This window comes from Mytilus edulis, chromosome 4, assembly GCF_963676685.1.
Source record: "Mytilus edulis chromosome 4, xbMytEdul2.2, whole genome shotgun sequence".
NCBI classification, from domain to species: Eukaryota; Metazoa; Mollusca; class Bivalvia; order Mytilida; family Mytilidae; genus Mytilus; species Mytilus edulis.
In genome coordinates this window covers 2044226-2332583 of record NC_092347.1, presented here as the reverse complement: position 1 = coordinate 2332583, position 288358 = coordinate 2044226, and the positions used below count along the sequence as shown (strand labels likewise).

General features: G+C 32.2%; 10 protein-coding genes across 50 annotated transcripts; 4 read left to right on the top strand and 6 right to left on the bottom strand.

Moving 5' to 3' along the window:
* Positions 1-107117: 107117 nt before the first annotated feature.
* Positions 107118-108471, bottom strand: LOC139518625 (uncharacterized). Its single transcript, XM_071310101.1, has 2 exons — positions 108249-108471; positions 107118-107575 (listed from the first exon to the last, which is right to left on the bottom strand). The coding sequence occupies exons 1-2, from the start codon at positions 108469-108471 to the stop codon at positions 107118-107120; spliced, it is 681 nt and encodes a 226-aa protein (XP_071166202.1).
* Positions 108472-108714: 243 nt separating this feature from the next.
* LOC139518624 (uncharacterized) lies at positions 108715-119985 on the bottom strand. The gene is made up of 2 exons (XM_071310100.1): positions 119882-119985; positions 108715-109540 (listed from the first exon to the last, which is right to left on the bottom strand). The coding sequence occupies exons 1-2, from the start codon at positions 119983-119985 to the stop codon at positions 108715-108717; spliced, it is 930 nt and encodes a 309-aa protein (XP_071166201.1).
* Positions 119986-124296: 4311 nt separating this feature from the next.
* LOC139518706 (organic cation transporter protein-like) lies at positions 124297-146443 on the bottom strand. The gene is made up of 10 exons (XM_071310176.1): positions 146119-146443; positions 144791-145084; positions 144111-144342; positions 143346-143535; positions 141373-141502; positions 131100-131203; positions 127373-127590; positions 126654-126783; positions 125880-125952; positions 124297-125146 (listed from the first exon to the last, which is right to left on the bottom strand). The coding sequence occupies exons 2-10, from the start codon at positions 145082-145084 to the stop codon at positions 124919-124921; spliced, it is 1599 nt and encodes a 532-aa protein (XP_071166277.1). The 5' UTR covers positions 146119-146443; the 3' UTR covers positions 124297-124918.
* A 9098-nt stretch (positions 146444-155541) lies between these two features.
* On the bottom strand, positions 155542-200272 carry LOC139518735 (tubulin polyglutamylase ttll6-like). Of its 41 annotated transcripts, none has more exons than XM_071310238.1 (21): positions 200160-200272; positions 188753-189007; positions 183333-183444; positions 179261-179301; positions 178557-178675; positions 175357-175487; positions 174535-174691; positions 173829-173972; positions 173238-173323; positions 172126-172351; positions 170868-171049; positions 170354-170539; positions 168982-169156; positions 167368-167595; positions 166957-166974; positions 164873-165232; positions 162254-162343; positions 161778-162006; positions 159795-159848; positions 159263-159304; positions 155542-158524 (listed from the first exon to the last, which is right to left on the bottom strand). In XM_071310238.1, the coding sequence occupies exons 2-21, from the start codon at positions 188976-188978 to the stop codon at positions 158253-158255; spliced, it is 3078 nt and encodes a 1025-aa protein (XP_071166339.1). In that variant the 5' UTR covers positions 188979-189007; positions 200160-200272; the 3' UTR covers positions 155542-158252. The 41 variants fall into 41 exon arrangements, with proteins under 41 accessions (XP_071166339.1, XP_071166341.1, XP_071166357.1 ...); XM_071310240.1 differs by having other exon boundaries at positions 164972-165232; XM_071310256.1 differs by lacking the exons at positions 164873-165232; positions 166957-166974 and adding exons at positions 165933-165971; positions 166444-166479.
* A 3501-nt stretch (positions 200273-203773) lies between these two features.
* Positions 203774-210034, top strand: LOC139518734 (intraflagellar transport protein 74 homolog). The gene is made up of 2 exons (XM_071310230.1): positions 203774-203925; positions 208102-210034. The coding sequence occupies exons 1-2, from the start codon at positions 203880-203882 to the stop codon at positions 209835-209837; spliced, it is 1782 nt and encodes a 593-aa protein (XP_071166331.1). The 5' UTR covers positions 203774-203879; the 3' UTR covers positions 209838-210034.
* Positions 210035-214557: 4523 nt separating this feature from the next.
* On the bottom strand, positions 214558-231460 carry LOC139518705 (uncharacterized). The gene is made up of 12 exons (XM_071310175.1): positions 231371-231460; positions 226788-227263; positions 225820-226075; positions 224377-224545; positions 223512-223858; positions 222435-222537; positions 220613-220725; positions 217932-218091; positions 217022-217209; positions 216326-216462; positions 215937-216000; positions 214558-215502 (listed from the first exon to the last, which is right to left on the bottom strand). Exons 2-12 carry the CDS (start codon positions 227240-227242, stop codon positions 215374-215376), a joined length of 2121 nt encoding a protein of 706 aa, XP_071166276.1. The 5' UTR covers positions 227243-227263; positions 231371-231460; the 3' UTR covers positions 214558-215373.
* A 15687-nt stretch (positions 231461-247147) lies between these two features.
* On the top strand, positions 247148-248904 carry LOC139518704 (myosin heavy chain, clone 203-like). Its single transcript, XM_071310174.1, has 2 exons — positions 247148-247611; positions 248027-248904. The coding sequence occupies exons 1-2, from the start codon at positions 247320-247322 to the stop codon at positions 248641-248643; spliced, it is 909 nt and encodes a 302-aa protein (XP_071166275.1). The 5' UTR covers positions 247148-247319; the 3' UTR covers positions 248644-248904.
* A 6203-nt stretch (positions 248905-255107) lies between these two features.
* Positions 255108-256741, top strand: LOC139518733 (coiled-coil domain-containing protein 30-like). The gene is made up of 2 exons (XM_071310228.1): positions 255108-255457; positions 255889-256741. The coding sequence occupies exons 1-2, from the start codon at positions 255172-255174 to the stop codon at positions 256548-256550; spliced, it is 948 nt and encodes a 315-aa protein (XP_071166329.1). The 5' UTR covers positions 255108-255171; the 3' UTR covers positions 256551-256741.
* Positions 256742-262522: 5781 nt separating this feature from the next.
* On the top strand, positions 262523-264923 carry LOC139518703 (uncharacterized). Its single transcript, XM_071310173.1, has 2 exons — positions 262523-263011; positions 264005-264923. Exons 1-2 carry the CDS (start codon positions 262729-262731, stop codon positions 264205-264207), a joined length of 486 nt encoding a protein of 161 aa, XP_071166274.1. The 5' UTR covers positions 262523-262728; the 3' UTR covers positions 264208-264923.
* LOC139518702 (uncharacterized) lies at positions 264834-272331 on the bottom strand. The gene is made up of 2 exons (XM_071310172.1): positions 272269-272331; positions 264834-267960 (listed from the first exon to the last, which is right to left on the bottom strand). The coding sequence occupies exon 2, from the start codon at positions 267720-267722 to the stop codon at positions 266481-266483; it is 1242 nt and encodes a 413-aa protein (XP_071166273.1). The 5' UTR covers positions 267723-267960; positions 272269-272331; the 3' UTR covers positions 264834-266480.
* Between the last annotated feature and the right edge of the window lie 16027 nt (positions 272332-288358).

The window sequence follows — 288358 nt, the reverse complement described above, 5'->3', positions numbered from 1 at the left end:
ATGTTCTGTTCCAAGTTCGCAAAATACCCGGCTCTGTCCGCAAGCCAAAGAAAGAAAAGATGGACTTTGTTGTTGGCAATTACAAGAAAGAACAATCAAATAGTAAATGATTTGTTAATAAATTCTACCATTTACAAGCAACCTTCTTATGTTGAATAAAGACACCTGTTTATTTTGATATCAGAAGATGTGGTTAATGTGCCTACATTTAACAAACCTTGCATATTATTAATTTTAACCAACATCTAAATAAACCAATGATCGTCATTGTGAAAGATAAACTAGAAATAATAAATTCCCTTATGACAGTAGTGCTAATTTTCAATTATGAGAATTAAATTTGGCGAATAATTCGTGCAAAATAAAATTACAGGTTCCAACCACTCGCTCGGCATGGGAACGGAAGTGACAATTTCTCCTAAACTCACAAATGATGTTCACAAAAAACAGTTTTTGACGAAAATGCATCGAACTCGAAAGTTGTCTATTGAACAAACAAAAAACAGGTTAACAATTGTTATCTTCAAGGTATCGTCTACTTCAGTCTCGTAAGTGACACTCGAATCAAAACAGTCGGAATACCAACAATTTAGCTTCAATTCAAAAGTCTCAGTTTTAAAAACAAAAATATGACAGTATAATAACTAAATAAAATTGACTCACAATATGTCCTTGTGATTTCTTTAACAGAAAATGACAATACTGGGGTAATTTTAACAGAAAAAGTATCTAAGGAATAACAGTAAGAGTAGACACCGTCAGTTGTCGATTTGACGATCACAAATGCAGTTTTATTCGCGACGCGTAGCGGAGAAAATAAAAAGGATGTTTGAGACCGTCAAATCAAAATTGACAGTGACAACCTGTCGACTACATTACTGTTAATCCGATTCTAATGCATTTAAAAACGAGATGCTACTTTAAAGCTTAAAAAAATGTATAAATTTGACAAACAAACAAATTCCGTAAAACTTCATGAATGATTTATGCGCAAAGACGTCATGGCTAACTGTGACGTCATACACATGAAAACATACAAACTGGAGGTTAATGTGTTACCTCAACGATTCAAATTCGGATAAAATTACATTAAAAAGGCGAATTTGACGTAGATGCTATTTCATTTTCGATAATATTGTAGTAACCAAACATTTATTGATCCATCAATTCAAAATTGCGGGTCCCTCCTTAGTAAGGCCTGGACAACTGTGGATTTGATGGTACTTTTTAAAACCAGGTTCAACCCACCATTTTTTCTTTTAAAAATGTCCTGTACCAAGTCAGGAATATGGCCATTGTTATATTACAGTTCGTTTCTGTGTGTGTTACAATTTAACGTTGCGTCGTTTGTTTTTCTCTTATTTTTGAGTATAAATTGACATTGCGATAAGACGTGTCAAGGTACTTGTCTATCCCAAATTCATGTATTTGGTTTTGATGTTATATTTGTTATTCTCGTGGGATTTTGTCTGATGCTTGGTCCGTTTCTGTGTGTGTTAGTTACATTGTAGTGTTGTGTCGTTGTTCTCCTCTTATATTTATGCGTGTCCGTCAGTTTTAGTTTGTTACCCCCATTATGTTTTTGTCCACGGATTTATGAGTTTGAACAGCGGTATACTACTGTTGCCTTTATTTAACCAATGAAAATCGACGTTTTATAAATCATAAAGATGTACAATTAACATCAGATAGTCAGACGTCAGTATTTATTTTTGAATTGTGTATGATATATTGGCATTATTGTTTTATATTTAACTTTAGCATCGAAAGACAAAAATGCTAAATAATCTTATTTAAAAATATGTAGTTTACATTTAGATGTAAGTTAAAGCTTTAAATCTGTGAGGGATTTCTAGACTGAATAATAATCAGACTTTATATTATTATATAATAGTTCTTGTATAATTCGAAATGAATGATATAGTACTCTTACGTTTTATTAAATTCGTATGTTGACATCTATGTCAAGCTATGATGGAGGTTGTCAAAGTAATTTCGTTATCGGTTCGACATAGTAAGTAAATGCCATACAAGGAAAAAAGTTTAGAAGACAATAACAATCAAAATCAAGGAGTAAACAAACACTCATTAAACCAATAGACTTTTACATCAACAGTTACAAATAATAAATAAGAAACTACACGAACTTCACTAAAAACCGGGAGTGAAATCAGGTGCTCCGGCAGGGTAAGTGTTTAAAACAATCACGTTCATAAAGTTTCAGGAAATTTCTTCCTGTAAAATATGAACATTATTGTAATAAGAATAGCAAAGTATACCGTCAACTATCTCTTTCAGGGCATATGATTTTATATAAATACATACAATCTCAATTTGCTGTATTTGGCAAAACGATTTGGAACTTCGGATATTCAATGCTCTTTACCTTTGCACCTTATTTAGTTGTTTTTTTTGTTTAATTCGAGCGTCCGTGATGAGTTTGCTGAATCTAGAAATTGACAATGATTTTCGGTTGAAAACAAAACTTTACGACGACAGAGATGATTTCGACCACCAAATTTAAAACTTTCATTTATGTATATTAACATACAAGTAACACCTGCATACAAAGTATACGTCTCCAAATTGAAACGATATTTCGGGTTTTTCCTTGAAAGAGGGTTGCTGGTCACTAGGAGGTTGTTTAACCGATAATTCAAACTTGTGAGGTTGTAATCATTCCTGCACGCCATCACGAGTTGATTGGCCTTTATGGAATACCCATTTCATAGATGATAGCATATATTTTTCCAATAACGTTACTACGATCCCATCACCTTATCCGAATGTGACCTACTAAATCAGACTTATTACCTTGGTCTTACTACAACGAGCAACACGACGTGTACTATATGTACAACAGGATCAGCTTACCTTTCCAGAGCTCCCTCCCGTTTTTTGTTGGTGTTCATGTTGCTCAGTCTTGAGTTTGCTATGTCATGTTTTGTTTATTATTTTGTCTGTTTGGGTTTTTCTTTCTCTTTTCGCTTTGAATTTGTCAGTTTATTATAAGACTATGAGTTTCAATGTTCCTCTGGTACTTTTCTGCCGTCTTTTGTAGACGAAACATGGGTTTGGCGTACATAAGGTTCATCATATAATGAGATTATGTGTACACAGACAATATTATCGCTTCTTTGTGGTACGTTTTGTGAAGTTGGATTTCATGATGTTGGATTATTGGTTTGTTTTTGTTTTTGTTTTACGTTTTTTTGTAAATTTTATCATAATTATTTCCTTGATTTAATATGCATTATCTTTCATCAATACATTCTTACATTTCCAGTAGACAAACCATGCTGCCTCTGTTATACTTAATCGACATGTTAATTGCATGGATATCAATTAGACGTTATGTTTGATTGTGATGAATATAAATTCTGATCTGTTTTTATAGTTGACAACTTTAATCTTACAATCGAAAAGTAACTGCCATATGTCAGTTCAAACAGAGATATATTCAATTATTGATTGTATTATATCTAATGGACATTAGTATTTACATAACTTTGTAATTCGATTTTACATAATAGTTAGATAAATTTAATCATTTAGTCCAGGAAACACTTCCTGAATATCAAGAAATCAAAACATAGAGTTGATAGAAAAAGTACACAAATTTGGGTCATGATCAGTTTTAAATGACTGTGTTGATATAAGGAGGCATAGTAACATGAATATATTACTGATGCTAAGTAATACAGAATGATTACACTGTCAGATCAGAAATCGAAAGATGTTAATGTCTATCATTTGACAACGAACAGATAAAGTACATGACTGTCTATAGCGAATCTCAAATTACACCGTTTGCTGGTGCACCTGACAGAAGCCGAACTAAACGATTCGGTAATAGGTAACATGTAGAATTGCATTCAATTGTTTCAGGTTTGTAATCTTAGATGAGTTGTTATAACAGAGTATATTGTATTGGTATAATTAGGCGTCCGCAATGCATATTTCCCCATATCAGTTCTTTGTTATTCATTTAAAAAAAAAGCATCAGAATATCTTTTCTATCGTGCGCGATAGTCTTATAAATTAAGGGCTAAATATAAAACTTGCTTAGTACTGGGAAAACATACTGATGAGTCTGTCTGGTGCAAATAACAAATTTCAATCCTTGTATCACCAGCGTTTTTTTAATGTAAAAATTCGCGTCTGGCACAAATACAAAATTTCAATCCCGGTTTCTATGATGAGCTTATTTACAACCACTGGTCAATGCCACTTCTGACGGAGCTTGTATTCCCCATGAGTACACCAGTCTAGTATTTATTACTGCTGTGTTGATATGAATTATCATTTATATGGTCATAATTATGAGTTTTCAAAACTTACTCTTCAACCTTATATTCTTTTTTACTCTTTTAATATGAGCGTCACTGACGGGTCCTTTGTATACGAAACGCGCATCTGGTGCAAACGCATAATTTCAATCCTGGTATATATGATGAGTGTATTTACAACCACTGGATCGATGCCACTGATGGTGGAGATTATTTCTCGATAGCATTACCAGTCCAGGAGTCAACACTTCTGTATTGATATGAATTGTCATTGATATGGTCATGGTTATAATTTGTCTGTTTACAAAACATTGAATTTTTGAAATACAGAGACTTTCGTACCTCAGGAATAGGTTGCCTTAGCTGTATTTGGCAACACTTTTAGGAAATTATGGTCCTCGATGCTCGTACTTTATTTGGCCATATTAACACTGTTGATTTGTTTGTCTCTCATGCGTCTTTTGTATACGAAACATGCGTTCAGTTCAAATACAAAATGTTAATCCTAGTATTTAAGATGAGTTTATGTACAACCACTGGGTATCAGCAGTTCAGTAGTCAGCATATTATTTATTGACACGAATTATCATTAATATGGACATATTTATAATTTGGCTTTGGAATATATTACCTTTATTACAGCTTTGTTTGGCAAAACGTTGTTTAACTTTTGGTCCTCAATGCTTTTCAACTTTGTACTTTATTTGGATTTTTTTTATTCGAGTGTCATTGATAGGTGTTTTATAGACGAAACGCGCGTTTGGCGCAATACTAAATTTCAATCCTGGTATCCATGATGAATATTTTTGCAGAATTCATTGATATTATTTGCCTCTCATATTCAATGACAACTTATACAATTGGACAATTCTACCAAAACCTTTATTTATCTACACTTACTCTTCGTCCACTCACAACATGTTGTTTTTATTTTCTCAACAAACTGTGCCTTTCGAATAAAATACAATCTCGTCATCTATGCTCAATGCCAAAAGATTTTTTTAATCAGATACCTTATTGAAAAGTGCTAATATATTCAGAGGACAATACATAACCGATATACGAAGGGACAGATTGTATGCTACCACTACGATAAAGGTTTTTGACAACTGGGAAATCAAATAATAACGTTTAAAAGTCAAACATATAGCATTTACTTTTGCATTGTTCTGGTTGATTTATTTCGTTTGATTTGTCAGATTTGCATCTAAGTTATGTATATTTGCCACACTTTTTGCCATAGATTCTAGTTTAAAAGAGGGACGAAAGATACCAAAGGGACAGTCAAACTCATAAATCTAAAACAAACTGACAACGCCATGGCTAAAAATGAAAAAGACAAACAAACAACAGCACACACGACACAACATAGAAAACTAAAGAATAAACAACACGATCTATCTGTGCTATTTGCGAATATTTCCCGTTTCGATAGTATCCGTACGCTCAAATTCACATGGATACATATGAAATACAAGCACCCATTCAACTCTGTTACTTAGTGACTTGAAGTTACCAATGAATGATGGAAATAGCAAAAATTCTTATGAATAAAAAAAGCATGATTCGAAACGCAAGCTATGAAATATTGTATCAACAAGAAGATAGGTACTACTGAAATAATTTAAAGTGAAAAATGTCTTCAACAGGCCCTCATCTTCAATATCTAGACCATAGTCAAGATATCAAGTAGACTTGCATAAATCAAATATAAACAGCAATTACGCTTCTTTTCTACATTCAAATTATCAACCTGAATATGCATGAAATATTTGCCACTGGACGTTAAGCAACCAACAATCAATCAATACATTCAAATTATTTCAATGTGTTTTGCTCAGTCGTACATCCCGCATCTAAAGGGGTGTTTTTACGTCAAGAATTTCGTTATAACAAATAACTTACAACCTTTACTAAATTCTTTCATATGTACGTATGTTTATTATGTACCTTAAACTTATTACAAACGGGATATAACATCATAATTTTCACGTTTATTTTGTGTACCGCTTGTTGCTACATATTATACATGTTTTTCGTTAAATGTTGTTGGTACACAAATCGGGTTATTTGATTTCTCTTAATTTTTTTTTACATTTCATAGGTTGTGATGCGAAATTGGTTTTGATCATTACACCATGAAGTGATTAACCAACCATTTACAATGTTAAAACTTTGTTTTACCCCAAACGGAATATATGCAGAATACAAATAAACAAACTTATAAAACAGAATTATCCTAAGATACTAAACATCCAATAAACGTATCAACACTACATATTGGTTCAAGGTAATCCAACAACTTAAGGTTAAGGCTTTAGACAATTTATACAAGTTTTAAAAGGAGGTAGACCTAGGTTAAGGGAAATAACTCTTAAAATCATCAATACGTTTGTGTCAACCATTTTCAAAAATATATTCTAAGCTTCTAGGTTGCATAGATTATTTTCAATCTGTTTCAGTTAAATGCTTAAAATACATTGATGAACTTGACTTTTACAAACGCTTAACTGATTTAAAGAGGTATCTCCCTGAACCAAGGTCTACCCCCTTAAATCATAAGATGACACACACAGATATAATGGTATATTTACGCAGCTGATTATTACCAATGTAATCTCGTAAATCGATTAAGAATTAGAAAAAAAAGTAGCAAACAATATCTGACGGAATCGATTGAAAAAAACTCAGTATAAATAACAGAATTAAAATTTTGACCGCCAGACAGCAAAAGACTCACCAAAAACTTTCAAATAAAAAAGTTAAAAGGCTATATAAGTACGGCGTTTAAGAGTGTTGAGGACCCGAAATTCCGAAAGGTTTTGTCAAATAGAGCTAACATAATATATTCCTAAGGAAGAAAATTGCTACCCTTTCAAAAAAAAAGATTTATTAACAGTTAAAAAATAAAATAACAAAAATAATGACCACTTATGAAAATTCATAACGGAAAGTAAAATGGCAAATTCAAAAGCAAGCTCAATCACATCAAACGGATGGAAAACAATTATAATATTCCTGACCTGGTACAAACATTTCCTGTTAAATAAAATGGCGGATCAAACCTGATTTTGTAGCTAGCTCAAACCCTTACTTCTATGATAGCTGCATTTAATTTAAATAAATTGACAAAAATGTGCGATTTATAAATACGACCATATTAGTGCTAACTCATGTCAAGTGACTACTGTCATGGTGATACCTTCCGGTAGAGTCTTCAAACAGCAATGGCAAAAATAAAGTAAAACAAAGCTTATTCTTTCTGTCATATATGTGCATATAAATGTATTCTTTAGGCCACACCAATTTAATTCCTTGTTCGACGGACCCGCCCGCACCTATTTTTTCAAAACCGATTTTTTTATTTTTTTTTTTATATTCCCGCTTCCCGCATCCGGAAATGTAATCATGTACATTTCCCGAACCGTTTTTTTTTTTTTTGGTCTTTTTGTAAATGTTATAAAAAGATATCAACATTTGTTTTTTTTTTTTAAATCACATTATAACCTGTTCAGAACGATTTAAAACCTATAAGCACCCCATAACACTGTGTAAATATCTGTGAGAATATTTGTTTCAGCATGAAATGTAGGAGTGCTCTGATATAAATATATAACAATGGAAATACCTGTACAGAACAAAACATTGGTGTTTCCCCCCTTACTTATATTTCTTATCAAAAATGTTATTTGTTAGAATAAAGTACAAAGAACTTCTGAAGGATTTGCATTCAACTGCAATTATATTGTATGCTGGCGAAACGAAACTATACATAGCCGCTACATGTTTATGTACCTGTCCTGATTGATTCAGGGGCCTGTCGTTCAGCCGTTATCGTTTGTAGATGTGGTTCATTGGTATTTTATCGTTTGGACTATATATATAAATTAGATAGTTGGTTTTCCTGTTCGAATTGTGTATACCAATAATTGTGGGGTCACTTAAAGCTTGCTGTTTTGGTCTGGATCAAAGCCCTGTGTAAAAGTCCGTACTTTGACCTGTGTTTGTTATTATCAGGTTGTGAACAACCCTCCATCAGACAAGGGGTCATTTTACTGTTGTAGAAAAGAAAATAGAAATACCAAGGATTTGTATAGTGCTACACTATACAAAACTTTTGAAAATTTAGATTTTTTTACTCAAAAAGAGGAGAAATACAGCATATTTTAAACATTTTTTCTAAAAGAGGGGTCCACTTATTTTGAATAATATTAAATAAACTGTTTATAAAGTAAATGTGTTAACATGGTTTAAGTCCAGGAATATTACAAAATTCTTGAACATGTTTTGATTGTTTATTACAAGATAGATATATAGTTCTTTGGGAACATATGAGCCCTTTTGTACTAAAAGATGTTTTTTACAAAGAAATATATTATGACTTTAATATATTGACCCCTCATAAAAGAGATATTTACATTATAACATTAAGGGGTTGTTCCCAACCAGATTATGACTTAATGTAGATGGAGAATTTGCTCATTGTCAGTCACACATACATAGAACAGATTTAATTATACAATTATTTCTTGGTGAACATGGTGGACAGGGAAAAAATACTTCATAAATTAAAGAAATGTCAAAGAACAAATAATGAATTGAGTTTAATATTGTCAAAACCTACTATTTTATGTTTACAAAAAAAATATATAATCGCTCGCCTTTACTTTTCCAGCTTCGCCTCAAACATTTTCAAATTCAATATTTTTTTATTAAAATTTTCAAATCGCTCGCTCGCCCCAATTTTTGGAGTTATTCTTAACTCGTATGTCGTTCGGTTTTTCTCTCCGTAAAATGGCATCAAAAAGTTCTTGTGATAAAAGTGTTTGCGTTACATTATTATTCTTCGTTCATATTTTTGTACATTGATTAGAAAGTTAGTTTTTCGGTTTGAATTGTTTTACATGTGTGATTTCGGGGCGTTTATAGCTGACAATGCGGTATGGGCTTTGCTCATTGTTGAAAAACCGTACAATGATCTATATTTGTTAATTTCTGTGTCATTTGGTCTCTTGTAGAGAGTTGTAGCATTGGCAATCATATCACCTCTTCTTTTTTATTTCATATTTGTGATATTAATTTTGGTACCTATGACCGGTCTGGATATTACGATACGGACTGTCAAACAGAACATGTTAAAAACAATCTTGATGTCCAAGTTAATCCACTTTGAAAACTAACAAAGTGTATGTTGTTTAAAAGTGAATTTGATTTCGCATATACTTTGTCCTTTCTGAAAAAATTCAACCTGGGCCAAAAATGCAAATAAAAACTCCTTACTATGTATTGCTTGCTTATACTTTAGATTAAAATGACATCCGTACTGCCAAGAAAGGAGGCTTCAACTTGATATCCGTAACAACGTTACCCGCAAGCCAAAATTATAAGTTCGTTATAATAAATTTTTGCAAAGATATTAAGACAGTTGTCGACAAAATATAACATGACATTTTGTAAGCCTGTTGATTCAGTTAAAATAATAGCTCATGATTCGATTGCATCATTTACTGATGGCATGATTCTTTTGAATTTAGCTGTCTGCTCTTTAATCATATATAAAATCGCAATAAATCTTAAGGTCGATACACTTTGTATAATGATTGCAAAATGTTTAGTTAGAATGAAATCGGAAATAAGATTAACTAATAACAATATTCTCTTGCCTTTTTTAAATAATTGCATCGAGACTTACGTTTATAAAATTATAAGTTAATGGCAAATGAAAACTAATTGCTAGTGCAAAACGTCGTTCAATTAATAACAATTGTCTGCTTTATGTTATTTTAAAATTAAGAGTATGTGCCAATGAGACAAATCTCAATAAGAGACCAAAAACCTAAAAACAACACGTTTAATAATTTATTGCGTCCGAAGCACTTTTCTGGATTTACCTTCATCAGGAACGCTCAAAGCAAAACATTTGTAATCCGGAGATGGATAAGAACCGAAAATCGTTGAAGAGCTATATGTAAAAAAAAAACTAAAATAAATAGCCAAATTCATCTAAAGCCGAATGACACTCTTGTGCGTTTAAAAATAAAAAGAATACAAGAAAAAATTTCCTTATTCAAAAGATAAAATATCTAAACTACTAAATCTAAAGACTCTTTTTGTGTTCACCTAATTAACGTGTAACCACATAAAGCTGCAAATCAAACTAAATAAGGGTATATATACATGATACTGAATATTTTTCCATTTTACATCGATCACTGTTTCAAACAATAAGCAATTAGACAAATAAATAACTTCCAGAACCATACGATGCGATTTTCCTTTTAGTTATTAGTTATCAAAAGTACCAGGATTATAATTTAGTACGCCAGACGCGCGTTTCGTCTACATAAGACTCATCAGTGACGCTCATATCAAAATAGTTATAAAGCCAAACAATACAAAGTTGAAGACCATAGAGGATCCAAAATTCCAAAAAGTTGTGCCAAATATGGCTAAGGTAATATTTTCCTGGGACAAGAAAATCCTTAGTTTTTCGAAAAATTCAAAGTTTTGTATCAGGAAATTTATAAAAATGATCACATTATTGATATTCATGTCAACACCGAAGTGCTGACTAATGGGCTGGTGATACCGTCGGGGAAGAAACGTCCACCAGCAGTGGCATCGACCCAGTGGTGTAAATAGTGATCAAAAGTACCAGGAGTAGTTATATCATTTTATATCAAGTGCTACCTATTACCTATTACCTTAGTAGCAATATACCAACTTCACCTGCATATAGGATATATATTTCCCTACTCATTCGATATTCAAGAGCTTGCAGTTTTTACTCAGACTTTGTAAAACGTCATCATTGTCTGAGTAGAAAGTTGATGAATCAGAGAACGTCTCTTCCTTTTTCTAAATAAAACTTCATCGGGAGGTACCAAGACCCTGTTGATAAATATTCCGTATCAAATTCACAAATAACACGTTGAACGACAAATATATGTGACGTATAAAATGTTCTATCGTCAAACACGCAAATCAATGAATGTGTTTCTAGATAGATGTTTTTTGTGTTCTGTTAAATTGTTCCTTTTTAAATTGTACCACGATGATTACTGCTGTACCCATATTTTGACTATATCATGTATTATGTCTGTTTAGTTAACGCATCAACGGAATTTGGTGAGACTGTCATCAAAGTGAGAGGTTTAGCGCTATAAAACCAGGTTTAATCCACCATTTTCTACATTTGAAAATGCCTGTACCAAGTCAGGAATATGACAGTTCTTGTCCATTCGCTTTTTATGTATTTTGTTATTTGATTTTGCAATGTGATTATGGACTTTCCGACTAGATTTTCCTCTAAGTTCAGTATTTTTGTGATTATACTTTTTACATTATCTGTACGTTCCGCATCTGTCAGGCGTAACTTTAAACGATGTATATTAGATTTGCTATATACACTGGTCATAATGACACTACTTAATTCAATCATGTCACATTATTTCCTATTCTAGTTATTAAAACAGCGTGACTTTATAAAATGACAACACGAATGCTAAAAATCCAGTATGTACAGTGTATGTTAGCCAACATGACGTAAAAACAGCGAATTAAATATTTCAACTTTATTTATAACTTATATAGTACAATGTTGTTGATTAAAAATTACTCCATTCCAGGCCTGTTTGATTTCCAAATTAATATTACCAATAATTGATGAGTTCCAGGTCGACGGGTTCAAACAGAAAGATTTGGAAATCAGAAAAAAAAACTGTGCATCTTATAATCAGCATGACTTTATCAGATGATAATACCAATACTAAAAATCCAGGCTAAAATCAAGCTAACACATTATAAGATACCGCGGGTGTGTTCTAGTATTTTATAAATATAGATACTAAAGCATGTTCAGGGCAAGGTAGTTTGGTGCTAGACGTCATATGTAGGATCCAGGCTACTCCAAGATCTTCTACTTTTTGCCTAGTACCGTATAACGGATTATTTTCGTGGGTGTCAATTTTCGCTTATTTTCGCAAATAGAACAAAATCGCCAAAATAAATTATTCTCTTTATAAACAGTGCACTTGCAAAAGTATTGATAAAAGTGTTTGCAACGCCAAAATAATAACCGCCAAAATATTTCGTATACCTTTTTCAATTAAAATCGCGAAATTTTACACCTGTGAAAATAGCCCGCTATACAGTATTTTAGAACCCCCACCCCCTTTAGTAACCATTTTTTTTTCATTAGTTGGCCCTGTAAAATGGCTCACAGGGCACCGGTTATATACTGACTGAAACTTCTTAACCTTTCAGCATTCAACTCTTCTAATAGGTAGTAGCCATTTACTGAAAATTCATCAATTATGCAAAGCTTATAAATTGATACGCCGCACGTTTTTGTACTAAAGTCAGAAGCGTTCAAATCAAAAAAGTTAAAAGGCCGAAACAATACGAAACTTTAGAACACTGACAAAAGAAAATTCCGAAAATTGTTCTAAATAAGGCTTAGACTATGAAAAAAGATAAAAGTAACAAAAATACCGGATTAAAAGGAAAATATATAAAGGAAAGTTTTTTTATCAAATGGCAAAATCACAAGCTCAAACACATCAAAAGAATGAAAAATCATATTCCTGACTTGGTACGGATATGACCTGATATAGTAAATGATGTATTAATAAAATGAAGAATACACATTATAAACATAATGGCGGGAAGTATAAGTACGGAGCAACACCAAAAAGGATATTATCAAAAATTGACAAAACAATAAAGGTAAATGATATCAACATTTTCTATACGCACTACATTTACATACAATTGATTAACTAATGAATAAACTATTGCCGACTTGTGGGTGGTAACCTCCCGAACGATCGTTGGTTTCTTTTGATTCACAAACACACCAGACACAAAAACAATAATGTGGCAAACTCCCACTACTAGATTGGTTTATTTCAAAGTATTCTATTCTTGATTACCTGTATAAAGCTCTGTGTAAGCTTTGAAATGTTACTATAACCCCGAGTCATTCATATCATTATTTGAAAAAAATGATGTCTTTCCTTTAAAGGGATGATAATATAAAATCAGGTTTTGAAACCATTTTGTGATGTAACTTATAAAAAAACGAGTACATCATATAACTAATTTGTGTTCGTTAAGATAGCACGAACTAGTCTTTTATCATAAATTTTTACATAAATAAGGCCATTAGTTTTCTCGTTTGAATTGTTTTACATTGTCATATCGGGGCCCTTTATAGCTGACTATGCGGTATGGGCTTTGCTCATTGTTGAAGGCCGTACGGTGACCTATAGTTGGTAATGTCTGTGTCTTTTTGGTCTTTTGTGGATAGTTGTCTCATTAGCAATCATACTAATAATGTATGTTACTATAAGACGTGTCACGGTACTTTTCTATCCCAAATTCATGTATTTGGTTTATATGTTATATTGGTTATTCTCATCGGATTTTGTCTAATGCTTAGTCAGTTGCTGTGTGTGTTACATTTTAATGTTGGGTCGTCTAATATTTAATGCGTTTCCCTCAGTTTTAGTTTGTTACCCCGATTTTGTTTTTGACCATAGATTTATGAGTTTTGAACAGCGGTATACTACTGTTGTCTTTATATACCACATCTTCTTTTATATATTTAATCAGAACATCATTAATCTACTGAAATAGAGCTATGCAAGACAGAATTCAAGAAAAGGTTCCGCATGAAGTTAGCTTGTTATGAGTACATAAACATTTCCAACGGTACTTTGGGTATAGACCACTCTTCTGTCGATTAACATAGACAACTTTTGATCATTTCTCGTACGCATAGACCAAACTTCACTTTTTTTCAATTTTAAAATCAAATACAAAGCATGGTATTCTAAGAGAAGGGCGAAAGATACCATAGGGACAGTCAATATCATAAATCGAAAATAAACTGACAACGTTGTTCAATAAAAATAAGACTAGTTTGACAACTTCTATTTGTTTTTATGAAACCAAAAAAGACAAAAGAAAGTGTTTCAGTGTATGTACAGAAGATGAGGTGTATACATCAACGAAGCTGTCAACCAAAGGACAAAGAACGGAAAGACATATAGTAATAAACATATAACTTTATCAACAAAAAAGTGTCGGCACAATGAGTATTGAGTAGTTATATTTTAAGATGTGCAATCAAGACTGAATTTTGAAAGTAACAAAACAAACAAAGATACACATTAAGAAATCATTGGAGGCGCCTAAGCAAAAAGTACACTAACAAAAATACCGATTTCCGAGGAAAATTCAAAACGGAAAGTTCGTAATCAAATAACAAAATCAGAAGCTCAAACACTTTAAACGAAATGATAACAACTGTCATAATCTTGACTTGGTACAAGCATTTTCTTATGTAGCAAATGGTGGATTAAACCTGGGTTTATAGCTAGATAAATCTCTCACTTTTATGACAGACGCATAAAATTCCTTTATTTTGACAGCAATGTGTGAACAAAACAAACAGACATTTAAATTTAGAAATAATCCTGGTAAACTTGTCGATCCTTTAAATAAACTTCTTTTAAAAGTTTACCAATTCACCTTGCTACACGCTAGTAGCTTTGATAGATTCATAAGTAAACAGCCAAAATTGATAATTTTGTCGTGTAGTTCAGATTATTTACGGGGTTTGTAATAACATGAGCAACGAGACGATACCACATGTGGATCAGGATTTGCTTTTCCTTCCGGAGCACCTGCGATCACCCTCAGTTTTTGGTGGTGTCTGTTTTGCTTAGTCTCATAGGTGGATACAGGGTGTCTGGGGTTGGGGCCCCCTTTCGTCGGAAAAATTTGGTTGATTATATAGAGAATAACTGACGCATGACTGGAGCGTGCCACCTCCCCTTTCGCGCTCAGTGGGTCCCCTAGGTCAGTCAGCTGCCCCCCCTTATGAAGAGTTCTGGGTCCTCCACTGAGTCTTTAGTTTTCTATGTTGTGTCTTGTGTACTATTACTGTCTGTCTTTTTCTTTTTTAGCCATGGGGTAGTCAGTTTATTTTAAATCTATTAGTTTGATTGTCCCTCAGGTATCCTTCTTCCCTCTTTTAAATACTCATTCGACCCCCCATTGTATATATCAAGACATAATCCAAAATAGGAGAAAAACTTTCCTGTATTTGTCGTATCTTGTTATGTTAAATTCGGCGGGTCGTTGCGTACAACATTCTTACTAAATTATGATTGGACACCATTTATGAAGACGAACGTGACACTGACGAATAAAACTAGCTATTTTCATTTTTTAATAATGATCTGTCGGTGCATTTTCAAATCAAATTACCGGCTATTTAAAAACAGAAGTTAAAAATATAGAAATTGCAAATTTTCTTCGTTAAGATTTAAAGAATTGTACTGTTAGTAAAAAGATTGGTTTTTTCTTGTAAAAATAAGTGTTTTATATCCAGAGTTTCAAATTTACTTTTCGTATGATTAAGGTTAAACTTGTAAAAGAGGGGCGACAATATCCGAAGGACATTCAAACTCCAAAATAAACTGAAAACTCCAATAATAGAACATTGAGAGGAATAAGTAATTAGCTGTACCCTAAAATATAAATCTCTTCATTTTATTACAAAGGCAACAAATCATCTAGAATTTGCAATGCTTCTGCCCGAAAGCATGAAACCAAAGTGCTGTATTTTTATATAAATTACATAAAAAATTAGATTAAAAAAGATTGATTCCGGGTTTCAGTTTTATAATAACAACTTTTATCTAATAAAAATATTACACCCATATATGTATTTTTTTCCAAAATACATGAACAATTAATTTTTATACATGACATATCATTTGAGGTGCAGAACTATAAAGGTTATAAAATGATACATATCACTGCTCTGATTCTTTGCATTTATCCATTTTTCGCGTTTAACAATCAATGATTGTTTGTGTTCATAATATTTAAAAACAAATCTTTAATATATGAAAAAAAAAAGATGAACTCACAATAACTAGTACACTTATAACGTTTTGGTTCAGTAAAAGACATTATCACCATCTCATACACAGACGCAGGGGAAAATTAACAAAAACACAATTTGTCCTCAGCAATATACAAATCTCACAATGTCTTTGTCATATCTTGTTTCATGTCTTCAACATTGTTTATTTTCTACGAAATTTCAGTACAAATTTCCTTAAACAGCTGAAATTAGCAAGTAATATACCTGCAGGCATTGATGAAAAGGTCATATTGAGGAATTAAGATGTTCGTATAAATCATAATTATCATACATTGTTAGCTTGACGTCTTTCCTTTAATAAAAGTGCTTCGTAGTTCATAAAAATTACGAGTTGACAGTTAAAAACTGGTGCACTAGAGTAACAAAGTCATGCACACCAATTTTTGAAAGTCATCCGAATGATTTGTAACCATCCATTTCCTCGGGTTTTTATTTTTATTTTTATTTGTTCAATTATCAACAAGATCTTTGTTTAATATATTTGAATGTGCGTAAAAATCTTTTTTTGAATAGAAGTCGGTATGGCAATATAGAATAAACAAAACCATAGCTACGTAAAGAGTAACTTATTTTACTCCATCACATATTAAACATATATGTCATTGTTATTAGTTGGTTGGCCTAAGTTGCTGTCTGCCATATTTTTCTCATTTTCTCATTTGGTATGAATAAAGAAGTTAGTACATTTTGTTATAACAGTGGCTATTATAGCTTACTATACTATACTATACTTTTGGTCAAATAAGTAACGTTGTAAAAAAAAAAATTAACAATTAAATCATTGTTTATCCCAAGCAAAGTTCCAAATGAATGTGATTAAATTAAATGGTATTGATATATAAATATATGTGCTTTAAGAGTAAATGACGGTAATTAAGCTTTAAAATACATTTTAATTCCGATCATTTCGAGTATTTTTTTATCACTTACATAAAGAAGAGGAAAGAGACAAAAACTAATTACGAATGCTCGATGAATTTCTCATAGAAACGAACGCTATCAAGATAGGTGTGTCATTTCAGATCATTCAAACATGTGTAAAATTCCAAATTTCTAAATATCACATTTTATTTCATAAGACATAATTCCTTATTGTTGATTGGCGCGTATCTACTTGTAAAGTCATACTTCATATGACGTAACAAATATCAAAATAATGACGAAATTAAATTTCCTAGATCAGTAACAATATTAATTATGTAAAAGCTGGTGGTGATGACAGTTGATACGGATGGTATGCTAATGTGGTAATTATTCGGTACTTCACTGGGAAACGGGCACTGGATTGTTGTTGCGGGAACAAATATGTTGTCATCTGTGGAATTCATGTATTCAGTTTTGAAAGCCTAGGGATTTAAAACTTAAAACGATTTAACAGTATTGAAGTGTACCCAGAATTTGTTCTGTATAGGTTTACAAAATAATATAACTCGCTAGCTTAGAAAAGTGACAGATTTATAAACAATTTCATATCAGTATTGATATGGTGTGTTCTGTATAAGTTTCAAATATCTGTCTTACTATACTTGGACTCATCATAGATACAATATCTAAATAAACCTAATTTTACATGTTGTTAGAACTGAACAAAGAAGCCATGTTAACAATTGTTATTTTGTTCTACAACATGTAATTCGAAGATACAAATTTCTTGTTTTATTTTGTTAAGAAATACTCTCATTTTACAACCAAACATACCAATAATAACACATCAAATTAGTCGACCTTTTGATCGTCATCATATTTGTTGGATATTATGAACTGATATTCATTACTGCTTCATATCTTTTTCTAGATTTTACAACAAGGTGACAGCTGCATACTGGAATATATGTAAACAAATTAAACTTCGACTTTTGAATTGTTTACCTTCCATTTCGTACCAAAAACATACACTCTGTCTTATAGTACGCTCACCGTTATTACATATTTCAATTTGTACCTTACGCTCGTGATATGGAATTTGCCCCTTATATACAATGAAATGTGAGGAAGAACGACAGAAATAGGTTCTTATTTTAATTATCAGTATACCACTTTTGTTGAAGTAAACGATGTTTCTGTGTGTGGACTCACCAGCGTCGTGTTTTCGTGCTCAGAAATCTTTATGTACCCAAAAAAATCGTTCGAATAGTAATCGAACACATGATGTGTTATTCCGATTGTGTTTGACAATTTGACTGAATAGATTTACATGACGGTTGGATCAATAATAACAGGAGATTCTCTACCTCTAGACACAATCGGTCTTTCGTCTAATGGATTTACATGACGGTTGGATCAATTAGAACAGGAGATGATCTACCTCTAGACACAATCGGTCTTCCGTCTAATGGATTTACATGACGGTTGAATCAATAATAACAGGGGATGACCTACCTCTACACACAATCGGTCTTCCCTCTTTTGGATTTCATTCGATTCTTTTGTTTGTTGCATTGATTTGTATTTTTTTAATCAATTGATGAAATTCGAACATCGATATTCTGCTGCCGTAAGTAATGCTTCAAGACCACAAAATTATATTGAAGTAACGAAAGATCCTGTATGTGATTTTAGAGTCTTTTCTATCTTATCTGCTGATACATTTATGGTATGTGATCATTGTTAAAGGCCATACGGTAATATATTTTGCTATGCATTGAATGGTTGTTCTAGTGACAACCATGCCACATCTTCTTATATTTTATACCTGAAGTTATTTTATTCGTTAATACAAAGTAAAGCAAACAGACTTATATTACAACCCACTCATATTATTATATTTATTGATAAAAACTAAAATATTTGACAGTATCGAGTTATTTCATGATAATATATATTAATTGTGTGATGCCTTTTAAATTGAACAAATCATACATTTGCGTGATTTGAACATAAATACATATAATTATCTAATATACAAGTAATTAAATCTGTGGGGGATTTCTCGATTGAAAGAATGATAATCAGATTTTATGTTATGATATAATAGTTTCTGTATAACTCTAAATGAATGATATAGTACTCTCACGTTCGTATTTTGAAATCTATGGCAAGCTATGATGGAGGTTTTCAAAGTAATTTCGTTATTGGTTCGACATAGAAAGGAGATGTCATACAAAGAAAAACGTTTAAATAAAGGTCACGTCAAAAATGTTTCAGGATTTTTTTCCTTTAAAATACGAACACTATTGTAATAAGAATAGCAAAGTATACCTTCAACAATCTCGTTCTGGACATAGAATTTAATATAGATACATAAAATCATTTCAATTTGCCAAATCGATTCGAAAATTCGGTTATTCGCTGCTCTTTACCTTTACACCTTATTTTATTGATTTTTTCATTCGACCCTCAGTGATGAATCTGGTTAATCTAAAAATTGACAATGATTTTCGGCTAAAACAAAACTTTACGACGACAGAGATGATTTCGGCCTCCCAATTGCGAACTTTTCTTTCATATATATTTACATTCTAGTAACACCTGCATACAGAGTATCCGTCTCCAAATTGATACGATTTTTCAGGAATTTCCTTGAAATTAAAGAGGGTAGCTGCTCGCAAGGAACTAGTAAGGTTGAAATCATCCCTGCACGCCATCACGAGTTGATTGGCCGTTATGGAATACCTGTTTCATAGATGATAACAGATATGTTCCTTATAACGTTACTACGATCCCATCACCTTTTCCAAATGTGACCTACTAAATTAGACTTATTACCTTGGTCCTTCTACCACAAGCAATACGACGTGTACTATGTGTACAGCAAGATCTGCTTACCCTTCCATAGATTCTCAGATATTATTGCCTTTTTTTGGTGTGTTATTTGATGTTGGATTTTTGTTTTGTTTTACGTTTTTTTGTAAATTTCATTATTATTATTTCTCTGATTAAATATGCATTATCTTTCATCAATACATTCTTACAATACCAGTAGACAACCCTTGCTGCCCCTGTTATACCTAATTAACATGTTAATTGTATAGATATCAATTAGACGTTATGTTTGATTGTAATGAATATAAATTCTGATCTGTTTATATAGTTGAAAACTTAATTCTTACAATCGAAAAATAAATGCAACATTTCAATTCAAACAGATATATATTCAATTACTGATAACATTAGGTCTAGTTGGCATTAACGTTTACATAGTTCTATAATTAGATTTTACAGAATAATTAAATAAATGGAATCATTTAGTCCAGGAAACACTTCCTGAATATCAAGAAATCAAAACATAGAGTTTATAGAAAAAGTACACACATTTGGGTCATGATCTGTTTTAAATGACTGTGTCGATCTAAGTAGGCATAGTAACATGAAGATATTGATGCTAAGTAATACATATTGATTACACCGTCAGAGCATGACGAAAAAGATGTTTATGTCAATCGTTTGGTCATATGTAATAACCACAAGCAGCTTAGGTGCATTCCTGATGATAGCAAATCATAAGTAACACCGTCGGATGGTGCACAGAAGCAGAACTTACACATTAGGTAACAGGTAACATTCAGCTTTAGAATCGCATTCAATTGTTTCAGGTTTGTAATCTTTGATGAGTTGTTATAACAGGATATACTGTAACTACAATCCGCTTTCCTTTCATGAATGTGACCTACTGAATAATAAAATTGAGAATGGAAATGGGGAATGTGTTAAAGAGACAACAACCCGATCAAACAGAGAAGACAACAGCAGAAGGTCACCAACAGGTCTTCAATGCAGCGAGATATTCTCGCACCCGGAGGCGTCCTTCAGCTGGCCCCTAAACAAATATATATACTAGTTCAGTGATAATGAACGTCATACTAAACTCCAAATTGTACACAAGAAACTAAAATTAAAAATAATACAAGACTTACAAATAACAGAGGCTCCTGACTTGGCACAGGCGCAAAAATGCGGCGAGATTAAACATGTTTATGAGATCTCAACCCTACCCCTATACCTCTAGCCAATGCAGAAAAGTGAACGCATAACAATACGCACATTAAAATTCAGTTCAAGAGCGGTCCGAGTCTGATGTCTGAAAGATGTAACCAAAGAAAATAGACTATTTACCGGATTTGTTATAACATTGTTTGCAACACGACGGGTGCCACATATGAAGTAGGATCTGCTTACCCTTCCGGAGCACCTGAAATCACCCCTAGTTTTTGGTGGGGTTCGTGTTGCTTAGCCAGGCGTTGTCAGTTTACTTTTGATTTATGAGTTTGACTGTCCCTCAGGTATCTGTCGTCCCTCTTTTGTATAGTTTTGGAATTTTAGGTCCTCAATGCTCTTCAACTTCGAAATTTATTTGGACAAATAAAAACTCGTCATTGATGCTCCATGTCAAAAGATTTGTAAATCATCTACCTTATTGAAAGTGCTTAAATATTCCGAGGACAATAGTTTACCGATATCAAAATCCTGTAAATCAGTTAAGAAGACATGTTAGCCAACCAAAACTGAGGGTATCCCAATATCTCAAATATTGGCGATATCTGGTGCGTGAAACCAATAAATTCGGTTTATTAACGAACCCTTTAAGGACGTTATTGACTATAAACAAAAGTATAGCCAAACCTGGTATGAGAAGAGACATTCTTTAAACCGAATGGATTTACTAAACATATTAACGGTACAATTTGCCAGCACCAACAATCGTTTTGACCGCAAAGTAACCAATTATGTCTAGTTCCTCATTTAACATGTGTCCTGAATCTTGATTTGATTTGCGTAATGGGGGGAGTATGAAACACTTACCAAGTCGATACTTATTATGATCACGATCAGTTTAGAGTTTTATCATTGTTTGCATAGTACAAGTGTTTAAACGTCCCTTGAACATGGTAAGCTGTGGATTCATTATCATTCGAGGTGTTCCAATTTTCGTGGATGTCGATGTCATTGGTGAACAACGAAATTAAATATCCAACGAAAAAAACTTATATATTAAAAAAAAAAGATGTGGTGTGATTGCCAATGAGACAACTCTCCACAAGAGACCAAAATGATACGGAAATTAAGAACTATAGGTCACCGTATGGCCTTCAACAATGAGCAAAGCCCATACCACATATTCAGCTCAAGAAGGCCCCGAAATGACAATGTAAAACAACAAGAAAAGTCACGGCCTCATTTATATATAAAAACAATGAACGAAGAACTAATATGTAACACATAAACACACGACAACCACTGAGTTACAGGCTCCTGACTTTGGGCAGACACAGACATATGCAGACTTTGGCAAAACCACGAAATCAGATATCCACAAATATGCTTTCTTTATCCACGAAAATTGGTACCCATGAAAATAAATGAATCTACAGTTCTTCTTTATCTCTTACTAGACATAAACAATGAAAAGATTACTTCTGATCAGCATGCAAAGTATGCGACTCTTGCTATCGTCCGTTATTTAAGTTTACTCTGCGTCTACATACGGAATCAATAATATAATGTGATTAAACCATATATTAGACAAATTTTCTTGTATTCTCATTAAATAAGACTGCGAAAATAAGTCAATAGAAGATTGAAACCCAGACATACCGAATCAGGCGATCAATTCGTGGTGGTGACCGTACAACTAGCTGATCCTTTTTGAAATATACTTACCGTGTCGAATCCCCCAGCCCTCTCGTTTTCATAGTTCATAAGATTCTCTCGATTTCTTTGTCATTTTCCGATGTGAAACATTTTAAAACTATGTCATCCTAATCTAGGTAGTGTTGTCCCAGTCGTCGTCATTACTCGATATTAGCCGACTTTGAGAAAGTAAGACCTATGTTAATGTTGCCCATAATGCGCTTACATACACGAGTGTTGCGTTTTTATTGATATATATGTATACGTCATACGAAGGAACAGATTGTATGTTACCACTACGAACAGGGTAATTAAAATGCTTAAACTATATCTTTGTGTACCCATTGCAACAGTCCTAAACAAAAGAAAAATTGTGATCCGCTAAATGATTACATTTTCTTAAACTATTCAAAAACACTCATATATCTTTGGATTTTTTTCTCTCCTTCAAATTGCGTCAACAAATTATTGTGAAAAAAGTGTTAGTGTTATACATAATTGTGTTTCGTTCTTTTTGTGTATATTAATTAGGCAGTTAGTTTTCTGGTTTGAATAGTTTTACATTTGTGATTTCGGGGCGTGTTATAGCTGATAATCCGGTATTGGCTTTTCTCCTATAGCTGTTAAGTTCTGTGTTGTTTGTTCTTTTCTGGAGAGTTGTCTCATTGATTACCATACCCTCTCTTCTTATTTATATTTGTATTATTAATTTTGATACCTCTGACCGGACATGTTAGAAAAATATTGTTATTTCATGTTTCCCCACTTTGAAAACTAACTTATTGTATGCTGTCTAAAATTGAATTTGATTGCGAATACATTTTTCAAACGGAAAAATCCATCAGGGCCAAAATGCAAGAAAACAATACTTTTGCTATCTTATACTTTAGATCAAAATGACATCCGTAGTGCCAAGAGAGAAAACAAAACGAGGCTTCAGTTTGATATCCGTAACAACGTCACTCGCAAGCCAAAAATATAAATTCGTTATAATAAATTTTGACAAAGTCATTAAGATACTTGTCGACAAAATATAACATGACATTTTGTAAGCCTGTTGTTTTATTTAATACAATGTTTCATGATTCGATTGTAATATTTCACTGATGGCATGATTCTTTTGAATTCAGCTGTCTGCTCTTTAATCATATATAAAATCGTAATAAATCTTAAGGTCGATACACTTTGTATAATGATTAGTTAGAATGAGATCGGAAATAAGATTAACTAAGAAACACTATTCTCTTGCCTTTTTTAAATAATTGCATTAAGACTCACGTTTATAAAATTATAAGTTAATGACAAATGCAAACTAATTGCAAAACGCCGACCTTTTAATAACAGTTGTCTGCTTTAGATTATTTTAAAAATAATAAGATGTGGTACGACTGCAAATGAAGTACCTCTCCACACGAGACTAAATGATACAGAAATGTATGTACTCTTGTGAAATAAAAAGATAAGATTTATCCAAAGAAAGATTGGTATCAAATGTTTCAAAGGATGAGGTATACTTAATAAATATAGATACTAAAGTTAAGAAACGTCAAACTGGTAGCATTTGAATGAAAATACAACTATGATGATGTTTACTTTCTAAGGCGGTAGATTAAGAAGACGAAATGTTTCACTCAACTTATTCTGTTTTCATAAATAAAAATAAAGTGAAAGTTTACCTTAAATTGATTTAGCTTTTGTCACGTCGTTTTTGGTCATGAGAAAAATATATCGAACATCTTTAAAATTAATCTTGCAATAATTTCAGAATTTACAAAACTTCTAATAGTAAATATGCTTTATCTGTCATGTAGGTTGAAACAAAAACGGAATCGGAGAACAATAAAAAAAGAAAACTTCGAAAACAATGTTCCAAATAAGACTAAGACTATATTCAAAGTAAAATAACAAAATATAAGTGATTCCTTGGAAAATCCATTACGGAAAGTCCTTTATCAAATGACAAAATCACAAGCTGAAACACACCAAACGAATGCCCTACAAGCACTACAATCACAGAATATATATATAAACTATTGACGACCAAAGTCCTAGTAGTACCCTCAGGGACGATTGTGGGTGTCGTTTGATTCAACAACACACCAGACGCTAAATGAAAAATAGTGGCAAAACGTCTACCACTATATTGGTTTATTATTTGAAATAATCAATTTCTGTTCCCCTTTATAAATCTAAGTGTATTCTTAACAATATGACTATACCCCCGAGTCAGTCGTGTCATTGTTTGAAAAAGACTACCACCCTTCAATAAATGATCATTATAAGTTGGTGATATTAGTTATATTATTCCTGTAAAATAAATATTGATAGAGGATAATATAAATTGAGGATTTCATAACTATTTTATGATGTTACTTAATAACATCATAATATAATATTGTATTAAATATGATTAAATCCCTGTTCATAATTTTTTGTCATGTGTTTAATTTTATAAGATATCTTTTACAGTATTGACAATATTACAGTGTTACAGACTATAAACAGGGGAAACAGAATTTTTACTCTTGGAGTATGACGTTACACACATGTCTATAATCCATCTATAGCTGGCTTTACTGTGTCGATGTATCCGACATGTTGTCTATTAACCGTTTACTATTATATCACAATATCCTTATTTATATTTCATGTATGATAATACACAATTCTAACACGAGCAGTTTAAATATAACCATACTGATTCAAAATCATCTTCCCCATATTTACTGTACTTAACGTATCTTGTTATGTCAAGTTTGATGGGTTCTTTGCGTTAAACATTCTCACAAATTTTGTGGAGAACATCATCTAAAAAGATGAAACTGAAACTGAAGAATATTACTAACTTTTCTTCATTTTCTTCTTATGTTCTCTTGGTGCATTTTCATCAACATGCAGTTTTAAATCAAATTATCGAATATTTAAAAAGACAAGTTAAAATATAGAATTTGCAAATTGACTTCGTTTAGGTTTATAGAATTGTACTGTTAGTTAAAAGGATGTTATTATTTTGTGCAGATAAGTGTTTTATATCCAGAGTGTCAAGCACAAATTTCAAATCAAAAGACGTCGTAAGAAAATTTGAAAATCGAATGCTCAATTAAAAATTCCATATTGAAAGACTGCTTTAGTATTTGATTAATTACAAATCAAGTGAAGAAAATGAAAAACTATAATATCTAGACGATCCAAAATTTTAAAACAGGTTTTTTTATAGACTATTATATGATTTATGTATAAAATTACTTTGTGTAATGTTTTATATCCAATATAAATAATAAAAATGCGGCATAAGAAAATATTATTTAATTCCGCCAATATTTTTATATAATTTACAAAATGTTGTTTATGTGTCTTTTGTAATGACTAGAAAAACAATTTTCTTTTTGTATATTAAATGCATTTTCGTGATTGATTTTTATTGTACCGTTTTCAATATTTACTTTTCTTTTTTTTTTATCTATACTCTATACTAATGTTTTACCATTACAAAACTATTGTTATCAACTGTTTATTCATTATTAATTTACATCCGGGTTATTAAGAAGTATGTTTCACCTGTGGGCGTGTCGTGGCAAATTTGTTAGAGAAGACTTTTGTTTAGTTATCCAACAATTACAGTTATTATAGGATTAAACAAATTTTTTTCTAGAGGTTATTAATGTGTTAACCGGGGCGATTAACTGATAAACTGATGTCAAGTTTGTGAGTAAGAGAACCGGTTTACATATCAATACCCTCAAGCAAAAATGTGTTTAATCCTTATAATTCTTCAGCCAAACATACGCGATTATTAATTTACATTATTTGTTTGATGGATACTATACTAACCATCAAAATCACGTCATGTCGTATTTAAGGAGAACACCGCTATCTTGACTTTCTAAAACCCATAAATATTCGATAAATGCAACAGAATCTAAAATAAAATAGCACCTACCTCAAAAACTTCATTTTGACTAGATATTATCCGAATTGAATATGAAGCGTACACATAACGAAATAAATTTTTCCCTTCAAAATTTTTATTTGTATGACGTCGTGTTTTGCCATGAAGTAAATTTGTCAAATCCTTCATGAAATTTCTCGGAATTTTATCTAAATTTTATTTTTATACACTTTCGAAGTTTTAGGGCATTTATTTTATTTCTTTTTTTTTATATATATGCATGAGAATAAAAACAACTGTTATGCAATTGTTTATAATCTCAATTTGCTGAAAATCCCTGTATCCCTGCAAGAAAATGTATCGCGCATGAATAGATTACGAGAGTAGTTTCGGAAACATGGTTTAGCGTCACTAATGAGTCTTATGTAGAAACGAGCGTCTGGCGTACTACATTATAATCCAGGTACCTAAGTATTTATAGATATGCAAATGATATAAGAATTATTATAAAAAAAAGTTAATGTTCGATTTTGTTAATTGATAGCAATTCAATAATAGAAAGTGGTTATTAAACAAACTTATACAAAACGTCTTATTGTTCTCCAGATGTGCATTTCTTCTACAAATTAAAACAGTTTGAAATATTTAAACAATAACATAGGTAAATATTATTATGTTAATTCATGTCAACACCAAAGTACTGGCGTAATCCTCTACAGCGTTATCGACCCATTGGTTGAAAAAAAAACTTGTTGATGTTTTAAATTGTAAAATGCTCTCATCTCGGCATTGCAAAGGTCGTGTTTTTCTCTGACTGTTTATGCCGTCTTTTCACTAAATCCATTGGATGTTGGATGTGTACTGATTGATTATTTAGTCTTAGATGCATGATTTTTTTATTAGTTGTAAGTTGCATTGAACTAGCTGCCAGTAACTGCGAGTACTCTCAGATCTATACTTAGTTTCTTTTTGTTGTTGGGATATATACAAGTACGGCCACGTACAATTTGTGTAGTATTTCTATGTGAATACATCTGATGAGCCTATTTCACCTGAGTTTTATAGTTTGTTATTTTGTTGTACTGTTACTGTTACACTACTGTCCCAGGTTAGAGGAAGCGTTGAGATCCTGCTAGCATGTTTAAACCCGCTACATTCTAATGTATGTGCCCGTTCTAGGTCAGGAGCCTGTATTTCAGTGGTTGTCGTTTGTTGAAAGATATATATATATAAACAAACATACAGATTAGCGGACGACAAATCTCACATCTTTGTCATAAAAAAATTCAGATAACCATAAAGAAGGTAATGAAATAGTCATTATCACAATGCAAAACTTTAAGTTCACCAAATTATATTCCCTTCTGAAGGATTCTGGAATTTTTCCAAGATAGTACTTGATTACAATAATATTTTTACTTTCAAGTTTGAATCATTAAATATTGTACTCGAATCCGTATTCATCAACCATAATGCTAACCATATAGGCAAGTGACATTCAGACCTAAAACAAATTATGTTTAATGCGCCTATCTAACACACAGCTATATTATATATCATTTGAAAGGATTTTCCCCGGTCGTAAAAGTGAAATATGGTGCAATTTTTTTTTAATTGGGGTCAAAGGTCATTCATAAAAAGTTGAAAGAATAACACTTTTGTAGTATTATTGACTTATTTGAAGCAGCTGGTAATATAGTTAATTCAAATTTTACCTTACACGATACTATGATAACGTCTCTCTGATTCTTAGTTGCATAGCGTTCATGGTTTGGCGATAATTGACGTCATTTTGACGTTTTCACCCTGCTATAGGTAAAACGGTACTTTACAAAAGCGACGTATAATAACAAATATTTGACCTTAAATGTGTTAACATTTACTATAATTGATGGTGTGCCATGCAAAATAAAAAAATATGATGAAATATTTGTAAGTTAGACGAGTAAAAAGGTAGGAAAACAGCACAATAAAGAGAGTAAAAATTAGACGTCTTTGTCACATCAACAGTGACAATAGTCTGTTTGTTAACAGCCTACACACCGTGTCAAGATCGGAAACCACCAACTTGCATGTTTAATACAACCACAAGCAAAATTAAAGAGGATATATGCATCACATTTTAAGTCTGTCCGGTCGTCAGTCCCCACTTGTTTGCGGCCCATGTCGAATTAAATCAGGTAATTTATTCATGTATACAGATATACAGTTCAGTCCAAAAACCAATGATTTCAAATAGAAAATGCATTGCTTTTGAACTATAGAACTGATGTTAAACACACTTAGTTCAGAGATGTATAATGGGATGGCACGTGGTTCTTCATAAATTAAATCAGTTCATTTGAACATTGACATTGACATTTGAGTCGTCAAGTTTTCAAACATTGTTTGATTCGTGCTTGTCCGGTTTGTGTCAGGTCCATATCTTTTGAACCGTTGAACCTGGATTTTCCTAATTAAGTATGCTTATACATCATATAATAAGGGAGGGTCATAAACTAAAATCAGGTAACTGTGATATGGATCAAATCATAATGGAATCCTGCCCGCGACATATATAGCTGCAAAACTAATGTTTACCATACTTCAGATACAGGAGTCGGTTTCACAAAAAAACTTAAGACAAGATTAATCGTAAGTAAACTGAACTACTCATGACTTACGACCAGCTTTAGTCGTAAGATTTGTTGTGAAACTGACCCCAGATGCAAAATTAGAACGCGGTGATTTACAAACTAAAGTTAGGTCCCACGGTGACCTTTATTTTGACATTTTGGACTATAAACTTTACAAACACTTTAATTTCTTAACGTATTTTTTTTTTATTACGACTTCATTTATTTTCACTCACATTTATGCAGATAACGGGTTTGCAGTTAAAAATGCAAGCATTAATTTCTGACCAGTATTCAAAACTTAGATATATTTAGATATGTATCAACTAATATGAATTTGCGGGGGGTTAGTTCGGCTAAACCTATATATTGTTTTTTTTTTTTCATTCTGGAGGAGTTTCTGTGAATACTTGAATCTATTTCTTTAAAAGAAACGAAATAAATCTTATTTATTACAAATAATGCAATTTTCATTTTTGTGATTTTTAACAATACAAGACAGTCGAAATTCATATTTTAAAACAGAGCCTGTGAAGCTCTTGCTTTACTGATATAATTCCTGATACTTTGCTGTTATTGACATCCTTCTGTGTAATAAGGGCTTACAATGATTTCAGTACATGCACAAGTTCCCTAATGCATATATTTTTTCCTAAACAAGAACACATTTATCAAATCTTGAAGAAAGAATGACGTCTTAAGACCACTTAACAGGACCTTGGTCTTGTTGACATCCGTACTCATACTTGGGTAAACCTACTGCCATATTTGTTTGTTATGACGCCAATTCTTTGTTTTCTAGCTTACACAATATGTTGTTTGAATGATGATGCACTTGGTGGTAGGCGTGACTCGATGGCAATCGTTTTGGTTGGAAGTCTGATATGTAGCTTGCTCAAATCGTAGTGATTAGACTTATAAATATTTATTTTTAATTTCGGACACTTTAGAGTTTTCTTGCAGCACCGATCTACGCGTCAATATAAATTTTGTTTATTTTGTGATAGACCCGCCATCTATTGACGATTTCGAAAGAGTTAAAAGCGAGTTTTCTTAAGAACAAAGATAGATGATGTGCTGTTAGAACCTGTAAGAGTATGAACTGCTGGTAGAGGTACATATATTTAATAAAAACAAAAATAAAGATGCACAATAAACATGGTGCATCGCCAATCATAATTCCAACTGGTTATAGAACTCCTAAGTAGCACACAGTTGTTCCATGTGAAGAATACAAAGAAGTGTCAGGTTATCGTTGACCCTCTGACATGACTCCTCTTAAATTGTTAATCCGTATTTAGAATAAGAAGCCTATAGATATCATATTATAAGCCCGGTTCCTTTGATAAGTATGATTAAAAGGACAGTATGATATCTGTATACCAAAGACTAAATGCAAAGAGGTAAACAACGATAGCTTATCGTATGGCCTAAAACAAGAAGCAATAGCCAACACTGTACAATAAGCTATATAGGTTCTAAAATAAATTTAATTAGATACACAAAAGCTTGATTTATGCTCAAAACTACAAACACAAGCTAAAATCATAAAAAAGCAATTAACGACCACTATAATGAATAACAAATCAATGTGAAAGATATCAGGCATATGACGTTAGACACGCGTTTCGTCTACATAAGACACTCGAACCATGTAAAACATCGAAGAAAATATTTAAAATACGCCTTAGGTAGAACATTGTATTTCAAATATCTACGAAGAATTCAAAATTTGTCACTTGAATGAATAAATACATAGCACATACACTATGCTTCCTCTAAAATACTGACCAAATTTGCACCATCAATAAGTCTACCGTATGTGATGGTTAAAACGGTAGGAATTTAAAGGTGGACATATCTCACGTTCAAGTTCATGGGGAAAATATCAGATTTGACACAGTTTTGCGTACTTTTGTACATTTGTGCATTGATCCAATTGAGAAAGAAGTATTTTTTAATAGTTATTCATAATCTCTGCCTTTTGTAAGTGCAAATTGACTAAGAATAATAAAATATTAGTTTTCTACCAAGAAAAAACGTTGACATCTCAGCTTCTATGGTCCTTTGAATTTTTTTTTTTTTTATACTTTGAGTAATGTTTGTACCAAACAAATTTGCCTTCATGGTTATTCATACTCTTTTTCGAAGCGTTTAGTTCCGTTAACTTGAGGGAAATTAACAGAGAAAGCGATTTCGGAAATTTGATTGAAAAGGGGTGTGTGTAAAAGTGTATAAAATCCAGAATAATGCAGTTATAAAGATATGTATTAAACAAGTAATGAACTTTTGAATAAAACGAACATTATTAATTTGGGTATCAAGCCGAAAATATCTAAGAAAAAAAAATATGAAAAATGGCACCATTTTTAAACAAATTACAAAAATGTTACAAAAATCGGTTGTTTTTTTTTGCATTGTGACTATAGAAAATAAAGCTACATGTTAATTTGTCACGCTGTAATGGGATTTGATACGACTGTCATACAAGTGAGAGTTATGCTAGCTATAAAACGAGGTTCAATCCACCATTTTCTACATTAGAGAATGCCTGTACCAAGTCAGGAATATGACAGTTGTTACCCATTCGTTTGATGTGTTTGGACTTTTGATTTTGCCTTTTTTTCCTTTTTGAATTTTCCTCGAAGTTCAGTATTTTCGTGTTTTTACTTTTTTCAATACTGTTGGTCATTTTTCAATTTGGAATTATTTCTCGATTTTAATTTAATTTTTACAAAAACTGCACCGTACGATTTTTTTACGACCGACCAAAAAAGGAAGTTCAGATATTATACTATAACACATACAAAATTCAGATGTGTGTTAGGTGGGTGCATTAAAGTCACTAACTAAGCGTCATTTCGCCTATTAGAGATTTCTTACAAAATGACGAAAGGTACGAACGAACGTAAAGGGAGCACGTATTTCATTTCCACAATAACAATTTAGAGTCTTTACTTTATCCGGTAAAACAGCGTTCTTTCCTGGATCAAATTTATATTTCAAAAATAAGGATATCGCAAATAATACACGCTCTTAATATAAGAAAACAAAGAAAAATAGTGTCAAATACACTTACGTCCGATACGTTACTTACGTAAACCACGAGTACACAAATTTCCGCGGGAATATTTTAAGCACGAGTTTCATGATTAAAATTTTAATGGCATTGTTGAGGTACGTTAGTTTAAATTTAACGACAAGATTCACATTTGTTTTTATTTTTTATATTACACTTTCAGCAAATTGTTAACGTGAAATTTCGAGATTTGCAAAACAATAATGCTGCATTGTTTTGAAAAAGTAATGTGAAATGAATCGTGATCAATTTTTTTTTCTATCTGAAACTATAACTTTAAGTTATGATTGAAAACTCAGATAAATATGAACGTTACAAAGTCCACACTTTGAAACAAGTATAAAATGGGGAAAAAACAAGTTATGGGAGCAACCAACTTCAAAAGAGGAGGGGTAATGTTTTTTCTTTTCTTGGTTTTTCGACGCTATAAAGCAATTGGTTTTTTATAAAAATCTTGATTTATTTGCCACAAAGTCCTCTTTTTCTATCAAATGCAATGAAACAGTAAAAAATAATGCTTTGCATCAAGTTTCCCCTTGGAACATGTACTAAATGGCCTATCTCTATTATTTATTATATCTTTAGTTTTGATACAATTGAGGTTTGAAAAATTCGTACAAAAATGGCTACAGAAGGGTACATAAACCTTAAGAGTTTTTCAAATAATTGTTATGATAAAAAATTTTGTTTTAATGATCATGTTATTATTGAGTACTTCGCATACACCGTTTCTTTAACAATTATTCTCTTGGGACAATTGTATTCATATATAGTTCTTAAAAGTTCTGTCAAATTCATGTTCACCGATTTGACACAAATTATCATATTAGATTCATAACAATGTAAAACATTTATGAAAAGTATTTAATGAATAATTTACAGGACATCGGCTCTATAAAGTGTAGCTTCGTTTCGTGTGTATTTAAGTCTCGACGTTATCTAATTAACTATCGAGTTGAACTCCGAAGACCTCAGATGACCATATAAGCGATATAAACATAGATTGTGCAATGGGATTTTCTTTATGTCGGTTTATTTCGTTTTTATAGGTGACAAATAAAATGGAAAATGAAAAAGGGGAATGGGTCAAATAGAGACTACAACCCGACCCTATAACATACAACATCGAAAGGTCACCAATAGGTCTTCAATGCAGCGAGAAGTTATCGCATCCGGAGGTGTTTTTTAGCTGGCTCCTAAATAAATATATATACTAGTTCAATGATATTGAACGCCATACTAAACTCCAAATTGTACACAAGAAACTAAAATTAGAAAAATCAGTTCAAAAGAAGTCTGAGTCTGATGTCAGAAGATGTAGCAAAAGAAACTAAACAATATGACAATAATACATAAATAACAACAAACTACTAGCAGTTAACTGACATGCCAGCTCAAGACTTCAATTAAACTGATTGAGAGGTTATTTCTTCATCATATGAATATCAGGCACCATCCCTCTCGTTAGGGGTATAGTATCATAACATAATAACATATATAATAAGAACAAAACCCGTGTCATGCCAACAACTGGGTTTTAAATAGATGTGTTTAGTTCCGATGCAAAGACCCTATAAGTGAATCAATATTAAAGCTAAAATATGCAATCCTTAATGACCTGACAACAGTATCGTCACTATATCCCTTCTTAAGTCTATTTAAAGTTTTTTTCAGCTTCTGAGGTGAATACTGACATCTTTATGCTTTATACAGAATATTACCATAAACGATTGGATATGAAATACCTGAACGTATAAGAAGTCTACATGTAGAGTTACATTTACGAATGATGTCCTTGTACCGATGATAAAATTTAGTAAATGTTTTAACTAGTTTCTGATATCGAAAACCCTGGTGTAATAATTTTTCAGTAAAACATAAAATTTCTCTCGTTGAAATCTAAAACGTTGTTACATACATGAGCGAATCGTACAAGTTTGGATATATAAACACCGTAAGATGGTGACAAGGGAACGTCACCATCTAAAAATGGATAATTTACGATAGGAAATGAAAAATCATCTCTTGTATCATAAATTTTAGTATTGAGCTTCCCGTTAATGATATAGATATCAAGATCGAGAAAAGGACAGTTGTCATTGTTAGCATTAGCATTATTATTTAAAGTAAGTTCAACAGGATAAATTTCTTTAGCATACATACTGAATTCGTCATTATTGAGAGCCAATATATCATCCAAATATCTAAAAGTATTAATAAATTTTTGTATCAGATGTTGTTTCGATGGTTGTTTGCTGATTTTTGTCATAGATTGTATCTCATAGCAATACAAAAACAGGTCCGCAATAAGTCGTGTACAGTTAGTCCCCATTGGAATTCCAATAACCTGACAATATACGTAATCTCCAAAACGAACAAAAATTCTATCTAGTAAAAATTCAAGGGCAGATATAGTATAAAAGCATGTCTGATTGACATAGTTTTTTTGTTTATTGCTACTAACAAATGATTTTTAATCATCGTTTTTACCTGTATAAGAATGATTTTTAGTGAATCGAATCAGTCAATCAACTGACTTTCCTTTGTTTTTCTTTCAATGTTGGCATTCTTTTCCTTACAACACAGGCACAATTCATGTGTCATCCATCTTTAGCTAAGGGACAAACTTGACGTTCACATGAAGACGGAAACAAGTGAATAATTCATCATCAATGTTACTAAATTTATTATGACAAAATTGAACCATACTGGCTGATAAAAGCGAACATATATTTTGCTATTTCACTTTCATTAATAATTGAACAAAACAAAAATTTTATTTTATATTTTTTATATATCTCGTCGCTAGTATCTTTTTTAATTTATTCAGATAAAAAAAGAAATTTAAAGTAGAAGATTCGTCGAATAAAGGACTTTTTAAAACAACAATATATGTTCATCATGCAAATCTTTATAAAAATCTACTGAAACAATCTAGTTATATTCAGCAAATAGAAAAGATCGCCATGTAAAAGAATCATAGAGATAAAAAAAAAATTAATATTCTGGGGGTCCTATTGATAGAAAAAACGACATTTTTTTCTAAAAGATTTGAAGTATAAGTCGAAAGCGTATTGGAAATGCTCATATAGTATAATGAAATTGTCACAGTTATTATCTTTATGCTGAGAATCGTACCAGTTAATTTGTATAAAAAAAACACTTCTTTTTTTACTATGCTCAAACTAGACTAAATTCGTATTTATATTTGCATACAATGCTCAGTGTCATTTGTGGCACAGATATTCAATAACAGTCGAACGAATATTGATGACCTTCATAAAGCATAAGGGGCGATAACTTCAACTTTTCCTACGGAACTCTTGGTTATATAGTGCTATTGTAATTATCAATCCTGCATCAAGGAATTGTGATAAGAACCCAGGCTTCAGAATATCGTATCAACCGAGAAATATACACAACGTTCATGCGCGGCTGGAATGTTGCCAAACGATAGCAGATTTGAAACGTTTATCATTTTAGCTCTGCTAAAATGTTGCTATACTCTAGTAGATTTGAAAAAAATCATAAGTTAAAAGCCGAAATCGTCTATTCATGTGGTGCAGTTTAGACATTCATTTGATCTCCAAAAGGAAATACTTAAAACCAAAATATAAGACAGATTTTATTTGGTTTCTTGTGAAAAGTTGTCTCATTGTCGTCAATCATACCACATCCTCATTTTATATTTACTATATTTGTCGTATCTTGTTATGTCAAGTTTGACGGGGTCGATGCATTCAACTTTCTATTGAATTTTTTAGAGAACATCATTTAAAAAGTTGAAAGTGAAACTGAAGAATAAAACTACCTTTTCTACATTTTATTCTTATGTTCTGTTGGTGCATTTCCATCAACATGCACTTTTTATTCCAACTATCGAATATTTAAAAAGCAAAGTTGAAAAATAGAATTTGCAAATTGACTTCGTTAATGTTTTAAGAAATGCACTGTCAGTAAAAAGTTCACGTTCGGGTCAAGACAGCTACTTGGATCCCTATTAACCAATAAAAATGATATTACCATAAGTTATAAGTAATACATTGAATGGTTATTGTAACCAAGTTTTACCGATTTTGAAATTAGGTTTAGTAAATTGTTTAATAACAATAAGAAGGGTAATGTAATACTTTTACGAAAACGTTTGTTTCACAAATGATAAATGCTTAAATTCAACTAAAATATTTTAAAATTATTAAATAGAATTAAGGCGAATAATAAAACTCATTTAAATCACATCTGTCAATCTTATGATTAAGGCTTAACTTGAAAAACATGGAGGCGAATAACAATGAGCTGTACCCTTTAAATAAATATCTTCCTATGACCATCAAATTACCAAATCATCTAGAATTTAATAGCCTCTGTACGAAAGCATAGAAAAAAGGTGCTGTATATTTTATAAAAATTATATAAACTATTATAAAAAACGATGTATTTCGGTTTTCAGTATTATGATAACAACTTTTATACAATGCCGTTAGTTTTGAATTGTTTTTCATTGTCATTTCAGGGACTTTTATAGCTGACTGTGCGGTATGTGCTTTGCTCATTGTTAAAGGCCGTACGGTTACCTATAGTTGTTAATTTCTGTGTCATTTTGGTCTCTTGTAGAAATTTGTTTCATTGGTAATCATACCATATCTTCTTTTTTATATTTATACAATATAAATGTAACATAATTATTTTTTTCCAAACACTTGCGCAATTAATTCGTCAACATCACTGAGCATTTAAGGTGCATACCTCTATGTTTAAAAATTATTCCTTGCTTTGTTCATTCTTCGCGATCAACAATCGATTATACTTTTGTCTTTTTATTTGAAAAAAAAACAATAGAAAAAATCACTATAGATAGTACACTGTGCACTCAACAAGTAATATACATGTTGGCATCGCTGAAAATGTCATTTAGTGGAACTTAGATGTTTCCCTTGTATTTTATTGCCTCGTAGTTCATAACAATAACGTGAAAGTCATCAATCTAATTTTGAAACCAGTGCGCTCAATTTTTAAAAAAAACTTAAGCACGAGTTTGAAAGTGGAGCTCAATTTGAAAGTCATCCTCGCAAATTTGAAAGTCAAGCGCATAAATTGAAAGAGATGCGCACACAATTAAAGTCGTGTGCACGGTCTGAGTAGTCGCGCTAACGGGTTTTGCTTTCGTGTGCACGAATTTTAAACTGATGCTAACAAGATTTAATCTCCAGCAATCGAAAATATTGATATTAACGTGACAGTTAATGGGCTCTGTTGTTATGCTATACTATATTGACTCTGAATAAAATGTTGGTGGTTTAATTGTAAGTCTGTTTGGATGCCTAATTCAGTTCTTTGTGTGTCTGTGATGTATGTTTTCTACTGCTGGATCATAGATATTGGCGCGTTAACCAATTATGTCTGTTTTCTTTGCTAATCCAATGTAGCAATATTGCGTAATATTTTTATGAATAAAGTAATTAGTTTTCTTTTGAATTGCTTTACATTTTGTTATACCAGTGGTCAAATAAGTCAATTTGTAACTAACTTAAAAGTTAAAACATCAGTTTTTTCCCGAACAAAAATTTAAATGAATGTAATCAAATCTAATGGTAAATGGTTGAAAATAAGATTTAAAAGTACACGTTAAATCAAATTATTTACTCGTTGTCTCGAGTATTTTTTATCACGTATATTAAAAAGAGGAAAGAGACATAAATCTAATAAAACAATGCTTGATAAATTTCTCATGATAATGAACGCTATCAAGATAGATGTGTCAGTTCAGCTCATTAAATCTTGTGTAAAATTCTTAATATAATATTTTATTTTATAAGAACTACTTCCTTATTGTTGATTGGCGCGTCTTTACTTGTATTGTTATCTTTTAATTATGTAAAGTGTCTGATTTGGCGGCACTTTTATGAAGTAAAAGACGCTTAGTCCAGTCATTTTTAAAATTAAGTGTAGCATAAAATAAATTACGAGCTTTTTTTCTGGGAATGCATATACAGGAATAGGAATATGTTATACTTTATACTATGAAAACGGTTATAAAAAATATTTATTAAGAGATTTTCTAATAATTCTTATGATAAAAAAAAGTTTTGTTTTAACAATCATGTTATTCAAAGAGGAACGAAAGATACCAAAGGGACAGTCAAACTCATAAATCTAAAACAAACTGACAACGCCATGGCTAAAAATGAAAAAGACAAACAGAAAAACAATAGTACACATGACACAACATAGAAAACTAAAGAATAAACAACACGAACCCCACCGAAAACTAGAGGTGATCTCAGGTGCTCCGGAAGGGTAAGTAGATCCTGCTCCACATGTGGTACCCGTCGTGTTGCTTATGTGATTACAAATCCGGTAAATAGTCTAATTAACTTCGTACTTTTTTTTGCCCAATTAACTTTTTTGGATTCGAGCGTCACTGATGAGTTTTTTGTAGAGGAAACGCGCGTCTGGCGTATGTACAAAATTAAGTCCTGGTGTCTATGATGAGTTTATTTATAATATGATAGTCTTTGAAAACTTGGCATACACTGTTTCTTCAACAATTATGCTCGTGTGATAATCGCATCCATATATAGTTAGCAAATAGAAAATATTGCCATGTAAAAGCATCATCAAGATGTATCTTTCCTAATATTCTGGGGGTCGTAAATGATAGCAATATTGTCATTTTCTTCAGAGGATTTGAACCAGAAGTCGAAAGCGTATTTGAAATGCACATATAGTATAATAAAATGTTCACAGTTATTGTCTTTAAGCTGTGAATCGTATCAGATAATTTGTATCAAAAACAATTTCAATTTCGTACCATGCTCACACTGGACTAGATAAATGTTTATATTTGAATTCAATTTTCAGTGTCATCTGTGGCACATATATTCAATGACGGTCAGCCACATCGTGATAACCTCCATAAAACATAAGGGGGGATAACTTCAACTTTTACTACAGATCTCTTGGTTAAATAACTGTAGTTGCCGTATGCTAGAAGATTTGAAAAGTTTATAATTTGAACTCTAGACGCAATTAAAATCATAAGGCAGACTTTACTGTATTTTTTGTATAATGTTATGTCAAGTTCGACGATGTCATCAATTATAAAGAAGAACGTGAAACAGAAGAATAAAACTGGTTTTTTTTCTTCACTTTCTTATTTTGTTCTCTTTGTCTTTATCGAATATTCAAAAAGACACTTGAGAGTACAGAATTTGCAAATTGACTTCGTTAAGGCTTAAAGAATTGTACTGTTAGTATAAAGAATGTTATTAATTTGTGAAGATAAGTGTATTATATCCAGCGAGTCAAGCATCAATAAAAAATCAAAAGACGTCGAAAGAAAATTTGAAAGTTGAAAGCTCAATTAAAAATTCCATATTGAAAGACTGCTTTAGTTTTCAATCAAATATATAACAAGTGAAGAAAATGAAAAACTGTAAAATCTAGATGATCCCAAATTAGAAACCCGCCTATTCGGAACGCTTTTATCTCGACTACTTTATGTTTAATGAATAAAAGTACTTTGAGTCATGTTTTATGTCCAATATAAATTATAGAAATTAGGCGTATGAAAATCTTATTCAATTCCGTCAGTTGTCTCTTTTGTATTATTATATTTTTATATAATTTACAAAATGTTGTTTATCTGTCTTTAGTTATGGCTAGAAATTTCTTTTTTGTATATTAAATGCATTTTTGTAATTGAGTTTTACTGTGCATTTTCAATTATACTAAACTATTATGAATTGATTTATACTAAAGACTTAAGTTTTTGCCATTATAAAACTATTGTGATCGATTTTTTATTCATAATTCATATTTAACATCTGGGTCATTTAGAAGTGAGTTATATTTGTTGGTTTTTCGTGGCAAATTTGTTTAAGTAGACCTTTGTTTTTGAAAATGTCTTTTTAATGCTTATTATTATAAAACAAATGTTAATGTTCGATTAGAACTTTATGTAACATTGTATTATTTATCTTGTATTTTTCATTAATAAATACTGTTTAAACTAATGTTCGATTATATTTATTATAGCAATTCAATAAAAAATGTTTTTAAACAAACTCATCACAAATATTAGAATTGTAATTGTGTTCTCCAGATGTCCGTTTCGTCTACAAACGACTCAACCTGACTTAAGAATCCATTAAGGTAAAAGGCATAGTAAAGCACGAATTTGAATAACATTAATCCCCAAAAACTATATTTCTAAGCGAAATATAGCTTGGGTAATATATTCCTGTGGTAGAACATCCTATATGGTTAGCACAATTGAACAATTTGAAATTCTTTAAACAATGACAAATGTTTATATTGTAATGATAATTCATGTCAACACCAAAGTACTGGTGTAACCCTTGACAGCGTTATCGACCCATTGGTTGAAGAAAAGAAAAACTCATTAATGTTTATATTATAAAACATTGAAAACAACACATTAATTAATTGCTTGCGTCCCAAACGCTTGTCTTGATTTACCTTCATCAGGAACGCTCAAAGCCAAGCATTTGAAATCCAAAGATAGATAAGTACCGAAAATCGTTGAAGAGCTATATGTCAAAAATACCGAAATATAACAGCCAAATTCATCTGTTTCTGTATTTCGCACACGAAAGATATATCTAAACGTATACAAATTTGTGGATCTTTGTGATAGAAAAATTCAGATAATCATAAAGAAAGTATTGAAATGGTCATTACCACAATGCAAAACTTGTTTTTGGTTCACAAAAAATGTATTCCCTTCCTGAGGATTCCGGGAATATTTTCAAGATAATACCTGATTACAATAATATTTCCACTTTCAAGTTTTGGGTCATAAAATATTGTACTCAAATCCGTATTAACCAACAGTAATGATAACCATATGTTATAAAAAAAAAAAAAAGAGAATGATTATTGTAACCAAATTTTACCGATTTTGAAATAAGTTTAGTAAATTCTTAACGATAGTTAGGGTAATGTTATACTTTTAACGAAAACTATTGTTTTACAAATGATAAATGATAGAATTCAACTAAAATAATAAATTATTAGATAGAATTTAGGCGAATGATAAAACTAATTTAAATAACATCTGTCAATCTTATGATTAAGATTAAACTTGTAAAACATGGAGGCGAATGAACAATTAGCTGTACCCTTCACATAAATAAATCGTTTGCTATGACCAGCACAGCAACAACTCATCTAAAATAGTTGATATACTTCTGTACGATAACATGAAAACAAAGTGCTGTATTTTTTAAAAGAAATTGTTTAAACTATTTACCAAAAAAGAACCAGTTATTCCTGTATTCTGTATTAAAACAACAACGTTTAACCAATACAAATGTAACATATTTTTTTACAAACCAATGAGCAAATAATTCTTTAACATCACTGACCATTCATTTAAGGTGTATAATTCTATTTGTTTTAAATGATACGTATGACGGTTCTTATTCCTTACTATTATCCATTCTTCGCGTGTAACGATCGATGATATTTTGTTCATTTATCTAAATAAAAAATTTAATTTAAAAGAATCTATTGAGATAGTACACTGTGTACTTAAATTTTGGTTCAAGAAATGACTGTATCACCCTCTTACACACAGACGCAGGTACAACTAAACAATAACATTATTTGCCTAAGCAATTTTTGTGTCATATAGAAATTTCCTGTTTCATGTCTTCGACATTGATTATTATCTCATAAATGTCATTACAAATTTCCCTTAACAGATGTAATTTACCTGCAGGCATTACTAAAAATGTCATCTTAGGAAATAAACTGTCTCCCTTGTATTATATTGCTGTGTAGTTCATAACAATTACGTGTTGAAATTTAAAAAAAAAATGGTGCACACGAGTTACAAATTCTTGAACTCATCAATTTAATTTTGAAAACATTGCGCACCATTTAGGAAGAACAAAAAGCATGTGTTTAAAAAACGGACAAAAGATACCAAAGGGACAGTCAAATTCATAGATCGAAAATAAACTGAAAACGCCATGGCTTACAAAGAAAATGACAAACAGACAAACGGACAAACGAACAAAATACACAAGACGCAACAAAGAAAACTAAAGACTAAGTAAAACGAACCCCACCAACAACTAGGGGTGATCTCAAGTGCTCCTGACGGGTAAGCATCCTGCTCCACATGTGTGCTCATGTTTTCACAAATCCGGTGAATAGTCTTATTCGGTAGGTCACATTCGTGAAAAAGGGAAGGGAATTGTATTAACGACATAAGGAACATATCCGATATCATCTGTGAAACGGTTATTCTATTACTGTCAACAAACTCGTGATGACGACCGTAAAATTTACGAAGGAAAACTTTCAATTTCATTATTTGGAACTCTTGGTTTAATAGATTCCTTCCGAGCAGCAACTCTCTATCAAGGAAACCATGATAGGAATTACAAGCCTGTGAATATAGTATCAATTTGGACATATATACTCCGTATGCAGGCGCTGCTGGAGTATTGCTACATATAAATTGAAAGTTCACGATTGGACAAGTGAAATCACCTCTGATGTCGCAAAGTTTTGTTTACAAACGACCTTCATTGACACTTGCTCGATGTAAGTCAAGATATGAGGCATACATAACTGTATCTGTTGTATCATTTATATTTAGTTGGATGAGATATCATGCAACATAGTCACCAAATTTTTAGTTATTTAGTGAGAGGACATCATCTATATATCGAAACGAAAAGTTAAAGGATATTGCTCACTTCTTATCTTTCTTCATTAGAAGTTCTTGTATGACGTCAGCATGAAAGTGGAGTACAATTTGAAAGTCGTCCGTGCGCACGGTCTTGAAAGTTGCTCTTTTATACTGACTGTGTTATCAACTACAAAAACATTGTGGTTGGCGTTTTTGATTGGTTTAATTGTTAGTCTGTTAGTCTGTTTGAATGTTTAATTTAGTTGTTTGTGTGTCTGTAGTGTATGTTTACAAAGTTTTACTGCTGGATCCCAGATATTGACGCGTTAACCAATTGTGTCTGTTTTGGTTGCTTATCCAGTTTGGCAATATTGCGGAACATTAAACAACTGTTGTACTAGTCGCGTATTTCCTATGTAGAAGACCAGATGTAATAAACCATTTCCTTAGAATGATTAAATTGAGAATGGAAATGGGGAATGTGTCAAAGAGACAACAACCTGACCATAGAACAGACAACAGCAGAAGTTCACCAACAGGTATTCAATGCAGCGAGAAATTCCAGCACCTGGAGGCGTCCTTCAACTGGCCCCTAAACAAAAATGTATACTAGTTCAGTGATAATGAACACCATACTAAACTTCAAATTGTACACAAGAAACTAAAATAAAAAATAATACAAGACTAACAAAGGCCAGAGGCTCCTGACTTGGGACAGGCGCAAAAATGCGGCCGGGTTAAACATGTTTATGAGATCTCAACCCTCCCCGTATACCTCTAGCCAATGTAGAAAAGTATAACAATACGCACATTAAAATTCAGTTCAAGAGAAGTCCGAGTCTGATGTCGGAAGAGGTAACTTAAATAAAAAAATAAACAAAATTACAATAACAACAGACTACTAGCAATTAACTGACATGCGAGCTCCAGACTTCAATTAAACTGATTGAAAAATTATGTCTTCATCATACATATGAATATCAGGCACTTGTCCTTTTTCAAAACAGGAATGTGACTGATGTCTTCATGCGGGGTTATTTAAACAATGTTCTTATTTCATATTTGTACAAACATCACCAAAATCTTTATTTGATAGATATGACTGTGCATAAAAACAAATTGTAATAAGGAACCAGTCGGTATGATATAATGGCATAATCAGATTCAATGCATGGTATTGAACCATCATTTTCATATTCACAATGACAAATGAAGCAGAATAAGTCATGCAAATCAAAGCTTTTCAATCTTCTATTTTTTTTTACATTTGATAATGACTATACCAAGTCAGGAATATAACAGTTATTTTCCATTCGAGGTTTTGAATTTGTCATTTGATTACTGTCTTTTCATTTTTTATATTTTCTCGGAGTTCTCTATTTTATTTATTTTAATTTTGTACCAATTGCAAATAGAAATGATCACTTGTTAAAGAGATACTTGATCGTTTGTGTGTTGCATTTTGCAATAATGAATACCCGAATCTGTCACGGTCTTTTTTCGGGATCATCAAAATGAGTTGTCCCATCTTTCACGTTACGAAATACCAACATTTTATAATTATTCCTTTTTTACCTACATTTCAATTTCTTTTAAACTACGATAAATAATCTTCCTGTTGCTTTTTATAACACGATGTACTTTCTAATCTGATTTTTCTCGGAAACTGGTCATAATAAATTATTTATAAATATCTATATGTGAATACAATGTTTAGTGTCATCTGGGCCTAGATATCCATTAACAGTCAAAACACATCTTGATGACCTCTATAAAACATAAGGGCAATAACTTCAGCGTTTCATTGGTTAAAAACTCTATTGTTAGCATCAATCCTGCGTCAAGGAGGTCGAGATAAGAACCGATGCTCCAGAATATCGTAACAACCGAGAAATGTTCAAAACGTACAGGCGCAACTGGAAAGTAGTCATTAGATAGAAGTTTTGAAAAGTAGTCATACGATAATAGATTTGAAAAAATTAAAGAGCTCTGCTGGAATGTTGCTACACGCTAGTAGATTTGAAAAGTTCATAAGTTAAAAGCCGAAATCGTCAATTTATGTCGTGTAGTTTAAATACTAATTCGATTCCCCAATAGCTTAAACCTAGATGTAAGCCGAAATATTAGACAAACTTTGTTTGATTTCTTGTGAAAAGTTGTCTCATGATCAATCATACTACATCTTCTTTTTTTATATTTACTGTATTTGTCGTATATTGTCAAGTTCGACATTAAAATTTTTAAAAGACAGCATTTCAAACGCTAGCTTTTCTTCATTCTTCTATTATGTTCTATTGGTGCATTTCATCAACATGCTTCCTTCAGTTTTAAATCAAATTATCGACAAGTTAAAGAATAGAATTTGCAAATTGACTTCGTTAATGTTTAAAATGTTGCACTTTTAGTTAAAAGGATGCTCTTATTTTGTGAAGATAAGTGTTTTATATCCAGAGTGTCAAGCATCAAATAAAAAATCAAAAGACGTTGTAAGAAAATTTGAAATTGAAAGCTCAATTAAGAATTCCATATTTGGGGTAGACTTTATTTTTCAGTTAATTATAAATACAGATGAATAATGGAAACTGAAAAATTCTAGACCATCTGGAAATATATATTATAACCGCTTTTTCAGAACGTTTTTATCATGACTATATCAAGAGTGTCAAGCATCAAATAAAAAAATCAAAAGACGTTGTAAGAAAATTTGAAATTGAAAGCTCAATTAAGAATTCCATATTTGGGGTAGACTTTATTTTTCAGTTAATTATAAATACAGATGAATAATGGAAACTGAAAAATTCTAGACCATCTGGAAATATATATTATAACCGCTTTTTCAGAACGTTTTTATCATGACTATTTAAGGTTGAATGAAGAATAGTTCTTTGCGTAATGCTTTCTATCCGATAATAGAATGACGCGTAAGAAAATATTATCGATTCCTTCAATTGTCTCTTTTATATTGTTATATAATTTACAAAATGTTGTTAATATATTTGTCTGTCGTAATAGAAAAGCAACTTTGTTTTCATATTAAATGCATTTTTGTTATTGTGTTTTACTGTGTATTTCAATATATACTTATCTTTTATGTTTTGCTATGCTTTGATACATACTATAGACTAAAGTTGTGCAATTAAGCAACTATTTTAATCTACTGTTTATTCATAATTATTTAACATCCGGTTCATTTAGAAGTATGTTATATTTGTGGGCGTGTCGTATCAAACCATTTTAATACACAAATACTAGTAATTAGTTAGACCTTTGTTTTGTTGGACATTTTCCTTTCAATACCCATAATTACCATAAAACAACAGTTAATGTTCGATTATACATGTATTGATAGCATTTCAATGATATAGAGTGATTATTTAACAAACTCATAAACAATGGCTTATTGTTCCCCAGATGTGCGTTTCGTCTTCAAACGAATCAAACTAACTGTAGAATCCAAAAGTTAAAAGGCAAAGCAAAGTACGAGTTTGAATTACATTAAGGCCCAACAAATAATAATGTTTTTGCAAAATATAGATAAGTTAATATATTCCTGGGGTCGAAAATCCTATATGAATTGTACAATTGAACAATTTGAATTTTTTTTAAACAATAACATAATGTTAATACCACATTCATAATTCATGTCAACACCAAAGAACTAGTGTAACCCTCGGCAGCATTATCCACCCATTTGTTGGGAAAAAAACTAGTTAATGTTTCAAATAATAAATTGCATTAATACATGCTGTACTTCTCTTTGGATTAATTGTTGGTTGCTTAACGTCAAGTGGCAAAAATTTCATGCATGTTATGGACGATGGTTAAAAAGAAAAACGTAAAATATACCTAAACACATACTGATTTGCGGATAACAAATCTCACATCTTTTTGATACAAAAATTCAGATAAATCTAAAGAAGATATTGAAATGGGAATTATCACAATGCAAAACTTGCATGATGTTAGTTCACAAAAATATTTTCGAAAGATTCTGGAAATTCGTTCAAGATAGTACTTAACTACAATAGTATTTCTACTTTCAAGTTTGAGTCAAGACAGCTACTCGGATCCGTTTTAACCAACAATAATGGTATTACCATCAGTTATAAGTATACATTGAATGATGATTGTAACCAATTTTACTGATTTTGAAATTAGGTTAAGTAAATTCTTATAAACAATAGTCAGGGTAATGTAATACTTTTACGAAAACTATTCTTTTACAAATGATAAATGATAACTTCAACTAAAGTAATAAAATATTAGATAGAATTAAGGCGAGTGATAAAACTCATTTAAATAACAGCTGTCAATCGTATGATTAAGGTTAAACTTGTAAAACATGGAGACGAATAATCAATAAGTTGTACCCTTTGAATATATAAATCTCTTCCAATGACCATCAAGGCAACAAATCATCTAGTACACTGTGCACTAAACTTTTGGTTCAGAATATGTCTTTTTCACACTCTCACACACAGTTGCAGGAACGATTAAAAAAAACCATAACAACATATTAGATTTTAAAAATTATTACACCAGGGTTTTTCGATATTACAAACTGGTCAAAACATTTACTAAATTTTATCATCGGTATAAGGAAATAATTCGTAAACATAACTCAACATGCAGACATCTTATATGTTCAGGAATTTCCCATCCAATTTGAATATTCTTTACATAGCACAAACATGTCAATCTTTACCTCAAAAGCTTACAAAACCGTTATAGGGAATATAGTTATAGGAATACTGTTGTCAGGTTATTAAAGATTGCATATTTTGGCTTTAATATAGATTCACTTATAGTTTCTCTGCATCGGAACTAAACACATTTTTTTTTTAAAACAATAGTTGGCATGACACGGGTTATATTCTTCTCATATATTTTATGATTGTAAGATACTAAACCTCTAAAGGGAGGGATTGTGCCTGATATTCATATGATGAAGACAATCTTTCAATCAGTTTAATTGAGGTCTGGAGCTGGCATGTCAGTTAACTGCTAGTAGTCTGTTGTTATTTATGTATTATTGTCATTTTATTCATTTTCTTTTGTTACATCTTTTGACATCGGACTCGGACTTCTCTTGAACTGAATTGTAATGTGCGTATTGTTATGCGTTTACTTTTCTACATTGGCTAGAGGTATAGGTGTGACAATATGATGGGCTTAAAATATATATATATAAATAATGTTTTTTTAAATATATATTATATATATTTATATTTATTTTTATGATTATAAATTCTCAAAATGTTTATTAAATAAAATAAATAAAGGGGAATATCTATTAAGAAAATCATGACCTTGTAAAAGGTTGTTCAATTGACATCTACGTTGAATATAACATATTTATATGGAGACCAGGTGGTGACATGTAGCAATAACAATTAGTTAAAACTGGACAGGCATGTATTCTTCAAACATAATTTTCTAGGTTTATGCAGTTTTCTGTCTTTATTTCCATTGTGGAAACATCCTGCACAGCCGAGAAACAAAAAATAATTTGATAGAAGCTTTATTATAACTATTGGCATAAACTCACCAAGTATAAAGTTGTTTCTTGGGTGCGCACATACTTGTTCAATCCAAAATATATTTAAAATTTGATGAAAAAACAAGGTAAATCACGAAATTTAACAAACTATGCAATTAAGGTCATAATTTGTTGCCATGGTAACTTGTTCGATGACAAATTTGTTTTGTTTTTCTTAGTACCTTATACCTTGGTCAAGTTTTCAGTAATTTAAGAAATTTTATGATAACTTTTAAAGGAGTAGGTCAGGTAAGGACCGATTTTGGCCTCAAATTTCAGTTTCATCTGACGAAAGATTTTGACCACTTTTTAAACACTTAAGTGTCTATTTCATATGATGCAATTAATTTATGTGAAAGATTTTAACTTATTTAGTCATTAAAAACGATCCGATTCTGGCTCAAATATGAGAAATCTACCAAATATGCGAAAAAATGTCACTTTTCAGATGGTTTTTGTCAAAAACGAAAGTGGCCGCATCCGTGTTCATCCTCAATCTTTATATATGTTATGTATTATCATTAAATACAAATTCCATTTCAATATTTTGGATGAACACGAATGCGGCCACTTTCGTTTTACACGGAAACCGTCTAAAATTTAACTAAAATGCTGGAATTGTGAAGATTTCAGTAATTTAGCATGAATTAATGGTGCTAGTTCTCAATATATGTGCATTGTATTGTCAAAAAGAGCCCATATTTATGTAGCAGAACCTTTCTACTATCCAATAAATTACTAAATAAAGGCAACAGTAGTATACCGCTGTTCAAAACTCATAAATCCATGGACAAAAAACAAAATCGGGGCAACAAACGAAAACCGAGGGAAACGCATTAAATATAAGAGGAGAACAACGACATAACACCGAAACGTAACACACACAGAAACGGACCAAGCATCAGACAAAACACCACGAGAATAACAAATATAACATGAAAACCAAATACATGAATTTGGGATAGACAAGTACCGTGACACGTCTTATCTCAATTTCTCAAAAATAAGAGAAAACACAAACGACTCAACGTTAAAATGCAACACACACAGAAACGAACAATAATGTAACAATGGCCATCTTCCTGACTTGGTACAGGACACTTTTAAAGGGGAATAAAAGTGGTGGGTTGAACCTGGTTTTGTGGCATGCCAAACCTCGCACTTTAATGGCAAAGTTAAATATAACATTGAAATGACAACATAATATTACAGGACTACAATACAAATTAATAGAACATATTAGACAAAGAAAAACATGATTAATAGATAACAAAAAGCATCAGGTTTAAAATTCAATACGCCAAAAACGCGCCTTGTCCACACAAGACTTACAAGTGACGCCCAGATATAAAAGATCGAAAGTGAAAAAAGTACAAAGTTGTACAACACTGAAGATCAAAAGTTGAAAAGGTTTCGCCAAATACGGCATTGTTTTTATGCCCGGGATAAGAACATTCTTATTATATAGAACAATTCAGGCTATTGCAAACAGTAAATTTTATCAAATGAATATGAAAGAGATATACATAAAGAAACTGAAGTATTAACTAATTACAGAAAACTAAACCCGAAAAAAGTTTACATTTTAACAATTTTGTAAAACTGCTATATTTTGGGGCCAAAAAGGGGTCTTACTGGACCTACTCCTCTGCAGTAATTTTTGGGCCAAATAAGATCCTTATTGCCCCTACTCCAATTTCTTTGCCATATTGTCATTTCCTGTTTCCTGTCTTCGACATTGTTTATTATCTCAGAAAATTCATTACAAATTTCCCTTCACAGCTAAAATTAGCAAGTTATATACCATCAGGTATCAATGAAAATGTCATGTAGTGGAAGTTAGATGTTTCCCTTGTATTATATGGCTTCGTAGTTCATCACAATAACGTGTTGAAATGAAGAAAAAATCTTGCGCACAAAAGTTACAAATTGATGAAAGTCATCAATTTAATTTTGAAAGTACTGCGCTCCATTTTAAAATTTTAAAATCGTCCACGCCAATCTAAAAGTCAAGCGCACCAGTGTAAAGTCATACGCACAATGGTGTAGTCGTGAACACGGTCTGAAAAGTATACGTGTTTACGATTTTAAACTGGTTCGCACCAGATTAAATCTCCAACAAACGACGCTATTGATATTTACATGAGACTTAAGATGCTCCGTAGTTATGCTATACTATACTGACTGTGATATCATTTACAAAAACTTTTTGTTGGCGGTTTTGATTTGTTTAGTGGCAAGTCTGTTTAATTTGGTTGTTTCTCGTCTGTGGTGTATGTTCCCACAGTTTTAATGCTGGAACACAGATTTTAGATTGCGTTAACCAATTGTGTCTGATTGGATTGCTAATCCAATTTGGTGATATTCTGGAACAACTGTTGTAGAAGTGGGCGTATTTGCTATCTAGAAGACCAGAATTAATAATAGTTATCAAAGGTACCAGGCTCATAATTTAATACTACAGACGCGAGTTTTGTCTGCACAAGACTCATCAGTGACGCTCAGATCATTTTTCACGTTCTAAAACCCCAATATTCTATAATTATTACTTTTTTGAATATTTCTGATTAAACTAAATAAAAAAATTAAGAACCGTTGGACGCATTGGTCTTCTCCATTACCATTTTCCCCCTATTAAAATCGCAATATATGACCACCGTTAATCATTTTTTCATTTTATTTTTTCTTGATATATCGAATAACTGCTGTGAACACAGAAGTAACATCTTTGAGTACATACAGTCTATACCGGTATTTATATTTGATATGCTTTGAACAAAGTAAAGAATAACTTAATCTGTATTGTTATAGTTTTATTTTCCTATATATTATCAATTTTTATATCTAAACACTGCTTTTTTATCCTTTTCATTTTTATTTAATAGATGATTTTAATTTGAATACGCTTATAGTACTTGCAGTTACTCTTTTATCATTATTCACGTGTTTTTGTCTCTTTTGTGCTGTTACCGCGTTCTGGTTGTTGATTTAAGCCCTTTCCCACAGGTATCTGTGCCAATCTATCTCTCTCCCAAAAAAGGGGATTGAACGTATTACTCCATCATATCTTTAATATGTCTGTCTTTCAAATGAATTGGTTGTCGTATGTAAATAATTTTTTGTCTTTTTCTCAATTCGTATGAATAGGGTACTTACTTTTAAAGATACCAGTGGTTAAACAAGTAAGTTTATATAACTTAAAATTTTAACGTAAGTTTTATCCCATATACAAATCTAAATGAATGTAATCAAATTTAATGAGACCGACATTTAAACATGTTTGTTTTCAAAGTTAATAGTGGAAAATAATCTTTAAAAGTACATATTTGTTCAATCATTTACCCGTTGTCTCGGGTAGTTTTTATTACATATATTAAAAAGAAGAAGATACATAAATCTAATAAAACAATGCTCGATAAATTTCTCATAAACTGATTGCTATTAAGATAGATGTGTCTGTTCAATTCATTTAAACGTGTGTAAAATTCTAAATATCATATTTTATTTATTAGACCTGCTTCCTTACTGTTGATTGACGCGTCTCTTCTTTTATAGTAATCTTTTATATGACGAAACAAACATCAAAATAATAAAAACGCAATTAAGTTTCCTAGAATCAGTAACAATATTAATTATGTAAAGTATCTTATATTGGCGGCACTTTTAAGATGTAAAAGACGCTTAGTCCAGACATTTGTAAATTATGAGTCATTTGGTCCAGGAATGAATATACAGAGAAAGGAATATGTTATACGTTTTACCACGAAAAAGGATAAAAAAAAGTTTATTAGGTATTTTAAAACTATATATCCCAAGTTAGATGCCTGTAATTCGGTGGTTGTCGTTAGTTTATATGTTACATTTTTTTTCTTTCATTTTTTGTATATAAATAAGGCTGTTAGTTTTTTCGTTTGAATTGTTTTACATTGTCATTTCGGGGCCTTTTATAGCTAACTATGCGTCATGGGCTTTGCTCATTGTTGAAGGCTGTACGATGACCCATAGATGTTAATATCTGTGTCATTTGCGTCTCTTGATGAGAGTTGTCTCATTTGCAATCATACCACTTCTTCTTTTTTATAAGAGTGATTCAAATAAGTGTTATGATATCAGGTTTTGTTTTAATAATCATGTCATATTATGATATTTTTTTAGTTCTTCGCATATACTATTTCTTTAACAACTAATCTCTTGTGATAATTGCATTCATTCAGTTTTTATATCTATTGAAATTAAGAAAGATTCGTCGATTAAAATACTATTAAGAACGGCGATATATGTTTATCATGCATATCTTTTAAAACATACCGAAACAATCTAGTTATTTATAGAATAAAGAACAGCAAATAGAACATGTCTCTATGTCAAAGTATCATAAAGATATCTTTATCGTAGTATTTTGAAGGTCCTTAATGATAGCAAAAACGTCTGTTTTTTCTAAAAGATTTGAAACCCGAGTCGAAAGCGTATTTGAAATACGCATATTGGATAATGAAATCGCAACCGTTATTATTTTCAAGTTGAGAATCGTATTAGAGAATGTGTATCAAAAACCATTTTAATTTCGTACCATGCTCACAATGGACTTGATAAATATTTCTATTTTAGTACAATGTTCAATGTCATTATGAGAGATGGAAACATCTCTTTAAGTGACAGCTTTGTGTTTAAAGTGAAAAATAACGATGTTAATTCATCATTAACTCAAGAAGATACTATCAGCCGATACATCTCTTACAATACCACTTACAATCTATAAAAGCATATTCAACAATGCATCATAGAAGAATCAATTCTCGTTAGGATGCTTCTACATCTTTCAATATTTATTTTCTACTGGTCATAATATCATATTTCTTGGTTCAAATAATTGTTACTGATTACCTTATTGTTATGTTCATACTTCTGTTATAGAAGAGAGACAAACGATACCAAAGGAACATTCAAACTCATATGTGGTAAATAAACTGACAACGCTAAGGCAAAAGAAAAAACCAAAAGAAAAACAACAGTAAATTAAAAACCAATTGTTCAGAGAACAATTGAAGGTCTTTCCACCAATAAGGATCTATTTTGATATGAAAATATTAAAATTCAGTTGAAAATGTCAGTTCCTATGGCTTAATGATGCATAAATATGAATTTTGAGCAAAGGTCAAAATCTAGAACGTCAAATTTACTGATGACCTTGACCTATATTTCAAGGTCATAAACCAGGGACCCCAAATAAAAAGACCCTAGGTCTGTAATATGTATAGTTAATAAGTTATATCACTTTACGTTTAATTCTTAATATAGGAGGGGCAAAAACTCCTATTTTATGTCTACACACCCTTTTAACCAAAATATATAAGTTACGACATGTCGCAACTAACAATTTAGTAAAAATAATTTGTCGGTATCTTATAAGGTTAATGAAAATTAGTGAAAATAGGCCAAAATCAAAATTTAGAATATGACCTTGACCTTTGACCTTTACCTAATTTTCATTTTTTCGGACCAATAATCTCAAAACAAAAGACCCTAGGTCTCTATCACTTATGGTTTTCCAGTTTAAAATACATTTCAAAATTTCAAATACAAAAGGGGTACTAACTCTCATATGGAGTCTCTATACGGCTTCGGTCAAAATAAAACAGAACATCCTGAGGATGTAACGAGCAATTTGGAAAAATAAATTTGTCGTAATCTTTTATGGTTGCGAAGGAGTAGTGGCCACAAGAAAAACAGTGTTTGGGGAGATAACTCTTACAACGTAAAGTATTTGGTTACGCAGTGGTCAGTTTTAAAAGTGCATACGCTTTACGATATCATATTCCAAATATCTAAGCGACATCTTTTGAAACATCAATACTACGCAAGAAAAGAATTAGGCGGAAGAATAAAAAAAAATAATAATAATTAAAAACCAATTGTTCAGAGAACAATTGAAGGTCTTTCCACCAGTAAATATCTATTTTGATATTAAAATATTAAAAATCAGTCTAAAATGTCAGTTCCTATGGCTTTATGATGTATAGATATAAATTTTAAGCAAAGGTCATAATCTAGAACGTCAAATTTACCTCTGACCTTGACCTCAATTTCAAGGTCACAAACTGAGGATCTCAAATCAAAAGACCCTAGGTCTCTAATATGTATGCTAAATAAGTTATATCACTTAACGCATAATTTTAGATATGATAGGGGCTAAAACTCCTGTTTATTGACTACGCACCCTTTCAACCAAAATTATTAAGTAACGACATGTCGCAACTAACAATTTAGTAAAAATAATTTGTTGATATCTTATAAGGTTAATGAAAATTAGTGAAAATAAGCCAAAATCAAAAATTTAGAATATGATCTTGACCTTTGACCTTGACCTAATTTTCATTTTTTTGGACCAAGGATCTCTAATCGAAAGACCCTAGGTCTCTAATATGTATGGTTAATAAGTTATATCACTTTACGCATAATTTTAGATGTGATAGGGGCTAAACCTCCCATTTATTGTCTACGCACCCTTTCAACCAAAATTATTATGTTACGACATGTCGCAACTAACAATTTAGTAAAAATAATTTGTCGATATCTTATAAGGTTAATGAAAATGAGTGCAAATAAGCCAAAATCAAAATTTAGAATATGACCTTGACCTTTGACCTTGACCTAATTTTCATTTTTTGGACCAAGGATCTCAAATCAAAAGACCCTAGGTCTCTATCACTTATGGTTTTCCAGTTTAAAATACATTTCAAAATTTCAAATACAAAAGGGGAACTAACTCTCATATGGAATCTCTATACGGCTTCGGTCAAAATGAAACAGAACATTCTGAGGATATAACGAGCAATTTGGTAAAATAAATTTGTCGTAATCTTTTACGGTTGCGAAGGAGAAGTGGACACAAGAAAAACAGTGTTCGGGGAGATAACTCTTATATGGGAAAGTATTTAGTTAAGCAGAGTTGGTTTCAAAAGCGTATTACCTGTTTGATATCATATTCCAAATATCAAAGCGACATCTTGCGAAACAAAAAAACAACGAAGGAAAAAAATATGCGGAAGAAAAAAAAATTAATAATAATCAGAAGAAATCCAATAGGTCTTTCCACGGAAAAGTGGAAAGACCTAATAATAATAATCAGAAGAAATCCAATAAGTCTTTCCACGGAAAGGTGGAAAGACCTAATTAATTAGAGCCTTTAACTGAACACGTAAATATTATAAAATTTATTTCCGATAAGAACATCCCGGGGACCTCAGACTTGTTTTCTGTATATTATAGTAAGGCAAGAAAACTTGTTTTGAAAAAAATCGCATGCCATTTTTTCAATGCTAACGTGTGCCAGTCCACGAACCTTTAAAATCGTTACATTAATTTCATTATTATATTACGAAGATATACAAATTATAGTAAATTGCTAAGAAGCAAGACCAATTGCATCGACGGAAAAGCTAGTCCTGATATACATGCATTATTCGAAGAACGAATTCACAATCGGTAATAGAACACCATCCGTAAATCAGACGACTATTGTACTATATATGGTCCGAGTACACAGATATTTCGTAGTGCATTTCTTTTAGACAATAAATGGAAATTAAAAAAAAAAACCTGCGCTTTCTCAATAATATTTTTACAGTGTTATGTACTACTTTTGGGATAAATTATATCAAAATTATAGAAAACTTCATTAGCTCTAACTCAAAATATGGACAATTTTATGTTCAGGGGGTCGTGAAATCTTTTGAAAGCTTCCGAAATACATATTTCTAACCTTTTTCAGCTGGACCAAATCACTACTTTACTTTACAATTCATGAATCAAATTTTTCACAGTGTAATTTTATCCCCCTACTTGCTTTTTGAGGCATAAAACTTGAAGAAATAAATTTGGAAGGGGTATAATAAAGATTGGCAAGTAACACACTGTCCACACCTGAGACTATATTCGTGGAGAACAAAAATCAAGGGACGATAAATGTGTACTCGGACCATATGAAGAACCAAAACAGCGAAAACATATCGCCAGTGAATTTTAGAGAGACACATCGCATTGGTCAACAAATTAGTGAAGTTTACCATTACTCTTGTGTTGTGTCGATTTATGTCGTTCAGTAATATAACTCTTCTAGAGCATGTTTTGTGTCAGGAGCGTACCCTGTTTAAAAAGTCGTATTGTACTTGAAAACACTCAAAATCAAACCTCTTTGTAAAGATTTGTTAATTCATGCAATTGTGCAGATTGTTAGTAACTATTTAGTTTTAAATAGATTTATTTATAGTGAATTGGGAAACAATTTATTGCAACTTATATTAATCTATTTCCACTTTGTGGGTATGAGTGCTGCCCTGTAGCGGCTTTAGCCTGCTCTTTTTCGAAACTTACAAGGGTGTCTTTTACGTTCAAGAGATATGGCTTTATCTTAACACGGGTCAGCCATTTAAATTCCCTTTCCTTCAGACCATCATCGTTTCTCAAGACCATACTCGAAAATGGTGTCAAGGGAGAGTCAAAAATTCAGTTCCTGAAGGTTTTTCGAACCAGGAACGGAGTTCGAACCAGGAACCTTTGTGTTAGTAGTCCGATTCACTAACCACTACACCACGGCTCTCCTTTTTAGTAACTGTTCAGACTGGACGTTGACACAATCACGTTTAAATACGTCCATCTGTATAAATGAATGTAGTAGGGCTATATATTGGATTACAAAGAATTGCTGTGAATTCCAAATAAAATTTAATCAATACACCGTTGATTAAACTTCTACTGTTTACTAAATCTATCAAGCCACCAACATTCAAAGGAGTTTGCCTTTCGATTATCGACTTATGTGTTTATCTCCAGTCTTTGTAACAATACTAGGGTTCACTTTTTATAGTTCTAAATCGAACAAAAGTGATGATACATGTAGTCATGATAGGGACCGTCAAACAATAAATCCTATAGTAAATGATTACTTTAAATGAATTTGCACAGACTCTTTATTCGAAAAACAATAATTTGTTTTCTTAATATACGGATATGCTTAAAATTGCTTACAAAGCTGTCGAACAGTTTCGTTAATAAGAGGAAATTACTATTTACACCAAATAAGTCACGTAAGCAACTGTTTAATTGTAATCAGTAATAGTCTGAACTGTTTCCTTGAATCTATATGTCATCCGTTGTAATCACGTAAAAAAGTAATGAGCATTCAATTTATATGTAATTTACAGGCAACAGATGAAATCTGTGTAAGGCAGTGAACTTCATCACATGTCTGCCACTCCAACTAAACAGATTGTGTTTCTAATAAATCTGAAAGAAGACATTGTGACATAAGATATTCAAGACAAACGGAATCTTTCATAAATACAACACATTTTCAAGCAAAAAACTATTTAATGTAAAGTACTTTTAAGTGATCTTCGTATACTGAAGCTATTAGTAGCTCTGTATAATTGACAACTCAAATATTTTTGTAGAGACTCAAAGACTAGTTAGTCTTGTGTGGACAAAATGCACTTCTGGCGTATTAAAATTTTAAACTTGTTGCCTTTTGTTAGCTATTATTCGTGTGTTTCTTTGTCAATTATGTTCTCCTATTTATTTATATTGTAGTCCTGTAATATTGTGTTGTCATATTAATGTTATATTTCACATGGCAATTAAAAAAGGGAGGTTTGGCATGCCACAAAACCAGGTTCAACCCACCATTTTTTCCTTTAAAAATGTCCTGTACCAAGTCAGGACTATGGCCATTGTTATATTATAGTTCGTTTCTCTGTGTGTTACATTTTAACGTTGTTTTTCCATTGTGTCGTTTGTTTTCTCTTATTTTTGAGTGTGAATTCACATTACTTTAAGACGTGTCACGGTACTTATCTATCCCAAATTCATGTATTTGGTTTTGATGTTATATTTGTTATTCTCATAGGATTTTGTCTTATGCTTAGTCCGTTTCTGTGTGTGTTACATTTTAATGTTGTGTCGTTATTCTCCTCTTATATTTAATACGTTTCCCTCAGTTTTAGTTTGTTGCCCCGATTTTGTTTTTGTCCATGGATTTATAGGTTTTGAACAGCGGTATACTACTGTTGCCTTTATTTATGAAAGACATTTTGTATTGTGCATTGCCATAAAGGAATTTATATTTAGTTATGTTTGATGATATTGAAAGCCTTTCAATCCCTGTGATATGAGAAACAGACTTTGAACCTTGAGAGATGGACAGAAAATGGTATTTTGACATAGATGGACGATTTCATACGAAAATCTATGATAAACGGTACGATTTCAACTTCCCAATTATCAATTTCCCATTTCTCAGCAGTAACATACCCTCTGCCCTTTCGTATGGTGTTTACATATCTCAGTTGATACTTTATACTCGTGCATGCTTATATTATACGGACTTCATATACAGGAGTGTGCTCCTAACACAGAAACTGCTCCAACAAAGTTATGAGGAGGACAGATTACAAATGACACTCCGTAAATTTTACGGACACCATCAGGAATTTGTTGATCCAAACGATGTGTCTTTGTCCAAACTAAGTACATTTTTACCACGTGTTAAATTGTTGTTTGTCATTACGTCGTCTGATCTTTAAATTACCGAACGTGACTTATTACCGATTGTGACTGATTTGCTCAGTGTGATTTCGCATTGCTATAAGACGTGTCTCGGTACTTTTCTATCCAAAATTCATGTATGTAGTTTTGATGTTATATTTGTTATTCTCATCGGATTCTGTCAAATGTCTTATCGCTTGTAGTTGTAAATCTTTTTTTTTTCCTGTTGTATTCGAAGTGTAGAATTATTAGATTTTAGTTTGGGTCAACTTAATTTATACGATGCATTATGTTTACAGTTTGATTTGAAGAAAACAGACATAGCTAGATAAAACAATTATTTATCTAATAAATACTAAAATTTTAGATTAATGAGTATTGTAATTTTCATTGTTATTAATAAATGTTATATCAGTATTACAAAATTAATCTTGAATTCTTTCTTATTCTACCGTTTTTTTGGGGGAAATTTTAAGTATTTCAAATGTGATGTCACTTTGTGCGTTGATCTCTTCGGCTAACTCGGCTGTGATTTTTTATGTGCTGGTTTAGATTGTTTTATGTTTACGGGTTTTTCATGTATATCTATTATATAGTCATTTTTGTAAATTTACTGTTTGCAAAAGAATGGATTATTCTAAATACTAAAGATTTTCTTATCCCAGGCAGATAACCTTAACCGTATTATGCACAACTTTTTGGAACTTTTGGTCCTCAATGCTCTTCAATTTTGTACTTGTTTTGGCTATAACCTTTTTATCTGATCGTCACTGATGTGTCTTGGGTAGACGAAACGCGCGTCTGGCGTATTATAAACCTGGTATTCTTCTGATAGCTATTGTGTGTGTGTGTCTCTCTGTCCTTTATGTTCTCCCATTTATTTGTATTGCAGACCTGTCATGACATTCTAAATATATTTAACATTACCATAAAAGCGGGAGGTTTGGCTAGCCACAAAACCATGTTTAACCCACCATTTTTTTCATTAAAAGTCCTGTACCAAGTCAGGACCATATTGCATATTCGTCGATAACCTTTACTCTTTGTTTTCCTTATATTGCCGATTTACTCTCTAATGTCGTGTCTATTAAGTTTATTCTGTCATCTTTATTCCAAGAGAGCAATTCTAAGAAATGACTAAAGGTATTTTTTGAATATGTATTATTCAATTATAGAATGTAATCCTCATATGATATTCTTGCATATTCGTACGCTTTATTTTCCTTATACTACTGTTTTATTCCAATTCCACCATCTTTATTCAAAAAGAGAAATACTTATAATAGGCAAAAAGTATTTCCATAATGAATATTTAGTTTTCAATTCATGGAATGCAATCCTCAAGTTTTCTAAAATCATTGTTGTTTTTATATTAAAATAATAATAATAAATGTCTTTTTTCATCGCCTAGGTCCAGCGAATTTGTTGCCACTTATAATTATCAAAATCAAACGAAATTTTCCGTTTTCACTTTTATTTAAATCCAACTGCGTATGTCAAATAAACATACATTTTGGGAGAAAACAAAAGTCTTCTGACAAAGCACTTACGCTTTTTATTACTTCTTTTTACCCAATATGACATTTCTAATTTGAAGAAGAAGAATTCAGTAGATCGTGTTTCGTAACGATATACTGACTACTTGTCCTTGGTAGATGAAGGTCGAGCACATAGCAAAAACAAATTATATACACAAGTATAAGTAATTCCATCATTATGAATTTCTACACAGGTTTATATTATTTATTTATTTGGTGTTATAGAAAAGGTGTATCAAAATACATAACTCTAAGGCAAATTCAGCACGGAGGAAGTCCATAAAAATGAAAAAATCAAACGCTATCAATTAACGACACAGGTGACACACAACTGTCAAATTCATGTCTTGGTACTAATTTAAATGGTGGGTTAAACTTTGATTTTATAGCTAGCTTAACCCCCCACTTGTATCACAGTTGTGTATAGCTCCGTGAAATTGATAAGATAAGATAAGCAACCCAGACAGTCATGATGAGTTAATGTGACAATAATTGGAACCCAGCGACCAAAACTGTGAAAACTTACATCTCCGACAACTCAACTGACTAAAAATACAATTAATGATACTAACAAAGACGCCAACACAAAAGCTGAAGAAGATAGTTAAAATTTAAAACAACTAATAAAAAATTCAGGCGTCCTAATATTGACAAAGACGTCAACAAAAAACGTTTTAATCAGTATTCACTTTCTCAAAAAAGTAAAACCTAAGTAAATATAAATACAAAGGAACACAAAATAGAAACAACACTGTACTTAACCTTTTGCCTCTTAAATGCACCATAGAAACAGGAATGCCCAAAGATTAAAAGTAGGGATACGTTATAACTGATTCACATCAAAAGTCTGATCATCGGAAGAAACAGAACAATATCATTATACACTTGTTGTAGTGTAGGAATCTATATTTATCTATTTGTTATTTCCTAATATTGAAGAACATAAATGCCATTTTTTTCGATTCTGAGATGTAATATGCTCTACAACAGTTCTATCTATTGGAGAAATAAAAAAAAATGATACAAAAAAATGATGAATTGGGTTTTAATCATTTTATTCCTCAATATCATAAAAAATGTTAAAAATTAAAATAAACAGATCTCCTACCTTTTCTCAGTCTGTGTTTTATAGCTAGCTTAATCACTAACTCAGTTGTTAAAAAATGTTGGCAGTACCAAAACAAATCAAAACACAGAAATACTTATAAGGCTTAAACCGTTGTAGCAAACCATTATGTAAAGTTGTGCATGCTATAACTGAAAACAATAATAATGGTGTTTTGTTTTTTTTGTCATATCCTTGACAGTTTGTTTCCTACTAATGAGTCTCAATATCTTTAAGGTATCTTTCGACTCTACCTTAAAAAAAGAGGTGAAAGAAAGGCGAGAGGGGATCTCATCATACTGAGATTGACATTACCGCTACAAGATATACTCGGACACTGACTTATTGTTAGCTATTTTTGTTCGCCGTATAATTAACACCTCATGCTGTTTTACATTTTGCAAATTACGAATTTAATGTTTGGTATGCATGTAAGGTGTAAATAATATCAAAACCAACAACAACAAAAATCTTTTCACTGCAACAATTCGACAGGTTTTCGTTCATCACACTATCTGACAACTGACAGCAATCGTGTGTATTAGGCATTTCGTGCATACGTTTCATAATTTAATCTTTCTAACGATTGCAGACAAATGCAGTGTACGTGACATATTCAGAAGACACACTTCTTTGCTGCAATCACGTCAAGTAAAATATTTACAAAATCGTCTGTCTGTTCATGCTAAACATAACAATTATCCCTGAATGGGCACCTTAGTGTCTCCGTATGGTATTGTGTATACTTTGAAGTGCCAAATAAAACACACAATGTCATACAAAAAGAGAATGTTACATCCAAATAGTCTTAATAAAAAACCATTGAAACATAAAAAGGACAAACAAAAAATATCAAACATATCAAACAAAATATTAAAGTTAACGCTTTTAGTATGAATATAATTTCTATATAAATCAAAAATTTAGTTCTGTCTTGTTAACTCGGCTGATCAAGATGGAATTAATAGCAGTTTATCGGTCTTTTAAAACAGGAAATACAAAAGCCTGTATTATCTCTGAACTTATTTCCCTTTCATGTCTCAAATTGATTTTTTTTATTCTTAAACAAGTAGCATGTTATGCTTTAAACTGAATTTTGCTATCGTATAAATAGAGACAACAGAAGCAGAATATTTTAAAAGCTTGAAACTGGTGAATACTTAGTGTATTTGTGTGTAATTGAAATATCGTGCATATATATTATCAACAAACATTTCTAATGGTTACGGACAACTGCAGTGTACGTGACCTATTAAGAAGACGATGTTTTTGCTACAATTAGGTCAAGTAAAATAATTACAAAATCTACTGATTGTTAATGCCAAACATAACATCTATTCTGGTATGACACTGTGTATACTTGGAGGTGCCATATAACCAAAACAGTTTCATTTAAAAAAGGAATGTTGCATCCTAAAAATCTTAATTGAAACAACAATGAAACATAAAAAAAAGACAAGTAAAGTATTAAACTTGTAAAAAAAAATATTAAGAGTAACAATTTTTTTAATTTCTATATAGATCTGAAATTGAGTTCTGTCCTGTTAACACAGCTGATTAAGATGGAAATTAAATGCAGTATCAGTTTATCGATGTTTCATATCAGGAAATAGACAAGCCTGTATTCTCTCTGCACTCATTTCCCGTTTGTATCTTCTTCATTAATTGAATTTGTTTGTCGCTTAAACAAGCAGTATGTTACGTTTTAAACGATATAAGAGTTCATATAAACTCAAATATGGTACCATGTATACATTTTGCGAAATTATAATTAGAACTATTACAATTAGTTACTATGGAATATTTGAACGATATCAACCAGATGTGGCACACCTTTTGTAACTCTGTTTAATAGCTATGTTAACTCAGAAACATTTTGCTGTTTTTTTAATGTTTGTAGAATTGCGTGTAAATGGCCAATCGTTGATAGCCTCTGTATAAAATCTTCGCAGTTTGACAAGAACAATATATATCATAGAGAAATGTCTAATGTCGAGACTGAATGGTGAACTCTAAATGTCTATTTTTTTTTTATTGTTTTCTGATTGACCTATACTTCCCTTCTATTATTCACTCTTACAAACACTTCGGATTGATTTAAATGATACATTATGTATGTAAATTTACAGTCAATAAAGTCTCTTATTGTACATAACCAATTTTACAACTCCTTAAGATAACTTTTACCGTAGTTTGTTTCCTGGAGGTACTTCCCCGTACTTTGGATAATGTTAACAGAACAGATTTCATTTGTACTTTTATCTTTTGATTTTATTTTGTTATCAAATGTTACCGAGTTATGTTTAATATATTGACTTTTAATGTGCTTAATTTGAATCAAAGTTTTTAAATTGCTAAGCTGTTGTCTAAGAATGCTATGATAAATTGAAAACAAAGCATATTATAAAAAATATATCTGAATATTGAAATCATAGGTTGGTTGAACTTTTATGATATATGTCGTAAATATTTTCAGTGAGATCAACAAATTAACTCATTGAAATACTAATTGGATACCAAGCAGTCGTCAAACAGAATTGGTAGAATAAAGAAAACCCAGTACCTAAAACAAAATAAAAGTCAACAAATTAATACTCAAAAAAATTATCAATATGCACCGGGAGAGTCAAAAGTGCATGTTCCGCTAGTGAAATAAGTAAACGAAAGGCGAAAGATAACAAAGGGAAAATGGAGAACATACGTTGAAATTAACTAACAACTCCATGGCTAAAAAAGAAAAATACCAACAGACACACAGACAGAAACGAGATTATAATTACGACACTTGGAGCATTTCCAATGTCATCTGTGAAACGGTTATTCCATAACGTCGTTAAAACTGACGCAAGTATGATTTCAACTTCATCACATCGAAAGTTTCCTTATGGGCAGCAACCCTATATCAATTAAATCATGATAGAAAACCCAACCCCCTGGAAAATCGTACAAACTGGAAGATATAAACTCCGTAAACAGGTGCTGCTGTAATATTGCTTCATAGAAATGTAAAGTTCACTAAAGGGAGGCTAACATTATATATTTTATGACACATTTTTTGTTTCAAGTGACCCTCTGTTCAATTTATGTTTAGAAGCCACTGTTACAAACCATCATTCAAATCAATACAAACGTACAGCTATAATTTCAGATATTGCAAGTCACAGACATTTTAAACCAGTCCGCATTGGAAAAGAGGAAAAAGAGAAAAGATCTTTTCTTAATCTTTCCTTTGCCAACAAACGTCTCGATGGCGTCAACTTAAGCAATATCCTTCATCATAAATTAGTTCGATCGAAAATACCTCCTTATATCAAAGATCAGTATGCACCAATCACTTCTTATATTATAACAAACCTATCGCAACTAAAATTTCAAATTACAAACACGTTTTGCAGGTTCTCAATATTGATGACTTCAAGTCTAAACCTCCTGATTGCACTTGTGCTAGTTCCCAATTCACATATAATTCGGCTGGCCACGTTATTACCGGTGACCTCAACATGGTCAATAATACTTCCTTGCGTAATGTGTTTTCGAAAGATCCGAAATATCGTGAGCCTAAATCCATCAGTTCAAGCTTCAAAATTTTAATGGATTCAGTCGCTGATTATGCCAGGCAATGGGCTAAGCGCGAGAAGGAAGACGTATACACTCTTTCCGAATGGATTAAGGCGGTGAGGTCGTTGATACAAATCAGAATTAGGAAACTGAATGGGTCTATCAATGCCCATGCTACGTCAATCTTAAAAGACTCAAATGTTGCAAAACACTTATCTTACCTCCATGACAAATATGTTGTTGTCCCCGCAGATAAAGCCCCAAATAACATCGTTTTTGTTTGTAAAACTCATTACACTAACTGCTTGATAAACGAATTAGTTATTGACAATTCACTTGGAAACTCAACGTATACCCTCATGACACTAACCAAAGAGGAAATCCTAAATAATCTAATCATAGGTCTGTTCTATGTTACTTTGGAATTTTAACCAAAGATGAAGAACTGGATCTTCCATCACTGTATTGAATACCTAAACTACATAAAAGAGAGACGAAAGATACCGGAGGGACAGTCAAAATCATAGTTTTTACGTTCGGAGAACGTGTTTTTCAACAGACTGTCGGCATTCCAATATGAACCAATGGTGCTCCTCTTCTTGCCGACATATTTCTTTATTATTATGAGGCTGACTTCATACAGTAAATTCTTAGAAAGAAAGAAAAGAAGTAAGCAATATCCTTTAATTCTACTTTCCGCTATATTGATGATGTTCTTTCACTAAATAATTAAAAATTTGGTGACTATGTTGAAATCATCTATCCCATCGAACTAGAGATAAAGGATACAACAGATTCAGTTCAGTCGGCCTCATATCTTGACTTACATCTAGAAAATGACAATGAGGGTCGGTTAAAACAAAACTTTACGACAAAAGAGATGGTTTCAGCTTTCCAATTGTGAACTTTCAATTTCTAAGTAGTAACATTCCAGCAGCACCTGCATACGGGGTATATATCTCCCAGTTGATACGATATTCCCGTGCTTGCATTTCCTATCTTACTTTACTTGATAGAGGGTTGCTGATCACAAGGAAGCTATTAAACCAAGAGTTCCAAATGGTGGAGTTGAAATCATCCCTTCGTAAATTTTACGGACGCCATCACGAGTTTGTTGACCGCTATGGAATTACCGTTTCACAAATGATATCGGATATGTTCCTTACGTCGTAACTACACTCCCCTTTCCTTTCATGAATGTGATGTACCGAATAAGACTATTTACCGGATTTGTTATAATAATGTTAAGGTACCAATTTTCCTGCACTAGCTGCGCATTTCGACAATACATGTCTCTTTAGTGATGCTCGTGGCCAAAATATTTGAAATCCAAAGCTTATATAAGGAGCAACACTACGGGTGACACATGTAGAGAAGGATCTGATTACCTTTCCGGAGCACCTGAGATCACCCCTAGTTTTTGGTTGGGTTCGTGTTGCTTATTCTTTATTAGTTTTCTATGTGGTGTCATGTGTACTAATGTCTGTCTTTTTCATTCTAAGCCATGGCGTTGTCAGTTAATTTTCGATTTATGAGTTTGGCTGTCCCTCTGGTATCTTTCGTCCCTCTATGATCAGTTTCTAGATGTAAGTCAAGATATGAGGCAGACTTCATTTTGTTTATAATTTATCAAGTGATAATCAAATTACATGTATTCAAACCATTACCCACGGAGAACCGAAGACGAATTCAAAAGACCTATAAAATGAGTTTGCGACTCTTCATCACCATTTGCAATTTTAGTTTTTTATTCCAATTATCCAATAATTGTCACAACGGATTCTAGACTTTAAAGGATTTAACAGTACAGAAGTGAACAATATAAAATACCCAGAATGTTATTCAAGACGGCATCTTAAAACCAGGATTTGTTCTATATAGGTCTTAAAAATCTGTCATATTATAGCCTACAAAGTCTGTACCAAGTCAGTAATATGACAACTTGTATCTATTCGTTTGATGTGTTTTAGCTTTTTATTTTGCAATTTGCTTAACGACTTGTTGTTTAGAAACATCATCGGACTTCAGTATTTTTAATATTTTACTTATTACTATCATAGAATAGAGACAAGTTATAAACAAAATGAGTTATTTGTATTAATAGGGTATGTCATAGTTTCATGAGTGGTTTATAACGAGTTTCGTGTTTCCCTGTCGTTAGTTTCTAAGTAGAACCTTAAAAGACAGTTGTTTGTCTTTTAGTCATTTTAATTATCACAGTATTGTTTTTGTCTCCAGCTTATTGTTCAATTGTCCCCTTGTCATCTTTGACAATATGTTGACATAGTATGCATAGTTGGTAGAAAATATTTACAGTTAATGATGTAAACAGTAAAATCACAAAAATACTGAAGTCCGAGGAAAATAAAATCGGAAAGTCCCTAATCACATGGCAAAATCAAATGACAAAACACATCAAAAACGAATGGACAACAACTGTCAACAATGTAAGAGCATGCTATATATAATAATGGTTAGAATCTATGTAAATCGTATAACACGACAGGAAGAATTTAAGTACAGTTAATTGAGTTAGAGCGTCTTATTTTGTATGTACCATTTGATCACAGCGTTTAATTGTATGTTCCAGGTGCTCACTGCGGTTTTTTTTTGTATGTAACATGCGATCACTTCCTGGTAAAGTATTTATGTATGCTAAACATTCAAATCATTTGTCTACATGAAAAAGTTACGCCATTAGCGAATTGTGTAAAGACTCTCATGTAAGTTGGTTACACAGATTACTTTAAAAGACAAGAACGTAGCATTGATTACGGCCAAGTTGTGAATTTAGTCTAGCGGTTTATCAAACGAAGGAACTTAGATAGAAATACTTGTTTTTGTTCTCTTTTACAAAATTCGGCAGCACTTTGTAATATTATTTTGGTATGGTGTTTTTCTTTAATACGAAAATTATCTTACACCAACTGGAGTTAAGGAAACGTTGAAGAAAATGATGGGTAAAACCGCTCACAGTTGTTAAAAAATTTGGCAAAACCAAAATAAATCAAACCACAGAAATAATAATAAGGCAAACCGTAACTGTAAGACCTCATGTCAAGTTTTGCATGATATAATTGGAAATAAATATAACACGGTATCCATTACCACTCATGGCTTTTTGAAACAGTTCCACACATAATAGAACAACCGGCCGAGCAGTTATGGGGCTAGTTAAAAAAGCAATGAATGCATATGATACCTAATCAAAATGAAGAATATTGCAAACGTAGATCATTGGTGTCTTTCGTAATCGTAAATGTATGGCTCATTTTGTGTCATGGTGTCTTGAATCAAAACGCGATTTATAAGTCCGTTGTCAAACCTGAAACGAATTTATAAAAGTTACTCGGTAACACGTGTATCTCTTAAATTTAAGCACGTGTTTTCAAATTCGAACATGTTTATGTTCAATATGATTGGTCAAACAGTTAGTTATTACCGGTTTAGGTTATATTAATTACGATATATTCGCTTAATTATAGTATTATTGTCTAGAATTGTCATTTGAGGTTCTCCTATTCGACATTACAATATCGTTTCCCACCCACCAACCCTTTCAAGGCTTCTAGAAAAGTACACAGTATTGTATGTAGTAAACAGTTTATATGATATGTATTACTGTAAAGATTTTGTTCTTATAGAATATTTTTCTATTGTAGATTGTGTTTATATGTGATTGCAGCGGTCGATGACAGTAAGTTGGACATTTGTGTTATTATTTGTATTAAAATAAGTTTTCTGTGCTGTCGGGGCTGTAGATTGTGTTTATATGTGACTGCAGCGGTCGATGACAGTAAATTTGACATTTGTGTTATTATTTGTAATAAAATAAGTTTTCTGTGCTGTCGGGGGGAGCTGATAACCAAATTACGGTGTTGAGTTTTTCTTTATAAACTATTTATGTTCATCTGAAGTATTGAATAAGAACATAAGCGCAAACACGACGAATAAAAAAACGATAATATTAAAATCCATTACCATTCTACACGATGATCTTTTATCTTAAATTGAAAAGATGTATTTGTGCCTGTACCACATATTTTGTTTAAATTCAGAATTTGTAAGTACTTTTCGAACAATTGCCTGTTTAAAGCAGATTCTTCTTTTCAAAATATATTTCCTTTTTTTAATTCTCTTAATTGCAATATTTCTGGTTAAAGCTTTAAACTGATGGATACTTAGTGTTCAAATGACATCCTTCGTGTGTTTAAGAAATGTATTGCATAAATATTATCAACAAACCTTTCTAATGATTGCAGACAACTGCAGTGTACGTGATCTATTCAGTAGAAAAACGTCTTTGTTACAATCACGCCAAGTACAATAATTACAAAATCGTCTGTTTGTTAATGTCAATCATGACAATAATTTTGTATGGGCACCTTATTGTCCAAGTATGACACTGTGCATCATTTGAGGTGTTTAAAAATAACAAAAACAATTACATTTGAAAAATAAGAATGATACATTCTAAAAGTCTTTATTAAAACAACAATTCAACATGAAAAAAAGACAACAAGATTTTGAATTGTGCATAATTTTAGGTGTTTAAAAATAACAAAAACAATTACATTTAAAAAAAAAAGAATGATACATCCTAAATGTCTTTATTAAAACAACAATTTAACTTGAAAAAAGACAACAAGAGTATTGAACTTGTCAACCAAAATACTAAAGGTAACGCTTTTTTTACTTTCTATATAGATCTGAAATTGAGATCTGTCCTGTTAACACAGCTGATCATGCTGCAAATAAGAAACAATATCAGTTTATCGGTCTTTTAAATCACTAAATAGAAAAGCCTGTATTATCTATGAATTCGTTTCCCGTTTGTATCTTCTTCATTAATTGCATTTGTTTGTCGCTTAAACAACCAGTATGTTACGTTTTGAACGGTATAGGCATTTACGTAAAATAAGTAAAGCATGCATACATTTTGGGAAATAATGTGGACCAAAAACACAAAATCTTGAAGAATCTTTTGACGGTATTGACAAGATTGTACACACCTTTTGTAAATTGTATTTTACCTATATTAATCGGACATATACTGCTAAGTGTTATGTTTGTAAAATGGCGAACAAATAAATGGTAAATCGTAAAGAACCTCTGTTAAAATCAATCAAATGTTGTTCAGACTATGGGCGACCCGGATCAAAATATATAATAGAGACATGTCTAATGTCGAGACTGTATGGTGAACTGTAAATATCTATCTATTATTATGTTGTTTTCTCATTGACCTATACTTTCCTTCTATAATTCACTCTTACAAACACTCCTGATTGATTTAAATGATACATTCTGTATGTAAATGTTTAGAAATAGCCAATTTTACAACTCCTTAAGGTAACTTTCACCGTAGTCTGTTTCCTGGAGGTACTTCCTCGTACTGTGAATCAAGTTTTCAGAATTCATCTGTACTTTTATCTTTCGATTTTTGTATTTTATCAAATTTTACCGAGTTATTTTTAATGATAACATACTGGCTTTTACAATGTTTTAATGTGCTTAATTTGAAACAATGTCTCAAGTTTTTTTAAATATCAAAGCTGTTGTCTTACAAAGCTATGATTAACATAGCATATCAAAACAAAATTATCTGAATGTTGAAATCATAGGTTGTTGAACTTTTATGATATATGTCGTAAATATTCTAGTTACATCAAACAATTTGACTCATTGAAATACTAATTGGATATCAAGGAGTCTTGTAAACAGTTGGTAGAAAAAAAAGCATAGTACTTAAAGGAAAAACTATGAAAAGGCGACGCCGTTCAAAAAAGCATACACAACAAGCTTATTAATATGATCCGAGAGAGTCGAAAGTGCATGTTCTGCTAAGTGAAATAAGTTAAATAAAGGCGAAAGATACCAAAAGGACAATGGAAAACATAAGTTGGAAATAAACTGACAACTCCATGGCTAAAAAAAGAAAAATACCAATAGTCACACAGACAATTAAACAGATAGACAAACAACAAAATACAACATAGAAATTTAAAGACTGAGCAACACAAACCCCACCAAAATGTAGTGGTATCAAAGTTGCTCCTAAAGGGTGAGCATATTCTGCTCCACATGTGGCATCCGCCGTTTTCCTCATGTAAGTACACACCTGATATTTCAGGAGGTCATATTTAAAGAACAAGAGACGAGATTCTAATTACGACGATGGGAACATATCCAATGTCATCTGTGCAACGATTTTTCCATAACGTCGGTATAATTAACGAAAGTATGATTTCAACTTCATCACATGGAAATGTCCCTTATGGGCAGCAGCCATTTATTAAGGAAATCATGATAGAAAATCCAACCCCTGGAATATCGTATCAACTGGAAGATGGTGCTGCTGGAATGTTGCTTCATAGAAATGAAAGGTTCACAAAAGGGAGGCTGAAATCATATATTTTATCACAAAGTTTTCTTTTCAGTTGAGCCTCATTGTCAATTTATAGATGTAAGTCAAGATAGCAGGCAGACGTAACCCATAATGGTTTACTTTTATAAAATGTGACTTGGATGGAGAGTTGTCTCATTGTTACTCATACCACATCTTTTTATATTTGTTTACATTTTAATATAAATCAAGTGATTATCTAATTACACGTATTGAAACAATTACCCACAGAGAACCGAAGACGAATCCAAAATAAATTTTAAAATGAGTGTGCGAGTCAAATACTACAAATATTTGGTTAATAACATCTTCTATGTAGTTTTTGTTTACTTGATTATTACAGTTTTCCAAGAATTTTCACAAAGGATTTTAGACTTCAAAGATTTACTAGTTCTGGAGTGAACAATATCAAATTCTCAGAATGTTGTTCAAGACTACATCTATAAACCAGAATGTGCTCTATATAGGTTTCAAAAATCTGTCTTACTATAGCCTACAAGTCTGTACCAAGTCTGTACCAAATCAGGAATATAACAGCTGTTATCCATTCGTTCGATGTGTTTTAGCTTTTTTTTGCAATTTGTTTAACGACTTGTCGTTTAGAAACATCATCGGACTTCGGTATTTTGATATTTTACTTATAGCTATTATAGAAAAGAGATCAGTTATACACAAAATGATTTGATATCTGAATTAATATGGTATGTCATTGTTTCATGAGGAGTTTATATCGAGGTTCGTGTTGCCTAGTCGTTAGTTTCTAAGTAGAACCTGAAAAGGCAGTTGTTTTTCTTTTAGTCATTTTGATTATCACGGTAATTTCCTGTTTTTTTCCTACTTATTGTTTAATTGTCCCCTTGACATCTTTACCAACATATTGAAATAGTGTGCATAGTTGGTAATGGTTAGAATTTATGTAAATCCTTTAATATCAAAGGAATAATTTAAGTACAGTAAATTGAGTTAGAACATTTATTTTGAATGTACCATGCTATCACAATTTCCTAGTAAATTAATTGAAATAAACATTCAAATCATTTGTCTATATGAAACATTTAGGTCATTAGAATATTAGGAAATTTTTTTCATCTTAGCTAATTATACAAATTATTAGAAATAATTAATGTCATGAACAAGTTGATAACATTGTCTAAGGCTATTTTGTGAAATTTAGTATAGTGGTTTATTCAGCGAGAGAATTGAGATGGAAATAGTCGTGTTTATTTTCCTACTTATTTTAACCTACTCTGCGCACAGATAGCGTGTTAAACTGGAAAGTTTTGAGGCATGGCTAAATTATAGATAGATACCCAAAACATCCTTGAAAAAGTAGAACATTGTCATATGAAAATTATAAAGCATCTTAATAAAGCAAGCTTTAATTGAATTCATAATTACGACCATATAAATGAAAATCCATGTCATCAAAGACTACTGCGCTGGTGGTACCCTCGGGAATAAACCCCCACCAGCAGTGTCATCGACCCAGTGATTTTTAATTAACTCATCATCAATATCAGGGTTTCTTTAAGGGCAGATGCGCGTTTCATCCACACAAGTATTTGCTATCAAAGGTTGGGTCCCAATGTTTACCACTGAACATCAAGTCGAACAAAATACACGAAGACTGCTTATGTGGGCACAGATGTCCACCTCAAAGACATCCCTCGTTTTATCAAAATCATACTTTTTTATTACAGGCCTACACAGTTGACCATTAACAAGGAAAATCGTATTTTTGAACTACTACTCTGTTACCGGTATGATGGTCAAAATTGACATTGACCATCTTTATATGTAAAGAATGAATAATCTTATAAAGGGACGTGAATATATATCCACCAGAAAGACAGGGACATTGTCGCTCGATGTCGCCGCGTTCACTTTTTCTATTGAAAATTTATTGGTATTCATTTTTAGTAAAGACTTGTGTCTATTAAGAGCTTTTTATACGGCATAATTACAAATTCAGGCCTTATGGTGACGTCTAAATTTAAGGTTGGATAACTAATCTGGCTATATCATACCAACAATACTTATTTAGGATAACAAACATATACAATGTTGCTGAAGTAATTGCAACTATACTTTTCTGAAATCTCGAGATGAAGAGTTAAAAACAAATAAAACAAAAACAATAATTAAAGATATCAAACCATCAAAGGCCATACAGAACAGTCATTTAAGGGTTAACCTTTAGCGCAGGTTTTGCAGCCTTTGTTTTTTATGACAGTTTTGCATAGATTTGAAACAAGTGTATGCATTTCAAGTTTTTCAACTCTTTCCTAAATATGAGACGAAAAGCACCGGCACATCCCAATTCTAACCATAGGCGGATCCAGGCCCCCCCTCCCCCATTCGTGGGAAAAATTTGATTGATTATATAGGGAATCATTGAGGGTGACTGGAGCGGGGCCCCCTTAAGTCAGTCAGCGGACCCCCCTTTAGGAAAAGTTCTGGATCCGCCACTGCTAAATACTCCAGTATGAAAGAATTGTGAAAGTTTAATCTTTTATCTGGCCGAAATTCTGTATTGCAACCATTTTGCATAAAACAAAAACGAACCAAAATCCCACAAAACTGAAATGAGAGTGAAGGTTAATCACAAACCTGTGGCTTATTACTTCTCAATATGCCAATATCAGTTCAATTGCTTATTACAATTATTCAATGATTTCCCAAATTAAATGCAACGGTAGTATACCGGAGTTCAAAAGTCATAAATCGACACAATATAAAACCGAGGGAAATACATCCACTAATGAGAGGAAAACAAAGGAATAACGGGAATACTGAAGTAGAACAAAAACATACGTCAACATATATAGACACAAGCGCCTACAGTGGATTTTTGAAATGAAGAGTATTCTAGATTAAAATGATTTAATAGTACAGAAGTGAACAATACAAAATACCCATAATGGTATTGAAGAATGCATCTATAAACCAGAATTTTTTCTGTGTAGGTTTTAAAAAATCCGTCTTACTTTAGTAAAATTGTGTATTCTAGTTTCATGAGTAGTTTTTATCGAGTTTTCGTGTTTCCCGTTAGTTTCTAAGTAGAAATTCAAAATACGGTACTTTATCTTTAAGTCATTTTTTTTTTTTTTGTCACGGTATTGTCTGGTTTTGTCTAATTGTCCTATTGGTATCTTTTGGTCACGGTATAGTCTAGTTTTGTCTATTGTCCCATTGGTATCTTTTGGTCACGGTATTGTCTGGTTTTGTTTAATTGTGCTATTGGTATCTTTTGGTCACAGTATTGTCTAGTTTTGTCTAATTGTCCTATTGGTATTTTTGGTCACGGTATAGTCTGGTTTTGTCTAATTGTCCTATTGATATATTTTGGTCACGGTATTGTCTGGTTTTGTCTAAGTGTCCTATTGGTATTTTTTTGGTCCCGGTATAGTCTGGTTTTGTCTAATTGTCCTATTGGTATTTTTTGGTCACGGTATTGTCTGGTTTTGTCTTATTGTCCCATTGGTATCTTTTGGTCACAGTGTTGTCTGGTTTTGTCTAATTGTCCTATTGGTATCTTTTGGTCACGGTATTGTCTGGTTTTGTCTTATTGTCCCATTGGTATCTTTTGGTCACAGTGTTGTCTGGTTTTGTCTAATTGTCCTATTGGTATCTTTTGGTCACGGTATTGTCTGGTTTTGTCTAATTGTCCTATTGGTATCTTTTGGTCACGGTATTGTCTGGTTTTGTCTAATTGTCCTATTGGTATCTTTTGGTCACGGTATTGTCTGGTTTTGTCTAATTAACCTATTGGTATCTTTTGGTCACGGTATTGTCTGGTTTTATCTAATTGTCCTATTGGTATCTTTTGGTCACGGTATTGTCTGGTTTTGTCTAATTGTCCTATTGGTATCTTTTGGTCACGGTATTGTCTGGTTTTGTCCAAATGTCCTATTGGTATCTTTTGGTCACGGTATAGTCTGGTTTTGTCTAATTGTCCTATTGGTATCTTTTGGTCACGGCATTGTCTGGTTTTGCCTAATTGTCCTATTTGTATCTTTTGGTCACGGTATAGTTTAATTTTGTCTATTTGTCCTATTGGTATCTTTTGATCACGGTATAGTCTGGTTCTGTCTAATTGTCCTATTGGTATCTTTTGGTCACGGTATTGTCTGGTTTTGTCTAATTGTCCTATTGGTATCTTTTGGTCACGGTATTGTCTGGTTTTGTCAAATTAACCTATTGGTATCTTTTGGTCACGGTATTGTCTGGTTTTGTCTAATTGTCCTATTGGTATCTTTTGGTCACGGTATTGTCTGGTTTTGTCCAAATGTCCTATTGGTATCTTTTGGTCACGGTATTGTCTGGTTTTGTCTAATTGTCCTATTTGTATCTTTTGGTCACGGTATAGTCTGGTTTTGTCTAATTGTCCTATTGGTATCTTTTGGTCACGGTATAGTTTGGTTTTGTCTATTTGTCCTATTGGTATCTTTTGATCACGGTATAGTCTGGTTCTGTCTTATTGTCCTATTGGTATCTTTTGGTCACGGTATTGTCTGGTTTTGTCTAATTAACCTATTGGTATCTTTTGGTCACGGTATTGTCTGGTTTTGTCTAATTGTCCTATTGGTATTTTTGGTCACGGTATAGTCTGGTTTTGTCTAATTGTCCTATTGGTATCTTTTGGTCCGGGTATTTTCTAGTTTTGTCTAATTGTCCTATTGGTATCTTTTGGTCCGGGTATTTTCTAGTTTTGTCTAATTGTCCTATTGGTATCTTTTGGTCACAGTTTTGTCTGGTTTTGTCTAATTAACCTATTGGTATCTTTTGGTCACGGTATTGTCTGGTTTTGTCTAATTGTCCTATTGGTATCTTTTGGTCACGGTATTGTCTGGTTTTGTCTAATTGTCCTATTGGTATCTTTTGGTCACGGTATTGTCTGGTTTTGTCTAATTGTCCTATTGGTATCTTTTGGTCACGGTATTGTCTGGTTTTGTCTAATTAACCTATTGGTATCTTTTGGTCACGGTATTGTCTGGTTTTATCTAATTGTCCTATTGGTATCTTTTGGTCACGGTATTGTCTGGTTTTGTCTAATTGTCCTATTGGTATCTTTTGGTCACGGTATTATCTGGTTTTGTCCAAATGTCCTATTGGTATCTTTTGGTCACGGTATAGTCTGGTTTTGTCTAATTGTCCTATTGGTATCTTTTGGTCACGGCATTGTCTGGTTTTGCCTAATTGTCCTATTTGTATCTTTTGGTCACGGTATAGTTTAATTTTGTCTATTTGTCCTATTGGTATCTTTTGATCACGGTATAGTCTGGTTCTGTCTAATTGTCCTATTGGTATCTTTTGGTCACGGTATTGTCTGGTTTTGTCTAATTGTCCTATTGGTATCTTTTGGTCACGGTATTGTCTGGTTTTGTCTAATTAACCTATTGGTATCTTTTGGTCACGGTATTGTCTGGTTTTGTCTAATTGTCCTATTGGTATCTTTTGGTCACGGTATTGTCTGGTTTTGTCCAAATGTCCTATTGGTATCTTTTGGTCACGGTATTGTCTGGTTTTGTCTAATTGTCCTATTTGTATCTTTTGGTCACGGTATAGTCTGATTTTGTCTAATTGTCCTATTGGTATTTTTTGGTCACGGTATAGTTTGGTTTTGTCTATTTGTCCTATTGGTATCTTTTGATCACGGTATAGTCTGGTTCTGTCTTATTGTCCTATTGGTATCTTTTGGTCACGGTATTGTCTGGTTTTGTCTAATTAACCTATTGGTATCTTTTGGTCACGGTATTGTCTGGTTTTGTCTAATTGTCCTATTGGTATTTTTGGTCACGGTATAGTCTGGTTTTGTCTAATTGTCCTATTGGTATCTTTTGGTCCGGGTATTTTCTAGTATTGTCTAATTGTCCTATTGGTATCTTTTGGTCACAGTTTTGTCTGGTTTTGTCTAATTAACCTATTGGTATCTTTTGGTCACGGTATTGTCTGGTTTTGTCTAATTGTCCTATTGGTATCTTTTGGTCACGGTATTGTCTGGTTTTGTCTAATTGTCCTATTGGTATCTTTTGGTCACGGTATTGTCTGGTTTTGTCTAATTGTCCTATTGGTATCTTTTGGTCACGGTAGTGTCTGGTTTTGTCTAATTGTCCTATTGGGATCTTTTGGTAACGGTACAGTCTGGTTTTGTCTAATTGTCCTATTGGTATCTTTTTGTCACGGTATTGTCTGGTTTTGTCCAAATGTCCTATTGGTATCTTTTGGTCACGGTATTGTCTGGTTTTGTCTAATTGTCCTATTGGTATCTTTTGGTCACGGTATAGTCTGGTTTTGTCTAATTGTCCTATTGATATCTTTTGGTCACAGTATAGTCTGGTTTTGTCTAATTGTCCTATTGGATATCTTTTGGTCACGGTATTGTCTGGTTTTGTCTAAAAGAGGGACGAAAGATACCAAAGGGAAAGTCAAACTCATAAATCTAAAACAAACTGACAACGCCATGGCTAAAAATGAAAAAGACAAACAGAAAAACAATAGTAAACATGAAACATAGAAAACTAAAAAATAAACAACACGAACCCCACCAAAAACTAGGGGTGATCTCAGGTGCTCCGGAAGGGTTAGCAGATCCGGCTCCACATGTGGCACCCGTCGTGTTGCTTATGTGATTACAAAATTTTAATCCGGTATATAGTCTAATTCGGTAGGTCACATTCATGAAAGGGAAGGGAATTGTAGTTACGACGTAAGGAACATATCCGATATCATTTGTGAAACGGTTATTCCATAACGGTCAACCAACTCGTGATGGCGTCCGTAAAATTTACGAAGGGATGATTTCAACTTCACCATTTGCAACTCTTGAAAGGAATAATTTAAGAACAATTCATAGAGTTAAAGCGTTTTATTTTGTATGTACTATTCGATCACAATTTCTTTGTTATGCAATTGTGTATGCTAGACATTCAAATCATTTGTCTACATGCAAACTTTATGCCATTAGAAAATTAGATTAATTCTCTCATTTAAGTTGATAATACAGATTACTTTAAAGATATTGAATTAGAACTGCAATGGAATAGTTCATAAAAATTGTCTACAGCAAGTTTGTTAAACTCAATCTACTAAGTGGTTTTTAAGCGAAAGAATTTAGACGATTATATTCTTATATTTTTTTCTTTTCCAGAATTCAGCTTCCCTTTGCAATATTTTTTGGCATGGATTATTTCTTTAACCAGGAGACTTTTTTTACACTAAGTAGTTTTCTTTACGTAGAGATAATGTATTCAACTGGATAACTTTTACTGCATGGCTTAACCTATAGATATATAAGACCCGCGTTGTCCTTGAAAAACTTGCACATTGTCATTAAATAAAAATAATAAAGCATATAGAAAAGGTAAGCGTTAAGTTAATTCGAAATTTCGACCATGTCAATGATAATTCATGTCAACACAGAATACTTACTACTGGGCTGATCATATCCTTGAGTGAGAAACCTCCACCACCACTGGCATCAACCCTTAGTTTTGAATCAATTCATCTTCGATATAAGGGTTATTTATACCTGCCAGACGTGCGTTTCGTCCGCATAAATATTTATTATCAAATGTTAGTCGAAATAAATAAAGGACGACTGCTTATCCACAAAATCCACGCATACGTAGTATAAAAAAATCATATTTCTTTTATTCGATAAAAGGCCTGAACAATTGACTATAAAAACAAAAAGAAGTTTTTTTCAAAAAATAAATAGATATAAATATGTAACAATTAAAGGTATTATGGTCAAAATTTACCATGATCCTCATAAATAAAAGAAAGCATAATTTTATAAAGGGACTTGAAGGTGGATCCACCACAAAGTCAGGAACGTTGTCAATTATTACTTGTAATCACTTTTCTATGGACTATTCAATGGTAATAATTCATATGTCATACATGTATAGCATGGGGACAATTAGGGCTACCTAATACTGCAGAGAGATAACTCTGTAAAAATCAGCTAAACTTTTTACTCACGTTGTATAATTTAGGAAGTATTATTCTTCTCAATGATCAAAATAAGTTTTTGAGAAACTGCTATCCATCCAATGAAAATATTCCGAGAAAATATTTATATTTGTGTCAAAGGGTCAAAGTTAACATTTTGTCAAAATTTAATCAAACTTTACGAGAAAAATTGATTTTAGTCAAGTTGTTTGGTATCACCTTAAGAGCTTTTTATACGGCATAATGGCAAATCCATTTGTGAGGGCCTTATAGTGACGTGTAAAATTCATTGTTGGATAACTAATGTGGTTGTCTCATACAAGCAATAATAATTATAGAATAACTAATGGAAGAATTCAAATAGAGAAAAATATTCAACGAGTGACCAAACAACACATTAATTCACGAGTGCGCGTAGCGCATTAGTTTATTATCAGTGTTGTTTGGTCATGAGTTGAATATTTTTCGATTTTGAATTCTTTAATAAGTTATTCTTTTTATTACATTGGCAATTGGTTTTTTTAAAGAAATTAATGTAAAACATGTAAGGTACTATATCTTTTTTCTACGCATTCACAATTTGTTTTGATTCGCCGTTATCAACGTCTTGACAACACCTATTGTTGTATGACGTCAGAGAGTGAAATAACCACGTTTATTTCACATGTGAAATTATCGGTTTATATTTAACTGGGAAATCAATGTAATTCATTGCAACCAATGTAATAATTTAAGATAACACACATATAAAAATGTTTGTGCAGTGATAACAACTATTTTCTAACCATGTATTATACTGATTTCAATGAGCATGATTTAAGCGTTTGAAAACTCAAAACGTATTTAGGAAAAACATATACAACACGAATGTGTCCATAGTACACTCACGCCATCATTTTCTATTTTCAATTGACCGTGAAAAAACTCTAATTTGGCATAAAAACTTAAACGATCATGTGTACTAAGTTTCTAGTTGATTAGACTTCAACTTCATAAAAAAAACTACCTTGACCAAAAACTTCAACCTTAAGCGGGCATAATCATTTTCTATGTTCAGTGGTCTGTGCAATTAGGGTAAAAACTCCAATTTAGCATCAAAATTAGGAAGAGCTTATATTAGGAAACATGTGTACTAAGTGTCAAGTTGATTGTACTCTAACTTCATTAAAAACTACCTTGACCAAAATGTTTAACCTGAAGCGGGACATATAAACGAATGGACGCACAGACCGAAAAGCATAATGTCTCTAGGTGGTAAATAAAAATAGTTTTAAGTATCAAACCATCAAGGACTACACAGAACAGCCAGTTAAGGGTCAACTTTGAACGGAGAATTTGCATCCTTTGTTTTTTATGACAGTTTTGCATTGTTTTGAAAAAGTGTATGCATTTTCACTGTTTCATAGATATGAGATGAAAGCACCGGTACATTGTAATCCGTAATCCTCCATTGTGAAAGAAGCATATCACTTGAATCTTTTATCTGGCCGAAATTCCCATTTGCTTTACTTTTTGTTATTAACATTATGATTTTCCAAAGCATATATCATCTGTCATCAATACATACAATTCGACTGTCCCTCATTTAGAATATCTGAGTAAAGAACATATTTTTTTTATTTAAAACATGTTTTGAAATTTTAAACCAACTGAAGCTATCAGTTTCAGTAAAAATATCGATATTCTTGAAAAATACTTAATTTGAACAGAAATTTAAAATGCTTATCAATAATGAACCCATCCCTTGAAATTGATAATGCAATTAATACATTGTACTTCTAAATCATTACAAAGTTATCATAACACAATTAAACCTTACGCCTTTGTAATAATGTATGCTATATATTTAGGAATTATTATTGTGTAAGCATGTTTTAATGATGGTTCATTCATTGTATGTTCTCGGTCAATCCTGTAAGACAACAACTTAAATAAATACAATCGTATAAGTATCTACACAAACACATGTTCGGTTGAAGGTCAGTAGTTTCCTCTGTGCAATCGGGTTTCCTTCGCCAATAAACAAAAACCTGACAGCCAAGGTTAAGCCCATAATGATAAAAGGAGCGTTAAACACAGCCAGTGAATCAATCAATCCAAGAATCCTACTCAATATTGAACAGAGACTATACCCATATTTTTGACATTTTTACCTAGTTAGTCTGTTTGTTTTGCTCATACATTGTTATCAATATGATGGGATTATATGACACTGTATTACATTTGAGAGGTTTGCAAGCTATAAAACCAGTTTTAATTCCCCATTTTATACATAGGGAATGACCTGTTCCCAGTGTGGAATATGAAAGTTGTTTTCCATTTGTTTGATGTGTTGGAGCTTTCAATTTTGCCATTTGATAAGAGACTGTCGGTTTTGATCTTTCGTGGGAGATCTTTTTTTATTTGTTATTTTACTTAAACTAAGAGTTACGACAATCATACAAATCTATCAACTCAAATTTAGTAAACACTCAACTAAAAGACTTGTTAGGAAAAGTGGAGCCAGCAGTTCCTAATGTACATTAAGTGTATGACCGTCTACGGTCAACAATACTAAAAAAAATTAGGAACAATATAGGAAAACATTCAACGGTCGTTCAAATTTGATGCTTTGTGCTATAGTTGCATTCAATTAACATTTCAGAGAATAAGAGTTTGATACAATAAAGATACAAATTTTGATTGGAGATATTATCTATGAAAAGAAAATGTCAAACTGTTTGGAAAATTATGAACATACACTGCACACAGTATCAAGATACGAAATAAGAGAACCCTCAAACAAAACAAAAAAATATAACGTTCAGATAAAGGATTAAGATCAACATTTGAAACCAACTAAAGTTATCTGATTTAGTTAAAATATCGATATTCTTGGAGAATTCTTAATTTGAACAGACATTTCAGACGCTTATTAATCATAAACCTATCCCTTGAAATTTCTGATGATAAAATATATTTTCGATTAATGATACAATTGATACATTATACAAAGTTGTTATAATACAATTAAAACTTACTCATTTGATATAATGTATGTTATCGCTATTTATTAATCATTATTTTGTTTTAATGACGGTTCATTTAATGTATCTTTTCAAACAGTCATGTAAGACAACTACTAAAATAAATACAATCGTATACCTATCTACACCAACACATATATTTTTTTTCTGTTAAAGGTTAGTGGTTCCGTCTATGCATGCAGGTTTCCTTTGACATTAAAAAAAAACTTGTCCATCAGGATAAAGCCAATAGTGATAAAAATGGCGTTAAACACCACCAGTAAATCAAATATTAAAAACTTCTATTGTAAGTATTGATAAGATTTAAGACAATAAAAAAAACACTGTTCGACTTTATCACAATATTAGAACAAAATAACTTGGTGCTGCTGGAATGTTGCTTCACAAAATGAATATTTATAATATGGAGACTAGAATCATATATATTTTGACGGAATCTGTTGTTTTCAATCGACCTTCCTTGCGAATTTCTAGATGTAAGTCAAGATACAAAGCTCGCTCAACTTTTTTTAATTATGTATTGCAACCATTTTTCATAAAAAAAAACTGAACCCAAATCCCACAGAACTTAAATGAGAGAGAAGGTCAAGTACAGAAATTTTGTTATTTACTGCTTAATATGGCAATATTCGTTCAATTGCTTATAACAATTATTCAATGATTTTCCGAAATAAACACAAAAGTAGTATACTGGCGTTCAAAAGTCGTAAATCGATTGAAAGAAAAACAAATCCGGGTAACAAACTCAAACCGAGGGAAACACATCTACTATAACAGAAAAACACAGGAATAACAGGAATACTGAAGTACAACAAAAGCAAACGCCAACATATATAGAAAAGAGCGCCTAAAAATCATGTTTGTAATGCTGAAGATTGTAGACTTTAAAAGTTTTAACAGTACTGAAGTGAACAATAAAGAATACCCAGAATCGTATTAAAGATAGCATTTATAAAACAAGTTTTGTTCTGTATGGGTTTAAAACATCTGTCCATATATAGCCTACTGGCATAGAATAGAGACAAGTTATAAACAAAGTGATTTCATAGTTTGTCTTTTTGTTATTTCCTTTTTTTTGGTCACAGTATTGTCTAGTTTTGTCTAATTGTCCCCTTGGTATTTTCTGCAATAATAAAATAAGTGTGCATAATTAGTAGAAAATGTTAATAGTTAATGATGTAAGAGCATGCAAATATGGTAATGGTTAGAATCTAGGTAAATCATATGACACGAAACCTTTAACACCAGTTCATCGAGATAGAGCGTTTCATTTGGTATGTACCATGCGATCACAATTTCCTTGTTATGTAATTTTATATGCTAGACATTCAAATCATTTGTCTACATGAAACTTAATGCCATTAGACAGTTAGGTTAAATCTCTCATGTAAGTTGATTAAACAGATTAATTTAACGATATCAGAAATAAGTACTGCCATGGACAAGTTCATAACATTGATTACGGCAAGTTTGTGAATTTAGTCGAAAGGTTAGTAATTATCTTCCACCAAAAAACGTTAAGAAAACGTGGAAGAAAGCGGTGGGTAAAACCTGATTTATAAGTCGGCTCACTCAATTGTTAAAACATTTGGCAGGACCAAAACAAATCAAAACACAGAAATAATGTTAAGGCTTAAAATGTACCGTTATAGTAAGTCGTCATGTCAAGTTTTGCATGACATAATTGGCAATAAAATAACACTTTATACATTACCACTCATAGCATGTTAAAACATTTCAACACTTAAAAGGACAACCGATTGAACAAAGTTACCAATGGTAAAATTTCCGATTAAGGTAGCACAATACACAGATTTTATAACTCCAACTCCCAAGTTTTAAAATGCTGTAACTTTCTTAATAATGCTTGAAAATTTATAAAAGTGGTAGTTTTGGATAGCTAACAAAAAACTCTTTCAAATTAATTCAATGTTAGTATTATGCAACAATTATGTAGCCAATTATAATGTTAACTGTGTCTAAAATATTTTTCACCAAATTTCCACTTTCAAATGAAATTAGCTTCTGCATAGGTATCCCTAGAGGTTTGATTTTATTATATGTTGTTCCTATGGCCATTATCTACAAAACAGTGTCTCAGATTTCAGATAGAATGTATAGAACAAATTTTACAGCTAATTAAACATTATCTTCTTTTATGTGGTTAGGATGTTTACACTAATTAGAGATTTATGAGAGAATGAAATACCATAGAGACAATCTGAGACACCCTTTTGAAGCCCATGATGTGTTGATTAAGATTTCGTTAAAATTTTCTGTATAGTTGAGATGATAGAGCTAAATGCATTCAAGTGAACTTACCCAGATTTTGCCACTAATTACATAATAATTGATTACATAATGATTGCATAATAAAAATTTTGCATTCATTTAAAAGATTAATCTTTTATCTATCTATATATACCTCTTTTATAATTTTCTATGCATTCATAAGAAAGTTACAGCATTTCAAAGGTTAGTAATTGGAAGTAAAAAAATATTGTATTGTGCTACCTTAAATACACAGTACTAGTATATAAGGCTTAGTTTGAAAAATTGTTAATTAAACCTGATGTAATAGCTAGCTTAACCTCTCATAAGTTGTCAAAAGATGTTGGAAGCACCAAAACAATTCAAACCACAGAAATAGTTATAAAACTTAAACATAACCATTACAGTAAGATATATTGTGACATAAACAATCAACAAATAAGTCCGCTACCAATCGACAACGTAAAATTTAGTTGAAATTCTTAAAATCTGAAAGATGTTTTTTTTTTATTCACTAGCATCTGCCTTTTACACATATCTCGTTAACTTTTTTATAACTATCAAGTACTTTTGAATGGAGATTCTGCTTTTGATATATTTGTTTTTTTTTATTCTTCTAATAATCCTGTTAAATGCTTTAAACTGATGAATAATTAGTGTATTTGGGTGTTTTCGTAATGTCGTGCATATTTTCTAATGGTTGCAGACAACTTCAGTGTACGTGACATATTAAAAAGACTAAATTTCTTGCTGGTATCACGTCAAGTTGATTACTTGCAAAATCGTTTGTTGTCGTCAATCATATCATTTATCCTGGTATTGGGCACCTTTTTGTCTCAGCATGATACTGTGTATACTTTAAGGTGTTAAATAATAAATAAAAAACATTTCATTAAAAAAAGAATGTTATATCCTAAAGGTCTTAATTAAAAGAACAATGAAATATAAAAAAGACCAATAAAGTATTAAACTTTCAACCAAAATATGAAGGGTAACATTTTTTTAAATTTTTATATAGATCAGAAATTGAAGTCTGTCCAGTTAACATAGCTGATCAAAATAGAAATTAGACACACTTTCAGTTTATCGATCATTTAAATCACTAAATAGTAAAGCCTGTATTTACTATGAACTCATTTCCCTTTTGTGTCTTCTTTATTAATTGATTTTTTTTACGCTTCATCAAGCAGTATGTTATGTTTAAAACGGTATAAGCATTTATGTAAAATTAGTAAAGTATGCATACATTTTGGGAAATAATGTGGAACACAAAATCACTGTAGAATCTTTTGACGGTATTGACAAGATTTTACACACCTTTTATAAATTGTATTTTACCTATATTGAATCAGACATATACTACTGTTTATTATGTTTGTAAAATAGCATGCAAATAGTCAATCGTTAATAACATCTGTTTACATCAATGTCGAGACTGTATGGTGAACTCTACTTGTCTATCTATTATTATGTTGTTTTCTCTTTGACCTATACTTTCCTTCTATTATGCACTCTTACAAACACTTCGGATTGATTTAAATGATACATTCTGTATGTAAATGTTTTGACATAATCAATTTTACAACTCCTTAAGATAACTTTTACCGTAGTTTGTTTACTTGAGGTATCTCCTCAAAACAGAATTCATCTGTACTTTTATCTTTCGATTTTTTGTTTGTAATCAAATGTTACCGAGTTATTTTTAATGATAACATACTGGCTTTTAATGTGCATAAGTCGTTTTTAATTTCGAAGCTCTGACAGAGCAATGATGAATTAAAAACATAGCATATACAATATGTATCAGAATGTTGAAATCATAGGTTGGTTAAACTTTTATGGTATATGTCGTAAATATTTTAAGTTACATCAACAAATTTGACTCATTGAAGTACTAATTGGATACTAAGGATTCTTGTAAATAAAACACAGTACATAAAAGAAAAACTACGAAAAAGCGACATCGTTCTACAAATAAAGGCAACAGTAGTATACCACTGTTGGAAAGTCATAAATCAATCAAGAGAAAACATATCCGGGTTACAAACTAAAACCCTAGTTTCTAAGAAGAACCTTAAAAGACGGTAGTTTGTCTTTTAGTCATTTAAGGTTCACGGTTTTGTCTGTGTTTTCCCACTTATTGTTTAAATGTCCCCTTAGTGATATTTTATTAGGTCACTTTCAGGGAATAAGAGACGGGATAATAATTACTACAATTGAAAAATATCCAATGTGATCTGTGAAATTACTCCATAAGTTTTTTTTTTTAATCATAATTTTTAAGTACTTTTCGAACAATGTCCTGCTTTTTTTTAAATCCGTTTGCTCTTCTACATTCTTTAAATTGAATTATTTCCATTAAAAAGCGTTAAACTGATGGATACTTAGTGTAAAATAACACCATACGTGTGTTTCAGAAATGTTTTGCATAATTATGCACTATCAACAAACTGTTCTAATGGTTACAGATAACTGCAGTGTACGTCACCTATAAAGAGGACTGCAGTGTACGTCACCTATTTAGAGGACAAACATGTGTGCTGCAATCAAGTCAAGTCAAATCATTGCAAAATCGTCTGTCTGTTATTGCCAAACAAAAAAGTATCCTTATGTGGGCACTTTATTTCTCAGTATGACACTGTGCATACTTTGTGGTGCCCAATAACAATTACATATGAAAATAGAATGTTACGCCCTAAAACTTTTAATTAAAATAACATGATTATATATGAACAAAAGAACAAAAGAACAAAAACAAACAGAGAACATATCAACCAAAATATTTAGGGTAACGCTTTAATTGTTTTTGGTCTTTTTCAATGTTTGTATAACTTTGAAATTGAGTTCTGTCGTGTTAACTCAGCTGATCAAGATAAAAAGCAAATGCAGTATGAGTTTATTTATCTTTTAAATCAGGAATTAGAAAAGCCTGTATTAACTCTGAACTCATTTCTTTTGTGTGTCTTATTCATTAAATGAATTAGTTAGAACGGTATCGACCAGATTTGGCACACATTCGTTATTTTTAATCATAACTATATTAACTCAGAAATATACTGGTGGTTTTAATGTTTGTAAAACTGCATGCAAATGGTCTATCGTTGATAGCCCCTGTTTGAATTATTCACAGTTTGTTCAGACTGTTGATGACTAAGAGCAATATATATCATAGAGACATGTCTAATGTCGAGACTGTAGGATGAACTCTAAATGTAAATCTATTATTGTGTTGTTTTCAAATTGACCAATACCTTCCTTCTATAATTCACTCTTTCAAACACTTCGGACTTATTTGAATGATACATTCTATATGTAAATGTGAAGTCAATAAAGTCTGTTATTGTACATAATCAATTGTACATCTTTTAGATAAAGTTAACGGTAGTCTGTTTCATTGGGAACTTCTTCGTTCTTTAATTATCTTATCAGTACAGATGTCATTGGAATCATTGTTTTTTTACCAAATGTTACCGAGTTGTATTTAATGATACCATAATGAATTTTAATGTGTTTAATTTGAAACAATGTGTGTTACTTTTAGAAGATACAGTGATTTACAAAGTATTAGAATTGATAAATAGTCTGTAGTCGTGCTTCCCATGTATTTAAATAAACACGAACACGTTGATAGGTCTTAGGTTCTTTATTTCATCAGAATTGATGTTAATATTCTAACAAAAATGACCCTGAAATAATAACAATATAATTCTTATACAATTCAATCAGTAGTAATTATCAATTACTATAAAATCAATATATCTATATGCATAGAAGAAAACTGTAGATTTCCTTTGCCCTTAAAATAATAGTTTTACAAGCTACACAAAACGATATCACACCATTCCGAATTCTGTATTAAATAAGTACATTCTATATTTCTCTGTATTTAGTGCATTGTGAAATATGCAACGACAGACTAAGTTCACAGCTAATACATAGCTATACGCTTGTAGTATCATACCAAAAATAGTTAGTTTAACATAACAATAACACGCAATTGTAAGTGCAAACTAGACATTCCGTTTTGCAACAGTTACACAAAGCAGACAATACATTTAAGCAAAGCAACATAAAAGTAACATGAACAATACAAACTGTATACATATAAACATACCTCACATGTAGTGCAAAGGTCTTTTCACCAACTGATTGGTTTGAATCAGTTTACATTCTGTTTCAATAATATAACCTGAAGACAAAATATTAAAATCATAGAAACCTTATTTATACTGCTAGATTAGAATAATCAGAGTTATCTATCCTTAAATCTGGTTAATCAAATATTTACTTGTATTAACTTTAAAGAAGTATAAAATCTTTTAACACTCACTCATACAAACTGTTAAAATAGATTATATATTAATGTTACTAGAAATTAAAGTATAAATCATACTTTTACCAGTTTTATGTAGAATTTATATAGTTTATTAAATCTTACAAATAAAACTATATTATCAAGTTTATCTTTATTACTTTATGAGTTATGAATAGTTTACACATACCTTTACTATTTAATCAATCGCACACACCTTTCATAATACGGTCACCTATTCATACAATTATACACTTGTATATCACTCACTCTTGAACATTAAAACTTGAATGTTATTGTAATGAATATATTAGTAATAAACTGATCTTATAAAAGAATATGAAAGTCCTAGACTATTTCAATACCAAATTAAAGATATAACAACTTCCAATAGAGCTGAAGAAAATGGCTACCACTTCATATAAATATTTTAGCCAAGTGTCCAGAACAAAGAATAGTTAAATAAAAGATTCCCGCCTAAATCATACTGACCAATAGAAAAGATATAAACAATAAGAAATGTTCTACCTGAGTAAACTAGCATATTACAAATTATAATAACTGTAAATAGAATATATCCAGTATATATTCTAAAAACATAAAATCTTAAATAACATAAAACATACAATATAGCTCTACCACACATTCCCCCAGCTATAAAATGACGTCCCGTCATTCCTCAAACTTATGGTGGTTCACTATATCTAGAATGGCTAAGGCTGCTTCTCGTTGTAATCCTGAGAATAATGGTGTTCTCGCTAAAGATGTAATGTATTCAGCCTTCTCTCGCCACTCAGCTGTTGGCTTCGAATGTTCCTCGGTGATAGTGTGACCAACAGAGGTAGTCCCAATAGCTGAGATGTCGTACAGACCGGAAGAAATCCATGCTGGTGGTTTACGGTCTCTCCCTGATCGTCTGACTGGTACCGGTGACAACTCTAGTTCCTGAGGTTGTTCTTCCTGTTCTACAGGTGTATACTCCTGTGGAATAACTTCCCCAACAATATCTGAAGCGCTTCCTGAAGCTGTCTCCATTTCTGGCCCTTGGTTCCCCTCAGGCGTCCCCTAATGGAATGAAGGCATCCTGTGCTGGCTCTGTTACATCTACAGCTGGTTCATCAGTGAATGTAGGTTCACTGTCAACTGTCCTCTCCAGCACATAGTCTACATCAAAATAATCCACTGATTCATCAGATGACTCATCACTGGATTCACTTGAAGTAGTCTAGTGTTCGGCTATTGTCCTCTGTAATCTTTTCCTTGGTCTTGGAACTGGTTTTGGTATAACAGTTGGTGTTTCTTCTCTGATATACCAGACAGGTAGCAATAAATTCCTGTGGAGATTCCTGGTTCGTCCTTCTCCGTTCTCTTTGACAACTGTAAAAACAGGAATATCTAAATTCGGCTGGTCAATGACTACATATGGAGTATCTTCCCATGTATCCGCTAGTTTGTGCTTGCCGTCAAAAGCCACAATCTTTACAAGTACACGATCTCCCTTCTGTACTGCTGCTCCTCTTACACGTAGATCGTAACCCTCCTTCTGATTGGCTTGTGCAATCTTTGATGCTTCAGCCGCAAGTTGGTATGCATATAAATTTCTTTTTGGAGTATATTGGTTATCCAATTTAACACCAAATAAAACTGAACTTACCTTGAATCGAGTAAGTAGATTTCATAACATACCGGATGTTTAAATCATTTGTCTACATGAAAAACTTTATGCCATTAGAATATTGGATTACTTCTCTCAGTTAAGTTGATTATACATATTACTTTAAAGATATTAGAAACAAGGACTGCTATTGAAAAATTCATAATATTTTCTTCAGCAAGTTTGTGAATTTAGTCTAGTGGTTTATCAAGCGAAAAAATATTTGTTTGGTTCTTTTTTACAAAATTCTGCTACCATTTGAATTATTTTTTTGGCATTAAGTTTTTCTTAGATACGGGAATTGTCTTACACAAAATGGAGTTTAAAAGACGTGAAAGAAAATGGTGGGTAAAAACTGATTTATTAGCTGGCTCAGACATAACGCGCGTCTGGCGTATATAATTATAATCCTGGTATAGATTACCTTGGCCGTATTTGGCACAATTTTTTGGAATTTTGGGTCCTCAAAGCTCTTCAACTTTGTACTTGTTTAGCTTTATAATTATTTTGATATGAGCGTCACTGATGAGTCTTATATCGACGAAACGCGCGTCTGGCGTATTAAATTATAATCCTGGTAACTTTGATAACTATTTATAATCAACCGCTCACTCAGTTGTTAAAAAATTTGGCAGGACCAAAACAAATAAAAACACAGAAATTATATCAAGGCTTAAAAATCACCATTACAGTAAGACCTCATGTCACGTTTTGCATGAATTTATTAACAATAAAAGAGGGTCGAAAGGTACCAGAAGGACAGTCAAACTAATAGATTGAAAATAAACTGACAACGCTATGGCTAAAAATAAAAAGTCAAATAGACAAACTATAGTACAGAAGACACAGCATAAAAAACTAGAGACCAAGCAACACGAACCCCACCAAAAACTGGGGTGATCTAAGGTGCTCCGGAAGGGTATGAAATAACACTTTATAAATTACCACTCATAACTAATCAACACTTTACAGGACAACCGGCTGAACAAAGTTATCAATGGTGTAGTTTTCGTTCAAATACACAGTATAGAAGATTGAGTTTGGAAAAAGTTGAAGAAAATGGCTCAGTTGTCCAAAAATGTTGGCAGCACTAAAACAATTCAAACCACAGGATAAATAATAAAGCTTAAACATAGACGTTACAGTAGGTCCTAATGTCACAAAATAAAAACAGCGTGAAAATTAAGTTGAAACTCTTAAAATTTAAAAGATGTGTTTGTTTATTACCATGCATCTGTCTTCACTTGCATCTCCATCTGGAATTCTATGTGACTGTTAGTGAGAGGTTCAGATAGTTTTAAAACCATGTTCAATTCACCATTTTCTACATAAGAAAATGCCTGTACCAAGTTAGGGTCAGGAATGTTACAGCTGTTGTCCATCCGTTTGATGTGTTTGGGCTTTTTTTTTGCCGTTTGATTAGGGCCTTTCCGTTTTGAATTTTCCTTAAAGTTCAGTTTTTTTTGTGATTTGACTTTTTTCACATACATTTTAATTTTTTTCACTTTTCAAGTGTTTTTTTGAAAAGCGATTCTTCTTTTTGAAATATATTTGCTTTGTTCATTCTCGTAATATTTCTGTTAATATTTATCAAAGGTATCAGGATTATAATTTAATGCGCCAGACGCGCGTTTCGTCTACATAAGACTCATCAGTGACGCTCAGATCAAAACAGTTATGAAGCCAAACAAAAAAAGCTATGTGTTAAAAGCTTTAAACTGATGAATAATTAGTGCATATGTACTATCATCAAACCTTTCTAATGGTTGCAGACACTGCAGTGCACGTGACCTATTAAAACGACTAACTTTCTTGCTGGTATCACGTCAAGTAAAATCTTAAAATTAAAAAATACTTGCAAAATCGTCTGCCTGTTAATGTCAATCATGACGTGTATCCTTGTATGGGCACTTTATTGTCTCACCATGACACTGTGTATACTATACGGTGCCAAATAATACACACACACAAATTTCATTTAAAAAAAGGATGTTACATCCTAAAGGTCTTAATTAAAGAAATGAAACATAAAAAAAGACAAAAAGAGTATTAAACTTGTCAACCAAAGTAATAAGGGTAACATTTTTTTTTAATTTTATATAGATCAGAAATTGAGTTCTTTCCTGTTAACATAGCTGATCAAGATGGAAATTATACACTGTATCAGTTTATCGATCTTTTAAATCAGGGAATAGAAAAGCCTGTATCATCTCTGAACTCATTTCCCTTTCATGTCGTCTCCATAAGTTGAATTTGTGTGATGTTTAAACAATCCGTATGTGGTATGTTTTAAATTGTATAAGCGTAAAATTAAGTTAGGTATGAGACCATGCATACATTTTGAGATAATAATGTTGAACTAAAACACAAAACTACTGTGGAATCTTTTGACGATATTGACCAGATTTTGCACACCTTTTGTAAGTTGTATTTCAACTATATTAAATCAGACATAAACCGCTGTTTATATGTTTATAAAATGGCATGCAAATGGTCAATCGTTAATAACCTCTGTTCAAATCATTTACAGTTTGTTTAGATTATAACCGATCCAGAGCAAAACATATGATAGAGACATGTCTCATTTCGAGACTGTATGGTGAACTCTAAATGTCTATCTATAAATTTTATTCAAGAAAAGCTTCAACATTTCTAATAATACATTTGTCATTCACAATTCAATAATAAGAAATCTATCATGTGACAATTTAGATACATCAGGACCAAAGTTAGCAAAACATACTACTTTGGCAGATTCAAATACTTTGTTAATACTAGCATATTTAGGACTAAATATTATTCCATTTTTAAAACAGTCAATAGCATGATAATTAACATAATCTTTTTCAGATCTACAGAAATCAAATATAACTTTCCTCTCTAGATTAAATGCATAAGAAATATCTTTTGTAGATCCTCTTTCAATAACAAAATTACCTCTACTCAATAAATAATTAGATAAAAATGTCTTTCCTTTGTTACCAACAAAATCATAAATCCATAAAACAGTTCTATCATTGTGACTATTCAACAAGTTGATAGTGGCTTTTTGCCAAGGCTTCAATATACACTTGTCAAATTTCTCTTTCATTTCTCCAACCATGCTGTCATTCTTCCATCTTTGAAATCGAGATTCAAATTCAATTCTTTGAACACCTTGCATCCTACAATACGGATAAGATGCACTATTCAAAAGTTCATATCGTAAACTACAAATATATGATGATGTGTGAATGTGTAAATAATCACCATCCACATTGTTATATTCACAATTTTGATCTTCTTTAGAACAATATTTAAAACATTGTCTCAAGTTCTTACAACTTTCGATATCTCCATAAGGTGGCATTTCATCTATATCCCACTGGACCGAAAAAGGTCAAGATATAAAGGGATTTTGGTGAAATTTGACAAAATCAGCTGGATTTCAACCGAATAAAGGACCAGGAATCATAGAGCGCATGCGTCGACAAGCTTAATATTCAAATAAGACAAGTTAAATGTCTTCACAAACATTATTTTAAAAGATCTTTGTTGTCGACGTATGCGCTCTATGTTTCCTGGTCCTTTATTTGGTTGAAATCCAGCTGATTTTGTCAAATTTCACCAAAATCCCTTATCTTGACCTTTTTCGGATGTAAAAATCAACGTGTTAGAATTAAACTTTGACAAAAACAGCTCTGTTTAACTTTCTCATGTGTCTTTAAAGCAATTTAAAACAATTATTGTCAAATAATCTTTGGAAATTTACCCATTTTCATTGATTTTTTCGTAAAAAATCAATATGAGTACAACTTGCGACGTCATAATGAAACACAGAAACGTAAAATTTTCAACAAAATGGCTGATATCCTATCTAGTCAATGTATAAGCTATAATTTATCGTGATGGTCAATAAATCCGAATTTGAAATTTACACTAAAAAAGGGGGCCATTTTAGGACCTTATCGAACATTCTCCATCGTGAGACTCTTTGCTTTCAAATGTTTTTTCAATAAGGGTGGGCTTTTAATAAAAGTATGAGGCTAATGCCAAGTCTGTTATTTTACATAATCAATTTTACAACTTCTCAAGATAACTTTTACCGTAGTCTGTTTCCGGAAGGAACTTCCCCGTACTTTGGATCATGGTATCAGTACAATGTTAATCTGTACTTTTATCTTCTGATTTTTGTTTGATATCAAATGTAACCGAGTTATTTTTAATTGATAACATTTAATGTGCTAACTTTTAATGTGCTTAATTTGAAACAATGTATCAAGTTTTTAAATTGCTACGCTGTTTTCTTACAATACTGTGATAAATTGAAAACATAGTATATCATAAACAATACTTATCTGATTGTTGAAATCATAGGTTAGTTGAACTTTTATGATATATGTCGAAAATATTTAAAGTAATAACTACAAATTTGACTAATTGAAATATTAATTCGATATCAAGGAGTCTTTCAAACAGAGTTGGTGGACAATTAAGAAAACCCAGTACATAAAAGAAAAGCTACGAAAAGGCGACATCGTTCAACAAAACAATACACAAAAAACTTATTAATATAATCCAGGAGAGCAAAAAGTGCATATTCTGCTAGTGAAATAAGTAAGTAAGGCGAAAGATACCAAACGGACAATGGAGAAAATAAACTGACAACTCTAGGCTAAAACAGAAAATACTAAAAGTCACACAGTCAAATAAACAAATAGACAAACAAGACTGAGCAAAACGAACCCCACGTAAATGTAGGGGTATCAAAATTGCTCCTAAAGGGTGAGCATATTCTGTTCCACATGTGGCACCCGCCTATTTCCTCATGTAAGTTCAAACCTGGTGATATTTTAAGAGGTCACATACAGAGAACAAGAGACGAGATTATAATTACGACGATTGGAACATACCCAATGTCATCTGTGAAATGGCCATAACGTTGGTAGAATTAACGAAGGTATGATTTAAACTACATCACTTGAGCAGCAGCCATTAATCAAGGAAATCACGATAGAAAATCCAACCCTTGAATATATATATTCCGTATACAGGTGCTGCTGGAATGTTTGCTTTATAAAAATGTAAAGTTCACAAAAGGGTACTTGAAATCATATATTTTATCACAAAGTTTTGTTTTAAATTGACCGGCATTGTCAATTTCTAGATTCAAGTCAAGATATGAGGCAGATTTAACCTATAATGTTTTACTTTTATATATTGTGAATTGGATGGAGAGTTGTCTCATTGGTACTCATGCCACATCTTTTTATATCTATTAACATTTTTATATGAATCAAGTGATTATCTAGTTACACGTATTCAAACAATTAACCTCAGAGAACCGAAGACGAATCCAAAAGACCTTTAAAAAGGGTGTGCGAGTCAAATACTACAGACATATGGTTGATTACATCTGCATATGCAATTTTAGTTTACTTGGTTACCACAATTATCCAATAACGGATTCTAGACTTTAAAAGATTTAACAGTACTGAAGTAAACAATACAAAATACCCAGAATGTTATTGAAAACTGCATCTGTAAACCAGAATTTGCTCTGTATAGATTTCAAAAATCAGTCTTACTATAGACTACTATAGACTACAAGCATAGAAAACGCAGTTATGAACAAAATGATGTCATAATTGTATATATATGACGTATCCTAGTTTCATAAGAGGTTTATAGCGAGTTTTGTGTTGCCAAGTCGTAGGTTTCTAAGAAGAACATTAAAAGTCAGTTGTTTGTATTTTTTGTTTGTTTGCCATTTTCTTTTTTGGTCACAGTATTGTCTGGTTTTGTCTAATTGTCCCCTTGATATCTTTTTCAAAAGTGTTAAGACCTGTTGGTTACCCTCTGTTGTTGTTTTTTATTTGGTCGGGTTGTTGTCTCTTTGACACATTTCCCATTTCCATTCTCAATTTTATAATTGGTAGAAAATATTTACAATTAGTGGATGCTATGGTAATGGTCAGAGTCTAAGTAAATAATATGACACGAAAGGAATAATTAAACAACAGTTCATAAAGTTAAAGCGTTTTATTTTGTATGTACCATGCGATCACAATTTCCTGATTATGTAATTATATATGCTAAACGTTCAAATCATTTGTCTATGATGACGCAATTAGAAAATTAGATTAATTCTCTCATTTTAGTTGATTATTCATATTACTTTATAGATTTGAGAAATTAGAACTGCAACGGAATAGTTCATAACATTGTCTACAGCAAGTTTGTTAAACTTTATCGAGTGGGTTTTAAGCGAATGAATTTAGATGGTAATATATTTTTTTTTTCTAGAATTCTGCTTCCCTTTGCAATATTTTTTGGCATGGATTATTTCTTAAACATAGAGACTTTTTTTACACTTCGTAGATTTCTCTACATAGAGATAACGTATTTAATTTGTTGATATGTTTGTTTTGAGGCATGGCTGAATCTACAGATCTACAGATATAAACGTTAAAGTCCCGCGTTGTCCTTGAAAATGATGTGCAATGCCATAAATTAAAAATAATAAAGCATCTAGGAAAGGTAAGTGTTAAGTTAATTCATAATTACGACCATACAAATGATAATTTATGTTAACACAGAATGATTACTACTGGGCTGGTGATATCATTGAGTGAGATACCTTCACCCGTAGTAGCATCAACCCTTAGGTTTTAATAAACTAACTTCAATACCGGGATTATTTTATTTCTGCCAGACGTGCGTTTCGTCCACAAAAGTATTTACTACCAAATGTTAGTAGAAATAAATACAGGACGACTGCTTATAATATCACAGATGGCCACAACGAATCTGCGACTACGTAGTAAAATGAAATCATATTTTTTTCATTTGATAAACGGCCTTAACAGTTGACCATCAAAATAAAAAACAAAAATTGTTTCAACAAGTAAATAAATAATATTATATGTTACACTTACCAAAGAGGAAATCCTAGATATTCATAGGTCTGTACTACTATGTTCCTTTGGAATTTCAACCAAAGATGATTAACTGAATCTTCCGTCACTGTATTGGATACCTAAACTGCATAAGTGTCCTTACAAACAACGGTATATTGTTGGGTCTTCCAAGTGCTCCACGAAACCTCTTTCTAAATTAGTAACATCTATTTTATCAGCAATCAAAGACGGGCTTCAAAGTTATTGTGATACTGTCTTTCCTAGAGGTGTCGTAAATCAGATGTGGATACTTACAAATTCTAAAGATCTTTTAGATTACATGCAATCTAACTGTCTTTCATCTTGCAATAGTATTAAGACATTTGACTTTACTACACTTTCTACAAGTATTCCACATTCCAAACTAAACGACAAATTGAAAGAGTTGGTATTGCTTTGTTTCATCAAAAAGAATGACCAACGAAGATACAAGTATCTTGTCCTTGGAAGGGATAAATCCAACTTTGTAAAGGATCACTCTGATTCAAATAAAAATTCTCTGAAACTGACATTATCAAGATGCTTGATTTCTTTATTGATAACATATTTGTTACGTTCGGAGGTCGTGTTTTTCAACAGACTATCGGCATTCCAATGGGAACGAATAGTGCCCTCTTCTTGCCGACTTGTTTCTTTATTATTATGAGGCTGACTTAATATAGGAACTTCTTAGGAAGAATTATAAGAAGTTAGCATTATCCTTTAACTCTACTTTTCGCTATATAGATGATGTTCTTTCACTAAATAATTCAAAATTTGGTGACTATGTCGAACGCATCTATCCAATTGAACTAGAGATAAAGGATAGAACAGATACAGTTAAGTCGGCCTCATATCTTGACTTACATCTAGAAATTGGCAATGAGGGTCGATTAAAAATAAAATTTTATAACAAAAGAGATGATTTCAGCTTTCCAATTGTGAACTTTCCGTTTCTAAGTAGCAACATTCCAGCAGCACCTGCATACGTTGTATATATCTCCCAATTGATACGATATTCCCGTCCTTGCATTTCCTATCATGATTTTCTTGATAGAGGGTTGTTGCTCACAAGGAAGCTATTAAACCAAGAGTTCCAAAAGGTGAAGTTGAAATCATCTCTTCGTAAATTTTACGGACGCCATCACGAGTTGGTAGACCGTTATGGACTAACCGTTTCACAAATGATATCGGTTATGTTTCTTACATCGTAACTACAAACCCTTCCCACAGGTGGAGCAGGATCTGCTTACCCTTCCGGAGCACCTGAGATCACCCCTAGTTGGGGTTCGTGTTGTTTATTTTTGATTTATGAGTTTGACTGTCCCTCTAGTATCTTTCGTCCCTCTTTTACAATGGAAGGTATAATGGTCAAAATTGACCATGACCCTAATATAAAAGAAAGCAAAAATTTATAAAGGTACGTGAAGGTGGATCCACCAGAAAGTCAGGAACGTTGTCAATTCACTTTTCTTGTGACAATTTAATTGTGATAAATCATATTTAAGGTAGATAGGGTGTCTTCCTCCATCTTGGATGTTGATATACCAGAAAACATCGGTCTATTTCTTTGATAGAATGTGCAAATGTTGAAAGTAGTAGGTAATGCATGTGTAAGAATTTGTATTTCAATATAGCAATTGACATGTTTAATCATATTTATGGTTGTATTTAAATTTTTAAAAAAACAGAAAACTTTTGTTTGATTGTTTTTTGTTTCAAATTTTGCCACATAAGGGGGGGCAATTCAAATGTAAGGACAGATAATTTAGATAAAGTTACTTTTACAATAGAATGTGTTAGGAATTTCTCTATTTTATTATGTAGCAAGAAAACGGGTGCGGTGACCTCATTTTTTTTCTTATCTAAAAGCATACCATTAAAGCTGTCTTCACATATTTTATCTCAAAATTCTATGGTGCAGTTTTCGTTTTATGGCAAAAAAATGGGTTTTCCATCCATAATCTATACCAAATCTGTAAATTTTGATCAACCTGTAGGATGAAAATAATCCGCGTGACCCATTCTTTTTAATATTATTTTTTTAAAAGAATGATATAAACTTCATTTTGGCAAATTATTAAAAATTCTATGAGTTATAATTTAGACACCCCATTTACCTTAATGTAATCCTTGAGACGGTAAATGTGGTACTTAACACTGCAGGAAGATAAGTCTGTAAAATCAGCTAAACATTTAGCACGTTGTATTGTTTAGGAAATATTAAGCTTCTCAATAATCAATATTTTATGAAAATTGAAAAAGCCAAATTAATTTTAGTCAAGGTGTTGGTACCACCTAATGCTCTTCGACTTTGTACTTGCTCTTATAACTATTTTGATCTGAGCGTCACTGATGAGTCTTATGTAGACGAAACTCGCGTCTGGCGTACTAAATTATAATCCTGCTACTTTAGATAACTATTTACACCTCTGGGTCGATGCAACTGCTGGTAGACGTTTCGTCACTGATGGTATCACTAGCCCAGTAGTCAGCACTTCGGTGTTGACATGAATATCAATTATATTGTCATTTTTATATTTTTCCTGTTTACAAAACTTTGAATTTTTCGAAAAACTAAGGATTTTTTTTTCCAGGAAATGATTACCTTAGCTGTATTTGACTCAACTTTTTGGAATTTTAGGTCCTCAATGCTCCTCAACTTTGTACTTGTTTGGCTTTTAAAACTAGTTTGCTCAGAGTGTCACTGATGATTCTTATGTAAACAAAACGCGCGTCTGGCGTATTAAATCCTAATTCTGGTACTTTTGATTTTGATAACTATCTACGCAACTGGGTCAATGCCACTGCTGGTGGACGTTTCGTTCCCGAGAGTATTACCAGTCCAGTAGTCAGCACTTCGGTGTTGACATGAATATCATTTTTTTGTCATTTTTAGCTCACCTGGCCTAAAAGGCCATGTGAGCTTTTCTTATCACTTGGCGTCCGTCGTCGTCGTCGTCGTCGTCGTCGTCGTCTGTCGTCGTTAACAATTTTTCAAACATCTTCTCCTCTGAAACTACTGAATGGATTTGAATGAAACTTAGCATGATTGTTCCTCAGAGTATCCTGCACAAAGTGTGCGCTTCGATTTTTGATCCGTCAAAAAACATGGCCGCCGTTACCTAAAATAGAACATAGGGGTCAAATGCAGTTTTTGGCTTATATCTCGAAAACGAAAGCATTTAGAGCAAATCTGACAGGGGTAAAAATGTTCATTAGGTCAAGATCTATCAGCCCTGAAATTTTCAGATGAATCAAACAAACCATTGTTGGGTTGCTGCCACTTAATTGGTAATTTTAAGGAAATTTTGCAGTGTTTGGTCATTATCTTGAATATTATTATAGATAAAGATAAACTGTAAACAGCAAAAATGATCAGCAAAGTAAGATCTACAAATAAGTTAAATGACCAAAATTGTCAATTGACCCCTTAAGGGGTTATTGTCCTTTAATGGCAATTTTTCACAATTTGTTCATCATATTTGCTAACTTTAAAAAATCTTCTCCTCTGAAACTACTGAATGGATTTGGATGAAACTTAGCATGATTGTTCTTTAGATTATCCTGCACAAAGTGTGTGCTTAGATTTTTGATCCGTCAAAAAACATGGCCACCGTTACTTAAAATAGAACATAGGGGTCAAATGCCGTTTTTGGCTTATATCTCAAAAACGAAAGCATTTAGAGCAAATCTGACAGGGGTAAAAATGTTCATTAGGTCAAGATCTATCAGCCCTGAAATTTTCAGATGAATCAAACAAACCATTGTTGGGTTGCTGCCACTTAATTGGTAATTTTAAGGAAATTTTGCAGTTTTTTGTCATTATCTTGAATATTATTATAGATAAAGATAAACTGTAAACAGCAAAAATGATCAGCAAAGTAAGATCTACAAATAAGTCAATTTGACCAAAATTGTCAATTGACCTCTTAAGGAGTTATTGCCCTTTAAAAACTGTTTTCACAATTTGTTCATCATGTTGACTTACTTTAAAAAAATCTTCTCCTTTGAAACTGCTGTATCAATTTCAGCCAAACTTAGGCTAAATGAGTTTCAGAGTTTCAGAGTATCTAGTATAAATTTTATATTTCATTTCCTTGTATGTCAAGAAACATAGCTCCTATGGCTAAAATAGAACATAGGAGAAATTGATTTTTTTTTTGGCTTTTGAAGAGAATAGGACGATTTCAAGAACATTTAAATAAATTGAAAAGCCAAAATAATCATTGATGAGAGATTAAACCAAAAAAATTCAGGTGAGCGATTCAGGCTCTTGAGAGCCTCTTGTTATATATTTCCTGTTTACAAAACATTGAATTTTTCTGGAGTATTTAACTATAATCCTTGTACTTTTGATAACAACTTAAGAGCTTTTAATAGGCATAATGGCAAATCCGTTTGTGAGGGCCTTATAGTGACGTGTAAAATAAGATGTTGGATAGCTAATGTGGTTGTCTCATACAAACAATCATAAATCAGATAACACACACATAAAATGTTGCTGCATAACAACTTTACTCTAATCATGTATTATACTGATTCTAATAAGCATTATTGCAGCGCCTGAAATCTGAAAACGTAAAGTTAAGAAAATTATATACAACATGAAGGTGTCCATAGTACACGGATGCCACACTCAGACTATCTTTATCTATGTTCAATGAATCGTTAAATTGGGGTCAAAACTCTAATTTGGTAACACAATTAAAAAGATCATGTTTGCTAAGTTTCAAGTTGATTAGACTACAACTTCATCAAAAACTACTTTGACAAAACACTTTAACCTAAAGCGGGCATTATCATTTTCTATCTTCAGTGGACAGTGAAGTTGGAGGTTGAACTCAAATTTAGCATCACAATCAAAAACGTCTTATGTTAGGGAACATGTGTACTAAGTTTCAAGTTGATTGTACTTCAATTCCATCAAAAATTACCTTGACCAAAATGTTTAACCTGAAACGGGAATGACGAACGAACGGACGCACAGACCGAAAAACATAATGCCTTTAGGTGGTGTATACAAATGATTCTAAGTATCACACCATCAAGAGCTACATAGAACAGCCAGTTAGTGGTCAACTTTGAACGAATAATTTGCATCCTTAGTCTTTTATGACAGCTGTCTATAGATTTGAAAAAGGTGCATGCATTTTCACTGTTTTATAGTAATGATACGCATCAGACACACCCTAACCTCCATTGTGATAGAATCAAAATCAGTGGAATCATTTATCTGGCCGAAATTCAAATTTGCTCTACATTTTGTGTTTTTCAGTGTGACTTTCCAAAGCATATATCATCTGACATAGATTCATTAAAAGTCCCGGGTCAAGAACATATTTGGTTATTTTAAGCATGTTTCGAAATTTTAAACCAACTAAAATTTTCAGTTTCAGTTAAAATGTCGATATTCTTGAAAGATACTTAATATGAACAGAAATGTAAGATGCTATCAATCACGAACCTATCCCTTGAAATTTCTTATTTTTTTTATAATAAAACAATTGATACATTATACGTCTTCATCATAACAAAGTTGTCATAACACAATTAACTGACTCATTTTTCATAATGTATGCTATATATTAAGTAACTAATTATTTTGTTAGTCATAAAATCCAGAAAAAAAACCAATTTCATAAATGTACATTTATACAATGAAGACTGCTTTACTCAATTTTTTGATATTTTTAACTAGTTTGTTTGTTTGTTTTGCTCACACGTTGTTCTATGCGACTGTATTACATGTAGGAGGTATGTTAGCTCTTCAACCAGATTTTATCCCCATGATACATAAGGAAATACCTGTTCCAAATTGGGAATAGGAAAGTTCTTTTTCATTTTTTATACGTTTGAGCTTTTGATTTTGCCATTTGATAAGAGACTGTCTGTTTTTATTGTCGTTGTGGATCACTGTTTTGTGATATTATTTATTGTAAGAGTTACGAAAATCATAAAAGTCTATCCATCCAAATGTAATTACTCAGCTAAAAGACTTTCTAGGAAAAGTGGAGCCAACAGATCCTTATGTACATTAAGTATGTGACCGTCTATAGTCAAAAATACTAAAACAATATAAACAATATAGGAAAACATTCAACGCTCGTGCAAATTTAATGATTTGTACTATAGTTATATTCAATTAACATTTCAGAGAATATGAGATTGATACAATAAAGATCCAAATTTCGTTGGAGTTGATATCTATAAAAAGTCAAAGTTAAACTGTTTAGCAAATTATGAACATTCACAGCACACAGTATCAAGATACGAAATAAGAGAATCATAAAACAAACATAAAAAAAATACATTTTTAAAAATAAATAACGTACAAATAAAGGATTAAGAAGGCGTCAAATTATATCAATTCACTTCACAATCAGACACCCATTATATCGAAGTCTTGAACGTACAATACACTTTATTCTCATTTCATAATTTCAGCAAAGTAGAGATCTTGAAAAAAACAAAACGTTTATATATCAAAGTTCGATATGGACATACTTACAATTTTTTAAATTGTATGAATGAAAATATATATCATATTACGTTGTCATAAATCAATGTGTAATTACATCATGTAACTTAAGAAAGCGATTTATTTAATGAAATTAATAATTTCAATCCGTGAAATATTATAATTAGAAATAAAAAGAACATAGTTTGAGATTCTGTGAACTTTTCATTTGAATAAGCTAATAAAGACAATAACTATTTGGCACAGTTCAATAAAAGTTTCAAGTAATCATTAGTTTTAAAAGTAATGAAAGTGATAAAACGATTATGTCTGATTCAAATAACACTGAAACATTATGATATTGGCGTTTAGTGGGCTTAATTAAACTTCATCGGGAACGCTCAACCCAACAAATTTGAAAGTAACGGATGGTTACAGATGAAGATTTTGTTGCTACAATCTTTTATTCTGAGATATAAAAATTTGTTTTGTATTGTTTTATTTCAGGAATCTAATTTTATAATGGATAGCACCTCCAATTTTTCTGGGAGTTGTTGAATAAAAATCTATCTTAAAAAACGAGTTGTAGCATTCTTTTATTTTTCTTTTTTTCTTTTTTTTCAAGATGAAACATGTGAAATTACATACTAAATTATTAGATACAAATTAAAAATAATTAAGTACCAGTTGTAAGTTAGATCAATTCATAATGGTATGATAAGATGTAAATATTACAATTAATTTTGTTAATTAAATGCTGCTTCTAACAATTGTCACTTCTGATTTATTTTTATTTTTTTGTGCAGGGGTTAAGAAACATACAGATTATTTGTTTGGCTTCATAACTATTTTAAAATGAGCGTCACTGGTGATTCTTATGTAGCCGAAACGCGCGTATTCTGTATTAAATTATAATCCTGGTACCTATGATAACTATTTCTATATTAATCAAATATTTTTAATATTCTATCCCACCATATTTTGTGGGGAACATGTTCTTACATCAACATTTGTATACATTTCTTTTATTTTTCTTTGTAAATCATCAATCCAATCCAATCCAATCTAATCCAATCACAGTCACGTCTCAGTCCTTACAGCTGAAAGGACGTACTGGATCAGCTCCTGATTACCCGTTGGCTACAACATGTTACGCTGCTCAGATGGTTCAATGACAAACTAGTAGGCTTGAGACGTCCCTTACAGTAGACCCGCGTCAGTGACACTCTGAAACCCATTGTGGATGGGTGAGTGTCATATGCTGCCCAGACGTCCGAGGGCTATGGGTATTGTAGTTTTGCAGTTGTAAACTGTCAATTGCAGTCATCTACTACAGAGTCAATTATTCATCTATCAACAACACATCGTCGTTGTTAGCGGGCAGTCAAGCTGATCAACCTGGCCCTGAAAGCAACCGGTGTGGAGTATCAACTAAAAGAAACATCAAAATAGTAAAAAATCAAAACAACTCATCAAAAACAAGATGGCGACCTACCAAAATGGCGTCTTCTATTTGTTCCTGACCACTACATAAAACATGTAAATGCTCACCAAACGCCTTCGGGCACCGAGCCGACCGTGCGAGGGATGCATATCCAGTCAAGGTCGTTAAACACTTCCAGTTAGTTTTTAAATCATTACTTTTACTGATTAACCTATTTTTGATTATATCCATTAGACGTTCTTGGTAGTACTTATACATCCGTCATTATGTTATAGTGTTATGATACATCTTTTTTTTAATTTTTATTGCCATGACAATATCAGTTTGTTTTCGAATTGTCTCTCTCCTCTTTCTTCAAAATACATATTATATTTGGGCTAATTCTAACATTATTGAACCGTAACCAGGGATGTTACCGTATCATTTTCTGTGTTTTTAATTGTATAACTTCCTTGACTCATCTCGACACCGATTTGTACCCAAGATCAACTGGAAGCTTCTGTGTCATTTAATGAATAAAAACAGACACAAATGTTTGGTTCTGTGTACAATATTTTGTCTGTTTGTCGTTTTCTTTCTTAGCCATGGCGTTGTCAGTTTATTTTCTCTCTATGAGTTTGACTCTCCCAATGGTATCTTTCGTTCCTCTTTTATACCTATTTCATTTAGACTTACATTTTTGTGTTCTAATATCTAAATTCTTTTATTCAATCCTACCTGTCTATAATTATTCTTAATTCTAAATTTTCTATTTAAAACTCTAATACAATAGTAAATGTTACATCACATCGTGTAAAGTTCTATGCTGCCTTTTAATTCTGCAGTAATGAAGCATTTTTAGTTTGTTAGTAATGTCATTAGCATCATATTCTCTCATTTAAGAATAGTGTTAAAAAAAATGAAATTTCAGATTCATTCCTTTTAAATGATCGTCTGAAATGTGTTTTAATTAAAATGAATTCAGAACAAATATTGTTTTGAGCATCAATTATCTGAACAAAAGATAAAAGAATTTCATAAGTCCGAACCGTTATCCCGGGAAAACCTTCATCAGGAACGCTAAAATCAAAACATTTGAAAGCCTGGTCCACCTAATGATGTACAAAATGTCCACCTAATGATGTTCAAAATGTTTGAAAGCCTGGTCCACCTAATGATGTACAAAATGTTTGAAATCCTGGTCCACCTAATGATGTACAAAATGTTTGAAAGCCTGGTCCACCTAATGATGTACAAAATGTTTGAAAGCCTGGTCCACCTAATGATGTACAAAATGTTTAAAATGTTTGAAAGCCTGGTCCACCTAATGATGTTCAAAATGTTTAACATGTTTGAAAGCCTGGTCCACCTAATGATGTACAAAATGTTTGAAAGCCTGGTCCACCTAATGATGTACAAAATGTTTGAAAGCCTGGTCCACCTAATGAAGTACAAAATGTTTGAAAGCCTGGTCCACCTAATGATATACAAAATGTTTGAAAGCCTGGTCCACCTAATGATGTACAACATGTTTGAAAGCCTGGTCCACCTAATGATGTACAAAATGTTTGAAAGCCTGGTCCACCTAATAGTGTACAAAATGTTTGAAAGCCTGGTCCACCTAATGATGTACAAAATGTTTGAAAGCCTGGTCCACCTAATGATGTACAAAACATTTGAAAGCCTGGTCCACCTAATGATGTACAAAATGTTTGAAATCTTGGTCCACCTAATGATGTACAAAATGTTTGAAAGCCTGGTCCACTTAATGATGTACAAAATGTTTGAAAGCCTGGTCCACCTAATGATGTACAAAATGTTTAAAATGTTTCAAAGCCTGGTCCACCTTATGATGTTCAAAATGTTTAAAATTTTTGAAAGCCTGGTCCATCTAATGATGTACAAAATGTTTGAAAGCCTGGTCCACCTAATGATATACAAAATGTTTGAAAGCCTGGTCCACCTAATGATGTACAAAATGTTTGAAAGCTTGGTCCACCTAATGATGTACAAAATGTTTGAAAGCCTGGTCCACCTGATGATGTTCAAAATGTTTGAAAGCCTGGTCCACCTAATGATGTACAAAATGTCACCTAATGATGTTCAAAATGTTTAAAATGTTTGAAAGCCTGGTCCACCTAATGATGTACAAAATGTTTGAAAGCCTGCTCCACCTAATGATGTACAAAATGTTTGAAAGCCTGGTCCACCTAATGATGTACAAAATGTTTGAAAGCCTGGTCCACCTAATGAAGTACAAAATGTTTGAAAGCCTGGTCCACCTAATGATGTACAAAATGTTTGAAAGCCTGGTCCACCTAATGATGTAAAAAACATTTGAAAGCTTGGTCCACCTAATGATGTACAAAATGTTTGAAAGCCTGGTCCACCTAATGATGTACAAAATGTTTGAAAGCCTGGTCCACCTAATGCTGTACAAAATGTTTGAAAGCCTGGTCCACCTTATGATGTACAAAATGTTTGAAAGCCTGGTCCACCTAATGATGTACAGAATGCTTGAAAGCCTGGTCCACCTAATGATGTACAAAATGTTTGAAAGCCTGGTCCACCTAATGATGAACAAAACATTTGAAAGCCTGGTCCACCTAATGATGTACAAAATGTTTGAAAGCCTGGTCCACCTAATGATGTACAAAATGTTTGAAAGCCTGGTCCACCTAATGATGTAAAAAACATTTGAAAGCCTGGTCCACCTAATGGTGTACAAAATGTTTGAAAGCCTGGTCCACCTTATGGTGTACAAAACATTTGAAAGTCTGGTCCACCTAATGATGTACAAAATGTTTGAAAGCCTGGTCCACCTAATGATGTACAAAACATTTGAAAGCCTGGTCCACCTAATGATGTACAAAACGTTTGAAAGCCTGGTCCACCTAATGATGTACAAAATGTTTGAAAGCCTGGTCCAACTAATGATGTTCAAAATGTTTGAAAGCCTGGTCCACCTAATGATGTACAAAATGTTTGAAAGCCTGGTCCACCTAATGCTGTACAAAACATTTGAAAGCCTGGTCCACCTAATGGTGTACAAAATGTTTGAAAGCCTGGTACACCTAATGGTGTACAAAACATTTGAAAGTCTGGTCCACCTAATGATGTACAAAAGGTTTGAAAGCCTGGTCCAACTAATGATGTACAAAACATTTGAAAGCCTGGTCCACCTAATGATGTACAAAATGTTTGAAAGCCTGGTCCACCTAATGATGTACAAAATGTTTGAAAGCCTGCTCCACCTAATGATGTACAAAATGTTTGAAAGCCTGGTCCACCTAATGGTGTACAAAATGTTTGAAAGCCTGGTCCACCTAATGGTGTACAAAACATTTGAAAGCCTGGTCCACCTAATGATGTACAAAACGTTTGAAAGCCTGGTCCACCTAATGATGTACAAAATGTTTGAAAGCCTGGTCCACCTAATGATGTACAAAATGTTTGAAAGCCTGGTCCACCTAATGATGTACAAAATGTTTGAAAGCCTGGTCCACCTAATGATGTACAAAATGTTTGAAAGCCTGGTCCACCTAATGGTGTACAAAATGTTTGAAAGCCTGGTCCACCTAATGATGTACAAAACATTTGAAAGCCTGGTCCACCTAATGATGTACAAAATGTTTGAAAGTCTGGTCCACCTAATGTTGTACAAAATGTTTGAAAGCCTGGTCCACCTAATGATGTACAAAATGTTTGAAAGCCTGGTCCACCTGATGATGTACAAAATGTTTGAAAGCCATTATAGGAGATTGCTCTGTTAAAAAATCAATTAATATTCGATATAAATAATTTTTAAGTCACCCAAAAAATCAAAATTCATTATTCAAATCATCGTTCTTGTTCCTTTTCCTAAATGATATATTGAAATCACTGCTATTAACTTCCGGGTCCGCCTGTAGTGAAACACATTACACAGTGCGTTAAATACATCTTTTTGTTCATATATTTGTCATCGGTAGCAGTAGGAAGCTACAATTAGTATGATAAACGAGAATAGAATTCATCTAAATTTGCTGTATTATTATGTAATAAAGAGTTACAACTGATTAACTTATTGAATAATGCGTTTATTGTCATATAATTCCTCATAGAAATCTTACATTTAAAGAACAGTAGACAAGTGCAGTTTTCCAATTATTTTTTTTTGGCTCTGAAATGAACTGACAAATATGCCAGCAGAATTTCTAAGTCTTGCCAATGATATCTATGAGAATAATAATTAGTTATCTAAACTGACATTGAAAGATGTTACTAAAACTGAGGAATCGGAATCCGAAAAGATAAACTTGATCAAATAGTTATCAAAGGTACCAGGATTATAATTTAGTACGCCAGACGCGCGTTTCGTCTACATCAGACTTTTTCGCTTTCGATCTTTTATATCTGGGCGTCACTGGTGAGTCTTGTGTGGACGAGGCGCGTTTTTGGCGTATTAAATTTTAAACCTGATGCTTTTTTTATTCATTAATCATGTGTTTCTTTGTCTAATACGTTTTCCTATTTATTTGTATTGTAGTCCTGTAATATTATGTTGTCATTCCTATGTTATATTTAACATTGCCATTAAAGTGCGAGGTTTGGCATGCCACAAAACCAGGTTCAACCCACCATTTTTTCCTTTAAAAATGTCCTGTAGCAAGTCAGGAATATGGCCATTGTTATATTATAGTTCGTTTCTGTGTGTGTTACAATTTAACGTTGCGTCGTTTGTTTTCTCTTATTTTTGAGTGTAAATTGACATTACGATAAGACGTGTCACGGTACTTGTCTATCCCAAATTCATGTATTTGGTTTTGATGTTATATTTGTTATTCTCGTGGGATTTTGTCTGATGCTTGGTCCGTTTCTGTGTGTGTTAGTTACATTGTAGTGTTGTGTCATTGTTCTCCTCTTATATTTATGCGTTTCCCTCAGTTTTAGTTTGTTACCCCGATTTTGTTTTTTGTCCATGGATTTATGAGTTTGAACAGCGGTATACTACTGTTGCCTTTATTCATCAGTGACGCTCATATCAAAATATTTATAAAGCCAAACAAGAACAAAGTTGAAGAGCAACCTTCTTCTTTGGTTAAACTGGAACGTCTTTTAAGCTCATTGTCTTTCCGAGAGTTTCTCGTACTATAGACTGAAAATGAGAGCAGTGAATTAATAATCTAGTATAATAAGTAAAATAAAATAAGACGTCACACATGATGCAATTTGTTATCGCACATTGACGAAATTATTGTCATTGCTTAATATAGGGAGTAATAGAATTTTAAAGAATAATCAAACATGAAGTTTATAGCATGATTCATAACAACCTTTCTTTAATTATCCGTTAATTATAACCAAAAAAATAAGTTTCTTCATAATTCCTTAATTCATAAACAGAAAATGAAGAAAAGTGTGCTATCAATAATGTCATTACTTAAGCAACGAATACTTAGCTAATGATATAGGGCATACGATACATTTTTTAAAGGTTGAATGTTTTAGATAAAAAATTAAAACAAGTTTACCTATTCAATTCAAATATGTAATACTAAAAAACAATTGATGTGCTTCTTAAGGGATAAATGGGCCGAAATTTTAGATTTTTTATACTATTTCTGTGCTTCTGGTATATACTCATAACTTTCTTGTTTTAAAAGATAAACACAAGCGGATTGTTTTGTAAATTAAACATATAAAACTCTTCTTAGTATATGAATGCTTTAAGAGCATTAGGTTAGGTTGATAAGGGTTTAGCCATATCATAAGTTCAGCGAATAATAAATTAGAAAAGATAATGATTTCATGTTTGTAAAAGAATTGCCAACTAAGGAGAAACAACTCTGAAAAGTCTTATTTCATTTAAATAGCCCAGTGATTATTCTAAATCATTGATATAGAATTCAATCTAATATTGATGATATCAAAATATGGACTTTAAAAAAAAAATCATTGGACTTTCTGGGACAAAAATGATTTTCAATGTTATTGTTTTAACGTTTTATGTCAATTCTAAATGCATTTTTGTGTAAATGTGCAGCTATGCAATTTAAATTTCTTAATAGCAAGTTGAAGAAATAAGTTTTGATTTAAAGTTGATGTTCGACAGGTTTGAATTGCATGAAATATCTTTCAATTATATGTGACATCACCAATGTATTATGCTATATTTTCGTTGTTGTTCTGCAGTTTGCATGTTGTGTCGACTATTGTATTATTTGTTTGTGTTTTTCTCGGTGATGAATGTTTTCCACTACTGATTGATGTGTTTCCCTCGGTTTTAGTTTGTAGCCCGGATTTGGGTCTTTTTCCGCAATCGATTTATGAATTTTTAAAACCGGTATACTACTGATGCCTTTATTCCTTGTCCTTGGTTGCTTGATAACTTGTTCACGTAATAATTTCTTATCTCGATCTTCTCTTGAAGCGGTCTTTTACATTTGTATTGTATCTTAAAACAAGTAAAACACAAATAAAGATTAATAAATTACCATCAACATGAAAGTGTATTGACTATACGGTAAAAAAATTCCAAATTAAAACTAAATGTCTTTCTTCTCAATGCCTTTTCTAGTAATGGTATTCAAGCGAATTAACCAAATATTTGATTAGAAAAAAAGGTTCTAAGAGAGATGACCTCTCTAATAAATGGACCTATGATAAAGGAAACAGATTGATAGGCACAGGTGACATAGGTTATAAATTTATGTTATCTTAGATAATCAAAGTAAGGCATCGTGTAGCATCATGGCTTTTCTAAAAATAAGAAGAGTTGGTATCATTTCAACTCTTCACAAGACCAAAAGACACAGAAAATAACAATTATAGGTCACTGTACGGCCTTCAACAATGAGTTAATCCATAATGCATAATCAGCTATAAAAGACATTTTTTTTAGCTTAAATAACCAAAACATAAGACAATGGGCAACATGGCTTTTCTGTTTATAAAGACTTATGAAACTACACATGTGACAATGGGTTTCCTGGTTATTCTATCTATTTCTAAAGACATGTCAATGCATAAACTATTGTGATGTTTTTATCAGTGTGGGTGATGTGACTGGATACGTATCGTAATAATAAAAACTTGCATTTTGATATCTGATACATGTTATGTATGCAAATTTTCCTGAATTCGCAAAGAATAATCTTTCATTTTTGTCAATTCTTGATAAATGACATTAATAAATGCACGCAATAACACTAGAGCATTGAGGCCGAACAATTCCTAAATGTTTTGCCAAATACAGCAAAGTTAATCCATTCCTGAGGTAGACAATCCTTACGCACGTTAGTCAAAAACTCAAAGTTTTTGAAACAGTTGATTTATAATAATGACCATATCAATGATAAATCATGTCAACACATAAGTGTTGACCACAATTGTGACAATGGAAAACATGACTTTTCTATATATGTAAGAAAAAGCACCCACATTTGTAACTATGGGTTACATAACTTTGCAGTAAATGTCAGATAAAGTAACCACACTTGTGACAATAGATTACATGGCTTTGCTTGTCAATATCAGTTAGTATTACCAGACTGGTGACAATGGATAGAATTGCTTATTCAAGTTAAAACTTTATCATTAACACCTGTATGCATGGAGAAACTCTATAAAATATTGCTACCAAGGCCATACGCCTGTCAGTTTTATCAAACGTACAAGCATACGATCCTTTGTAGCTGAAAAGCAAGTATATAGTATAGACTTTGCCATTTAAATGGATCCAGTCTTGATTCCTGTTTGGCATCATGCAATCTCATCAGGTTTTTTTTGTCTTAATAGTATATTCAAAATAAATAAATGGATTTTGGACATCGGTTAACAACTGTTTCCACTAACTTAACTTGTACATTTAAGGCAATGTTTTTCAGTTTAGACCTAAGACATTTTTCCAACTTTTATCTTTTCTACTTTTAAAGTACAATCTGAAGTCATATGATGTAAGGCATTGTTTTTTATATATTATGCTTTAATTCAGCTCAAAAAAGAAATCTATTCATAACTATAAATACCAACACTTAACAATAATAAAGTTCATTTTAAATGATACATACGAACATCTCACCAAAAACTTTATAATTGGTTCAATCTAAATGAAGTTGGAACTATGTTTTCGCATTTTAGCCCCTATTGACTTTTTTAAATATGAAGTTCGTTGCGCAATAAAACAAATTTGGGCAGCTGTTCACTGATCAATCCTTTATGTAGGTTTATATAAAGGTGAAGATGGGGTAAAAGTCTTCTGAAACATACACTGCTGACCGTTTCTGACATCATTTGAACCGTTACCAGTAGTGGTATCGTATCATTTTTGGTGCTTGCAACTGTATAACTTCCTTGCCTCATCTCGATACCGATTTATACATACGATCAATTGCAAGCTTCTGTATAGACAGTAAAACAAATTTTCAGTAAGACATAAAAAATAACCACTATGTTTTGTGTTTTTGTGTTTTCAGCTCTTCATCTATTTAAGCCCTGTTTTGTTTAAACTTTTTCTATTTTTTTGGTTTTGTAGCTCATCTTTTAAATAGGCTATGGAGTTAATATGTTGGTCTTGGTCGTCACTGAGGAGATATTTTTTAACGAAATACGCATCCGGTACAGAAAAAATTGTACCGTTTATTTTGTTGTTATTCCTAAAGGAGGGTCGAAAGTTAACAGAGGGACATTCAAACTCATAGATCGAAAATAAACTGACAACGCCATAGCTAAAAAGGAAAATAAACAAATAATAGAACACAAGACACAACATAGAAAACTAAACACTAAGCAACACAAACCCTATAAAAAAAACTGGGGTTTATCTCAGGTGCTCCGGAAGGTTAAGCAGATCTTGCTCCACATGTGGCAACTGTTGTGTTGCTAATGTTATTATAAACCCGGTAAATAGTCTTATTCGATAGGATTCGTGAAAAAGGAGCGGGTTTTTAGTTACGACATACCTTTGTTGTTAAAAAGTTTGTTTCGACTGTTACCGCATCTTTAAATTGGTTTTCGATTAGGTGAATTGTTGACTTGTCTTTTCGACGATTTTCCTTTTGGTTTTTTCATCGCCACAGCGTTTTCAGTTTATCTTTAAGTAAAGAGTTTCTGATGGTCTTTCGGTATCTTTCGCATTTTGCACCTTAAGATGTACAAATTTGAAATAACATTTTAGTAGAATGCTCTGTTCCAAAAACCATCAGTAGTCGATGTAAATCATCTTGAAGTGCCAACAAAACGAAATCCTTTATTCAAATCATCGTTTTTGTACCTTTTCTTAAATGATATTAGGAAATCACTGCAATAAACTTCCGGGTCTGTCTGTAGTATAACCACATTAAACAATGCATTACATCACTATTGTATCTTTTTGTTCATATATTTGTCAACGAAAACAATAAAGAAATTACCATAAGAATAATTAACGAGAGTACAATTCATCTAAATTTGATGCGTTATTATGTAATAAAGAGTTACAACTGATTTAACTCATCGAATCATCTGTCCCCAAAAAAGATAATATAATAGCAGTGAAAATCTCGTAAAACAAGTAAAAAACAAGACGTCACACACATTAAAATTTGGTATTTCACTTTGACAATTTCATACCTTAGTGGTTATAATTCTCAAATCATGATAAAACATCAACCTACGGACATGATTTATAACATACCTTAGGTAGCAATACACAGTTAGGAGTTTAGTTTTGGCCCCTGTGGATTTTTAAAATAGGAAAGTTATTGTGTAATAAAATTCATTTTTAGACAGATGAGTGCTAATTTAGCCTTCAAAGCTGGTTTATAAGTTCATCAAGATTATTTTTTACATGTTTTATGGCCTGTTTTCTGTTTGACAATCCGTATTTTCATAGCTAGACCGGCCATCGGTCCAGAAATTAATGTACTGTTTACAAACACTCTTTTTCTACGCGAAGTTTTTGACGCAATTTTACAAAAAAATGAGATGAAAGACATATGATTATCATTGGATTTGCTGAATGATATATGTACACAGTTTCAGAAAAGGTATTACTTCAAGCGATTGAAACTCTACTTTTAGCCAAATTTTGGGGAAATATATGACATCTTTCCCCCCCCCCCCTTTTTGCAATATTTTATAACAAATAAATGCAGATTGTTGCCATGGATACACCAAAAAGAAATTATATTTTACCATTTTATTTACTGGATATAAAATCTATGGAAGATTCTGATTACATACATATGCCCATATATGACACAAACAGTAAGCTTGATATTGCAAGAAAGCAATGAAAAGGGGATGGTAAAATTCATAAGGGCAAATTTTAGTATTTTTTCCTAACTGTTTATTGCTACCTTATTAAAGATTGTCCGTCTTTAAATTTTGAAATTATAAAAAAAACTAAGGTGTCAACTCCCTCAGGCAAACTTGACCTTAGATGGATTGTACCCTAAAATAATCAAGCTCTTTAACTGTTTTTGGTTCTTATACATCATTGTCTTCAAATATTCGACTTTTGAGCGTTCCTAATGAAGGTAAATCCAGAAAAGCACAGTGTTCGCAGGAAATTTATAACGATTAACAATTGTTTGTGTTCTTCCCTTATACTTTGAGTACACTATAACAAAAATGAGCAGCAAGACAAGATCTCCAAGAAGGACTGTATAGATAAAATTATTAGTTTTGTTCTAATAGGAGTTATTGCCCTGATTTGACAATGTTTATCTTTTTGCGTGGAGGGCAAAAAACAAAGAAGATAGAGAGAAACTAATCAAAATATGATCAACAAAGAAGAGATTTCTGTCATGAAGTATATTCTAGTCGAGAATACTGGAGAGTTTCATTAGAAGATATAATGCACATAGATCTGGGTGAACGACACAGGCTCTTAAGAATCCTTCTTTTTAACAAATTTCCAAAAAGGGGAAACGAAGACTATTTGACCGATCTGAAACCAAATAATAAGATCAAATAAATGAGCGATGGCACAAATTGTTACAGATATGTGTACAACTTCACAATGTTGACCTTATACAATAAAATATTAAATTGTTGAAGGCGTGTATTAATAGAATGATGTTCAATAGAACTTAATGAACGTTATATAAGAGAATTTACGGTCTATTGCTTGATATTTACCCTTTACTTGATATAAGACCATCATAGGGTCGCCAATTTATGTTTTTAATTTGTTTGAAAGGATGAATTTTTTTTAATGAAAATGTTCATCTTTACAGCATCTAAAACATCCATTTCCACAACATTTTGAGTTATTTCCAATCATACTTTAAAGATACTTGCATCAACTAACTACAATCGATGACGGGTATACTCATATCTTGACTTACACTAAGAAATTGACAATGAGGGTCGGTTGAAAACAAACTTTACAAAAAAAGAGTTGATTTCATCTTCCTAATTGTGAACTTTTCCATTTCTATATAGCAACATTCCAGCAGCGCCTGCATACGGAGTATATATATCCCAATTGATACGATATTCCCGGGCTTGTATTTCCTATCATGATTTTCCTTGGTAGAGGATTGCTACTCACAATGAAGCTATCAAACCAAGAGTTCAAAATGGTGCAGTTGAAATCATGCCTTTATATATTTTACGGACGCCATCACGAGTTGGTTAACCGTTATGGAATAACCGTTTTACAGATGATATCGGACATGTTCTTTATGTCGTTACTACAATACCCATCACTTTTCACGAATGTGACCTACCGAATTCGACTATTTACGGGATTTGTAATAACATAAGGTAGCAATAAACAGTTAGGAAAAAATACTAAAATTTGCCCTTATGAATTTTACCATCCCCTTTTCATTGCTTTCTTGCAATATCAAGCTTACTGTTTGTGTTATATATGGGCATATGTATGTAATCAGAATCTTCCATAGATTTTATATCCAGTATATAAAATGGTAAAATATAATTTCTTTTTGGTGTATCCATGGCAACAATCTGCATTTATTTGTTATAAAATATTGCAAAAAGGGGGGGAAAGATGTCATATATTTCCCCAAAATTTGGCTAAAAGTAGAATTTCAATCGCTTGAAGTTATACCTTTTCTGAAACTGTGTACATATATCATTCAGCAATTCCAATGATAATCATATGTCTTTCATCTCATTTTTTTGTAAAATTGCGTCAAAAACTTCGCGTAGAAAAAGAGTGTTTGTAAACAGTACATTAATTTCTGGACCGATGGCCGGTCTAGCTATGAAAATACGGATTGTCAAACAGAAAACAGCCCATAAAACATGTAAAACATAATCTTGATGAACTTATAAACCATCTTTGAAGGCTAAATTAGCACTCATCTGTCTAAAAATGAATTTTATTACACAATAACTTTCCTATTTTAAAAATCCACAGGGGCCAAAATGCGAAACTAAACTCCTAACTGTGTATTGCTACCTAAGCAACACGACGGATGCCACATGTGGAGCAGAATTTGTTTACCCTTCCGGAGCTCCTGAGATCACACCCAGTTTTTGGTGGGGTTCGTGTTGCTTAGTCTTTAGTTTTCTATGTTGTGTCTTCTGTACTATTAATATTTCTGTGTCTTTTTATTTTTAGCCATGGCGTTGTCAGTTTATTTTCAATCTATGAGTTTGGCTCTCCATCTGGTATCTTTTGTCCCTCTTTTACTTTCCATAAATATAAATATAGGCTTTTCATCAGAATCTAAGAAATAACAAATGAAACACATCATTTAAATGTGGTTTCAATTGAGTCACTATATTTCTTGAAAATGTCAACGCAACTTGACTTGTTTTTTGGCCCACAAATTAATATCATACTGTTTCTTAAGACTTAACCATTCTGATTAAATTCTTTTAAAGAACATTTTTTATTATCTTTTCTTGAAAAGAAAAGCAAAACGTTATTTTATTTAGGGTTTCAGTGCAAAGGTCGTCGTCCTTCTAGCAGGTATTTTGAATTTCCCAGCAGCGTCAAAGCGACAATCATGTAAAGGATCTTCACAGGATCATATATGGCCGTTTTGATTTCAATTGCTTCTACAAATATTAAAATAGACCAATAGGACAAATGTTTGACTCCTTGTTGTCATATTTACGTTTCATCAAGACCAAAGAAACAACACTTGCTAAAGTTGTTACGAATGAAAATGTTCGTAATGATTTGATTAATTTCTTTTAATGCACACTAAAATTTACCATGTCAGAATCTAATGTATCCGAAAATATTTTCGAACGTTTATATCAAAACGTTTTGATTGGTTTATACCGCAGTCCCACTAGGCCACGATCGCACTACGATCTGTGAAAAAAATGCAAATTTTGATGATCGTAGTACGATCGTGTAGATCGCAGTAAGGTCGTGTCACAGTCGTGGTGAGGTCTTCAAGATCGTGATGAGCGTGGCAAACTTTGACATGTTCAAAACAATCGTGGTGCGGTCGTGGCGAAATCAGGTCGTAGTAGAAGCGTAGTGAGAGCGCACTAAGATCGTAGTAAGATCGCAAAGGTCGCTGTACCATCGTAGTGAAAGCGTAGCGAAAGCGTAATTCTATTCGGAGAAACTGCGCTACGATCTCATTGCGTCGTTATTACGACCATCACGTCCTCGCCGCGACCCAACTACGCTTCCACTACGACTATATTACGCTTACACCACGCTGTTCACGACCATATTACGATTCTAGCACGCCCTTGCCGTCCTCATTACGCTCTTACTACGACCATTATTCTCATTTTCATTTTCACATAAAATGTATTAATTCTCTCCAGCTTTTGTTTGTCTGTATGTTATTAGGACATCTTGTCCATTTTCTCTAACGGCTCAACCATGCTTCTTTTTTCATATAGATTAGACCGTTGGTTTTCCCGTTTGAATGGTTTTACACTTGTAATTTTGGGGGCCTTTAATATCTTGCTGTTCGGTGTAAGCCAAGGCTCCGTGTTGAAGGCCGTATCTTGGCCTATAATGGTTTACTTTTAAAAATTGTTACATGGATGGAGAGTTGTCTCATTGGCACTCATACCAAATTTTCCTATATCTATTGACACATCTGTGTCATATGTGCTATCGTTCACTAAAATATCGTCATTTCAGCTTTATGGACCAGCAATAGGTTGTAATTTAGGTCGGATTGGTCGGTCCGACATCTCTACTTGATCAAGATTCGTTACTATCAGAGCTCCATCTGCCTCTACATCAACCCCTACCACCACACCACACCCATGTGTTCTAGTAGATTTTGGTGGCATGACTGTATTTTTTTTTCGAGAAATCTGCGTACTAATCAGAAATAGAACTGAACGAATGATACTGTATTGATATGGAACACGATGATGAAGTTATTGCTGAGAGCGTAATAAGATCGCGGTATGAACGTAACTACTTAGAATCGTGGTAAGAACGTGCTATAATCGCAGTAGAAGCGTGATAAGATCGTGTTGCAATCGGATAACTCGTGGTATGGTCGTAGTGAGAACGTGATGAGCGTAGAAAGATCTTGATAAGCGTAGTAAGGTCACAGAATAAGCGCGGTGAGAACGTATTATAATCGTAGCAAGATCGTTGTAGAAGCGTGATGAGGACGTAGTAGCATTGTGAAAGCAACGAAAATTTACATTTTCATGCCGCTCATACCGCGACCTCACCACGATCTGAATTTAATTTAGATCGCGGTGAGCGTGGTGCGATCGTGGTCTAGTGGGACTGGGGCTTAAGAAGGAACTAAATAATGAAAAATCAATCAATAGTGTGCCTGTGTTTTCATTTTGAGGTATAATGAAATCAATAGACCTTTGGATTCTAAAATGGTCAATTTCCCACAGGGTTTCAAAGTCAAATTTTATCTTTGCTTAATATTTAAGAAACAAAATTTGTCACTGAAACCTATTTGTGAAGTTATGTTTAAAATGGTTCAGCATGTCTTGAGCCAAAGATTTCTCAAGTTAAGACAATCAGACAATACAAAAAGCTATAGCCAGTTATGGTTGACAAATTGCCATCAAAAGAGGAAGAACTCTGATATCGTTTAAATACCATGTGATTATTTCCCCTCTTTTAAACAAAAATCAATCAAGCATCATCATTTTTTAGGAACAAATTATGGACTGTTTTGGGGAAAATAAGCTAACGTCTATTTCAAAGATATTTTGTATGGATGTACAACTATCCATTTTATATTTTTATGCAAATAAAACAGTTTGATAAATTATTTTTGATTTTCAGTTAAAGCCTTTTTTTAAATTCCCAATAGAACCAAATGTATTCTCTCAAGATGCCTTATTTTGTTAGACTTTAGAAGAGAATTTGATCCTTGGTTTGCTCAGCTAAAATGTGAGCAGGCCTCTGCGGTTGATAATGATAAAAAGAAGAAGAATATAAAGTAAGACAGGTGGTAACATGGCTCTCCTGTCATTGTCAGCTAAAACAACCAAAATAAGACAATGGGGGTACAAAACCTTTCAATTACCACACTTACCCACACTTGTTACAATTTTAATCTGACTATTCTATGTCAGCTAAATTAACAATACTTGTGACAATGGGTAACATTGATTTTTTTGTTAATGTCAGCAAACATTAACAACTGCTTGGAGAAGCTTCACAAATATTGCTGTCAGCTTTATAGAATATGAATGAATAGCTATGAAATACAGACCAAATCAGACACACAAAAAAATAATAATAAAACAAAAATCTAAGACCCTTTGAAATTTAAAGGCAAGCAGTAAAAGAATAAAGCCTTTAACATGCATTGAGGCTTGTTCAGGCAATTTCCTCAATTATTTTCTCTTCCTTAGTATATTCAAAATGGATAAACGGGTTTCAAAAATGGATACAGAACTGTTGTCTCTTTGTTAAATATCATTTCAGGCAAGGCAAAAGTTCATTCAAAACTATTATGAACATTAAACCCAAAGCATTCCTTCAAACTTTTTTACTGGTTTTTTTTTCTCTTTTCAGAGTACAATCTAAGGCCATATAATGTAAAGTAACATTTTATTTATTATGCTTTAATTCAATACAAAATAGAACCAATTCATAAATATAAATACTCACACTTACAATAATAAATATTATTATTGCATAGCCATATAATATTTCCCACAGAAAGTAACCAAAAGCTAGCATGCAATAAATTCCAATATTGCACTAGTGCAATAAATCTTCAAAATTCATGAAATCATCAACGACAAAATTTTAGTTTAAACCAATTTTTACATTCAAATATTATATTGCTATACAATAAAAGGGTTATTGCATGAATATTGAGGAATATTGTCCCTCGTTAAACATATATTGCACTCGCTATCTCGTGCAATTTAAAATTCTACTCTGGACAATATTCCCCAATATTCATGCTATAACCCTTTATTATTAATATGGCATATGAGCATATCATCACACAAACTTTAATTACAATTTAATGCCTTAAATTTTAATGCTTTAAAATATCTCAAAGATTTTTTAACACAAATTTTTATCTAAATACAAACTGTAATAAACATTGTGATAAAGCTAAATACCAGCATAAAAAAATATCACAAAAATATGTAAAGATATGTAGAAAACAATTTCAGTGTTGCAGAGATAGTTTGATTTGTTTCAAGCAATCTTTGATGTGTCTGAGCTTTTGATTTTTCCATTTAATTAGGGACTTTCCGTTTAGATTTTCCTTCGAGATCAGTATTTTTATACATTAGAACAAACTAAAAGTTTGCTGATTATCAATTGCTCCCTGAAAAATTTGAAGTTATTGGTTGTTGACAGTGAACAATACAGTCATAACAATGCAAATTCGTAAGATAAATGGAATGCAATAATTTTCTTGTACTTTAGTTTTAAATCAACAATAGTTAAAACAAAGTAGAATTGTTGATACCCCTGCCCTTCAATAATATAAGTACAAATGTATAATGAAAATATAAATGACTTATAATGAAAATAACAGTGAAAATGGACGTCACACTAAACTCCAAAATATATAAATGAACTAAAATTTAAAAAAACATACAGACTAACAAAGGCCAGAGCCTCTTGTCTTTGGACAGGCACAACAAATGCCCCATTATATCTAGAGAATATAGAACATAGAAAACACACAGCAATATTCACCGTCAAACTCAGTTCAAAAGAAATCTGAGTCTGATGTCAGAATAGGTTACACAAGAAACTTAGCAAATTACAATGGTACATAAACTAACAAAGGAATACTAGCAGCTACTGACAAATTATTCCTTTGTGTTTATCCTTGGTTGATAAAAACTATTTAAGGAGTTGTACTTAACAGAGACTATCAGCAGATATTGAAGTAAGTAATAAGATTGTCTCCCCTTTCATAAAAAGGACGGGTATTATATTCCAGGTTGTACAGCCCAGGGAAGTATTCCGCATTGTGTTTCATCCATAATGGTCTAGTTATTTGGAAGCTGTGCTTGCAAGTCACATGATATATTGCAATACTAAACTAAGTAAATTTGAATATATCCCCTTAGCAATGTAATACTTGAGAATATATCCCTTTTAAAGTACATTCTGATGTAGTATTTTATAACTCTTGACAATTCCTCATTATCTATGTAGCCATTCAATAGGAGTTGCCTAAACAAGGTCTATGGACAGACTGATTTTCTATATACCCTAAAACTTCATGATTAAAATGTCATACTTAATAAATGAACAAAATGTTGGCACCTAGATTATAACAGATTTTTTGTTGTAAAAAAACACTTCATGACAAAATCTCACCCAGAGCCAGGAGGTTTCAGTGAAAACAAAACAAATACTATAAAAGACTATTAAAGTCGAGATTCAAATTGAACTTATACTATAAAAGTCAGTGTGTACAAATACACCCCCCCCCCCCCCCCCATCATACAATCCTGAATAACGGCCTGAAAATTCATAATAGATTTCCTGTAAACAGTAACTCTTTTATCAAACATGTGAAATAAATAATTACATACAAATTCATGTCGAAATTCTTATGAGACATATGTGATAAACATCACAACATATACATTATCATAACATAACAATAAAATACTCATAAATTATATAATATACTGAGACTATCAGAACACACCAAAGTTGTAATGTTAAGCATCACACTCATCTGTTCCTTTGTACAACTGAATGTGACTTCAGAACACACCAAAGTTGTAATGTTAAGCATCACACTCATTTGTTCCTTTGTACAACTGAATGTGACTTCAGAACACACCAAAGTTGTAATGTTAAGCATCACACTCATCTGTTCCTTTGTACAACTGAATGTGACTTCAGAACACACCAAAGTTGTAATGTTAAGCATCACACTCATTTGTTCCTTTTCTTTGTTTGAATACTTTATTTTCAGGGAGTCATGTTAAAACAATTTAAGCACTAAAATAATTTTTGAAGTTATATTTATAGAAACATTGTTGGTACTATTTATCTATTGAGACAATTTGTATACAAATCTGCAATTTAGTTGGTGTAATAATGATTGTTACAATAGTACAATAGTAAATATACCTATAAATATTGAATCAATAGTACAAACATTATTTCTGTAAACACATGTTGGGCAAATATTTCCAAATTCTATTTAAACTATGGAAGAATATTGTTTGGAATATGATTTTATACAAAATATAATTGACTGATGTAATGGTGATATTCATTTTAACATAACATTACAGAGGATGGATTGTCAAAGCACTTGGCAATAGCCACATGGCTGTAGTTTAATAAAACTGTTTTGACTAAAAAGTCTAAATAAAGAACAAATAACACACACACTTTGATACAAGTGATATGAACAAAACTTGTGGTTTATGAAAGCGTTTCTCAATAACGCAAAAGTGTCATAATTATAAATATTCTAATAAAAATTGAACACATTGGTATGGCATTAAGTCATTTAAACATGGCAAAATAAAATTTGATATCTTTTAACAAATATAATAAATCTATTTGAGCAAAATATTTATGTCATAATTTTGACTCAAAGGACATTTTCATTTACATTTTGTCTTGATAAGGATACTTTAGATTTTACACTTCATTATTGATAAAGTTTAAATTTTCTATACATAGCCAGGTTTACATTTTACAATAGTTTTTGCCTGCTGAAAAATCTAAATGAAATTGCACTCTGGGTAACAATGTTAATGTCATAAACTATAACTATATCACAACAACTTATAAAACATTCTCTTGTTCATAATCATTCTGTAAAGGTGTATCTTCTAGAACTTCACCTACTGCCTTTTCCCTTTTATCATTGAGTGGAGCTTCCACCATTACATCTATATCTAACTTGTCTGGTAATGGTCTACCAGCTGTCTCTGGTAGGAAACAGACTAATACTCCACAGGCTAATGCTAATCCTCCAAATATTGTAAATGGTAATGATTGCTGAATAGAATTCTGTGAAAGAAAAACAATAATTGTAGGTAAGCATATTATATAATCTATTAACATGTTTGAAAATATAGTACTCAGTAAACTCTACTTATTTATATAACGTTGAGAATTGAAATGGGGAATATGTCAAAGATAAAATTGAGAATGGAAATGGGGAATGTGCAAAAGAGACAACAACCCGACCATAGAGCAGACAACAGCAGAAGGTAACCAACAGGTCTTCAATGCAACGATAAATTCTCGCACCCGGAGGCAATAAGAGACAACAACCCAACCAAAAATCAGATAACAGCTGAAGTCAACCAATGGGTATTCAATGCAGGAAGAAAATCCCTCACAAGGAGGTGAGCATACATGTTTATGCATAAGAATTAAAAGCATAAAATCATTTCCTATCTGTTCTATTGGAAAAAAATCTTAACTACAAAACAACTATTCCTGTTAATTGCATAAAATATCTGAAAATAATAGAAATGTTAACCATTTCCAAGTATTTTTGAAGTATAGAAGTGGGTATAAAGATATGTTTTTTAACAATATTGTATACTTTGTTAAGTCCTTCATTTGTCTCTCAAGTGCACTTATAATATCTTGCAAGAAAGATGGACAGGACAATAATTTCTTTCATCTTAGTTTTATATTTATAAGTTGTTAACATAGTCCTGTCTACTTGTTTATCAATAGTTGTGTGAAACCATTCACATTTGTATGATTCATAAACTTATGTAATACTTACTAAACTTTCAAACTGTGGAGCTACTACACCTCCTACTCTGGCAGACATAGAACATGCAGCTATACCTATATTCCTATAAAATACAATATATATCTAGTAAAACAGCTGACATACAACATGCAGCTACACCTATATTCTTATAGCATATTTAATATATTAGGTTAACAAGAATGTGTCCACAGTACACAGATGCCCCACTCACACTATCATTTTCAATGTTCAGTGGACCGTGACATTGGGGTAGAAACTCTAATTTGGCATTACAATTAGAAAGATCATATCTTAGGGAACATGTGTACAATGTATTAAGTTTCAAGTTGATCAGACTTCAACTTCATCAAAAACTACCTTCACCTGAGACTAATTTTAAATGTGATAATTTACATGATGAGAGTCTGCAGAAAGACACTTCAGTCTACATGGACACATAAATTATAACCCTGGGTCAACAGCTCTTTGCTCTTCCTACTAAATGTTGGCAAGAAACTCCAAATACTGATCCTCACCTTTCATGTTAATATAATATACACACACACTAAGGAAGAGTTAAGATTGTGTAAATTACATAACCAGTTATGCTGGCCTAATTGTGTAAAAAAACAAACCTTTACTGTCTTAATAACTTAAGGAACAAAAGTAACTGCAATTAATTTCCAAATTGTATGCTCACCCTGTTGTGATATCCAGGACCCACCTTAATAATATATCAACAGTTTTTACAGTATAACCAACTTTTGTGAAAATTCCAACTTGCAAAGATATCATTCCACTAACCTGACAACAGTTGGGAATGTTTCAGCAGAGAAAACCTGAACTGCAGCCCAGCCACCAGCTATTCCTGACTTCCCAAGCATGGCTAGTACTATTGTTAGTATTGTTAAACCAGATGACTTTTCACCTGAAACTTTAAATTCAATAAACTATATAAGCCCATCGTGAAAAGAAAGAATATTTTCTCATATGTATGTCCATTCAAAGTTTAAACATAGATTTTTTTAACAATGAGGAAGAGAACAGTAGAAACAGTTTACCATTTCTGATATGAATTTCCTATAGATTAGACCATTGGTTTACTGTTTGAATGTTAAGATCATTGGTTTACTGTTTGAATGGTTTTTTATTAGTTATTTTTAGGGCCCTTTATAGTTTGCTTTTGGGTGTGAGCCAAGGCTTTGTTGCACTCATACCACATCTTCTTATATTTTTATAACCTGTTATACAATACATTTGTTAAAAGCTACGTTATTATTTTTTCTTTTTTGCATGTACTACGGATTCATTAACTTTCATAGATTTAGGAAATGGATATTTGATTTCTTGGTTTAAAAGTATCCACAAACAAGAAAAAATAGCACTTCAATCCATAATGCCTGGTTTTGCAATTAAGTTTAATTATACAATTACCAATTAAGGATTCAACCTGTTCTTTACAGTTTTCTAAACAACACATGTAAAAGACAATATTGAATATGCCCTAGTTTTTTAATACGTACCAGCTAAGTCTATAAATAACACTGAGAAACACGAGACTCCTGCTAACATCATTAACAAGGAGATCGTCTTTCGTCGTCCAATCTTATTACTAATAAGTAGAACCAATGCTAATGCTGGTATTTCTACTAATCCTGATATGAAGATATTGAGGTATCTATCACCAGCTAAATTCTTAGTGTTAAAGTTTAAACCATAGTACACGGAACTTGAAACAAACCTGAAACAAAAAATATAAACGGTACAAAGAATTTTAATTATTTTACTTTATTTTATTGTCAGGTTTTTTTTTAAGGTTGATTAATGCTTGTGCAACAGCATCATCTCCTATCTTAGCAAACAATTTTTTTTAAATCATGGAGTCATCACTCTGCTGAAACAGATATGGATGTTTATTATATTTTGAACAACTTTGATAAAAAGACTTTTACATTGAAATAATGGGCTATCATCTACTGACTCAATAAGTTTAGATGTTAAGTATTTTAAAGTTTTGGTGTTTTTAGGGTTCATTCTTTTAACCTTTTCATGAGTAGCTATACCAGTTTTTGGTGTCAGACCAGATTAAAATCAAAGCGCTGTAAGCGCTGAAGGCAGTTAACCAAAAACCAGGCAAACGTAATTATGTGCAGTGGAGGATCCAGAATTTTCATAAGTGGGGGCCCACTGCCTGCCTAACAGGGACCTGCTCCAGTCATGCTTCAGTGATTCTCTATATGATCAATCAAATTTTTCCTCAAAAACGGAATGGGGGGGGGGGCACTGAAAAACCCTCTAAATCAGCCTCTGATGTGGCATTAAACATTCATATATTGTACATTTATGTTTATCTAATGAATTAATTATTAAGGCAAATAATTTATATGTTATCAAGGTTTCAATAGCAATGAATATATAAATGTATATTTTTTATGGTGAGTCTGCAGTGGTACAAGTTCGCAATGATTGTAGTTGTTTTAGTTGGTAGTTAACGTTGGTTTTAGTTGACTGTTAGTAGTACATGTTAACTTAGTACGAACATGTAATAGTATGAATGGACTGGTTTTCCTGTAAAGAAAACTGAGTATGTGTTCTATAGTACAATAGTTATGCGAGACAAATCAGACAAATGTTCACTACTACAAGGATCAAAGGTGAGGTCTGACTGACCTGCTCATAGTAAATGTAAAAGATTTGTTAAGTTGTCCCATACATGAATATATATGGTTTAGGGGTGGGGGAAGGGGTAGTGGGACCCCAGGGACTTCCCCTATATTTCATTTGATTTGTTATATTGTTCCATACATGAATATATATGGTTTAGGGGTGGGGATCTCAAGGGTTTTCAAGTTCTCAAACAGGAATGGATAGGATGACCCCAGGGACTTCCCCTATATTTCATTTGATTTGTTATATTGTCCCATACATGAATATATATGGTTTAGGGGTGGGGATCTCATCGATTTCCAAGTTCTCAAACAGGAGGGGGTTGGGGGACCCCCCTATATTTCATTTAATTAGTTATATTGACCCATACATGAATATATATTGTTTAGGGGTGGGGATCTGGACCGTTTCGTAAGTTCCCAAACAGGAGGGGGTGGGTCACCCCATGGACTCCCCTTATATTTCATTTGATTAGTTATATATATAGTCTCATACATGAATGTATATGGTTGATGGGTGGGGATCTCATCCGTTTCAAAGTTATCAAACAGGAGGGGGTAGAGTGGCCCAAAGGACGCCACCTATATATCATATGATTTGCCTACATTCAGGTAGTTATTTGTGAAAATAAAGTAAGAAGCTTCCAGCTACTTTAACTGACCCTTCAAAATTGAGAAAAAAAATACCCCTTCAAAATTGCAGTAATATGTTTACACTTTAAAAGCATCTTACATGCATTATCAACATTTATCACTGATAACGAAAATTTATACTGTGACCAGGCAGTGGCGGATCCAGAACTTTTCCTAAGGGGGGCCCTCTGACTGACCTAAGGGGGGGCCCTCTCCAGTCACGCTTCAGTGATTCCCTATATAATCAACCAAATTTTTCCCACGAAAGGGCCCCCCCCCCTTGGATCCGCCCATGTCAGGAACATATATATTGTTAGATATACTGTTCCAAGCTGTCACATTGTATTGGATTTTGACATTAAAATTTGTCAAAAGTAATTTTGAGTTTCTGTTTAAAATATTTTCTGCTTTTCCTTTCTTTTACATATATCTTTTGGTTTTCAATTCTAGTGTTTATATTCATTTACCATGCATAGATGTATTTTGTCACCTGCCTGGATTTGCCAAAAACCCGGAATTACCCTTATCCGCTTCCGGAATCGGATCCGAAATTTTAATTGTCTTTTCACGGCAGCCATTGTCATTGTGTTCCAATGTTGTTTTTGTCAGTCAGATACCATTTTACTCGTATTAACACATTTTTTTGTCGGCGATTTTCTGTATGTAGCTCGCAATTGAACAAAATTGACATCGCTGTCATGAATAATAATGATCAAAATAAGTTTTGAGATCGTTTATTTGGAGACTTTGGCGAAAAGGTTTGCAAAGCTATTTTTAATTTTCTTTCAAGTGGAACTGAGACTACTATAACTGTGATATAGTTGTCTCAGAGTGGAAGGCCCGTCGGGCGTGGCTAGTAACTAAGTCGAAAGTGGAAGGTCGCGGACCTCGGACCATCGCTAATTTGAACCCCTGCCTCCAAATTGAAAAGATACGAATTTCGTCTTCTAATTTGAAATTGCCGCCAACAGCATGAACAGTTGAACTTATTATATAATAGACTACTGACGTAGTTGTACTACGTATTGACGACAAACAATATTCCTACGACTTCTGCCATTTGGGAAATCTAAACTACTTGTCTTAAAAGATTTTCAGCGATTAAATATTTCGTACAATTGTTTTTTGACATCTTAGCCAAAAGCACAGGCGATAATAAACTACATAAGAATTCCTAATGAGCACTACTTCCTATGTGCAACTTCAAAAGTTTTGGGTGATTCGACGATCATTTAAGGTTTTTCTAGTCATATTTTTTGTAATCCAGAATTAAAAGTATTTAAAAAGTGTTCAATTAGTTATATATAACATAGTAGCCAGCTAGATAATAACAATGGCAAGTATTTCAGCATTTATTTGGTAGACCACAAATCTAGGGTGCTCGCATAATGCAGATTAACTGCATAAAAAACAACTTTTGAATTGCCATTCTTTTGATTTAAAAATAAATATACATACAAATTGTAGCCTTGTAGCTTTAATGAAGAAAACGTATTTCAAAATTTGAAGTTATTTTGGGCAGTCATGCTTGATTATGTTTATTGCTTAATGCAACATATTTAAATTTAGAAAATAAATAAGTTGTTAGTTTTCTCTTTTGAATTGTTTTACATTGTCATTTCATGGCCTTTTATAGCTGACTTTGCGGTATGGGCTTTGTTCATTGTTGAGTACCGTACGGTGACCTATAGTTGTTAATGTCTGCGTCATTTTGGTCTCTTGTGGACAGTTGTCTCATTGGCAATCATACCACATCTTCTTTTTTATATTAAAATAAATTGTTCTGAATCAACAGATTTGCCTCAGGTTTCAAGTAGTTTCAATGATGAACCACAGAATTGTGAAAGTGTACTTTAAATATCATGAAAGTGTGGTCACAACAGCTGAAATGACCCTTGGCTAGGGAAAGCTTATTAAAGTGTTTGTAACACAGTTAAGATACAATACTCACCAACTAAACATAGCAATAAAACTGTGGAATGCAGACTTTGGATTTCTACAAAGATTATGGTAGCTATACATCTGACAACCTTTATTTTCATTTCTATCTATTTTCTGTAAGAAATAAATACAAGTCATTATAAATGATTCGATATAAGGTTAATCTTACAACTTCTCAAATTTTTTAACAACAAATTGATTTTAGTAACTGCAAAATCAGAAATGTTTTACTGCACTTATCATTACATTGTCCAATATGACCAGCCGAAACCATGTCACAATTGCACATTTAATTTACATAAAGAGATAAAATAAATTAGTTAATAATGTAATATTATAATGCAATATTTAAAACCTTTAAGTCTCTGAAATTACAAGAATTTAACATGCTTAACTCTGACACATTCTGCATGTATGTCAGGAGCCTGTAATTCAGTGGTTGTCTTTTGTTGCTGTGTTACATATTTGTTTGTTAAATTGTTTGGTACATAAATTAGCCTATTAGTTATCTCATTTGATTTGTTTTACATTTGTGAATTCTGGGACTTTTGATAGGTGACTGCTATATGGCTTTTGCATATTGCTGAAAGCCGTCCATAGACCTTGTCATTTCAGTCTCTTGTGAAATGTTGTCTTTATATTGGCAATCATACTGCATCTTTTTTTATCGATATGCAACTGATTTCAGTAGAACAATTGTCCTATTAAAGACAGCTCTTGTTAAGATTAATCAAATTGTCTCTTCTCAGATCGTCATAACTAACATTATTGAGATCTCCATTTTCCTACCATAGATTTTTATAGATTACCAGTATAAGATTATAAATGTTGTACCACAGATATTTGTAGTTTAGTGAGATCAGGATTATTGTTCCATAGATATTTGTAGTTTAGTGAGATCCTGATTATTGTACCACAGATATTTGTAGTTTAGTGAGATCAGGATTATTGTTCCATAGATATTTGTAGTTTAGTGAGATCCTGATTATTGTACCATAGATATTTGTAGTTTAGTGAGATCCTGATTATTGTTCCATAGATATTTGTAGTTTAGTGAGATCCTGATTATTGTTCCATAGATATTTGTAGTTTAGTGAGATCAGGATTATTGTACCATAGATATTTGTAGTTTAGTGAGATCCTGATTATTGTTCCATAGATAATTGTAGTTTAGTGAGATCCTGATTATTGTTCCATAGATATGTGTAGTTTAGTGAGATCCGGATTATTGTACCATAGATATTTGTAGTTTAGTGAGATCCTGATTATTGTACCATAGATATTTGTAGTTTAGTGAGATCAGGATTATTGTTCCATAGATATTTGTAGTTTAGTGAGATCCTGATTATTGTTCCATAGATATTTGTAGTTTAGTGAGATAAGGATTATTGTATCATAGATATTTGTAGTTTAGTGAGATAAGGATTATTGTATCATAGATATTTGTAGTTTAGTGAGATCAGGATTATTGTATCATAGATATTTGTAGTTTAGTGAGATAAGGATTATTGTATCATAGATATTTGTAGTTTAGTGAGATCAGGATTATTGTACCATAGATATTTGTAGTTTAGTGAGATCAGGATTATTGTACCATAGATATTTGTTGTTTAGTGAGATCCTGATTATTGTTCCATAGATATTTGTAGTTTAGTGAGATCCTGATTATTGTTCCATAGATAATTGTAGTTTAGTGAGATCCTGATTATTGTTCCATAGATATGTGTAGTTTAGTGAGATCCGGATTATTGTACCATAGATATTTGTAGTTTAGTGAGATCCTGATTATTGTTCCATAGATATTTGTAGTTTAGTGAGATCCTGATTATTGTTCCATAGATATTTGTAGTTTAGTGAGATTATGATTGTTGTACCATAGATATTTGTAGTTTAGTGACATCAGGATTATTGTACCATAGATATTTGTAGTTTAGTGAGATCCTGATTATTGTACCATAGATATTTGTAGTTTAGTGAGATCCTGATTATTGTTCCATAGATATTTGTAGTTTAGTGAGATCCTGATTATTGTTCCATAGATATTTGTAGTTTAGTGAGATCCTGATTATTGTTCCATAGATATTTGTAGTTTAGTGACATCAGGATTATTGTTCCATAGATATTTGTAGTTTAGTGACATCAGGATTATTGTACCATAGATATTTGTAGTTTAGTGAGATCCTGATTATTGTACCACAGATATTTGCAGTTTAGTGACATCAGGATTATTGTACCATAGATATTTGTAGTTTAGTGAGATCCTGATTATTGTTCCATAGATATTTGTAGTTTAGTGAGATCCTGATTATTGTACCATAGATATTTGTAGTTTAGTGAGATCAAGATTATTGTTCCATAGATATGTGTAGTTTAGTGAGATCCGGATTATTGTACCATAGATATTTGTAGTTTAGTGAGATCCTGATTATTGTTCCATAGATATTTGTAGTTTAGTGAGATCCTGATTATTGTACCACAGATATTTGTAGTTTAGTGAGATCAGGATTATTGTACCATAGATATTTGTAGTTTAGTGAGATTAGGATTATTGTACCATAGATATTTGTAGTTTAGTGAGATCTAGATTATTGTTCCATAGATATTTGTAGTTTACTGAGATTATGATTATTGTTCCATAGATATTTGTAGTTTAGTGAGATCAGGATTATTGTACCATAGATATTTGTAGTTTAGTGAGATCCTGATTATTGTTCCATAGATATTTGTAGTTTAGTGAGATAAGGATTATTGTACCATAGATATTTGTAGTTTAGTGAGATTAGGATTATTGTTCCATAGATATTTGTTGTTTAGTGAGATCCTGATTATTGTTCCATAGATATTTGTAGTTTAGTGAGATCCTGATTATTGTTCCATAGATATTTGTAGTTTAGTGAGATCCGGATTATTGTTCCATAGATATTTGTAGTTTAGTGAGATCAGGATTATTGTACCATAGATATTTGTAGTTTAGTGAGATCAGGATTATTGTACCATAGATATTTGTAGTTCAGTGAGATCAGGATTATTGTTCCATAGATATTTGTAGTTTAGTGAGATCCTGATTATTGTTCCATAGATATTTGTAGTTTAGTGAGATCCTGATTATTGTACCACAGATATTTGTAGTTTAGTGACATCAGGATTATTGTTCCATAGATATTTGTAGTTTAGTGACATCAGGATTATTGTACCATAGATATTTGTAGTTTAGTGAGATCCTGATTATTGTTCCATAGATATTTGTAGTTTACTGAGATTATGATTGTTGTTCCATAGATATTTGTAGTTTAGTGAGATCCGGATTATTGTTCCATAGATATTTGTAGTTTAGTGAGATCCTGATTATTGTTCCATAGATATTTGTAGTTTAGTGAGATCCTGATTATTGTTCCATAGATATTTGTAGTTTAGTGAGATCAGGATTATTGTACCATAGATATTTGTAGTTTACTGAGATCCTGATTATTGTTCCATAGATATTTGTACTTTAGTGAGATCCTGATTATTGTTCCATAGATATTTGTAGTTTAGTCAGATCCAGATTATTGTACCATAGATATTTGTAGTTTAGTGAGATCCTGATTATTGTACCACAGATATTTGTAGTTTAGTGAGATAAGGATTATTGTACCATAGATATTTGTAGTTTAGTGAGATCCTGATTATTGTACCATAGATATTTGTAGTTTAGTGAGATCCTGATTATTGTTCCATAGATATTTGTAGTTTAGTGAGATCCTGATTATTGTTCCATAGATATTTGTAGTTTAGTGAGATCAGGATTATTGTACCATAGATATTTGTAGTTTAGTGAGATCCTGATTATTGTTCCATAGATATTTGTAGTTTAGTGAGATTATGATTGTTGTACCATAGATATTTGTAGTTTAGTGAGATCCTGATTATTGTTCCATAGATATTTGTAGTTTAGTGACATCAGGATTATTGTACCATAGATATTTGTAGTTTAGTGAGATCCTGATTATTGTTCCATAGATATTTGTAGTTTAGTGAGATCCGGATTATTGTACCATAGATATTTGTAGTTTACTGAGATCCTGATTATTGTTCCATAGATATTTGTACTTTAGTGAGATCCTGATTATTGTTCCATAGATATTTGTAGTTTAGTGAGATCCGGATTGTTGTTCCATAGATATTTGTAGTTTAGTGAGATCCGGATTATTGTACCATAGATATTTGTAGTTTAGTGAGATCCTGATTATTGTTCCATAGATATTTGTAGTTTAGTGAGATCCTGATTATTGTTCCATAGATATTTGTAGTTTACTGAGATTATGATTGTTGTACCACAGATATTTGTAGTTTACTGAGATCCTGATTATTGTTCCATAGATATTTGTACTTTAGTGAGATCCTGATTATTGTTCCATAGATATTTGTAGTTTAGTGAGATCCGGATTGTTGTTCCATAGATATTTGTAGTTTAGTGAGATCCTGATTATTGTTCCATAGATATTTGTAGTTTAGTGAGATCAGGATTATTGTACCATAGATATTTGTAGTTTAGTGAGATCAGGATTATTGTTCCATAGATATTTGTAGTTTAGTGAGATTATGATTGTTGTACCATAGATATTTGTAGTTTAGTGAGATCCTGATTATTGTTCCATAGATATTTGTAGTTTAGTGACATCAGGATTATTGTACCATAGATATTTGTAGTTTAGTGAGATCCTGATTATTGTTCCATAGATATTTGTAGTTTAGTGAGATCCTGATTATTGTTCCATAGATATTTGTAGTTTAGTGAGATCAGGATTATTGTACCATAGATATTTGTAGTTTACTGAGATCCTGATTATTGTTCCATAGATATTTGTAGTTTAGTGAGATCCTGATTATTGTTCCATAGATATTTGTAGTTTAGTGAGATCAAGATTATTGTACCATAGATATTTGTAGTTTAGTGAGATCCTGATTATTGTTCCATAGATATTTGTAGTTTAGTGAGATCCGGATTATTGTACCATAGATATTTGTAGTTTACTGAGATCCTGATTATTGTTCCATAGATATTTGTAGTTTAGTGAGATCCTGATTATTGTTTCATAGATATTTGTAGTTTAGTGAGATCCTGATTATTGTTCCATAGATATTTGTAGTTTAGTGAGATCCGGATTGTTGTTCCATAGATATTTGTAGTTTAGTGAGATCCGGATTATTGTACCATAGATATTTGTAGTTTACTGAGATCCTGATTATTGTTCCATAGATATTTGTAGTTTAGTGAGATTATGATTATTGTTCCATAGATATTTGTAGTTTAGTGAGATCCTGATTATTGTTCCATAGATATTTGTAGTTTACTGAGATTATGATTGTTGTACCACAGATATTTGTAGTTTAGTGAGATAAGGATTATTGTACCATAGATATTTGTAGTTTAGTGAGATCCTGATTATTGTACCATAGATATTTGTAGTTTAGTGAGATCCTGATTATTGTTCCATAGATATTTGTAGTTTAGTGAGATCCTGATTATTGTTCCATAGATATTTGTAGTTTAGTGAGATCAGGATTATTGTACCATAGATATTTGTAGTTTAGTGAGATCCTGATTATTGTTCCATAGATATTTGTAGTTTAGTGAGATTATGATTGTTGTACCATAGATATTTGTAGTTTAGTGAGATCCTGATTATTGTTCCATAGATATTTGTAGTTTAGTGACATCAGGATTATTGTACCATAGATATTTGTAGTTTAGTGAGATCCTGATTATTGTACCATAGATATTTGTAGTTTAGTGACATCAGGATTATTGTACCATAGATATTTGTAGTTTAGTGAGATCCTGATTATTGTTCCATAGATATTTGTAGTTTAGTGAGATCCTGATTATTGTTCCATAGATATTTGTAGTTTATTGAGATCAGGATTATTGTACCATAGATATTTGTAGTTGACTGAGATTATGATTGTTGTACCACAGATATTTGTAGTTTAGTGAGATAAGGATTATTGTACCATAGATATTTGTAGTTTAGTGAGATCCTGATTATTGTACCATAGATATTTGTAGTTTAGTGAGATCCTGATTATTGTTCCATAGATATTTGTAGTTTAGTGAGATCCTGATTATTGTTCCATAGATATTTGTAGTTTAGTGAGATCCTGATTATTGTACCACAGATATTTGTAGTTTAGTGAGATCAGGATTATTGTACCATAGATATTTGTAGTTTAGTGAGATCCTGATTATTGTTCCATAGATATTTGTAGTTTAGTGAGATTATGAGTGTTGTACCATAGATATTTGTAGCTTAGTGACATCAGGATTATTGTACCATAGATATTTGTAGTTTAGTGAGATCCTGATTATTGTTCCATAGATATTTGTAGTTTAGTGAGATTATGATTGTTGTACCATAGATATTTGTAGTTTAGTGAGATCAGGATTGTTGTACCATATATATTTGTACTTTAGTGATATCCTGATTATTGTTCCATAGATATTTGTAGTTTAGTGAGATCAGGATTATTGTACCATAGATATTTGTAGTTCAGTGAGATCAGGATTATTGTACCATAGAAATTTGTAGTTCAGTGAGATCAGGATTATTGTACCATAGATATTTGTAGTTTAGTGAGATCCTGATTATTGTTCCATAGATATTTGTAGTTTAGTGAGATCAGGATTATTGTTCCATAGATATTTGTAGTTTAGTGAGATCCTGATTATTGTACCATAGATATTTGTAGTTTAGTGACATCAGGATTATTGTACCATAGATATTTGTAGTTTAGTGAGATCAAGATTATTGTTCCATAGATATTTGTAGTTTAGTGAGATCAGGATTATTGTACCATAGATATTTGTAGTTTAGTGAGATCAAGATTATTGTTCCATAGATATTTGTAGTTTAGTGAGATCCTGATTATTGTACCATAGATATTTGTAGTTTAGTGAGATCAAGATTATTGTTCCATAGATATTTGTAGTTTAGTGAGATCCTGATTATTGTACCATAGATATTTGTAGTTTAGTGAGATCAGGATTATTGTACCATAGATATTTGTAGTTTAGTGAGATCCTGATTATTGTTCCATAGATATTTGTAGTTTAGTGACATCAGGATTATTGTACCATAGATATTTGTAGTTTACTGAGATTATGATTATTGTACCATAGATATTTGTAGTTTAGTGAGATCAGGATTATTGTTCCATAGATATGTGTAGTTTAGTGAGATCCTGATTATTGTTCCATAGATATTTGTAGTTTAGTGAGATCCTGATTATTGTTCCATAGATATTTGTAGTTTAGTGAGATAAGGATTATTGTACCATAGATATTTGTAGTTTAGTGAGATCCTGATTATTGTTCCATAGATATTTGTAGTTTAGTGACATCAGGATTATTGTATCATAGATATTTGTTGTTTAGTGAGATCAGGATTATTGTTCCATAGATATTTGTAGTTTAGTGAGATCAGGATTATTGTTCCATAGATATTTGTAGTTTAGTGAGATCAAGATTATTGTTCCATAGATATTTGTAGTTTAGTGAGATTATGATTGTTGTATCATAGATATTTGTTGTTTAGTGAGATTATGATTGTTGTACCATAGATATTTGTAGTTTAGTGAGATAAGGATTATTGTACCAAAGATATTTGTAGTTTAGTGAGATCCTGATTATTGTTCCATAGATATTTGTAGTTTAGTGAGATCCTGATTATTGTACCATAGATATTTGTAGTTTAGTGAGATCCTGATTATTGTTCCATAGATATTTGTAGTTTAGTGAGATTATGATTATTGTTCCATAGATATTTGTAGTTTAGTGAGATCAGGATTATTGTACCATAGATATTTGTTGTTTAGTGAGATCAGGATTATTGTTCCATAGATATTTGTAGTTTAGTGAGATCAGGATTATTGTTCCATAGATATTTGTAGTTTAGTGAGATCAAGATTATTGTTCCATAGATATTTGTAGTTTAGTGAGATCAGGATTATTGTTCCATAGATATTTGTAGTTTAGTGAGATCAGGATTATTGTACCATAGATATTTGTAGTTTAGTGAGATCCTGATTATTGTTCCATAGATATTTGTAGTTTAGTGAGATCCTGATTATTGTTCCATAGATATTTGTAGTTTAGTGAGATCCGGATTATTGTTCCATAGATATTTGTAGTTTAGTGACATCAGGATTATTGTTCCATAGATATTTGTAGTTTAGTGAGATCAGGATTATTGTATCATAGATATTTGTAGTTTAGTGAGATCCTGATTATTGTTCCATAGATATTTGTAGTTTAGTGACATCAGGATTATTGTTCCATAGATATTTGTTGTTTAGTGAGATCCTGATTATTGTTCCATAGATATTTGTAGTTTAGTGAGATAAGGATTATTGTACCATAGATATTTGTAGTTTAGTGAGATAAGGATTATTGTACCATAGATATTTGTAGTTTAGTGAGATCCTGATTATTGTTCCATAGATATTTGTAGTTTAGTGAGATTATGATTATTGTACCAAAGATATTTGTAGTTTAGTGAGATCCTGATTATTGTTCCATAGATATTTGTAGTTTAGTGAGATCCTGATTATTGTACCATAGATATTTGTAGTTTAGTGAGATCCTGATTATTGTTCCATAGATATTTGTAGTTTAGTGAGATTATGATTATTGTTCCATAGATATTTGTAGTTTAGTGAGATCAGGATTATTGTACCATAGATATTTGTTGTTTAGTGAGATCAGGATTATTGTTCCATAGATATTTGTAGTTTAGTGAGATCAGGATTATTGTTCCATAGATATTTGTAGTTTAGTGAGATCAAGATTATTGTTCCATAGATATTTGTAGTTTAGTGAGATCAGGATTATTGTTCCATAGATATTTGTAGTTTAGTGAGATCAGGATTATTGTACCATAGATATTTGTAGTTTAGTGAGATCCTGATTATTGTTCCATAGATATTTGTAGTTTAGTGAGATCCTGATTATTGTTCCATAGATATTTGTAGTTTAGTGAGATCCGGATTATTGTTCCATAGATATTTGTAGTTTAGTGACATCAGGATTATTGTTCCATAGATATTTGTAGTTTAGTGAGATCAGGATTATTGTATCATAGATATTTGTAGTTTAGTGAGATCCTGATTATTGTTCCATAGATATTTGTAGTTTAGTGACATCAGGATTATTGTTCCATAGATATTTGTTGTTTAGTGAGATCCTGATTATTGTTCCATAGATATTTGTAGTTTAGTGAGATAAGGATTATTGTACCATAGATATTTGTAGTTTAGTGAGATAAGGATTATTGTACCATAGATATTTGTAGTTTAGTGAGATCCTGATTATTGTTCCATAGATATTTGTAGTTTAGTGAGATTATGATTATTGTTCCATAGATATTTGTAGTTTAGTGAGATCAGGATTATTGTACCATAGATATTTGTTGTTTAGTGAGATCAGGATTATTGTTCCATAGATATTTGTAGTTTAGTGAGATCAGGATTATTGTTCCATAGATATTTGTAGTTTAGTGAGATCAAGATTATTGTTCCATAGATATTTGTAGTTTAGTGAGATCAGGATTATTGTTCCATAGATATTTGTAGTTTAGTGAGATCAGGATTATTGTACCATAGATATTTGTAGTTTAGTGAGATCCTGATTATTGTTCCATAGATATTTGTAGTTTAGTGAGATCCTGATTATTGTTCCATAGATATTTGTAGTTTAGTGAGATCCGGATTATTGTTCCATAGATATTTGTAGTTTAGTGACATCAGGATTATTGTTCCATAGATATTTGTAGTTTAGTGAGATCAGGATTATTGTATCATAGATATTTGTAGTTTAGTGAGATCCTGATTATTGTTCCATAGATATTTGTAGTTTAGTGACATCAGGATTATTGTTCCATAGATATTTGTTGTTTAGTGAGATCCTGATTATTGTTCCATAGATATTTGTAGTTTAGTGAGATAAGGATTATTGTACCATAGATATTTGTAGTTTAGTGAGATAAGGATTATTGTACCATAGATATTTGTAGTTATCATGAGTATTGAGCCGTAGATTGTTATAGTTTAGTAAGATTATGATTGTTGTGCCATATATATTTGTAGTTCAGTGAGATCCAGATTATTGTACTATAGATATTTGTAGTTTAGTGAGATCCAGATTAACTTTTTTTTTAATTATTGCTCCATAGATATTTGGAGTTGAGTGAGATAAGGATTTTCTTACCATAGATATTGGAAGTTGAAAGAGATCAAGATGATCTTACCATAGATAATTGTAGTTGAGTTAGATCAGGATTATCTACTTTGTTGTAAGCTGCCATGGTAAGTATAATCTGTTTAGCTTCTTCATATCTACCTTTACTAAGCAACCATCTAGGGCTTTCTGGTACCAATCTTAAATTATTACATGCATGTGTATAAACAAACTGTTATAAACAATAGTCATGTGATGCTAGTATTGTAACAAATACAAAGAAAATGTCAATTGTAATAAATCCAAAAATATGTGTACATAGGACATTAAAGCCCAACTTGCAATATCACAATTCTTTGTTCAGAAAACTAAAGAACCGGGGTCAAAAATCATTTTTTTCATATATTTTTTCAACTTTCACTTGATATAAATAAACATATGTACTAACTTTTAACTTTCAATTTGATGTGACAACAAAAAATCAAAACCTTTAACATTATAAGGGACAGAAGAATAGACAGATTGACCCACAGTTAACATTATAGTCCTTAACAATCCATACAGGTCATAAACGAACCAGGTGCTCTGCAGGGCGCAGCTTTATACGACTGCAGAAGTTGAACCCCTGAACAGTTGGGGCAAGTATGGACACAACATTCAAGCTTGATACAGCTCTGAATTTGGAGTGTGATCAATTTTTGACATAATATGAGTTTCTGACACAAAACAAATGTCAAGATCTTCCAAATCTATTGTGCAATATTGTGCAATTAAAGATTTCTTCTTTTAATTCTTTAAAAATTTTGAATTTAAGAAATTTGAAAAAAAAAAATTGAAAACAACTACCACCCCCATCCCCCCTTTTTTGGCAAATTAGTCCAAAACCTGACATTTCTTTATACATAATAATATATAAGTAGTGTAAGGGAGGTAAATCTGAACATACCCAACATTGTATGTTAAATGTTTTAGAATTACCTCCCTTACACTGCTTTTAAATTGTCTTTATGGTCCATTGACCAGAAATACCTAGTTTTTCCCCTTTTTGCCCCTAATTCCAAAACATTTTGACCCATAACCCCCCAAAGTCAATACTCATGATTGATTACAAATGATTATTTTGGGCCCCCTTTTTGGCCCCTAATTCCTAAACTATTGGGACTATAATCATCAAAATCAATCCCAACCTTCCTTTAGTGGTATTGAATCTTCTTGTACAAAATTATAGAGATCCATACACTTAAACACAAGTTATTGTCTGTAAACTAGAAAAATGCTTCTTTTTGGCCCTTTTTTTTTGCCCCTTATTCCTACATATTTGGGAAAAATAACCCCAAACTGAATCATGGCCTTCCCTGTGTTATATGGAAACTTTTGGTACAATGTCAGAGAGATCCATACAGTTACACACAAGTTATAATTGTCTTGAAACTACAAAAATGCTTGTTTTGGGCCCCTTTTTGGTCCTTAATTCCTAGACTGTTTGCCCAATAACCCCTTTAAATAATCCCAACCTTCTACTTATGGTATTAAACATTGTGGTACAATTTCAGAACAATTGAAACACCAATACACAACTTTTTTGTCCTGAAACTAGATAAATGCTGTTTATTTGGCCACTTTGGGCCCCTAATTCCTAAACCTTTGAGACCATTACCCCCAAAATATATCCCAAGTTTCCTTTTGTGGTTATAAACATTGTTTTAAAATCTTTTAAAATCTTATTTATTTCTTTTTACTTATTCAAAAGTGATTATCCGGAAACAATCCATCTTCGGTCGACACAGACTACATGATACCAATATACCACCAAAATGTTTTTAATTTTTGCAGTCGTATAAAAAGGTAGTTCTCATTGGAGTAAAAGAATTATTTTACAAAGCTAGCTTACTTTAGCAATGATCTATTGTGTATATTTTTCTCTGTAATTATAATTTAAACAGGAGTGCCTACTTTTTTTATATTATTTTATGACTTATTTTTTACTTTTATGTTCCTTTTGACATAATTTAAGTACTCTCTTAAATATTACTACCATCTTACCTCCAGCTTAGAAGCATGGGCAATCCTACAAGTGATGTCACCATTGTTAATGTTCTCCAGTCTCTGATCAAATATCCTAGAGGAGCTAGCAGCATCAATCCTACAGCCCAGAAACCTACACATCCACAAAATACTCTCCAGGAGGGAATAACATATTCTAATGGTAACACAAAGTTGGTTACCAACACACCTGAAAATGTAATTAAAAAAAACCTATTTATTTTGAAAAAAACACACAAAAAACATGTCAATTCAATTGCTGATTTTATTCTAAAATATTTTTTTTATTTTAAATTCTAGTTTTTCTTCAATTTATAAAAAAATTAAAGAAGAGTTTGTCTTCTTCAAGCAAACAGAAATGTGTTCCTCAGAATAAAACAGGATTGTCATATAACATATTGTTATTAGAAGTCTCTATTTTTAACATGTGTTTCCATTCTTAACAGGTCTATTAATGTCAAATTTATATTTTGTTTTCAGTTATTTCCCATTTAGACAGAAAATCATTTGAGTTTGTACAATGTTGTAATTTCAATTTTTAAAATAATTTAAAAATATTCATTGAAGAATAAAACACTACCATCTCAAGCATTTACTGTTATAAATCAAAATCAATTTTACCATATTTTATTCTTTAAACATAAAATAGTCATACTCTCATATATAAATTGTGCACAGACTAAGGACTCTTAAGTTAAACAACTCTTAAAAAATCATACAAAGGAAAGCAATTGTAAGGGGAATATAAACCAGGAATATAAATACCTCCAACTAATCCACCAATGAAGAATCTGAGGACAGCAAATGTTTGCCATGATTGAGCAAATGCACTACAAAATAGTAAAATAAGAAGCAATAGGTACTCCATATATAAAGGTTTCTTCCTTCCAAACTTATCTGCTAGCTGTCCTGTGATACATGCACCAAGGAATACTCCAACCATCTGTATGGTAGTGATTAATGATGGTATACCTTCATTCTCACAGATTAAATGCCACTGAAAACAATCAAAATTATAATAATAATTACAAATTGACTAATCTTCTCATTCAGATAGTACTCTTACCATAATAATTATTGTAACATTTCTACATTTTAAAATGCAAATAAGTTCATATAAATAAGAGATGTGAAGTATGATGTGAAACAACTCAAAGAATTCTTTTTATTTTGATTCCTATGATATGAATAGCACAAAGATAAGTTGGTGAGTACACAAGAGAAAAGCTGAGTGTCAGCACAGTTGGGAAAAGATGCAATCATCAACTCATTCTTGTGTCACTGCTGAATATCAGTCTGATAGTACCTATATTATGAACATCATGATTTAAAGAACAAATGACATAAACTTGTTAAAAATTAAATCCATATATCATGACTTTGAAAACAGCTAACTACCACGACTACATTTACTTACATTTGTACTTGATTTCTAGTATTCTTACCTCTGATATGATAGAAGTAAAGTCCTCTGAGAATTTCATGGCCCCACACTTTTTATTATCTGCTGCACATGCATTCATTGTATAATTCTGTGTCATATTTCTGGTTGAATTACCACTATCCTCATAACATGTCCATGTAGGCTTTGCATTGATTAAGATAGGTAATAACATTGCCCATGCTGCTGGCGTTTCAAACAGGCTTACAATGATGAATACTCTAAACTGATATTTCCCAAAATAGTGTAAAGGTCCATATGAACCAAGCTGTTTTAAAACCTTTTCATACTCAGACATCTGTAAAATATGAGTTTCTATTACATGTATGAATGTAGTCTTCCATATGCATTAAAAATTTAATGTTAAAAAGAAAAATTATTGATCTTAAACATTAGCTTCTGTTCAAGTTATAGTTTCATAAAAACCCAAGAAAATTTCCAAATTTAATCCAAAAATATCTAAAACTGTTCACTGTCAAAAAAAACTCACCTTTGAGACATGATAAAGAAATACTAATAAATGATTAAAAAAAATGCTTGAAAATATGGTAATTAAAATCTGTAACTAAAAAATAAGGAAAAGGGATTTCACAGATTAAACAGTCAGCCTGGTTTTCTAAATCACTGATTGAAGTAACATTATGTCCATAAAGGTTGGAAGAAAAAGTCTTTCTTTAATAATCACCAATTTAAGTAGTACAAATTAATCATTAGACTAAGTTATTTAATTGTATTGTAGCTTTAAATATAGAATACTAATGATCCAGGGACTAATTATGTTGTTAAAATTATCAGAACCAACATCTGTGTTGATAGGATGACCGGGTCATGTCAGGTGATGACCTTGTACTGAATATAGGATAATGACATACAAATCACTTGTTTACGTATCATACTTTAATTTCCTTAAAAAAAATCACTGTTAAAAAAGTATCGCTTCATTATGTTAAGCTACTATTATCATGATTATAGCATTTTTTCTACTAAAAAAGAATTTGCAGCTAAATGATTGCATCAAAGGCATAAACCTTGCTACTTAAAAGAAGCAAAAAGTTGATTTTTTTTTAAGCTTTACTAATGAAAATATATTATCTAAACCTTTATGTCATGTTGTATGTGTTTAAAACTTTGGTAAAACTACAAAATCATATTTTGTGGCAAAACTTGATTTTTTCAAAGTTGTCTATGAACATAATTTATTGCAAAAAAAATATTCAAAAACTCAGTATCTCCCTACATTATATTTCTTTGAGATCTTCTCACAGCATTTAAAAAAAGGGGGGTTGAAAATCCTCTTTCAAAAGAAAACTGAACAAGTTACTAAATTTTCACCTTTTCTCAATCAGTTTAAGCAGGAACATATATATTAACGGGTGTTAGATATACTGTTCCCAGGTTTAAGCAAGTATCTATATAGTCTTATTATAGAATATGCATGCAAACACTTGGTCTAAGACTGTAATCTCTTGTCTCTGACTGTAGTCTCTATGATGTAGTACGAAAACAATAAAAATTTGTTTCATCCCACAACATGAGGTAGGTCTTCATTACGAGAAGATCTGTATGTGAGTTTATTGAAAAAGAAGTCGTTTATAAAGGAAAAGAACACGTGGGTAGCATATTGCCTTTAGTTACGAAATCCTTGAAAAAAATGTTCAATGTCAATTTACAGTTTATCCTAAGGTCATCGTTTTCATATTTATAAGCGCTCAAATGATCTAGACAAATGTTCCCGGTTCAGGTCATGGTTCCCATTTCCGTAAAGAACCAGAAAATTAAACCAGTTACAACTGCAACTAATTTCTGATAGATACTGAAATAACCGTAATATTTTTTACGGAAAATAATCAATATTTTTTCAAGTACACTAACCGTTATTTTGCAGATTATTTTTACTTCTAAAACTTACATGGAGAGGGAGGTTATCAATAAAATACATAAATATATATATTTATACTTAAAAAATCAAAATTGTTAACTTTTTTTCTAACTTTTTTTTAATTTCTCCAATTCAACGTCACAACTATTTAAGAATTTTCTGGTGATAACATGTTCTTGTTTATCATGTTTACATTGAAAATCACGTCACAACTTATTAAAGTCCTAACAATAGGAATGCTTCCGTGTTTCCGTTTCTGAGTTTGGGTTTGCCAGTGTTGCTCAATTATTACTCACCTATGTTGTATTTTGTGTTCAGTTGTTTTTTTCGTTTTTTTCCATGTCTTTATCATTTTACTCTGGATTCTAGAGTTTGATCGATTGATTGATTGTTGGTTGCTTACTGACGATTCTAGACTGAGTTTGGACACAGGGTACAAAGAGACCAGACGGATATTCAAATTCAAAGAAAATAAACTGACAACACCATGGCTAAAAAAGAAAATAAACTGACAACACCATGGCTAAAAAAGAAAAGACAGACAACCAATAGTACGAAAGACAGTAAACTGACAACACCATGGCTAAAAAAGAAAAGACAGACAATCAATAGTACGAAAGACAGTAAACTGACAACACCATGGCTAAAAAGAAAAGACAGACAACCAATAGTACGAAAGACAGTAAACTGACAACACCATGGCTAAAAAAGAAAAGACAGACAACCAATAGTACGAAAGACAGTAAACTGACAACACCATGGCTAAAAAGAAAAGACAGACAACCAATAGTACGAAAGACAGTAAACTGACAACACCATGGCTAAAAAAGAAAAGACAGACAACCAATAGTACGAAAGACAGTAAACTGACAACACCATGGCTAAAAAAGAAAAGACAGACAACCAATAGTACGAAAGACAGTAAACTGACAACACCATGGCTAAAAAGAAAAGACAGACAACCAATAGTACGAAAGACAGTAAACTCAAGACTAAGCAACACGAAACCCATCAAAACTGGGGGTGATGCTCAGTGTAGACGGTAAGCAGATCATGCTCCACATTTGGCACCGGCGATCGTCGGGTTGCTCATGTTATTACAAACTCGGCAAATAGTTTAATTCGGTAGGTCATATTCTTGGAAAGGGAACGGTCTTGTAGTTACGACATAAGTAATATATCCATTTTGTATTTATTTTCTCCTTTTTATTTTTAACTAATTGGAGAAGTCATATTTAGGCAATATGAGTATTGATCTCTTTTACAGATATGCTTCAACCAATTCCTGTAAAGGAGCTACCATTTGTATATATGGGGGGGGGGGGGACTAGGATGAAAAATGTTGTCCTGCTTTTTTTTAATTGTAATTTATGTCCTGCCTTCTTTTTCTTCTTTTTTTTAGTTTATCCTGACTTTACTCTACACAAATTGTCTTCCTGTCTTCTTTTTTCTGCAGTGTCTCATCCTAGCTGCCTTTTAACTACTCAAAACTCCTGTCCTGTCGTGTTTGTAAATTCCATCCTAGCCCCCGCATACATCATATGGTAGCTCCCTAAGAACCATCGTGTAATTCCGTGGTTGTCGTTTGTTGATGTGTTATATATATATGTTTTTCTTTATTTTGGACATACACCAGGCCGTTAGTTTTCTCGTTTGAATTGTTATACATTTGTCATTTCTGGGCCTTCTCAACATTGGTCAATAAAACGTTTCCATGGTTTGGTCTGTTTGCATGTATAAGCAATAAGTTGACTATATTAGGCTATGTAATGATTGCAAGGTATACTAGTATATATATATATCTACTGTATTTAATTTGACATCGATTGTGTTAAATATATGTATAACTTTATATTTAGGACTATCAATTAACATAAAAAGCAGTTGCAAGCGTATTAAGTGATACATTTCAGCGTGTGCACATACTCATGTATAAGTAAGCAGTTAATGTATCGTGTAAATGCAAGGTATATCTAATATTAACCTTGATCATGGTTCTCTGGTCAACATTACGTTTTTTATGTGAAGATATATTCATGTTGCGAATTTACCGTCTGTTATATGTATATTGTCACCTAGATTGTCACGGGCCTTGATCTCATTTCCTTTGTTCAGTGACTGCTTAAAAGCGGGAATTTCTCGCTACATTGAAGACCTGTTGGTGACCCTCTGCTGTTGTTTTTTATTTGGTCGGGTTGTTGTCTCTTTGACACATTCCCCATTTCCATTCTCAATTTTATAGATTTTTGTCTTGTTTAATATTCACTTATAATGAGCAATAGAATAAGTATATTTGGTATATGTATTCTTGAAAAGTTTACATGTCCGTCAGATAGGATATATCTCGATACAGAATTCTCAACCATGTAATTAGCTATGTCTTTTTTAGGCTGTTATACAATTCTCTTTTCATTTTCATATATGTATAATGCTTCCCTTGGAAGGTAACTTAATATGACTCGTACACGGTCCCCATATAACAGAATACTTCCACAAGCTCTCTTGACATGTCCCTCTTTTGTCAACGGTGTGCTGTTTTTGCGGAACGACTCGAGATGCAAGTTCATATGCTTTCTTTATGTGCTCCTTCATGACCTAAACATACTTTGTAGATGGTTCCATCATACCTTCATTGGTAGTATAAAGTTATGGGTAATGGTTTGTCATTCGTCAAAGAGTTCTCCATAACCTTTCGGTAGTATAAAAACAATAAAACCCAGGAAATTTCTTGCAATCACAAATCGTATATGAAAAAGGAGATGTAGTATGATTGCCAACGGGACAACAAGAGACCAAATGATACAGAAATTTTACAACTATAGGTAAGTGTACAACAATGAGCAAAGCCGATACCGCATAATCAGCAATAAAAGGCCCAGAAATGACAAATGTATAACAATTCAAACGATAAAACTATCGGCCTGATGTATGTCCAAAAATAACGAAAAACAAATATATAACACATTAAAAAACGACAACCATGGAATTACACGATGTTCCTTAGGAAACTACCATTTGATGAACTTCTGCCTACAGTATATGAGAAATGGACCCAACCATGTAACCTGAACCTAGTTGACCTTCTGCTAACAGTATATGAGAAATGGAACCAACCATGTAACCTAAACCCAGTTGACCTTCTGCCTACAGTGTATGAAAAATGGAACTAACCATGTAACCTGAACCTAGTTGACCTTCTACCTACAGTATATGAGAAATGGACCCAACCATGTAACCTGAACCTAGTTGACCTTCTGCCTACAGTATATAAGAAATGGACCTAACCATGTAACCCGAACCTAGTTGACCTTCTGCTTACAGTATATGAGAAATGGAACCAACCATGTAACCAGAACCTAGTTGACCTTCTACCTACAGTATATGAGAAATGGACCCAACCATGTAACCTGAACCTAGTTGACCTTCTGCCTACAGTATATAAGAAATGGACCTAACCATGTAACCCGAACCTAGTTGACCTTCTGCTTACAGTATATGAGAAATGGAACCAACCATGTAACCCGAACCTAGTTGACCTTCTGCTTACAGTATATGAGAAATGGAACCAACCATGTAACCTAAACCTAGTTGACCTTCTGTCTACAGTATATTAGAAATAGACCCAACCATGTAACATGAACCAAGTTGACCTTCTGCCTACAGTGTATGAAAAATGGAACTAACCATGTAACCTGAACCTAGTTAATTGACCTTCAACCTACAGTATATGAAAATGGACCCAACCATGTAACCAGAACCTAGTTGACCTTCTACCTACAGTATATGAAAATGGACCCAACCATGTAACCAGAACCTAGTTGACCTTCTACCTACAGTATATGAGAAATGGACCCAACCATGTAACCTGAACCTAGTTGACCTTCTGCCTACAGTATATAAGAAATGGACCTAACCATGTAACCCGAACCTAGTTGACCTTCTGCTTACAGTATATGAGAAATGGAACCAACCATGTAACCTAAACCTAGTTGACCTTCTGTCTACAGTATATTAGAAATAGACCCAACCATGTAACCTGAACCAAGTTGACCTTCTACCTACAGTGTATGAGAAATGGACCCAACCATGTATCCCGAACCTAGTTGACCTTCTGCTTACAGTATATGAGAAATGGAACCAACCATGTAACCTAAACCTAGTTGACCTTCTGCCTACAGTGTATGAAAAATGGAACTAACCATGTAACCTGAACCTAGTTAATTGACCTTTAACATACAGTATATGAAAATGGACCCAACCATGTAACCAGAACCTAGTTGACCTTTTGACTACAGTATATGAGAAATGGACCCACCCATGTAACCTGAACCTAGTTGACCTTCTGCCTACAGTATATAAGAAATGGACCTAACCATGTAACCCGAACCTAGTTGACCTTCTGCTTACAGTATATGAGAAATGGAACCAATTATGTAACCTGAACCTAGTTAACCGTTTGCCTAAAGCATATGAGAAATGGACCCAACCATGTAACCTGAACCTACTTGACCTTTTGCCTAAAGCAACCATGTAATGAGAAATGGACCCACCCATGTAACCTGAACCTAGTTGACCTTCTGCCTACAGTATATAAGAAATGGACCTAACCATGTAACCCGAACCTAGTTGACCTTCTGCTTACAGTATATGAGAAATGGAACCAATTATGTAACCTGAACCTAGTTAACCGTTTGCCTAAAGCATATGAGAAATGGACCCAACCATGTAACCTGAACCTACTTGACCTTTTGCCTAAAGCAACCATGTAATGAGAAATGGACCCACCCATGTAACCTGAACCTAGTTGACCTTCTGCCTACAGTATATAAGAAATGGACCTAACCATGTAACCCGAACCTAGTTGACCTTCTGCTTACAGTATATGAGAAATGGAACCAATTATGTAACCTGAACCTAGTTAACCGTTTGCCTAAAGCATATGAGAAATGGACCCAATCATGTAACCTGAACCTACTTGACCTTTTGCCTAAAGCAACCATGTAACCTAAACCTAGTTGACCTTCTGTCTACAGTATATTAGAAATAGACCCAACCATGTAACCTGAATCAAGTTGACCTTCTACCTACAGTATATGAGAAATGGACCCTACCATGTAATCTAAACCTTGGTCAGTGATCTATGAAGTGAGATGGCAGTGAGGGCGAATTTATCCGACAGATTTGTACACCATAAAATCGTTCCATGCATCAATTGCTTGAAGTGTATAAGAAAAAGACTTAGCAAAGAAAAGTTTGCACTGACCACATTAATCAATGCACCATGAAAACGAAGTCAAAGTAAGATGAAACCAGTAAGACAGTCATGTAAACCTTACAATCACTATATGCATAAAAATTATTACACCAGGGTTTTCGATATCACAAACTACCGGTAGTCAAAACATTTACTAAATTTTATCATCGGTATAAAGACATCATTCGTAAATATAGCTCAACATACGTTCAGGTATTTCACATCAAATTTTTTATGGTAATATTCTTTATAAAGCACAAAGGTGTCAGTATTCACCTCAGAAACTTACAAAACCTTTGAATAGACTTATTAAGAAGGGATATAATTACGATACTGTTGTCAAGTCATTAAAGATTGCATATTTTGGCGTTAATATTGAGTCACTGATAAGGTCTTTGCATCGGAACTAAACACATTTATTCTAAAAACAGTTGTTGGCATGACACGGGTTATGTTCTTCTCATATATGTTATGATGGTATGATACTAAACCCCTAACGGGAAGGATTGTGCCTGATGTTCATATGATGAAATCATAATCTTTCAGTCAGTTTAGTTGAAGTCTGGAGCTGGCAGGTCAGTTAACTGCTAGTAGTCTGTTGTTATTTATGTATTATTGTCATTTTGTTTATTTTCTTTGGTTACATCTTCTTACATCTGACTCGGATTTCTCTTGAACTGAATTTTAATGTGCGTATTGTTATGCGTTTACTTTACTACATTGGTTAGAGGTATAGGGGGAGGGTTGAGATCTCACAAACATGTTTAACCCCGCCGCATTTTTGCGCCTGTCCCAAGTCAGGAGCCTCTGGCCTTTGTTAGTCTTGTATTATTTTAATTTTAGTTTCTTGTGTACAATTTGGAAATTAGTATGGCGTTCATTATCACTGGACTAGTATATATTTGTTTAGGGGCCAGCTGAAGGACGCCTCCGGGTGCGGGAATTTCTCGCTACATTGAAGACCTGTTGGTGACCCTCTGCTGTTGTTTTTTATTTGGGCGGGTTGTTGTCTCTTTGACACATTCCCCATTTCCATTCTCAATTTTATCATATATAGTTGAGTATTGCTTGTATAGTATATAAAAAAAAACCACGTCAATAACACAAAAAATAACATTGAACAATGAACAATGGAAATGAGGTCAAGGTAAAATGAAACCTGCCAGACTGACATGTACTGTAAAATATTTCCCCATACCAAATATTATTCCCCTATTGCATAAAGTATTAGAATAACAGACCAATACTGAAAAACCTAATATTGACTTATGGACTGTGAAACTGAGGTCAAAGTTAGATGAAACATGCCAGACTGACATGTACACCATACAATCATTCCTGCACCAAACATAGTTGATATCAGAAACTGACATAGTCATGAAGCTTCAATCTTGATCACTAATCCATTAAATGAGGTGGTCACGTGGAACATTTCTTATAGACACTTAGACCTTTCAAGGAAACTATCTACCAAATATAGACATTATATTACTCACAATTTCTGAACCATGAATGTGAGGTCAACGACAATGTACATTGAACAGACAGAAACCTTGTGTAAGGCATTTATGCATTCAAAGTATTGTTATGATATTGTAACTATTATATTTATTTAAGTTGGCCTTATTTGTTTTGTGTGGCCTGATAGTTGTTTACAAAATAATCTTATAACTGTGCAGTTTAGAAATCACTGGAACAATCACGGATACTGATGGAATTATTGGAACTTTCCATTTAACTTACATAATGATTCCAGAATGATCCTAATAAAAGATGTGTTATTTAAACTTCTACATTTTTCCAGAATCTTCTGTTGTAGATTTCTAGTTCATTCCTTTCCTATAGTGTTCTAGAGATTTCTGTGACATCTATATACAGACACTAAAGTTAAACTTTCAGACTTAGACATCGATAGACATTAGTCAATGTTAGTATTCACAGCATTTGGATTGACACTTTTATACTTCAAACAACATCATACTGGATTGTGACCTTATTAGTGAACGTAATATTCAGATTGGATTCCGAGAAGATTTCCAGATACAGATAAAGATAAAAGATTGGACTCATATTTTGACAGTTAAGTTGACAGTAATATTTGTGTAATACTTGTAAATTTTTGTATAATAAATATTGTTAAATTTTATTATCGATTTGTGTCTTTTGTTGGCTACAATTTAAAGGTGATTTCTGACCGTAACAGTATGAAACCTCTAGGTCTCCTACCTTCTTAAATATAAGCTAAATACAAATATCTTATGCTATCCCCACTGGATTGTAATCTTCGACTAAAATTCTGTGACTTTTATCACAGGTGATACACAAACCTATAGCTTGAAGTGTCTGGGAAGCAAACCCAACCACGAAAGTTACTGTTGACCAATGAACCATGAAAAGGATATCAAGGTCAGATTAACCCAGCAAGACAAGAATCTGCACCTTCTTACAAGCATTTCATCCCCTTAAATGGGGTACTCTTTAATGTAACTGAGAAAGGGACCTAATTATGAAATTTTACCTTATTAATTACAGATTAAAGAAATGAGCCTATTGTGAGGTCAAGGTCAGGTGACATTTGTCTGGTGTACATGTAGATTGTCAGACTAACATGAAAACATTGGCAACTGATACAAATTAAGGTTATCCTTTTTCTGAAGAGCAAAAAATAATCTTGTCTAAAACTATATACCAGTATTTAAAGCAATTGCTGAACCAAGATATTGTTCAAGGACAAAGTTTTAAAATATAAGTTATCTATATACAGTGTTGAATTCTGCAATTTCAAGCATTGATGCCTATTTTGTCTCAAGTTTAAATAAAGTGACTTATCATGCGTGTTCTGATAAATTGAGCACACCTTTAATTCCACATGTTCAGGTACTTCTGATTGAGCAACAGGTAAAATATGCCCTCTTATTTCTGTTTCACACCTTATTTTTTTAAATTATTTTAAGAAACTTCCAACAAGGGTTCTACAGTGATACCAAGTCCTTAGGTTTTTCGTTTGATACCAAAATGAGCCAAATATTTAACACAGTTACAACTATTTTGTGCAACATATTTTCTACTTTCTAAGATGTTTTTTCTGGCCAGTCCTAAATTAGTGGTTCTATACTGAAGCAGGTCTTTTACTCTCTGATATTTTTAAAGCTAATCAAAGTGCTTGAAAGCACTGAACGGTAAAGATTGCTTCAATTTATCAGTGGGAAGTAAAATTAAATATTGCATTGGTTGTTGTTGATTTAACAGCTATTCTAGACAAAGGAAGATAACTCCAATTTTTAAGATGAGGTTAACAATGACATAATTTATATTTTTAGAATAGATATTAGATTCCTGCACCTTGAAAAGTTATTTTATTTTTTTGACAAGTGAAAAATCATTTTGTGCCTTGAATATCAGAGCATAAATTACTGAAAATGTCATGGGGTATAGAATGTTATGATCAATGCACTATATTTTGTGTATCAAAAATGTAGTGATCAGCCTTTGAATATTTAGATATCAAGTCAGTCCCATAAGGTTTTCATGCAATCTTTACCTAAAAACAAATAGACATCGCTGTTGCCAAATTAAGAAAGATAAAAACTAGCTTTCAGATCTTTGAAAATGAACAAAACAATTAGAAGATAAATTATTTTAATTATTAAATATATATTGTCTACAATTCTGTAACCTTTTTATGATATGTACAATTAAGTTACATCACAATGTTGTCACATTCTCTCACTGAACAAACAACAACAAAAATCACATACCTAACATAATACTGATAATATGACAATCTTCACCAACTAAATAAAAACATATTCTGTTATAAGTGTAGCTGGTAATCTTCAAGTTTTAATCCCATAAGGAAATCCATAAATCCGATAATTACAATACCAATTGTTTATCCAAACATGGTAAAAATGTGAGGTGTTTCAAACTTAAGATAAAATTTCCTGAATTACCAAAATGAAATATACCTATCATCATCATCGTGTTTTCATGAGTTTACTGTAGCTCAATGTAAAACTAGTATCTTATTTGTGAGTTTGTAAAAAGTAGAAATATACTGAAAAATGTAGGTTTAAATACAAACATCTTTCAATTGAGGATAAATATTAATTACATCTTAATAACTTTTCAGCTTATTTCAGTCAAATTTTATAAACATATCATGAAGAGCTAAATTCACCCGACTCTCATGAAATTATAATGAATTTTAAAAGATAAATACTGGTATGTAAGGTGCTTGTTATAATCAGACTCAGTGACTGTCCTGTTAAATAATAAATATTGCCAATAAATGGTGAAACACCTAGAGGCAAGAACTATCAACACAAACTGATAAGGATACAGATGGGGAGAACTATACTAAAGAAATACAATGAATAAATAGGACTTTGAAGCTACTAAATTTTTCTATGACAGTAAAAACCAAAAGATGTGTTATTATATTACGAAGAATTCAAAATGTGCTTTTGAAATTCTTACAAATTTAGATAAGCATTGTGAAAGAAATTATATTCATTTCTTCATTCAATTTCAAAACCTTACAAAGACCAAATCATTATGCTCATCAACTTTAATATAAATTTAATGATAATGATGCAAATAATTAAAATTGCCAAACTGCTACTCAAAAACTTAAAATCACAATAAAAAAAAGAGTTTTCAATATCAATATTAAAATTTGATAAAAAGAAATAAATAAGGATAAAGTACAGATTTGGCACATAAAACCGACTACACAGAAAAATGTGTTTAACATAAATGAAGGCACAGCAATAAAACATATCACAGATTAAGAATGTATAAAAATGTGTAACATCAAAAATAAATACCATAAATTATACATGTACACAATAAAACAGACAACAAAACATGTTACGTTTTAAAACTGAGAATGCATCCATTTCCTTTCTCAATTTTATCCATTCTTAGATTTGTATATGAAATGCAATAAGATTTCTGTGTAATTTTGTTCAATATTTTTTAACTACATTTAAACAATGTTTCATATAAAACAAATAATAATTCAGTCCCTGCTAAAGTCAAATTATGACTGAAATGGATCCTTTAGCACTGTCTTATATTAAAGGCACTGTACAAATTTTTAAATACCAATGGATTATGATACAAATGAGAAAAAAAACAATGACTTTAAGTATCATTGACCAAAGTGGCTCTCTTTAATCTGAACTATTTGCATATTTTAACATGTAAACTTAGCAAAAGTTTCAAAATCAATCAACCATGACTGAAGGGGCACATATAATCTTCATTGAAATGAGATGTGCTAATTCTAATACAACTATATATCCAATATCTTTGGCTTAACATTAGAACACTTAAACAGATGTATTTACAAACTGAACCAGTTAATCTTTGCAGGACTCAGGAGAGGGGGCACATTTGATGCCCTTTGAAATGAGATGTCCAAATGCTTATACAACTGGTACATAAAATATCATTGACTTTCAATTCACAGTACCTAACCACTAACTTTAATTAATTATTGACATAAACAGACATAAACATTACTGAAACAGCAGGCTTAGCATCCATAACTTCTTTGGGGAGATATTATAAAATGGTGAATTTGTTGGCAGACAAAAAATTGTGAAAGAAAGCCTTTACTGTAATGAATCATTGTACCCAAAACCTGATCACTTGCAAAGACAAAATGAAAAATGTCAATTCTAAAATAAAATAAAACTAATGATCAACATTTCTAACTTCTGAAGTAATGACAAAATTCTGACCAATAATTATAGATGAAATGTCTGCAGCAAAATTCATTATGAAAATACATGTTATAAATAGAAATAACAAAAATAACAATTTGTGTATCAATATCACATTATTTACCCTATCACAGAAAATTTAGAAAATATGGACGGAATAATTGGTCTGATTGCACACTTGTTGTCCAGACTTGTTATCCAGACTTATTGTCCAGACTGTTAGGACAAGTGCCTACTTTAAATAACCGTGCTTAGACAATGTGCTGAATTGGACATACAAATACAGTTCTAGTTCTTACCCTTCAATATAAATATCATACTAATAGTAATTCTGTATGTTCTTGTAATATTTTTACATTTTCTTTTCTCTCTGTTCAAAATCATTCTACCGTAAAAATTGTAAATTATAGTACTCTATCAATTAGATATTTTTTTTGTAAGGGTCAATGTCACAGTTCAGCAAATTGTCTAACCTTTTCTCTGCACCCAGAAATACACTTGAATATCAACAATATATCAGAGAGTTTGTCCTCGATAGCTAACTGAGTCTGATGCAGGCATGCCACATATATACCTAGGTGTAATGGCTTGAAGAGTTTTGTCAGCTAAGAACGGTGGCATGGTTCTCCCTCAGTTCTATTTGACGTATACGGAGATTATTAGAAGCTCCTCTGATACGTTGTGACTTGGTGGACCTGAGAGAGGCAGAGTTCTGACCTTCTGATATAGATTGTTGAGATCCTATCCGACTTATATTACTTCCAGGGGTGGCCGATCCAGGATGTCCAAGATCAGGTCTCTGTACTACGGGGGCAGGGGCCGAGACCACTGATAAACCCGGCGGACCATTATTGGGTGCGACTCTTGGTAGGTCTGAAAGCAAAGAACAGATAAGTTACAAAGTTATCATGATATTTCATTACAGACTGGCATGAAACAAGACTTCTAATGAAAATGTTAGTTATACTTTTAATGGAAAATGTTCTATTCTTTGTTATAATTAAATAAAACGCTAACATGCAAAGATTCCTGAAGTATCTGGCAAATTATGCAATAGCGTTACAAAATTTTCAACCATTATAGTTTATATTTGAACATATGCATTTAACTCAATAAATATATATATAAAAGTTCATATTGTAAATCCTGAAACTAAATAAAACTTCATACAATCTTTATTTTTCCTTTTAATAGAGTAGAAAATTATCACGAGGATTAAATTTGTCAATAATCAATTATAAATGTAGAAATACAAACAGCTCCAAGATGGAACTCATAAGATCATAGAAAGGAAGAAATTTTCCTTAATAAAATAAGTAGGAAGGAATTTCAAAATAGAAAAAAAATATTTTTCCTGGATGTAAGTAAATAATTGTAAGTAAACTAATACTCTACAAACATATAGAATACAGTGTTTTATACATCTAGTTTAGCACAATAATAGCATATTAAAGAGCATACAAACAAACCAACAGCAGTTAAAGGATTAATATATTATTATTGTATCGGTTATCGTTAGACAGTGCAACGACAACCCACACTTCCACCATGACGTAATGAGAGGAGGAAGGAGGCGGTGAAATTAACCGGGCGGGATCTTTGTGTACTTACTTACGCTCGGTAACTCCAAGGGTGGTTTTGACGTGATATTATCTGTGGCATGCCAAAAACTAATTAGAATTTACTAAATACATTCTAAGTACAACTAATGTATAATCTATCAGTTTATATGTTGCTCTTGTCAAAAAGCATGAATGGTCAGGAAGTTACCATAGTAATTACTTATCGGAATATCCTTTTATAAAAGACACTCTAGAAGTATAGAAAAACAAGGTGAAAATCTAATCATTTTTCTCAATTTATTAATCAAATTATTTTCCTTTTTTTTGGCCTCTTTTTTCATAAATCATAATGTCATCTTCTGAAGGTTAACAAAATTTACTTCATTTTTTCTTAAATTAATTTTGAAAATTAGATTTTAGGCGATTCCTGATATTCTTGCAGTTCCTGGACATAATATAAAAGAGTCTGCTCAGTGACAGCATAAATAAAAGCAAAATATAAACATATATGAACATCTATCAAGAGAGCGACATCTAAGGAATGGTGTATGGGGGGTCTCTAAGCCATAACAAACACATACCTAAATGATACTGCCAAAGTGGGTAGTTTGAGTTGTGTGCAATGTAACGCCAACCTAACAGTGAAATTGGTGGATTTAATAATAAATAATCACATCAAAAGAGAGATAAATATTACAATAACCCTTTTTTTCCTTATCAAATAGTTGGCAGACAGACAAGCCCTGGCCATCCGTAAAACTGAAAATGGGATAGAGAAAGGTTTACAACATCTAAAGTCTGATCAAAGCTCACTGATTTTATAAAATGCATTCAGTTCTCACCTTATTAACAATTTATAACAAATAAGGTATTATTTAGAATTAAGATAATCTTATTCACCATACCACGTTCATTTTGTAAAGGAATTTTCCACAAATTCCACTAGTTTATATACTTATGTATGTGATGCACAGAACCAAACTCTGGTGCAATGCACAAAACATTAGAAACAACCTTGTGAATACACAAACAAAATTACTGTGTGATTAAATTGGATATATTTTTTTCTTTTAAATATTTGTTTGTGCCAAACAGGATTATTTTTGGCTGACAGGTGAACAAGTTAATTATTACAATAATTCCAAGTCTAAATAATACCTTATTTACATTAGAAAAGTTTTCAACAATGGTCATGAATAACTTGAATTTTCTGTTGCATCACTGATTTAGCTAGGAAAACAAGAAAATAACTACATTAAACTGAATGACATTTTTATATATAAAGTTGTGATCATGGCTTAAACACCATAGAACTCATTAAATCATATATAATTCTAATCTGTGGTAACATGCAGAGTAAATCCCTCACTAACAGTTAAACAATGTTGGCTGCAGTTTCTACACAGCAAAGCACCAGAAAGATTCTCATCTACAATCTAATTTCCAACCCTATCAGTGATCCTACCGTTTTATAGACACCCACTGCTATCCAGGAGGAATATGCAAGACGACAAAACATATTGGTTAATTTCTTATTCTATAACTATTGGCTTATAAAGATTTTATTGGGCAAAAATAAAGTGAGAAGTATATTCTTATTTTCTTTGTCATTAGATTAACATTTCCGCCATATTTTTCTGAAAATAACATGCAAGTTAACTGTAAGCCTGTTTGTACATGCTGTTATTATTTAAATCATCCATTATTTAGATGCTCTATCAGAGAAATATTTTGATCATTCTATAGAATGTCATGGAAACAGCAATAGAACAGCAATCTCTGATAGAACAATATTTCATCGTGCATTTTTTATTTTACACAACAATTAAACTGAACACATGTGGGACATACGATGAACGACAGATGGCTGATCGAACAGGATTTTCTGCCACCACAAAAAAACCTACAACTTAAGAGTATTTAGGAATATCAGAGTGAATAACTGAAGTTGTTAACAATACTCATTATCTATAAATACTAATTATTATTTCTTAGTTTGATCATTGTTCATACTTTAAAAAAAACTTTAATTTTTATTTTGTACTGAACTTGCATTTTGATTTTTAAACTGCTTATTTGTTTTTATTTCATAAATTAAATTATATAATTTTATTATTTGCTTACACAAATGAAGACAGTAAATCTACAGTGTACTGAAACAGTGGAAACACCCAATCCTATTGTATAATACATGTACAATATATTATTCTCTTCACAGGTAAAAATCCAAACTAATATCAAGAAGTCATAGTGAGCAAAAAGGAGATTACTTGAAAACTATATCACCAAATTCAGTACTTAAAATCTCAAACTTCCAAGAATCTGTGATAAGTTATAGTAAAACTCTGTTGAGAACATTATCTTGTGTGTAACTTTCTACACCTTAAGATGTGTGTAATTTTTGTCTATCTAAATTTGTGCAAAATTCAGGTTGTCTGCCCAAAGTTGTGCGTAATTCTTTCCACCAAAAGTTGTGCATAATTTTATATGCGGAAAGTTGTGTGTAATTTTCTCCACCTATAGTGGTGTGTAATTGTGTCCCCTATAACTGTTGGATTCCTCACCTCCGTCTTTCCTCTGCCCCTGGGCACTCAATGTCCGTTTACTGTTAGGCGTTGCTACGTCTGATCTCCAGTCAGAGGAGTAGCCATTCCTGGCCAATATCCTGTTTCTCTCAGCTTCAGTGTCTAACAGGTGGGATAAATTGTTTCTGAACTCAGATTCTTGAATGACAAGAGCACCCGAGTTTGACCTTGGATTTCCTCCTAAAGGTTTCTTTACAAACTTATTTCTCTGAAATGTGCAGGATAGTATTTTCAATCAAAATGCTAACTTTGGTAACATAAACATTTTCTTTAAGCACTTTAAATGTAATAGCTATAGTTTGAAATGTAGACATGGCTTAAAAAAGCAAAATCTAATTTATTCCAAATTGATTTAAATTTTCATTTTATTCATTGAAAATATAAATTTTTTCCTCCAGAAATATGACAAAAAGGAAGTTTTTCTAATGATAGATTTTCATGTCTTCTGGTCTCACCTGATATGATGGTACTGTCTTCTCATTTAGGTTACTCAGACTTCCAGACTTGCCCTGCCACGTGGAAACTCGCCCAGAATTGTAGTTAGGCTGATTGATAGATGATATAGAATTATTGACATTATTAGTGAGTAGGGTATGCATGGAATTGGTGAGTGCAGATGATAAAGAATGATCATGATGAAGGTGGTTGTGTGCCCGGCGTGTTAGATCCGCTTCACGACCACTCTGAAAACAAAACAAAAACTCCTCCCAGTTATGTTAATAAAAGTATAACCTGCCACCAATAATATACTAAGCGTGCTCCAGCCTAAGTATTTTAGTGCTTAAAGTGAAAAAAAAACAAGACGGAAACAAAAAAGAAACAAAATCACAAATCCTGTTAAAATTGAAATCACACTTAATTCTTATCAAACAGAAAAAAGAAAACCATCAGCAGTTTAAAAACTTTTGATTATTTGAAGACATTCAAAATTTAAATGAAAACTTACTGTCTTGCGTCTAACAAATGAAAATTGTAAAAAGTATACAAATTCAATGCCACAAAGCTTTTGTTAGAAAAAGGTTATAAAAAAAATGCAGAAAAACAAAATTTTATAAAATTACTATTTTATTCCTCTATTTAGTTCCTTTGGTCATGCGGTAAATCTAAAATCAGGCAACAAGAAATCATAGTTTATTGGACAAACTTTACAACTAGCTAAATAAACACAAATAAAAACATTCAAAAACTAATGTAAAGTGATGTCTCCATCTTTGAAAAAAAAATATCAGCAAAAACTTGACTAAGTAAAATACTTTCTGGATACTTGAATCTTACAATTAATACTTATCTGTGTGAATATACAAATAAAAATATAAAAAAATCATGCAACGAAAATAACACACTTAAACATAATCAAGCACCTATCACCAAGATCATTTTTACAACAGACATCACTGGTAATTCCCTACATAACAGAATCAAGGGGAAGTAACCAGTAAGATGTCTCTGCACTACCAGCTACCAACATCTAAACCTACATACATATATACAGCTACCAAGATGTGTATCTAAACCTACATATATATATATAGCCACATCTTAAATAATACACTTACAATGAGATATATAAAGTGTCTATACATCCTATGTAATATAATATGCTACAAAGCAAGGGAAAAGTAGCATAGCAAGGTTTGATACAAGCTGTTTATATATTTATTACTTCCTTTCATCATACACAACTCAACTCTCTGTCAGAAAGTTTGGTGAAAGGGAAAATTATAAAATATGATTTGGATGAGTTTTCAAAAAGAGATTCTGATAATCATTCTAAAAATCAATTTACCGACCATCATACAAAATTAAAAGATACCATCAATTTGATGCTCCATATGTCATTTAAAAAAATATATGATGCTAGACATCAATTATTGGAAATCTGGAAGTATCAACGATAAATACGATAAAAAGGAAGTAAATCATATATTTAGCAAAGTACAACCATTAAATAGAAAAATACTACTAATAGATATAGCAGTTTATCAGTCAGTATTTTGTGCAGGCAAACATAAACATTAGTGTAAAAAGTGAAATAGCAAAAATAAAGTTATAGCATGTGTAGCAAGTGTAGAGCAAAACCTTTGTCATAAGTAAACTTAGCAACTCTGTTTTAATATGTATGGCAACATATAGTTAAAGATTCATTCAATGTCCCAGTGTCCAAGTCCCAACCTTACTCAATACTTTCGTCTACAAGCAGTGACTTTTTTATTTAAGATGGAGCTTACTTTACTTCCAACAGGTCAGGTTACCAAAATATATTTCTGTACAGAAAAAAATGATTACAATACAGTGATTGATATACAGCATTTCCTTTTGTTTGTTAGTCTGGGATATCTAGGTTTTGTTTATTATAAAACACAAAAAAATGTAGGAGTTAAATAATGGTAGCAATTATACAGATTGGTTTGGTGAATATACTCAAAGGGGAGATAACGTTATCAAACAAACCAACAACAATGTCCCAGCAGTCTCAGTCATTTTTTTTAAAGTATTAACCCTATATGCCATTCAAAATGAAGGTACCCAAAGTGATTGCTTGGTGCTTGGTGGAGCCATCACAAATAAATCTAAACAAAAAAGTCTTCATGATTACAGTTTCCAAGCTTTATAAAATTATCTGCCTTTTTACTTGAAGATTACCAAAAAGTCCATTGACAAAGATGATTCAATGTGATATGTTGATAGCTCATGTGAACCTTTGGTCTAAACAAATAAGGAAACAAAAATTATAGTCAAAAAGTCCTACAGCTGAATTACAAACTAGATGTGTACAACATTTAAATTGTAATTGGAATAATTCCAAGGAAACTAATGGTCTTAAAAGCAGTACTCAATTAAAGTCAAGGTCCCATTTTGTTTAATTCATTTAAAGAAGAAAAGTAAGGAAGGTTCTGATTAGTAGGTTACTGACTATAAGTTAATAATACACAAAACAATTGTAGTATTATTAGGTTCAAAGTAAAAACAATAAGCAGATGTTTATTTGCTGTGAATATTTGAGCCTATCAAAACAATTGTTAAAGGTAAGATAATTCACATCAACTCAGCCAATCACAACACTGGTTACAAACCTCCAAATCAAACAGCTCTTCATTTTCAATATCATCTTGAGTGAAGGGCTGATGTGTTAAAACAACCTTTCTATCATTGGTGCTATAAGATAGACGCACCTGAGGAAACTGTCTGTTTGGATCTTCCCTTGCATGGAAGAACACACTGCTATCATAATTATTTCCATATCGATTATGACCTGATCTACTTGCATTCTTTTCAGTCTTAGTGATGTTTTCATTGGCTAAAGCATGGTTATGTCCAAAGTAGCGATCCAGTAACTTTTTGTAATATTGACGATCTTTTATTCTGATGGGGGCTCGTTGCCCAGCAAGGATTGATTCATTTTGCCGATTGGCACAGAGCCATCTGTGATTATCCTGTGCAAGTGCAGAGAGAGAGAAAGCTGGTAAGGTAGTGATACATGCAGCGTGATATCATATATCTAATATAAACACTGACTTTCACAACAATTTCATCAATTAATCGTAACCTTTAATCGTTTTAACTATATGAATGATGTGACTTTAAGCTAACTGACTCCCAAAATGATCAGCGTGTATATTAGACAAAAGACAAAATGGAAAGAAAATTCTTCAGTTTTTCTCTGACTATCTGCTTGATTTACTTTAGTATAACATTTCTTTGTAACAAGGCAGATAAAGATAACTGAAGTATTTTCTCCATACTGTTGTCCTAAAACATATGCATTTTAGGAGAACAATAAAAGGCAATTATTAAGTTGCAAAAATGAAAAGTGCAATTTCTAAATTTTAAATCTATTCTATCTCTGTATATATTTACAAACTAAAAAAGATACCAACTACTTTGAAAGAAAATCTATCTCTAAACTGTCTTCTAAGCTTGCTTAATTTTACCTAAAAATTAAATGATTGATTCACAGATTTTATAGGACCTTTATTGTAAGCATTTTTTTATTTTAGTTTCTCCAAGAAAAAAAATTGTCATAAAAAATATATCATGTGCAATTGGATGAGTGTCTCCTCCTCCTCCAGCCAAGTGCTCCATTAAGCTGCTACTGACCAGGTGTTTCAACAACAGAAGTTTGTTTGGGCTTACCTTTAGAAATGACATCAAACTCATTTCACTGTATGGAGGCTAGACAGAAATACAGCAATGGAATTTGTTTAACAAAATTTGTTATAATTGTAAAAATTTTCACAGTAAAATTTAAGAAGGTTTCGTAACATCCTAATGTTAAATTTCTTAAAGTAAAATTGATGAATAAATGATTGATTTGACTGATAATGTAAAAGTGATGTATTAATGATTTTAGTAAGTGTATTTTATTGGGAAGTCAGTTAATACATAGAAAGATAGAAACATGTAAAATTAGTAAATGGATACTACATGTAACTTCAGAAATAGTTTTAGTAAACTGGGAGGAATAAGGCTAATTGCTTTAAAACATCTTGTCAGAATACTTTCAATGATGAAAACCTAATCTTTTCTTTATAACTGACAAAACATTTAATAAATACTCAAAACAAAATACATTATTTACGACAATAAGAATACTTTTCATATGACCTAATAGTCTAAGGGATGGACACAACATCAAATAATTTACCTGTGTCTGAGGTCGAGAATTTTTTGTACTGGCCACCTGTTAAATATCACCCCATTTAAATCATAAAAAAACTCTACATAACAAATTTAAAACATGAACATAAAAATGTGTGATTTGCAAGTGAAATTGAAATCAAATTGTAAAATAAATCATAAATCAACTTAAATCTTTCTATGAACATCTAAGTGTCATCTAAAGAAAAATCATTGTAATATATGTCACAAAAAAAGGCAAAGGTTTCAATAGATAATGTTTAATATGCATAAATAAGTGAATTAATAAAACTTTTAGATTTTTCTTGAATTTCTTTTATTTCAATTCAAATTGCAGGTAATAACTTTTTAATTTCTAAATTTAAAGTTTTTAAACTTTAAAGACACAAGTTTACAAGGTTTTTTTCCTATTAAACTGCCTCAAGCACATTTTCTTCGCTTATGATGGCCTTATCATTTTCATAACCTGATAATTGTGACAAAACTACCAAGAAGAAAGACTGTTGATTCTAGTACTCACTTTCTTCATTTGTAAAACCTATACACAATGTACATTTTATTACAGCAGTGTTTTATAATGAATATCTATTAGTCTTTTTCATTTAGAAGTTATAGGGATATAAGCGTTTTTAACCAAAATATAACATAATTCACTTCAATGAACGTCTCTAGCCAGACTTTATTTTACAAAAGTTGATTGCATCTTTTAACTATTGCTGATTAATATGTTTTACAAGCAACCCAACAAATTGGTTATAAGTAATATAATTTCTCTGGCTTTAAAAATCTAAAAGTAAACAACCTGAACTTATAAACTTACTGGAGGTCAAGATAAAGGTCATGACTGGTAAACCTACCAATAGTAGGGGTTAAGGTCATGATCAATAAACCTCCTAAAGTTACAGGTAAAGGTTGTGACTTATAAACCTACCAAGGGTGGAGGTAAAGGTCTTGCATCTGTTTTCATTACTCCCATAGTTCCTGGTGTACAATGGAGGAGACGATACACATGTTCCACTATACCCAGACCTCTGACTAGGTTATCACGTTGTAACAGACCACTGATTCTCTCAAGCTCTTCCTCCTCTAGGATGTCCATTGGTTTACTGGTATCCATTGGCTCATCATGTAATCGGCGGTCAGATTCACTACCTAAGGTCTATAATAACAAATAAAATGTATTACATTCAGTGCAGCTTAAATATTATAACTTGTTGGTGGTGGAAACCACCTCATCTTTTCAACGGAGTAATTTTTATTGTGGTTTTTCTTAAAGAACTGTTGTCTTATCTCGTGTTTTTTATGATGGTGTTATTTATTTTTTCTTCCATTAGATAAAAAATGTTTTGACTATATAAATTATTTAAGTAACATTCTTATTTTCCTATATCAATAAAGATATCATCATGTCCTAAATCTTTCTCCTACTAGCTTCATTCGTTACTAGCATGGATATAGTATATAAACATCTTTCTGTTTAATAAAATTGAGAATGGAAATGGGGAATGTGCCTAAGAGACAACATCCGGACCATAGAAAAAAACAACAGCAGAAGGTCACCAACAGGTCTTCAATGTAGCGAGAAATTCCCGCACCCAGAGGCGTCCTTCAGCTGGCCCCTAAACAAATATATACTAGTTCAGTGATAATGAACGCCATACTAATTTCCAAATTGTACACAAGAAACTAAAATTAAAATAATACAAGACTAACAAAGGCCAGAGGCTCCTGACTTGGGACAGGCGCAAAAATGCGGCGGGGTTAAACATGTTTGTGAGATCTCAACCCTCCCACTATACCTCTAGCCAATGTAGAAAAGTAAACGCCTAACAATACGCGCATTAAAATTCAGTCCAAGAAAAGTCCGAGTCTGATGTTAGAAAACATATAAATAAGGTATCATTTCTTTTTTTGTATCTATCAATAGGTTCTGATTTAACAATTCCTCACTACATCTATTCCTAGAACCTGAGAGCCTCCAAGAGGGCAGGGCATGGTGGTTCTCTTACCTCACTACATCTATTCCTAGAACCTGAGAGCCTCTAAGAGGGCAGGGCATGGTGATTCGCTTACCTCACTACAACTATTCCTAGAACCTGAGAGCCTCTGAGAGGGCATGGTGGTTCGCTTACCTCACTACATCTATTCCTAGAACCTGAGAGCCTCCAAGAGGGCATGGTGGTTTGCTTACCTCACTACATCTATTCCTAGAACCTGAGAGCCTCTGAGAGGGCATGGTGGTTTGCTTACCTCACTTCAACTATTCCTAGAACCTGAGAGCCTCTGAGAGGGCATGGTGGTTTGCTTACCTCACTTCATCTATTCCTAGATCCTGAGAGCCTCCGAGAGGGCATGGTGGTTCTCTTACCTCACTACAACTATTCCTAGATTCTGAGAGCCTCTGAGAGGGCATGGTGGTTCGCTTACCTCACTACAACTATTCCTAGAACCTGAGAGCCTCCAAGAGGGCATGGTGGTTCACTTACCTCACTACAACTATTCCTAGATTCTGAGAGCCTCTGAGAGGGCATGGTGGTTCGCTTACCTCACTACAACTATTCCTAGAACCTGAGAGCCTCCGAGAGGGCATGGTGGTTCTCTTTAGTGACCTTCTTCTCCTACTGTTGGGACTTTCTGGTCTAACGGATTGCTGACTTTTCTTTCCCTTTAACATAGATTCCAATTTTTCTTTTTTTCTGGCAATTTCATCTCGTTGTTGCCTGTAATTATATACCATACATAATCTTTATTAGTCTTCAAATTAGTCACACTATTTCAAATAAAATGCCTAAATCATCACAGATAAATTCCAATGACACTTACAATGCAATTTCTATACTATTTCTATATTTTCTAAAGCAAGTATTAATTTATCAATTATCAACATACATCAATGCTTATCTCTCTGGGATCATTTTTATAATCTGGTTCACCTAAAAAGTCTGGCATTTATGTAAGCTTGAATATAGGTATACATAGATCAAATATTATCACATTATACACCTGTTTATTCATGACAAGTATTTTGTTAACAAGAGTGTACACACTGAAATAGCTGATCAGCTTTAATGTTTATGGTAGAATTTAATGTTGAGCCTCTTTAAGGATGTACTTAGGTGAGGTTAGGTAAAAATTAAGAAATTAAGAAATTAAAATTGATACTATAAGCTGGTAGAGCATCAATTAAGGATAAAGATAAGCTGAAAATATTGATAGGTCATGAACCTCCTTTTTGAGATATTTGAGATTTAAAATATGGCGAGAAAAGACTGATTCAGACTTTTACCTTATATTTGCATTGGTATTATTTCGGTCTCAAAACAAAAGAAAGAAAATCAAGAATCATATAAAATTTTGGTAAATGACCTTTCATGAGCTATCAAGTCTTAAAAGAAAAAATAAATGGGTTTTATGGGGCAAAATATTTTACATTGTATTGTATGGAAAAACACCAAGCTGTCCGAATATTTGACACAAATTCCAAAACCTCACATAAGTACATCCTTAATACACAAAAATGCGGTCATTTTCAGATGAATCCTGCCAGACAGACATGTATTCCTTACTAATCATTTCATTCAACAAACTATTTGACCTATAGCTCACAGTATATTTTGGTCAAATTCAATTGATATTTTAAAAGATTTGTTTCTCCACCACAATGACTATCTGTCTATTTTTACAACAGAATATACTAAGAGCTTTTCTATGCCACTCCTGCTTTCTTAGTTGTCAGTCCTCTTTGATAGGACATTTTTTTGTTTCACTGGATACTTTTCTGATATGCGACTCCTCTTAAGATGGATTACATTAAACTTCTTATTTCAAAAGTATTAATAATAAATAATTCAAATTTATAGGTCTAATTCCATTTAAAAGTTTGTTTGTTTTTTTATTGTGATTACAAAGATTTGTACCTGGCCATTTCACTTCTGGCTTTGAAAGCTGCAGTTTCTTGGAACAGAGTACCACTACTATGGAAGAATTTCTCATATTTCTCTGATCCTGGAGCTGGATATATCCTTCTAAAGTTCCCCATATGATTGTTCTCATATCTCTCTAAATACTCCTGGTATTGGTTCTGGGCAAGTTCTAATTCTTCTCTGTAAAATCAAGCAGGATTCAGTAAGTATAATACTACCTTATTAATGTACACAAATTTTTGTTTTTCATAGATTATAATATTTACTTACTTTAAATCAATTTGAACAGCTTTTTCATAGCCTTGTAATGTGAAAAAAATAGACTTTGATCTATAATTGTTCACTTTTTTTACATTGTGACTTGGATGGATAATTGTCTTATTGGCACTTGTTCAATATCTTCCTATTTTAATTGATCTTATCCATTACCAATGATGCTGCAGTACTTGACCATGAAAACAATATAATCATAAGTTAAACTATCAATCAAAGTTCCTTGCTAACTTACTTAGATTCCTTCTTCGTCCCTCTTCCCATTAATCTGTCTTTTATTCTCTTTTTCTCCTCCTCTATACATTTTCTTCTATCACAAGCACCAAAATTGACTAAATTTAAAGAGTCTACGACTAAAGCACCTTTAATTTCTCTATCCAGTTCTGAATCTGTATTAAAACTGGGAGAGTGATTGACCTGAAATGTAGAAATCATCATTTGTTATCAGCTCAAACATATATAGGTTAAATTTACAAATAACAAGAATGTGTCCCAAGTACACGGATGCCCCACTCGCACTTTCATTTTCTATGTTCAGTGGACCGTGAAATTGGGGTTAAAACTTTAATTTGGAATTAAAATTAGAAAGATCATATCATAGGGAACATGTATACTAAGTTTCAAGTTGATTAGACTTCAACTTCTTCAAAAACTACCTTGACCAAAAACTTTAACCTGAAGCGAACGGACGAACGGACGAACAGAGGCACAGAAGGATGGAGGCACAGACCAGAAAACATAATGCCCCTCTACTATCGTAGGTGGGGCATTAAAGTCATTGAATGCTTTTTCTTAATGATTTATACTATAATATAATAAATATATATAATTAGGGTTGCTACAGAAACTGTTCAATGGGAATGGGAAAGAAGGGTGGTGTCAAGGCAATTTATGATGGGTACAGGTAGTTTAAGAACATTTTAATCTTTTTGAAAAGGTCTTCATTGTGCCCATATCACATGTGGGGATTGTATGTGACACACCATCAAATGAGTAATTGGCAACAATGGTTGATTAATTCAAAGCTGCTCAAATTCAATCTATAGAGCAAATCATATGAAGAACAAAAATTGTGCCATTCAGTGATTTTTCATTAAGAAATTTTTGCACAATATGCAGTCATTGACATTCTTTTTCCTTACTTATGTTTCTAATTCTCTCATCCCTTAACTGCTTAACTCCAACTTATAATGAAGGACACTATAACATTGTTGTGCTACATTTTTATTCCCTATTCATACTTTTTTTTTGTTACCCCTTCTTTCCCATGTCACATCTCAATTATTCACAATATATGATAAGCAAATACAATTATTTTACACCTGACTAGGACTATGGCTTTGCTCATTATTGAAGGCCATACATTGCCCTATAGCTATTAATTTCTGTGTCATTTGGTCTCTTGTGGAAAATTGTCTCATTGAAAATCATTCCACTTCTTCTTTTTTAATGATTTTCTGAGTAATGTAAAGCAGTACATTTTATATACATACCTCTAAAACTTGTGGTCTAAGCTTCCTGTCCAGCAGTATGTCAAATCCTAAGATTTCAAAACAAGCGCTGCCTTTGACATGATTAGGAAAGCATGTGCGGTAGTTATGTTTGAGTATAGAATGAGCAGAAATTAATGTTTTTATAACAACATCGTCTATTTCTGTCCACATCTTATCAATGTCATAGCCTTTGTCCTTCAAAAATCTATTTATTGTACTAATTCTCCTGAAATCAATAGAAGTTAGACATTTTAATTTCATAACATGATAAAAATCATTCGGGGTTTATTACATAAGTTCAGAAAACTCCATATCTGTAGAAATAAAACATAGCTGTGATTGTATGATTTTGTTAAGCTCAAGTTCTCAGATATCTTATGTAGAAATAAATCATATCCGTGTTTATATAGTTTTGTCAATCTGTAGTACTCAAAAATCTTTCAGAGGCATTTAATAAAGCAAAATGTTTGAAAGTTTTTCAGCTTCGTTAACATTGTGGAATCCTGTGATCTATTCAGATTATTTTTTCTGTTTGAAAGTGGCTCTTTTTTCAAAGTCAAATTATTTAGTTGTCTCTATTACTATTTGTCTAGACATGAGTATACTTCTTGTGATTATGAGTTTGTTTTGGTGAAAGCCCTTGTCAATATTTGAAGGTCACATGATTTTATTTGACCTAGTGTTGTTGGGTTATTTTATCATTGATCTTTACGACCTTGTCAATAATTGAAGGTCATGTGATTTTATTTGACCTAGTGTTGTTGGGTTATTGTATCATTGATCTTTACGACCTTGTAAATAATTGAAGGTCATGTGATTTTATTTGACCTAGTGTTGTTGGGTTATTGTATCATTGATCTTTACGACCTTGTCAATAATTGAAGGTCATGTGATTTTATTTGACCTAGTGTTGTTGGGTTATTGTATCATTGATCTTTACGACCTTGTCAATAATTGAAGGTCACATGATTTTATTTGACCTAGTGTTGTTGGGTTATTGTATCATTGATCTTCACAACATATCTCCTTTTATTCATACTAATTATATAATCTAGAAAATCGGTTCATACATGTGAAACTTAAATCCTTAATTATCAAAATGGAACACAAACCTTTTACTTCCAGCCTCATCATCCCTGACAAAGTCCTCACTATGTTTATTTATGGCATAATTTGTTAAATGCATGAAAACATTATCCTGAAAGAAAAAAGAAATGAATAGAAAACACATATAATATAATGTATATATAAAGAATCATACAATACATCCATAACATCTGATAACTTGCTTATTTATGGTAGTTCATAGTTTTGAATTTTGTGTTTTTTTGCTGTTGTTTTTTTGTTTGTCAGTCTCTTTATGATTTTCTTGATTAATTAGAATTATCTCCCTTGGTATTTTTCACATCTTTTGACTAGTTTCAATTACTACTACATACTGTGGATTCATTTATTTTCGTGGGTACCAATTTTCATGGATTGAGCGAAATTTGATTGTTCGTGGATATTTGATTTCGTGGTTTTGCCGAATTCTAAAAAATCTCTAAGGAAAATTTGTTATTTGTTGGACATTTAAATTCGTGGTTAACCTGTACACACGAAATCCACGAAAATTGGTATCCAACGAATAATAATGAATCCACAGTATATGTCCTATAGACATAGATTTATTTTTAACATGGACAGTTGATCTCTATACTTACTATATTATTATGACTGGGTTCTACATATTTGTTTGTGGCAAATCTAGCTAAACCATCATTAAACAGAAAAATTCTGAATGGATCACATGAAGTCACTAACACATACAGTCTGAAGTCAAACTTGAAATGGTCAATCAGAAATGGCTGTAATAAAAAAAAATGCAACATCATCATTTCCATCACAATGAAATTAAAGTTTCAAAAATTTAAAAGCAAATCTCATTTCTGTACACATGAAATGGGTAAACCCCAATGGATAATCAAGAATTTATAGCAGTCAAATATACACATAATTACATGTTATAAATGAAATAAATTAATACCAACAATAATTGCTTTGACAACATTTAACGTTTATCAAACAATCAAATATTTGAACCCTTTAAAATATGTTGTACATTGTATTTCCAAATGAATTTGGATTACGAAAATTAAGTTCTTTATATCAAACTTTATTCCAATGGAATTGGTGTGATATTGATCAGTTTTAATCAACGTTGTTTTTGTTTAAATTAATTGGTTTGGATTCAAACTCATGTTTGGCTTTGAGCGTTCCTGATGAAGGTAAATCCAGAAAAGCGCTCTGGACGCAAGAATTCTTAAACATGTTGTTTTCCATTTTTTTTATAGAAGAGCCACAACATGCTTGAATGTATTCATATTTTACCCTTAGAACCTTTCTATTTCTATGATATACAATACTAACCTTTGGCATATACTGTTGACAAATCATGTGCTCATGTGGTTTGATTTCTTTCGGATTTTTCGTCACCCAGATTCCTTTCCCTTGACAGCCAGTCTCAGGTTTCAGTATGTAAGTCTTATTTTTCTTCTGTCTTGTGTAAGCTTGGAAATCTCCATAGCTGTTCAAATAGGTATCAGTTGTTAAAAATCATTCCATATAAACAAATGTTATTCTAATCATTAAAATGTTTAATCCTATGAAAATCAAAATAAATAGTTGAAGAATGATATGAAATCTAATTTGATTTTATATCATTTAAACTGTTCATATTGTTGAGATCAAGTTACATTCTACATTTCACATGTGTTTTATAGAAAATGCTTCAAATTGTTTCCTTCCTGTAGTTTTAATAAAAATATTTTCTCTTGACAGTGATGTTTTTCTTACCCTTCTTATTATTCAATGACATATCAGTTATCTCCCTTTGACTTTTAAGGACAATAAGAGTTTGAATTTGAAGAGCTACACATACTCATCAATATTCAACTAAACATGAAAGCAAAACCAAATCTATTTCAAAAAGATGGAAAGTCAGAATAACAGACATGGGTAACATTATTGACCCATTGGTGGCCTTCTGCTGTTATCTGCTCTTTGGTCTGGTATTGTCTCTTTGACACATTCCCCATTTCCATTCTCAACTTTTAGCAACATAGATAAGAACTCATTTGACAAATAGATGTAAACAGTATTACAGAGGAGCTTGTAAAACTGTTATTCCAAACAAAGAAATGACATGAAAAACTAAATGCCAACATTGGTTAGAGCTATGGCACAACTTACTCTGCAGGCAGGCACCATGTTTTAGGAAATATGTTATATTCTTTAGGGTACATCTTGAGCATTCTGTTTAAGTTTCTGGCTAACATGTCTTTCCTACATATCTCACTCATTCCAGGAAAATGATTTATTTTCTGAAAAATAATATCAAAGGTTGATTTCAATGTTTAAATATTAAACATGTTCTTTACAATCTGAAGAAATGTATTTCAATTTTCTCAAATGTTATTTCTTAAGGATGTAATTAGGTGATGTTTTGGAATAAATGTTAAATGTTAAACTACTACTTGGTGTTTTTCTATATAATACAAGGTAAATAGTTAGCCCCATAACACCTATTTATTTTTTAACATAAGACTCAAGGTGGTACCTTACACTAGAGGGAGATAACTCTGTAAAATCAGCTAAACGTTTTAATTACATTGTGTTGTTTAGAGAATATTAAGCTTATCAATGATCATAATAAGATTTTGTCAAACTGCTATATAATCAGTGTAATTTTCCTGATAAAATAGTTTTTTCGAAATTTTTATATTTTTTTTAAACATGTTAAAGGGTCAAAGTAAATACTTTGTCAAAATTTTATGAAAATTAAACGAGCCAAATTAATTTTAGTAAAGGTGTTGGGTACCACCTTAATAGCTCATTAAAGGTCATTTGACAAAATTTAAGCAGTTTCTTGATTTCTTTCTTTCGATTTGAGACCCAAAAAATACTGAGTCAGCCTTTTCTGGCCATATTTTTTACATCAAATATTTCAGAAAGGAGCTCCATGACCTATAAATATTTTTAGCTTATTTTGATCCTTTACTAATTCTCTTCGAGCTTAAAGCATCAATTTTAAATTCTTGATTTATTTAATTTTACCTGAGATCAACCAAGTACATCCTTAAACTAAACTATTGAAAAACTTTCAATAAAGCGATTTCTGTTTTTTTTTTATTTTGATATTACCTTTTTTTCTCCTATTGATTCAACAGAAAAAAAGTACTTTAAATTAAAAAAAATACATGCTTCTTTCAAAGGCAGATTGTGAGCTTAAATGAATGGTGACCCCATATTTTTATTTTAATTTTCTATTAAGTATAGGATAAAGTTTATTTTTAGAAAAAAATAGCGAAATCCTATATTTATATAAATAAAATGATTTATACCCGCGAGCACCCTTAATAGGATTACTTGCCAGATTAATAATATATCAATTCTGTAAGATCGATGTCTACAACCAGTGACAGTGTCAACTGTCGGGTGTTTCAGTGTCTTAATCAGAACATTGGTATTCAAAACAAATACTAAATATAACTGAAGTCTAACATCTTTTAAGATATGATAAATGACAACATCTCACTGTCATCTTCTATAAATGTTGTTTGCCCAAGTATCCTATCTTTCTCTCTCTCAACAAGTCCAAAGCCTGCCTGGCCTCATAAAAACTTAATAAAGAAATGACACTCAATAAATAGGACTATAGACAGACGCTAAAGGGGATCAGTCACCCCATAGTTTTGTGCCCCCAGTTAATTGACCTTGTCTGATCAGTTTGTCCTTCAACTTTATATCCAGAGGTATGAAAATTTGCAGAATATTTATATATGCAAGTAAATAAAAATTACAGAATAAAGGGATTTTAATTTCTGCCAAACCTTGTTGAAATTAGAAATAGTTGGACTTATTTATTTTCACACAAAAAGGGGATAGTTTAATCCTGTCACACTTGGGTCGATGTATTACTATAATAAATAAAATTTAACCATGATATTGCTATTCTCAAACATCTTCAAATATATAGCTGTATGTTGAAAGTCTGGATATTCAAATAAATGTGATCAAATTTACAGAAAAGTTGACACATGTTACAAATTTTAATAAACAATTTACATTGTCATCAGTAAAAAATGATGTTTTGAGAGGAGTGAATGAGGGTCCAGGAGACCCCCAAAGTGCAGGATTTAACTGGATTTTGCACCATTTTTTCAAAATTTTCTGGGGCCCTTAAGCGGGCCCGATATCCCAGGCTGTAGCATGACGAGCTTGCTCGTCGCAGCGAACGGCTTTGCCGTCCCCATTACACCCCCGCCCTACTTTTTATAATGAACCTGCTACTTCAAATCTTACAGACAACCCTGCATGCCCGATAACAAATTGAAAACTGTACCTTTACGCTATATTTTAAGTCCAGATTTTTAGTATTCGTATTGTCATCTTAGAAAGTCTTACTGATTAAAATACTACAATAGGGAACAATCTGACAATGATTGAATTAGTAGTGTCAACCCTGTGATTATGACCCGTGTATATAGCAAAATCCTAAAATTACTGTTTGGTAGATGCAGAATGTACAGATAAGGTAACAGGTAACAGGCGAATATACTATTGATATCAGTATGGGATTAGACCCGGAATTTGTTAATTATTGGCAATATTATGTGGAAAACAAACGGGTCTGAAGTGGTTTAATTTTTAATCAAGACCATTGTCCTATATTAGCTATATAAAGTTGAATTCTTTGATTTGTTGTTTTTACCCCATGACGGCTGACAAATTTGACCTCGTTATTTTAGTATTATAGATATTGCACCTTATGTGTGTGCAGATACCTTAAATTTTCCTCATTAGATCTTTGTAACAATTAAACAAAGAGTAGATTTAGATTAAGGTGACATACTTTCCATGATATTTACCCGTTACATGTGATTAAAGGGAGTCATGATTTAAACCTAACCTTTACTTAGGATTAACTATTATATCTGATAAATATATAATTAATCGGTTAACATTAAAATTATACATTAAAATTGATTCAATAACAATTTAAATTATTCTAATTGACAAATCATGCTTGCCCTGAAGCAAAATAACACTTTCATATTGGCAATTAACAATTCCTTAGCCAATATAATGCATAAGATTGTAATATTTAAGTCAAAATAAATTTGTTGAAATTTAATATAAATATTAAAGCTAAGGAAGCAAGATTATGTTTTAAAGCCATATGGCATATTTAAAATTGCAACATTATAAAACATTAGAAGAGCATTATTACAAACCTGAAATTTGATCTGCTATTAGGAAGGCACTCTTTAAAAGGTCTTCTAAAATCCCCCTCTAAGATCATGTTTAACTTTAAGTAAACTTGTATGAAAGCTTAGTATGTGACAAGAATGGCTACCCATCTCATTCATAAATTTTTCACTACCTATTACCTGATATTTTTTCATCTCCATAACTCTCTCCAATGCCACAGAATAGTCCGTCCAGTATAAAGTCCATTCATCATCATCAGATACTTCCTTGAATCCAAATCGCTTGGACATCTTTCGTACTGTAAAAATAGAACAAATATATGGAGATCAACAAAAAGGATACCAATGATAATGAGTGCCTCATGATATCGTTTCTTAATTTTTGGTCAATGTATTTGTCATTCTTGTTCAAAATTGTTCCTATGGCTTTATTTTTTTGTTTGTTTATTCACAACTCCATTTAAATATCTGTCAGATCTTTGTTTTTATGATAATTCCTTATATTGTGTTGTGTAGACTGAGGGTGACTTAGAGCTTCCCAAAACTTTTGATACTGTTTTCATTTATCATATCTTTCAAGAATGTGTCCATAGTACACAGATGCCCTATCCGCATTATTTACAGTGGACCTTGAAAATGGGGTAAAATCTCTAATTTGGCATTAAATTAGAAAGATCATATCATAGGGAACATGTGTACTAAGTTTAAAGTTGATTGGACTTACAACTTCATCAAATACTTTAACCTGAAGCAGGCCAGACCGACGGATGAACAGATGGATGGACCCACAGACCAGAAAACATAATGCCCATAAATGGGGCATAATAAATTGGGCATAAAAATCTTTCAAACCATTTTAAGTTGTAAAATGTAAACATACTTACCAACTTCATACTTGCAATTTGTCAGACAAATGTAGTAGATTCTGAAATGTAACAAAGTACTTATTTAAGTTAAGTAAAAGGCTAATAATTAATGTTGTAGCTTTGTTTGGATGTACAGAAAATTGGAAAAAATTATACAAAATAAGAAAATCTCAGACAACGTTAACCCTTTGCTTAAAGAAGTCCATTTGTAGGTCTGTCTGATAGATTATTATAATAACTTCTGTTCCATGGTCTACTGGCCTTACACTGCCAGTAATACTCTGATAATAACAATCCCATCCAATGATAAAAGTTCTTGATTCGAACATGTAGTGGTTTAGAATAGTTTTAAGAGTACATAAGCTTTCCTCCTTTTTTTTCTATTTTTTTTGTATAACGGTTTTATATATTTTTATTGGAAATGATTTATGATATTGAAAATACAGGTATTGAAAGTGTTTCCTGTGTTTGTTTAAAATACTTGAAAGACTAAATTAGTAAGCTAACAGAAATATAACTTTATAAAACTATTTCAGACTATTACATGAAGTTAAAATGTTTAGCCCTTTATATTTTTAACATTGTTACATTACATTGAAATATTTTGTTTAACAGTTAATAATACAAGGCACTTATCACATTTAATAAATACAATATCTAAGTAGCTTTGTGTATTTTCTATTCAACTTTGATGGTTTATTTTTTTTTAAATTGAATCGATATATTGTCATTATATTTGACAAGGTAATAACATTTGATAAAGGACGGTTACATTGTAACACCAAAACAATATCCTATTGATCTACTACAATCAAACAGAATTATCAGGTCTGCTATTTAAAGCATCACGGTCAATATCGTGAATTCCTTTGAACTGTAACAATGATGGCAACGATTTGGACGTACACTGAAGGATGTAACAGCAATTAACACTGAGCTTTGATTTGTAGCATAATTAGGGAAAATAAGAAATTTAAATAATATTCAAAATGAAACATACAGTAATGACCTTTCTAAAATTAAGGCCATATATACTTTATCCCCCTTTAAATAGATTAAATAAATGCTTGAAAGCTTTCATTGTAGTGTAGCGTTACTAGGTATATTATACCAATCTATTTGAACATAGGCCATTGAAAAGTCAGTTTAAATACATTTTTTCATATCTAACTTGTACTCTATGAATAAATATAAAACAAAATGACCACACTTAGCTCAGATATCATAAGAAAACATAATTACTGGTAATTCTTTCATTCAACAAAATGTCCTGTTATTCTCTCATATTTAAGTCTTCAAAATTTATGTTATAGTAAATAATTACTTATTATATCTGGACCAAGAAACTATGAAAATTTAATTACAAAACCATTGATGCAACAGTGTATACATGCTATGTACAGGCAAATGAGTCCAGATTAAGACTGCCTCCTAAATGTGGTTGTATTTTTTTTAATGGAATATTGAATACATTAATAAATAATATCAACCTTGAGATATAATTTCTAGCTTTAATACTTATCATAAGACCTCCTAGTTCTCTTCAAGTAATTGTATATTGATATTAGAATAATCGTTTTCAAATATAAAACGTCTAATGGATATGTTGATGAATGAAAACTGAATTACCATAAATAGATATCCAAATTACAATTTATTGAACAGTATTTATGCCGTCTACTCTCAAAATACGCTTCACAGCATATTATAGCTACCTTTATAGATTTATGACATATAAATGGAATGCTCTTATTCAACCTTTCTCAATTTCATTTTTCCTTTTGTGTATCAGTGTAATTTCATTTAAAGAGATCTGTATTTTATATTTGTGATGAAAGTTAAATAGTCATTTTGAATTTATCTGAATATAAGAATTTATGTCTTTCTAAAAACTGAAACTATCAATATTAACTTTCGTGCATGTTGAATGTCTTTTCTTCAAACTTCTTTGATGAAAAATTCAAAGACTTTTAAAGACTTATCTTGTTTGTATTAGTGAACTCAGAAATAACATTAAACATGATGTATTTACAGTTATCCAAGGAACAATTAATTATTGTGTGCTTGTTGAAAAAATTACCCAACGCTCTCAATAATTATGTATTTAAGAGTTACTCTAGAGTGGCAGGATTAATATTTTAAATTTCTGATAGTATTCTTTAATACAATATTGTTTACTACGGTTCAATGATATCTAATGTTGGTTTTTTTTTACAGATTTTTATTATTTTATTAATGTATTAATGCTACTTTTTTATATTCCATTGAAGAGATTTAAACCTGCCACATGAATATCTGACAGTCCCATGTCAGCTTTAGTATTTAAACCTGCCACATGACTATCTGACAGTCCCATGTCAGCTTTAGTATTAAAACCTGCCACATGACTATCTGACAGTCCCATGTCAGCTTTAGTATTTAAACATGCCACATGACTATCTGACAGTCCCATGTCAGCTTTAGTATTTAAACCTGCCACATGAATATCTGACAGTCCCATGTCAGCTTTAGTATTTAAACCTGCCACATGAATATCTGACAGTCCCATGTCAGCTTTAGTATTTAAACCTGCCACATGAACATCTGACAGTCCCATGTCAGCTTTAGTATTTAAACCTGCCACATGAACATCTGACAGTCCCATGTCAGCTTTAGTATTTAAACCTGCCACATGAATATCTGACAGTCCCATGTCAGCTTTAGTATTTAAACCTGCCACATGACTATCTGACAGTCCCATGTCAGCTTTAGTATTAAAACCTGCCACATGACTATCTGACAGTCCCATGTCAGCTTTAGTATTTAAACCTGCCACATGACTATCTGACAGTCCCATGTCAGCTTCAGTATTTAAACCTGCCACATGAACATCTGACAGTCCCATGTCAGCTTTAGTATTTAAACCTGCCACATGAACATCTGACAGTCCCATGTCAGCTTTAGTATTTAAACCTGCCACATGAACATCTGACAGTCCCATGTCAGCTTTAGTATTTAAACCTGCCACATGACTATCTGACAGTCCCATGTCAGCTTTAGTATTTAAACCTGCCACATGAACATCTGACAGTCCCATGTCAGCTTTAGTATTTAAACCTGCCACATGAATATCTGACAGTCCCATGTCAGCTTTAGTATTTAAACCTGCCACATGAACATCTGACAGTCCCATGTCAGCTTTAGTATTTAAACCTGCCACATGACTATCTGACAGTCCCATGTCAGCTTTAGTATTTAAACCTGCCACATGAACATCTGACAGTCCCATGTCAGCTTTAGTCTTTAAACCTGCCACATGAATATCTGACAGTCCAATGTCAGCTTTAGTATTTAAACTTGCCACATGAATATCTGACAGTCCCATGTCAGCTTTAGTATTTAAACCTGCCACATGACTATCTGACAGTCCCATGTCAGCTTTAGTATTTAAACCTGCCACGTGAATATCTGATAGTCCCATGTCAGCTTTAGTATTTAAACTTGCCACATGAATATCTGACAGTCCCATGTCAGCTTTAGTATTTAAACCTGCCACATGACTATCTGACAGTCCCATGTCAGCTTTAGTCTTTCTAATTATGATCTTCACCATTAATACACATAGATATGTATCATCATATTTTTTTTTAATTTAGTTTTGATGGCAGATGTAAAATGTTTGAGAATGGTTACCTACTTGATTTATTGTTAACTTTTCTAGAAAAGCTTGACATGTATCTTTATAAGACTTAGTTGAAAACTTTAAGTTTGACCTCTAGTTGTCTTCTTTTTTGTTTTTGCTTAGGTCTTTGTTGACAAATACCCTCACCAATTCAGGTATGTATCCATTTTTTTTAACATTAGTACAATCGTTAAAGAGGTAAAGCTTTTCATTCCATCTTTGGAATTTTTTTTGCTGTATTTGTTATTCAAGGGTTAGTTAACATACACGTATAACAGTAGTCTTGTATAAAACAATGAAATCTGTAGAGAGATTGATGTACATGTATATCACACATGATTTACATACCCTAATGTGCAGACAAAAACCTGTAAGATAATAAATACCAATGTTATGGAGACAACAAAAAATGTTTATGCTGTTACTTACTTCTTTCGTTTCTTTTTCTTTTTCACTTTTTTCTCTAACTCTTTCTTTTCATCTTCCAATTGTTTGTCTACCTCAGCTTCTGTGTCTGCTTGCGTACTAATTCCTGTGTCTACTGTAAAACAAGACATGCATAATCATTGATTTCTCTGTCTTTAAGTTAAACAAACAACATTTGATTGATTTTTATTCATTTAACCTGCAGTGGCAAATATTGAAAAATATGCATGATGAGAACAATTTAATTAATATATATATCAAGGAGTCTGGTTTGGCAAAGTTGATTAACCAGGGTGAAGGGCAGGAAATTTGACCATGGCTGAAAAAAGTGGATGATTTCAACCGGGACTATTTTTTCATCCAGCAGGCCACCAAGGGACATTATGAATTGTTACAAATTTTTATTACATGCACAGTGAATCACAATTTGCAAATATCAAACATCAGTTTTATCATTTAACAGACAAAAGTGTGCTTGTAAGTTATACATCATACACAGCCACTTTTACATAGGTCATTACTGTCAAAAAGAAGAAGTTCATGAAACCATATATAGGTATATACACTACATGATATACTATAATATTATTAATTCGTATATTTTAACAAATTTGATTCGTTTAGGGATAGTCACATGTTAAACTATATTTTCGAAGGTAGAGAGAAAACGGCGGATAGCAAAATGTATATTGACCGTCAAAAAGCATATCGCACGGTTATTTTGTAGAATATTTAAAAACCGATATACTTTGTGACGTCATGTAATGAATTTCAGGATATTGTTTAACGTTTTGAAACACATGATCTCTGATTATTTGACGAAAAAAATGTTCAAATACATAAGATGTAAAAAAAAAAAAAAAAAGTAAATGAAATAACAACTAATATGTTGTTATTGTCAAGGAAACAATGTAATATCTATAAAGTTCCAACAAACCTAAATGACGATTTTGATACAAATATGGTCGGAAATTAATAATATAACAAATATAGCCTTTGTATGAGGTCAATACAGAATATATCGACCTCATACAAAGGCTATATTTGTATAATACTAGAGTCCCCAATCACAAGACTTAAGGTGGTATGGGAGTCTAAAATAAAAATGATAGAATTTGTTCATACTTTGCCAAAACGTAGTATCTATTGATATATATGTTGAAAAATGTTATAAAAATGATAGGTCACCGCGCATTTTCTCAGGCTACAGGGCGTGACAAAATGACACATTTTGTATGGATTATACAGGAAAAAACACAACTTTGTGATTAGAAACTAAACAAAATGATAGAATTGTTAAATACTTAAGGAAAAGATAGCTTTCAGACAATGCTTTGAGAATATCAAAAGAAAAGATAGGGTCACCGTACGTTTTTTCCGGCTAAAATACAAAATAGGAAAATTCCATGTAGAATCCTTCAGAAAATGCACCGTTTTAGAGTTACCTCCCCTTAAAATGCCAATTTAATTTATTTTTAAGAACAACCAAAAGTAATCATCATTTGCAAAAATATCAATATTTATAACTTATATTCTTATAAATTGATTCTTTTAAATGAAAATTCACTTTAAATATCTGCATTCCTGCATCAAATTTTGCTAACTTGATAGAAAATCTTGACCTTTGGTTCTCTGTTTTTTACAATCCAAGATGGAGGAAGACACCCATACCACCTTAACCCTTTCGCCGATGAGTCCCGGTTTACCGGGATTCACGCTTCAGACAGCTGACGACGAGTCCCGTTTTACCGGGATCGGAATACCTCTTTTATGTTTCCCGCTTAAAACAGTACAAACATGAGTTATCTTTCTTTGATGGAATACCCGGATGAAAGTGTAAACATGACGCTTCCGTTTGTTGAAAACCGAGTCAAAATCAGAGGAAATTTACGGAATTTACGAGAATTTGAAATGAGGGAACATTTTTTTGGAAAGAATATGGAAGAATTGAAGCCAAACTAGTATACTTTTTTGACATAAAATGTCGTTTTAAGTACAAAACACTTGAAATGGACATCGTTCAGTGTGAGGAATTTGTACAGCCTCATAAAAAAATTTTAAATTTTGCCATTTTGGGTTAAAAAATTACGATTTGGGGTCAAAGAGCAGAATTTTGAGAATTTCACCTAGAAAATGCCGAAAATTTGAAAATTTGAATATTTTAAGAAGAAAAAATTATTAAAACATGAATAAAACTGTGAACATGGTGTTAGTTAATGAAATAAATACACAAATAACTACAAACAAGTTTTTATTGACATTTATTATGAAGATCTCCCAATTGAGTAATAGTAGCCAGGGAAGCCATCGTCTCAGAGTAGCTTCTGTCTGGGCAGCAATCGGTGAAAGGGTTAAACTGAATACACTCAATACAGTCTTATATTTATCATAAGACGCTATACATGTCATGATTAGACAAAAGCCACAAGGCATTCAAGACGGCAGGACTACAGCCCATATAAAAAAAAAGAGCTGAAGGATGAAATGTCTGTTCAACTCTTGAATACTGAATAATTTCCTATTATTCAGGCAAGTATGTTTTATTACAGATGTATTGATTTGAAGGGGATGTGTCCATTCAATGGCATCTTAAACTACATATATTGCAATATAAAACAGCATGTGTATTTCATGTTACATTTACATTTGTATAATGAACAGATGATTACAATGCATTATATATGACATTAATTTCCCACCCTCATATCCTCGTCAATCTTATCCAGGTTTAATTCTGTTGCACAACTACTTGGTGTATTCTATATGCTATAAATTGATGATAAGGATTCCCAACAATGGTTATAAGTTGTACACCTGAATTGTCTTATACTAAATCAAATAAACATGCACACTTTGAGTAAAATATTACTGTTGACATGCAATTACTTACAACATCAGATATTTTATCAAAGAATTCAGTTAATAAATGACTCCTCTGCCAATAATTTATTAAAAACCATGACCAAGCATTTAATATATATATAATATAAGTAATCCAGTAAGCTTTGTTGTTGTAATCCTTTCTTTATACATCATATCATAAATACTTATTACCTGCCATATATTTTGGGGTCTATAGGTGACATATTTTAGGGTCTATAGGTGACATATTTTGGGGTCTATAGGTGACATATTTTGAGGTCTATAGGTGACATATTTTAGTCCCATCGACATAGTTAACCTTGGGCTCAAATATGAAATACATCGAAATTTGAAATGTTCACTCACTGCAACAGTAATCAGACATTGAATTCATTTGGAAAAAAATGGCTGTTATACATTTATAGATTCTATATTGTTTTCGACTTTTGAAAAACGTTAAAAATTGTTCTTAATATTAATTTTCCACCACCAAGTTCTGAAACCTTGGATTTAGTTATCCAGTAATAAGACTATTTCTTAACTTATGAAATGCATCATGGAAGTTGTTGTTCCTATAGGAGTAGAAAATTTCGGCTACAACTTGCCCTAGATACAGACCCTTACAGACAGGACTCCTGTCACAGGAGTGGACACACTGAAATGTCTAACCCCTGCTTTACTCATTATGACAGAATATAATGTGACACCATACATTGTAGGTACTATAGGACTGAAATTTCAGACATTAAGGCATCTATCTGTGCAATGTCTACCAGATAAGGACTTATTCAGCTCTTATCAACTTTTAAATTACAAAGAGCAAGCATCCCTTCATTTATAATTTCAGTAGTGATTTCCTTTATAGAATTTAAGTAATAGTAAAAATTGGACTTGATGTTGTTGGCAGTTGTTATGGATTGACATTAACATCTGACTTAAAAAGTACTTGATGACATAACCATGTTTTTGTAAGCAAAGCTTTGAAATCATAAAACATTTAATAGTGATTTTATTTGTACAAAACAATAAACATTGCTCTTCAATGCTCTTAGGTCTAAACAATATTATAATATATGTTGCCAAAAAAGTTAATGATCTTCAATAAAATCATTTTATGGCAACATACAACTTAGGTTTTTGTAGTCCCTTGTGATATCAAGAGTATTATTAGTGTATCATTTCCCTATAAAAGTTTGGCATCAATTTGCACTTTACTAGAAATCTTAAAGTATGTTGTTGTTGATTTTATCTCTGTTTGCTATATATGGGAAGTAAAAGTTGCTATGTTTTGGACACATAACATACTCAGATTAAAATCCAATTGATGCATCGTTTTCAGGACAAGATCTATTTTGAGAAAAATGGACATAAGACAGATGCCAAATGATGAGCTAAAAATGTTGACCATTCAAGTTTCTTACCCTACCTGAACTAAAATTAACAAAAACTTACTGATAGTCATGGCAATCCTTAAATCCTAATTTTAACAAGCTTTCTTTTTCATACTTTACAACCACATTTGCCCACGTTTGCCCATTTCAAACACTCAAAACACATACCGGTAAATTGATGAGTAAATTATACCACTTTGTGTATAAAATTTATAATTCATATCAATATTGAACATTCTGCATACAAAGGGGACATTAGTTTATTCTATTATATTAAACTGTCTTAAGTAAATAAAACAGAAAGAAATCAATGGCAGCTTATGCTTAAAGTTTATTTAATATTTCAATATGAAGTTGAACCGAGCATAGGATAGTTTCATGATTTATCTAAAAACTATTAAAATTCAATTTTAATTTCAATTTTAATAAGACATACTAAAGGATTAAGATCACACAAACAAATACTGTGGATTTTTGGTACAAGCTGGTAATATGAACTGGAAATTAAACACACTAAAGTTCTTAACAAATTTTTTAAGAGCGTTTTAAATTATTGCTGCAGAGTGCAAAAAACTATTTCAGAATGATGGTACATGTACTTCAAAGTTTAAGTAATAATTTTGAATTTTGGTGCAATCAGTCATTATAATATTGAGTGAGAAATAAATCTCCTACATTAACTTGTCTAACAGGATATAGAGGTAATTATATCCCTTGTTCATTGATTATGGGACCACGTTATGTCAACTTATTACGTAACACACTTTTTAACCAAAATGAGCAAAAATGAAAATAAGGAGATGTGTCATGTGGTATGATTGCCAATGATATATATAAATATCCACCAAATTTCAAATGGAGTGAATGTAAGCATTTATAGGCAACTGTATTATGTAAAGACAGCTATTTAGGCCCAGACAGATAATTAAAATGTCAATTTAGTGTAATGTACAAAGAATTGAACTACGAATATAATAGCAAGCACAGCCATCTTAAACTAAGCCAGTTCATAAAGCAACATGTGCATGACAAAAAGACCCAGCAAATTGGTTTGATGTTCAGATACCAAAAATAGTTTAGACACTTGTTTCCAGAGCATAATCCCCCATTCAGGGGAGGTAACTGTTTCATTGACATAATCTTCTTATTATATGTAAGTGATAAACTTACTGTCAGCTTCGCCTTCATCATCCTCATCCTCTGGAAACTGTTGTATAAGGGTAGAAGCTCCATCCATCAAGGATAGTGTTGCCTGTCCTCCACCATTATCATATCCTGAATCCTCCCCTTCTTCTCCATCACTGTCATCACTAGAACTACTGCTACTATCATCATCAGCTCCCCGTGCAGTTGTATCTCCATCAGAGGGATAATCCTCCGAATCCTTGTTACTCATGATGACCGACTTAGACAGCAGATATTAACCTGTCAACAAAACAAAGTAACTTCTATTACATCAATTTACAAACATATTGCTTGATCATGTTGATAAATTAATAAAATTGAGAATGGAAATGGGGAATGTGTCAAAGAGACAACAACCCGACCAAATAAAAAACAACAGCAGAGGGTCACCAACAGGTCTTCAATGTAGCGAGAAATTCCCGCACCCGGAGGCGTCCTTCAGCTGGCCCCTAAACAAATATATACTAGTCCAGTGATAATGAACGCCATACTAATTTCCAAATTGTACACAAGAAACTAAAATTAAAATAATACAAGACTAACAAAGGCCAGAGGCTCCTGACTTGGGACAGGCGCAAAAATGCGGCGGGGTTAAACATGTTTGTGAGATCTCAACCCTCCCCCTATACCTCTAACCAATGTAGTAAAGTAAACGCATAACAATACGCACATTAAAATTCAGTTCAAGAGAAATCCGAGTCTGATGTCAGAAGATGTAACCAAAGAAAATAAACATAATGACAATAATACATAAATAACAACAGACTACTAGCAGTTAACTGACATGCCAGCTCCAGACTCAATTAAACTGACTGAAAGATTATAATTTCATCATATGAACATCAGGCACAATCCTTCCCGTTAGGGGTTTAGTATCATACCATCATAACATATATGAGAAGAACATAACCCGTGTCATGCCAACAACTGTTTTTAGAATAAATGTGTTTAGTTCCGATGCAAAGACCTTATCAGTGACTCAATATTAACGCCAAAATATGCAATCTTTAATGACTTGACAACAGTATCGTAATTATATCCCTTCTTAATAAGTCTATTCAAAGGTTTTGTAAGTTTCTGAGGTGAATACTGACACCTTTGTGCTTTATAAAGAATATTACCATAAAAAATTGGATGTGAAATACCTGAACGTATTAGAAGTCTGCATGTTGAGCTATATTTACGAATGATGTCTTTATACCTTTATAAGGCTATTTCTGAAGACATCTGGTAGTGGTTTTTTTTTTACAGATTAATTTTTTAAATCTTGACCTTTCAAATGCAAAGAATCCATATCTATACAAATAACCTCATTATTGATAAAGTTGTTTTTTATCATTAGAAAACATACAAACACTCTAGTCTACAAAACACTCTAGTCTACAAACCACTCTAGTCTACATTTGTTTTATATCACATTTTTCTGATTACATATACTAATATATATATTCACAAATGCAGGCTAAGGTCATATCTAGAATATTCAAAATCCCAAAAATCAGAATACTGCATTATAATCTTCATCAGAGCCACTGTTATTATTATAATGATAAATCTTAATTTTTTTCTTATGAAATATTAAAACATTTCATAAACTTTTTTCTGATTACATATATACTAATATATATTCATTAAATAAAATAATAAAATAAGTAAAAAGTTAACAGTTCCATTCTATCGATTTCATCCTTCCATTGGGACTCGTCAGGATAACTGATGTAGTGTCGTTATAGGCGACATCGTTAAGGAGGTTTGTAATATATATATTCACAAATGCAGGCTAAGGTCATATCTAGAATATTTAAAATCCCAAAAATAGGAATACTGCATTATATATTTTTTCCAAATTATAAATTGTGCATTTTAATCTTCATCAGAGCCACTGTTATTAATATAATGATAAATCTTAATTTTTTTCTTATCAAATATTAAAACATTTCATAAACTATGAAGACCTACTCAGAAACCAGAAGACCATTTTCTTTTTAATAAATCTTTTAAAAATTACAATGATATAGGTACTGAATCTTTCCAAACACACTTGTACATTTTTAAAGAGTAAAAGAATGGTTATATACAGAAAATTGAACCCATGATGTTTCATCACTGGATACAGTGATCTAAACTCACAGTCAATTTGATCACTAACAAATAAATATGGAAAAAATCCTCAATTAATCAATGGCAAGTGATAGGAGATTAAGAATAGATTAAAAGAAAAGATCATGGAAAGGCTATAACCTTTCATAAAATACTATGCTGACAGGCTCCAAGGAATTATTCATACAATCAATTTTCAATAACAAGTCATGGAATAGATATTGCATTGGAAGTGTTAATCGTACAGGCATGATCATAACAGATTGTAAAGCAATGTCTAAACTATACACTGACATGACTGAATTTACAATGAAATCTTCTAAATGTTTTATTCCACATTAGTCTTGAACTCATATTTTTCAGGTTCACATTTGTTTAAAATAATGCACATAACAATGTATTTTCTCTTAACAGCCTTCTAAATGTAATATGAAATACAATTATCCCCTTTAGGCCAGGATTTTTTAATATGTTGGTTTACGGATCTGCCAACCCGATTTTGCTGATTTCCAGAATAAAAATAAAATTGACTTTTCATGCTTTTTTATTGCCGACCCTAAAAAATGCGTTATCCCTGAAAAATAATTAAATTATTCTTTTTTTTTTAAAACAAAATGCAATAATCACTATTAGTTTACACTTTCACACATATCCTTTGTCATTTTAAATTCACAAAAGACTCAGATCTATAACTAAATAATAAATAAATCATTCATGGTCTTTTATTGATTTTTCCCATGAAGTAAAACAATAAGACAGAAATTAAACTTTAATGAGATACTGTGGTGAATAGAATTTTTTAAACAGACTTATTAATATTTCAATTTGAGAAATTCTGTTTCCAAATAACACAGATGCCCTTTTCAGGATTAATCTTCACCATGAACATAGAAAGCCAAATATTATATTTGGAAGCCACGGTTGTACAAGAACCAAAACTGTTCAAGATCTACATGACCAAAAAGGACCTAGAAATAATAGACTCTTCCATCTACATGATCTAAGGTCAACTTTCCTAAGGGAGTTGAAATCTTATTTAAAGTTATTTTACAAAAGGTTTTTATAAATCATTGAAAATAAAGTTATCTTTAGATGTATGATGATAAACCTTTAGCGTTGCCACTCAAATTCTTGGGTTCTTAACTTTCAAATTTGTATATACTGACCGTAACACTTATAATGTTCATGACTCTAGGCTAGTATAGACTTTTAATGTACAAAATGTATGTTATAAAATTGAGAATGGAATTGGGAATGTGTCAAAGAGACAACAACCAACCAAATCGCAGAAAACAGCTCAAGGAAACCAATGGGTCTTCAACACCGCGCGAAAATCCTGCTCCTGAAGTCAAGTAATCTTCAAACTTTACTAATAATCATAAATTAAAACCTACTCATATCAAATAAATGACAACTCTTTATAAAATGAAATATTCCAGTCAAAGACCTAAGTGTTTATTTGGTTAAGTTAAGATTAATACTCTCATGCCAGCTATGGTAAACACCACCTATCTCTCTAATTGTGTTTGTCCCTCAGAATTATCAATCTCACCTCTATATTTATACTATTAATACACAATTTATGATTATTTGATATGACATTTCATGAAAGAAGTTATCGTTGACAAAACTTTCCAATCCCTTTCCTGATCACCATGAAATTAGGTATACCTACTTATTTCTTATAAAAGACTTAGGCACGGAATGTGGTTGACAATACAATGTCAACCTAGCTATCTTAAAAATTCTTTAACAAACTTAGTTAATTTATAATCTGGCATCTTGATGAAATACTGTGTGAATCTGAGAAAATTGTCATTTCTTCTCAAATGTTGAGGCAAGTTGAATAAAAGGTCATTTTTTACATTAAATTGGTCAGGCTATATTTTTGTTTTCAATTGGCAATTAAACAAATATAATTTTGAATAATTTATTTCATTAAACAATCCTTACTTTGAACTTATTGATGATAAGTCATAAATATAAACCGCTATATATGGCACTGATGTGAGAAATCTTTTTTTCACAAATAAATCAAAATCAAAATTCACAAACAACAAATGAACAATCATCTCATGTACTGCATGTACATCTTAAGTGTAAAATTTATCATAAGTCTTAAAAATTCCTTATATTTCGAGACAATGCATGGTTATTCTTTATATACTGCAACTCTCATAACTGTTCTAAATGAAGTATTTTTGGTAAAAAGTACTAAAAACCATCATTTCTTAATTTTGAGCGCAAGACGTAAAATTTCCGAAAACCTGCATGTTTTACTGACGTCATAAATAAAACTCTACAGAAACGCATTGTCAACGTCATAAACAAGGTGATATACGGTCAGTGACTGTATATCACATATGAATATAGGGTCAATGCAATTTGACTGCTCAAAGAGCACAGTATCAGTATATATATATGGATAATAATATGGTTGAAGCAAACATTGACTTTTATGGGGGTTTTTTTCTGCATACAGAATTGTATGATCTGTACATGTGGAAACATTATGTATTAGATGCATATTGAGTCTGAATAGGTGTATCTAGTTTACACCAAGATTATTATTATCAATGCAAATGATACATGTAGTTTTCAATAATTTAGAAGGGGTCTGTCTTTCAGGGATTTGACCATATGTTATTGAAATGCATGATAAATGCAGGAAATCCAATTTCATTTAACATAATGGTGAAGGTATAATTATGATGTTAGTATTACTCTCTTATAACACAGGTTTTTCATGTGACATCATCAGATATAATTCTCAAAAGCTTGCAAAATGATCAAATGACAAAATAATGCTATTTGTTAATACTGTAAAACAGTGAATTTTTCGCTAGTTAAAAAATAACGTGAATATAAATTGTCCCGCATCTGTAAATCTTGGGAGCTTTCCTCATTTAACTTCAACAGACAAATTTGAAAATCAATGTGAAATGAAATCGGCGTCAAATGGGCAAGTAAGGACTAAACGTGAAATAAAGTTTCCTGCTAAAATTAGTTGGTTTACAGTTATTTGATTTGCACAAGAAAAGATGTCATGTGATAACTAATGAGAAGCTTTAAATAGATTTTTAATGAATTAAAAGTTAAACATATGAATATGAATATGAACTAATATCATCTATCCATAAACTAGTCTGACACTAAATTTAAAGAGTTACCTGTTATGTTTAGGGAAAAGCATTTTTTCACTTTTTTTCAGTTTATCTCAACATAAAATATTATCCAGGAACCATGATTATTTTATGATCACCAATCTTACAAATATTTAATCCAAAAGTTATAAATTCACTGGTCTACCACGATATTATCCAAAGAGAAAATAAAACACTTCAACAGTATATGATATACTTTAAATACGGTTTTCTGGCTACTTCTAAACCTTCAACAACTTCAAATATTGATATTTGTTAATGTGATGTTTATATTGACATTTCTGTTGATAAAAATGGTCTGAACAAAATTGACTTGTTATATTTACAGACTACACACAGAGGACAAGTTTTTCATCCAAGTTATACTATAATAGGTCTATATACATGTGTTAACATTATTGATCATATATTCCCAGCCTTTTATTGTTCCACCATAGAGACTTTAAATAAAGAGGGTTTACCATGTTCTGTTAACCAAGAGATTATTATATTCATGGAACAATGATCACTATAGGTATACTGCATATTTAATTGGAAAAATTCCAGCATGAACAAAAATAATATATGTAAAGACAATAAGAAGTTTAAACTGAACAGAATTAGTTTTGTTAATTTATATTCAATAAAAAGATTTAACTTTTAGAATGAGAGGTCACTGCCAAACACAAATGAGGCAAAACTGAATTGTATATCTTTGTGAAACCTTAGAGTCAACAATTATAAGCAAAAACTAAGAACAAAACAGGTCTTTAATAATTAACTTTGGTAATTGAATAAAACAATTGACAGGAAATATAAGCTACCTAAAAAAAGTACTTTCTTGTTGTTTATGGATATCAGATACTACAAGTAGTATGCTTTATTAATATAGATATGATAAACTAGGTTAAGTTATGGTCAGTGGGTTATACTTAACATTCATGTTTTGTAAGAGAGATAAAGTCAATCAACTTAGATTATATTCTTACAATTGCATTTGAAAGTTACCTATTAAAAAAAATATCAAAGTACTGAAGAACTGAACAACGGATGACCATGATGACAGCAAGTTCTTGTGGTTGGTCAAAAGCACTTGTCACAGAAAAAAATCAAATCTCTATACCTGAAACTGAGGTTAATGTACAGAGATATGTTTTTTTTTTAGACAATTTTGTGCGTAGATGATGAATAAATGACACAAATCAGTATACACTGGTTTGTTGTTATATATATTATATTAATATACCGGTAAGTACAGTTACATGTATATATATAATTTTCATCCATTTGTATAGTATTCTATTCTACTATTCTAATAATATATAGTGCAGTGCAAGAGCATGGTGGACTCTCTTCTGTAAAAATCTGATTTTTCTAAAAGATTGGATAGGAGTAGGCATTCATATTTTCCTGCAAAAACAATTACTTTAATATAGTTACTGGTCCTTGCCTGAAATGTTGCAAAAAAATCTTGAGATATTCTTCTGCATGCTTTAACACAATTTTTTCAGTACATGTACATAGATATTATCAATGATTTTTTACTTAACGTGAATTAAGGAATAAAACGTTGCATGTTCTAATAATGTAATCGATCTAATAATGCCCAAGTATACAAGTGACACATCACAAAGTCTTGACGTTACAATATAAGACATAAGTGACGTTCCCGCGTTGGGGGCCGCAAATGATAAAATTCAATATAAAATACGATCTCTAATTTGAATATGAAATTTCAAATTAATAATATTCACGCTTGAAAATTAAAGTCTCTTTGTATAGAAAATAATTACTGTCTCTGTATAGTGGTATTAAAATTTGACACATTAACACTTTAATTACGATTCACAGTTCATATAAAAAGGGGTAGTTAACAGTTCACATCTTTCTTTCATCATCTCGATTTGATTGTAGATTCATCCTCACCAGCTTTTAATCTTGCTTTACGTCTTGGACGGTCGAATGTCTTGTACGGTACTTTGTTCGCACGCATCTTTTTTTTTCTAACTCGGTGGTGCGGTATGTATTGTTTTGTTTTTCTGTTACTTCCCTCGTTATCAATTCTTCGAACGAAACTTCTTTGCTCTTTGTTTTTTATTGTATTGTCATAACCTTTCACGATACTTGTTTCCTTTAACGGACCGGATAGAAGGTAACCTAGATTTGATTTTACTGCTGTAGGTCCATCTCCGCGGATGATTTTGTCTCCAACAAACTGCCAATAGTAATCTGCTCCTATCAAAACGTCAATTTCGAATATACTTTCGTGTTGTCAACTTTCAATTTTAGTTTCATAGCAAGATCTTCTGTTATGAACGAACGTTGCGCACCTTCATCAAACAGTATACTTGCATCAATATCTATACGATTGGACCAATGTTTATCTTGCAATGACGGCATACATGTCTAGAGTTACAGTCATTGACTAGATGCGTACCGAGACAATTGAAGCAAAGATTGCTGTGTTTTACAATTTCCATTCGTTCATTTGTGTCTGTAATCCGTGTACAGTTCACCGGTGCATGAATTTCTTGACAGTATATACATGGTCTCGCGGTTAGAACACGTTGGTTACTGTTTACATACTCGACTCTTCTTGGGGTATATGATTCAGAATTTCTCTTCCCTAAGATTCATGTGTTTCTACCAGACTTGGGGTCAATTACATTGGAATGTAATAAATTAAATTACACATTACATTGCAAAAATGATCAATTACACTAATTACACATTACACAGTTTTGGAAATGTAATTAATTAAATTACAATTACTTTACTAAAGTAATTAATTAAATTACACATTACATTTCATCATGATATTTTTTAACAATATTATACATGTACAAAATGTATATATAATAAATGTGTAAAATATTCATGTAAGCTTTCTACGAGAAACGTACATGTAGGCGTTGTTGAATAGCTTTGTCGGATACTGTAATCCTGACCTGCTTCGATAATATTAATCTCGTTCTGAATAGCTTTCCGTAAATTGGATAAAATCCATGTGTTTGATCCATGATCTCTCGCTAAATGTTGCCTTACTTTTCCGGGAAGCTTGCTCAAAATTATTGGGACTAGTAATGTGCCGTAAGTGTCTTTGCGATTGTCCTAAAGCTTCTAATCCACGTACAGATGCCTCTATGTGATCATAAAAGACATGTTTACTGGCTAAATCATTATTTGCGGGTGTGATGTCTAGCAATGCTTTCATGTGTGCTTGTATAATTTTATTCTATTGTCCGTATCTTTCTTTTAATACGTTAATTGCTTCCTTATAATAAGCGTTTGTCAATGCGAACCCATCAATAGTATGTGAAGCTTCACCTCCGAGTTGTGATTTTAAATAGTTGAATTTCTGAATATCTGGAAGATTCAGGTTAATATGTACTGCTGATTCGAAAGAATCCCAGAAAGATTGCCATTCAATAATATTTCCACTGAAATTGGGCAGTTAATTTCGGAAGGTGGTGTGTTTGATTGCTGAACGTTGACAGTGATGGTGCGATAAAACTCTGTTGCTGATTTTCAATACATGAAGTAGGAATAAAAGGTGGCGCTTCATAATTTAATGTTTGATAGGATGAAGTAGACTGCTGATTTTTATGATTATTCGAATTGTCTCAACTCTGTATGAATATACGCAAGTGTTTTAGTTTAGTTTCTAAATCTAAAGTATACTCATCTGTGTTGAGAATTTCTTCATCAATATCCTCTGCATCGATTGCACTTTTTTTTTTTTGATTCAAATCTTCCAAAAGTTTCTTCTTCTGTTCCACACTTTCAAATGTTGCTAAAAGATCTACCCTGGCTAACTCCGCTTCGTTTTTTAAATCATTGATTTTCCGTAAATGTCTTGTAACTACACTTCTGTTCGCTTTCCTAATCAATTTCAGCTTATTCAAATCCATTGGGCACGGCACCAAATGTCGGGAATACGTAAATTAAGGAATAAAACGTTGCATGTTTTAATAATGATCTAATCAATCTAATAATGCCCAAGTATACAAGTGACACGTCACAAAGTCTTGACGTTTCAATAAAAGACATAAGTGACGTTCCCGCGTTGTGTTCGCGCCGTATTTACAACAGGGTTCTCACTAAGGTGAGTCAATGAGTCCTGGACTCACCATTTTCAAAACGGGTCAGTCCAAAGATGCATCAAGACTAGATATTTTGTATAAACTGAAAACACATATCATTATTTTATAGCAAAAGTTTAAAAGTAATCTGAATTTAATCTCATTTCATTGATCTTCCAGTTCATGGACATGATGGAGACTAAAATAATACATTTAAGGTGGATCGGGACTATTCGACTGCGCATAATTTCACGCATGAATTACAATGCACACAAAAAGTGTGTGGTGTAAATTTGATATTATATTTTTAATATTTTGATTGATTAGAAATGTAAAATCATTGTACAAACACTATAAATGTCATGCCTGTTTTACTGCATGACCATTGATTTTATGTTGAAAGTCTTAAAGATAATTTTTTTTTACTAAAATCATTAAATTTACAGAAATTCAACATTTCTAAAAATCTACGACTTTAAGGTCAAGGTAAGATTAATTGTGACAGACAGACATATATATACCTTTTTTTCATGCGCAAAATAGTGTTGACCTATTGCATATACTGTAAATTCAAAAATTATTGTGTGCATTTATTATTGAGATTTTTTCATTTTAGACTAAAATCCAATTTTGAGAAAAATCCTGTTTAATTCATATAAAAGGTATCTGCATACAAGATATGACATGTATGAAGCATCCAGATCTTTTGCCTTTTGAAATTTAAAGCTTTATACAAATAGTTTACGACACCTCTGCCAGATAGTTGTACCTGTACTCATGTACATGTAAGTCTCGCATACTGTGACTTAATTAGCAGGGTAGCTTAAAAATCTAGAATTTTTTTAAAGAATTTTTTTTTAATAGATGATTTATCATTTAGGAGATAACTGTATTGTATTTTAAGCTCCGACGGCATCAATTGGGGATTTGATGGTCGCAAATTAAGTTTACTGGCGACGCGTAAGCGGAGACAGTAAATGGGTATTTGCGACCATCAAATCCCAAATTGATGTCGTTGGACCTTAAAATACAATATTGTTATCTCCATTCTAATGAAACTGACAGAAAACAACGTTGATGCCATGTAAGAAAGTGACGTTATCCAATCAAAATGAAAGTTACAAACGTTGTTGCATTAGCAATGATTAGAATAATCCATTTAATTTAAGATAATCATTAATCGGTATAAATTACAAAGTAATTTGGTATTATTGTTATGTGTTGATGTAAAATAAAATACAAGTAGCTACATGAAGCTTTATAGGAGGACCAATCACTTTACGATTGTGGCGTCAGATATTTTGTATTATGATGTCAAAATTTTACGGGAACTTGTGTGATGTCCAGTAATGGTGGACATATACAAATGTAGCTAAAAGGCTATTCGCTTATTGCTATTCGTGGCTGACCAGAGAATATGTATCGCTTGAACTATTGACGTCATACAACAATTGCTTTTCCATTGTGGCGTCAAATATTTTGTATTATGACGTCAAAATTTTACAGGGACCTGTGTGATGTGCAGCAATGGTGGACAAATAGCGATAAGGTGTATTGACATTAATGTACAGTGTCAGTGATTTTAATAAAAATTCTACATTCTATGTGTGTTGCTGTTGACAGTCACACTGGATTGTCTCTCTTGTAAATATTCAAGTCTTGTATGTACAATTTTCACTCTGGTAAACAACTCACTTGTAACTTAAAAATTCTGCCCAACTGATTCAATGTCAATGAATGATTGCCATTTGGTCAACCTTTTTGCACTAACGTCGATCTGCTGAATTATCATTGACACACCAAGAGGACTCTCATTAGTAAAAAGAAACAAATTATCGCGGTCTGTTTCCGACCTCAAAGAATGTGACATAAACTGCAGTTATCTGTAATTGAATATTGAACTATATATGACATATATAGAGTGGAGGTGTCAAAACAATCACCTCTTTCATAAACGTTACGTTTGCAAAAGCATACTCTACTTATATGAGTGAAGACTTGCCGGGTTAAATCTGAGACAAGGGCAACACTGGCTTTCATTTAAAATGCAATGTGAATGGTGGTTACCTGGAGGTAGATAAAAACACATAACTTTACGTGATTTCCAAAACACTATCCTCCATGTTGTTTAAAAATGGTGGAGGTAAATCACTCACTTTAAAATTTTCTTCTTCCGCACTATTTTTTTATAACCATTTCATAGACCAAAGTTTGGGAAATGACGGGCAATTTATGAAACTCAAACGCTTTCATAACTTTATAATTTTCTGAACATAGTTTGTTTGTTTTTGCGCGCAAGAAAACCATTTAATATTTTGAGAACGCGTATTGATATGCGTTGCTGAGTAACCCCACATAAATAAAGGGACAACTTGATTGTGCATGTATATGAAATTCGCTAAAGAGCCGGCGTCAATCATAAAAAAAGTAGCTTTTTGTTCTATGATCTTTCATTACAGTCTTATTCAAAGTAAAGATGACCAAATAAACAACATGTATGGTAAAATATCATACAGCATTGTACTGCATTATTTTTTTTATGAAAATATTAAATACGAAAAACAAAAACAGGAAAAGAGGTCCCTGCCTCAAGCACCTGTGGTATTGACTTTAAGTAAAACTGTATATTTAATTTTATTTTGAAGCATATACGAATCTTAAGAGACTAAGGCAAAAATAAATCCGACTTTGTTTGATTGCTCACCCAATCATAACAGATTTTGAGACACGGAACAACTGTCATACGTACATTACAAGTGTGAGGTTTAGCGACCTATAAAACAAGATTAAACTGTCATAGAAGTGGGAGGTTTAACTTCCTTTACAGAAAAAAAAATGTAAAGCATTATTTTCTTCAGAACATGTCTGTACCAAACCAGGACTATTATTGTTATTTTTTACTCGTTCTGGTTTTTTTTATAACGTTTGACTCGTAATGGTCATGAGTTTTGTGGACTTTTTGATTAATTTTATATGGGACAGGAACATATATATATATATATTATACGAAACAAAACAGAACAATAAAAAAAGACATACATAGAAACATTGTTCTAGATGATAAGATACACACAGATAAGCTATCTGTTGCTGGAATGTCTTGTTATAAAAAAAAACTACTAGACAAGACATCTACAATCAGATACCATAACACCTGACAATTCTAATTGATAACATATGCTTTACCTTTACTTAATGTTTGTTTCATTCGAATTCCCGGGGCAATTATTTCCGGTATCAATATCAATACTTTTAAAATGAAGCAAAAAAAAAACGTATTTAGGCAAATTGATAAAAAATCTAACGATATCACTTGAATTGCAATAGAAGATATTTCTTATAGATTCCCAAATCCTCACTGAGCAAATTTGATTCGTCGTCAGTTCCATTTAACTGTAAAGTAGATAATTATCTGTTGAAAAGGTGTTCTTCTATATCTGCCAACTCTCTATGAGTAATTTGCTACTATAAATTCTCACATTTACAATTTGTTATGGTCTAGCAGTGAATTTTAATGCAAAATTACGATACGTTCTTCAGGAAATACCAAATTTGTTATACAAAATAAAGCTTTGTTTCTAGCCGTTGCTGTTGCTGTAATGTTGAATATATTGAAAATATTTTATTGATATTTGAATAAATGTAACATCATACGCAATTATGTGAATTGCTACATACAGTTTCATCTACTTGGAAGATTTTTTTCTAAGTTCGTGTAATTTAACCAATGAGTGATATCAGGAAATAAACTCCATTTTATATGGAACTTGATTAAATATTAATATAAGAAAGTCTCCTCAATTAAGATTACAGATTTTTATAGAACATAAATGCAATGTAGATACTGAGTAATTAGGGTCTCAGATTTGAGCCCTGTGTTGTACTTGAAGTCTTTACATGGCGTCGGTACTAATGTTCAGAACGCCGCTTACTTTAAGATAGTTTTAGCTATCTATAAAACCTGGTTTAATCCACAATTTTCTACTTAAGGAAATGGCTGTACCAAGTCAGGAATATGACAGTTCTTATACATTCGTTTTGATTTGTTTGAGCTTTTGCGGCTATTTGATAAGGGACTTTCTGTTTTGAATTTTCCTCGGAGTTCAGTATTTTTGTGATTTTACTTTTTAAGCTACTGTTTCTGTTTTTAAAAAGAATTTATGGAGATCAGTTGATTTGAAGATATAATATTATATATACAATTTATTTAATCCCCAGTCACATCAAACCAAGATGTCAAAATTCATGAAAACAAAGACTAGTTTGAGTCGACAAATCCTTGGAGTCGAATTCAGAAATTTCAATGCGTTCAGGATGGTCGACCTTTTTTTCACACAGTCTATTAGGGACGACATCAAAAGATCGATATAGGATAAAAAAACTAAAACTTAAATCAAATATTTTGGGGGTGGGGGGCCAACATTTCTGCAAGTTTTGTTAATCCAAAATCGATTTTACATATATCCATATAGGGAAATCGATTTTTCCCAAATTAAGTTAAAAAAATGGGGGGAAGGGGGGGGGGGGGGGTCAGCGAAAAAACTATGTGAATTAAGGTTTTTTTTTATCCTACATTGAACTTTTGATGTCGTCCCTTACATCGGTGACCAAGCACACTAAAACAGTCTAGCCCAGGCCGCTGATACCTTACTAAATTAAATAAATTAACCATTTTCCACATATTTATTTTATCTAATTTTAATTTTTGTCCTTTGCCATGGCATTTTTGCAACAAAAATAACAACACTAAATTAGAAAAAAAAATCAGGAAAGGGCTTTACGATTTATATATGAAGACTATACTAGTTCATATGATGAGCTACTTTTACGAGCAAAGGTTTCATCACTGAAAATAAGACGTATGTGTAACATGATTATTGAATGTATCAAACTTTTATATAGATTCATTGTCACCACCATATTTACATGATTTAGTTGTATTGAAAGATTGTAAATATTATTTTAGATATTTTGATATTGTAGATATACCTAGGGTCCGAACATCAAGAACTCTTTTAAATACACAGCTACTGTTTTATGGAATGATCTACCTGATGATAGTAAAAAAAATGCTAATTTTAGTCAGTCAGTCAAAAATATTTTAAAGTCATGGAATGGAAATGACTGTAAGTGCACTGTTTTTGCAGATTTTAGTTAATATATTATGCTAAAAAGTTATTTACCATTTAGATCATACCCCTTTTTTTATAATATTTTAAGCTATCATGCATTATACCAGCTTTTATGCCTAGTTTACACTTATATATGCTTTTAGCTTTAATATCTAGCTTATACTTATATTCTGCTTTTTATCATCATGCTTTTTAGTGCTTCATTTTGTGCTGTGTAATTTATTGCATGTGTATGATGTGTTGTATTGTTATAAATGTCTTTGTATGTCGGTTAATGCTTATTAGAGCTTAATTTGTCTCTGTTTGTATACCTTGCCGACTCTAAATAAAACTTATTTATTTATTATTTATTTATTTATTTATTTATTCCGAACTTCTGTTTAGTAAATTGCATTTCATAATCAATATCAATTTTAATTGAAGTTATAGTTTATTTAATGAGCTATCAAAATCAGTTTCCATTATCAAGTCATGTTGATCTGTTTAAGAGAAATAACTTGAACATTGTAAAGTTTCGCTTTTATTTTTCGACTTCCTCATTTTAGGTCCTCCACTTTGCCGGATATGCTGAAAGTCCAAATCAAGTGACAACATTCCTACAACCTGCTTCCTGTCAACAGTAAACTATAACCATAAAGTTTATTATTAAAGAGAAATGGCTGGAAGATTACCCAGTGCCGGTGGCAGTAGACCTAGAACAGGTGCTTAAATAACCAACCAAACACATGCGACAACCATGCTTCTTTTTCTCACTCAACAATTTCTTTTATTTCGGGATCTTTACTCTTTCAAAAATGGGGGGATGGTATGAAGGTTTTCGTACATGTATTATCATTATTGTTATGTTGTGGATCTAATGTAGTTAAAAATCACACTAACTACTTTTAATTTAACAGTCAATCGTTAAAACATACCTATTAGCACAATAGAGTAGAATTTATAAGTTATATCCATGTCTGCCATCATAATGGACTTTTCGCCACATATTACAGGTAAAAATATAATTTCCCCGTCACTATAATCCGCTTCTTCAGAATCATCTTGTCGGTGAAAGATCGGAGTAAGACTTGATTGTTCAAATAGTAATTTAATAATGGCTACAAAATATACAATTGGTAGCGACGTTACGTAACAAGTAAATGTCCCGAAGGTTTGTGCGTGACGTTCCCGGAATAATCACAGATATTACATTCCTCCTTAACTTTGAATTAGAAAATGACTTTATAAATGTAAATTAAAATGTGTAAAATAAAGTTTGTTTACATTGATTTAATTATCACAGTCTCTGTATTGTTCACTAATGTTTTTGTAATAACTAAAAAATAGATGTTCACTTTCTCAATTTGTATAAATTATAATAGTCTCTTAAATGTTCACTAAATTGTATCGGTCTCCTGGTTCTTCCGCTTTATGTTTCAGTCCTGGTTTCCTGACTGTTGTCTCTGTTTTCCAAAGTTCTCTTTGTCCGCCCCCTCCCGCGCCTGTCTTGGGGGGGGGGAGGGGCCATAATTTTGAATGTCCACTGCCCCCTCCCGCGCATGTCTTGCGGGGGCCCATTTTCTTCATCTTCTTGTTTCTGTTTTCAGCATACCCTTTGATTTTCTCCTTGCATTGTCTGTCTCTTTCATATAAGTTTGAGTGATATATCTTCTATGGATCTCCTGTTTAGCTGTTTTAGTGTTTTTCTTTTTTAACTTATTTGCTCTGTTTTGTTGATGGGTTTCCTAAATAAGTTAACTTCTTTATTTGCTATTTGGCGTCCTGGTGTGACTTGGTGGTGTTTAAATCCCTTATCAATAGCAAGTTTCTCAGAGTTGAAAGGCGGTCCACTGTCTGGTATTCTTAACTGGTTTGTCTTTACAAAAGAACCATCAGTTCTAATCTGTATCATCCCTAGCTCAATCAGAGTGGATTTGCTTAGCAAGGGTGGAGAATTGATTTTTTCCTTTTACAACAATAAATTTTGTCTCTGTGCCACATGTTTTGTTTCTTATGATAGTTTTAAATTCTCCCTTGATTGGTAATGAATTTTGCAGTGTGCTCAACTTGATTTTACTCTTTTCTAATACTGGATTGCCGTATGTTTTGCTCTGAAATTTTACAAATTGATTTTCATCCATTACATTTACATCAGCTCCACTATCAGGTTCCAACTTCACATCTACGTCGTCTATTCTTATTGTCACTGTTTTGTCTTTTGATGCATACAACAATCACTTTTCCATTGTGGTATTAGATATTTTGTTTTATGACGTCAAAATTTATCGGGAACCTATTTGATATCCAGTAATGGCGGACAAATAGCAATAACGTGTATGCTTCTATGCTGATATTTAGCCAGTATTTGAAATCATCTCTGGAACAACAAGACCACCTGTTTTAATATGATCTCCACTGAATAGGTTGACATGCTCTACAATGATTCTAACTACTTTTTTTCGGTGGCAATATGTACTGTAAGAAACCAACTTATTTTCGAGAACAATTTATTTTCATGACTTTGGCAAGTGAAAAAATGAGGCGAATACAAAAATAGAGCGAATAAAAATCATTGTAAATATGTAAAACTTGGATATTTCCTTATTAAACTACACCAAAAAAATTAGAAAATTGCCAAATTTATAGATAACCACAAAGTGGACTAGAGAGGTTAAATATGAAATAAAGTATCCATGAAAATAAGTTGATTTACAGTATTGGCAAATGATTGGGGCTCTTTGAGAAAGTCTAGGATACAATTTTGGTTTCTCAATAATCAACATTTTATGAAGCATATACATTTGGTACAGTCCTTGCTTAAGGAGGCTCGAGGGTATAAAAATTTTAGAAAAAATTAAACATTTGTTTTTCACTACAAATTTTATTTATTACCTTTTGTAGTTGTTACTTTATCATATGGTACAAAAATCATTCAAAACAATCAATTCGTGTTGGCCCCAGATGACATTTAAAATGTGTACATCATTGAAATAGTTCCAAATTATCTCCCTTTGGTGGAAAAATGCCCTTTTTTGGCTTTAAAATTGAAATATCTTTTTTAACTCATCGGTGACATATATTTTTTAATATAATTTCCATATAAGCTGTACTTAAACTAAATTATTGTAAAATTTGAGCGATTTCTGTAATAAATTTCTTTTTTTATTTCGATATTACCTATATTTCTCCTATTACTTCAACCACCTTTACAAAAATGTATGCTTCTTTCGAAGGCAGATTGTGAGCGCAAATGAACGGTGACCCCACTTTTTTATTTTAATTTTCTATTAACTATAAGATAAAGTTCATTTATAGAAAAATATAGAGAAATCCTATATAAATGATTTAGACCCGCGAACCCCCTTAAGTCATATATTGGCAAAACATGTATCCCAATTACAAACATGTAAAACATTGGCAATCATAGTACATGTGTCCCTCCTAGCATACTGTTTCAAATCTTTAAATAAAAATGTTTTGTCTCAATGAATGTGATTTTGGTTAGCATCACACTATCAGTTGGCAGTGCTAGCATTTCACTTGTTTGGTTCTGTTTGGATGGAAAATATGGCAGCAGAGGCATCAGGGGTTAAATTTTTTTGTAAAAGCTAACTAGCCCAGGACTTATTGGCAGCAGGATTTTACTAGCCCTGTCGGAAGAACTGCTAGTCCATCAAAACTGACCTGCTAGCCCTAGCATGCCTTAAAAATCCAGAGTTTGCTGCAAAATACAAAGTGGGTGTCCTTTCTTTTGAAGGAGACATTATACACTGTATTTAATAATTTTTGTTGATTTGTTATTTATTCTTTTGGTGCTTAACCTAACTTAGTTGTTCCCATATTCAAAGCAGACTTTTTTTTTTTGCGTGTTTGGGGCAACTAACGGCAATATTCACAGAGCATTTTCTGTTTTTTCATCAGCAACAGCAAACCTTGCCAGGGGAATCATTGTGTCCCAGTTCTGCCAACTTTTCAGGAAGTGAATTCGTGATTTTTTTGCCAAATTGTAAAGATCAAAGAGAAAAAACAATAGTTCAAAGGAAAATGCCGCCAAATAAGCATTAACATGTGTGCGTCTCGCGCTAAAGACTTGGCAGCCCTTCTGTCCTGGACACTATTAATTTTTTTCCGCGGCTTTGCCATGTCGTATTTAGCATTTTTGGGGGATGAATTTTCAGCCTCGTTACTCCTTTCATCTACCGTTTTTCGTTTTGAAACTGACGAAGTTCCTGGGGTTCCCGTACTAAAATATTAAGAAATATTTTGTTGCATGGTTTCGTGCTCAAGAGCTGTGCAACAAGACAGGTCAATACCAATCAATACATCATGCCCCCAAATACTGTTAATTGGAAATCTCGTCACGATAAGCAATATACAATACCCCAAGCCATGGTATGAGAAATCGATATCTAAAGTACGAGAATTGCGATCAACATATGATATCAGGCCACCCAGAAATGCCAGAGTTATTTGTTCTATTTTTAAAATATGTACAACAGGACCTGTACAAACCAGTTCAAATTCTTGGAATCCCAGATGATTTAATTGAATCGAATTGGCTAACATAGAATAGTGATGAAGGGATTTTTCACTTTCTATTTTGGAAACGTCAAGAATTTTTTGTTACTAGTCCGTCGGGCATATTGGATAACACATTTTAATTGCCCGAGGCGTAAATGATCTAGTCCCGGGCGTCGGGCTAGTGGATTTTTTAACCCCTGGGCATTCTTTTATAATGAAGGACAAGTTTAAAAAGAAATTGTTTAAAGTTAATATACTCAAAAGTATAAGCACACAATCATGAATATTAACCTAATAATTTCAATCATGTTCAGTTTACAACTAGATCTTTATCAGATATAAGTACACAATGTAATTTTTTCATTTAATCATTTCAGGTGCTAGACCTATTGGAACTGCCATCCAAGGAGGTACTGCTACCCGCTTGACAACAGCAATGAATCCTGGTACAGCTAGACCAGGAACCAAAGGGGGATCAGTAGCTGGAGGAGGGGCCTTACAGTCTCAGTTAAAGGTGGAAGACAGGCCAATGACACAACAGGGGTTAGGAGGAATGAAAACTGGAGTCAAAGGTCAAGGTCGAACTGTCAAGGATAGAACTTACTTTCTAGGATTAGTTAGGAGTAAAATAAATGAATTGAATGGTGAAAATACAAGGTTGAATAAAGAGATAGAGAATAATTCAGAAGAAAATTCAGCTTTTCTGACCTATGAGAAGAGGGCAGAAGTATTAGCATCAGAAATAAGAGATTTACAGGGAGAGCTTGGTGACTATAACACACTGGTAGATAAACTGACCACAGACGAAGACATTCAGGACGTAGAAATGGACTTACAAGATCTGAAAAATTCAAATGAAAGGGAGGCAAAAAAAATCGAAGAGCTGTTTGAAATAAAAAAGCAAAAAGAAGATCAGATCAGACAAATAGAGCAGGAATTGGACCAAGAAAAAAGAATGGCGGATAATATTGTTAATGACATGAATCCGAAAATGAGAAAAAAATATTTTGAAATGAAAGATGTTAATGAGCATATGTTGAAACAGTTAGAAAGAGGTCAACAAGAACTAGATGTTCTTAATTCAAAGATTGAAAACTCAAATGAAGAACTATCATTTTCCCAAGTTAAACAAGAAGCTGTTCGTCTTTATGAACAATTAAATGACCTTGAAATGAAGAGAGATGCTTTAGTCCAAGAAACAAAGAATCAATCATCACCAGCAGAAGAGAGAGAAAAGTTACTAAAACAGGTGAAAGAAGATAACCAGGAAATAGCAAGCTTGGAAAGACAGACAAATGATCTGAAAGAAAAAATAGAACAGGTTCAAGAGGAAATCAGACAATTAGATATTGATATAGAGGAAAATCAAGGGGAGAGAAATCAAAAGTACAAAGAATTAAAGAAAAGGGAGGAAACAATAGATGAGTTCCTTAATTCATTTGAAGAATCTAAACATCAGGAACATCAAAGGGTGACACAACTGGAGCAGAACACTATAGCAATACTGGAACATATGAGTAGAAATATGGGTCGATTTTCAGCACTACCATCCCCAGCAGAGCTCAGTACCATGAAAGAAGATTTAGCTTTTAAGGCAGGAGAAATGAAAAAATCAGAAACTACAACTCTGGGGCTTGCTGCAGAAAGTGACAAGTTACAAGTGGACTTACAGAAAGTGGAACAGCTTGAAGATAAAATTACAACAGAATTAGTTATGTTAAGAGAAAAGAATTCAACAATGGAAAAAGATTTAGAAACTTATTCAGATTTGGACAAGTTAAGGGATCTATCAGAGAAGAAGAGGAAGAGACTCCAAGAGGACAGAATTTCACTTCAAAGACGCAAAGAAAACTTTAAAAAGGTCATGCAGCAGTTGACCTCTAAATATGAAGGTATGAAAACGTCGCTAGATGATAATGAAACATACATGCAGCTTGGTAATTTAGAGAGGAAATGGCAACATCACGAACAAAATAATTTCGTCATGAAAGAATTCATTGCTGCTAAAACAATGGAATGTGATTTCCGACCAATAAACAGACGTGTGTTCAATGCTATTCAGGATTTCAACCAACAATTACAAAGTCAAATGGCAGGAAAGCCTAGCATGTGATCCAATGTATTAAAAAAAATACATTGCTGTACATGTTACTTAATTTATTATTAGAAAAAAGTGCAAAAACTAATTGATAATTTATGACTTGCTTTCTTACTAAAAATTATTCAAAATTGTAATTTTCAGTCAGTTACAATGGCTCTTGTCATTAGACAATTAAAATCTATTGAAAGCTAGTAAAATCATAAACTAAATTATGTGTTTTTGAAATATTAAATACTATTTGTTCACATAAGTAGTATCATAATATAAGTTTGTTCAGGTTCTGGAGATATACATGGGTCAAAGTCGATCCTAAAGTTTGATTATTAAAAACTTCATCAATAAGATCAAAGGATTACAAATAAAAATGAAATGAAATCCGGGTCAATTGTGAAAAAGACCAGCAATGTTTCATTGTATGGTGTCTTAAAATTGATATCTAGAAGTTACACATAATCTTTATCAATACAAAAACACAGGTTTTATAACAAGCACTTACTCACAAAATCTGAATCGCAACAGTAAAGTCTAAAGAAAAACAGAGTTGTAAGTGGTAGAATTTTTAGTGCTTGTAGATATGAGAGCCTTGCAATAGCTTTATGTCAATCTGGCAGATTTTACTGTTTATAGCTCCTTGATCAATGTTATGTTTTCTGGAGTAAAATCCATATCTATGAATCTATGAGCAATCGGTCAACTCTATTAGTTGTATGGGATAATTGTGAGTTTCAAATGCTAGTGTGGCAGGGTTCATCCAACTTTGGTCTCATTTACATGGTTAATTGGTGAATGTTAAGTTTTCATTGTAAGGTTCATAAACCATGAGCAAGGGGTTAACCATATTCTGTGAATTTAGTGATTGTTAGTGTTAATAGATATAGGAAGAGTGCCAATTAGACAACTCTCCATCCAAATAACAATTTAAAAAAGTAAACCATTATAGGTCAATGTACGTCCTCCAACACAGAGCCTTGGCTCACACCGAACAACCAGCTATAAAGGGCCCCAAAATTACTAGTGTAAAACCATTCAAACGGGAAAACACCTGTTTTTCAGGGTTCTTTTGATTATGACCTCACTTTCATGGTTCATTGGTAAATATTAAGTTTTTGTGGTGAGAGCTTTTTCTAGAATACACTAAGCAACAGGTCAACAATATTTGGTGTATGGAATGATTGCAACAAGTACATTTCTGTAATAGCGGAGTTCATCTAAAACTTGAAACCATTCATTGGTAATTTCAACTTTATGTGATACTTTATGTTTCAGAAGGAAGAAGACCTGAATGCTTGATACATTGTATACAGATGCCTTATGTGTCTATATGGTCTGGCATGTGTAATGCTTCATACATTGTATACAGATGCCTTATGTTTATATGGTCTGGCATGTGTCCATTGTTCTCATTTTCATAGTTCAGTGACAGCTTGAAAAGTTTTTTTGTCCTGTCAATTTCTCTTTTTCTGTTAACACAAGTAATAGGATAACTATATTTGGTATATGGGTTCCGTGGAAGGTCTAATTGTCTGTCATACTGTGTTCACCTGACTTTAACTTCATTTCATGGAACAGTGATTAAGGTTAAGTTAACATGGTTAAGTACATATCTCAGATACTATAAGCAATAGGTCAACTATATTTGATGTACCAAATTAATGTGTTCATGTCGAACTAGTAGGTTTCATTTGACTGTGACCTCGTTTTTATTGTTTATTGGTCAATGATATTTTTTTATAAGGTCTATTTGTCAGATACTATAAGCTATAGGTCAACTATATTTGGTGTATAGAGTGGTTGCATGGTGACATGTGTCTGTTTGGCAGGGTTAATCTGACCTTGACCTCATTCCATGGTTCATTGGTCAATGTTCAATTTTGATAATTATCAAGTCTGTTTCCTGGATACCATAGGCATTTCATTGTTGTTAACAAAACTTTATAAAAATCAATGAGATCATTTACATACCTGTTAGGTTAATGGTGATCATTTTCGCCATATCTTTCCATGTTTTCTTCAGTTTATGTTCAGGTCTTTATTTTTTTTAAGTATACTGATATTTCTATATGAAGATAACTTCAAATGCAAAATATTCTTAGCTTGAAAACGTGTTTCTTTTGAGTAAAATCATCTGAAAAGTTGGATTAAAGGGTGTTTAAAATTTCCTATTTTTTTGTCAACGAGGGACACATATTCGCCATTTTTACATATCTATTTAAAACCAAATAACTGCAGCTTTAAACAATATTTATCAAATAAATTTCATTATAGACGAATAGCAGACATTTGAAAGGTGTAAAAAACTGAAATTTAGGGCAATCTGTCAAAGAATTACTAAAGAATGCTTCTTTGAAATCGTTTTTTTCATTCAGGAAATTGGCTCAAAATCGTTGTCCATTTTTTGGTCCTTTGCCGTAAGTGCTGAAATTTAGTCCCATTTTCAAAAATAATCCTATTTGTTATAAAAATATAATTAAACGGCATATTTCTTCCATTTCAACCATCCTTTGAAGTTTTTACACCTCAAAATCATAAAACGTAGAAATTGTGTCCACGGCGAATATGAGTGCCACACTTTATCAATTTATTTATTCAGTTTGGTGTTATCAGGAAAAGGCAGATGAGAGTACAAAATACAAAATTGACCTGTTATTCATCACACTAATAAATAAAAAAATCAGAACCATATCACCAGGCTTTGGAATAAAAAAAAAATCAGTTACCTGGATAATAAAATTGAGAAAGGAAATAGGGAATGTGTCAAAGGGACAACAACCCGACCATAGAGTAAACAACAGCCGAAGGCCACCAATGGGTCAATAAGTACAATTTCATTTTTTTTTTCTAAATACATTGGCTGAAAGTCTGGCAAAATTTGGTCAACAAGAATGAATGCAACTGAAGTCATTATTTTGCACTTATATTTGTCTACAATCTTTGATCTGCAGGTCATCATAATACACCTACGAACTAATTTAACAGCTGCACTCCAAAAAAAGTTACAAGTACAATTCAGAAATTTTCTGTTCAAATGACAAATGTTGGTCAACTGGAAAAAAGGGATGGGTAACTTGGTCTGTAAATCATAAACCAATGTATCAACAAGCCGGATCAATATCTGCATGATGTAGACAAATGTCTGACTTCAGAAGAACTAAATGAAACTCTTTATTTTATAGTAAATATATATTTGTCTAAAAAATGGAAACAATATATATCTATAAAACATAAAATAAATCATTAACAAAGTTAAGGCACAATGTAACAGTCACAAGCGGTCAAATAACAATTATAATTCTATGTATATATAACTCTACTTAAAAATGTAAAAAAGACAAAACACACATTACTCTATACTAACCCCCAAAAAATACTTATTATGCAAAACATGAAAAACAAATCCAACAAAACTTTTGATTATCATTATTGAATACCTTACCAATCATGCTTGTAGTTAATACTGATTTATTTATTATCCTTATTTCCTCTTTCCAAATTTATCAAATGATATGAACTAATTTCTTTGAAGAGAAATACATTTTTCTACATTGTCTAGGGCCAATCCATCTTTGCTAGTCAAGGGTTACGATCCACTCCCATTCTCTTTACGAGAAAACGGGAGTGGATCGTAACCCTTGACTAGTGAAGACGGGGCCAATCACCATTATTGTCCAGTCCTAAACATTATTTAATTGGAATAAACATGTAGTAGGCAACTTTATTAAAGTTCAAAAGTACATGTATGATACAAGAAATGAAAAAAACTTAGATATTTAAAACAACTGTATTCACTGGTACAGTGGTATCAGCACTGTTGGCATGAACATCATTTTTTACAAAATTAATTTATTTACACAATTTTTTGTTTTTTTTTAATTTTTGCACAAATATCTATTAAATTAAGAATTTATTAATAACTTCATTAAAATTAAGGCACAGAAAAGATATTTATTCTTGTTATAACAGAAGTTGTTATACAATATACATGACATTGTATATTAAAAGATCACAGGACATTTAACATGAAAGACTTTTTTGTAATCTACCTCAGTTATAGAAAAACTGTTGAAATCAACATCTTAGGGTATACAATTTATTCTTCAAAATCTGGTCTTATGCTCTCTACTAACAGAAAGCAAGAAGACAAATTCAATCAAGAAAAAAGGTCTAAGCTACCAGCAATAGATAAAAATAAAATAAAATAACTAGAGTTATCTCCCATTCTTTACATGAGAAATTTACATTAATCAACCAATAAAATGGTTCAAGACATGAAAAGTGTACAATTCTATAATATGTAAATAAATGTTTAAAAAACTGGCCATATATATACTTGGACGGAGATTTATCACAGTCTTAATTCAAATCATTATGACATACAGCAAAACAGCAATTGTCAAAAGTTAGCTGCTAAAATAATCCATATACTTTGATATTCTGGATTAAGCTGCTTTTATATCTTAAACATATGTTTCACCAATTTACAAAGATGTTACATTTAATGTACAAGAATATAAATATTACCTCTAAAAAAATAAAGCACTCCTATTTAAATGTTGTACATGTATTTGGCAGATTTTACCTACAAATATAATATTGTACTGCAAGTCTTTGCAAATGTTTTATACCAATTATTCTATTTGGCATTATTTTTCATGTGTCAATTCTGCAGTAAACTCCAGAATCTAGTACTTTTTGCACTATTTTCATAGACAACATTTTTTTATCATATTTACAATTTATTTTGTATTTCGTTGTGTAGTTTAGGAACTAAAATTGTATTTTTTTTTACACTTGAAGAACATTATGCGTAGTCATGCATTTACAAAAACATTAACAATAGCTTCTAGATGGGGAGGGCAATGCCTGAATAAATACTAGAGGTGTATATTTCTACATACTAGATTTAGTTTTGTTATGTATCATGATTTTTCAGGGTTTTTAGTTACCTTTCATATCTAGATTATTATTATTTACCTAATTGATATTAACATTAAACCAGTATATTATGAGACAAAGAAGGGAAAAATATTGAAATGAACCAGAATTTAATTTTCTTTGATCTTTTTCATAGGTTTTTTTTTTCCAGACAAGAAATGATAGCAATTATTTGGTTACTTTGTATGTCGATACTAAATATTTTAAACCTGTGTGTACATATGATGAGAATTACTTTAATTCAGTGCATTTCAAAAAATTCTTACACATCTAATTAATTTTGATTGATTGAGGCTAGTCAACAGCCTGTGTCTAGTAAAACATTGACTTGCGTAATACATAAAAACTATAATATTAATGTCTATACAAATTGATAACACCAATAGGGAAAGACAATACCATCAAGAAAGACAAAACTTAAATCAATGGCAACTTGTGTATGTGTAGTTATACATTGTCATGGATTAGCCAATAACTGAAGATAAACCTGGCTTAAAACCCTAACTCTGTCCTCCTTTAGTGAGTGCTCATATCACATTCAGAATGACACAGTAGATGTTGAATCTTATTAACTTCATTTCATCATTTCATGGTACCATAATGAACAGATTTATCATTAAAGAAGCTTGTTAATTTCTGGATGGTCTCTGCTAAGTTTTTCTAAAGCTTTGTCAAATTTCATCAGATCTTCTAAAGACTTCAATCCAAGTTTTTCTTCCAAACATTTGTAGAAGAAATCTGGAGCCTGTATAAATAAAACATTAAGTTTTCACTGTAAATTCATAAGTATTGTAGCAAAGAATGGATAACAAGTTTATCTTTCATTTTCATATTACTAAGTGATAAAAATAAAACATGAAATGTTTTATTGTTGTTTGCTTAATGTCCAGTGGCAAATATTTCAGACAAAAGAGAAGTGTGACTGGGTAACAATTCCCTTTCCCTCAGAAACTTGTGATTAATAAGTGAATCAAAAATTATAGTTCATACAAAGTGACAACAATGATAGAAAGGTAAATATTACAGTAAAAATTATATTTGGAAAATACACACTTTTGACTAACCTGTTGTTTTTAATGTTACTGTTTTGTTAAGAGGCTATAATTAGTTCTTATCTGCTGTAAATTCAGAAATTATTGCATGCATTTATCATTAGATTTTGTTTTTAATAAAGCTTACCCTTCTAAATAATTTGTACAAGAATCCAATTTGTTCACCCGTCAGTGAATGAAGGCCAGAAAACCTAAGAAAAAAAATATATGACAAAAATTAGTACTTGTAGCCAATTGTTATTATGATAATGCTATGGTGTGTGATTTTTAAAATAAATAACTTTGACTTGATGATAATGCATTTAAAATTTATGAAGTTTATTGGGTAATCCAAAATGTGTTCAATTATCAAAATTTGAAAAGAACATAAAATTCCTATTATTCTAACTTTTAACAAATTCAAAGAAAACCTGCACTTCTAAAAAATATTTATTTGGATCAATGTAAATAAGAGGATGTTGTATGAGTTCCAATGAGACAACTCTCCATCCAAATAGATTTGCATAGGTAACTTACGATTCTAATTGATTTTGTTTTAACCAGTTCTGTAAGTCCTGTTTTGTCCAACTCAATACACCTATTTCTTTCTCCACATCCTCGTACACAGTAACAACTTGATTCACTAAATCCTTCATTGCTGCAGGCTGTCTTTTCTGTAATTATAAATGTTATAAACAAAATGCTGACTACATTTTTTACAACAGATAAGCTGATTTAAGTACGTTTACTACTCTTGTGTTTGACTGTTTTGTTTATAACTCAGAATACTCTATTTTTATCCATGTAGTTCCAATACAAATTGTTTCAGCTTAACCCCTACTTTTCTGTTCATAATTTTAATACAGTCATTTAAAAAGCTTGTAATTTTAAAACAGAGGGTCTAAAATCCTTAAAGAAATAGAATTATCAAATATAATCATGAATAAATTCAACAGTCTAAAGAAAACAACAAACCAGCATATCAGTATCCTTCTGAATCCTATATTTTACAGTAGTTGGATTGTAATTTTATGCTGCTTGGTTGTAGTTGATAAATTTGATACTGTCCCAACTGCTCCTTTTAAACAATGACATTTTCATGGTTTAAGATATTTTATTTTTGAATGTCTCCCTTGTATCTGTTTTGTGTTTATTTATAGATATGATCTCAATTACCCCCATCTTTTTAATTTTAAACATAAAATAGACACAATTACATGATATAAATTATACCTTTTGTAACAACTGTCCTTCTAATTCACCTCTCAATTCCAGAAACTTTTTTTCAAAATCATATTTTCCACTAAAATCATAGAACTTCTTAGATCCAATCAGAATACCAAGCCAGCCATCAGGTCTGTATCGGTTTTGTAATAGTACAGGAATAATCATTTTGTCTCTAGCAAAAGCATACTCTGCCTCTACAAAATAAAAAAAATATTTCACATGTTAAATTGACAAGCTAAATTACATACATCTTTTCATGAAAAATTAACACAATACTTTACTGGTTAAATATACACTGCTACATTTAAAACATGTTTTATATCTTTTTGACATTCCCCATTTCCATTCTAAATTTCATTATGCTACTTTAAATGTTAAATAGGAATGCTACTTTACATTTGATATGGCATGCTACTTTAAATGTTAAATAGGTATGCTACTTTACATTTGATATGGCATGCTACTTTAAATGTTAAATAGGTATGCTAATTTGTAAATTTTTGTTAAACCAAATTACTTTATTTTCGGAAACATAAAATAATATGATTAAAAAATATATAATCTTCAGCTCTCTGAGGTAAATTATTTTCTTAATAACCCTGAATATTGCAATCAAACTTTTAAATGAAAAGGCAAAACAGTGGTTGACAAGTCTTTTTTAAGGGTTCATACATGGGTCTTCAACCAAAGGTATGTAAAAATGTTCACACTTTATAGGACTCAAAAGTCAAAGTCAATTTTTTAAGCCATCTAATGCAGCCTTTTGTGTTCTTTATTTTTGTTTTGCAAGATTTTTATTGGTTGAAATTGAGTTATTTAGTCATGTGTTAGAAAATTATTACTACCCTTTATTTGAAGATTAAAATTGTTTCACTACTATTTTGTTTATCAAATAACAGAAATTTTTCTATCAAACCTGTTCTGCAGTTTTTACTGTCCTTGTATTTTTCTGAGTAACAAATTAACACCACTGATGCCTTTTCTATAGCTGAAGCCATCATCTGAAGCATAGATCCTTCCATAAAATCTACATCTATCCATACTGGGAAATTGTTTTGTCTCAACTTATCCTTTATCTGTAAAACAATGTCATGTATTATTCCATTGGTTACTTATCATGTTCTTGTTCAGGGTAAGGGGAGATAACTGACCTGAAGTATAGTTTTCTGGTTACTCCACTGGTAACTTATCATGATATGTTCTTGTTCAGGGTAAGGAGAGATAACTGACCTGTAGTATAGTTTTCTGGTTACTCCATTGGTAACTTATCATGATATGTTCTTGTTCAGGGTAAGGGGAGATTACTGACCTGAAGTATAGTTTTTTGGTTACTCCACTGGTAACTTATCATGATATGTTCTTGTTCAGGGTAAGGGGAGATAACTGACCTGAAGTATAGTTTTCTGGTTACTCCACTGGTAACTTATCATGATATGTTCTTGTTCAGGGTAAGGGGAGATAACTGACCTGAAGTATAGCTTTCTGGTTACTCCACTGGTAACTTATCATGATATGTTGTTGTTCAGGGTAATCGGAGATAACTGACCTGTAGTATAGTTTTCTGGTTACTCCACTGGTAACTTATCATGATATGTTCTTGTTCAGGGTAAGGGGAGATAACTGACCTGTAGTATAGTTTTCTGGTTACTCCACTGGTAACTTATCATGATATGTTCTTGTTCAGGGTAAAGGGAGATAACTGACCTGTAGTATAGTTTTCTGGTTACTCCACTGGTAACTTATCATGAAATGTTCTTGTTCAGGGTAAAGGGAGATAACTGACCTGTAGTATAGTTTTCTGGTTACTCCACTGGTAACTTATCATGATATGTTGTTGTTCAGGGTAAGGGGAGATAACTGACCTGAAGTATAGTTTTCTGGTTACTCCACTGGTAACTTATCATGAAATGTTCTTGTTCAGGGTAAGGGGAGATAACTGACCTGTAGTATAGTTTTCTGGTTACTCCACTGGTAACTTATCATGATATGTTCTTGTTCAGGGTAAGGGGAGATAACTGATCTGTAGTATAGTTTTCTGGTTACTCCACTGGTAACTTATCATATGTTCTTGTTCAGGGTAAGGGGAGATAACTGACCTGTAGTATAGTTTTCTGGTTACTCCACTGGTAACTTATCATGATATGTTCTTGTTCAGGGTAAAGGGAGATAACTGACCTGTAGTATAGTTTTCTGGTTACTCCACTGGTAACTTATCATGATATATTCTTGTTCAGGATAAAGGGAGATAACTTACCTGAAGTATAGTTTTCTGGTTACTCCACTGGTAACTTATCATGATATGTTCTTGTTCAGGGTAAGGAGAGATAACTGACCTGTAGTATAGTTTTCTGGTTACTCCATTGGTAACTTATCATGATATGTTCTTGTTCAGGGTAAGGGGAGATAACTGACCTGAAGTATAGTTTTCTGGTTACTCCACTGGTAACTTATCATGATATGTTCTTGTTCAGGGTAAGGAGAGATAACTGACCTGTAGTATAGTTTTCTGGTTACTCCATTGGTAACTTATCATGATATGTTCTTGTTCAGGGTAAGGGGAGATAACTGACCTGTAGTATAGTTTTTTGGTTACTCCACTGGTAACTTATCATGATATGTTCTTGTTCAGGGTAAGGGGAGATAACTGACCTGAAGTATAGTTTTCTGGTTACTCCACTGGTAACTTATCATGATATGTTCTTGTTCAGGGTAAGGGGAGATAACTGACCTGAAGTATAGCTTTCTGGTTACTCCACTGGTAACTTATCATGATATGTTGTTGTTCAGGGTAAGGGGAGATAACTGACCTGTAGTATAGTTTTCTGGTTACTCCACTGGTAACTTATCATGATATGTTCTTGTTCAGGGTAAGGGGAGATAACTGACCTGTAGTATAGTTTTCTGGTTACTCCACTGGTAACTTATCATGATATGTTCTTGTTCAGGGTAAAGGGAGATAACTGACCTGTAGTATAGTTTTCTGGTTACTCCACTGGTAACTTATCATGAAATGTTCTTGTTCAGGGTAAAGGGAGATAACTGACCTGTAGTATAGTTTTCTGGTTACTCCACTGGTAACTTATCATGATATGTTGTTGTTCAGGGTAAGGGGAGATAACTGACCTGAAGTATAGTTTTCTGGTTACTCCACTGGTAACTTATCATGAAATGTTCTTGTTCAGGGTAAGGGGAGATAACTGACCTGAAGTATAGTTTTCTGGTTACTCCACTGGTAACTTATCATGATATGTTGTTGTTCAGGGTAAGGGGAGATAACTGACCTGTAGTATAGTTTTCTGGTTACTCCACTGGTAACTTATCATGATATGTTCTTGTTCAGGGTAAGGGGAGATAACTGATCTGTAGTATAGTTTTCTGGTTACTCCACTGGTAACTTATCATGATATGTTCTTGTTCAGGGTAAGGGGAGATAACTGACCTGTAGTATAGTTTTCTGGTTACTCCACTGGTAACTTATCATGATATGTTCTTGTTCAGGGTAAAGGGAGATAACTGACCTGTAGTATAGTTTTCTGGTTACTCCACTGGTAACTTATCATGATATATTCTTGTTCAGGATAAAGGGAGATAACTTACCTGAAGTATAGTTTTCTGGTTACTCCACTGGTAACTTATCATTATATGTTCTTGTTCAGGGTGCTCCAGTTTAGAGTGAGAATCAGCTACTGATTTCATCAGATTTTTCTCATCTAATAATTTAAAAAAACATTATTACAACAGATGAACACAACATCAGCAGTCTATATTCACTGAAGAAGACATTTTACCTATAGTCGCCGTCAGCTGAAATTCGTAGCGGTTTTCGGTAAAAATAATCTAAACTATCAATCGCGTTCACTCGAGATATAGTTTTTCACATTCCATTCATAAATCGCAAAAAGAAAAACCACTACTGACCTACCTTTTAAGTGATCACACTGTAATAATCCTGACCTTCACTTTTTCCAGAATATTTTCCATTGTAATTCCGCCATCTTCGTTTCAATGAGGATCATTTGTTTACATATGACATTCGTCACTGTACGCAGTTTCCTGAAATGTTCCTTTCATTGACGTGATAAGGTTTCCCGCGCTTTATGCAAATTTTATGAAATTGAACTCCACGGAAACACTTCCGGTAAAAACAATGGCTGATTCTACCATTCAAAATCGTCTATGAAAAAGTGAAGGTCAGGATTATTACAGTGCGATCACTTAAAAGGTAGGTCAGTAGTGGTTTTTCTTTTTGCGATTTATGAATGGAATGTGAAAAACTATATCTTGAGTGAACACGATTGATAGTTTAGATTATTTTTACCGATAACCGCTACGAATTTCAGCTGACGGCGACTATAGATGTATTATTCTAAATACAAAAAACTAAAAGGACTTCTAAAATAATCAGAAAATAAAATCCATAACGAAATTGAAGTTTCAGAACAATATATTAAGTATAAGCATAATATGAATAAATACTTGTACCAAAGTACTGGCTGCTAGATTTACATTATCTGTTAGTAATTTTAAAATAACAGCTTTTACTGATGCAAGAAATGCTTTTCTATCAATAATTATATATTTCTTCTATTCATTATACCCCTTGAATAAACAGTAATTGTAAAAATTAGTAAAGCTAGATATGTATTCACCATGGTATAATACAGTTTTAGAATACTAATGACAAACAATGGGAGACAACTCATTCTTTATGTGTCTGTCCCGAGTTAGAAGCCTGTAATTCATGACAAACAATGGGAGACAATTCATTCTTTATGTGTCTGTCCTGAGTTAGAAGCCTGTAATTCATGACAAACAATGGGAGACAATTCATTCTTTATGTGTCTGTCCCGAGTTAGAAGCCTGTAATTCATGACAAACAATGGGAGACAATTCATTCTTTATGTGTCTGTCCCGAGTTAGAAGCCTGTAATTCATGACAAACAATGGGAGACAATTCATTCTTTATGTGTCTGTCCCGAGTTAGAAGCCTGTAATTCATGACAAACAATGGGAGACAATTCATTCTTTATGTGTCTGTCCCGAGTTAGAAGCCTGTAATTCATGACAAACAATGGGAGACAATTCATTCTTTATGTTAGAAGCCTGTAATTCAGAGGGTGCCATTAGTTGTTGTCTGATTTTTTTATTTCCAACATTTTCTGTCATAAATTAGGTTGCTGTTGTATTTTGGTTTTTTTATAAATTATTTCACATTTTGCTATGTGGTGACTAACTTTACAGCTGTAAGGGTCTTGGTCTTTGATGAAAGTTGTATGGTGACCTATCATTGCTTACATCTATCCTTTGGTGAATATATGTCCCATCAGCAATCATACCATAGAAATTATGTTTTTTTATTGAGTATATTTGAGTGTTTCATTGAGTTCACTAATGATTAAACAGCAGAAAGATAACTCACTGTCAGGATTGATGACAAACAATGCTCTTCCTGCTGAATTAGCTATATCTTGATTGTCATGCTTTTGCAAACTCTCTAACCTTGACATCAGTTCTTTATCTTTCTGAATTCAAAAAAATAAAAATCATAAACATGTAAAACTGCAATCATAATCATACAAGATAACTTCATTTTATTTTCTGCAATCTGTTTATATAACCTCTTTAAAATATTCTTTTTATCACATACCATTTATTTTTTTACGTCATACCTTAATTTTGTCATTTCTATTTTTAAAAGACATGGGGGTTTTTTTTGGGTTTTTTTTAATTACTTATTTTAATTTTTTTTTTTTTTTTATGATGTGAAATATCCGGACAATTTTAAACATTTTTAACATTTTATTATGTTTTTTTCAATTTGCATTTGTTAAATAGATATATATTTGTATATATAGTGTCTCATAAGCCTTTCTAGGCTGGGTATTTGTCTTATTTTATTATTGTGCAATGTATATTATATAATCTGTATAAAAAATCTGTAGACAAGTATGTGACACTTTAATAAAATAAATTATTATTTATTATTATTATCATAAAAATATTGTTGAATCGCATTATCTTTGAGAATGAAACAATTTCTCAGAGTTTTAATTGTAACAGCAGGGAAACAGAATTAATACAATGTACTTATAAGCATACTTGGTCAAAGATAAATGCCTGCCCAAAACATGAACTGCTTAATGGATACAAATCAACTGTGTATTCTTGCTGAATTCAACCAGTCAAAAATAAAATTTCTCTTAACTTTATTTGTTTATACAAAAAATTTTGGATAAAATTAATACCTCATAAAAAGTTATTTTCCCTTGCATGTCAATTTAATTTAAAATGTTTAAATAAATGTTATCAGTTTCAGGCGCAGATCCATACAATTTTTGAAAAGGGAAGGTTCCATCACATGCAAGTAAAATAAAACCTTGCCTGGATCCGCAACTGCATATTGACAAATGACATGTCTGATTCTGAACAATCAACCATTCAGAATCTTAAAAAAAAAAAACATATATCCACAAATAAGTCAGATTCAAATACTTACAGCTAAAATCTTTTTGTTCTTTTCAACGAAGGACAACTCCCATACAGCCCTGACTGCAGCTAACTGTTCTTGTTCAGCTTTATTCTGCATAATGGATTTCTTCAGAAGTGGATAAGTATCTTTCTTTTCCATTATCTTTAATTTGTTCTCATCATTTTTGGCTAGACCAGCAAGTCCTTCAATAAGTTCATGAACACTGAAACCAGAGTAACGTCTGTCCTTATCTTTCATGGCTAGTTTGATCATCTCTAGTAGGAAATCAAACAATGACAGGTCTGCAGTTAAAAACCTATTCTGATCTTCATTCACCATGTAAGACAGTGCCAACAAGGTGGTTAATTTCACAACTAGAAATAAATAAATATAATCAGTAAAATACATTAAAAAAAAATAATGTATGGATCCCTTAAAATATTAACATATGAAATGGTCCATAAAATATCATCAGCACAAGCTTCTTCATAAGGTACAAAATAAACTATAATGAATGATTAATATGATATCTGGTAAAAATACTCTTTAATCATTACAATTTTTATTTTGACATAAGAGTTGAATTAAACATTTCAGGTAACGAGTTCCGATGCCTGAAAGTCAGTACAGCTGTTGTTAGCCCATAACAGTATTTTCACAAAAAAGTCCTGACTCAGCACAATTGTTGTCTGCATCCACAAAGTGTTTATTGCAATATTATCCTCAGTAAAAATCCATATGACAATGTCTATATAAAAGAAACTCTGCTTATGATATGACCAAAACAATGTGGACTAAGTTATGTAAGTATTTGCTAATATTAACACTGAATGAAAGAAGTGTGTAAAATAGGTAAGGGTATAAGGCACACTTCCTTGTTATTGATACATACATTGTTCTTTTGACTTTAGGAAAGGAGTAAGAACATCCACCATGTGGACAAAAACTGGATCGGGGTTGCCCTTTTTGACCTCTACATTGAAAGATGACTTTTGTACTCCAGCTCGTCCACAGTTTGTTGTTATGGCAACAGCTGAATTGAATGAAAATTCAGCTGCTGTCTAAAATAAAAAGTGCCATGGATTATAAACCACTGATTTGCATTTACAATACTTTAGAAAAAAAAGATATTAGAAAATATATCCAAAAATTGTACACCTTATCATTTTGTCCACAAAGGAGGTTCAGTAAGACCCCTTTTTGGCCCCAAAATATAGCAGTTTTACAAAATTGTGAAAATATAATCTTTTAGCTATTTACTGGAAATAAGAATGCTTTGCTACATAAATATGGGCTGTTTATGACAATACAATGCACATATATAGGGTACTAGCACCATTAAGTCATGCTAAATTACTGAAATCTTCACAATTTTAGCATTTTAGGTAAATTTTTAGACGGTTTCCTTCTTAAATGAAAGAGGCCGCATTAGTGTTCATTCATAATATTGAAATGTAAGTTGTATTTGATGATAATACATAATATATATAAAGGTTGAGGATGAACACAGATGTGGCCACTTTCGTTTTTGACAAAAAAAAACATCTGAAAATTGACGTTTTTGGAAAATAATTTAATCCACAATAATTTATATCTATGCATATTCAGTATGGTAGAGTACTTAACAAAAGAAGCTGAAAAACAGGCACTTATCCTGGTGGTTGTGTTAAAAAAAAAATTCAAACAAGAATGTGTCCAAAGTACACGGATGCCCCACTTGCACTTTTATTTTACATGTTCAATAGACCGTGAAATTGGGTAAAAAATCTAATTTGGCATTAACTTAGAAAGATCACACCATAGGGAACATGTGTACTAAGTTTCAAGTTGATTGGACTACAACTTCATCAAAAACTACCTTGACCAAACTTTAACCTGAAACTCACACTTTAATTTTCTATTTTCAGTGGTCTGTGAAATTGGGGTCAAAAATTTAACTTGGCTGTAAAATTAAAAAGATCATATCATAAGGAACATGTGTACTAAGTTTCAAGTTGATTGGACTTCAGCTTCATCAAAAACTACCTTGACCAAAAACTTTAACCTGAAACTCACACTTTAATTTTCTATGTTCAGTGGACTGTGAAATTGGGGTAAAAAATTTAACTTGGCTGTAAAATTAGAAAGATCATATCATAAGGAACATGTGTACTAAGTTTCAAGTTGATTGGACTTCAGCTTCATCAAAAACTACCTTGACCAAAAACTTTAACCTGAAGCGGGACAGACGGACGAACGGACGAACGAACAGATGAACGAACAGACGGAGGAACGGACGCACAGACCAGAAAACATAATGCCCCCCTACTATCGTAGGTGGGGCATAAAAACTTACTAAATTTTCCAGTCCTTCTTTATAAGTAATTTGCAAATCTTTGACTATAGATTGAAAGAAATCTGTATCTTGAGCAATAGACATTCCAAAGTCTTTACTGGTATCTGAGAAGTTCCAGAGTATTGATCTGATATCTACGATAGCTATATAATATGGTTGTTCACTATCATCATCATCCAGGCTTGGAGATATACCTTCATGTATCTCATGCTCCTCTAGTATTCTATCATATAATTCTACTAATGGCTTCACAAAACTAGAAAGAAATGACACTTATATCAAATAAATGAGGTATCAAATATAGTGAAAAAGAGTAGAGGAGAAACCTGAAAAGGAAATTAAAGATTATGAGAGTTGATTTAAACTGAGAGTGAAATTTTTGTAATTTTGTGAATTCTTTTTATTTTCTTGGGTACCAATTTTCATGGATTGAGGAAACAAATTCCTGGATATTTGATTTTGTTTTTTGGCCAAAGTTTGCATCACTGAATATTATTTTAACTTGGAATTATTTTTAATTATGGAATTTGCATAATTTTTTGTGCTTGAAATATTTAATAATTCCAGTAGCTTTTCTAAAGGGATATACTGTGGATTCATTTACTTTCGTGGATACCAATTTTCATGGTTTGCATATTCTTGGATATTAAATTTAGTGGTTGTGGCAAAGTCTGCATTCATTCCTTTAGAAAATGTATTATTCATTGAACATCTAAATTCGTGGTTCTCTCGTACCCACGAAACTCAAGAAAATTGGTATCCAATGATTATTAATGGATCCACAGTAATCTACCCTTTTTACACTTGTATCCGATTTGCTGGAGTCTACTATAATTCATAACAATATCTGAAGAATAAGTATCTTACCTAATTTTAGCTATATGATCCCCAATCAATAATCGTCCCTCATCCTGTCTGTTTATTGAATGGTTCAATGATTTTGTCCGTTAACATCTTATGTATCTTACCTTATTTTTGCTAGATTATCCCCCATCAACAATCTTCCCTCGTCCTTGGTCTGTTTATTAAACGGTTCAATGATTTTGTCTGTTAACATCTTATGTAATTCTTCATACTCATCACACTCATCTTTTTTTAGAAGATTTTCTATGTAAACACGAACGTTGATGAAATCTGTCAAGAACTGTTTTATTTCAGGATTTCTCTTCATTCGCTCATCGTCTCCCATTTGTTTCAGGACAGAAATTGTCCTTTTAGGAGGAGCTTTACCAGGACTTAAAGTAGACATTTTTGGTACTGTATCTATCTCTGTATCTTGGCCAACTTTTACTTTCTTTTCTACATGAGGTTTTTGCACTGCTATAGCAGGATTTTGATGTAAATCTGATGGGTGGAGAGTTTCTTTTACAGCTGAATCTGGAATATGTTTATACTCTGGCTCTGAGCTACATGCAGCACCCATATGGGAAATTGTCCATATGATCTGTAAAAGGAAATTAAAGCATAATCAATGAAAAAAGTGCAAAGGAAATTTGTTTGAGAAGAAGGTATAAGCACCATCAGAAATTGTGCTAATACACCACTGTCCCACATTAAGGGAGGGTTGATTGTCCAGAAGCATGTTCAATTGCAACCCGACAGATTATTTGCATGCCTGTCCTATATTAGGCTAAGTGAGTTTTTCCCATCACTTGGCGTCTGGCGTCCGTCGTCGTCCGTCGTTAACTTTTACAAAAATCTTCACCTCTGAAACTACTAGGCCAAATTAAACCAAACTTAGCCACAATCATCATTGTGGTATCTAGATTAAAAACTGTGTGGCGTGACCCCGCCAACCAACCAAGATGGCTGCCATGGCTAAAAATAGAACATAGGGGTAAAATGCAGTTTTTTGCTTATAACTCAAAAACCAAAACATTTAGAGCAAATCTGATGGAGTAAAATTGATTATTAGGTCAAGATCTATCTGCCCTGAAATTTTCAGACGAATCGGACAACCCGTTGTTGGGTTGCTGCCCCTGAATTGGTAATTTAAAGGAAATTTTGCTGTTTTTGGTTATTATCTTGAATATTATTATAGATAGAGAAAAACTGTAAACAGCAATAATGTTCAGCAAAGTAAGATTTACAAATAAGTCAACATGACCGAAATGGTCAAGTGACCCCTTTAGGAGTTATTTCCCTTTATAGTCAATTTTCAACCATTTTTCATAAATCTTAGTAATCTATTACAAAAATCTTCTTCTCTGAAACTACTTGGCCACATTAATCCAAACTCGGCCACAATCATCTTTGGGGTATCTAGTTTGAAAAATGTGTGGCGTGACCCGGCCAACCGACCAAGATGGCCACCATGGCTAAAAATAGAACATAGGGGTGAAATGTTGATTTTGGCTTATATCTCTGAAACCAAAGCATTTAGAGCAAATCTGACATGGTTAAAATTGTTCTTCAAGTAAAAATCTATCTGTGTAATAGCTTTCAGATGAATCGGATAACCAGTTGTTGGGTTGCTGCCCCGAAATAAGTAATTTGAACGAAATTATGCAGATTTTGGTTATTATCTTGAATATTATTATAGAAAGAGATAAACTGTAAACAGCAATAATGTTCAGTAAAGTAAGATCTACAAATAAGTCATCATGAACAAAATTATCAGTTGACCCCTTAAGGAGTTATTGCCCTTTATAGTCAATTTTGACCAATTTTTCGTAAATTTTTGTAATATTTTACTAAAATCTTCTCCTCTGAAACTACTGGGCCAAATTTAACCAAACTTGGCCACAATCATTATTTGGGTATCTAGTTAAAAAAATGTGTGGTGTGACCTGGCCAACCAACCAAGATGGTCGCCATGGCTAAAAATAGAACATAGAGGTGAAATGTAGATTTTGGCTTATATCTCTGAAACCAAAGCATTTAGAGGAAATCTGACATGGGGGTTAAATTGTTTATCAGGTCAAGATCTATCTGCCCTGAAATTTTCAGACAAATCAGACAACCTGTTGTTGGGTTGCCTCCCCCGAATTAGTAATTTTAAGGAGATTTTGCAGATTTTGGTTATTATCTTGAATATTATTATAGATAGAGATAAACTGTAAACAGCAATAATGTTCAGCTAAATAAGATCTACAAATAAGTGAACATGACCAAAATTGTCAATTGACCCCTTAAGGAGTTATTGCCCTTTATAGTCAATTGTTAACAATTTTCATAAATTTTTGTTAATTTTTGTAAATTTTTAAGAAATATTTTCAACTGTAATTACTGGGCCAAGTTCATTATAGATAGAGATAATTGTAGCAACAAGAATGTTCAGTAAAGAAAAATCTACAAACAAATCACCATCACCAAAACACCATTTTGTCATGAATTCATCTGTGTCCATTGTTAATATGCACATAGACCAAGGTGAGCGACAAAGGCTCTTGAGAGCCTCTAGTTTGTTTTTTGCATAAATCAGACCTTTGGTGTTCTCTTTTGAATTATTTAACACTTTGTCATTAAGGGTCTTTTAAAAGAATTCTATACAGTATGGATTTGCTCATTGTTGAAGATTATACTGTGCCTAGTAGTAGTAGACCACTTTGTCCTTTTGATTGATTGATAGTTCTGAACGCCATAATCAGCAAGTTTGGATATATTGTGGTGACCAAGTATATATAGATGCTAGGTGGCACTAATAGAGATTTATTTACCTTCGGCAGGGAAACTGGCAATCCTAATCATTGAAGATCAGAGTAGAGCGTACCTCAAAAAACAAGCCGAAGGGGAGGTACTTCAATTATGATAACTAAAAATCCACCATATATTATTTAAATGTTTAACAGTCTGTCAAGCTGTTTTGTTAGATTCTGTCAATCTGTTGTTGTTTGATTATGTCAAGCTGTTTTGGTTGGATTCTCTCAAAGTGCTTTGGTCTAATTCTGCCTTTACTTTGGTTGAATTATATCAAGCTGTTTTGGTTAGATTTTGTCAAGCTGTTTTTTGTTAAATTATGTCAAGGCTGTTTAAGTTCAGTTTTATTTTGAGCTGTAACGGTTGAATTATGCTGATTTGGTTGGACTCTGTCAAGCTGTCTTGGTTGAATTCTGTCAAATTGTTTTGGTTGAATTCTTTCAAGCTGTTTTGCTGGATTCTGTCAAGCTGTTTTGGTTGGATTTTGTCAAGCTGTTTTGGTTGGATACTGTCAAACTGCTTTGGTTGGATTTTTGCAAGCTGTTTTGGTTGGATTATCTCAAAATGCTTTGGTCTAATTCTGTCTTTACTTTAGTTAAATTATGTCAAGCTGTTTTGGTTAAATTCTGTCAAGCTGTTTTGGTTAAATTATGTCAAGCTGTTTTTGGTTGAATTCTGTTAAACTGTTTTGGTTGAATTATGCCAAGCTGTTTTGGTTAACTTATGTCAAGCTGTTTTTGTTGGATTCTGTCAAGCAGCTTTGGTTGAATTCTGTCAAGCTGTTTTGGTTGGATTCTGTCAAGCTATTTTAGGTTGAATTCTGTCAAGCTGTATTGGTTGAATACTGTCAAGCTGTTTTGGTTGAATTCAGTCAAGCTGTTTTTGGTTTGAATCTGACAAGCTGTTTTGGTTGAATTCTGTCGAGCTGTTTTGGTTGAATTCTGTCAAGCTGTTTTGGTTGAATTCTGTCAAGCTGGTTTTTTGTTGGATACTGTCAAGCTGTTTTGGTTGAGTTCTGTTAAGCTGTTTTTGATGGATTCTGTCAATCTGTTTTGGTTGAATTCTGTCAAGCTGTTTTGGTTGATTTCTGTCAAGATGTTTTGGTTGAATTCTGTCAAGTTGTTTTGGTTGTTTTTGTTGGATTCTGTCAAGCTGTTTTTGTTTGAATTCTGTCAAGCTGTTTTGGTTTAATTCTATCAATCTGTTTAGGTTGTTTGATTCTATCAATTTGATTATGTTAAATTCTGTCTAGCTGTTTTTGTTGATTTCTGTCAAGCTGTTCTGGTTGAATTCTTTCAAGCTGTTTTGTTGGATTTTGTCAAGCTGTTTTGGTTGGATTTTGTCATGCTGTTTTGGTTGGATACTGTCAAGCTGTTTTGGTTGGATACTGTTAAGCTGTTTTGGTTGGATTTTGACAAGCTGTTTTGGTGGGATACTGTCAAGCTGTTTTGGTTGGATTTTTTTCAAGCTGTTTTGGTTGGATTCTCTTAAAATGTTTCGTCTAATTCTGTCTTTGCTTTAGTTGAATTATGTCAAGCTGTTTTGGTTGTTTGATTCTATCAATTTGATTTTGTTAAATTCTGTCTTGCTGTTTTTGTTGATTTCTGTCAAGCTGTTCTGGTTGAATTATGTCAAGTCGAGAACCAGCTTTTCAATGAAGCAGCATTTTACTGCAACAAACAACAACCAAAAAAAATCTTAACAAAGGCCAGTGTCTTAACAATATAATAGAAAAAAATGCAACAAACTGCCACAGAAAGGGTTCGTATGACTATATGGGGCCCCACTATATATATGTGTTGGAAATTAGGATACACTTTTTAGTGGCAAAATTTCTGCAAATTTTCAATGTTACAGCTTTCGACAAACTGAAAATATCAAATGTGGCAAACAACAAGCTAATTTAACTTACATTTAGTTTTTTTATGTAAATTATATCAGTCGCATATTGATTTAAATTACTTCCTTGTTTGTATCCAATGACGCTTCATGCATGTGATATAATTAAACCCGGAAGTTTCTATACTAACACACAAAATCACGCAAGGATATGTGTTTCGGAAACAATTTTTTTTGTATTTCAATTTGGGGGGGGGGGGGGGGGGGGGGGTGCTTCAATGTACAATAATTAAGTTCCTATATTATGGTCCCAGCAGAAAATGACAAGGTCAGCCATTTAACCCAAATCTTGAAAACTATTTATAAATAAAGTGTTGATCAGGAAATAACTATGAAGATTGCAATAATATTACTTTAAAAAAGTGAGCTAGCTGGCTGCTTTGCTTCGACGACTTCGATCAAATCCTAATACAATTGCATTATATATGTCTATGTTTACATACACCCTCACCCTAAGTTATTTAAATAAAATAATGGAGGCTAAACGGTTTGTAAAGCAGTGGCGATCTATGAAAAGGGGCTCTGGGGTTGAAAAACCCCTTCTTTGACGATCTATGCGTTTGAATCATATGGTTGGACCCCCCCCCCCCCCCTTTTTTCAATCCTGAGTTGGAATTTCCCTTTTTAAAAGTGGCTGATTCCGTTCCCGTAAAGCTTACATTTATTCAATAACCCTGAAGTGTGATGGAATAGAAAAAAAATCGTAAGGGTTCCGCCTAATTTTGCTGTAAGCAGTAGGCTCAACAAAAATGGGGAAAATATTTATAAAACATTTTCCTCTAGATCGTATCTTTTGATTGTAAGAAGCTTCTGTCTAAGATGGTTTATAAATCTAATAAATAATTTAAGACTTTTACCTGGAGACTGTATGTGTGTAATGCTAACTGGAAGAAAAACTAAGTCCATTTATAAATAATGTTCGGAAATACAGGAGATATTTTTTTTACAAAATTTCCTTCTAGATATACTAGCTTTTGGTCATAAAGAAGCTTCTGTCCAAGTTTAATAGTAGAATTCAAGATATTTTAAGAAAGTTATTAAAAAAAAAACTTTGACAACAGAGTGAATGTAATGTTAACCAGCAGAAATTTATAAGTTAAATTCGGATATATAGGATTTTTTTTACAAATTAAAATTTACTTCTGGTTACTACTAAAAAGTATCTTATGATCATAAACAAGCTTCTGTCCACGTTTGGTAGAAATACAGGATAGTTTAAGAAAGATGCTAAAATTTCAAATACTTTAACCATAGAGACGTTAAAATGATTAGTTGTACTGAATATGCATGAAATATTTCCCACTGAAAGTAACGTAAGCAAAAAACAACAAAATATATCGTATTTGGTAATGCATAAATCTATATGAAAAAAGTAAAAACACAAAAACACTGAACTCCGAGGAAAATTCAGGGAAAAGTCCAAAATCAAAAGGCAAAATCAAAATTCCAAACACATCAAACGAATGGATAACAACTGTCATATTCCTGAGAAGATATATACGGTATGATGAGTGCCAATGAGACAACTCTTTACCAGAGACCAATTGACATAAAACGTAATAAAATGCAATGTTTCCCCATTTAGATCCGAAAAAGAGGAAGATATATATTTAGCTTTACTATAAAAAGTTTGTCGGGAATTACAAGTTAAACGGGTCTTGCTTATAAAATTCAATTTACTAATAGCGGTACAATTAGATTAAGAAATGAAACGATTGTCAGAAATAAAAGGTTAATTATAATTCATCTCATATATTTACAAGCTTTGTATGATGTGGAGAGGTATATAGCCAATGGCAAGATTTAGGCCCTATTTCATTTTTACTTTCAAGTTCTAAAATATGAATCTTATTGCAGAGAAATATAAAAAAAGTTTTACGCTTCCCAAATTTTAAAATTTTAAAAAGAGGATTTTTCATCCTCTCATGATACGAATAGACAACGTTGAAAACGTATGAAAATCGTCCAGTGGACAAACTTGCAAGACATTTCATTTCTTTGAAAACGAAGTCGTTTTGACTACGCAAATTATTAAAAACTATGTAGCTGTGTTGCAAAGTTAAAGCACAATTACGAAAAAGCACTAAGTAGCATGCAACTAATCTAATTTTTCAATGAATAGCGTCTCAAATGCCAATTTATTTGTAAAAAGTGGAAAAATCCGACATTGGACATCTTGCAAGACATTTGCCAGAAGCCGTTGCATTTTTATATGAAGTGTGAGTGCTGCAAAAATTCGATTCTGGTATGGTCTATGTATGAACTTTTGTGAGCATAATTTACACAAACGAAATATCATATAATCTTATATTTTAAAACCTATAAATTTTGATAAGTAAACATTTTCCAAAATCTGACCATAATGACCACTATTTGTTTTTACCAAAAAATAGCGTTGATCGTTACAGGAACGCATATTCAGTAATATTGTAATACTTTATATAAAAAGCTTATCATTCATTCGAATTTTCGTGGATATAACACTGTTTTGAAGAACACAAACACCCCTGCTAAAGTTATTATGCGTACAGTCTGTTACGTCTGACACGCATATTTTTGACGTTTTGTCAATATGTTGTCCTTATTTTAGACTATAGTAAAGTATGATAAAACAATTTGCACTTTTTCCCGAAATAGTATTTACCTGTCTAGTCTATGGATATAAGTTTTATATATCTTAACTGTTCTGATTTTATAGAAAAGTTGTTTATTAGTGTGGACTTGTTGAATACACAGTATTGACGCAATAACGTGCGTAACGTGAGAGTGAATATTTGTGGACGCCGCTGATGCAAATTTTATAGGATTGTAACTAAAAAAAGAAACAACAAAAAAAATCAATACATACATGAAACCTGAGTGACCCCCAAAACACCAAGTTTTCAATGAGTTACAACATTGCCTCCTCTAGACTGACAGAGATATAGAAGGATGACGAATTTTGCTATATTAATTTAGTTCAATTTCGGTATAATAGCGACTATCGACTGTCCCAAACTTTTTTTTTTGGAGCATTCCAGATAAATTAATAAAAAAACGTTTACTAAAAATAATAACCCTTAGATAACCCTTGTAAACTTCTGGAAAAACTTTTTGATTCCTTAATAGCCCCTATTCTCCTTTATTGTAGTGAAATCTGGGGGATTATTTCGACATTTACAGACATGATGCCTATGAAAAGTTGCATATACAATTTATTAAAGAAATCTTGGGAGTACACTGTAAGGCTTCAAATGATGCATGTCGTTCCGAACTTGCAAGACTGCCATTGAAAAATAGGATAATGTTATCTAGTATTAAATTCTGGGACATTTAGTCACTTCAGAAGGAAGTTTAGTTCACCAAATATATAATGCTACAAAAAAAGCAACCCATGGGTTAAAAGGTTAAATATTATTATTCAAAACTTAGGTTTATCATATTTGTCAAATGATAAACTTACTATTAAAAACTCCTGTTTGGTTTTATAAAACAAAGACTATTTGACCAGGGTTTTCAGGTACAACATGCAAATATTTCAGCATCTCCAAAATTAACTTTTTTTCCAGAGTGTTTACAACATGAGTGAACGGGCAGGTTATGTTGATGCTTTAAAAAATAGATCAGATCGATCATCATTGGGTAAATTAAGAGTTAGTGCTCATAACCTTGCCATTGAAAGAGGAAGATATTTAAAAGTGCCCAGAGATCAAAGAATTTGTGAAATCTGTAAAAGTGGCGAAATTGAAAATGAACAGCACATGCTGCTACACTGCAGAGGTTACTCCATAGAGAGACTTTTGTATTAAAAATGTTCAAAATTACAGGAAAAAATATAACCACATTGTGCGATAAAAATAAAATAAATCTTATACCTGTATACTTAATAATACATCTTATACGGCACTAAAATTATCTTCCTCTTTCCGTAATGAAGAAGAAGAAGAAGAAGAAGAAGAAGAAGAAGAAGAAGAAGAAGACAATAAACAACACATAGTTACAAACACAAATAAGAAACAATAGTTTTCACATATTAGTATATATATAAAACCTTTGTCTCAGGCACACCTCTGGAAAGTAACAAAAAAGAATACTGTGAGTAGGCTAAATATATCTAGCTGAACTGCAAAAGGCACCAAGGGACGGTGCTATATGGCATGCTGGGTGCATATTAAAACGTGTATCGGGACATTAATGATATGGTTAGATATGGTAAGAAGTTGCACATAAATGGTATGTCATCCTCGTGCCTGGTGCAGAGGAGTCACGGTACTATTTAAAGTGACAGAACTGCAAGAGGCACCAAGGGACAATGCTAATTGACATGCCAAAGTGCACAAATTATGAAAAAGATAAAATATTACTAGTTTAAAAAAAAATTATATATAATTGTTTGTATTTTACTACCATGTATTGCAAATTGTTTATCCATTCGGTCATTACCATTTATTGTAAATGCGTTTGTGCCAATAAAATATTATCTATTGTCTATTGTCTAATAACATTCATTGCAATGTATTGGTAAATGTGTGTGTAGAAAGTTGTTTAGTCTAGAAAATCTAAAATAACGGAACGATATATTTGTTTTGCAATCATGCCATCTTGACAAGTTTGGAAATTTTTATGGTAAACCTTGCATTCCACCGTACAGCACAGGATATAAACAATATTAGTAGAAACATCAGTAAATCAAGGAAAATGCTGTTTAATTTTTCTCCAGATAAAAACTTAATGAACCTCAGCATCTCTGTCAACGTTCATTTCCACACACAAATAAAAAAGGATGCAATAAACAACCTGTAAATGTGTCATTTGATAAACAGTTTGGTCATACCACCAGCAAAGAGGGCATTTCAAGGGGCTCAAACAACTTTGTTGCAGCAAATGATCACTTTTTCACGTAATCAGTATTATGAGTATAGATATGAAAAGTATTGTTTGGATTCACGCAGTTGTATTAACGAATTTCTTATGAATACTGTTAAAGTAATTTGTTATATATTTTGATCCCCAAGCTCACTCTCCTATAAAAATTTGAAAAAATAATAAATTATCATTCTATGTAAAGTGGGCCAAGAGTATTTTGCAACTGTAACCTTAACGTTATGGTCAAATCACCCAAATTAGAAAGTTGGGAATACCGTAAAATTTACGGTCAATTCAAATGCAGTCACAACGGATCTTTCTTTGCAAACTGCTAAAAGGGATGGAAATGTTAAATTCCAGATACACTACGAAGAGCTCTAGCGGACAATTCTGTAGTCGATATACGAATGATTGGAGAAAAAGTGAAACCTATTTGAATGAAAGCTTAACGAATCCAGGACTGGAATGTTTCTCTGTGAAAGACATCGATGAAGTTAATTCTGGTGCCCTTGAGGAATTTCGACTAAATGGCAGAGAATGTGATTTAGACGAATTTGACCGTTACAAAATGCAGAATCGAATACTAAATAATTCATTACAACATATCATTCAACCTACCATTACCACGAAAAATCGAAAGAAGACGAAGAATTTCTGTGTGTTTTGTAAAAACAATAAGGAATCGTATTCAGTTTATAACAGTCATATCCTGAAAGACCCTAATGGAAAAGTATTGTGTCCAGTTCTGAGGAGGTACACTTGTCCGATGTGCGGTTCCAATGGCGACAACGCTCACACTATTAAGTATTGTCCTCAAAATGAAACTTTTGGAAATTACTTGAACAAAATGATTGTGAAATCTTTTAAGAAACACTGATACATAAATGTGGATTAAAAAGTACAACCAGGCTTAACCGATCGTAATCTGCAATTGTAAACTTTTGTAATTGCTTTTATCTTTTGTAATAAAATGTTATGTATATATATTGTAGTGTTTAGCGTCAGAGGAAGTACATTCATCATGTCAGCCTTTACATATCTGTAGTCTTTACAAAATATACGAATTGACAGTGACATCATATGTAATGCTTTTTAGTTTAAGGTCACGCGATCATCAATGTGAGTTAATTGATATGTGAAAAATAAGTGATTGAGACAGCAACTTAACAACACAAATCATCACAAAACATCTAGCAATAAAGGTAAAAATTGTGTCCTCTTTATGAACAAGGAGAAATTTTGGTGTATTTTCCTTTATCTCAAACTTGAATCCTTATTCTTTTTGCCGTCCAGTGATGATCACCCCAGCTTATGTTGGGGTTCGTGTTGCTTCGTCTTTAGTTTTCTATGCTGAGTCTTGTGTACTATTATTTGATTATTTGGTTTTTTTTTCTTTGTTAGACATGGCGTTGTCAGTTTGGTTCGATGCTGTTTTCAATGTCAAAAAGATCATATGGGAAATTCATAGATGTGCTGGAAAAAACATAACTAAATAGACTTATTAAGAAGGGATATAGTTACGATACTGTTGTCAGGTCATTAAAGATTGCATATGTTGGCGTTAATATTGATTCACTTATAGGGTCTTTGCATCGGAATTGAACACATTTATTTAAAAAAAAAAAAAACAGTTGTTTGCATGACACGGGTTATGTTTTTCTTATATATAAAGTATAAACCATTGTGCCTGATATTCATATGATGAAGACATCATCTTTCAATCAGTTTAATTGAAGTCTGGAGCTGGCATGTCAGTTAATTGCTAGTAGTCTGTTGTTATTTATGTATTATTGTCATTTTGTTTATTTTCTTTAGTTACATCTTCTGACATCAGACTCGGACTTCTCTTGAACTGAATTTTAATGTACGTATTGTTATGCGTTTACTTTTCTTCATTGACTAGAGGTATAGGGGAGGGTTGAGATCTCACAAACATGTTTAACCCCGCCGCATTTTTGCACCTGTCCCAAGTCAGGAGCCTCTGGCCTTTGTTAGTCTTGTATTAATTTCAATTTTAGTTTCTTGTGTACAATTTGGAGTTTAGTATGGCTTTCATTATCACTGAACTAGTATATATATCTGTTTGGGGGCCAGCTAAGGACGCCTCCGGGTGCAGGAATTTCTCACTGCATTGAAGACCCGTTGGTGACCTATTGCTGTTGTTTGTTCTATGGTCGGGTTGTTGTCTCTTTGACACATTCCTCATTTTCATTCTAAATTTTATAATTGTAAATTCGTAACACTCGACAACACGGTTAAGTGGGAAACATAATATTGAGAGGCCAAGACATGGATTATTGATCATTTATTCTTAATGTAAAACAAATATTCTGATTACATTCTGTTTTACGCCAAGATGTCGTTAAATGAAATTGGATACTATGCATTTTTATACGACCGCAAAAATTGAAATTTTGTTGGTCGTATATTGGTATCACGTTGGCGTCGTCGTCGTCGTCGTCGTCGTCGTCCGAATACTTTTAGTTTTCGCACTATAACTTTAGTAAAAGTGAATAGAAATCTATGAAATTTTAACACAAGGTTAATGACCACAAAAGAAAGGTTGGGATTGATTTTGGGAGTTAAGGTCCCAACATTTTAGGAATTAGGGGCCAAAAAGGGCCCAAATAAGCATTTTTCTTGGTTTTCGCACCATAACAGTAGTATAAGTAAATAGAAATCTATGAAATTTAAACATAAGGTTTATGACCATAAAAGTAAGGTTTGGATTGATTTCGGGAGTTATGGTCCCAACGAATTAGGGGCCAAAATTTAACTTTGTTTGATTTCATCAAAAATTGAATAATTGAGGTTCTTTGATATGCCGAATCTAACTGTGTATATAAATTCTTAATTTTTGGTCCCGTTTTCAAATTGGTCTACATTAAGGTCCAAAGGGTCCAAAATTAAACTTAGTTTGGTTTTAACAAAAATTGAAGCCTTGGGGTTCTTTGATATGCTGAATCTAAAAATGTACTTAGATTTTTATACGACCGCAAAATTTGAAAAAAATTTCGTCGTATATTGCTATCACGTTGTCGTCCGAATACTTTTAGTTTTCGCACTCTAACTTTAGTAAAAGTGAATGGAAATCTATGAAATTTTAACACAAGGTTTATGACCACAAAAGGAAGGTTGGTATTGATTTTGGGAGTTTTGGTCCCAACATTTTAGGAATTAGGGGCCAAAAAGGGCCCAAATAAGCATTTTCTTGGTTTTCGCACTATAACTTTAGTTTAAGTTAATAGAAATCTATGAAATTTTGACACAAGGTTTATGACCACAAAAGAACGGTTGGGATTGATTTTGGGAGTTTTGGTTTCAACAGTTTAGGAATTAGGGGCCAAAAAAGGGCCCAAATAAGCATTATTCTTGGTTTTCGCACAATAACTTTAGTTTAAGTAAATAGAAATCAATGAAATTGAAACACAATGTTAATGACTACAAAAGGAAGGTTGGTATTGATTTTGGGAGTTTAGGTCCCAACAGTTTATGAATTAGGGGCCAAAAAGGGACCCAAATAAGCATTTTTCTTGGTTTTCGCACCATAACGTTAGTATAAGTAAATAGAAATCTATGAAATTTAAACACAAGGTTTATGACCATAAAAGGAAGGTTGGTATTGATTTTGGGAGTTTTGGTCCCAACAGAATAAGGGGCCCAAAGGGTCCAAAATTAAACTTTCATCAAAATTGAATAATTGGGGTTCTTTGATATGCCGAATCTAACTGTCATGACTGTGTATGTAGATTCTTAACTTTTGGTCCCGTTTTCAAATTGGTCTACATTAAGGTCCAAAGGGTCCAAAATTAAACTTAGTTTGATTTTGACAAAAAATGAATCAATTAGGTTATTTGATATGCTGAATCTAAAAATGTACTTAGATTCTTGATTATTGGCCCAGTTTTCAAGTTGGTCCAAATCAGGGTCCAAAATTAAACTTTGTTTGATTTCATCAAAAATTGAATAAATGGGGTTCTTTGATATACCAAATCTAACTGTGTATGTAGATTCTTCATTTTTGGTCCTGTTTTCAAATTGGTCTACACTAAAGTCCCAAGGGTCCAAAATTAAACTTAGTCTGATTTTAACAAAAATTGAATCAGTTAGGTTCTTTGATATGCTGAATCTAAAAATGTACTTAGATTTTTTATTATGGGCCCAGTTTTCAAGTTGGTTCAAATCAGGATCTAAAATTATTATATTAAGTATTGTGCAATAGCAAGTCTTTCCAATTGCACAGTATTGCGCAATGGCAAGAAATATCTAATTGCACAATATAGTGAAATAGCAAATTTTTTTTTAATTAGAGTTATCTTTCTTTGTCCAGAATAGTAAGCAAGAAATATCTAATTGCAAAATATTGTGCAATAGCAAGATTTTTTTTTAATTGGAGTTATCTTTCTTTGTCCAGAATCAACTTAAATCTTTGTTATATACAATATACAATGTATATTCACTTTTTACTACCAACTGATAAATTAAAATAATCTTTACCATTCAGTGATAACAAGCAGTTTTTTTTACATCTTAATATTTTATGATGTATTTAAATGAGTAGTTATTGTTGCAAACTCCATTAGAAATTTTAATTGAGATTAGTTTTGGAATAAGGGAAAGGGGGATGTGATTAAAAAAATTGGGTTCAATTTTTCTCATTTGAAATTTCATAAATAAAAAAGAAAATTTCTTCAAACATTTTTTTGAGAGGATTAATATTCAACAGCATAGTGAATTGCTCTAAGAGAAAACAAAAATTTTAAGTTCATTAGAACACATTCATTCTGTGTCAGAAACCTATGCTGTGTCAACTATTTAATCACAATCCAAATTTAGAGCTGAATCCAGCTTGAATGTTGTGTCCATACTTGCCCCAACCGTTCAGGGTTCAACCTCTGCGGTCGTATAAAGCTACGCCCTGCGGAGCATCTGGTTGATTATTGGCCCAGTTTTCAAGTTGGTCCAAATCCGGGTCCAAAATTAAACTTTGTTTGATTTCATCAAAAATTGAATAATTGGGGTTCTTTGATATGCCAAATCTAACTGTGTATGTAGATTCTTAATTTTTGGTCCCGTTTTCAAATTGGTCTACATTAAGGTCCAAAGGGTCCTAAATTAAACTAAGTTTGATTTTAACAAAAGTTGAATTCTTCGGCTTTTTTGATATGCTGAATCTAAACATGTACTTAGATTTTTGATTATGGGCCCAGTTTTCAAGTTGGTTCAAATCAGGATCCAAAATTATTATATTAAGTATTGTGCAATAGCAAGAAATTTCCAATTGCACAGTATTCAGCAATAGCAAGAAATCTTCAATTGCACAGTATTGTGCAATAGCAAAAAATTTCAATTACACAGTATTGCGCAATAGCAAGAAATCTTCAATTGCACAGTATTGTGCAATAGCAAGAAATTTTCAATTGGAGTTATCTTTCTTTGTCCAGAATAGTAGTTGAATCAACTTAAATCATTGTTTTATACAATATACAATGTATATTCACTTTTACTACCAACTGATAAATTAAAACAATCTTTACCATTCAGTGATAACAAGCACTTTATTTTACATTTTAATATTTTATGATGTATTTAAATGAGTAGTTATTGTTGCAAACTTCATTAGAAATTTGAATTGAGATCAGTTTTGGAAAAAGGGAAAGGGGATGTGAAAAAAATGGGGGGGGGGGGGGTTAAATTTTTCTCATTTCAGATTTCATAAATAAAAAGAAAGTTTCTTCAAAATTTTTTTTGAGAGGATTAATATTCAACAGCATAGTGAATTGCTCAAAGGCAAAAAAAATATTTTAAGTCTCATTAGACCACATTCATTCTGTGTCAGAAACCTATGCTGTTTCAACTATTTAATCACAATCCAAATTTAGAGCTGAATCCAGCTTGAATGTTGTGTTCATACTTGCCCCATCCTTCAAGGTTCAACCTCTGCAGTCGTATAAAGCTGCGCCCTGCGGAGCATCTGGTTATATCATTATTTTCAATAACATATAGTCAAATCGCTGAATTTACTGTACATCCGTTATAGAATAGAATAGAATAAAATATGTTTATTTCCCAAATTACAGGGCCCATTAAGGGCATAATACCAATCTTTATATAATAAGTTAATTTGAGTTGTCGCCCTTCTATTAACGAATCATGAGGGGGGAAAAACTGATGAAATAAGAAAAATCTTGTAGCAGTATTAAAATCGAAAGTCGTAATAATCATAAGACAAAGCACATGCATGATTTGATTTATTCAGATGTAACGTTAGAATACATGAATCTCATGTCTGTCTCAAAATTTGCAAACTTTTATGAAACATCTTGACCGATATTGTTTCTGCTATTTTACAACCCAAGATGATTGACTGTCAATCTGTCAAAATTTAAATTGCCGACCGTGCGAGGGCTGAATAGCCAGTCAAGGTAATAAAAAACTTACTCACGGCTGGTAATCTACACACGCAGAACATTTGGTTCTGCAATGAAAACCGTGAGAGGATTTTCCGGTTGTGCTTGAGTGGAGTAATTGTCACCGCTTCAAAAGGTATGTACATTTCTAAATCGCAATTTTCTTATTCGACTGATCAAAATATTGAAAATCGGAGAATGCTATGCTGTGGTGATTACTTTAACGAAGAGATACATGTATCATTTACTATTGTACGTGGAGTTGAACTCCTACAAAATCAGTTGCCGCACGAGAATTTGCCTAAAAAAGTGACATTTAGATTTTGAAATGTTTCTATTAACAGACCTACAAGTTCAAATTGACTTTTTATTCGGTCAATGGGTATGCATGTCGTTTTTGGCGGCGTGGACGCTGTCCGGTGTTGATAGACATCTTAATAAATCTAAAAACCTCATATTATCAAGTTGTCATGCGTGAGGGAATCGGTTCTGATTGAGGACATCGTGAATGCGTGAGGGGACTTGAAATCATATCTCTATATTCAAGCTATCAGTCGTTGAAAGTTGCCTCAATATGGTTAGATTGTTTATGAAAAAACAAGTTTGTGTGCATAAATAAAAATTATGAGATAGAATTTTGAAATAACAATAAATGACCATGTTTTCTTTTTATGAATAAAAGTCTAACCAATAAATTTCAAATATGTGTCCAAATTCGTGGATTTGGGCAAATAATCGATATAGTTTACTACCACAATTTGATATTAATTAATATTGTAATTATGGCACCCTCAACGGAGTTGGGGTGACGTATTGTTATTGTACGTTTCTTTTTTTCCTTATTTTTATTATTCTTCTTCAACACTTTTTGTCCACACAGTTTCTCGGAATTGTATGGACCAATGTTGATGGAACTATACCATAATGTGGACCAGCATATGAAGTTGTGCACCTGACTTTGGAATGGTCAAGATGGCTGCCGTTTCCATGGAAACTGCATAAATCCGAAAATATTCAAAGTGTTCCAAACTGGAAGAAACTCCACAGGAATGGTAACTGGCATGAGATTATTTGCAGTTTGACTTTGGAATTTCCAAAATGGCTGCCGTTACCATGGAAACAGCTCAAATATCAAAAATTCTAACTCTTTCATTATAACATCCAGCTGGATAAAACTTTATGAAAATGTGACCCAGTATGCCAAGATGTCAAAACAATATTTGGATAGTTCAAAATGGCTGCTGTTGTCATGGAAACTAGGGCCAAGTTTTGCATTGACCCTATGGAAAAATGCATAAAATCAGCATTTTCTCAGAGAATAGTGCAGCAAAGTAAATGAAACTGTATTGATATATAACATGACATGTGGCAATGAGATGTCTGCTTTTACAATTTTGGAATTATCTACTGTAACCATGGTTGCAGCACAAATGTTCAAAATTTCCAAAAAAAATAAAGTGCTGCAAACTGGATGAAACTTTACAGAAATAGTGGGTGACATGTGCGGAGTAGCATTTTGAAGTTGGAATTTCCAAAATGGCCGCCGTAACCATGGAAACAGCAAAATTGTCCAAAATTTCAAAATGCTCCAAACTTGATGAAATTTTACAAAAATGATGACTTGCATGTGTAGATGCACTCTTTGACTTTGGAATTTTCAAAATGGCCGCCGCTCGGCTGGCAATGGGGGGACAAGGGTGCCATCCGTTATTGCTAGCAATTACAAATCTAGTTTTCATTGTTATTGATAAATGTTATATCAGTATTGCAAATCTAATCCTGAATTCAGTCTATCCTATTTTTGGGATATTGTTTAAGAAATTCACATATTACGCCACTTTGGGCGTTTATGGTTTTGGCTAACTCGGCTGTGAATTTTTATGTGCTGGTTTAGGTAATTTTATGTATCCGTTTTTATTGTGTAGTTAGTCACCACTTCGATTTTATCATGTATATCTATTATATAGTCATTATATAAAACATCACTGGTTGCAAAATTATGAATTATTCGAAATAACAAGGATGTTCTTATTCCAGACAGAAACCCTAGCCGTATTAGACACAACTTTTTGGAACTTTTGGTCCTCAACGTACTTGTCTTGGCTTTCAAACTTTTTTCATCTGAGCGTCACTGGTAAGCCGTGTGTTGACGAAAGACGCGTCTGACATATAAGTGTTTTTTTAAACCTGGTACCTTTTGATAGCTATAACTGGAGTGTTTCTCTGTCCTATATGTTCTATCATTTATTTGTATTGTAGTCCTGTCATTTAATGTTGTCTTAAATGATATATTTACCATTGCCGTAGAAGCGGGAGGTTTGGCATGCCACAAAACCGGGTTCATCCCACCATTTTTTCTTAAAATGTCCTGTGCCAAGTCCGGAAAATGGCCATTGTTAAATTGTAATTCGTTTCTGTGTGTGTTAAAGTTTAAATTTATGTTGTTGTTGTGTCGTAGTTTTCCTCTTATATTTGATGTGTTTCCCTCAGTTTTAGTTTGTAGTCCGAATTTGTTTTTTCTCAATCAATTTATGAATTTCGACAACGGTTTACTACTGTTGCCTTTATTGGAGACATATTTGCAATTTATTGGTACTGTTTATTCATATACAGAAAACTTTGTGATGTATTGTTTAAATCAAAATATTCAACTGAATATCAAAATTTGTGTTTTAGCGATCCATTTTAAAAAAAAATACGCAATACAAGGGGAGTTAACTCTTTTCGTAAAAAATATATACTGGGCTGATATGAAATTTTTCAACTTTTATTTGTAGCTAGAAACAAATCGTTGACAAAATATTTCCTTTTATTGTTCCTAAAACCTATCTTCCCACAATGTATTTCAAAATTCTATCTCATTAATTTTGTAAATGCACGCAAATGTGTTTTTTCATAAACAATCTGACCACATTTAGGCAACTTTCAAATACTCATAATTTGGATATAATATTATGATTTCACGTCCCCTCACGCATTCACGATGTCCTCAATCAGAACCGATCCCCTCACGCATGTCATAATGCAAATATGAGGTTTTTAGATTTATTAAGATGTCGATCAACACTGGACAGCGTCCACGCCTTCCAAAACGACATCCATACCCATTGACCGAATAAAAAGTAAATTTGAACTTGTGGGTCTGTAATTAGAGCCATTTTAAAATCTAAATGTCACTTTTTTAGGCAAATTCTCGTGCGGCAACTGATTTTTTAGGAGTTTAACTCCACGTACAACAGTAAATGATACATGTATCTCTTCGTTAAAGTATTCACCACAGCATAGCATTCTCCGATTTTCAATATTTTGATCAGTCGAATAAGAAAATTGCGATTTAGAAATGTATATACCTTTCGAAGCGGTGACAATTGCTCCACTCAAGCACAACCGGAAAATCCTCTCACGGTTTTCATTGCAGAACCAAATGTTCTGCGTGTGTAGATTACCAGCCGTGAGTATGTAAACAAAAGTATGTCAAGTGAAGTATTGTTCTGTAAAATCAGGCTTTGGGATGTAAAGGAAATATACTACCAGTTGACCCTACACATTAAGCGCATACGAAGTTGTAGGGTAATAATCAATGGATATAGGATTACTCAGTAACATCTCCGTCATGTTATGCGGATCTCTATATTACAATCAATTTCATCTCAATTTACTCGGGAAAAATACATTTCCAATAGCTCTAATGTATATGAATAAGAATACAGACATCATCAATATTTTAAAGGGTTTTAGAGGGGTAACTTCACCGTTAAGGTTGGAACAGAGGAACCCTTTCCTTTTTTTCAAATTAGATCCGGAGTGATCTAAATGCATTCTGGGGTTTCAAAGAGGTGCAAATATGGATTTCACGGCATTTCGCGTTCTTCACTCAAGGATTGAATTTTGGAGATATTTCTGTTAAACCAATGCACTGAGAGCATCTCGATTTTCATCTGATTTACTCCGGAAAGATATGTTAATTAGTTTTCTATTTTTGCAGCGATCCATGTATGATAATGTATTTGAGAAAGGTTATTTGATCAATATTATTTTAACCGATAACCCCACCCACTGCCTTTCCAACTCCAATTCACAGCGGTATTGCATTGAATTTATTTGGCTGTCAAAACTAAAATCTGGGTTTTTCAGATCAAAACTTCCAATAAGATATAGACAGAAGACCTATAAATTTATACACACTATCCACTAGCATGCAACATATTAATAAATAACTAAAACATAATTTAACATGTTATTAATTTACAATAAGGTTTGAAGTACTTCTTTTATTCTAAGATTTGATAACATCGACAGAAAAAAATGATTTACATAAAGTGCGATCTTGCCATAACTGCTATTTCTAGAAGTATGACAAAACAGTTATAATACGGTTAGGAATCACATACGTAATGACTAAACGTTTCTATTCATCTAATATAATGATATGATTGTAATTATTGCAAATATTATCACTTTTCGATCATCAAACTTCCAAGGTAGATAGGTAGCATTGTTATGAAAATGTCATGTGATATGCACATACGCCAACTGTTTTGTTAACAACTTGAATGTTAAAGATGTATTTGACAGATTGAAATAAAACATTTAAGTAATAAAATTGAATGGGTGTTGATTGCAATGTTACAAGTGACAAGAACACGAAACTAAATATTGCTTTACCGTTGTCAGTACAATAATATGTATAGTTAGTCGTGGTTTACCATGGACCCAACTCAAAAGACAGCGCTGACGAAATGCAATCTTTATATAAAGAAAAATTTGACCAATATAGATCGTATTCTTGATATTCTATTAAAAGAGGGATGTTTGCTGTGGGACGAAAGAATACAGTTCAGTGGTGGCGAAAAATCTTCAGATGACAAATGCCAGACTCTTCTGGAAATATTGGTCAGACGAGGCGGGATATGCTATAAAACATTCATAGATTCACTGAAGTCAACTGGAAATGAACATATCGCGAAAGAAATTGAAGATGCTCTTTCCGTTCGTAAAGGTAACAACATACCGTAATACATGAATAAAATGACAAAAATATTAAGAAGAAAAAAATGATAAAAGTTTTACAGATAGCAAACTGATTCCTTATTCTTCATATTTCAGACGTAAAAACAAGACAACTAAATTAAATTAGGTCTGCTATCTTATTGCATCTATGTTTTAATATAAGCATCTGCATGATTCAAATATATCACCTGCATGGTTTAAATATTTCACCCTTTTTTTTTACAAAGCTGTTTTCTGATTTTAGTTGATTCAATAGCCTTAGCAAAATGGACATTGACTAAATATTTTATTTGATAGTGCTTTGTTGCAACTCTTTGATGGTAACATCATATCATATTCCAAATAAGCATTCCATTTTGAATAAATAGCCGCCATTATAAAGGTTTGGTATAAATTTACTTCAGGTGATGACAAGCTGATGTCTGAATCAGATACTGATGACGAAAAGGACAAAACAATAACGGATCTTAGAGTACGAATTGATGAGCTAACATCGGAACTCGAGGATAAAAACGTCAAGCTAAAGTTGCTCAGAGACCAGCAGCGCAGAGCCTTAGATGATCTTAGGAAACAGAGAGAGAAAAATACTGAAAAAGATTCGCAAATAAAAATTTTAGAAAGGAAAAATCATGACTTAGAAAAAGAAATAAATAAATTGAAAACCACTATTGAAAATATCCAGAAACAACTCAGGCGGGTCGAGGAAGAAAAGAAAAAGACTGCAAATGAACAGTTAAGGGCTATTCAAAATCTTGAAAGAAAGCAGGATGCCACTCAAAAAACATGCGATAAGTTATGTGAAAATTTCACCGCTTTTGCGAGAGATTTTTCAAAGAATTTCCCTATGCAAGCTGAAGTTAAAGTTCCAAACCAAAAAGCTCAAGCCATAAAAGAAGCACAAGACGAAGTTCAAAAACCGTCCCCACCAAAGAAGTTTAATAGCCGGCAGAGACGACGGGGATTATCTACCTGTAATTTTAGTGATGCTGCTGACTGGAGAAACGCAAGAACACCTCGATAATCTGAACTTAACTTCGTGTTTAAACTGACATCGTTTGGGTTTTTCTCTTTGATTTGCCGACTCATTTACTTTTATTCCGCATCACCTTGAATTCGTTCATTTGTGAAAGATTTGACGTAACAATTGCATGGATGAAACTAAATAGTGTTTCTTATTTGAGATGATCATGAACTATTATCTTGATATTCAATTTGATCTCGAGACGGTGATTTGTGGATTATTTATTGTATTTAAAAGATGAAATAAACAAAAAATATTGTTTTTGGTCCATTATTTAAGCAATGTACGAAAAACTAACAACAAAGAAAGCGCGCGTCATCAGACTAATAGATAAAATGCTAAGAAAGAGGAGATTAATAAGTTTCAGCAAAATTTTCTGCATTATCAAGCCTATTTTATAATTGAAAAAAGTAAAATAACAACAATACCAAACTTCTAAACAGAAATTCCCTAATTAAATGGCAAAATAAAAAGGTCAAGCACATCAAACAAATAGATAACAAATGTCATATCCCTAACTTAGTACAGACATTTTCTTATTTGGGAAATGATGAATTAAACCTTGTTTTATAGCTGGCTAAACCTTTCACTTGTATGACAGTTGCATTGAATTCCATTATATTGACAACGATGTGTGAACAAAACAAGCAGACATAAAAATGTCAAATAAATGGGAAACAGTGTTATAATCTTAATTACTAAAAAAAACCAAACAAATGTCATCAACAAAAACAAATAAAAAGAGATATTGACAAAGCAAATTAGCAAAACAGAAAGATAATAGTGGTGAAAATTTACCATAGCACAATAACACAATGACGGGATGCACAAGTACCGAGCCACGTCAAATGAATATTACCAAAAATTGACTAAACAATAAAAGTAATTTATTACAAAGACAAATAGAAGAATCATATAACACGTTATCAAGATAATTAACAACATCAGTATCCAGAGTCTGTACTCCAAGACCAACGTGTATTATTTGTCAAATTGATACGGTATATTTATCAAGATCTTGGTACCTTCCGATGAACTGTTTTAGAAAAAGTTATTAGACCAACGTGTATTATTTGTCAAATTGATACGGAATATTTATCAAGATCTTGGTACCTTCCGATGAACTGTTTTAGAAAAAGTTATTAGACCAACGTGTATTATTTGTCAAATTGATACGGAATATTTATCAAGATCTTGGTACCTTCCGATGAACTGTTTTAGAAAAACTTATTTGATTTACCGCTGGTTCATCAACTTTCTGCTCAGCCACTGGTAACGTTGAAAAAAGTCTGAGTAGCAGCTGCACGCTGTCGAACTAATTAAGATTCGTAGAAGGGAATAATATTTCATCAATATTATATGAACTACATTTTATATCTGAGTGAATATTGTGCTCTGTCGTAAAATTCATGTGAGTTTATATCCTTTAAGTTCACCTGGCCTTAAATGCCAGGGGAGCTTAATTAATGGCTTGGAATCCGCCTTCCGAAATTTTTCTTCTCTTAATTTCCTGTAATAGCCGAAAAACGGTATTGGGTTTTCTCATTGTTATAGCCATTGCTATTTATTTTGGATACTTTTAGTGTTTTTTTACGTGATCTCAAAAACTACAATAGATAGGGACGACTCCTTATGGAGTATCTATCCTTAATCCATGATTTTTTACCAAGTCTGTTTTTGGTTTATTGTCTCGAAAATGTATGATAGTAATGCCGAAACAGCAAAATAGAACTGTCATACTACAAGATCCACAAGCAAGCCAATATGATGAAAATTGTAAAGATTGGCTACAGTAACAGATTTCCAGCATCAATGATTATTTATTTGAAAATTGTCTTCTCTGAAAGACTGAATAAATTGAACTAATCTTGGCAGAATTGTTCATTATATGATTGACTTTCATGTTTGAAGTTTTGTGACTATACATTTAATAAAGGCAACAGTAGTATACCGCTATACTAAATTCATAAATCGATTAGGAAAAAATAAATCCGGTTTGTTGCAACATTGCCGCCGCCGTTTAACATTGAACCCGACATATATTTTATAACATGTATTTTTAATAAGCTTTGAATTTTATCATACATTTAACAGGAATACCAATCACCTAGCCGTATAATTATTTTCCTAAATAAAGGCAACAGTAGTATACCGCTGTTCAAAACTCATAAATCCAGGGACAAAAAACAAAATCGGGGTAACAAACTAACCTCAACCAAAATGGTATACTGTAAAACATGGTATGGTACGATAGTATGGTATATGTTATGGTATTGTGGTATGGTATGAATACCATCATACCATGGTATGCATGAATGGTACCATGGTATGGTTTGATGGTATGGTAAAAATTACTATACCATGATACAAATTACTATACCATGGTACAAATAATTATAGCATGGTATAACTTGGTGGTATGAAGCATGGTATGGTTTTTCGAAGTAGGAAATAAGTAAATAAACCTATTCTGAAACAGGATTTTATTAATTTTCTGTTTTCTTTTCTTTCTTTTTTGACCTATTCCAAAAACAAACTGGTTTTTTTTTCAAAAAGAAACAGGAACAAGAGTATTTGTTGGAAAACAATGTAAACAAAATATTTATTGGTTCAATTTTTCCAAGAAATTAAGTTTTTATCTTGGGATTGACCAGGGTTTTAGCTGGTCTAAAAGTTACCACTCCTGTTAACTTTGGGATTAGCTATAAATAGGAGACATAAATGAACTACATTGGTTAGAGGTATAGGGCGAGGTTTGAGATCTCACAAAACATGTACCAAGTCCGGAACTTCTGCTTTAGTCTTGTTTTTTTTTTTTTTAATTTTGGTTCATTTATATGTTTCGGAGTTTATTGTGACATTCATTTTAAATAAGCTGGTACACATTTTCCCCAGAAAACGGCCATTTAACTTCTATCCCCCTCTTTTTTTAAGTTTAATGATTGCTCCCTTAGGAGCCAGCTTCAGCCCGCCTCCCGATGCATGATTTTTTCGCTGTCTAAAAGACTAACTTTTTTGGCCTAAGGCTTTTTCTACTCTTTGGTCGGGTTGTTGTTTCTTTGACACATTCCTCATTTCCATTCTCAATTTTATCACGGATTTACTATACTCAAAGACAGTTACATATATGCTGTTTATATTACTCCTTTGAGGATGCACCGTAAAGAAAGAAATGTGATTGGTGTGAATATTTAAAATTCTTGTAAATAACAGTTAAGTTCAGTTCACCTAGTCAAATTATGTCCAAAAACAGTGAATCACATTTTCATAAAAACAGTTAATAACATTGCAAATTTTAACAGAACAGATAACAAACAGCCAGTGTGTTGAAACAGTTAACAGTTTAATTTTATCTCAAATAACAGTTAACAACCCCTTGAAAAAGGCAAAAACAGGTTAACCGTGTGACAAAAAGGTATTGTCCCTTTCCCTCTTATAGGTCATACTGTTGATCTTTTTTTCTTATACTTATAGTACAAAATCAATCTACATATAAAAAGGATACTACATCATTCATTAATATAATTGAGAAATTAGAACCTAAGGCAAATAGCCTTTTGGTTTCGTATAATATAACACATATGTTTACTATAATCTTCCTCAAACGTGCTGTTAAACGAGCCTATGACCGTTTTAAAAAATGAAGCTCCGCAGTCAATGTGTTAATACATTTGTTGAGAATCATTTTAGAAAACAATGCATTTGAATTCGAGGAAAAATTTATAGACAATAGACAATACTTTATTCATAAACCTCAGACACATAGGTGTACAAGAGAACATCATATATACACGTATACACATGTTTATACTCAATACATTCACACTAAACATAATAATGCTACATACATGGTAAAATATAGCAAAATGTCAATTTACAAACTACCATAACATTCAACTCAAAACAGACTAACATAAATCACAACTATCGTGTAAGAATTTTTAAAAATATTGCTAAGTTTTTGTAAAGTTCTACATGACAAAATGTTAAAAGCTTTTTCAATTTGTACTCCGTTGGAATTGCAGTATAATATTGTGGTATATATTTATTTCTAAGCAGTTTTATTTCTTGTTTTTGACATTTAAAAAGATAATGAGATTCATCTCCTATTACATTTCCACAGAGATGACAAATTCGTGCATTTTTTGGAATTCCGGACCATCTTCCCGTTTCTACAGGAATTTTTAAATTTGAACATCTGAGTTTTGCCATATAAATCCTGTCACACAGCTTCAACTTTACCAAATAGGTTTCCAAACGAAATTCCTCTTTATAAAATGAATAAACAAATAATAGTTGCGGCAATTGCGTGCCATACCATCATACCATAACACATACCATACCATCGTACCATACCATGTTTTACAGTATGCCAACCAAAAGTGTTTATCAAATGTTATTGAAGCGGAGTAACAAAGACGTAGGCATCAAAATCTCCTTCACAGGTTTTAAAGCTCTGAACATGAAAAAATAAATGGAGAAGTAGAGAAAAGTAAACGAAACTATCATTTGTATATCTCTTAATTAACAGTGAGAATCTTTACATGGCGTAAAATGCTATAAATTAATTTTAAAGAAAGGATTAAAAAGCATTTGCATGGAACAGAATTACTTCAAACAACTCAATGAGCGCAAACAGATATCACCAGAAAATTTTCTCTAGTCCAACATTTATCAGATATAAAGGAGTTTCCAAGGCGTGTTTAAGGTCAAAGATTTTGGTAACATCTACTTTGACTCGTTGAACTATAAATCTAAAAATAATATGTTATCTCTTTTAATGTGTGAAATATTACTGACTGAATTATTGTTAAAAAGGTGAGTATTTGTACAGAAATCACATGAATAAGTGAAAAAGTTCGTAAATTTGTCTTAAAAACCATCACATCTGCAATTTCAAATACATAGATATGTCTTGTTGTTGATACAAAACTTTCCTATCTTTGCTATGAAATACTCGTATATTAAAGTAGTTGGAAGTAAAATACGTAAACATCGACACTTTTCACGACCCAAAACGGAATGAAGTTACGCTTATTTCGACGTTTGTGGTATTTTTTACACCAAGAACACTATCATTATTCCACATCATTTAAAAGGAAATTTATATACAACCAAATTTAAATTTATCGAAATCTTTGCATAGCCCATTTACTGTTATTTGACCTAAAACTTTATTAACTATTACCAATCAAAACCATTTCTTTAGAACTTTTAGAAATACAAAGAATGCAAAGGATTGGATTGTTTACAGAAGGAATGTATTACCTAAGCTGCATTTTGGCAAACATTTTCAAATTTCGGGTCATAATGGTCTTTAACTTCGTACTTGATTTGGACTTTTTTTTAAAGCGTCATGCATGCACTGTTGAATCTGTTGATGCAGAAACGCGCGTCAAACATACAGATGTTTAAGGTGGCTCGGGACTATTCGACTGCGCATAATTTCACGCATGAATTACAAAAGTATTTGTCGTAATTTTTTTTCATATTTTGATTGATTAGAAATATTAAATCATTGTAGTTATGTGACTAATAGAATATTTTCGTTATTATCGGTATTTTTTTAAGGGTCAAAATGACATTTCACCCATTTTTACCATTTTCCCGCCAAAATTTGTGTTGTAAGGCAAATTATTTTTTTTTCCTTATCGGTGACCTATGTTTTTTATTGGCTCATTCTTTGAAGCTGTATTCCAGCTTTTCATATTACAGATTTGGAACAATTTTCATAGAACGTTTTTTTGATATTCCGAAAAAAATATGTCAACACCTCTATTTCCCCTACCATTTCATTGAAAAATGGCCCCTTTTACATACCTGTTTAAAAGTAAAATTTTGAGCTTAAATGGTCCGTGACCCCCTATTTTTTTTCGACCAATTTGATTCATTTTCTTTAAAGAATAAAATAACCAAAAATACGGCACTTCTGATAGAAACTTCGAATACGCCCGAGCCACCTTAAGCCTGCGGTATTTTTTTTTTTTATTTATATACTGGTAGTGATTTTTTTTGTATAAGAAAAACAACGAATATGGGATATCTATCAATGACACAAAATAAGTACATGAACAACAAAAAACACACAAAAAGCAAAAAGATTTTATTGCTGTTCTTCATTGCGAGTCACAATGAGGTCTTAAACATTGAGCTTAAAAAAAACTCTCAATTTACTACAAGTTTAAGACGGCCTCTAGCACCGGCTTGAGCAAAAATAATTTGGACAGAATTTGTAAGACCTAACCTGATCGGGCACGGTCAAAAAAGAAAATACATGAACGTAGTACATTGTAGTTTCTACGCACATAATTCTTTATGTATTTTAACTATTCCGTAATGTACCGAAACTTTACATTAAAACTTCGTTTCTTCTCGAATGACTTGCAGATGACATGATCTTTTATAATAAAGATTTAAATACCTAATTGAGATAAAAGAAGCTATTACTTCATTATGACTAATCTATGAAATATTAAATGTGTGGTTCATTAAGATATTAACAGCGCTTGGTGCCTACGCTTCTAAACAATGGAATCGAACTATAAAATAGCACTTTCAAAATGCAATCTTTTTATAAAGAAAAATATCACAAACATTGGTGAAGTGATGGACAATTTACTTAAAGATGACAGTCTGACTTGGGACGAAAGGAGTAAAATTGGGTTAGAAAAAGACAGCGATGAGCAGTGTCAAATTCTCCTAGAAATATTGATAAGAAGAGGTGGGAACAACTATAATAATTTTTTGGATGCTTTGTCTCTTTCAGGAAACAACCATATTGTAGATGAAATTGAAATGGCCGCCAAAAAAAATGGTAAGAAGGCTGTTTTTATATGATATACCATGTACTTCTTTACGTAAAATACTCAGATGTCTCTTTTTAGTAGAATCTGTTGAATACGATTTGGACGTTTAAAGTTGACGAAAATATAACTTTTATATACTTCTGGATATCAATTGACTTATTTTCTTTTGAAAATAGAAACCGAGTGAAATGACTAATACCGTTTGATAAAAACTCATGCCCCTGTTTTATCATTCTTGATAGCTCTTAATTTAAACATTTTTTTCTGTAAGTTTTTTGGGAAAATAACTCTGGTTGAAAATAGAAGGTAAAAACTTCACTTAACAGAAAATATTTTGGAACAAAGGAGATGAAATGATTCCAACAATGACAGTTACGAGGTGAAATATTATGTTATAGATAAATTAAAATCATTATATCAATTAATTTCATTTTTACAGCCAACAGTGGTAGAAAGTTCCCATCAGCAGAAAATCTCTTTGAAGATAGGAAGAAATGCATGGATGACGCAAAATTGCGAGTTATTGAATTAGAAGAAAAGTTAAATAATAAAAAGGAGAAGCTGTCTACAGTGCATGACCAGCAAATTAGGGCACTCGAAGATTTAAAGAAGTTGAAAGACAAGGCCAACAATCAAGGAGGAGAAATACGAATACTGGAAATGAAAAATCAAGACCTGGAAAGGGAAATCAGTAGACTTAAGCAAACAATTGACTATTTACAAAAACAAATTACTCTCAAAGATGCCGCGTTAAAAAGAGTAGCGGATGAAAAAAGAAAACTGGAAGCTGAACATACAAGAGCTATTCAAAATTTAGAAAGAAAACAGGATCAAACACAGAAAACGTGTGAAAAATTATCGGAAAATGTTGTCGCTCTAACAAAAGCAGTCGTCTCATTACATGCCGACATAAAAACAAATCAACAAAAGGAACAGCCAAGACAGTATCAAATAGATATTACAAACGAGACACCGAGAATTCAACAGCCAAGACGAGATAAACAAAATCTTGTCAATAAAAGCCTCAGAACATTGCCGCATAAAGTGTCAACCTGTAATTTTGGCGAAGGAGCGTGGAAAAACAAAAAGTCGAACCGGTAATATATTTTGAAATAAAAAAAAAACACAAATTCATTAAATGCATGTTCTTGTATATTCGTTAGCTTTGACTATTTTCGAGATTGTGGATGGAAAGATAATCGGACGAAAAACTGTTTTTGATTGATCGTTTGCTGTGAAGGAATATATTTTGTTTGGACATCATTATTTATTATTAAAACAAATGAAATAAATTTTATTGGATTTTCCAAAACCTATAATACAATCAAATATGCGCCATCTATACGTTGTCATAATTTATTCTTATGTTTAAGATTTAATCATCTGCTCATTGTTTCAAATTGTCAAATCATTAATGGTTAATCCCCTGTCAACTTTGTAGATACAACGATGATTGCATATTAAGCGGCATATTATATTGAACGCTTCATGCATTTCTTAAAAATGGTTTTTCACAAGGTCAAGCTTCTCTCATACTATTTATGACGTTCTTGCTCTGAATCTTGCTCTGGAATTTTACTATTTAATAAAAAAATATAGTATATGCCAAAATAAATAAGAAGATGTGGTATGAGTGCTAATGAGACAATGAGACGAGAGTTCTGAACAATGGAAACCGTATTTCGGACTTCCATACTCCCTTGTAAGAGTTTAGGACAATAGTGTGTTGTAGAGGTTAAGGGCATACGATACAGTTTTGAACCTGTATTTACAAGTTGATGAAAATTTGCATATAGGCTATTTTTTACCACATTAAATCAAATATGTAATAAAAAATATACCTTCATGTGCTACTTTTTGAGTAAAATGAGTTCGAAATTTTGTATATTTGCTCAAAATTCAGATTTGTGTCCGTATTTTCTTTTTCGAAAGAAAGACATAACTTTTTTGTTTTAAAAGATAAACACAAAATGGTTTTTGTTAAATAATCGGTAATTTCTGTATTTTATAAGTATCATTAAAACTTATACAATTTTTTATTCCGAAATAACTCTATATTTATCAAACGTTCATGAATAGAGGAAAAACGTCATTTTTTGCTGCATGTTTATCAAAATTAGAAAAAATGCGCTATTTACAGTTTTATAAAATTTGGGTCACATAATCTCCTTGCAAAATGAAACAAATTGCTGTTTTAAAAAATAGGGGTCCATGCACTCGTTTTCAAATTAAATCAGTTTGAATGATAAAAATCAGTCGAAAAATGCATCTTTTCCCGATTTGTCAGAGTTTGACGTCGCGAAAATAACATTTTACGTTAGCAACGTCATTACCTTCCCTGTAACTGTATCGTATGCCTTAAACACCTCAGGTATTATATATGCTCACCAAGTTCAGGTTTTCGCTAGACTTTCGCTTAGAGTTTTTTTTTTTACAGTGGAAAATATCAGATGAGTATATAGTAATGGTACACTGAGAGGTCTCTAAACACAGTAGATCTAAATGGAACTTTTGTTAGTGGAAGCCAAATAAATTATGTAAATTAGCATTTCGTCTTTATATCAGAGAGGACGCAAATACCAAAGTGACATTCAAACTCATAAGTTAAAAATAAACTGACAACGCGAACCCCCCAATAACAACTGTGATCTTACATGCTCCGGAATGATAAACGGACCCTAATATAAGATTAATATTCTTCCGTGGCGCAGGATCAGAACAGTCGGAAGAAGAAATTGAATACGAAGAAGGTAATACTATTTATTTTTAAACCACCTTTAAATAAACTCATTATATATACCAGAATTGAAATTTTGTATTTTCACCAGAAGCGCGTTTCGTCTACAAAAGACTCATCAGTGACGCTCTAATTTATATAAAAACGGATTTCCAGGGTCGTTCATTTACACATTTCAACTCCTTCTCCATCTCAGAAAATAAAATGGTCGTCCCTGCACTAGAAAAATCATATTTTCACCAAAGCAAATAGTTAAGAAATATCCATTGCCTACAAAAGTACTTTTTCGTTTGAAATATACTTGTATTTTATCATTAGACTTTTAAAACTAGCTATTGAAGAGACTATTTATGAGAAAAATTGATATGACTAATTATTTTACAGAGTCCACAATAGTTATCAAAGGTACCAGGCTTATAATTTAATTCGCCAGACGCGCGTTTTGTCTTTTGACTTTAATTCACTTATCACTTGTACGAAATTTATAGTATGGATTTTTCTATAAAAAGTCTATGTCTATATGCCTTTATTATGTTCTTTTGTTATATATATGACGTGGCTCTGATCTTATAGATCCTGTCATTTTGTTATTGTAAGATGGCCAATTTGTGTATTCTTGTCTTTGATTTTTGCTAATATGCTTGGTCTATATGCTATTTTGTGCTTCTTTGTTACATATTTGCTTGTTTTTCAGTGATTAAGATTATAAACACAATGTTGACTGCTGTATATTTGACATTTTTACCTATTTTGTCTGTTCAGTATTTTTGTGATTTTACTTTTGGATATACACTAGAGAATTTTTAATCAATGACCACACAAATAAACCTTATTTCCAAAATATAAAAATAGTTCTGTATCATTTATTTGAGCATGTGAGTGGATTATGGCAAAGGAAATGCACAACACCTTTTGCTGTTTACGTTTACATTCAGAAGTGATACAGGCCCGTTTCCATATACATGAAAGAAATCCCTGAACATGAGTTTTTGAAAGCTTTAAACTGCTAAAGTAGCTAAAGATGGAGTTTTTCGAAACTGTTGCTGTTAATAAAGATGTGTCTTCAACAGCTTCAATTTTATTTCTCGACAAATATGCTATTAAAACTATAACAGCTGTTCCAATGTAGTACCCACATTCTCTAGACTAAATAATTACACCTCTAAGTTATTTCCAGGATCATATGGGACACGATCACACAGAGGAATTGGTATAACGACATAATCTCATGTAGCAAGTCCGGGCTATTTCCGTTTTTTTTCCCGTTTTATTGATTAAATGTGCGGCTTGGATCTGTTGACAAGACAGCGTATTATTTCTGGAACGTTTAATTTGTGTGTCAACGTCAGTACCATCCTGATTGTCACTCCGGTCAATTTCTATTATACTCTCAGAATTGTCACAGGAGCGAATTTCTATCCTAGCTACTATCAGAATTTTCACTAGGCCAAATTTAATTATTATAGAATTAAACGCCTTTTTAAAGGAATTTATTGGTGTATAAATAAAGGCAACAGTAGTATACCGATGTTCAAACTCAAAATCGACCAATTTTTTTTATTTACTCACAAAACAAATACGAAATATATTTGTGAGTAACTTGGTCCAGTTTATACACCAATAAATTCCTTATGATATTTCAAAATTGGAGATAGGGAATATGTTTTTCCACACTCGTTACCTCTATCACACGTAAATTGTCGACTCCTAGGAGTCGATATTAGAATTGAACGATGGACAATCAGTGCGTGAATTTTTCTTGCTACCTGATTGTATATTTATGCCATTGAATAGACATTGCGCATGAATATATTTGTTGGTTAACGCAAACATGTGTACTCAATGAAATTTGCTATCTGATAAAAAGTAAACCGCAAAAACTCTTATTATCATTCAAACGAAGGCTTTTGTATATCATTTTATTTACCAATTAACGTACAGTGAAAATAAATTTTGAGAACGTTAATATCGTTGTCATTTTGTTTACATTGGTTACGAAAAGAAGTTCGGTCAACGTCGTGTAACGACAAATAACCAGCGTTAAGATCAACAACCGGAAGTCCTCTCGACCAATCATATCAACGTATTCCCTTATATACAAATCATATTAGAATTATTCTATCAGCGTTGCCATTGAGCCTAATTTCTATTGTACTATCAAAATTAACTGGCATTAATGTATCAATTACATTTCCTGTCCTCCATCTGGGAATTTTTTAATTTGGAAAATAAGAATTATTGTGTGGTCATTGAATGAATATTCTACAGTGTTTATTAATGTATTTTATAACAAAATCTATACTTTAAATTATTGTACAAGTTATAAGAAAATTTTAGTCAAATTTTGACGAGCGCTTTTTGTACTAATTACAATTTTCACAAAGTCAAAATACAAATTATAATCTGTGTAAAATGATAACTTGTACGCAACCTTAACTTAATCGGCTTTGATTTTTCTGCTCTATGGATCGAAAGATAGCATAACAGAATTTTTAGTGTTTCTATATAGTTATCAAAGGTACCAGGATTATAGTTTTGTACGCCAGACGCGCGTTTCGTCTACATAAGACTCATCAGTGACGCTCATATCAAAATATTTCTAAAGCCAAACAAGTACAAAGTTGAAGAGCATTGAGGATCCCAAATTCCAAAAAGTGGTGCCAAATACGGCTAAGGTAATCTATGCCTGGGATAAGAAAATCCTTAGTTTTTCGTAAAATTCAAAGTTTTGTAAACAGGACATTTATCAAAATGACCACATTCTTGATATTCAATTGATTGTAGTTATGAAGGAAGATTTTTCAGTAAATCATTTTTTAATTTTATAACCAGAAAAAGATAAGATCATTTTGATTGGAATTTCTTAAATGTAGACTCTACTATACAATCAAATGTCATCTATATATATGTAGTCCTTTGATATTTTAGTTTTAAACATCCCGTCATTGTTTTAGATCGCATATCATTAAAAGGTTAATCCCTTGATAAGCTTTATATGAAATATATACATAACAAATAGCAAATAATAATGAACGTGTCGTGCAGTTTATATAGTTTATGAATTTAATCATTACTGCTGTGTAATGGGTTACAACCTTGAGAAATTTAACGAATCAGTATTTTTGAGTTGGTAAGAATGATAGATAGTAGTATCCTTTTACAGTGGCAACATAGATCATTCTAGAATTTTAATTAATATGATTTTACGATTAATGGAAGGTTATGAGGTGATTTGTGTCAATAAGACAAGTAAATCAAAGACATAAATACAAAAAGCTCAACATACACTTCAACTAAAGACAGTTTTTATACATTCTACAACAGTCTGGAAGAAGAAAAAAAACAGTCGATATAAGAAAACATCTTTATACATGTATATTCAAATGACACAAATACACTATCGTATTCCCACAAATCAATTAATCTAGAGAGTTAGCTAAACGAACCACACTTAAACCCGGTATGAACTCTGATGTTTCGAGAGGACCCGAATGTCCTGCTCCGCTCCTGTCACCGGAATGTTCTATATAACTTGTCTTTATTGACAAATGTAAATATAATTAAAATAATCAAACCTATTCATCCCTTTAAGTTAAATTTTTAAAACACAAACTTTTTAGCATCCATCAAATATCAATTAAATAGACGTCTTCTTCGTCTCATGGATTATCATCAAACCAAGTCTGGTAAATATTGTGAACTTGATATGGCAAAAGAAACTATTTTTGACATTTTTACCTATAATGTTTGTTTGTTTTGTTCACACATTGTTGTCAATATGATGTAATTGAATGCGACTGACATACTAGTGTGGGGTTTAACTAGCTATAAAACCAGGTTTAATCCACCATTTTCTGCATAAGAAAATGTCTGTATCAAGTCAGGAATATGACAGTTGTTATCCATTCGTTTGATGTGTTTGAGTTTTTGATTTTGCCATTTGTTTAGGGACTTTTAAAAGTTTTTAAAATTTTCCTCGGAGTTCAGTATTTTTGGTGATTTTACTTTTAACCAAAGAATCCAGGCTTATTATTTCGACCTCAGTTACGCACGAATAAATAAACTAGAGTTAAAGCTTCTGTGACCTTGACCTTACACTTTGGTTCTCAAATCTAAGTTAGTTGTTTCTCTTTCCTTAAAACCGAATTTTGAGATCCAGTCGCCCTTACAGCATTCGTCATATCATACATCGGAGATTAAGTTGATCTCCTATTACCGATATTTGCCCAAAATGCGGTAAACGTAGGTGGAGTTCGACATGATAATTTAAGGGTCATCTGTTAATTTTAACTCTTGTGATATATTTTTCTGGGATTTCCAATGATAGAGATCTTTAAGTTATCATGTATGTAATCAATGTATATTGTAAAGATGACAGATATGATTAGATGATTATCTCTTTGTTACAGTCACACATCCTGTATGATCTTATGAACGGTCATATATTGAAATTGATTCAAATCATTATAACAGAATTATAAGTTCTTGTTTCTTCAGTTGTGGTTTTTTGTTTGGCGTCAGAGGTTCCATAAATGGTTTGCTATGGAGACGTCACAAAAAATAGCTATTTCAAAATGTAACAGAATATTGAAGAAAAATATTACGAATCTTGGAGAGGTACTGGATTTTTTACTGCAGTATGGTTGTCTGACTTGGGATGAAAGGAACAGAATTGGTATGGAAAAATCTTCAGATGAACAGTGCCAACATCTTCTAGATGTTATGATTCGGAGAGGAAGGAAATGTTATGAATATTTTTTGGTGGCATTAACTTCTTCGGGAAATAATCACATTGCAGAGGAAATAAAGAATACGCACGAAAAAGGTACATAATTAACACTATATCTTCATACTGATACTTTCTAACGGATGATAAAATCTGAAATATATGACTGGTAGTCAAGATGATGTTCATTTACCAGTTACTTAGGTGATCTTAGGTATCTCGAATGCAATTTAATTGGAAAATCATGTGTTTCTCATTTGAATTATCTTTTCTTAAATTATTCATTCTTAAATACAGAAATTGATCAACATTATGAAACCAAAAAAGTATATTTCGAATAAGTTGAAACTATTAACTTTTATGTTTCTTTATTACATATTTGATTGTTTTTAAAGAAACTAGGATTATAGCACAATGTTGATGCTGTATCCCTATTTTTGACATTTTTACCTATTTTGTCTTTTTGTATTGATCACACATCGTTGTCAATCTGTTTGAATTTTATGCGACTTTCATACAAGTCACAGGTTTATCTAACTGTAAAACCAGGTTCGATCAACCATTTTCTACATAAGAAAATGCCTGTACCTAGTCAAGAATATGACACTTGTTATCCAATCATTTGATGTGTTTGAGCTTATGTTTTTGCCATTTGACAAGGGACTTGTCGTTTTTATTTCTCCTCGGATTTTTTTTTTTTTTTTGTTATTTCACTTTCCTGACAGCACCTTATATATTTTTATGCCCCATTTATGAGCATTATGTCCGTCCGTCCATATGTCCTGCTTCAGGTTAAAGTTTTTGGTCAAGGTAGTTTTTGATCAAGTTGAATTTAATCAATTTGAAAATTAGTACAACATGTTCCCTATGATATGAGCTTTTTAATTAATTAATGCCAAATTAGGGTTTTGGTTCCAATTTCACGGTCTACTGAACATAGAAAATGATAGTGCAATTAGGTTTCCGTGTACTATGGACACATTCTCGTTTAATTATGTTATTAGACATATTCGGTAAAATGATCCCAAATAAAGAAAAACTATGTCCGTTTAAAATTTACATATACTAATATTTTGATTGTATTTGTTATAGGCGCTGAAGAATGGAAACTAGAATCAATGGAAGAAAATATTTCTGAGAAAAACGAAACCATTAATGATTTGATTAGCCGGGTCAACAAATTAGAGGGCCAACTTCTACTGAAGTCGGAGAAGGTTGAAGAGGCACATGTGGAAAGAATAAAAAAAGAAGGAAATACAATTGAAAGACTTCGCGATAGAGCGAATGGAGAATGATAGGAGAAAAACTGACAGTGAGCATACAAAGGCCATGCAAGATCTGAGGGGGCAGCAACAAGAAACTCATGGGGTTTGCGAAGAACTTATGGATAGGCTGACTAGCCAATCAAAAGATATCAAAGCATTAACCAAAGCTTTTCAGAATGCCAACAACAAAGGCGAGAATTATAAAATCAGTGGACCTAAACACCATCAATTGAGGAGAGAAAACACAATGGGTTCAACTAAGAAAGATCCACACTATCTTAATGGACGAATGTCAACATATGCTGTAAATACGGCATCGTCGAAAAACAAAAAATCATCTGATTAACTTGTATATAGCCGAACATGTATATATGCATACTTAATTACGATTTTAAAACTAACCTTCAATTTGTAGGTATTTTCATGTGCTGATTTACTCCATAATTATCAAGAAAGATTAACGGAAGGCTGCACAACTTTAACACAAAAACGTGCTATTGCTTGACTTGTTGGTGATTGTATATTATTTCTCGTGACATTCTACAATTCGTCAATTGAAGATTTTCAACATAATTTTTATGTTATCTTCTATTGATGTTTTCTTTTTAGTTGTTTTTAGTTTCCAGTTTATTTTGTTTTAATTAATTAAATATTGACAACAGTTAAAATAATATATTCATCAACGTGAATTATAGATTAACTAAATGTCTTTGAATAAAATTGGTCTAGTTTGAAATAATTTAAAACATCTAGATATTGCTACCTTTAAGTATGAACAGTTATTGTCCAATAAACTCATCATAGAAACCAGGATTGAAATTTGAATTTGAACCAGACGCGTTTCGTCTTCAAAAGACTTATTAGTGACGCCCGAATCCAAAAAAGTAAAAAAGGCCAAATAAAGTATGAAGGTGAGAAGCATTGAGGACAAACAAATCCTAAAAGTTTTGTCAAATACAGCCAAAGTAATCTGGTAACACATCCAACCGATTTGATGTAATATATCATCAGCAGTCTTAGAAAAGTATGATGAATTCTAGATAGCATAGCTGACTATATATTTAAACATACAATAAATCTTAAAATGCATTTGCTTTGGATTTTAATAATAACTTAAATAAATTAATTTTAGTATCTATGATGAGTTAATTTGCATGATTCTGGCTTGTTGTTTTGTTTTGGATTTCGTTAATTTCTCCATCTGGACATCTTGTTGAGCTGGAAAATTATTGCAAGTTTTAATATTATTTGGACTATAGTCAATATTTCTTTACTGAAAGGTATTATGTGCAGAAAGACATTTCAAATGTCAAAATATTAACGGACCAGAAAAACAAGAAATCTCCTTTTTGTTAATGTTTTGATACAGTCCTTGATATCTGGAAATACTAGAGCAAAAGTGTTTAAAAAGTAAAATCACAAAAATACTGAACTTAGAGGAAAATCAATCCGGAAAGTCCATAATCACATGGCAAAATCAAATATCAAAACGCATCAATAGCGAATGGACAAGAACTGTCATATTCCTGACTTGGTACAGGCATTTCCAAATGTAGAAAATTTGTGTTTTAATATCAGTTTTCGTTCAGTTAAGTTTTAATACTGGCCTTATATGGTAATATGATTATAAAGTGCAACTATGAAACATGGCTTACAAAAAATAATGCATCTCTATTAAATAGCTTCGTGGTACATTTTCTATTGAAAAGGAACCGGGCCTAAAATACTTTTCTACCTGACTGTCTATTTCCGTGAAAGTTGTATGATTCGTATTGACCCAGCTTTACTTTAGTCAGATTACTTCAAGTCTTGTTTGTGTTTACTAATAGTATATTTTTTATTCAAGTCTTTTGTATCTTCTTTGCATAATGTCTGTTCATTAATTATCGGCATTGTCTCCCTTAGATGATGTTGCTTCTGTATTCTTCTAATCTCCCTCTTGTTTCTAAATAGATTGTTTGCACTGGTGGTTCTCTTTATTCAGCATTTTGATCTTAATGTCTTCAACATTTTAGCAACCAAATCCGTAAGATCAGTAGGTGGAACATATGTAAAATCGTTTTCTTCATTTTCTACTTCCAAATTCTTCCAGAACATATACGTTAGTTTTCTCCATCTAGCAAATGATTTGAAATTCTCTTTTCTTAGACTGACCTTTAAAGGATAAAGTTCTATAATTCCGGCATGTTTTGGGAGAAATAGAGTATGACTCAAACCGGCACCATGTACACCAATCAAAATGTCCGTTTTCGATATCATTTCTAATTGTTTGTTCATTTGATAACTGTCTATCTGAACTCCTTTTACATCAACAATAGGAAAAAACTGGACAAATTGGTCAAAATTTCGTTTTCATTTTTCATTTTTCTTGCTACTTTCCCCTTTGGATTCCTTGGATGAGCGATGTAATCATGTCTTAATATTACAAGAATGTTGATTCGGTCACAGTTAAGTTTATGGGAATCATCTATCCAATGAGATTTCAAGAAAAACTTTCTGAACTGTTCTATATAAGGAATAAATGACAGATGATGTTGGTTGAGTAAACTGTCGTACCCATTTATACTCCATATCAACTTCTTTGCTGTAAGAGGCTTGCTCAAAGAACTTGTTTGTATAATAGTTCCAAATAAAGTCTTCCACGTTTCATCTAAAATACCTTTTGGATGTGCGTCTATCAATAGTATCGTTAAATTCCGTGTCATTCTCTTAAAAAGTTTTGCCATTAAAAAAGTATTAAACCAGTCTGTCATGGTGTGATAAAAATTGGCATATTCAAACCTAGTTAAAGCAATAGCAAAATCGTAAAACCTGGTAAGACTTATGCCATTTGTGATATTAGAACACTGTATAACTTTAACCCATCTGGCTTTAGGGTCATCTTTTCCATATGTGTCTTTTGAAATCTCTGTACAGTTTAAACACGGAATCTGAAAATATCCATTTTCTAACGTGAGGTATTCTCTTTCTTCCGACTGGTTCAAAACAGATTCTATTTTTTCTCCTCCTTTGTTTCCATGACTGAATCTTGGATTTATAACAACCAATGATAGTTCAAAAAATATGTTTGCATATGAAATAATATAGCCATGACAATATTCTATTGCATAAGACATCCATTGTTCGAAGGCATCTTCGTCTGGTATGATTGGAGTTCTTGTAAAACCAGTTCTGTTAGCATTTTTTATTGGGGTAGTCGGCAATAATTTTATCACTTTTGATATTTTCGGAGATACTATCTTAAATGTCAGGTTTCCTTTCATTTTTGGTTTTCTTGTAATTTCTCCTTTCCCTTTATTTACCTCAACCATATTTGGTTTCCTTGACTCATTGTTGTCATCAAATAAACTGGGATGTATTTCGTCAATATTGTCATCTATTGGGCGTATTTCGTCAATATCGTCATTTTTCGGGCGTATTTCGTCAACACCGTAATCTATCGGGCTGTTTGTTGGTGTTCTATTGTTAAATATTTTTAAAAGCAGAAAGCTGCAGATAAGAAAGTGTGCCAAAGCAAATATTACAAAGAGACGATTATAAGCCATCGTGTACTTCTATCAGAACAGCATCAGTCCGACGATATATCAACACTACTCGAGATGCTATAAGATGTTAGAATTGTAACCGGAGAGCATATGATTCATATCCGAAAATAACATTGTCTCCTACGAGACTTGAACCCGGAACTTCTGTCTACAAGTCAGTTCTAATCGAAAGAGCGAAAAAAATTCTCTCTAGCTTCTATTCAAAGGAAGAAATCCCGTCACAAATGTAAAACAACATCTGAAAAGGGAGGAGAAAACTGAAACATCAAGTAAAAGATCATTCAATACAGACGAACAAACAAGTAGAAATATGGTTGTCGCTTTGACATATTCACCATTTCCTTTCTCAATTTTATTTTTTACAGAGTTTGTCTTTAGTGCCGTGTGGAGACAGTAGAGTGCCTCCCCGTGCTTAAGGTTTATGCTCTTATATTATACTAGATTATGGAGTGTGTGTCCGAGCGAGAACTTCTCTATGTTCATTACTTTAGTAATATCTATCAAAAAGTAGTATTTTAATATTCAGCCCCATTCATCTATTTAGTCAGACGTCAGTCGCTACCTTGATATACCCTATCTTTTGTTAAATTTGTCGGGTAACTTATGACAATAAGCATTTGACGTCTTGAGCCGAACAGTTTTATCATTTTTACACAATTTAATCTACTGTGTGATGGTTCATATTCTGGACGCCAGTCTTTGCTCCTTTGTAATAAATCTACATACCAAAAAACAAATATGAAGCTTAGAAATGGAAAAATATTAAATACTAAACTCGTTCAAAGGGTATCTACACGTCTCAATCTTCAGAATCGCTTATCTAAAAATACTACAATAGCTAACGTTTTTAACAATAAAAATCGTGGTTACCCTTCTATCGATAAGTGTCATGCCAAAAAATGACTTACGTGTCCCCGTCTTTCCACCAACAATACAGTAAGGTCCACATTTAATGGTCGCACATTTTCTCTAAATTTTGAAACTGATATTACTTGAAAAACAAACAGTATTATTTATTTACTCACATGAAACAAACCGGGATGCGGTATTCAGTACGTAGGTGAAACTGGGCGATATTTATCTAAACGCACGCAAGAACACCTGTATCGTTTTAAAAGACCCAATAAATTCAAGAGTATCATTTATCAACATCTTAAGAAGCACAGTCATCCTATTAAATATTTAACAGTTCAACCTTTAGAAGTAGTAAATAAGCAGCCTGGTGAATCTCATTCCAAGTTTGTACGATCACGAAAAATAAATGAATTAAATTGGATTAAAAAATTACAGACAGTCTACCCTCTCGGTCTTAATGATAATATCATGGGAATTGGCAATATATCAAGAACCGATTCTGTTAACATTTTGGATATAGTTTCTAAAACTGTTCGTAAAAATCGTTCTCATGGACGCAGAAAAAATCGCAATCAAAGAAAATTTCGGACCAACCATACAAATATTTCGGACCTAATTTCCATTTCAAAAAACAACGGCAGACATTATCTGTTAACCAAGCTTTGTTCTTTACCTATAAATAAATTAAATAAAATTTTAGAGGATTGCAACACAATTTCATATTACAGTCCTAAGTATGAAATTGTCCAAATTATAATGGCATATTGTTATTCTAAACTGTTTCCAAAAATTGATCGCCCTGAAGATCATAAAAAACATTTTATTAAAATAAAGTATGTCAAAAAAGGTTTTGATTTTGTAAATATTGCCGGTATTTTTAACGACCATTCTGTTAAAGACCAAATTCCTGGATATTTTGATAATACTGAACTCCCTCTCATTTGTTATATTTACAAGAAATCTACCCGAAAATATGTGTTTAATTATAGCCAATTGTGTAAAGATGTAAATATCACTGAAAATACACCTATGTCGTGTAATTGCAGTAATTCAGAATACACCTATGGACCAATTTCCCATGTTATAACAGGAGACCTTAACATCGTTCGCGACCGAGAGTTAAAATCATTCCTCAGTAAAGGACCTAAATATCGTCCCCCGTCAACTATTAACTGGAATGAGTGTCGTAATATCATCAACGACTCACTCCGCGCCTACTGTTTGAAATGGGTAAAACGGGAAAAAGCTGACAAAAAATCTTTGGACTCTTTTTTTAATTCAGTAATGAAGATAGTTGATATTCGAATACAACATTTTAAAGAACATTTTACCCTCAACAAAAACTATAAAAACCCTATTTCGCGTATCAAAAATAAACTAACAGAACTAGCCAAGGAATTTGTTTTTGTCCCGGCTGATAAAGCTGCGAATAATATCATTATTGTTTGACGTAAATTTTATATAGAGGTTCTGCAAAAGGAAATCACGAATTCACCAACATTCCAACTGACTTCATTTTCAGAAAACGACATCTGTAACAAACATAAACTTTTAGCTACTTCTTTACAAGCAGAACCAAACACAATGAAAGTCCCAACTATGTACTGGCTTCCGAAGCTGCACAAAAAACCTTACAAATATAGATTTATTTCATCTTCCAGCCATTGTTCAACTACTAAATTGTCTGTTTTACTTACTAGTACACTTGGTACAATAAAAAACCTGATAATAAATTGTTCAAATAAGGCCTTTGAAAATAGTGGAATTAATTACTTTTGGAGTGTCAAAAACTCGTTGGAAGTACTTGATAAATTGCATGCATATATTGGTGATTTTGAATCTGTTCAAAGTTTTGATTTTTCTACCCTATATACCACTTTGCCTCATATTCTTATTAAGAAAAAATTCACATCCCTAATTAACTGGGCATTTAAAAAGTCGGAATGCGAGTACATATGTTCAAACTCTTTTAGATCATTTTTTAGTAGCAATAAACAAAAGAACTATGTCAATTGGACATGCTTTGATACTATTTATGCACTTGAATTTTTACTTGATAACATTTTTGTTCGCTTTGGAGATTCCGTATATCGTCAAGTTATTGGAATTCCAATGGGGACTAACTGTGCACCACTTATTGCGGACCTGTTTTTGTATTGTTATGAGTTACAATTTATGACTAAAATTAGCAAAGACCCATCAAAACAACATTTGATACAAAAATTTAACAATACTTTTAGATATTTGGATGATATATTGGCTCTAAATAATGACGACTTCAGTATGTATACTAAAGAAATTTATCCTGTAGAACTTACTTTAAATAAAGCTAGTGATAACAATGACCACTGCCCTTTCCTCGATCTTGATATCTATATCATAAACGGGAAGCTTAATACAAAAATTTATGATAAAAGAGATGATTTTTCATTTCCTATTGTTAATTATCCATTTTTAGATGGTGACGTTCCCTTGTCACCATCTTATGGTGTTTATATATCTCAACTTGTACGATTCGCTCGTGTATGTAACAATGTATTAGATTTTAGCGAGAGAAATTTATGTATTACTGAAAAATTATTACACCAGGGTTTTCGATATCACAAACTGGTCAAAACATTTACTAAATTTTATCACCGGTATAAGGAAATAATTCGTAAATATAACTCAACATGCAGACATCTTATACGTTCGGGTATTTCACATCCAAAATTTTATGGAAATATTCTTTATAAAGCACAAAAATGTCAGTATTCTCCTCAGAAACTAACAAAACCTTTAAATAGACTTATTAAAAGGGGATATAGTTACGATACTGTTGTCAGGTCATTAAAGATTGCATATTTTGGCTTTAACATTGATTCACTGATAGGGTCTTTGCATCGGAACTAAACACATTTATTTCTAAAAAAACAGTTGTTGGCATGACACGGGTTATGTTCTTCTCATATATTTTATGATAGTATGATACTAAACCCCTAACGGGAGGGATTGTACCTGATATTCATATGATGAAGACATAATCTTTTAATCAGTTTAATTGAGGTCTGGAGCTGGCATGTCAGTTAACTGCTAGTAGTCTGTTGTTATTTATGTATTATTGTCATTTTATTTATTTTCTTTTGTTACATCTTTTGACATCAGACTCGGACTTCTCTTGAACTGAATTTTAATGTGCGTATTGTTATTCTTTTACTTTTCTACATTGGCTAGAGGTATAGGGGGAGGGTTGAGATCTCATAAACATGTTTAACCCCGCCGCAATTTTGCGCCTGTCCCAAGTCAGGAGCCTCTGGCCTTTGTTAGTCTTGTATGATTTTAAATTTTAGTTTCTTGTGTATAATTCGGAGTTTAGTATGACGTCCATTATCACTGTACTATTATGCATATTTTAGGGGCCAGCTGAAGGACACCTACGGGTGCGGGAATTCTCGCTACATTGAAGACCCATTGGTTGCCTTCGGCTGTTGTTTGCTCTATGGTCGGGTGGTTGTCGCTTTGACATATTCACCATTTCCTTTCTCAATTTTATTTCCATCGAAGATTGATGTTTTGGTCAGATGATTGAGAATATGGATAAACTACATTGTAGAAATATTGGTTTTATGGTTGAGTTTATGGACAAATTACTGAATAACAAAAACATGATTGTAGTTTAAATTTGCAGTTACGTTAATGTATGTGTGCTTACCTTCAGGATCCGTTTTTCTTTCAATTGAATAAATTAAATAAATAAAACAATGAAGACAATAAAACACATGATATGATCATTGAAGTACATTTTTAAATAGTTCAAATAGACATACACATATACATTATGGTATTTAGTGATCACAGTATCAAAAGAGTCATTTAATTAAATTGTTTGTCAGGAAAGCTGCCATTATATTTTTTTTTCCGTATTGATATAAGTCGTGTTAATGAACAAAATGTACGACTGTGGACCATGTTTTACCGCAGAAGGTTTTGGCTGCTCGGATGCTAAAAAAATACCAGGGTGTATATTTTTACAGGCATTTTCTATATTTAGGCATTTTGTAAAATGCCTGGAAGATTCAGTCATTATACATAAATTAATAACTAAATTTTCTAGGCATTTTACAAAATGCTAAAATAATCAAGAATACATTTTACTGAATTTTTCCAATTCACACAAGTACAGAACTTGACATTTTTTTGACAGAACTGTACACAATATTTCTTCTGAATTTTTGCTAATATACTTTTTGCCGTAAAATCAGATTTAGAACTTCGACCACATTTGGAGAAATCTAGGTTTTAACACTTTAAGCTCTTTCATTACCTTTACTGATAAAATACTTAACGTTAGGGAAAATAGGGTTTGCAATAAGCACACTCGTCAAACATGCATATCTTCTTTTTCATATGTTCCCAAAAAAAGCAAAGTATATTATCATGATTCGTTTTACTTGCATCTTTTGACTTATAGCTTTAAATGAACTGAAGCAGATCTGCCTATGACGGGTCTCTTCACCAGGAGACGCTTCGCCTGTCAAAGCACTGTTATTTTTCTTTTCTTTGTCAATTTCCAGTTCTCCTAGCTAAAGGAGCCAAGTAAGCTTTTCTCATCACTTGGCGGCTGTCTTCCGTCTTCGTCTGTTAACTTTCAGAAACATGTTCTCCTATGGAACTACTAAGTCAAATTTAACCAAACTTGGCCACCATCATCATTAGAGTATCTTGTTTAAAAAATTTGTCTCATTAATCCCCGATTGCCAAACAACACAACCAACATGGCTATAAATGAAACATACGAGTAAAAACGTTTTTGGCTTAATATATCTCTAAATATAATGCCTTTTAGAGCAAATCTGACATGAAGGTTGACAAGTTCATCAGGTTAAGATCTATCAGCCCTGAAAATTTCAGATGATCAGACAACCCGTTGTTGGATTGCTGGCCCTTAATTAGTAATTAATGGAAAGTTTGCAGTTTTTACTATTTCTGATTGCAGTCAAGAAACTAGTACAAAGCAGATATATTAAAAAAAAAAGGGTATTCAAACAAATAGAAAACAAACTGACAACGCTATATCCCTAAATCTAAAAACATCGAAAAATTAAGAACTTCAATGTTCTACAAAACACAATCTAGAAAACTAGAGATTGAGACAGACGAGCCCCACTTAATAACTGGGTCAAATCTAAGGTGTCCTAGGAGGGTCAGCAAATGTTCCATATGTGGCATCCGTTGTGTTGCTCTCGTTGGTCGACCGTGCAAGGACTGTATAGCCAGCCAAGGTCGTTGAAAACTTCCATGTTTTTGTGCTCACGTTAGAACATTTGATATCTAAACATATTCTTTTCTTTTTTCATTGATACTTGAAAAATGTTTAGTTAAACAATGGCTTGTAAACAATATCAAAAAGCACTGAAGGCATTGAAGATTTGTTAGATTTTTTGTAAGACAATTAAGAATTGGAGAATTCAGAACACATTCTGGTACATTATTAGGTATCTAAGTAATCAGATTTCCTTCAAAACCATATCTGTGCGTGCAAATATTAAAACATTGCAATAAAAATAAAAGATGTGTATGCAAAACCAGTAGAAAAACAACAAATTGAGGAAGAAAATTCCATTAAGAGACAGTAAAACAATTTTGAAATAATAATATTGAAAAGATTAGAAAGTCTGTTCATGTCTAGATTTTTTTTTCTAAAAAGTTAACAAATCCTTGTGTGGTTCTTATTTTATATTTCTTGGGTTACACCTATTCACATGTTGTGGAAGACATCAATTTCCAAATAAATAGTCTTAGATATAAGAAGATGTGGTATGAGAGCCAATGAGACAACTCTCCATCCAAGACACAATATGTAAAAGTAAACCATTATAGGTCAAAAATGTGGTCTTCAACAAGGAGTCTTGGTTCACACCGAACAGTAAGCTATAAAGTGCCTCAAAATTGATTAGTGTAAAACCATTTAAGGAGGCTCGAGGGTATAAAAAATTTCAGAAAAAAATTAAACATTTGTTTTTCATTACAAATTTTATTTATTACCTTTTGTTGTTGTTACTTTATCATATGGTACAAAAAACATTCAAAACAATTAATTCGTGTTGGCCCCAGATGACTTTTAAAATGTAAACATCATTGAAAAAGTGGTATGAGAGCCAATGAGACAACTCTCCATCCAAGACACAATATGTAAAAGTACACCATTATAGGTCAAAAATGTGGTCTTCAACAAGGAGTCTTGGTTCACACCGAACAGTAAGCTATAAAGTGCCCCAAAATTGATTAGTGTAAAACCATTTAAGGAGGCTCGAGGGTATAAAAAATTTCAGAAAAAAATTAAACATTTGTTTTTCATTACAAATTTTATTTATTACCTTTTGTTGTTGTTACTTTATCATATGGTACAAAAAACATTCAAAACAATTAATTCGTGTTGGCCCCAGATGACTTTTAAAATGTAAACATCATTGAAAAAGTTCCAAATTATCTCCCTTTGGTGGAAAAATGCCATTTTTTGGCTTTTAAATTGAAATATCTCTTTTAACTCATCGGTGACCTATATTTTTTAATATAATTTCGATATATGCTGTACTTAAACTAAATTATTGTAAAATTTAAGCGATTTCTGTAATAAATTTCTTTTTTTATTTCGATATAACCTTTATTTCTCCTATTAGTTCAACAGAAAAAAACCACTTTTACAAAGATGTATGCTTCTTTCGCAGGCAGATTGTGGGCGCAAATGAACGGTGACCCCAATTTTTTATTTTATTTTTCTATTAACTATAAGATAAAGTTCATTTATAGAAAAATATAGAGAAATCCTATATAAATGATTTAGACCCGCGAACCCCCTTAAAACGTTTTAATAGATACCAACCTTCTTCCTTATCTGAAACAATAGTGTAACATCACAGCATAGATGGACACGAATGTCCTATTTGTCAGTATAGTGGAGTTATTTTCCATTTCCATTTTCAGAGGATAAAGTATTGCATTAGTCCAAATAATTATGACGTCGTCGCAGCATTAATTAGAAATAATCATGATAATTATTTGGACTAGTATTGAGAAAATAACTGTGCATTTTTGGAACTTTTTCATATAATTGTTTTAATTTCAAGAATATATATATACGCCAATGTTTGTGGTGTGGCTGTAGTTAAGGAAAAATGTTCGTTGTTATTCTGCGATTTACATGTTGAAATGTACTACAGTGAAACATCTCAAATCTGGCCGCCCATTTGGACCACGGTATTATATTATTTATGTATGCGTTTTTCTGTGCTGAGTGTTCTCGCGTTTGTCTGTACTGTTTTCCTGTTACGTTGTGCTGTCATTTCAACGATATTTTATAACATTGCAATATAATCGTAAGGTTTGGCTTGCCACAAAACCAGTTTCAACCCACCATATTTTTTCCAAAATTGTCCTTATCAAATTAGGAATATGACAATTGTTATCAAATAGTCTGTTTATATGTTTATTGGCGTTTGGTTTTTTTGCACTCTAGTGTTCCTGCTGTTCCGTTGTTTTCCTTTTATAGTTGATGTGTTTCCCCCGTTCGGTTTTAGTTTATAATCTGGATTAGTTTTCTCTCAATCGATTTATGATTTTTGAACAGCGATATACTGATTGCCTTTATTTACAATATGTTTTATACCTGACTGTCGGTTTCTGTGAAAGTTTTATGATTCTTATTGCCCAAGTTTTGCTTCAATCAGATTGCTTTAGGTCTTGTTTGTGTTAACATGGTAATCGTTTGTATTGTAAGTCGTGTGTGTCTTCTTTGCTTTGTATGTGTCTGTTCAAAGCGAGTTAAAAGATATCAAAGTGACATTCAAACTCATATGTTGAAAATAAACTGTCAATGCCATGGCTTCAAGTTAAAAAGAAAAAGAACAACAGACAAACAATAGCACACAAAACACAGCATATAAAACTAAAGACTAGGCAGAACAAACTCCAATTTTGGGGATTATCTAAGTTTCTCCAGAAAGGTAAGTAGATCCTGCTCCAAATATGGCACCCGTCATTATTTTCTCCATTTGATTTTGTCTATTCTAGATTCTTCGAATTTCCTCTATTTGTCCAAATTGATTGCGTTCACTGTGGGTTTTTTATTTAGCATTTTGATCTTAATTTCTCCATCATTTTAGAAACCAAATGCGTGAGATCATTAGAGGGAACATATATGTACAACCGTCGTCTTCATTTTCTATTTTCAAATTCTTCCAGAACATATACGTTAGTTTTCTCCATCTTGCAAATGCTTTGAAATGTTCATTTCTCAAACTGACTTTTAAAGGATAAAGTTCTATAATTCCGGCATGTTTTGGGAGAAACAGAGTATGACTTAAACCGGCACCATATACACCAATCAAAATGTCCGTTTTCGATACCAGTTCTAATTGTTTGTTCATTTGATAACTGTCTATCTAAACTCCTTTTACACCAACACTAGGGAAACGACTGGATAAATTGGTAAAAATTTCGTTTTCATTTTTTCAGTTTTTTTGCTACTTTCCCCTTCGGATTCCTTGGATGAGCGATGTAATCATGTCTTAATATTACCAGGATGTTGATTAAGTCTATGGGAATCATCTATTCAATGAGATTTCAAGAAAAACTTTCTGAACTCTTCTATATAAGGTGTGATACAAATTAGCATATTCAAACCTGGTTAAAGCAATAGCAAAATCATAAAAAACCTGGTAAGACGTATGTCATTCGTGTTATTAGAACACTGCATCTGGCTTTGAGGGTCATCTTTTCCATATGTGTCATTTGAAACCTCTTTATAGTTTAAACACGGAATCTAAAAATATCCCTTGTCTATAACTTAAGGTATTCTCTTTTTTCCGACTGGTTCAGAACAGATTCTATTTTTTCTCCCCCTTTGTTTCAATTACTGAATCTTGGATTTATAAAAACCATTGACAATTCAAAAAATAAATTTGCATATGAAATAATATAGCCCTGACAATATTCTATTGCATAAGACATTTATTGTTCTAATGCATCTTCGTCTGGTCTGAATGGAGTTCTTGTAAAACCGGTTTTTGTTGCATTTTTTATTAGAATATTCGGCAATAGTTTTATCACTTTTGATATTTTAGGAGTTACTATTTTAAATGTCAGGTTTCCTTTCATGTTTGGGTTTCTTGTAATTTCTCCTTTTCCTTTATATACTAAAAGCATATTTGGTTGTAAATCTTTACTTGGTTCATTGGTGTCAGGATGTATTTCGCCAATATCGTTATCTATTGGGCGTGTTTCGTCAATACTGTAATCTATCGGGCGTGTTCCGTCAATACCGTAATCTATCGGGCGTGTTTCGTCAATACTGATATCTTTCGGGCTTTTTTTGCTGCTTTATTATTTAATTGGTTTAAAAGTAGAAAGCAGATAAGGAAGTGCACAAAAGCAATAATTACAAAGTAACGCTTGTAAGCCATCGTGTACTTCTATGAAAACAGCACCCGTCCGTCAATGTGGCAACACTAATCGAGATGCTATGAGATGTTCAATAATCGTCCGTCAATGTGGCAACACTACTCGAGATGCTATGAGATGTTCAATATCCGTCCGTCAATGTGGCAACATTACTCGAGATGCTATGAGATGTTCGATATCCGTCCGTCAATGTGGCAACACTACTCGAGATGCTATATGAGATGTTCAATATCCGTCCGTCAATGTGGCAACACTACTCGAGATGCTATGAGATGTTCAATATCCGTCCGTCAATGTGGCAACACTACTCGAGATGCTATGAGATGTTCAATATCCGTCCGTCAATGTGGCAACACTACTCGAGATGCTATGAGATGTTCGATATCCGTCCGTCAATGTGGCAACAAAAAAAATTTAAATGTTACATTACTCGAGATGCTATGAGATGTAAAATGTGTAACTGTAGAGCATTATTATTTTTATCAGAAAATCACATTGTTGCCGAGTCTCGAACCCAGAACTATTGTGCTACAAGTCAACTGTTACTGAACGTGCGAAATAAGTGCCGATCTAGCTCATTAGCGTAGATTGGCCAGATATGTTCTATTCTAGTGAGGCAATCCCATCACATATGATCACATATGTAAGACAATATCTGAAATAGTGAGGACATATATTTAAAAACCAAGTAAAAGAATTATTCAATACAAACGAACAATTTGAAATATAGTATCCCGATTTAAAAAAGAGGAAAAAAGTTTTCATCGAAGAAAGATGTTATGGTGGTTGAGAGTAACTAATAGTATGTGGCAGCAATACGTATGGGTCTTTTGAAAGCTTTTGACATAAGTAAATTATCTGCCTACAGTCTTTCTTCAAAATCAATGAAATTACTTCAAAATTATCTTACAGATCGTATAGGCACCAAATCAAATTTCAGGGAGTACTCTGCAGTTGGTGACATCCTGAAAGGGGTACCCCACGGCTCAATCCTTGGCCGACTTCTATTATTATACAAGTAATAGCTTTTCTAAAAAGCTTGCCGTATTTTAGCTGATTATATTGAGATCAGTGGTTTGTGAGTATGTTATTTTTATTGGAATATTGCACTCCAAGCAATATGAATGCATAGCGCTTTTTTTCTACTAATTTGTGATTTTAGTTGTATTATTGGTGGACCAGGGTTATATTAATGGAAGGAGACTTAATAAAATGGGGAATGATCGATATTTATAATAAAATGCATACTGTGTCTATAATCAACTTGATAAAAGAGCATATAACCTACATGTACTGAGGATTACTACTTGACAAAATGGACTACTACAGAAGGCCTTTCAAATTTGAGAATGATACATCTTATACTTACATGTATAGAAGTGATTGATATCTTTAATATCTGACTTTTGTCTTTGAAGATGCAATTAGTTTTGACGGTACAAGTTAAGTGTTGTTATTACTAATTTCCAGATGTAGTAATACTTGAAAAAGATGGTTTTATGGTAATGGGATTTGAAATGAAATATTAATTGCAAATAATTTTCTTCAACATGTTGTCACCTGTCTTATATTTTTTAATATATCACGTTGTGGTTTGTGTTCTTGACAATTTTTTTTTAAAGTTCCAGTGGCGGATTCAAGGGGGGGGGAGGGGTTTGGCCGATCAATGCATTTAAATAAGGAAATATAGTTAGACCCCCCCCCCCCCTTTGTCCTGGGTTGGAACCTCCTCTTTTTAAAATGGCTGGATCCGCCCCTGAATTTTGTAGATGAGAGCTTCATATTAGTATTAGCCTTTTATAGTGCTTTATATTTGGTTGCACATGTAATCAAGCTTTTGTTACTTTGAATATTTATATTTTCATTTCTGATGGCAACCATTTCATGTTATACATATAGTCAGGATTATTAGTTAGTTATACTTGTTAATGTTTATTGTCATGATCAGTGGCGGATCCAGAAATTTCATAAGTGGGGGCCGGTTGACTGCCTAAGAGGAGCCTGCTCCCGTCACGCTTCAGTGATTCCTTGAAAAGGGGGGCCCCCTAAATCTACCTCTGGTGATTGATATGGACTAAATAGAATTGCTGTTTGGTGTGAACCAGGCCTTGCGTCGAAGACCATACTACAACCTATAATGGTTTACTTTTATAAATTGTGACTTGGATAGACAGTTGTCTTTGGTACTTTAATATGAGATCCATTTATATCTATCTAGATTGAGAACATTTTTTTGTAATAAATTTAAAACATATATTTAATTCTGTAATACCTGATAATATTTATCAGTTATTTGTGCTTTTTTCATTTGATGTTTACTCTCTGATAATTATGTCAGTATAATTAGGGCCCCGCCAAAGGCGGGTCCCCTATAGTGACCAGTCTGTCCGTCCGTCCGTAACACTTTGTGTCCGCTCCATATCTAGAGAACCATTATGATTTCATACTTTATACTTTACATGTTTATTAACCACCACCAGAGGGCGTGTCATGATGTATGTACAACTTCCTAGGTCAAAGGTCAACGTCAAAAAACTTTGGTTTCAGTTGACAACCCTGTGTCCTGTGGTGAAGATCGTGTCCGCTCTATATCTTGAGAACCGTTATGATTTCAAAGTTTATACTTGACATGTATATGAACCAACACCAGAGGGTGTGTCATAATTTATGAACGACTGCCTAGGGCAAAGTTCAAGGTCAAAAACTTTGGTTTCAGTTGACAACCTCATGTCCTATGGTAAAGATTGTGTCCGCTCTATATCTTGAGAACCGTTATCATTTCAAAGTTTATACTTGACATGTATATAAACCAACACCAAAGGGTGTGTCATAATTTATGTGCAACTTCCTAGGTCAAAGGTCAATGTCAAAAACTTTGGTTTCAGTTGACAACCCCATGTCCTATGGTAAAGATCGTGTCCGCTCTATATCTTGAGAACCGTTATCATTTCAAAGTTTATACTTGACATGTTTATAAACCAACACCAAAGGGTGTGTCATAATTTATTTACAACTTCCTAGGTCAAAGGTCAAGGTCAAAAACTTTGATTTCAGTTGACAAACCCATGTCCTATGGTAAAGATACAATTTTTTAATGCACATTATTCACAGCGGGGCCCACAGAGATGGCTCCCATCTCAATGATATCTAGTTTGATTGGTTGTCGGTGATAAAAAAATTGGGTCAGTTTGCAATTGTGGATCTTCTTTCCCCTTTCATTCATAAAATTGCGCATGAAATTTATCACAAAAATGCACCAGTAATTTGGTGAATGAAACACTTTTCATATTGTTTTAAAGTCAGAGGCTGAGTTAGAGGGTTTTTCAGGGGGGCCTGGGCTGCCCCTTTTATTTGAGAAATTTGGTTGTTTAATAAACAAATATAAATTTATAAATTATATAGGGAATCACTGGAGCATGACTGGAGCGGGCCCCTTCTTAGGCAGTCAGTGGGCCCCTGCTTATGAAAATTTCTGGATCCACCACTGAAAGTTTCAGTAAAGTTAGATTAGCTTTTTTGACATATTATGTTGAAATTTGAACAAAAGATGAATGAAAAACCTAATAATTTTTTTTAAAATGCACTATTATTAAAAGCTTTCCTTGCTTATTCACAAGGACGTGACATATCCTCCGTGCTATTCCGATCTGAGTTTTTGTTCATACATAGTCTGGTGCTGTTCCAATGCAAGTAGTCTTCTTTTTTTTCTTTCTGTTTCTTGAGAAGTATTTGGTTTACCTGTTCAGTCACTATAAAGTGTTACAATTCATATTTAAACGCAACACATAAATAGTGACCAAAAAGGTACCGCGATCACATGAGAGAAGCTAGGAAAAAGTAAAATGTATATATATATTTTAAATATTTTTGTGGGAGCATGAAATGTAGTACACATATAGATATATATTCATAGACCATAGAACAAATAAGCAAACAAATTCAAAGGAAATGTAAATGTAAGATGAATAATGAAAAAAGAAGAGTCATGGCCAGGGGCCCAAACTTGACAGCATTTGGTGTTGACAGGTTAAATGTCTGCATTTACAATAAATATAGCCTTTGTTAGAGGTGGGCCAGGTCACCTTTCCCTTAATCAGCCATATTAAAGGTAACCGCATATTTCTGGGCTGGGTTGAAAAATAAATGAACATGACTTTGAAAAATGCTAAAATTTTTAGATAAAAGAAATACACCAAATCAATGGGGAGACATCTTTTAAAATGTTTGAATATGAAGTTGACAAGAACTAAGCTTTTCAGATAATATACATGTACAGACTATAACAGTCAGCCTAAAGACTCTTTGCCTACTGAAATGTTTGCTTACACAGTGCTTTCCTAAAATGATTTAAAATCAGTGCCATAGTTTTCATGAAGAATGCTGAGCGTACAGGTATTATGACAAAATAATAATAATAAATGTTATGTTACATGTATCTACCCAAATAAGTACAATATAAAAATTCTTGACTTCTAAAACAATGATTAATCTCCTGATTTATATCTTATCACTCTATGTCGATGCTGTGTGAAAAATAAAGAAATTTGACTTATCAGTATGCGTCCATCCACTGATGAAAATTCCATCTGAGTTGATTTATTATTAATTATTGTGCTTTGAATACACCTTATTGCTACAATATGTACATGTCCGCCATTACTAAATGTACATCACGAATGTTCCTAGTCAAATAATTATGACGTCTGGCAAGGCTATTTTAATTTTTTTCTGGGACGCCTTCTTGGGACTGACGTCTGGCAAGGCTATTTTATTCTTTTTCTGGGACACCTTCCTGCGATGTCATAACACGGAAGCCATTTTTTACATCTGGACTTTGAGAGTAAATTTTAGGGGGAACTTTGCGACCTAATTTATCGTAGGAAGGCGTCCCAGAAAAAAAAAGTCTTGCCAGCCGTCATAAATTAATTATTAGGACTAAAATGTTCCACGTAAAATTTTGATGGTATAATAATAAATATCTGATCAGTGGCGGATCTAGACATTTTTATAAGTGGGGACCCACTGACTGCCTAAGAGGGGGCCCACTTTAGTCATGCTCCAGTGATTCCCTATATAAGCAACCAAATTTTTTCCCAAAAAGGGGGGGGGGGGGGGTCCCGGGCCCCCTGCCCCCCCTAAATCCACCTCTGCTGATGCCACAATGGAAAAATAATTGTTGTATGACGTCAATGGTTGAAGAGGGACAGATTCTCAGGTCAGCTGGGACAATTAAGGGAGGAGACTTCTCCCGTCATGCTTCAGTGATTCCCTACATAATTAACCAAATAGTAATTATATCATCACAAAAAAAATGTACTAATTGTAAGACCTGATGATGTGAATAAATTGAAATCAGACATATCAAATGCAGTTCTCAGTCCTGTTGATATATATCAATGGACAATGACTGCTTATACTATAATAGTCCCAGGTCCAACAACCAAATTTTGAACCGCCCTCTAAATCCGCCTCTGACAACTCATAAGAATTATCATGTACGAGTATACACCAAACTGTCTACCCCACATGCGAACATCTTTTGGGAGCTTGCTGTGTTGCAAGTATTTTGGGTTTGAAGGAAATAAGATGCGATCGTGTAATTTGCTGCTTTCAATAATAATATCATCTAATAGTCGGGATCCCTCTATAGTCGAGGACGTCCAGCTAGAGGGGTTAGATCTGAGACTACTATGTGTTATAGTAGTCTCAGGTTAGATATACAACTGTATTGAGCTTTGTTGATATAAAGTCGTTCACCTAAGGACATTTTTTTCTTATTTTTTCTGTACACTTAGCTTTGATTTTTTATTACCATGCATTGTCAAGCTTGGTAACTCATAATTGTTTCTTAGTGATAATAATGCAAAATACAAAGTAATTACTGTGTGGGATGTCAACAGTAAACTTGCAAAAGCTGACACAATAGGCCACTTTAACCCTTGTCGATAACTATACCGTGATGCTTGGTGTAGGCTTCTTTACACACAAGGAACCATATTGCTCACCTTGTGAGTTTTGTATTCTTCTAATCCGTCAGCTGTTTTTCTGGTTTTTGTTTATTTACACCAGAAATCAATGAAGCGATGAAAGCGCGGGAAACGAAATAACATCTCCGGTAAATTCCGTGATTTTAATATTTTCTAATCAATAAATATGTACAAGCAATGAAAAATAAATGGTTATTATTTCTATACTTAGAGCATACGTTTTGTGTATTTATTCTTTGAAATCTATGCTTACGAAGAAATCTAACATTAAGTATCTCAATCATTTAATCGTTTTAATACACACTGTTTAAACACAGGCACTTGTTTCTGTCAATATTGGGTTTACTATCCATACCCGTACAAAAAAAACACAAGGTAGCTAACGGAAATTTTCAATGTGTTCGCTTCAACCAATTTTTTTTTAATTTCCCTTGACTTTTTCACGAATAAAAGTACACCAGTCTGTCGGTAATTGATTTATCTTGACAATGAAACAACTGTCACGTACCTTGAGAATACCCCTCAAACAGTATAACACACTTGAGATGACAATTATTGACCTTTTTCCAGACCATTGAATTTGTAAGGACTTAACTTCCGGTAAATTTTCGGTTTTTAGGAAGTAAATTTAACCGTGGCATCTGATTGGTCAAGATTTTTCTGGTTTCCTGTTTTCTGTTTACAAGTTACCAGATCAAATACCAAAGTGAAAGTTGACATAAACGCAGAAAGGTAAACATGAGTTTAACAAATTTACAAGGTGAAGCCCTTAATAAGGTACTAGAAGGACATTCTCTGTTACTATTAGGTCAGAGTGGTACTGGTAAAAGCTTTATATTAAAAGACGCAGCCCATAAATTGATGAAAATAGGAAAATCTGTTCAAAAAACGGCTTCGACAGGAATTGCATCATTAAATATTGACGGTAAAACAATTCATTCGTGGTCTGGGATAGGCGATGGTCGTTACTCAAATGAAGTTCTTCGAGAAAAAATAGAAAACAATGAGCACTATTCAAAATATAAGCAAAATATTCTTAAAACTGATGTATTGTTTATTGATGAGATATCAATGTTGTCAAAAAAATTGTTTGAACAGTTGGAGTTCATTTGCAGAAAAATAAGAAATTCAAACTTAATGTTTGGGGGTATTCAAGTGATAGCTGTTGGGGATTTCTTTCAACTCCCTCCAGTACCTGATAACTTAAAATTAGATGCAGGAGAGTATTGTTTTAAGTCTGAAATATTTGTTCAATTGTTTCAACACAAATTTGTACTTCAACGAGTAATGCGTCAAAATCAGGTAGACTTTATTAATGCTATTAATGATATTTCAAGGGGTGACCTACCTGAAGATACTAATAACTTACTGATGAGACTTTCTCGTAAATTACCACCAGGAAAAGATCCAATTAGATTATGTTCTCGAAATTTTGACTGTGACATTCACAATTCATGTAAACTGATAGATATGGAAGGTGAGGTATCAGTATTTACATCAATTGATGAGGGAGAAAATTCAAAATTGAAAAACATTCAAGCTCCGAAACATTTACATTTGAAAGAAAGTTGCCCTGTTATGTTGCTTAAAAATCTCAGTGATAAATTGGTGAATGGTTTAAGAGGAAATGTAACTGCTGTTTCTACTAAATTTATAACTGTACATTTTAACAATGATATAGTAGTAGACCTGAAACGAGAAACTTTTACTGTATATAGTTCTTTAGATAGTAAAATTGTTGCATCCCGACAGCAATTCCCCTTATGTCTTGCATTTGCAATAACAATTCATAAGTCACAAGGTCTCACTCTTGATCGTGTTGAAGTCGATGCGAGTTATATCTTTGCTGCAGGGCAATTAGGAGTAGCAGTGGGAAGGGCAAAAGAAAAAAAAGGACTCCGTATTTTGGGTTTCAATTCGAAATCAGTCATGCGTCATGATGAAAGCTTGTATAAATTTTATTCAGAAAATTCAATCACAGTTTATGAAAAACAATTATCCTGCTGCAAAAAGGATTTTGAAGTACCACTTAATGATATTGCTTTTAATGATGCAGAACAAGAAATTGTTTTTGATGACTTATCAGATTTTTGTGTTGAAGAAATTGAAGAAATTGATTTTTTGTTGTCTGATGATTTAGAAATTTGTGATCCTCCTGAGACATCTCCTGTTAGTTTGGAAACTAAAAATGACATAAATTTAGATGCAATTTCTGAATTATTCTCAGGACAGAAAATTTCTCCTCTCGATCAAAAAAGTTCGTCTTCGTATCTTTTGCTTTCTAAAGATAATGTTCAACTGTTTGTTAATCAGTTGTATTCCAAAATTGAAGATTTATTTAAAACAACTTGTGGTGATGTGTCAAATAAAAACACTGACTCAAAGACATGGACAAATTTTTACTCCAAACTTTATTCATATGCCACCTGTAATGATTATATTCTTCTTGTAAAATCTTTATTCAAATCTGAACCAAATGAAGTGGATTTTGAAATTTGTTCAAAAATATTTGACTATATTAAGACTGAAGTTTTGAAAAAACCAATGGACATCCTAGTGAAAAAACATGACACAAAAAGTGAGTCAAAGATGAGTCTGTCTGATGGGGGAAAAGGTAAAATAAGATATATTGCTGGACGGTGTGTAGCAAAATGTAGGTTTCACCATATGTGTCATGCTAAAAATAATTTGTACAAGAAGGATAAAATCAAAAGTGTTGCTAAGTCCTTTTTGAAAGTGAAAATGATGGACCATCTGACTAAAAGCAGTTCTGATTTGGAAAATAATTCTAAGTACAAAAGTACACTTTATGAGACAAAAAGAAAACAGAACCTTTCTCAGGGGTTAACAAATATATGCGACTCTATGTTTGAATTCATCTTAGCTGTGGAGGAAAAAAGGAAATTTGTTCAACATGATAAAGTTTTTCATTTACTTGGTTCAAATTTTTTGAAATATTGTCACTCTTCAATTCTACAAGACTCAAATTTGTTTACTTCATGGAGAAATTTATTTGCCACATTTGAAAATCTTAATACCAGTAGTTATTTGCCAAATGATCAGGAATCATCAGAGAGTTGTTTAAAAGAACTTTATAATGATATTATTGAAAGGTTTTGTAGAATTGCAGACAACCAATTTAGAAAAGATTTCCTTGTAACTTATGGTAAACAGAAAACAGAAAGATTAAGAAAAAGGGTTGATTCTAAAACTAATTCTTCATCAGTTCTTACAATGAAGTGTATAAATCAAGACAAATCAAAATCTAAAATAAGTTCTCACCATAAGTTACAAGCAGTTATAATTGACCATGGTGCAGCTGGTCTAATTGATTTTTCTAAAAAGGCATTATTAAATATATGTAAAGCATATGGAATTGAAATACAATGTAATTCCAAGAAAAGTGTTATTAAAGATAAACTCTGTGAATTAATTCCCTCACAAATTTCTATAGTTTTCCCAGAGCATTTGGAAACAAGTGACCAAATACATGTTACAACTGAACCTGTAAACACTGACCAGCCTTCTACCTCAGGAGTTCAATGTTCTAAAGCTAGTTCACAAACAACACCATGCACCACCAAAGTAAGAAGGAAGCGAAAATCTACCTTTATGAGCAAGAAGAAGAAATCTAAGAAAGTGGTAACACAGGAGGACTCGTTGACTAAATGTCCAATATGTAATATTATTTATGAAGATGGAGATGAGCATAATGAGTGGATAGCATGTGATTTGTGTGATTCATGGTACAACAGACAGTGTTCACAAATTAGTGATGAATTGTGGGAAAAGATTGGTGACAGTGACTGGTATTGTCCAAAATGTTTACAGTAAAAAAAAATTGAAGGTTAGTTATAGATTAATGCCTTTTCTTATATTAGTTTGAACAAAAATCCTTTTTTTTCTATATCAAAAAGGTTGAGATAACTCTGTTTTTTGACAAAAACTGAGTTATCTCCCAAATTGCTTCTAGAAAGGTTTGACCTTTAATGAATAATACAATGTAGTATGCTTTTTCATAATGAGGTTATATCTCAAATGGCGTAATTCTGATGAAAATTATCTATTAACTTGTAACATTCTACATCGGACTTCTCTTGAATTGAATTTTAAATGTACGTATTGTTATGCGTTTACTTTTATACATTGGCTAGAGGTATAGGGTGAGGGTTGAGATCTCATAAACATGTTTAACCCCGCCACATTTTTGCGCCTGTCCCAAGTCAGAAGCCTCTGGTCTTTGTTAGTCTTGTATTATTTTAATGTTAGTTTCTTGTGTACAATTTGGAAATTAGTATGGCGTTCTGACATTATCACTGAACTAGTATATATTTGTTTAGGGGGCAGCTGAAGGAC

Excerpts from the sequence above, each read along its gene's own strand:
- LOC139518734 (XM_071310230.1), top strand. The coding sequence starts at position 203,880 with ATGGCTGGAAGATTACCCAGTGCCGGTGGCAGTAGACCTAGAACAG. Across the intron at positions 203,926-208,101 it reads TGGCAGTAGACCTAGAACAG|GTGCTAGACCTATTGGAACT; the intron begins GTGCTTAAATAA and ends TAATCATTTCAG.
- LOC139518625 (XM_071310101.1), bottom strand. The coding sequence starts at position 108,471 with ATGTTTTTTACATCATTAGGTGGACCAGGCTTTCAAACATTTTGTACA. Across the intron at positions 107,576-108,248 it reads ACCAGGCTTTCAAACATTTT|GTGGACCAGGCTTTCAAACA; the intron begins GTACATCATAAG and ends GTACATCATTAG.
- LOC139518706 (XM_071310176.1), bottom strand. The coding sequence starts at position 145,084 with ATGTCTGAGTATGAAAAGGTTTTAAAACAGCTTGGTTCATATGGACCT. Across the intron at positions 125,953-126,653 it reads ACATTCCCAACTGTTGTCAG|GAATATAGGTATAGCTGCAT; the intron begins GTTAGTGGAATG and ends TGTATTTTATAG. Across the intron at positions 125,147-125,879 it reads CTCCACAGTTTGAAAGTTTA|AATTCTATTCAGCAATCATT; the intron begins GTAAGTATTACA and ends TTTCTTTCACAG.
- LOC139518702 (XM_071310172.1), bottom strand. The coding sequence starts at position 267,722 with ATGGCTTATAATCGTCTCTTTGTAATATTTGCTTTGGCACACTTTCTT.
- LOC139518705 (XM_071310175.1), bottom strand. The coding sequence starts at position 227,242 with ATGGGTGCTGCATGTAGCTCAGAGCCAGAGTATAAACATATTCCAGAT. Across the intron at positions 226,076-226,787 it reads GATAATCTAGCAAAAATAAG|TTTTGTGAAGCCATTAGTAG; the intron begins GTAAGATACATA and ends ATTTCTTTCTAG. Across the intron at positions 224,546-225,819 it reads AAGAAGGACTGGAAAATTTA|ACAGCAGCTGAATTTTCATT; the intron begins GTAAGTTTTTAT and ends TTTTTATTTTAG.
- LOC139518703 (XM_071310173.1), top strand. The coding sequence starts at position 262,729 with ATGGAGACGTCACAAAAAATAGCTATTTCAAAATGTAACAGAATATTG. Across the intron at positions 263,012-264,004 it reads AAAGAATACGCACGAAAAAG|GCGCTGAAGAATGGAAACTA; the intron begins GTACATAATTAA and ends TATTTGTTATAG.
- LOC139518733 (XM_071310228.1), top strand. The coding sequence starts at position 255,172 with ATGGAATCGAACTATAAAATAGCACTTTCAAAATGCAATCTTTTTATA. Across the intron at positions 255,458-255,888 it reads AATGGCCGCCAAAAAAAATG|CCAACAGTGGTAGAAAGTTC; the intron begins GTAAGAAGGCTG and ends TCATTTTTACAG.
- LOC139518624 (XM_071310100.1), bottom strand. The coding sequence starts at position 119,985 with ATGCCACCAAAATCTACTAGAACACATGGGTGTGGTGTGGTGGTAGGG. Across the intron at positions 109,541-119,881 it reads AATCTTGATCAAGTAGAGAT|AGCAATCTCCTATAATGGCT; the intron begins GTCGGACCGACC and ends ATTTTTTAACAG.
- LOC139518704 (XM_071310174.1), top strand. The coding sequence starts at position 247,320 with ATGGACCCAACTCAAAAGACAGCGCTGACGAAATGCAATCTTTATATA. Across the intron at positions 247,612-248,026 it reads TGCTCTTTCCGTTCGTAAAG|GTGATGACAAGCTGATGTCT; the intron begins GTAACAACATAC and ends AATTTACTTCAG.
- LOC139518735 (XM_071310231.1), bottom strand. The coding sequence starts at position 188,978 with ATGAGTAACAAGGATTCGGAGGATTATCCCTCTGATGGAGATACAACT. Across the intron at positions 179,302-183,332 it reads AAGAAAAAGAAACGAAAGAA|AATCTACTACATTTGTCTGA; the intron begins GTAAGTAACAGC and ends GTTACATTTCAG. Across the intron at positions 171,050-172,125 it reads TTAGACCACAAGTTTTAGAG|GTCAATCACTCTCCCAGTTT; the intron begins GTATGTATATAA and ends TCTACATTTCAG.